Source organism: Lissotriton helveticus, chromosome 10 (assembly GCF_964261635.1).
Source record: "Lissotriton helveticus chromosome 10, aLisHel1.1, whole genome shotgun sequence".
Lineage (NCBI taxonomy): Eukaryota > Metazoa > Chordata > Amphibia > Caudata > Salamandridae > Lissotriton > Lissotriton helveticus.
The window spans coordinates 25093461-25381818 of record NC_136071.1 but is presented as its reverse complement, the minus strand read 5'-3'; the positions used below and the strand labels follow the sequence as shown (position 1 = coordinate 25381818).

Sequence of the window (288358 nt, the reverse complement as noted above, 5' to 3'; positions counted from 1 at the left end):
TCGGAAAGAGGAAGATTAGGAGGGCGGATGGATGATAGGGTGACGGGCGAGTGCAGGGGTCTTCTGTACAGGCGTTCTCGTGACGGACAACACGGGTACTATATACAATATCTCTACAGTGACGGGTGCAAGGTGTGGGCGTGACTACTATATACACCACTACTATGCTCTCATGCAAGGGTTCGGTACTCACATGCCCCGCCGTAACCCTCCTGTGAGTTACGGCTGCTCTCCAGCCTCCTCCAACGGACTCCAACAGTCCTCGGTCCAGACTTCGTCTACTTCACCGCCACCGCTCTTCTCCTCGGGTTCTTCGCACGCTGTCTCCTGCCACGAGTCCACTTGCTTGAACACCCTGTCCTCTTTGGTTCCGGCTTTTCTGCGCTCCGCCTCTGGGTTGGGGGAGGTACTTCCGGGGTCACTGGATAGTCCTTCCGGGATTCCGTTCGTCGTGATTGGTCCCTGTAAGGAAGGAGAGAGGGGTGGAGTCCGGGTTGTCATGGACGCCACAGAATCAGAAGGCGAGGCTCGGGATCTTGAGGGAAGGCGCGGCTTTGACGAGGTAGGGGATGCGGCTCTTTCACATCCCCTTCCCCTGCTGTCCTTCTTGATCGGGGTGGAGGGAATGGGTAGCGGGAAAGATAATCGGCGTTTCCCTGGTCAGCGCCTTTTCGATGTAAAGTCCTGAATCTAAAGGGCTGAAGGGATAAGAACCAGCGCAAGACGCGGTCATTGTGTCCCTTGTTACGGGCCATCCACTCCAGCGGGGCATGGTCGGTGTACAGGGTAAAGTCCCGTCCGTCCAGATAGTAGCGGAGGCTTTCCACCACCCATTTGATGGCCAGAGCCTCTTTTTCTACCACGGCGTAGTTCATCTCTCGGGGAAACAGTTTTCTGCTCAAGAAGAGGATGGGTCGTTTCTCTCCGTTGTGGTCTTTTTGCGACAGTACAGCCCCTAAACCCTGGTCCGAAGCATCTGTCTGGAGGATGAAGGGTTGGGAATAGTCCGGGCTGATGAGCACAGGACCAGACATCAGGGATTGTTTAAGGGTGTTGAATGCGTGCAGCAAGGAGAGATCAGATCGCCTTAGTGCCTCTTCTGTCTTCGTAGCCTTCTTTAGGAGATCGGTTAGGGGGCTGCGGTCTGAGAGAAGTTAGGGACGAATCTCCTATAGTACCCCAGGAGGCCCAAAAACGCGCGGAGTTCTTTCCTTGTTTGGGGAAAGGGGATGGACTGTATGGCGGTGATCTTATTGTTTTGGGGACGTATAACCCCCTCGCCTAACAGATAACCCAGGTACTTGACTGACTGTGCCGCTAAGGTGGTTTTTGAGGGATTGATGGTGAACCCATAGGAACTCAGGGAGGAGATGACGTCTTGTAGGTGGCATAAGTGGTGGTCCCAATCATCACTGTAGATGATTATGTCATCCAAATAGGCCCCCGCGTATTGGGAATGAGGCCGTAACACCTGGTTCATGGCCCTCTGGAATGTGGCGGGGGCGCCGTGAAGGCCGAAGGGCAACACGGTGAACTGATATAGGCCTTCGGGCGTGGAAAACGCCGTTTTCTTTTTGTCCTCATCTCTCAAAGGGATCTGCCAATAGCCTTTGCAGAGATCGAGAGTGCTGATATACTTGGCCTTCCCTATGCGTTCAATCATTTCATTAACACGGGGCAAGGGGTAGGTATCAAAGGACGAGATCTTATTGACCTCGCGGAAATCAATACAAAACCTGACCGACCCGTCAGGTTTTGGCACCAACACAATCGGTGAGTACCAACAACTAACAGAGGGTTCTATGATCCCCATACGTAGCATCTGGGTTATCTCCTCCTTGATGATGGGTCTACGGGCTTCCGGGACCCGGTAGGGTCGTTGGCGTACCGTTTTCCCGGGCTCTGTTAGGATGGCATGCTCAATGACAGACGTATGCCCTGGGTAGGAGGAGAACATCTGTTGCAACGGTTTTAGGGTGTTACTGAGATCCTGTTTCTGCTTATCCCCTAAATCTGTATCTATACAGACCTCATAGGAGAGGACGGTTTCGGGTACTGTGTTGGTGAGAACAGGACGAGGGCCTACCCATTCCTTCAAAAGGTTCACGTGATATATCTGGGTGACTCGCCGGGTTGGGTCTAATTCTATCTCATAAGTAACCGGCGTCACCTGCCGTAGGATTGAAAAGGGGCCTTGCCATTGACCCAGCGATTTATGGTCTGAGGAGGGCATCAGGAGGAGTACCAGGTCACCGGGGTTAAAGGACCAGGGTTTCGTGCCCTTATCGTATTGCCGTTTCTGGGTTGCTTGTGCGGACACAAGGTTCTGCCGCACAATGTCTCGGATTTGACCCAGATGGGTTCTTAGGTTCTCCACGTACTCAGGGAGGGGTCCGGTTCGGTCGGGTTCGGCCTCCCAGGCCTCTCTGGCCATGTCCAACAGGGTTCGCGGGGGTCGCCCGTATAAAAGCTCATAAGGCGAAAATCCTGTGCTGCTCTGGACTTTGCAGCGGATCGCAAACAGAGCCAGGGGTAGCATCTCTTCCCACCTCTTGCTCTCAAGGGCAAACAACTTTTTGAGGGTAGTCTTTAGGGTGGCGTTATACCGCTCAACAAGCCCATCCGTTTGGGGATGGTAAGCGGACGTTCTTATCTGCTTCACGCCTAACTGGGAACATACCTGTCTCATGAGGGCTGATACAAATGGGGTCCCCTGATCAGTCAGGATTTCCCTAGGGAAGCCTACCCTAGAAAAGATCGAGATTAGAGCCTTGGCTATGTTCTGGGTAGTGGGTTGTCGTAGGGGTATAGCCTCAGGAAAACGGGTGGCGTAGTCAACCAGGACCAACGCATACCGACACCCGCTTCTGGAGGGCAACATGGGGCCTATTATATCCATCCCCACCCTACTGAAGGGAATGTCGATAAGGGGCAGGGGTTGAAGAGGCACTCTGGGGGGTCGATATCTGCTGTTTTTCTGACAGACCGGGCAGGCCCGGCAGTACTGTTTTAATTGCTGGTAGACGCCTGGCCAATAGAACTTTTCCAGTATTGCCTGCCCGGTCTTCTCGTCGCTAAAGTGGCCCCCCAATAGATGACTGTTGGCGAGGAACAACACCTTATCACGGAAGGGCCCCGGGATTATCAGCTGGGAAGTAGGTTGCCCCCCCCCTTCCTGTACAAAAGGCCGTTCTTTTTATAGAAGTAGGGACCTACTTGTAGGGGGTCTTCATTATCCAGGGCACGTCCCCATGCATCCTGTAGGACGGGATCTTGCTGTTGTGCGGCGCGGAACTCCCTGTCCGTTTCCCAGGGATGTTCTTCCACACGAATAGGGAATACGGTGGCATAGTTCCTCTTCTCCTTCTTCTTTTGGGTTTTGTTTTGTACGGTCTAGCCGTTCCTTCTGTGTAGGGCTGTCCGTGGGGAAACGGGGCTTCCGACCACCATTTTTCTAAGGAGTTGGTAGTGTCTTGGAGCAGATGTGGAAGACCGGGGTAGTCGCTGCCCAGTATCACTTGCTCTGGAAGAGTGGGTACAAGACCTATGGTTAGGGTGCTTCCGTGGTCCATAGGGTGTTGGACCCTAACCCCGGGCGGTAGGGTACAGTTTAGTATCACCGTGGACGCACTGGATAGCTACTGTACCGGTCACTGGTCCCACCGGGTTGGGGAGCTCCTGGGGTCGGAGCACGCTCTGTCTGCAGCCCGTATCAGCAAGGGCTTGTACCGGATGTCCATCGATTTTCACGGGGCAATGGTATTTGGGAGGGGTGGTTTCCGCAGGGAGACAGACGAAGTTCCGGGCGAGACTCACTTCCATTGGTTCCTCCTTCTGGGGACACACTCTGGCGATGTGTCCATATCCCCCGCAGTGATAACACTGAGGTCCGGGTGGGGTTGGTCTAGGCAAAACAGGATAAGGGAACAGAGGAACGGGTTCTGGTTTCCTGGGCAAAAGAGGCCTCGGACCCCGGTGGAGGTTATGGGTTTGCGGACGGTGGGTGTGCTCATCTTTGGGTTTCTGAAGGTCCTGGGCCCGACTGTAAGCACTGGCGATCTCTATCGTGTTTTCTAGGGTGAGGCGGGCGTGTTGACGAACCCATTTTTGGGTGGCCGGATGCAGAGACGCCAAGAATTGCTCCAGGTATATCTTGGAGAGGATGTCCTCCTTTGAGGCCGTGGCGGGTCGCAGCCAGCGATCGGCCAGGTCTCTGATGCGAAAAGACAGAGCCCGGGGTGTTTCTTGGGGCCCTTCTTTGGCTTGGCGTAGTCTTACCCTATAGGTCTCGTCGTCTATGCCAAGGCGTTCTAGGATGCAGGTTTTTATGTCCGCATAAGGGGTCTGTCCCTGGATGTTGGCCTGTTGGTAGGCCGCTTGTAACTCGCCGGTCAGAAGAGGACCTAGGTAGTGACCCCAACGGTCAAGGGGCCAGGCAGCGGCCTGAGCCAAACGCTCAAAATTAGTAAAAAGGAAGTCTGGGTCCTCTCCTGGTACATACTTCTGGAGGACCACCGAAGGAAGAGAAGTGACTGGTCTTTGCTGGCCCAATACGTCGGTGAGCTTGCCCATCGCTTGGTCTTGAGCTGCTCCTTGGCCTTTAAGGACATCGTGCAACTGTCCTCGGTCGTCCTCGGCTGTCTTGAGGAACTGTTCCATCAGCTTCCCAACTGCTCCTGTGTCTCCGCTAATTTCTTGACAGCAGCCTCCATGCTTCCAGACAATCCCACTTCTGACACCAACTGTGATCGTGGGGTGTAGGCAGGCCGGAATAACAAGCGGGGAGGCCGGATATAATGGGCTATGTCTGAGCCGGTTTTATTGTCAAGGTACAGAATGTAGGTAAAGTACAAAAGGGACTGGAACGGAGACACACAGGAGGGAGATGTCCGAAGAGGTGCTTGGCCAGACGTCGGGTAGTGGTCTTCTTCCGAAGCGCTCTCGTCGGCTGGCTGCTCGGGATGGTGATTCCTCGGAGGTATGGGAAGGAGAGAGAAAGAGGGGCAGTTAGTCCGGCTAACCAGAAGCAGGCGTTGTTTCTACCGAAACCAGGGGGTGTGGGAGAGGAAACGAACGTGAGGAAGGTAGGGGAGGGAGCAAGAATCGGAAAGAGGAAGATTAGGAGGGCGGAAGGGTGATAGGGTGACGGGCGAGTGCAGGAGTCTTCTGTACAGGCGTGCTCGTGACGGACAACACGGGTGCTATATACAATATCTCTACAGTGACGGGTGCAAGGTGTGGGCGTGACTACTATATACACTACTACTATGCTCTCATGCAAGGGTTCGGTACTCACATGCCCCGTCGTAACTCTCCTGTGAGTTACGGCCGCTCTCCAGCCTCCTCCAACGGACTCCACCAGTCCTCGGTCCAGACTTCGTCTCCTTCACCGTCACCGCTCTTCTCCTCCGGTTCTTCGCACGCTGTCTCCTGCCACGAGTCCACTTGCTTGAACACCCTGTCCTCTTTGGTTCCGGCTTTTCTGCGCTCCGCCTCTGGGTTGGGGGAGGTACTTCCGGGGTCACTGGATAGTCCTTCCGGTATTCCATTCGTCGTGATTGGTCCCTGTAAGGAAGGAGAGAGGGGTGGAGGCCGGGTTGTCATGAACGCCACAGAATCAGATGGCGAGGCTCGGGATCTTGAGGGAAGGCGCGGCTTTGACGAGGTAGGGGTTGCGGCTCTTTCACATCCTTACAAAGGAGTTTGGTGTTTGATGCACTCTGAGAATGGGGCCTACTGCTCCTCGGGGTTACAATTGTATAGGTTGCAGAGTGCTAGTCACTTTTGGTTAATATGCTGAGTTTCTTAGCCTAGCTAAGGTTATTTTACCAAAAGGTTCATTGGTGTATTTCTTCATTAATCCCAAACCACCTGAATCTCATTAATATGCTTTATAATAAAGTTTAAACAATAAGGAAAAATAGTTCCATATGGAGGGTTGGTTCTGTTTCTTTATTTTCTTTTTCTTCGGTGCTTGTTTCTTTGGTGAACGTACAGCGGGACAGCCAACATGCATTTCACCCGTCTTGATTTGCTGGCGTGGGGCTTTTTCAAGGCTTTGACTCGCGAACGAAGGTCCCCGCTTCAGCTGTACAGTGCTGTTGTGAAGTATGGTCTGTCTGGCTAGTGTATGGTGATATAACGTGGCATTTTGAAATACTATCTTCTGTAGATCTCATCGAGGGAGTTACCTCAAAAGAAAAATCCTCAGGGGGAAACAAAATCAGGACTGTAGTGGTCTTGGTGAGCTCTAATCCCCAGCCTTTTCTGTCAGAGAGAGGAACTGTGCATATTAACCAAAGGCGATGAGCACAGCCTATGAAAGACATTAAAAGTTTCTGTGAACTGCTTTGCACCTTCCATAACCTAGGACCGTCTTTGTGTGTTAGAAACACTGAGTCTACATATGGGGTCTGTGATTGTGGTGTGATGAAGTTCCCTTACAGACGGATTGATGTTGTGGTTTTGTTTTGCTGAAAATGCCCCCTTTAGCAGGTGAAAGCCTAAGTGTTTGCCTTTCCCACTGTCACTGACTCTTCTCACTCCTTTCTAGAGAGAGCAAGTACTACTCCAAGGAGAACGCGTACCAGAACGTCTCCCAGTACAGCGCATCCTCTGGCTCGTCCATGTCGGTGGAGCCGCGCCGAGGGATTCGGGAGAAGCCGAAAGAAGCGGAGTCGACCACGGCGCGACGCTTCTGCCCACTCTGGCTGCAGTTCGTCCTGCTCTTCCTCATTATTGGTTTCCTGGCCTTCGTCTACTTCTTTGTGCAGCCGGAGGATGAGAACCCCTTCAAAGAAATCCAAAACTAAGGTCCTGTCATCCAGATTCATTCATGCCTGCAAGCCATACTGACCGCCGGGAGGTCCTTAATTTTGCCCTGGGTCCCAATGCAGAAAACGATGATGCCTAACAGAAATGTACAGAGGTTTGGCTGTTCAGTCTGAAACTTCCAGGGCCGGAGACATTTAACCTCAATTATGACAAAAGAAAAGCCTTTTAAGCCCCCCAGAGACTGTGTGACTCTAGTATTCAAGATAGTCTTTGGGCAGACCCGGCAGTCTCCCCGCGCAGGTGATCATGTAACTCCACTATAAACATTGGAGATGTCTGTTCTGTGCTACAAAATTCACACCTCACAAGACAGGGTAAATCCATTGTACCTAAAGCAGGATTCTGAGGGTCTCTGAAGACCTCACAGGTCTGGAGGTAGGGCAGCTCACCGTGTCCTCAGATGTCTGATTCAGTTGTATCTAACGCTGTTTTCTTGGTGTCCTGCACCGCAGAGATTACTGCAGTCTGTATCTGCAGAATTCTCTGGGTTGCTGCAAGCATACCCAATGCTTGACAAAAGGTCACTTGTGTTCTAACTTAGCCAGGTGTACAGGAAGATGGCGGTGTTAATCTTTGTCAGTTGGTTCGTATGAGCTTTTTCTGGCCACAAGCTGGTGGGGGGTGGCTTTGGTCTTGTTTTTATTTTTTCCTTAGTATTGAGTTTTTTAGGGGCATGGTTGTTCGTTTCTTCTAGCCTGACAACTGACAACAAGTCAAGCATGTTCACCTGAGCTTGGGTGGTTTCTTCTCTTGCGTGAGGTGGTACCTACTCTGTGCACGACAAGTTTCTAGCAACATGCGCCATCACTTCGAGGGGCGTGAGGAGGTACAGGTATTCTGCTATGAAAAATATTTTGTGGCACGCAGGGACTAGTAAGAGAAAAGGTTTGTAATCACTTGTTCGTGCAACTGGACCACAGACTCTTGTAGTTGCGTCTCCAGATCACCGCAGGATTACAATCCCCGAAACGCAGAGGAGTAAAAATAAAGATGGCCACAAGACATCGGCTGGTTAGCAGCGACTTATAAAAGCAATCAACTCCAGCCTGACGTGTGCGCTGGTGCCGGGCAAGTCTCCATACAGTTCTTTGTGCACAGGTTTCACTTGCGGTTGGAGTGACCATTGTGTTACCAAAGGTCGCAGAAATCACCAATGGTGGAGTCTGCCGAACGTCCTTGGATTACAGACGTAAAGCGTATCTGAAAACCATGTGTGTGTTTCAGCAACTTGCCCAGCGTCAAAGAGCCAGCCCTGTGGCGCTGTGAGGCCAAAGTGAAATCAAATGTGTGGAAATGTTTTACTACACTCCATTAAAAAGTGCAGCAAAGTAAATCTGAACGTGTAGCTATTGATACATTTTGTGGAATTGTATGTTGGTGCTGCAAACCCATACCATTGGCAGAATGCCGCCTTATAAATATGTATGGCGTAACATAACCAGCCACGAGTTACTTCTCTTTGGGTTCTACAAAGGTAAATCAGTACTTTGGGTTTGTCCGCCAGAAGTTTGGACTGCCCGCTGCATTCAGAATTCTTTCTCGGATCAACACGTTCACAAACTACTTTCTTATGTCACAACTTTTTCACACAAATTTGAAGCCATAGTTTAAATGCTGTGGGTTAATGTGAGATATCAAGATATTCATCCCACGCTTGGCCTGGGATAATCTGTGTGTCCATTGACTCCAGTACTTTTCTTGTGATCAGGAGTACCAGGACAGGGTTGCGTGGCCAGATCCCACTGCACCCATACATTGTTATTCAGTACATTGTCCTGAGTACTATCTGTGTATCTTGATAATACTGCACCCCCTGCGTACACATTATCTTCGGGTTTATGTAGGGTGGTGCATAGAGGTCTGTATGCACAGGCTGGAACAGGTTCAGTCCTTGCTTACCACCCTTGTCTGTCTTATTTGGGGTGCCACAAAATGGGTGAGCGGTGTGTTACTTAGACTCTGTTTTACTGGCTCCCTGCAGCTAGCACTGACACAGTACGTGGAATCAGAGGCGTGGTTCAAATTTACCACTGGCACGTAAATGCAAGACAGTCGCGAAGGCACTGGGACAACATAGGATTCCAGATCCTGCACCCCCAAACTGACGACGCCTGCGCCCCAGGAAGCAGTGACTCAGGAGGGCGTGTCACTGCTCGGGGGCATTTACCAGCACTTTTTACGTAAACTGTACAAATAAACCTGTATTTGCATCTTTATTCATGTAACCGCAGATGAAACCAAGGCTCTACACAGCTCTGTCGTGCTTCCCTTGTTCGTTTCTCAAATGCTCGGTTAGTAGAGCGTGTTGCTGCTCCTTCACTGCTTTGCTCAATGCAAGCCCCATTCCGTTGCTGCAGAGATTTCGGGTTATCCCATGTAAGAGTTCAGATGTTCATCGACTTCTGTGTGTTTCTTTCCATTGCGTCCTTCATAGTCCTGCGTTTGTAACGGAGGAAGGGGTGAGAGCAGACCTACAACTAACCACATACAAGGACAATGCTAGGACTAGATGGCTTACTCAACCCTGATGCAGCACTTGGTTGGCATTAGATGGCAAAGCTGAATGACAGACGGAGTTTCCTCCTTGCCTGGAGTGACTGATCCAGTAAGCGGTGGGCGACCACTGTTGACCCTTTGAGCCAAAGATGGGAAAGGGATCTGCACTCCGGAAGCACACAGCTCTGTAAATCCTACAATTCCAATATTCTAGTTGAAAACAGTCTCTTGGGTCCCTTCCGTAACAGAGGGCTTGTCTCACTGTAGGCGAGAGACATTGGTTCCTTCCAGTAATCCATCTGAGAGCCTATCTGAAGACGAAGAGCCAGATAAAAGCTCAAAGTCAGGGCTGGCGAAGGTACGGCGGAAGCAGCCCAACCGCGGACAGGGAACTCCTGCCCCAAATCTGGTACTCTTCAAAATTCTAATCTATCACACAGCAATTTTTTTTTGTTCAGAGTCCTTTGTTTTTCTGCTTGTACATGGAATATAGGAGTTGTAAGAAGCTTGAACGAGTATTATGGTGGCATTATTTGCTGGCCGATGAGGCTTTTTATAAAGATGTCTTAAAAATATCATGCTGCTATGAAGGGAGAACAAGCCTCCTACTTTAAACGCAAAATGTGTGCCACCTCCAACATGCCAAAGGAAATGTTTAAAATTGCAAAATGCGTTTCTGCATCCGAGGACATGCAGTAAGCCCATCAATGCCTCTTCAGAGCTTTGTACTAAGCTGTCGGGTTTCTTTTGAAGAGAGTTTAAAAAAAGAGAAGATTAGTCTACAGGGCGTCCGGATGTACCCTTACCAGTTGCCGCTTTTGCCGCTTAAGTCTTGTTAGAGTTGTGTGTTCTCTCTCAACTCAAGACCATTTCACTAGAGGAGTCTGAAATGGCTGTAAGTTAGGGTCTCCAGTAGTTCCTTGTCCACCTTCAATCCTGGCTATTACTGCTAAAGTTGTCAATCCAGTCTTTAATCAACACCTCACTACTGACTGCGCAGGTTCCATCAAGCTGGAAACAGGCTAGAGTAAATCCTTTATTTGAAAAACAGTCGATTTTTCCCAGTTGTCCAACTTCAGACCCATCTTGCTTTTGTCTGCGGCCTCCGGAATGCTGGAGCAGCTGAAAATAACCAATGTGCAGAATATCTGGAGCAATTTAGGCTACTGCATCCTTCCCAGTTGTGCTTTCGGCCCCATCTCAGCAGAGACAGCCCTCCTCAAGGTTGAAATTTCCATCAAGCTGGCATTAGATGGTATGGTAATGGTATGGTAATTGCATTTATATAGCGCTTACTACCCCTGACGAGGCGTTGAAGCGCTAGATCAAGGGAATATGTCGCCCTGATTTTATTAGACCTTTCTGCGGCATTTGACACGGTCTGACACGCCATCCTTTTGCGGCGCCTCTTGGACATTGGAGTGGGGGTCAAGTACTTGAGTGGTTTCGATCATTTTTGGACAACAGAGAACAAGAAGTGTGGATGGCACCATATTCTTCCTCTACTAGGACTCTTGATCAGGGGTGCCGGAGTCCTCATCTTTGAGCCCCACTTTATTCAACATCCGTATGCCCCCACTGGCCCATCTGGGTGAGTCACTTGGTTTTAAGATAGTCTCTTACGTAGATGACGTACCTGCTCCTCTCATTCGAGAACGGGTCATCTACTGTTCAGGAGTCCATAAAAGTCTGCCTGGGGTTGGTATTGAATTGGATGTGTGCTAGCAACCTTCAATGTAACGCCGACAAGACAGGAATTTTACTGTTTGGGTCTTCTCCGGTTATATGTTCTTACAATGAATTCCGTTGTAACGCATGCCTTTACCACGCATGCGTTACAACGGAATGGTTTATCAACGCATAACTTTTTCCTCTAATTCATGCGTGGTGACGTCGTACGTCCTTAAGAAGAAACAGAATTTTCTTTCCGTTTCCTCTTTAACGACGACGATTTCAGGTGAGGTTTTTATTTGGGGGGGAGACCCCCCCAAGCCCCCCATGTTTATTTTGAACCTTTACCACATATGCCTTTACTACACACCTCGTAGTAAAGGTATGCGTGGTAAAGGCTTTCGTGTTAACCACGCATGCGTTGTAATGCATGCGTGGTTAATGTATTCGTGGAAACGGCTGCGTTGTAATGGCCGTTTCCCGTCTTCTCCATCCAAGTGGTGGGAGAACTGCTGGCCAGCATTCTTGTCTCTTCCGTCTCCTCCCCACCTGCCGCAGTGGGTGCTCCCCAGCGCCTTGAGACCCTCACGGGTGAGTAGCGTGCTTTATAAACCCCTGATTGATTGATTGATTAGCTAGGATTCTGAAGTGACGTTCGACCAGCAGCTCTCACTTCAACCCCAAGGGGCTGCCATGGTCTATTCTTGCTTTCTTCTTCTGCTTCACTCCTGAAAAGTCTTTGTCCATGTGTTTATCACTTCAAGATTGGACTACGCAAGTGTCTTGTATCTGGGCCTACAGGGCTGTTTGATCCAATAGCTGCAGCCGGTACAGAATGTAGCCACGCGCCTTCCACTTAAAATCCCTCGCATCGATTTCCGATCAAGAAAATTATACTGTTTAAAATCTTGGTGCTGGCTCATTCAGCCTTTTAGGATCAAGTCGGTATCTCTCTGGCAGCATTATTCACTATCTGACAAGAAGAGTACACTGTTCAGCAGATGCGCTTCTGGTGGTGATCCCAAAAGTAAGATTGAAAAAATATATTTAAAAAAATATTATTTCTCACCTGCCCAAGCCTGGAATCCGCCTATGTTCAATCTTCGTAGCATCAATAGTGAATTGCACTTCTGCAAGCTACTGCAGACCTGGCTTTTTGCACCAGCCACTGGATCCTGGTCTGCAATCTCCAGTGCTCTTCCCAACGCTGGAAGACTCTGAGGAGTCGCTGTGCACTCTACAAATATTTTTGTGTATTCTTTCATTCGAGGAGCCCTCCAACATGTCCTCTGCTGATGGGTTATTTCTTTGGGGCTGAGTGTGCAAGGACTGATAAAGCACCTTCCCCACAGAGTAGATGTTGTTGGGGAAAGGTGTAGATGTGACTAAAGGAAGTGGAGGAAAGAATGACTCTGCCGGTGAAGTACCCTGAAAGATCTCACTAGTCATCTGGCACCCCTTACAGTGACGTAGGACATATTGAAATCTCTAGCGCTGCCAGTTCATGGCACGGAACTGTGTGGTGCCATGAGAGACGACTGAAACTCCTCTGTGCCAAAGCGGTATTGGGAATGCAGCCTTGCTTCAACTGGGCTCAAAGCTGGTGCGTTGTTGTGATTTACAGCAGGTGCCATCAGCCAGTGGCTGCTTTTTAAGAAATATATATGTGTAAATGGTATCAAAAATCTGAGAAACTGCAGGGGCTTGAGTTGGTTGACCTGGAAGGCTTAGCCCACCCGAGGACAATGAATGCACCAGGTCGAAGGATAGGGAAACGCCTATCTATGGTGGTAACGCACCCCCTTATGGGCAATAGTCTTAGCCGTGCTTGTGGCCAAATGTAAGGTTGGGAAGCTCTTTGCTTAATTTGAGGGTTTTAGCACTCCTTTCTGCCTAAAAGGTCAATGCATTTAGGGTCCCAGCTCAGGTGCGGTTGTCCCTGCAGAGTGATTGGGGGGTGGGGTGGTGGATGCTGCAGCGTTTATCTATGTATTGATTTCATAAGGAAAATTTACTTTCTTAATGTCGAATACTGTGCTTAAGCAATTAAAATGTTTTTAAAATTTTTAAATGTTGGTGCGTTCTCTTTATACTTTATTTTCTGAATAGTCTGCTCTGCCACTCCATATGCTGTTTCTGCACCGTAACCAGCGCTGTTTCTGCACCGTAACCAGCACATGATGCCCTTTAATACTGACCCTTGTGGGCTGTTTCTGCACCATAACCAGCACATGATTCACCTCTGTACCGACCCTTGTGAGCTGTTTCTGCACCGTAACCAGCACATGATGTACCTCGATACCAACCCTTGTGCAATGTTTCTGCACCATAACCAGCACATGAGACGTCAGTTCTTCTTTTTTCCACGCAAGCAAGCGCTGATCCGGAGAAAGTGGTACCCTTAGTCTATTTTTGACTAAACTTTTTCGATAATTTTTGATCTGCTTCGAAGTCTGTACGACTCCGACGGTGCCGGTAGGGATGCCCGGGTTCAAACCCTGCGCCGACTGCGACCGACTGATGTCGGTTACCAACCCCCATCGCCGGTGTCTTCATTGCCTAGGCCTCGACCACGACGACAAGGCCTGCTCCGACTGTCGAGCCCTGACGTCTAAGGCTAGGCGGGAGCCGTCCCGCAAGCGACTCGAGCTCCGGCAGTCGGCCCCGCACCGCTCGAGGTCCCGGTCCGCGAGGAGGTCGAGGGACCGGTCGCGGAGTCAGAGCCACCATGGCTCCGAGAGTCGTCTTCGGGCTACTCAGGTAAGCACAAGAAGTCGAAGAGGCGTCATCGCTCTTCTGACTCCCACCGAAGCTCGCGCGATGCGGCCGGGGGTTCGGGCGACACCGCCCACGCGGCTCCGCTGGAGCCGCAGGTGTCGCGGCCTGCTCCATACCCGCCTCATGGCCATGAGGTCGCCCGCTCCTCCGTCGGATTCCGCTGCACCTTCGGGCCAAGCGGTCCCGACTGGATCTCCACGCGGGCCAGGTGCTTCGGCCCCGGCGCCGTCTGGTGCTCCAGCCCCATCGGCGACTTCGGTCCCGACGGCGCCGGGGCCGAAGCACCTGGCCCGCGTGGGGACCCAGTCGGGACCGCTTGGCCCGAAGGTGCCGCGGAATCCAACGGAGGAGCGAGCGACCTCATGGCCATGAGGAAGTCATCAGTCTCCCCCGGCGTCGCGTTCTGCCCAGGGACCGGCGGGTATGGAGCAGGCCTCAGGGCCCCACTGGATCCGGTTCCGGATTCGGGTCGCCGCCGGTCGACCTCATAACCTCGCCGGCGCTGGCCCCAAGGGTGTTGCCCCTGGCGCCGTCCCAGGACGACGCCGTCCCTGGTCCTGCCCTCGGTTCGGGTCCGGCGTCGGAGCGGCGCCGCTCTCGACGCCGATGGGAGATTTCTATTTCTATGACCCGGCCCCATCCTTTGAGCTTGAGTACCAGGCGATGGGTGACAAGGGGGACTGGGAGGGGTCTGAGGACCGTCTGGCACGCGAGTGTCAGTATTCTACGGACTGGACAGGAGAGCTTGGGGATGCCAGTGGTCTGGACACTTCGCCCAACACTGGTTTTGGAGGAGGGGGCTGCCTATAGCATGGTGCTGATGAGGGCAGCCAAGGCCTTGGGCCTAGAGCTCCCCGTGGCGGCCGTGAGGACTAACCTCCTCACTGAGGTCCTTAAACCGCAGGCAAGCTCGGCCGAGCCTCTGCTGCCTTTTAATGAGACCCTATCAGACGTTCTCCTGGGCACTTGGTCCAAGCCTGCCACAGTTCAGCCTGTGGATAGGAACGTGGCCAGGCGCCAACGCCCGGCTCCGGACGACCCTTGCTTTCTGTCTACCCACCCCACTCCCGAGAGCCTGGTCATCCAGGCCTCTAATTCCCAGACCGCATTCCCGTCGGCTCCCCCCGACCGGGAATCCAAGAGGTACGAGTAATACGGAAAGAGAGTATTCTCCTCCCTTAGTTTAGGATTGCGGTCAGTCAATACCGCATGCCTCTTGGGCCGCTACACCCACTCTCTGTGGGATGCGCCGTGATGCCAGAATGCCTGGTGGAGGTCCGGGCTAAACTCGGCCAAGCCCTTGTGGAGGGTCGAGATGCGGCGCGTTATTCCATCCGCTGTGGGCTGGACACTACTGACTCACTGGGTAGAGCGATGGCAACGACGGTGGCGATTCATCGCCGCGCATGGTTGAGATCTGCCAACTTCTCGGATAATGTCCAAAACACACTTATGGACATGCCGTTCGATGGCCGTCGCCTCTTTGGCGACAAGGCAGACCATGCGCTTGACGCTTTAAGGACTTCAGGGCTACGGCCAAGTCCTTGGGCCTCTCGGCCCCGCGCCAGCAAACGGCTGCCTTTCGCTCCTTTCGTGGCCAAGGAAGGGGCTCCCACACACGTTCTGCCAGCCAAGGGCGGCAGACTACCATCCAGCGCGGTGGCGGACGTGGAAACCACTGTGGCAGCGGTCGGGGACAACGGCGAGGCCAGTCCACACCTACCCCTGCAGCATCCGCCTCAAAACCCTCCTAGTCCGTGCTTTCAGGCCCACGTGACGCCAGTGGGGGGCAGGGTTCGCCATCACCACCACCACTGGCGCACTGTCACTTCGGACAGGTGAGTGCTGCAAATTGTCCGAAGGGGCTACTCCCTCCCCTTCGAGGCGACCGCTCCAGCCATGCCACCGCAGTGCCACCGCGTGTCTGGGGGATCACTTGAGACTTCTACAAGAGGAAGTTACGGCCCTCTTGGCCAAGGGGGCCATCGAGCGCGTTCCTGGGCCAGAAGTAGGGTGTGGTTGTTACTCCCACTACTTTCTGGTACCCAAGAAGGGCAAAGGGGGCCTACGCCCTATCTTGGACCTACGGAACGTCAACGGCTTCCTCCGGAAGGAGAAGTTCAAGATGCTGACTTTGGCTCAGGTCTTAGCTACCTTAGACCCATGAGACTGGATGGTAGCGTTGGACTTGCAGGACGCTTATTTTCACATCCCCGTCCTGCCGGCCCATCGGCGTTACCTGCGGTTCACGGTAGGCCACGAGCACTTTCAGTTTACCGTGCTCCCCTTCGGCCTTACCAGCGTCCCATGGGTGTTCACGAAAGTGATGGCGGTGGTCGCAGCTCATCTGCGCAGGTTAGGGGTTTCAGTCTTCCCCTACCTCGACGACTGGTTGTTGAAGGCGGGCTCGCCCCAGACAGTCGTCAGCCACCTCCAGACTACGGCCGACCTCATGCACCTGCTGGGGTTCTCCATCAATGTGCCGAAGTCACACCTGTGTCCCTCTCAGAAGCTCCTCTTCATCGGAGCAGTTCTAGATTTCGCGCAGTTTCGGGTTTATCCTCCCGAACAGCGGGTTCGGGATATTCAGGCTCTGATTCCGATCTTTCAGCCTTTATCCCGAGTCTCGGTCAGGTTGACGCTGCGGCCTCTGGGTCTCATGGCCTCCTGCATCCTTCTGGTGCATCACGCCCGGTGGCGGATGCGGGCTCTGCAGTGGGACCTGAAGTTTCAGTGGGCACAGCATCAGGGCAACTTGTCCGACCATGTCTTGATCTCGGAGGGCACTGCAAGACAGTTGCAGTGGTGGCTCACGGACCGCGATTGGGTCAACGGTAGATCCCTCACCCTACCCCAACCGGAGCACGTAGTTGTGACGGACGCGTCCCTCCGGGGCTGGGGGGGGGGCCACATGGGAGAGGCGGAGATCAGAGGCCTTTGGTCTCCGGCGGAGTCCCAGCTCCACATCAACCTTCTAGAGCTGCGGGCGATCCCACTTGCACTTAAGGCATTCCTCCCCTCTGTCCGGGGGAGTGTAGTGCAGGTGTTCACGGACTACACCACCGCCATGTGGTACTGCAACAAACAGGGCGGGTGGGGTCGTGGACTTTATTCCAGGCGGCTCTGCGCCTCTGGCAGTGGCTGGAACATCAGGGTGTGACCCTGGTGGTTCAACACCTGGCAGGTTCTCTGAACGCCAGGGCGGACAAACTCAGCCGTCGGTGCATGATGGATCACGAATGGCGTCTGAACTCTGAGGTGAGACAAACTGACTGCTTTCCTGCATTTTTTACATCCCCTGGACCATGAATTAAAGGTTTAGAGGTGAACCTTCACAGCTGTTCGAGTGATTCCTAAGTGTGCGGTAAACCTCAGAGCAAGATTTATTTGTGGCAGCCCAGCCGTAAGGAATGCACCATCCCATGAACACTGGGGGCCGTGAGGTACGTGATATACTCACCTCATTTCGGGGCATCTGTGATGGATTGAGGACGGCGTTGCATGTGGGGGCTCATACAGAGCTTTAAATTATAATTGCAGTAACAACAGTGCACCATCTATGTTATAAATGAACTCTATCTCCCATAATGCCACAGACATCGTGACCATCGAGGGGCGTGTCATTGCCAGTAACAGCGCTATGGGAGAGAGGCACGCATTCTTTTGTCAAAACCTCTAATGAAGACATTCGAAATGCGTAAGGCGAGACGAACGGACTGCTTTCCTGAATGTTTTACACCGCCCGGACCATGAATTAAAGGTTTAGAGGTGAACCTTCACAGCTGTTCGAGTGATTCCTAAGTGTGTGGTAAACCTCAGAGCAAGATATATATATATATATCAAACCCTCATTCGGTTCGAAAAAGAAAAGGCACACTCGAAGAATCCAAAGCAAAAATGCTTTATTGGTGCAGAGCCCCCCCTTGACAGACGCGTTTCGCCTCGCTGCTTTCTCAATGTCAAATTGTAAGTGCAAAAACGTAGCCATTTAAAACCACCTCGCGTCAAAGATATTCATAGACATGGAAGACGGACTTCTGCAATACTTGATGTTAAAATCCATGACAGCCATCTTGTGTGTTTTAAGAAAAAAAATATATATATATATTATTTCACAAAATATGTAAAGTATATAAAGTGCTTGTGCAATAAGGAAAAATAATAATATTTACACACAAATTCATGTATTTCGCTACAGTCATCACAGCATTAGGAAGAACATGTATACATTAGGTCATAATTCCATTATCATTATTTCTTAATGCTGTTTTCATAATTGTGCCCTGAATGGGCTTATGTTTAGTCCAGCTTACAATTTCTACTCCCCTAACAGAAATACATACAGTGAAAGAAAAGGGAGGAAAGGGGAGAGAGAAAAGAGAGAGGGAAGAGAAGAAGAACTAGAAATAGAGAGAATATATATATAATGAGGAAGAAGAGAGTTGATTTAGGATGTTTCATCTATGCTACATTACTGATACTAGGGGTACAAAAGGGGGTGGTGATGGACGGAGCATCTGAACCAATCAAACACTCACACCCAGTCAAAAGATCTGGGTTTGATCCATCACCGTTCTTTAGCCCACTCTGCCACCCCAGTTCAGACATGGCCATATGCAAATCAGTCTGACCCTGTGCCTCATGGGAACAGTCCAGCCCGAACTGCCAAGCCATGCCCTCCCTGGACCGGAAACAAGCTTCCGAGGACCGGTTTCTGGCATTACAGCCGTCTTCAGCCCGGCTTGCTTGAATCCAGTGGCAAAGTGAGCAAGGGACTCACGTCTGAGCATACCCTGCCACACTTGTGGCGGCCAAAGCGGTACAAAAGGGGGTCGGTGATGGACGGAGCATCTACAGCTGAAGCGCTTGATTTTATGAGATGCAACACAAGCTGTCTTCACTGTATTGTGCAGCGCCTCGTGTTCTGTGCTCTGTTCACCTGGATTGAGATTTGAAAGGTGAGCAGTAGGGGATGTGAAAGAACATGTGTGCGCTGTCCTGGGGGTGCCCACCCTTCACACCGCCAATTATTAAAGATAGATCAGTAAAAGGATGGATTGATGAGTGAAAGGGTGGATGATGGGCGAGTGAATGTGTGGATGGATGAGAGAAATGATGGATGGATTGATGAATTAAAAAGTGAAAGGGTGAATGAATGGATGGATGGGTGGAAGAGTGGATGGATGGGTGAAAGGGTGGCTTGGGTGAAAAGGTAAATGGTTGGATGGATGAGTGAAAGGGTGGCTGGATGGGTGAAAGGGTAAGTAGTTGGATGAAGGAGTGGATGGATAGGTGAAAGGATGGTTTGGGTGAAAATGGAAATGGTTGGATGGATTTATTTTTATTTTATTTTTGTCATTTGTACAGCGCTCTGTTACCCGTAGGTGTCCTGGCGCTAAGTGTTACTCCTGAGATAAAGGCAGGTTAGGGAATCAGATGGTAAACAGCCATGTCTTTAATGCTCTTCTAAAGTCCATGAGGTCCGTCAGTTTTCTGAGGGCGTGGGGCAAGGCATTCCAAGCTTTGGCTGCGCCCAGCACAAAGCTTCTGCCTCCCCAGTGCACTCTCTTAATACGAGGCACCGCGATCAACCCCATGTCATGGGATCTAAGATTTTGTTGGGCACCAAGAAATAAGCCATTACAATAGTCCAACTTTGCCATGACCAACGTTGTGACCACTGTTTTCCTATCGCTGTCAGGGATGAATGGAAGGATCTTACGGATGGATTTGAGCAGGTAGGCCACCGAAGAAGATAGAGCATTGACCTGGGGACGAAAGGTGAGTTGATCATCGATCACCACCCCCAGGTTTTTCACCTTCGCTACTGGGGTGGGGGCCTTGCCCATCTGGTCGGGTCACCAGCTTGGGCTCCAGAAGTTAGTGTTTGAACCAAACACTATAACTTCGGTTTTAGCCGAGTTTAATTTAAGGCAGTTAACTGCCATCCAGTTTCCAACCGCCAGTATACACTCCTGGAAATTCCTAGCTACTTCTTCTTCCCTCCCTGGTAATACCGACACCACAATCTGGGTGTCGTCAGCATAAGATGTAAGATCAAAACCTTGTGCCCGAATTACTGGCGCCAATGAGCTAACGTAAACGTTGAATAACGTAGGGCTCAAAGACGAGCCCTGAGGAACTCCGCAGGGCAGGATGAAGGGTTTTGACTCATAGTCTCCCAAGGCCACACGCTGGACTCTGCCGGACAGGAAGGCTTTAAGTATGTCAAGCGCTTTCCCTTGAACTCCGCAGGCCTTCAATCGGTCAAGTAGGATCCCATGGTGGACCGTGTCGAAGGCCGCGGAGTGGTCCAGCAGCACCAGGGCAGCCCTCCCTCCCGCATCGGTCACCGCTCTGATCTCCTCAGTTGTTTTAACGAGGGCGGATTCCGTGCTATGGTAAGGTCTAAAACCATGTTGAGAGGGGTCCAGAGATTGAGTGGCAGCCAGAAAGGCGCTTAGTTGAGCGTTCAGCGCCTTTTCTATTAATTTAGCTGGTAATGGGAGCCTTGCTATTGGACGATAATTATTTGGATCCCTGATATCCAGGTTAGTTTTTTTTAGTAGGGGCAAAATTGATGCCTGTTTCCAACACACTGGAAAACCTCTTGTCGCAAGCATTTTGTTGAAAACGGTCACCAGCGGTGAAACTATCGGATCTGGGGCCATTTTTATCACAGCCACCGGACAAGGGTCTGACGGAGCACCTGATTTTGCTGCTAACAATAGCCGCCTAATTACTTCGCCATTTACTGGCGAAAAACAATCAAGGTTGTGTCCTAGGGATGACTGCGTAACGATTTCTGAGGAGTCCACCTGGCTATTCAACCTCTCCTGACTAGAGAAGGCCTTGAAAATCGTCTCCATCTTACCTTGAAAGAATCTTGCAAGATATTCACATAATTCAGAACTTGCGGGAATGGCCACGGGAACCGGGTCAGCAAAAGCTGCCACCGTAGTAAACAGTTCCTTCGCAGAGTTCTTAGCCAAGTTTATGCGGTTGGTATAATACTCTTGTTTTGCTTTCCCCACTGTTTTTTTTAACTGTTAGGAGACTTTGTTTAAGACGACTTCTGTCACTTTCCCTGTATTCCTTCCGCTAGACCCTTTCCAGTTTTTACATTCCAACTTGTGATTTCTTAATTCCTCCGAGGACCACGGCGCTGAAGGCCGGGCTCTAGCCAGGAGGCGTAGTTTGGGTGGGGCGAGGATATTGCAGGCTGTATCAATCCAACTAGTGTGGGCGAGCGCCGCCGCTCCCACCTCTAATGGAAGGGGCTCCTTTGAGGAGAGCAAATAATCTTCCAATGCGCTACCCTCAATTTTATTTCAGGCCCTGCATACCCTGGCTACTTTAGACGGGCACCCCCCACCTTGGGATTTAGGCACAGAGATGGCAAATAGCAGCGCCCTGTGATCAGACCAGGTGAGTGGTAAAGATTTAGTAAAGCCCAGAGTGGGGTGGTTCGAGAAAATCCAGTCTAGGGTATGGCCGGCCTTATGCGTGGGACCACTAACCAGTTGTTTAAGCTCGGCGCGATCCATTAGGTCAATAAGTGCGTTGGTGTCCGCATCCATGGGGTTTTCTAAATGGAAGTTGAAATCTCCCAAGTGAATGGATGGATTGGTGGAAGATTGGATGGATGAGTGAAAGGATGGATTTGGTGAAAGGGTGGATGGATGATGGATTGGGTGAAGTGGTGGATGGAGGGATGGATGAGTGAAATGATGGATGGAAGAATAGACGTTGGATAGGTTTGCAAATGGTTGAAAAGGTTTGGATATGGATGGGAACACAGATGGAAGGACAGAATGAATGGTGAAAGACTGAATGGCGGATGAAAAAATAAATTAATGGATAACATAAAGTACATTTGAAATGATGGATGTCAGGGGTTTGATGGATGGATGAATGGCTAGATCCCTGGACAAGAGAACTCTTCTGGGGAGGGTTGTGATGACTTACTTTGCTTTCTTGGTGCCTTAAGAGCTTAGGTTCAAAGTGGGAGGTATTTCAATTTTATGGCTACTCCCTTGCCTGTGTATTCTGTCTATTCTGTATTTGCTGTGTGCTTATGTGTGGGATCCATACATCATGCATACAACAATTTGAGTGACACCCAACTGCTACTTGAATGTTACACTAGTAATTGTAAATGTTTGCATTTTGTTTTAGGTTTAAGGTTTTAGGGAGAGCCTCAGAGTGCCATAAGCTGTGCTTGAGGTGTATATTGTGTTTGTAACAATAGGCAAGGTGTCAAAAATAAACAATGTAATAGTGTATCGACAGTGCTTTCTTTAAGAAAGCTGCAGGGAAAAGAACCTTTGGGACTTCCGTCAGCTAGTGCAACTCTCTGCGAAGTCCCCATAAGCAAAGTCAGATTCCATATTTTAAGTTTCACTTGTTAAAACACCTATAATGCGTTCCCTATAGTGGGTTCGTCACAGCAATCCTCCCTTTAGTTCACCTATGCTTGCCACATTACATCTCACAATGGCACTCAGGTATGAGATGCTAGTAACAAAGTCTATCCGAGCAGACCTTCCTGAGCACTTCTCTCACCATACATGTTTGCTCAAGACCATGAGTTGTAAACAAAATATCAGACTGGCTATCCCAGTGCAGTAACCATATAAATAGATTATTATCATATGAAATACCTGAAAAAGAGCTGCCCAGTTGCTCAAAGCGGTGCGCATCCCAAAAAACTGTGAAGTGCATGATTGTCTCAACCTAATGTAAACTTATTTTGACTTGTACTTAAGTGGTTGTCTATTTACTTACTCTTTTACTATCGCGCAACTTCCTCTGATGTGTCTGTTAAACGTACCTTTTGTTCCGAAGATTTGTCCTGAATTTTGACCTTCTGGATGCACAGATCTGGACAGGACTGAAGCCCAGAAGCATGGCTGAAGCACGCACCTCCACTAGCAGGAAAAGATACACTACAAGCCGCGCAGGAACCATGAGCCTCCTTCGCCGCCACAAACGTCCTGCTCAGCCCACATTCCAGAGCAGGGATTTCTCAAGAAATCTTCTGCATGTGGGGTCCCTTTTGTTGCCGATCTTCATCTCACATTGAAGTGACCCCTCAGCCAGGGCTTTAAATGGGCCGGGTCCCCCGGGTCACAGAGAACGTTGCAACGGGTCCTGATCGGGCTCTAACGTCATGCCCTTTATTCTGACATAAACACTGATCGATTTCTAAATAATGAATGTAAAAAGGCAATCCATGTCAGCGATTTAGTTCCTGTTTGTTTTTGACGTTTCACTTAATATTTAATTCCCTTAGAGTGTTAACTATTTCCCGGATGTTGTGTTTTTGTATTTTTTACGTGTAGTATATTACGCTTGTAAAGCTCCTACTTTGACCTGAGCCACCTCCAGGTGCTAAGAACAAGCCATGGTTGAATGCTAAGCATCCGAGAATGTGATTTTTATGACCCCTTCTGAGAGGCCCAGACCCAGCCCGAGCCAGCCCACCTCTGCACGGTTTCCGCGACCCACCCTTTGTTTTCTTTTAGACTGGTGCCACCGAGGTGATATCCTTGCCTGAAGGCAGGGATTCCACCTAAGCACTTGATGTGTTGTGAATATGAGCATGGGGTGGGAGTGGGAAGATGTGCACAGCAGGGGGAAAGGGACGGCCAGTGCAGGTGACGCTTTTCTTTTGTATAGAAATTTCTGCTGGCGTCAGAGCCCAGGGTTCGCTGTCTGTGAACTTGTATAAATGTGTATTCCATACATGTGCACAGACAGCAAACCCTGGGCTATGACGCCAGCAGGAATTACTTTACAAAGGCAGAGCGTCACCTGCACTTCCATCCCTTTCCCCCTGCTGTCTGTGCATTTTTAAGGAATACACATCCACGGCGCTGCTCACCAGATGAATGGTGAACAGTGACATGGATTTGTCTCTTTTTGCATCCAAGGGCACCGACGAAGAAGTAGAGGAGGCCCTGACAAGGAGAAACCAGGAGACATTTGATCCACATCTATCTACACAGTGAGACCTTCGGGAGGAGCTGGATACCAGGACGACAGTGCTGCTGATCAGCCCAACACCACTGAATAGTATCAGAAGAGCAGGCAGCAGTTTTTAAGTAACTTTAATGCATTCTACAGCATCAGCATTGCCTACTGGCTGCACATCTAGGTTACTCTAAGTGAACGGTGTTCTAGACTTACATGCATGGAAACGTCAAGGAGGACAGTCCCCTTCGAATATGCAAATGTAGTGTAAGCTCGTAGTGTTCAGCTTTTGGGGTGCCAGGGGGTAACTTTAGGGTTCAGGTTGGCTGTGTGTTTTAGGGTGCCAGGGGGTAATTTTAGGGTTCCGGGTGGGTATGGGTTTTGGGGTGCCAGGGGGTAATTTTAGGGTTCAGTGTGGGTATAGGTTTTGAGGTGCCGGGGGGATAATTTTAGGGTTTAGGGTGGGTATGGATTTTGGGGTGCCAGGGGGTAATTTTAGGGTTCAGGGCGGGTATGGGTTTTAAGGGGCCAGGGGTGTAATTTTAGGGTTTAGGTCGGGTATGAGTTTTGGGGTGGTAGGGGTAATTTTAGGGTTCAGGGTGGGTATGGGTTTTGGGGTGCCAGGGGGATAATGTTAGGGTTCATGGTGGGTTTGGGTTTTGGGGTACCAGGGGGTAATTTTAGGGTTCCAGGTGGGTATGGGTTTTGGGGTTCTAGGGAGATAATGTTAGGGTTCATTGCGGGTTTGGGTTTTGGGGTACCAGGGGGTAATTTTAGGGTTCCAGGTGGGTATGGGTTTTGGGGTGCCAGGGGCAGGGGCAGCCTTAGGCATGTGCAAGCTGTGTACCTGCACAGGACCACCAAACCCCAGGGTCCACCACGCCAATATATATCCTTAATATTATAATCCTCTGAGGATGGATACATATTTGCGTGGCAGCTCCTGGCAGGGATTTGGCGGCCTCCGGCTCTGTTCCACTTCCAAATACCCTGACCCCCCTCTCTTCACTGGGCTCCGCCCCGCTCGTGCCCCCTACCTACGCTTCCTGCCCAGGGCCGCCATGAGCCGCCCCTGCCGGGGGTAATTTTAGGGTTCTAGGCGGGTATGGGTGTTGGTGTGCCAGGGGGTAATTTAGGGTTCAGGGAGGGTATGGGTTTTGAGGTACCAGGGGGGTAGTTTTAGGGTTCAGGGTGGGTATGGGTTTTAAGGTGCCAGGGGGATCATTTTAGGGTTCAGGGAGGGTATGGTTTTGGGGGGCAGGGGTAATTTTAGGGTTCAGGGTGGTTATGGGTTTTGGGTGCCAGAGGGATAATTTTAGGGTTCATGGTGGGTATGGGTTTTGGGGTACCAGGGGGTAATTTTAGGGTTCAAGGTGGGTATGGGTTTTGGGGTGCAAGGGGGGGACATTTTCGGGTTCAGGGCGGGTTAGGGTTTTGGGATGCCAGGGGGACAACTTTAGGGGCAAGGGCAGGTATGGGTTATTGGTTTTGGGGAGCCAGGGGGCTAATTTTAGGGATCAGGGAATATATGAGTTTTAAGGGGCCAGGGGGGTAATTTTAGGGTTTATGTGTGCTCTAATTGTTGTCCAGTTTCAAATGCAGAATTCACCACTTTCTTTTCTCAGCTTGGCCTGAGCATGACCTGATCCTGATTATCTGCCATTTTAGCCCCGCCCCTATTGATTAACATTAGCCACGCCCCTTCATTTTCCAGGTTAGCCCCCCCCCCCCTGGAAAAATTTCTGCGGATGCCCATGCGCTCACCTACTCACACACTTCTCACCCTGCTCACGCTACACATACACACCGCTCACCTACTCACATTTCTCACCCTGCACACTCACAAGCCTCACACTCTCCAATCGCATACAACTAACCATGCACTCACAGCTTTCAACCTGCATTCACAACCCTCACTCTAAATCCACACTTCTCATACTTTTCAGTGTACACTCACATCACTAACACACCAATTACACTTACTGCTCACAAAGCACTCACCCTACACACTCAAACTCCGCTCACCATGCACACTGATGCACTGCTCCCCCGGCACAAATGACCTACACTGACACTGCTTAACCTGCACTCGGACACCCCTCAAACTGCACTCACACACCACTCACTACACTCAGACACTGGTCCCACTCCTCACACCCATTACTGACACACCTGTCACCCTGCACCCACACTCCTCATATACTTCTCACCCTCCATTCACATACCACTAACACTACTCTGTCGACCGCCCAACCTGCACTCACATGCCGGCCACCTTGCAGACTCGTGCACTGCTCACCCTGCACATTCACCAACTCACATTGCACATTCACACAATGCTCACCTTGCACTGAGGCCCCTGTGTTCCTCGACACTGACCCTGCGTTCAAACCCCTCTCACCTTGCTCTCACACACCACTCATACCCCGCTCACCCAACATTCACTCGCACTGCACGCATCCACCTCACCTTGCACACACAGTGCCCACCCTGCAACTTACACTACTCATGCTGCACCAACATCTCACACTCATGCAGAGCTCACATAAAAAACACTCATTCTGCACGCTGCTCACCCTGCACTTACACTGCTCACATACCTCTCACAGCACCTTGCGCACCCTGAACTCACACACTGCTCATTCTGCACTCAGACACCTCTCAAACTGCACTCAGACACCTCTCAAACTGCACTCAGGCACCACTCACCGGGCACTCACGCACAGCTCACATAAAAACCCCTCCTGCACGCTGCTCACCCTGCACCGCTACCTCTGCACTCACACCGCTCACATACCTCTCACAGCACCTTGAACTCACACACTGACCATTCTGTACTCAGACACCTCTCAAACTGCACTCAAGCACCTCTTAAACTGCAGACACCTCTCAAACTGCACTCAACCACCTCTCAAACTGCACTCAGGCACCTCTCAAACTGCAGACACCTCTCAAACTGCACTCAGACACCTCTAAAACTGCACTCAAGCACCTCTCAAACTGCACTCAGACACCTCTCAAACTGCACTCAACCACCTCTCAAACTGCACTCAGGCACCTCTCAAACTGCAGACACCTCTCAAACTGCACTCAGACACCTCTAAAACTGCACTCAAGCACCTCTCAAACTGCACTCAGACACCTCTCAAACTGCACTCAACCACCTCTCAAACTGCACTCAGACACCCCTCAAACTGCACTCACACACCACTCACTACACTCAGACACTGGTCCCACTCCTCACACCCATTACTGACACACCTGTCACCCTGCACCCACACTCCTCATATACTTCTCACCCTCCATTCACATACCACTAACACTACTCTGTCGACCGCCCAACCTGCACTCACATGCCGGCCACCTTGCAGACTCGTGCACTGCTCACCCTGCACATTCACCAACTCACATTGCACATTCACACAATGCTCACCTTGCACTGAGGCCCCTGTGTTCCTCGACACTGACCCTGCGTTCAAACCCCTCTCACCTTGCTCTCACACACCACTCATACACCGCTCACCCAACATTCACTCGCACTGCACGCATCCACCTCACCTTGCACACACAGTGCCCACCCTGCAACTTATACTACTCATGCTGCACCAACATCTCACACTCATGCAGAGCTCACATAAAAAAACTCATTCTGCACGCTGCTCACCCTGCACTTACACTGCTCACATACCTCTCACAGCACCTTGAGCACCCTGAACTCACACACTGCTCATTCTGCACTCAGACACCTCTCAAACTGCACTCAGACACCTCTCAAACTGCACTCAAGCACCTCTCAAACTGCACTCAAGCACCTCTTAAACTGCAGACACCTCTCAAACTGCACTCAGACACCTCTCAAACTGCACTCATACACCTCTCAAACTGCACTCAGGCACCTCTCAAACTGCACTCAGACACCACTCACCGGGCACTCACGCACAGCTCACATAAAAACCCCTCCTGCACGCTGCTCACCCTGCACCGCTACCTCTGCACTCACACCGCTCACATACCTCTCACAGCACCTTGAACTCACACACTGACCATTCTGTACTCAGACACCTCTCAAACTGCACTCAAGCACCTCTTAAACTGCAGACACCTCTCGAACTGCACTCAGACACCTCTAAAACTGCACTCAAGCACCTCTCAAACTGCACTCAGACACCTCTCAAACTGCACTCAGGCACCTCTCAAACTGCAGACACCTCTCAAACTGCACTCAGACACCTCTAAAACTGCACTCAAGCACCTCTCAAACTGCACTCAGACACCTCTCAAACTGCACTCAACCACCTCTCAAACTGCACTCAGGCACCTCTCAAACTGCACTCAGACACCTCTCAAACTGCACTCAGACACCTCTCAAACTGCACTCAACCACCTCTCAAACTGCACTCAGGCACCTCTCAAACTGCACTCAGACACCTCTCAAACTGCACTCAGACACCTCTCAAACTGCACTCAAGCACCTCTCAAACTGCACTCAAGCACCTCTTAAACTGCAGACACCTCTCAAACTGCACTCAGACACCTCTCAAACTGCACTCATACACCTCTCAAACTGCACTCAGGCACCTCTCAAACTGCACTCAGGCACCTCTCAAACTGCACTCAAGCACCTCTTAAACTGCAGACACCTCTCAAACTGCACTCGGACACCTCTCAAACTGCAATCAGACACCTCTCAAAGTTCACTCAGACACCTCTCAAACTGCACTCAAGCACCTCTCAAACTGCACTCAAGCACCTCTTAAACTGCAGACACCTCTCAAACTGCACTCAGACACCTCTAAAACTGCACTCAAGCACCTCTCAAACTGCACTCAGACACCTCTCAAACTGCACTCAACCACCTCTCAAACTGCACTCAGGCACCTCTCAAACTGCAGACACCTCTCAAACTGCACTCAGACACCTCTAAAACTGCACTCAAGCACCTCTCAAACTGCACTCAGACACCTCTCAAACTGCACTCAACCACCTCTCAAACTGCACTCAGGCACCTCTCAAACTGCACTCAGACACCTCTCAAACTGCACTCAGACACCTCTCAAACTGCACTCAAGCACCTCTCAAACTGCACTCAAGCACCTCTTAAACTGCAGACACCTCTCAAACTGCAATCAGACACCTCTCAAAGTTCACTCAGACACCTCTCAAACTGCACTCAAGCACCTCTCAAACTGCACTCAAGCACCTCTTAAACTGCAGACACATCTCAAACTACACTCAGACACCTCTCAAACTGCACTCAAGCACCTCTTAAACTGCAGACACCTCTCAAACTGCACTCAGACACCTCTCAAACTGCACTCAGACACCTCTCACCTGGCACTCACGCACAGCTCACACAAACACCACTCATTCTACCCTCACACACCACTTATGCACCACTTCCTCTGCATTCACATACCTCTCACTGCATTTGCAAACCACTAACACTGACCACTCACCCTAGAAAGACTCACACATTTAGCACCCTGAACTCACACACTGATCATTCTGCACTCAGTCATCTCTCACCATGCAGTCTGGCATTGCTCACCAGGCACTCAGACACCGCTCACCTGGCACTCACGCACAGCTCACACGCACCCCACTCATTCTGCCCTCACACACCACTTATGCACCATTCACACTGCACTCGCATATCTCTGACCTTGCTCTCACACACCACTCATACACCTCACCCAAGATTCACTCACTACTCACCCAACATTCTCACCACTCACCCAACATTCACTCTCTACTCACACTGCACTCAACCACAACACCTTGCACACAAATAGGGCTCACCCTACAACTCATGCTGCACCAACATCTCTCACCTCACACTCACGCACACCTCACACAAACAGCACACTCATTCTGCACGCTGCTCACCCTGCACCACTTCCTCTGCACTCACATGCCTCTTACTCTGCATTCACAAACCACTAACACAGGCCTCTCACCCTACACACAGACTCCCACCTCCTACACCCTGACCCCTCACACACTGCTCATCCTGCACTCAGTCTGTTCCCTTTCAGATAGCTGTGTCCTTTTTTTGTTTCAAACTCCTGCATTTCGGCCTATCTGAAAGGGGGGCTGCTAATAGACTCAAGTCACAAACAGAGCAAGGTGAAAAGTCCCAGGGAGGCTTGTGATGCTCTCCAGAATTCCATGCTCTGTTGAGATGAAAGCACCTGACCTTTAAATGTAGGCGGTGTAGATAAAATAAAAAGTGCACATCTTTTATTACAACAGTGTATGAAACGTATATCACGAGAATAAAATGAAGCCCAACATAATAATATGGTGCTGCTTGGTTACTCTTGCCTGAGAAACCGAAATACAGGATCTTTTGTCCTTGTAACATTGGAAGGGCTCACATAACAAAAGTTCTCCTGTGCAATGGCCTGGAGTAGGGGAATCTGCCAGCTTTTTAAGTCATAGGTTTTAAAGCCACAGGGGCTGTTGCACCAACAGTGCCGAAGATCACACCAGCTGACAGACGGGGAATGGGACTCGAACAGATGAACTCCGGCCCTACAAAGAAGAAAATGCTGCTTATAAGGTGCATGTCTGAAAACTTTTTGGAACTATGTGATTATCAATATGTAACAGTGAAATCAAATCCCTTTTCTTTTGGAAAATTGTCCTCCTTTATCTTACCCACTCAGTCACTCTACTCACCAATCTGCAGATGACTCACCCAGGTCCAAGGGTGATCCGCCAAACAGACTAGTACCACAACAATAAGGAAACCCTTACAAAATGTAATATGGTATAAAAACAATCCAATATTATTTTTATAAGCATTCCTCCATTTTATTGATCCCAGAGTGCAGATTACTATCATGTCAGTTAAAACATGGTCTTACAATGGATTAATAAAAAAAAAAGGTGCAAAACAATTGAATGATTGTAAGACAAAAATAGACAAAGGGAGAAACACATCAGACACTGAACATTAGTCCGTTTTGTTAACACCACCCAGCGCAGCACATTATCCTTAACACATGATATACTCCTGTGTTCAAATCTACTGTATCAAGATATTGCAGCAGATTTGGTAAATTATAAGCATCAACGCGTTTCGGCGAGCTTCCACTTATCACCACCTTCCTCAGGACAATTATAATGACTCTCCCACAATTTACGACTCAAAATACATAAACCTATGGACAAAAAATTCCAAATAATATTCCATATTGCCATCCAAATGGACATCCTTTTTTATATAACCATTCATCATGCAGTATAACAGGTTCGAAAACATCCTGGTTTCAAACCTAAATCACTAGCTTATTTATACTCTAGTGGTACAAATAAAGTCATCCACCATTGATCATCCCTGTTGGACTTGGCCCTTTTCCCCAAAATGTTTTGCTTTTCGCCCCCCTAATTTGATATGTCTCCCTCATGGTGAAGGTTACCGAATAGGCCATGTGTGGTGTGAGACGCCATGTTAATGTTAAATGCAATGCAATGGTGTGTACATTTATTTTCCCCCATTGTAAACATGTACCCTGGTGAAATGCTGAATTTGTGTTTTGCATTTAAAATGGCTGCCAAGGCTATGCGTTGTGCCACCTGACTGCAGGAGGTTAGCAGTCTAGTTGTTAGGTACCCAGCCACCCCTGCATTTGGAGGGAAAGCCTGGCACCCAGGGTGCTCTACTCCTCCCCCTGAGCCAGTTACAACTAGTTCACCTGTCTGAGGTGGGTTAGCGGTCTAGTTGTCTGGTACCCAGCAATACCAGCATTTGGAGGGACCTTCTAGAAGCTTCCAGGCTTTCTGGTATAGGGAGAGCAGTAGAGCTCTCATGTCCTGAGACAGAGCTTGGACAGGAATGTGAGGGGACCGGCTGCCAGGGGATACCGCCACTTGGGCCTGTGTGCTGGACCCTGCACCCATTAGGACCCCCCTACTGTCCCCAGGGCTTGTGAAGCCCCACTTCAGGAGTTCAGGCTGCCGTGTGGGAGGAGGGCCACGCTGCAGTGGGGATGGTGAAATCCTACCACCCTGCTTTGATGATGCCCCCACCACCTGCTGACCTGGCCAGTAGTGCCTACTGCTCTGTCCCCCAGGCCCCCGAAGGATGGCCCTCCTAGGTCCCTGAAGCTGCCGGGACCCTGTGCCACGCAAGCGCTGCGCAAAGAAGCGCCTAGAAGGGAAGGAGCATCTTGGACCCCCACCACCCAGGAGGTGAGAAGAGTTACCCTGGGGCTTGCTGCTGGGACTGTCTGCCCCCCTTGCGATGTGTGCCTGGAAGTGCTGGCCTGCAGAAGACTGCTTGTGTCCCAAGAGCGCTGTGACCAAGACTGCCCTGCTGATTGCCTGCCAAGCGCTATAATCTGGGAAGCGCTGGCCTGTTAAAGAACTGAATTGCTGAGTGCCTGCTAAGCGCTATAATTGTGGAAGCGCTGTGCTGCAGAAGCCCTGGGTGGTCTTAAACTGCCTGAACTGTACTGCCTGCTGCTGGCCTGAGCGCTGTCAGTGCTGTTGTGACTGCCCCCAAAGCGCCGCTGTGTACTCTAAGCGCTGTACCTGCTGAGCGCCGTGTTGGGAGGATTGTGCCCTCAAGGAGCTGTGGCGCCTGTATGCAGAGTTGTTCAAGGAGGGAGCCTACCCCTCATTGCCCCTGGGGTTAGTGTTTGGCTGCCACGGAGGCCGTCCTGCCCCCTGGAGACTGTAGTTGGGCCCCGTTGGCCCCTGGTACACTGAAGCGACCTGAAAGGAACTGAAGCTCCTGAGCTGGGCATCAATAGAACAGATGCCTAGGGTTGATGTATTAAATGGTGTACTCGTATCGAGGAGGATAGCCTATGCCCTGAGTTAAGCCTAGTGGTTGTATGCCCCCAGGTTCATCTTCAGTACACCCCTGAGGTATAGGGAGACATATGCCCCAGGTGCTGATGTTGAGGTCCCTTGTTAAAGGTGTTTTAGGCCTGACCGGTTTCAGATTTACCTCCTGTTGTTAACGCTGTTGATGCCATTCATATTTGCACAGTGTTGCTGGCCTAAGGAGTTTATCCACCATTGGGCTTCCATGACTAATGTTTATCTTTATGCAGAGGGCTGTTATCTGCAGACTGATGTTACCAATGAGGTTAATATTTTACGCCTATTGATTGCTTGTATGCTGATGCCATGCATGAGGGGTCTTCACGCCTAATGATTTATTTTACACTCCAGCCTTCTACCCAGATGATGCTAAGGATTAATACCTGTGTTGGCCCTGCGATATTGACCCTATGTTCATGCATTTGCTAACATCCTTTTCATTTCAGCTGGACACTAATGGACTTCCTTAACCCTTTCTCTTATTTTTCCCATTTTCCTTGTAAATAATCCCCCTGGTATACTTTGCTCTGGCGCCAGTTGGCGCCCCATCGTGATTACTGCTATTGTTGTGTTTTACCTTTGCAGGCTGGAGATAATACAAAACGTATTCTTTTTCCAACCAGAAGCAGTGTCGTGTCTCTTTTGTGGTGTGCCTGGTGTGTCGTCTGTGGGTACTGCGTGAATGCTTCACACATGTCCTCTGCAGTTTGGCCTGCCCGCTCTGCTCCATGCTACCCCCTGTAGAATTGGTAACCCCATTTCCAACATTGTTGGCGAGCGGTGGGATAGGACTTGTGTTTGCGGAGTACCACAGCGGCCTCAGGTTACATTGCAAATAGAGCACTGAGAAGTAATCACAGTTTTTGGGGATTATTGTTTGGCTGAATATTGATTTTCATATTATTGCTTCCTCCTGAAAAGTGTTTTTGAAATTGTGTCCCCTTGTTGTAATGTGGGTGGTGTGTCCCGGGTGTACCTCGCCACGATGGGGTTAACCTATAAGGAGGAGGAACTTATGGAGTACACCGAGCAGTAAATGTTGTGTTTCTGCAAGGAGAGAGGGATACCCTCAGTGGGCAACATTAAAAGGAAGTTGTTCCTCTACGAAGCTCTTAAGAGGGGGGAACCCTTAGAGCCTTGGTGAGACCTGTCTGATTACCCCTCCGCGTATTTGAAGGGTGGATTTGGTAGAGACCAGAGGGAGGGCTCCCAGTCCATAACCCTGGAGGGTGGTTACTCCGATGATGAGGAGGAAGAAGTGTATAGGGCAGAGACGCCAGTAGCTGAGGTGGACACCATAGATAGGGAGTCCCGCACTGGGTCCAGTCCCGGGGGCACTGCAGGATGTATGACATTACAACGCATACTTTTACAACGCCTACCTTTACAACGCGGTTTTTGCCACGCATACCATTACAACGCATAGCGCTTTGGGGTGCTGGATAGTGAATAGTTTAATTTACTATTCCAACTCCAGTCCCCGTGGATAGTAGGGAAGTTTATTGGATAGTAAATTAACCTATTCCCTATCCTAGAGCGCCCCCCAGAGCAATGCGTTGTAATAGTTTGCGTGGTAAAAGTTGCGTTGTAATGGTAGGTCGTTGTAAAAGTTTCGTTGTAAAGGTTACATACCGGCACTGCCCCATCCCTTTCCCTGTCCCCAGAAGAGTGGGTAGACAGAAGGGAAGTAAGGGAGCATCGGCTGGCGCTGGCAAAACTCAGGCATGCCACGGAGTTAGCGCAGCTGAGGGTGGAAGAGCAGAGGCTAGAGACGGAAATGGTCCTAGCGCAAGAGAGGATGGCGGAGAGACTAGCTCAGGTTGGTAGGTTGTCCCCTGAGAGTGGTTGTTTTTTTGGTCTGGATTCACCAGTGAGGGTGGGATCCAGTGGTGGCAGCGAGAGTGATTCCGGTGCAGGGAGTCCCACTTCCCGAGCCCAGGAGACGGTGCCTGATTCCCAGGAAGAGGGGGACGGGTTAGTGTACAGGGGCAGGGGAAAGCTGTCCCACCAGTCCTGGAAGGAGTTTGCGGAGGAGTGTTGGACTGCATTGGAGGATTGGGTGGTGGATTGCGCAGTGGATGATGGGGAAGGGTTCTTCCAGGTAGTCATCAAGGAGCGCCTGCTACGCAGTTGTTTTCCCCGGTTGCGGCACCACCTGTTGCAGTGTAGGTTCTCAGACCCCAGGGAACTTGCACGGGAGGCAGACCTCTGGGTAAGTGCCAGAGAGTCTGAGAGGGCATTGGGGAGTGATCCAGAAGGGAGTGGTGCAGGGATATTCCGACCGAGCGAGGCGGGAGAGGGGAGGAATAGCCCAGCTAGGTCCCAGGATAGTGGGAGTGTTGTAGGGCCTCACATCCTATCTACAGGAAGGAGTGAGACGGGGAGGTGTCCCGAGGTGCCCCAACCGCAGTCACAGGGCCTGGAGAGTTCGATAAGGGAACCCTAGGTTGGGAGCCTAGGCTGTCCGGATGTGCCTTCCAGTGAAGGAGATCCCCTCGTGTCAGGAGAACCCAGAGTATCTGTAATCGGAGCTCCAGAGATTCGGGGGTCTGACTAGTCGCAGGGTTTAGATCCTGGACTGGGGTTCCAGGTTCAGGGGTTGCCTGACCTGGAGGGTGGGGTACCTGTAATTAAGGTCCCTACCGGTTTAACTCCCAGGGGTACTTCTCAGGGTAGGAGGATGCGGAACTCTGGGAGGGGGTGCAGAGAGAGGAAGGTCTCTCCTCTCATCGGCTCAGCAACAGGGCGCAGATCCCGGGTTGGGTGGCCAGGGACAGGGGTTGCCTGCCCTGGCGGGTGGGGCGACTGTAAACAGTGTCCCCCCGGAAATGACTCTCAGGGGTACTACTCCGGTTAGGAGGGTGCGGAACTCTGGGAGGGGATGCAGGGGGAGGGAGGACTCGCCCCTGTCACCGGTTCAACCTGAGGGTTTCGACTAGAGGTTGGGGAGAAAGTGGTGTTCTGAGGGTGCTCCGCGTAGGAGGAGAGGGTGGAACCCCAGAAGGAGGGTTAGGGGGAGGAGAGCCTCGCCCCTGGTGGCTGGTCAGCCTGAGGGTTCGGACCTCAGGTGGGAGGACCAGTGGCAATTTGGTAGGAGGAGAGTGGTCAAAGGGTACTACGGGCCTGAGGCTAAAGCCTCCCACTCTGTGAGAGAGCGAGGGCCAGAGACTTCTGGATGGCCTAGAGGCCGGTCCTGGCCACATCCCACTACAGAGCTTCAGTGGGGTGGTTTGGTTGGTGAAGGGAGGGTTGCGAGAGCGAACCATCGGGTTCCAGAGTGGAGAAGCAACTGCAGGTGCTCCTGTAGTTGCGGGCCTGCGTCCACCTTTTTCCGCCCCAAGCAGGGAAGCCCATCAAGGCAATGATTGGTCTACCCTGGCTTTTTGCCGGGGGGGAGTTGTGTTGGACTTGGCCCTTTTCCCCCAAATTTTTTGCTTTTCGCCCCCCTAATTTGAGATGTCTCCCCCATGGTGAAGGTTACCGAATAGGCCATGTGTGGTGTGAGACGCCATGTTAATGTTAAATGCAATGCAATGGTGTGTACATTTATTTTCCCCCATTGTAAACATGTACCCTGGTGAAATGCTGCATTTGTGTTTTGCATTTAAAATGGCTGCCAAGGCTATGCATTGTGCCACCTGACTGCAGGAGGTTAGCAGTCTAGTTGTTAGGTACCCAGCCACCCCTGCATTTGGAGGGAAAGCCTGGCACCCAGGGTGCTCTACTCCTCCCCCTGAGCCAGTTAGAACTAGTTTGCCTGTCTGCGGTGGGTTAGCGGTCTAGTTGTCTGGTACCCAGCAATCCCAGCATTTGGAGGGACCTTCTAGAGAAGCTTCCAGGCTTTCTGGTATAGGGAGAGCAGTAGAGATGTGATGGACAGAGAGAGCTGGGACAGGAATGTGAGGGGATCTGCTGTCAGGGGATACCGCCACTTGGGCCTGTGTGCTGGACCCTGCACCCATATAGGACCCCCCCTACTGTCTCCAGGGCTTGTGAAGCCCCCCTTCAGGAGTTCAGGCTGCCGTGTGGGAGGAGGGCCATGCTGCAGTGTGGATGGTGAAAGCCTACCACCCTGCTTTGATGATGCCCCCACTACCGGATGACCTGGCCCAGTAGTGCCTACTGCTCTGTCCCCCAGGCCCCCGAAGGAGGACCCTCCCAGGTCCCTGAAGCTGCCGGGACCCTGCGCCACGCAAGCGCTGCGCAAAGAAGCGCCTAGAAGGGAAGGAGCATCTTGGACCCCACCACCCAGGAGGTGAGAAGAGTTACCCTGGGGCTCGCTGCTGGGACTGTCCGCCCCCCTTGCGCTGTGCGCCTGGGAATGCTGGCCTGCAGAAGACTGCGTGTGTCCCAAGAGCGCTGTGACCAAGACTGCCCTGCTGATTACCTGCCAAGCGCTATAATCTGGGAAGCGCTGGCCTGTTAAAGAACTGAATTGCTGAGTGCCTGCTAAGTGCTATAATCGTGGAAGCGCTGTGCTGCAGAAGCCCTGGGTGGTCTTAAACTGCCTGAACTGTACTGCCTGCTGCTGGCCTGAGCGCTGTCAGCGCTGTTGTGACTGCCCCCAAAGCGCCGCTGTGTACTCTAAGCGCTCTACCTGCTGAGTGCCGTGTTGGGAGGATTGTGCCCTCAAGGAGCTGTGGCGCCTGTATGCAGAGTTGTTCAAGGAGGGAGCCTATCCCTCATTGCCCACGGGGCTAGTGTTTGGCTGCCACGGAGGCCGTCCTGCCCCCTGGAGACTGTAGTTGGGCCCCGTTGGCCCCTGGTAAACTGAAGCGGCCCGAAAGGAACTGAGGCTCCTGAGCTGGGCATCAATAGAACAGATGCCTAGGGTTGATGTATTAAATGGTGTACTCGCATCGAGGAGGATGCCCTATGCCCTGAGTTAAGCCTAGTGGTTGTATGCTCCCAGGTTCATCTTCAGTACGCCCCTGAGGTATAGGGAGATATACGCCCCAGGTGCTGATGTTGAGGTCCCTTGTTAAAGGTGTTTTAGGCCTGACAGGTTTCAGATTTACCTCCTGTTGTTAACGCTGTTGATGCCATTCGTATTTGCACAGTGTTGCCGGCCTAAGGAGTTTATCCACCAGGGGCTTCCATGACTAATGTTTATCTTTATGCAGAGGGCTGTTATCTGCAGACTGATGTCACCAATGAGGTTAATATTTTACGCCTATTGATTGCTTGTATGTTGATGCCATGCATGAGGGGTCTTCACGCCTAATGATTTATTTTACACTGCAGCCTTCTACCCAGGTGGTGCTAAGGATTAATACCTGTGTTGGCCCTGCGATATTGACTATGTTTATGCATTTGCTAACATCCTTTTCATTTCAGCTGGACACTAATGGACTTCCTTAACCCTTTCTCTTATTTTTCCCATTTTCCTTGTAAATAATCCCCCTGGTATACTTTGCTCTGGCGCCAGTTGGCGCCCCATCGTGATTACTGCTATTGTTGTGTTTTACCTTTGCAGGTTGGAGATAATACAAAACGTATTCTTTTTCCAACCAGAAGCAGTGTAGTGTCTCTTTTCTGGTGTGCCTGGTGTGTCGTCTGTGGGTACTGCGTGAATGCTTCACACATGTCCTCTGCAGTTTGGCCTGCCCGCTCTGCTCCATGCTACCCCCTGTATAATTGGTAACCCCCATTTCCAACATTGTTGGCGAGCGGTGGGATAGGACTTGTGTTTGCGCAGTACCACAGCGGCCACAGGTTACATTGCAAATAGAGCACTGAGAAGTAATCACAGTTTTTGGGGATTGTTTGGCTGAATATTGATTTTCATATTATTGCTTCCTCCTGAAAAGTGTTTTTGAAATTGTGTCCCCTTGTTGTACTGTGGGTGTGTCCCGGGTGTACCTCGCCACGATGGGGTTAACCTATAAGGAGGAGGAACTTATGGAGTACACCGAGCAGGAAATTTTGTGTTTCTGCAAGGAGAGAGGGATACCCCCAGTGGGCAACATTAAAAGGAAGTTGTTCCTCTACGAAGCTCTTAAGAGGGGGGAACCCTTAGAGCCTTGGTGAGACCTGTCTGATTACCCCTCCGCGTATTTGAAGGGTGGATTTGGTAGAGACCAGAGGGAGGGCTCCCAGTCCATAACCCTGGAGCGTGGTTATTCGATGATGAGGAGGAAGAAGTGTATAGGGCAGAGACGCCAGTAGCTGAGGAGGACACCATAGATAGGGAGTCCCGCACTGGGTCCAGTCCCGGGGGCACTGCCCCATCCCTTTCCCGGTCCCCAGAAGAGTGGGTAGACAGAAGGGAAGTAAGGGAGCATCGGCTGGCGCTGGCGAAACTCAGGCATGCCAAGGAGTTAGCGCAGCTGAGGGTGGAAGAGCAGAGGCTAGAGACGGAAATGGTCCTAGCGCAAGAGAGGATGACGGAAAGACTAGCTCAGGTTGGTAGGTTGTCCCCTGAGAGTGGTTGTTATTTTGGTCTGGATTCACCAGTGAGGGTGGGATCCAGTGGTGGCAGCGAGAGTGGTTCCGGTGCAGGGGGTCCCACTTCCAGAGCCCAGGAGACGGTGCCTGATTTCCAGGAAGAGGGGGACGGGTTAGTGTACAGGGGCAGGGGAAAGCTGTCCCACCAGTCCTGGAAGGAGTTTGCGGAGGAGTGTTGGACTGCATTGGAGGATTGGTTGGTGGATCGCGCAGTGGATGATGGGGAAGGGTTCTTCCAGGTAGTCATCAAGGAGCGCCTGCTACGCAGTTGTTTTCCCCGGTTGCGTGTTTTACCACATGTTGCAGTGTAGGTTCTCAGACCCCAAGGAACTTGCACGGGAGGCAGACCTCTGGGTAAGTGCCAGAGAGTCTGAGAGGGCATTGGGGAGTGATCCTGAAGGGAGTGGTGCACGGATCTTCCGACCGAGTGAGGCGGGAGAGGGGAGGAATAGCCCAGCTAGGTCCCAGGATAGTGGGAGGGTTGTAGGGCCTCACATCCAATCAACAGGAAGGAGTGAGACGGGGAGGTGTCCCGAGGTGCCCCAACCACAGTCACAGGGCCTGGAGAGTTCGATAAGGGAACCCTAGGTTGGGAGCCTAGGCTGTCCGGATGTGCTTTCCAGTGAAGGGGATCCCCTCGTGTCAGGAGAACCCGGAGTATCTGTAATCGGAGCTCCAGAGATTCGGGGGTCTGACCAGTCGCAGGGTTTAGATCCTGGACTGGGGTTCCAGGTTCAGGGGTTGCCTGACCTGGAGGGTGGGGTACCTGTAATTAAGGTCCCTACCGGTTTAACTCCCAGGGGTACTTCTCAGGGTAGGAGGATGCGGAACTCTGGGAGGGGGTGCAGAGAGAGGAAGGTCTCTCCTCTCATCGGCTCAGCAACAGGGCGCAGATCCCGGGTTGGGTGGCCAGGGACAGGGGTTGCCTGCCCTGGCGGGTGGGGCGACTGTAAACAGTGTCCCCCTGGAATTGACTCTCAGGGGTACTACTCCGGTTAGGAGGGTGCGGAACTCTGGGAGGGGATGCAGGGGGAGGGAGGACTCGCCCCTGTCACCGGTTCAACCTGAGGGTTTCGACTAGAGGTTGGGGAGAAAGTGGTGTTCTGAGGGTGCTCCGCGTAGGAGGAGAGGGCGGAACCCCAGAAGGAGAGGTAGGGGGAGGAGAGCCTCGCCCCTGGTGGCTGGTCAGCCTGAGGGTTCGGACCTCAGGTGGGAGGACCAGTGGCAATTTGGTAGGAGGAGAGTGGTCAAAGGGTACTACGGGCCTGAGGCTGGGGTATAATCTATGTACTGAGGAAAATTAGACACTATCTGTCCCAGCAGGCCAGAAAACATGTCGTGGTCGCACTTATTGGCTCCCGTCTTGACTACTGCAATGCGCTGTATGCGGGACTAAATAAGGGTCTGTTGCAGCGCTTGCAGATGGTCCAGAACGCGGCGGCCAAATTTGTATTAGATCTGCCTAGACGTGCCTCGGCCACCTCTGCCAGAAAACTGCTACACTGGCTCCCTATTGAAGATCGTATTCGTTTCAAAATTCTGTGTATGACCTTCGGGTCCTTGGCTAGAGGTAGTTCCACTGGGATTGGGTCCATTCTTTCCCTCTATAGTCCCTCTAGGAACTTGCGCTCCTCCAACAAACTTCTCCTATCTGTACCACGCACCCGTAGAGCTAAATGGGGTGGCAAAGCCTTTTCTACGCAAGCATCTAAATCTTGGAACACTCTTCCGATGGAACTTAAGTCTCTTCCCACCACGCAGTTATTTAGAAAGGCGCTGAAAACCCATCTTTTTGCGAAGGCATATTTGTAGTTGTGTTCTGCCTTTTGTTCTCTGATCTGTTTGTTAGGCGCCTTGATGCCTTCGGGTTTTAGTTGCGCGTTATACATTTATTTCAAAGGCTAAAGCCTCCCACTCTGTGAGAGAGCGAGGGCCAGAGACTTCTGGATGGCCTAGAGGCCGGTCCTGTCCACATCCCACTACAGAGCTTCAGTGGGGTGGTTTGGTTGGTGAAGGGAGGGTTGCGAGAGGGAACCATCGGGTTCCAGAGTGGAGAAGAAACTGCAGGTGCTCCTGTAGTTGCGGGCCTGCGTCCACCTTTTTCCGCCCCAAGCAGGGAAGCCCATCAAGGCAATGATTGGTCTACCCTGGCTTTTTGCCGGGGGGGAGTTGTGTTGGACTTGGCCCTTTTCCCCCAAATTTTTTGCTTTTCGCCCCCCTAATTTGAGATGTCTCCCCCATGGTGAAGGTTACCGAATAGGCCATGTGTGGTGTGAGACGCCATGTTAATGTTAAATGCAATGCAATGGTGTGTACATTTATTTTCCCCCATTGTAAACATGTACCCTGGTGAAATGCTGCATTTGTGTTTTGCATTTAAAATGGCTGCCAAGGCTATGCATTGTGCCACCTGACTGCAGGAGGTTAGCAGTCTAGTTGTTAGGTACCCAGCCACCCCTGCATTTGGAGGGAAAGCCTGGCACCCAGGGTGCTCTACTCCTCCCCCTGAGCCAGTTAGAACTAGTTTGCCTGTCTGCGGTGGGTTAGCGGTCTAGTTGTCTGGTACCCAGCAATACCAGCATTTGGAGGCACCTTCTAGAAGCTTCCAGGCTTTCTGGTATAGGGAGAGCAGTAGAGTTCTCATGTCCTGAGACAGAGCTTGGACAGGAATGTGAGGGGTCCGGCTGCCAGGGGATACCGCCACTTGGGCCTGTGTGCTGGACCCTGCACCCATTAGGACCCCCCTACTGTCCCCAGGGCTTGTGAAGCCCCACTTCAGGAGTTCAGGCTGCCGTGTGGGAGGAGGGCCACGCTGCAGTGGGGATGGTGACATCCTACCACCCTGCTTTGATGATGCCCCCACCACCTGCTGACCTGGCCAGTAGTGCCTACTGCTCTGTCCCCCAGGCCCCCGAAGGATGGCCCTCCTAGGTCCCTGAAGCTGCCGGGACCCTGCGCCACGCAAGCGCTGCGCAAAGAAGCGCCTAGAAGGGAAGGAGCATCTTGGACCCCACCACCCAGGAGGTGAGAAGAGTTACCCTGGGGCTTGCTGCTGGGACTGTCTGCCCCCCTTGCGATGTGTGCCTGGAAGTGCTGGCCTGCAGAAGACTGCTTGTGTCCCAAGAGCGCTGTGACCAAGACTGCCCTGCTGATTGCCTGCCAAGCGCTATAATCTGGGAAGCGCTGGCCTGTTAAAGAACTGAATTGCTGAGTGCCTGCTAAGCGCTATAATCGTGGAAGCGCTGTGCTGCAGAACCCTTGGGTGGTCTTAAACTGCCTGAACTGTACTGCCTGCTGCTGGCCTGAGCACTGTCAGCGCTGTTGTGACTGCCCCCAAAGCGCCGCTGTATACTCTAAGCGCTGTACCTGCTGAGCGCCGTGTTGGGAGGGTTGTGCCCTCAAGGAGCTGTGTCGCCTGTATGCAGAGTTGTTCAAGGAGGGAGCCTACCCCTCATTGCCCCCGGGGCTAGTGTTTGGCTGTCACGGAGGCCGTCCTGCCCCCTGGAGACTGCAGTTGGGCCCCGTTGGCCCCTGGTAAACTGAAGCGGCCCGAAAGGAACTGAGGCTCCTGAGCTTGGCATCAATAGAACATATGCCTAGGGTTGATGTATTAAATGGTGTACTCGCATCGAGGAGGATGCCCTATGCCCTGAGTTAAGCCTAGTGGCTGTATGCCCCCAGGTTCATCTTCAGTACACCCCTGAGGTATAGGGAGATATACGCCCCTGGTGCTGATGTTGAGGTCTCTTGTTAAAGGTGTTTTAGGCCTGACAGGTTTCAGATTTACCTCCTGTTGTTAACGCTGTTGATTCCATTCATATTTGCACAGTGTTGCTGGCCTAAGGAGTTTATCCACCAGGGGCTTCCATGACCAATGTTTATCTTCATGCAGAGGGCTGTTATCTGCAGACTGATGTCACCAATGAGGTTAATATTTTACGCCTATTGATTGCTTGTATGCTGATGCCATGCATGAGGGGTCTTCACGCCTAATGATTTATTTTACACTCCAGCCTTCTACCCAGGTGATGCTAAGGATTATTACCTGTGTTGGCCCTGCAATATTGACCCTATGTTTATGCATTTGCTAACATCCTTTTCATTTCAGCTGGACACTAATGGACTTCCTTAACCCTTTCTCTTATTTTTCCCATTTTCCTTGTAAATAATCCCCCTGGTATACTTTCCTCTGGCGCCAGTTGGCGCCCCATCGTGATTACTGCTATTGTTGTGTTTTACCTTTGCAGGTTGGAGATAATACAAAACGTATTCTTTTTCCAACCAGAAGCAGTGTCGTGTCTCTTTTGTGGTGTGCCTGGTGTGTCATCTGTGGGTACTGCGTGAAGGCTTCACACATGTCCTCTGCAGTTTGGCCTGCCCACTCTGCTCCATGCTACCCCCTGTAGAATTGGTAACCCCATTTCCAACAATCCCACTCATTCGACTCACACTTACTCGCTCTCCCACTGCTCCCTTCACTATATACCACACGTCCTGATACCTACTCCAGGTGCCTCCACCAAAATTGCACCCTCTAGTTCTCAGTAATATATTACCATACCGGATACCTCCCCACCTACACATCCTTACACCAGCCCCTTAGGTCATACTCCAGGTGACTGTCATGCCCCCACTCACCGGGCTGTGTACTACCCCCGTCTTTCTCAGGGCCCATCTTGCTTTTAGTCACAGGTCCACAGATTCAATTCATCTGTGGAGCTGGGGTGTGTTCTCCAGTGGGAGTGGAAATCCTGCTGGATCACTAATTTCAGAACAGGGCCAATCCCTACATTCAAATATTCTTCCCTGTGAGGTTGTGCACACTTGCCCCTCCCAATCGCGATATTTCATGTGCACTTTCGTGTCAGAGAAGAGGCTTCCTTATGAGTGGACATATATTTAAAAATGTTGTCTCCAGAAATAATATGATGCCTTAGTGTATTCTAGCTATGCATCCCTAAAATCCGGGCTCTCCCCATGCCAATAACTGTTAGGGCTTCTCATCATAGTTTGCAATCGGCTAGATTGAACGCGTATTTGTTTTGTTCACAACCAGCTGTCTGGCTAAATAGTGTTTTATCTGTGGTATTTCACAGGAAGCCTAGATAATGTTTCTTTGGTATTCAGCACAACACAGACAACTCCCTTTGAATCTATACTGGAAAAATACTGAGCACCCTGTGCTATTTAAATGAACGTCCGGCTACACAATGCAGAATATGTGCTATTCAACAGAATCTCCAGATACATAGGGGCCCATTATGATAGCGGGCGGATCGCCACCACAGGCGTTTTTCAACATTGGGGGCCCGTAGCGGGCCCCCAGGGATCTGGAGGGTGGGGGTCACACATGGGGGGTACCTATGGTACCCCCCAGCAGTTCCATGCACGACATGGCAGGCACCGCACGGTGCCTGCCATGTTGTGCATTGAAGTGCACAGCATGCCTTCCTGGCATTGTGACGGGCGGTGCTGACTGCACCGCCTGCCACAATGACAGGAATGCTGAATGCGGGCGCATCCTATTGTCCCCCACGGGACCCCTGCCCTTATGGCGGGCGGTCCCTTTTCGCGATGGGACCGCCCGCCATCCTAATGTGCCCCATAGTGTAGAATATATGCTGTTTAACAAAACAACTGAAAGCACAGGCACGGGCAGGTTCTTCCCTAGAGTGAGGGAGCAGCTTTGAGGAAAGTGTGACTACAGGTGTCCCTCTACCTTCGGTCGGACTCATGGTGCCTAAATTAGGCTCACTATATTTTTTCAAATAACAGACCAACTAGGTGCTGAATAGACATATATACGTAGTTATTAATATATACGTTTTTGGTATCATACCATAATGCAGTGAACGTTAGACTGAAGGAGTGGCATAAGGGATTAGCCTTCCAGGGTCCTGAAGAAAAGCCTTGGGGTAGGGCTTGAACTAGTTGACCAAAGACACCCGGGGACATTCCCCCAGAGTGTTTCTCCTTTCCCTTCATTTTGACCATACTGGTTAGGAGAGCTAATTAAAACTTTCTTTTCCAACTAGCCAGGTATTTTTAATTTCCTCACTTCAAACGCCCCCCCCCAACTTCTATTTCCTTCTCATTACATTATAATATCATACGGGTTCCCACGTAGCCGTAGGCCGTAGCACTCCCCATTCCGCAATGGGAAGAACCCTATGATGACGTGCACAGTGCAGAATATGTGCTATTTAACAAAACAACCAGAAGTGCAGTCCAGAATATGTGCTATTTAACAAAACAACCAGACGTGCAGTCCAGAATATGTGCTATTTAACCAAACAACCAGATGTGCAGTCCAGAATATGTTATTTAACACAACAACCAGATGTGCAGTCCAGAATATGTTATTTAACAAAACAACCAGATGTGCAGTCCAGAATATGTGTTATTTTACAAAACAATCAGACGTGCAGTCCAGAATATGTGCTATTTAACAAAACAACCAGATGTGCAGTCCAGAATATGTCTTATTTAACAAAACAACTAGAAGTGCAGTCCAGAATATGTGCTATTTAACAAAACAACCAGAAGTGCAGTCCAGAATATGTGTTATTTAACAAAACAACCAGACGTGCAGTCCAGAATATGTGCTATTTAGCTGAACGTCCGATACATAGTGCAGAATAGGTGCTATATATTAAAATGTCTGGATACATAGTGCAGAATATGTGCTACTTAACTGAATGTGCGGATGCAGTGTAGAACCTGTACATTTAATAGAACATCTGGCTACACAGTGCAGAATATGTGCTATTTAACAAAACAACCAGATGTGCAGTCCAGAATATGTGTTATTTAACAAAACAACCATAAGTGCAGTCCAGAATATGTGTTATTTAACAAAACAACCAGACGTGCAGTCCAGAATATGTGCTATTTAACAAAACAACCAGATGTGCAGTCCAGAATATGTGTTATTTGACAAAACAACCAGAAGTGCAGTCCAGAATATGTGTTATTTAACAAAACAACCAGACGTGCAGTCCAGAATATGTGCTATTTAACAAAACAACCAGATGTGCAGTCCAGAATATGTGTTATTTAACAAAACAACCAAATGTGCAGTCCAAAATATGTGTTATTTAACAAAACTACCAGATGTGCAGTCCAGAATATGTGCTATTTAACAAAACAACCAGAAGTGCAGTCCAGAATATGTGTTTTATTTAAAAAAAACAACCAGAAGTGCAGTCCAGAATATGTGTTATTTAACAAAACAACCAGATGTGCAGTCCAAAATATGTGTTATTTAACAAAACAACCAGAAGTGCAGTCCAGAATATGTGTTATTTAACAAAACAACCAGATGTGCAGTCCAAAATATGTGTTATTTAACAAAACTACCAGATGTGCAGTCCAGAATATGTGCTATTTAACAAAACAACCAGAAGTGCAGTCCAGAATATGTGTTTTATTTAAAAAAAACAACCAGAAGTGCAGTCCAGAATATGTGTTATTTAACAAAACAACCAGATGTGCAGTCCAAAATATGTGTTATTTAACAAAACAACCAGAAGTGCAGTCCAGAATATGTGTTATTTAACAAAACAACCAGACGTGCAGTCCAAAATATGTGTTATTTAACTAAACAACCAGATGTGCAGTCCAGAATATGTTATTTAACAAAACAACCCGATGTGCAGTCCAGAATATGTGCTATTTAACAAAACAACCAGAAGTGCAGTCCAGAATGTGTTATTTAACAAAGCAACCAGAGGTGTGTAGGAGAGTAGGGTCTGCAATCCTATGATCACCCAGATTTTTGCTTTTTGCTTCACTGGTTTACGACTTTCCCTGGCTGTGGGCCTGCTAATCAGACCCACAGCCTAGCTGTTCTCTCTACTCCAAATTGTACCCAGGTACTGAATTGGCACTGGACCCTCTCCAAGTCCCTGTACCCAGGGCTGAGGTGCACCCAGAGGTCTCCCAGGGGCTGCAGCATGTATTATGCCACCCCTGGGCTGACTAACCAAACAGACACAACTGGCTGCTTGACAGCTGGGGCAGAGTGGTGTACTCACCCTCTGCTGTAGATATAGTATTCCTATACCTAAACCTAAATGGGCACACAGATCTCCTATCAGTCACTCCTATGGCAGGCCTTGACAATCCTGAAGGCAGAGTGCTTGGAATCGTGTGAGATAGTGCTCTGGCATGAGCTGAGCCTGTCTGCGGCTTTCGGGATCCATCCCTGAGCCGTTTCCATGATATCGCATACCATATACTCTTAAGTGCATTATAATCCTCGCGGTTATATGCCAACTCTGGTATCGCTTTATCAAAACATGTCGAGTAAGGTGTCATACGAATTGGAATACTAACCCCTCGCCAATTCTGGTGACGGGGTTAGCATTCCACCCTTCTAGAGGGACACGACATGTATGTAACCTGTAACCCCGGTTAAAGTCAGACAGAGCCTTAGCTCCACAAAATGGATGCTGCCACCGAGACACAAGTCTGCCCTCCTGCTGCTGGTAGTCCTCCCAGCCCAGGAGGCAAGGACAAAGGGTTTCCTGCCAGGGGCGGTGCCAGCACCGTCCCAGACAGGATTTTGTGTATTCTAGGTAGGCAGGGCTTTAGAGGAAGGTGACTGCAAGTGGCACCCCGGTGCTCACTGTGCATAGGCCGGCTTGAACCAGTTCCAGGGGCACTCCAGCCCCTGATCTGGGGAAAGCCCGCCAAAGGAGAGGGGTGTAACCACCCCCCTCCTAGTCCCACCCATAGGGCAGGACTTAGTCGCGTGCCAGCCCCTTTTTGCAGGATAAAGGTAGGAACTGGCCCCCTTCCAAATCAGATCATCTTTGAATCATGAAACTACTTTCCACGAAAGGAACTCAAGACTTCTTCCTAAGATTTCTCCCTTGTGACTAAGGAGTAGTCACCCTGCAGCAGCAGGCACCAACCAAGCATCGCGGTTTGTTGCCAGTCTCTCCTCCGGATCAAGACTGCTCCAGCACGACGAGAACCGGCTTCCCTGGCACCTCTGACTTCAACCTACATCATCAGCCCAGCTGTGATCCGTGGGTGCGACGAGACCTCGAGGGACCGGCCATCTTCAGAACTGCACGACGCTTGTCCAGCACGACCACCGAGTGACCCTCGACCGAGTGCTTTGGGGTGAGAGAAGCCCCGACCCTGAGCAGCTCCAGCACCGAAGTCCAGCCCCCCTGCATCCACGAGATCTGCGTGGGGCCCTTCTGCTCTTTGCTGCTAACCGCGTTGTCCAGGTCGCTTGCCGTTGGCTAGTGGCCCTCTCACGACACTCCACGACGACAAACACTGCTGGTCTGGTTGCTCCAGACTAGCCCTTGCTCCCCTCCAAAAGAGGAGCACCCTGGACCCTCCTGGTCCACTCAAGACGCCATTTTAGGTCCACCGCGTGGGCCTTGCATTTGCCAAGACTTGTTGCCCAATCCTGGGTCCAGCGACGTCGACAGCAAGTACCTTCGTGGGACGGCTCGCACCTTCATCCTGGTCGCCGACAACGCCTCCTGGTCCGAGAGACTGCAGAGCCCAGCAGCGCCCACTCACCTGGCTGAGGTGACTTCGTCCGGTGCCATCCTGGTGCCCACTCAAATCACTGGCTAGTGATTCAGAACTTGGTCCCCTCTGCTTACAGGTTTCTTCTTCCCTGATCCAGGCTTGGATCTCTACGAACTTCTTCACTGGCCGCCTGCCAGCAACTTCTTTCTTCAGGCTCCTGGTTCTTCAACGAGGGTTTCCGACGCAACTTCAACCCTATGCAGCCGCAGCCCCTGGGCTAGGTAAACTGAGTACTCCGGTGCTCCAGCATAGTCCAACACCCTAAGTGTTCGGATCCACTCCCGTTTTCGACCCACCTAGTCGGGTTCGCCCGAGAACAGTAACTTTGTCTTTACTAGCCTCCATAGACTTTTTCCCGCCTTACGCGTGAGAGTTCCCACTCTGCACACGACGTCCCTAGGTCTCCTGCTTGCAATCTAAAGGTTCAGTAGTCCAGTCCTAGCGATTCTAAAGTCTATGAGAATAGTTACTTACCTGCTAGTAATTCGCATTCCACTTCTTGTGTATATGGTTTTTCGTGCCCCTCGGGCATTTGTGTAAATTGTGCGACTTTCAGTAATTCTTTAAGAGTTTTGTTGTGTGCTTAGCTCCCTGTCTCATAAAGAGCCAGGGTAGTCTTGTTATAAATAAATACACTTTATTTTTGATAACAACTTGTGTGGTGTCCTTTCACTTGGTGTTCAAGGGGTAATGTGATGGTAAAACAGCTGGCTTAACACGCCCTCTAGAGTTTAGCCTTAGACTGCTCGTATCCATGCTACTAGGATAGCTGGTCTATAAGGTTGACTTACAACCAATCAGCAATAAGGGTTGTCTGGACTGATACATAGTGATCACTAGAATAGTGAGCACTGCATATCAGGCCAACTTCTCACATTGGTGAGCAGCGGTTGGGATTTGAGCTTGCTGTTGTTTTACCACACATATCCTAAGAATATCATTTGAAAGATCACATAAGTACTGAGGTACATATAACTTAGCTTAGAATACTCTGAGTTCTACTGAACCAGCTGTTGTAGCTCCTAGGGCCTAGCACACCCTAAACTACAACTCTAGCAAGGGATCAGTAGGCAAACATATAGTGTAGGTAAGTGCACCACTTACACCTCACTAGAAAAGCATGTCTACCCAGGGAGAGTCTACTGAGACCCCCCTTGTGGTTATTGACCCTCCACAGGTCAAATCCAGATATGCAGCTCTCAGTTTCCAGGAGATGAGACAAGTGTGTACCTCCAGGAAACTGAAACAGGGGTCTAACCCCACCATTCCCTTTCTAATAGGTCTCTTAGAGACATATGATGCGAGAAAGATTTCTCAGCTAGATGGGAATATGCCAGCCTTAGAGGGTACCTCTGGGGATCCAGACCTCCACAACACTACAAATGCAGTTCAGGAGGAGGAACTCGAGGAGCTCTCTGGGGATGAGGTAGACAAGGGTCTTGAGGTAGTCAGAAGGCTAACTAGGGCCAACTTAGACTTACTTGGGCTAGGATCTGGGGGACCCCCAGTACTGACCCGAAGTGGGCCTAACCTTGGAGTTAGGAGAGATAGATCTCTTTCTAGGGACTCCAATAGATCTCTGCACTCTAATGCCTCTTCTCAGAGGAGAAGGAACTCTCCCCAGAGGAGATTGACTTCCCCTCAGAGAATGGAGCATGAAGCCAGGATGAGACAGGCTGCTCTGAGGATTGAAAGGGAAGAACTTGCCCTGGCCAAAGAAAAGCTTGCCTTTGCTAGAGAGCAGCAGATGAGTGGGGTAGTTCCCACTGGTGGCAGCAATCTCCCAAGAGAAAAAGAGAAGGGTTTAGATACTAAACACCTGACAAAAATAGTGCCCCCCTTTAAGCAAGGGGATGACATCCAGAAATGGATGGCTGCTTTGGAGAGGGCCTGCACTGTGCAGTGCATTCCCCAGAGTCAGTGGGCAGCTATACTGTGGCTCTCCTTTGATGGTAAAGGTAGAGATAAGCTTCTCACTACAAGAGTTGAGGATGCTAACAATTACCAGGTCCTGAAAAATACACTGGTTGATGGGTTTGGTTTAACCACTGAGCAGTACAGGTTGCTGTTCAGAGACACCCAGAAAACTCAGTCTCAGGACTGGTCTGACTTTGTGGATTGTGCCACTAAGGCTTTGGAGGGCTGGTTGCTGGGTAGCAAGGTTACTGATTACACAGGGTTGTATAATCTTATGATGAGAGAACAGATTTTAAATAATTGTCAGAACCAGTTGTTGCATCAGCACCTTGTGGATTCAGATCTGACCTCTCCCCAAGAATTGGGAAAGAAGGCAGACAAATGGGTCAGAACAAGGATCAAGCAGAACCAGAACCAGGGTGGTCAGAAGAAAGCAGACCAGAAGGGTAATACTAAGAGTGAACAAAATGACCAGAAGTCTTCAACAGGTCCCCAACAAACCAAAGAGGGTGGGGGTCAGGCTTCACAGCAGAAAAAGAAGACTCAAGAAGGCCAGTCAAAAAGGTGGTGCCAGTACTGTAAAAGTAAGTCTCACTGGTTTAGTGAGTGCACCAAAAGAGGAGGGCAAACTCCTACCACTACAGCCCCTAAGGCAACTGCACCCCCTAGTACAGTCAGTAGTGGTAGTGCACCTCCCAAGGCATTAGTTGGGTTAACCTTGGGAACTGAGGGGTCTGACAACCTAGTTGGCACACTCACTCAGGCTGTCCTTGTCTGTACAGGGGATATGGATATGTCCCCTGAGGTAAGTCCCAATACTTTGGGCAAATACAGGCAGACACCTTTGATAAATGGCAAAATGGCTCAGGCCTATAGGGACACTTGTGCCAGTGTCACCATGGTGACACCTAACTTTGTGGACCCTGGACAGATCATGCCAGGTACAGATTTCCTGGTGACCAATGCCAGCAACGTCACTACCAGTCATAGTATGGCGATTGTTGCTTTCTCCTGGGGAGGGGTAAGTGGCCAAAAGAAAGTTGTGGTTAGTTCAGACCTCCCAGTGGATTGTTTGTTGGGCAATGATTTGGAGTCATCACTATGGTCAGAAGTGGAGCAGAGGACTCACATGGAAATGTTAGGCTTGCCAGCACATGTGCTTGCTGTGACTAGGTCACAGGCCAGAAGATGCCCCACTGAACAGGTGCTGGATCCTGGAACCATGGACCAGACACCTTCCAAGAAGAAGAGCAGTAGGGTTAAGGCTTTGCCTTCCCCCTTGCCCCAGGTTGAGGATCAAGTCTCTGAGGAGGCTGATCTGAGAGAGCTGAGGGAAACTGAGCCTAAAGAGCTTGAACTTGATCAAGTTGAGTTTCTGGGCTCAGGGGGACCCTCCAGAGAAGACCTGGGGAAGGCACAGTTAGACTGCCCTTCCCTTGAACCCCTCAGACAGCAGGCTGCTGCTGAGGCTGCAGGGAATGCCACAGGTGCCCACAGGGTATACTGGGAAGATGGACTCCTGTACTCTGAGTCAAGAGACCCCAAGCCTGGTGCAACCAGGAGGCTGGTCATCCCCTTGTCTCTGAGAGGTTTCCTTCTCCCCTTGGCCCATGAGATTCCCCTTGCAGGTCACTTAGGTCAGACAAAGACTTGGGACAGACTTGTCTCACACTTTTACTGGCCTCACATGAATGAGAATACCAAGGAGTTTTGTCGCTCCTGTGTCACTTGCCAAGCCAGTGGTAAGTCAGGTGGAACAACAAAGGCCCCCCTCATACCACTACCTGTGGTGGGGGTTCCCTTTGAAAGAGTGGGGATTGACATTGTTGGTCCAATGGAACCCCAGACAGCATCAGGGCACAAGTTTATACTGGTGGTGGTGGACCATGCCACCAGGTATCCTGAAGCTATTCCACTTAGGACCACTACAGCACCTGTAGTGGCAAGGGCCCTAGTTGGAGTGTTCTCCAGAGTGGGCTTCCCTAAGGAGGTTGTTTCTGACAGAGGTGCAAACTTCATGTCAGGATATCTGACTGCAATGTGGAAGGAATGTGGTGTCAACTACAAGTTCACCACACCCTATCATCCACAGTGCAATGGGCTTGTTGAGAGATTCAACAGGACCCTCAAAGGGATGATTCATGGACTACCTGAAAAGCTCAGGCGTAGATGGGATGTCCTGATACCCTGCCTCTTGTTTGCTTACAGAGAGGTCCCACAGAAGGGGGTTGGCTACAGCCCTTTTGAGCTTCTGTATGGGCATCCTGTAAGAGGACCCCTGTGTTTGGTGAAGGAAGGATGGGAGAGACCTCTCAAAAAGCCTGCAACCAACATAGTGGACTATGTACTTGGTCTCCGCTCCAGGATGGCTGAATACATGGAGAAGGCATCTAAAAACCTTGAGGCCAGCCAAGAACTCCAAAAAGCTTGGCATGACCAGAAGGCTGTCCTGACTGTGTACCAGCCTGGACAGAAGGTGTGGGTGCTGGAGCCAGTGGCCCCAGCAGCACTCAAAGACAAATGGTCTGGGCCCCACACCATCATTGAGCAAAAGGGAGAGGTCACCTACCTGGTGGACCTTGGAACTCCCAGGAGCCCCCTCAGGGTGCTCCATGTGAATAGGCTCAAAGCATATGTCGACAGGAAGGACATGAGCTTGCTCATGGCCACAGATGAGGGACAGGAGGAAGAGAGTGACCCTCTCCCAGACCTGCTCACTCAGAATCCTGATGATGGATCAGTAGATGGTGTTGTCTTTTGTGGCAGCCTCTGTGAACATCAGCAACAGGATTGTAGACAAGTTCTGCAATCCTTCAGACATATGTTCTCTCTGACACCCAGCCAAACTGATTGGTGCACCCATGAAGTTGACACTGGAGACAGTCTGCCTGTCAAGAGTAAAATATACAGACAGCCTGATCATGTCAGAGACTGCATCAAGACAGAAGTGCAGAAAATGTTGGAACTGGGAGTCATTGAGCCCTCAGATAGCCCCTGGGCTAGCCCAGTAGTTCTAGTGCCAAAGCCTCACATCCAGGGTGGTAAGAGAGAGATGAGGTTTTGCGTAGACTACAGAGGCCTCAATGCAGTCACTAAGACTGATGCCCACCCAATACCAAGGGCAGATGAACTTATAGATAGATTGGCTTCTGCCAACTACTTAAGCACATTTGACCTGACAGCTGGGTATTGGCAAATCAGGTTAGCTGAGGAAGCCAGGCCCAAGACAGCATTTTCTACCCCTGGTGGGCATTATCAGTTTGTGGTAATGCCCTTTGGGTTGAAAATGCACCTGCCACCTTCCAAAGGCTGGTGAATCAAGTTCTCACTGGGATGGATGACTTCTGTGCAGCATATCTGGATGATATTGCTGTCTTTAGCTCCACCTGGGAGGATCACCTGGTGCACCTGAGGAAAGTGTTAGAGGCACTGCAAAAGGCAGGCCTCACTATCAAGGCCACTAAGTGCCAGATAGGGCAGACACAGGTTGTATACCTGGGCCACCTTGTAGGTGGGGGCCAGGTTCAGCCATTGGAGAGTAAGATACAGGCCATCAAGGACTGGACTCCTCCAATCACCCAGACTCAGGTTCGAGCTTTCTTGGGCCTGACTGGGTACTATAGGAAATTTGTCAGAAATTATGGGTCCATTGTGACCCCCCTTAATGACCTGACAAGTAAAAAGATGCCAAAGAAAGTTCAGTGGACAGCAAGCTGTCAGAAAGCATTCGATGACCTAAAGCAGGCCATGTGCACAGCACCTATCCTAAAGAGTCCAGACTTCTCCAAACCATTCATTGTCCAAACAGATGCTTCTGAGTTGGGTGTGGGAGCTGTTCTATCTCAGCTGAATTTTGATGGCAACGACCAGCCAATTGCTTTTATTAGCAGGAGGCTGACCCCCAGAGAGAAAAATTGGTCGGCTATCGAGAGGGAGGCCTTTGCTGTGGTTTGGGCCCTGAAGAGCTGAGGTCCTACTTGTTTGGCACTCACTTCACAGTTCAGACCGACCACAAGCCCCTCTTATGGCTAAGTCAGATGAAGGGTGAAAATCCCAAACTACTTAGGTGGTCCATTTCCCTACAGGGGATGGATTTTACAGTGGAGCACAGACCTGGTACTGATCATGGCAATGCCGATGGGCTCTCCAGGTATTTCCACTTAGAGCAAGAAGACTCACCTGGTCAAGGTTAGTTTATTGTCCCAAAGTTTGGGGGGGTCATGTAGGAGAGTAGGGTCTGCAATCCTATGATCACCCAGATTTTTGCTTTTTGCTTCACTGGTTTACGACTTTCCCTGGCTGTGGGCCTGCTAATCAGACCCACAGCCTAGCTGTTCTCTCTACTCCAAATTGTACCCAGGTACTGAATTGGCACTGGGCCCTCTCCAAGTCCCTGTACCCAGGGCTGAGGTGCACCCAGAGGTCTCCCAGGGGCTGCAGCATGTATTATGCCACCCCTGGGCTGACTAACCAAACAGACACAACTGGCTGCTTGACAGCTGGGGCAGAGTGGTGTACTCACCCTCTGCTGTAGATATAGTATTCCTATATCTAAACCTAAATGGGCACACAGATCTCCTATCAGTCACTCCTATGGCAGGCCTTGACAATCCTGAAGGCAGAGTGCTTGGAATCGTGTGAGATAGTGCTCTGGCATGAGCTGAGCCTGTCAGCGGCTTTCGGGATCCATCCCTGAGCCGTTTCCATGATATCGCATACCATATACTCTTAAGTGCATTATAATCCTCGTGGTTATATGCCAACTCTGGTATCGCTTTATCAAAACATGTCGAGTAAGGTGTCATACGAATTGGAATACTAACCCCTCGCCAATTCTGGCGACGGGGTTAGCATTCCACCCTTCTAGAGGGACACGACATGTATGTAACCTGTAACCCCGGTTAAAGTCAGACAGAGCCTTAGCTCCACAAAATGGATGCTGCCACCGAGACACAAGTCTGCCCTCCTGCTGCTGGGAGTTCTCCCAGCCCAGGAGGCAAGGACAAAGGGTTTCCTGCCAGGGGCGGTGCCAGCACCGTCCCAGACAGGATTTTGTGTATTCTAGGTAGGCAGGGCTTTAGAGGAAGGTGACTGCAAGTGGCACCCCGGTGCTCACTGTGCATAGGCCGGCTTGATCTTTGGACTGGGTAAGAGTGGTCTGCTTAATTCAGACACTCTGTTCATCACCACCCCCTTTTCTGAATCGTTTTTGGCCACTATAGGTGTGGCAGGGTATACTCAGACATGAGTCCCTTTCTCACTGCTCCATCAGGATTCAAGCAAGCCGGGCCGAAGAGGCTGAAATGCCAGAAACCGGTCCCCGGTAGCTTGTCTCCTTTCTGGTGAAGAATTGGCTTGGTAGTTTGGTCTGCCCTGTTCCCATGATGCACTGGGCCAGGGACAGACTAATTTGCATATAGCCAGGTTCTGAGCTGGGATGGGGCAGTGAGATAAATAACGGTGATGGATCAAGCCCTGATCTTTGGACTGGGTAAGAGTGGTCTGCTTAATTCAGACACTCTGTTCATCACCACCCCCTTTTCTGAATCGTTTTTGGCCACTATAGGTGTGGCAGGGTATACTCAGACATGAGTCCCTTTCTCACTGCTCTGTGGAAAAGTAAATTTTGCCATGTTCTGTGTCCCTACGCCTCATCCATCATATGTTATGTGTGCATGACCAATATGCATATGTTGTTCCCCATGTCCGATTAATGACGCAATTACAGTTGTGTCCACCTCTGGTATGTCATTTTCCAGTCCTCGTGAATACTACGAATATCAGGCCTAGGTAAAGTTATGTTGCCACGTTTCCCAGTGTGCACGTTATTCCATTATAAAGTCCCCGTTTCCAGGCCTCAAAAGGGCCCGGACATCAGATTCAGCTCCTGTCTCCTGAAAGCCTCGCTGAGGAGCGATACAGCCCCCACCTGTATCCTCGACCCTTCACTTACTTCCTGCCTCGCAGTGCCCGGTGCAGCTTGGCTCTGCCTCTGAGTCTGCCAAAAGTATGTTATGATTCCAGCTATCAGTTCAGTCCTTCTTCTCTGCATTCCTAAGCTACTGAACTGCATCAATAGTTTCCGTCATTGTCTAGCCTTCTCGGCTCCACGTTAGAGAAATACTGTATTAATGGTCATTTAATATTCTTCATCACGCACTACATGTAGAATAATGCATGGTCCAGTCTTAGAATCAAGTTAGCTTTTCCCCCCATGACTCCTAGTTTATATCAACATGTTCCCTAAACACCAGATACCAGATAGGGTTTAGGTACATGTCGCTCCGACCCTCCAGACTTTAGTCTCTGCTCCTAGCACAGAGTTCGTAGCCCCCAGCTTCTCCTAGTAATACGTCATTGCCAGTTTTCGCGCACCATTAGGTTAGAGGTCCCGGCTCCTTAGGTAGCCCCCTCCTATGTTTCCGCCCCATTCATGACATATTCTGTTACGTTTGCACCACATGCCTAAGTATACTCCCAGTTACACCTCTTTTTACTGTTATCTTTCGCGACTGCTACGCGTCACGCCTTCTGCTCCACCCACTGTTACGCCTACTGCAATGTAATGCTATGTGTTTGCGCTATGTATATAAGTCAATGTATTGTTATTAAAAGTTAGCGCGCTCATCCCAGATCAAGCCCCGGCAGCTGCTGGGCCCCAGTTGTCCTGCTGGGCCCTGTCACCTCTGTTCCTATGCAGGTTGTCCTGATCCTGTCCTTATGCTGTAATAAACCTGCAGAAACTCCTACTACCTCGAATCTTGACTCTTATTTTATTGAGCTATCTGTTATTCATTCATTCATCCAAAAATAGATCCGGTATTATTTATTTATATACCACATAATGGCGCCCGAATAGGGACTTGCCCTTTCCCCACGCGTCGGTGAAGCCACGCCGACCCCCTGACCCTCTGCAGTCGTGACGGAACCATACCGTGCACTGGCAGATATTTCTGCTCCAAGTATCCCTCAGGCCCACGGAGGAGACGGAGGAGGCGGTCCAGCATCCAAACGAGACGGTGGAGGAACGCGGCGAGTCCCGACCAGAGCCCAAGCCGAGAGTCCAAGGTCCGAGGTATCCGGAGGCCCACCTGTAACTGAAGTCCGAAGTTCGTCGTCCGTCGTCCAGTCCAGTCCGAGGCCTTCCGTTCCGTGCTGCCCGGTGAGTACCATTGCTGGGGTAGTATCTAGACAGGACCAATCTAAATTGACTCCTGGTCCGTGGGTTGGTGGTGCCCAGACTCACAAACGAAGTGTTCACCTAGGTGGATACGGGTCTTGATGCGTCCCTTTATGGGACCGGTATGTTCCGTACTGTTACAGCAGTGCATCCAGTAACTCTAGTCTGTTCCGTTCTCGAGAAAATTCTTGTATTTCTGTTCTCAGTATTTCAGGTAATATTCTGTTCGAACTGTTATTTATAATGTTCTTTATGTATTTTACTGTTGTGGTATGAGTGCGATGTGATTTCGTGTTTTTATTGTGTATTGTATTATGTCCAGATTACAGTTCAGTCATGCCTATATTTTCCAAGTTACGTCAGTTAAAAACTAGAAAGGGTTTATTAGAAGAAGCAGTTCCTGTCCCGCCTAGGGACAGTCCAGGTCACTTTATGTATCAGAAACATGGCATAAGCGCCATATTGTATCTAGATTTATGGGTAGAGTATACCAAACAGTTAGAAGAAAAGTATAGATGGCCCGTATCGGGTACATGGGATGCCGAATGTATCATGCGAGTAGAAGAAGCATTATGGAAAAAGAAAGCCAGACAGTCACAAAAGGATGCCATCGAGTTATGGCGTAAAGAAGCGCATAGAAGAACGGAAAAGGAAGTCAGAAAGTCAGAGTTAAGTAGAGAATCCCAGGAACGAGCCCAAGAAAGAGAATTAATCGAGATAGGTGAACAAGTCAAAGCCGAACAGTCAGACAGACAGAGGCATGCCCTTATTAAGGGTATGTATCCTCTCCTTGCCGAAGGTTTGCCAAAAGCGACCCCAGAGGCATCCAGTAATTTCCCGCCGCCATTAGTTCCGACCAAGCTACGTCATAAACCGACCGCAGCTGATATTTTTATTTCGTCCTACTTGGACGACACAGTCCCAGAATATGCAGATCCTGTTCGCGCTCCGCCAGTCCCTGTAAATCAGGCACTTCCTGCTCCTTCAGACACCGGGGTGCCCTTAACAGCTCCCCCGGCCCAGTCCGCCATACAAGTCCAGCCCACGTTACAATTACCGACCCTGCCAGGACGAAGAATGTCAGTAGACGATTCCAGTATAGGGGCCGCAGGAGGAGCTACTCCTCAAACCCCGCCGCCACACAAGCGTTTAACATTACTCGAATTACATGCACAAGCATCACAGCGTACGCCTAGACATCAGTCTGTTACAGAAATCAGGCAAACCCTTAACGAATGTGTCTATGATCCAGTTCCAGGCGAATATAATATGGTTTTATATTCCTTACGTGTAAGGAGAGTGACCGAGTATCTAGTCACCTTACCGAATATGAAAGAAGATCTAGACAGAATATATCGTTTCATCCGTACAGGGGATGATCCAGAAAGTATTGGCGAGATTATGTCTCAAAGGAAAGCCGAGATCCAGCTCATGATATTAAAGTTCCTGATCAATTGTCTAATAAGAGAACAAGATTACCCGTCTAAAGATTCCGCCGAAATGAGAATCCTGACAAGGTGGAGTGATAATATAGCCGAGGGTAAGCACAAGACCGTCGGTGCCATGGAAAGTATGTACAAGAAAATTCGTAAAGAAATAATAAGGTTACACGAACAGCGTAAAGCAGCACAAGTAAGCGAGAAAGAAAGTATCTCTGATCCTGAAGAGGAAGACGAGAATTCCGCCAGAATAGCGTATGTAGGAAAATCTAGATTTCCAGATCGCCATTTACGTCTAGAACACAAGTCTATTTTTCGTCATCCAGCACCAGAACTAGGTTCTCTAGAACAAGTATTTCAAGCTACCGATCACATTCTGAAATCACGAGTCGGCTATAGCGAATTAAGTACCATGCATGAACAAGAACTAGCCCGATCAGCAGTCCGATGGATTACTGATTCTACCACTTTTCCAGACGAAATAGTGGCACAAATGTTTCTGAAATTGCCCCCAGCCGAGCAGCGACTGGTGGGTATGTATATGATCCAGCACCTCATCACTCTGTATGAGGGTCAACATTCTGATCCAGGTCCGTTGCATGATATTCTGAACGAGTTACTCCAGTATAGATGGAGAGGTCTAGGTACCGATTTAATCAGTATCATTCTAGAACAGCGTCACAAATATAGAACGTTTTTGAACCCGCATTTTGTTCATGTCTCACCCCCAGAAAGTAAATCATTCTACATAGACAGACAGAATCCGTTACGAGAAGTCCACCCAGTCCAAGGGGCGGGTGGCGTAATGCAACGAGTGTTTGTATACACTCCGATATCAAAGATGGAACTTCTTGAAATGAAGAAATTAATTCCCTGTCATGACAAAGATCCAGCAGGGTTCCATAGAGAATTAAAAGACATGCTCCGTATGGGAGAATACACTTACCCAGATATCATTAAAATGTTAAAGGTCCTGTTACCCGCAGGGGTGTATGAAAAGTTAAAGGAAAAAGAATGGGAGGTGGGAGAGAAAAAGATCGATTGGGCAGTTCTAGAAGCTGAAGACAAGGCACGAGTACCAGGTACCGGTCTTGGAGATAAATGTAAAGAATTACCAGAATTACTGATTCAAGTTTTACCCAGATTATTGACAACGAGAAAAGAAGACTGGGATGCAATCTCAGCCTGTAAACAGAAACAAGACGAAGATATTAGTGATTTTTATTCTAGATTTGAAAAATGTTTTAGTATTAACAGTGGTCTCAAGACAAGTAGTGAGTCATACCCTCATCTTTTCGTTACCAAATTAGTCGAGAATTCAAGTCCACAAATTAAAAACCGAGTTTTGAAAGTCGAAAGCACCTGGCAAGCAAATACTCCGTCCCAGATGCTCCAGATGCTCCAGTACCACCAGAATAGAATCAGAGAAGAGCAAGAACACGAGAGAAAACGTATGAAAGACACGAAAATGAAAGTACTAGTTGCACAAACTGTTCCTCAAGACAGTCAGAAGAGGGGTCCGAATCAAGCCAGTCATCCTGCAGCTCCCGTTAAAGGGAACTGCAATTATTGTAAACAGCCAGGTCATTTTATAAACGAGTGTGCAGTTCTGAAACACAACATAGCTACTGGTAAGACTAAAGAAAGACCACGTCCGCCGAGACAAGAACAAGTTTCACAGATTCCTCAGTCACAGAATGCACAACAGACAGTTTCCGCACCGCAGCCTATTGCTGCAACACAGCACGTTACATCACAGATGTACCAGTATGCACAGTCTGAGTATCCAGAGTACCAGCCATATTCATGAAACAGCCTAGAGAGGGAGGTAGGCTTGCCTCTCATCGAGATTCCTGTAGATCAAGAAGGTCCCTATGTTCACAGTCAAGTATTAGGGAAAGACAGAAAGTTTTTGATCGATACAGGGGCAAGTAGGACCACAATTAGTCACGCCGAAGTTCCAGGGGCTCCGCTCTCAGGCTCAAGAAATGTTTCCCTTGGATTTTCAGGAAAACCCATTATAAATGAGATATCAAAGCCAGTCACTCTAGAAGTAGGTCCATTGTCCCGCACTACTGATCTGTTACTTACTAAGTCATGTCCAGAAAACCTATTAGGCATTAAGACACTGAAAGAATTAGGTGCAGTTATTTGCTGTTCCCCAGAGGGAATACGTCTGTTCCTACGTGACTTTAAGGGTCACTATGTATTACGAGATTTTGATTCAAGATTGTCTAATGTTCCGCAGCATTTATGGGCGCAAGGTCCAACTGATGTAGGTTACATGCAAATCACACCCCATCGTGTGACTCTCAAACCAGGTGTAGTGTTACCCCGAATCAGGCAGTATAGATTGCCACCCGAGGCTGTAGCAGCCTTATCCAAAATTATTGACGAGCTCATGGCTCAAGGAGTAGTTGTAGAAACTGACTCCAATGTATGCAATTCTCCGATCATTCCAGTCATGAAACGTACTGATCCAAATGCACCCCCAGTATATCGATTAGTGATTGATTTACGAGAGCTTAATAAATGTATTATTCCGCAGTACCCAGTTGTCCCAGACATCTCTTCCCTATTGACAGCCATTGATTCTGAAGCCACGTTTTTCACTGTCATAGACCTTAAGAATGCATTTTTTAGTGTTCCAATTCATCCAGACAGCCAGTTTCTTTTCGGATTTTGTTTAAATGGAAGGAGCTATATGTTTACACGCGCTCCTCAAGGTTTCACAGAAAGCCCTAGTATTTACAGTCAAGCACTCAAGCGACAACTAGACAACATTCACATGCCAACTGACACTGCCCTGCTCCAGTATGTCGATGATCTACTGATCACAGCCCGTTCTGAACGTGCTTGCGAGCGAGCATCACTTACAGTCTTGTATTTTCTAGCCGAGATGGGGCACAAGGTGTCACCTTCGAAGCTTCAATTCTGTGTCCAGCAAGTGGTATACTTAGGACACTTGCTGTCCAAGAGGGGTAGGCAGTTGACACCAGACCGTATCCAGTTAATAGCGAGTCTTCCCCAGCCCAGAACCCAGAAGGAGGTACGTGCTTTTATCGGCCTTACTTCTTATTGTAGACAATGGATTCCTCAGTATGCATTTCTAGCCAAGCCACTGATACAGTTAACGACACAGGAGGCAGCCGTATCGACTGTCCTCCCTTGGACATCTGACCATACACTTAGTTTCAATGAGTTAAAGAAAGCCCTATGTCAAGCTCCAGTTCTAGCTACACCGAACTACAGTAAGCCTTTTACACTTTTCGTTACTGAACGTGAAGGTACAGCATTATCTGTTCTCACACAAGATCAAGCAGGACAATACAAGCCCTGTGCTTATTTTTCGAGCACACTAGATCCAGTCGCCCAGGCTTTGCCTGCGTGCCTCAAGTCAGTTGCAGCCACAGCACTAGCTATCAGACAAAGTGATTCCATAGTTTTAGGACATTCCCTGACAGTACAAGTTCCACATTCAGTAGAAGTTCTTTTAAACCGAACACAAACTCAGCACTTGACAATTGCACGTTTAACAGGTTATGAGTTGACACTGTTCCAGCCACACATAGAAATTAGACGCTGCAACGTTCTGAATCCTGCTACACTGTTACCATCAGTTAATTCAAATCCAGACCCACATGACTGTGTGGAAGTAGTTAATATTACGACAAAGCCAAGACAAGACCTGACAGATATTCCGTTACCAGATCCCGACCTGACACTTTATGTGGATGGTTCATGTATGAGAACTAGTACAGGAGAACTAGTCGCCGCGTATGCAGTGACTACTGACACCGAAGTTATTGAAACACACCGTATTGACACCCTGTCCGCTCAAGCAGCAGAGCTAGTCGCTCTGACACAAGCCTGTATACACGCCAAGAACTTGAAAGTTAATGTTTACACAGACTCACGTTACGCATTCGGAGTTGTACACGACTTCGGAGTGCTCTGGCAGGAGAGAGGTTTCATGACTTCTCATGGAACCAAGATTCAGCATGGTCTCCTTATTCAAGCCCTGTTAGATGCCATACATTTACCGACATCTATTGCTATCATGAAATGCAAAGCACATACGAAAGTTACTGACATTATTTCTCAAGGTAACGATCTAGCAGATCGCACAGCCAAGCTTACAGCACAGACTCCAGACACTCCAGTTAACATGACACATACTCCAGATCCGACTACATGTATGACAGTTAAGGACCCTACTCAAGACGTCATAGATATACAGTTACATGCTACTCCCGATGAAATCAAGAAATGGTCTGAACAAGGAGGGGTCCAGACAGATCAAGGATGGTTAACGAAGGGTAGAGCCACATGGTTTCTCCCCGACTCTATGGTTCAAGTCATTATTAATACCGCACATAGTCCAGCACATTTAGGAGAAAAAGCTATGTTAGACAGTATCCAGAACATTTGGTTCAACAAGCATTTACGAGCTGCAGCCAAGCAGAAAGTCCGTACCTGTATGATATGTTGTCAGTTTAATCCAGGTAAAAGTGTCCCGGTGGAACAAGGTGGTTTCCAGCCCCCTGACCACCCTTTTGAGGTCCTCCAGATGGATTATATTCAGATGGAGCGATGTCGAGGTTTCAAGTATGTCCTTGTAGTAGTATGCGCTTTGTCCAGGTGGACAGAAGCATATCCAGTCCCAGATTACACAGCCGCGACCACTGCCAAACAGTTGGTTCGTGAATTCTTCCCTAGATATGGACTCCCTAGAGTCGTATATTCTGATAACGGTCAGCCATTCTCCTCAGAGTTAATGAAACACGTTTCCCTTTTGTTAGGGTACCAGTGGAAGTTCCATTGTGTACGCCATCCTGAAGCAGCCGGTCTGGTCGAGAGACATAATCAGACCCTGAAAATCCGTATTGCCAAAGTCTGTAAAGAAAAAGGTGTGGACTGGCTAGTAGCTCTGCCAGTCGCTTTGTTTTATATGCGCATGGTCGCACATTCCAGATCAGGTCTGTCCCCGTATGAGGTCGTATTCGGCCGCCCCCCTAACATGTGGGGTACTCCTAGACCCCGAAGTATTACCGATGTTTCATGTAATATGCTGACAGATTACCTAGCTTCCTTGATGTCTGCCCTCAACTCATGTCGTTCACAGGTTGCCGCCGCATTTCCAGACAATACCGAGGTGGCACCGCACGAGATCGTTCCAGGCTCCTTGGTGATGATCAGAAATTTCGACAGATCAAGTCCGCTGGAACCACGTCAGGTCCTCTTGACCACCCGTACTGCCGTCAAGTTGGAAGGCAGAAAAGGATGGATCCACCTTTCTCATGTAAAACTTTTCAAAGGACTGAAATCCGTTTCTAAAAACATTTCCCAGGATTTGAAGGACTGCCAGAATATTGCTCTTAAGGACTGTCCCGCACAAGACATTATTACAACCCCTCCCTTGTTAGAGAAAACTCCGCAACAGGAGTATAAGTTAAAGCTCAGGTCTAGTAAAATAAGTCAGTCAGTTTGATTGTATAAGTCCTCCCCTAGGTGAAACGGTTAGACTGTTTCTGACATGTATAAAATAGACCCCCATAGTGAGAGAGTCAGTCAAAGTTCAATCAGATGTATCGTTTTTCTGAGTTTCATATTATTCATCAGCATAATGATTTCCTGCACCAGCTATGCATTCTATCTGTATTTTCCAGTTCCTCATGTAAATATGTCTGCTAATGCTACAGTAGAGCACACGTTTAGGGATCTGCCTCCTCACGAATATTCTTACCGCCTTGCTATGCGTAACAACACATTTATCCGTATGTTACATTATTCACACCAGACCAGCAATGCCACTAATTGTTGGGTGTGTGGTCGACTCCCCCCTTTCCAGACACCGAAGGGAGTTCTGCCACTCTTTCCTTATCCATTCTCACATAATGGTTCGTGTGGAGCATGGTCCACGTTAACGTCATCCTCAACAGATATGTCTTTTCTTAACAGTACATGTTTTCCAGACAAGCAAGGTTTCCCCCACAGAACAGGTTTAGATCTAGAAAATGAAGTATATAATTTAGGTAATTATTCGTCGAATTTCATGGTCCTGAATGTTCAGTCTGATACTACTCCAGACTTACCTGCTATTTCAGTACTACCAGTCAAAGGCGAATTATGTGTCCGTAGTTATGGTTCCATACATGTAGGTCATAGTGAATGTATTACTGTTATCCAGTATAGTGACAGTAGGAAATCTGTTTTCAAAGCTTCACGTCATTCTTATTTTATTTGTGGTCAAACTGCATATGTTCGTCTGCCCCTCGATTGGGAGGGAACCTGTTACATTGCCTTCCTACTGCCACCTGTTTTCCTAGCCCCATCTGATTATCACAGAAACACACATCTAGTACACATTAGACATAGAAGGGAGTCCCCAATTGTCGATTATACTGAAACTACTCTAGAACAGTATACAGATTTCAATAAAGGTTTCTTCTTCTTTGTAGGACCTGTCCAGAATAGTAAACTGATCCGTAGTTTAACAAGAACCCTTGAAGCTGTAGTAAATGAGACTGCCTCTGCTCTAGGTAACCTAACCGAAGAACAATCTGCTATGAGATTTGTCGTTTTGCAAAATCGTCTCGTCCTTGACGTCATACTGGCCGATAGGGGCGGGGCCTGTAGAGTCATCGGATCTAGTTGCTGCATTTTTATTCCAAATAACGCGCCGTCTGTTTATTCAGCTATAACCAGACTCCATAAAATTGCCCATCTGTTACACCAAGATCCAGGCACCTGGACATGGTCCGGTTGGTTCTGGAATATAATTTCCGCATGGGGATGGAAAGTCCTGTCTTTTCTAGGTATTGCAGTAGCGATCATATTTAGCTGCTGCCTCTGTATACAATGTGGCCCTGCGATTTGCAGCATGTGTGCTACCTCTTGTATTCCTAGTCCTAAGCTCCGTTCTAAATCCCGTTCCAAGACAATTCGAGACGAGCAAATGATACTGTATGAAATGATAGATGGTATCATGAAAATTGATGTTTCCTGATGGAAACGTAGTGACAAGGAGGGAATGTGGAAAAGTAAATTTTGCCATGTTCTGTGTCCCTACGCCTCATCCATCATATGTTATGTGTGCATGACCAATATGCATATGTTGTTCCCCATGTCCGATTAATGACGCAATTACAGTTGTGTCCACCTCTGGTATGTCATTTTCCAGTCCTCGTGAATACTACGAATATCAGGCCTAGGTAAAGTTATGTTGCCACGTTTCCCAGTGTGCACGTTATTCCATTATAAAGTCCCCGTTTCCAGGCCTCAAAAGGGCCCGGACATCAGATTCAGCTCCTGTCTCCTGAAAGCCTCGCTGAGGAGCGATACAGCCCCCACCTGTATCCTCGACCCTTCACTTACTTCCTGCCTCGCAGTGCCCGGTGCAGCTTGGCTCTGCCTCTGAGTCTGCCAAAAGTATGTTATGATTCCAGCTATCAGTTCAGTCCTTCTTCTCTGCATTCCTAAGCTACTGAACTGCATCAATAGTTTCCGTCATTGTCTAGCCTTCTCGGCTCCACGTTAGAGAAATACTGTATTAATGGTCATTTAATATTCTTCATCACGCACTACATGTAGAATAATGCATGGTCCAGTCTTAGAATCAAGTTAGCTTTTCCCCCCATGACTCCTAGTTTATATCAACATGTTCCCTAAACACCAGATACCAGATAGGGTTTAGGTACATGTCGCTCCGACCCTCCAGACTTTAGTCTCTGCTCCTAGCACAGAGTTCGTAGCCCCCAGCTTCTCCTAGTAATACGTCATTGCCAGTTTTCGCGCACCATTAGGTTAGAGGTCCCGGCTCCTTAGGTAGCCCCCTCCTATGTTTCCGCCCCATTCATGACATATTCTGTTACGTTTGCACCACATGCCTAAGTATACTCCCAGTTACACCTCTTTTTACTGTTATCTTTCGCGACTGCTACGCGTCACGCCTTCTGCTCCACCCACTGTTACGCCTACTGCAATGTAATGCTATGTGTTTGCGCTATGTATATAAGTCAATGTATTGTTATTAAAAGTTAGCGCGCTCATCCCAGATCAAGCCCCGGCAGCTGCTGGGCCCCAGTTGTCCTGCTGGGCCCTGTCACCTCTGTTCCTATGCAGGTTGTCCTGATCCTGTCCTTATGCTGTAATAAACCTGCAGAAACTCCTACTACCTCGAATCTTGACTCTTATTTTATTGAGCTATCTGTTATTCATTCATTCATCCAAAAATAGATCCGGTATTATTTATTTATATACCACAGCTCCATCAGGATTCAAGCAAGCCGGGCCGAAGAGGCTGAAATGCCAGAAACCGGTCCCCGGTAGCTTGTCTCCTTTCTGGTGAAGAATTGGCTTGGTAGTTTGGTCTGCCCTGTTCCCATGATGCACTGGGCCAGGGACAGACTAATTTGCATATAGCCAGGTTCTGAGCTGGGATGGGGCAGTGAGATAAATAACGGTGATGGATCAAGCCCTGATCTTTGGACTGGGTAAGAGTGGTCTGCTTAATTCAGACACTCTGTTCATCACCACCCCCTTTTCTGAATCGTTTTTGGCCACTATAGGTGTGGCAGGGTATACTCAGACATGAGTCCCTTTCTCACTGCTCCATCAGGATTCAAGCAAGCCGGGCCGAAGAGGCTGAAATGCCAGAAACCGGTCCCCGGTAGCTTGTCTCCTTTCTGGTGAAGAATTGGCTTGGTAGTTTGGTCTGCCCTGTTCCCATGATGCACTGGGCCAGGGACAGACTAATTTGTATATAGCCAGGTTCTGAGCTGGGATGGGGCAGTGAGATAAATAACGGTGATGGATCAAGCCCTGATCTTTGGACTGGGTAAGAGTGGTCTGCTTAATTCAGACACTCTGTTCATCACCACCCCCTTTTCTGAATCGTTTTTGGCCACTATAGGTGTGGCAGGGTATACTCAGACATGAGTCCCTTTCTCACTGCTCCATCAGGATTCAAGCAAGCCGGGCCGAAGAGGCTGAAATGCCAGAAACCGGTCCCCGGTAGCTTGTCTCCTTTCTGGTGAAGAATTGGCTTGGTAGTTTGGTCTGCCCTGTTCCCATGATGCACTGGGCCAGGGACAGACTAATTTGCATATAGCCAGGTTCTGAGCTGGGATGGGGCAGTGAGATAAATAACGGTGATGGATCAAGCCCTGATCTTTGGACTGGGTAAGAGTGGTCTACTTAATTCAGACACTCTGTTCATCACCACCCCCTTTTCTGAATCGTTTTTGGCCACTATAGGTGTGGCAGGGTATACTCAGACATGAGTCCCTTTCTCACTGCTCCATCAGGATTCAAGCAATCCGGGCCGAAGAGGCTGAAATGCCAGAAACCGGTCCCCGGTAGCTTGTCTCCTTTCTGGTGAAGAATTGGCTTGGTAGTTTGGTCTGCCCTGTTCCCATGATGCACTGGGCCAGGGACAGACTAATTTGCATATAGCCAGGTTCTGAGCTGGGATGGGGCAGTGAGATAAATAACGGTGATGGATCAAGCCCTGATCTTTGGACTGGGTAAGAGTGGTCTGCTTAATTCAGACACTCTGTTCATCACCACCCCCTTTTCTGAATCGTTTTTGGCCACTATAGGTGTGGCAGGGTATACTCAGACATGAGTCCCTTTCTCACTGCTCCATCAGGATTCAAGCAAGCCGGGCCGAAGAGGCTGAAATGCCAGAAACCGGTCCCCGGTAGCTTGTCTCCTTTCTGGTGAAGAATTGGCTTGGTAGTTTGGTCTGCCCTGTTCCCATGATGCACTGGGCCAGGGACAGACTAATTTGCATATAGCCAGGTTCTGAGCTGGGATGGGGCAGTGAGATAAATAACGGTGATGGATCAAGCCCTGATCTTTGGACTGGGTAAGAGTGGTCTGCTTAATTCAGACACTCTGTTCATCACCACCCCCTTTTCTGAATCACTGTGCATAGGCCGGCTTGAACCAGTTCCAGGGGCACTCCAGCTCCCGATCTGGGGAAAGGCCGCCAATAGAGAGGGGTGTAACCACCCCCCTCCTAGTCCCACCCATAGGGCAGGACTTAGTCGCGTGCCAGCCCCTTTTTGCAGGATAAAGGTAGGAACTGGCCCCCTTCCAAATCAGATCATCTTTGAATCCTGAAACTACTTTCCACGAAAGGAACTCAAGACTAAGGAGTAGTCACCCTGCATCAGCAGGCACCAACCAAGCATCGCGGTTTGTTGCCAGTCTCTCCTCCGGATCAAGACTGCTCCAGCACGACGAGAACCGGCTTCCCTGGCACCTCTGACCTCAACCTACATCATCAGCCCAGCTGTGATCCGTGGGTGCGACGAGACCTCGAGGGACCGGCCATCTTCAGAACTGCACGACGCTTGTCCAGCACGACCACCGAGTGACCCTCGACCGAGTGCTTTGGGGTGAGAGAAGCCCCGACCCTGAGCAGCTCCAGCACCGAAGTCCAGCCCCCCTGCATCCACGAGATCTGCGTGGGGCCCTTCTGCTCTTTGCTGCTAACCGCGTTGTCCAGGTCGCTTGCCGTTGGCTAGTGGCCCTCTCACGACGCTCCACGACGACAAACACTGCTGGTCTGGTTGCTCCAGACTAGCCCTTGCTCCCCTCCAAAAGAGGAGCACCCTGGACCCTCCTGGTCCACTACCCTGGACCCTCCTGGTCCACTCAAGACGCCATTTTAGGTCCACCGAGTGGGCCTTGCATTTGCCAAGACTTGTTGCCCAATCCTGGGTCCAGCGACATCGACAGCAAGTACCTTCGTGGGACAGCTCGCACCTCCATCCTGGTCGCCGACAACGCCTCCTGGTCCGAGAGACTGCAGAGCCCAGCAGCGCCCACTCACCTGGCTGAGGTGACTTTGTCTGGTGCCATCCTGGTGCCCACTCAAATCACTGGCTAGTGATTCAGAACTTGGTCCCCTCTGCTTACAGGTTTCTTCTTCCCTGATCCAGGCTTGGATCTCTACGAACTTCTTCACTGGCCGCCTGCCAGCAACTTCTTTCTTCAGGCTCCTGGTTCTTCAACGAGGGTTTCCGACGCAACTTCAACCCTATGCAGCCGCAGCCCCTGGGCTAGGTAAACTGAGTACTCCGGTGCTCCAGCATAGTCCAACACCCTAAGTGTTCGGATCCACTCCCGTTTTCGACCCACCTAGTCGGGTTCGCCCGAGAACAGTAACTTTGTCTTTACTAGCCTCCATAGACTTTTTCCCGCCTTACGCGTGAGAGTTCCCACTCTGCACACGACGTCCCTAGGTCTCCTGCTTGCAATCTAAAGGTTCAGTAGTCCAGTCCTAGCGATTCTAAAGTCTATGAGAATAGTTACTTACCTGCTAGTAATTCGCATTCCACTTCTTGTGTATATGGTTTTTCGTGCCCCTCGGTCATTTGTGTAAATTGTGCGACTTTCAGTAATTCTTTAAGAGTTTTGTTGTGTGCTTAGCTCCCTGTCTCATAAAGAGCCAGGGTAGTCTTGTTATAAATAAATACACTTTATTTTTGATAACAACTTGTGTGGTGTACTTTCACTTGGTGTTCAAGGGGTAATGTGATGGTAAAACAGCTGGCTTAACACGCCCTCTAGAGTTTAGCCTTAGACTGCTCATATCCATGCTACTAGGATAGCTGGTCTATAAGGTTGACTTACAACCAATCATCAATAAGGGTTGTCTGGACTGATACATAGTGATCACTAGAATAGTGAGCACTGCATATCAGGCCAACTTCTCACAAGGTGCAGTCAAGAATTTGTGTTTTTTAACAAAATAACCAGATGTGCAGTCCAGAATATGTGTTATTTAACAAAACAACCTGATGTGCAGTCCAGAATATGTGCTATTTAACAAAACAACCAGATGTGCAGTCCAGAATATGTTATTTAACACAACAACCAGATGTGCAGTCCAGAATATGTGCTATTTAACAAAACAACAAGATGTGCAGTCCAGAATGTGTTATTTAACAAAACAACCAGATGTGCAGTCCAGAATATGTGTTATTTACCAAAACAACCAGACTTGCAGTCCAGAATATGTGCTATTCAACAAAACAACCAGACGTGCAGTCCAGAATATGTGCTATTTAACAAAACAACCAGATGTGCAGTCCAGAATATGTGTTATTTAACAAAACAACCAGAAGTGCAGTCCAGAATATGTGCTATTTAACAAAACAACCAGAAGTGCAGTCCAGAATATGTGTTATTTAACAAAACAACCAGATGTGCAGTCCAGAATATGTGCTATTTAGCTGAACATCGGATACATAGTGCAGAATAGGTGCTATATATTAAAATGTCTGGATACATAGTGCAGAATATGTGCTACTTAACTGAATGTGCGGATGCAGTGTAAAACCTGTAGATTTAATAGAACATCTGGCTACACAGTGCAGAATATGTGCTATTTAACAAAACAACCAGATGTGCAGTCCAGAATATGTGTTATTTAACAAAACAACCAGATGTGCAGTCCAGAATATGTGTTATTTAACAAAACAACAAGAAGTGCAGTCCAGAATATGTGTTATTTAACAAAACAACCAGAAGTGCAGTCCAGAATATGTGCTATTTAACAAAACAACCAGATGTGCAGTCCAGAATATGTGTTATTTAACAAAACAACCAGAAGTGCAGTCCAGAATATGTGTTATTTAACAAAACAACCAGACGTGCAGTCCAGAATATGTGCTATTTAACAAAACAACCAGACGTGCAGTCCAGAATATGTGTTATTTAACAAAACAACCAGATGTGCAGTCCAAAATATGTGTTATTTAACAAAACAACCAGATGTGCAGTCCAGAATATGTGCTATTTAACAAAACAACCAGAAGTGCAGTCCAGAATATGTGTTTTATTTAAAAAAACAACCAGAAGTGCAGTCCAAAATATGTGTTATTTAACAAAACAACCAGAAGTGCAGTCCAGAATATGTGTTATTTAACAAAACAACCAGACGTGCAGTCCAAAATATGTGTTATTTAACAAAACAACCAGATGTGCAGTCCAGAATATGTGCTATTTAACTAAACAACCAGATGTGCAGTCCAGAATATGTTATTTAACAAAACAACCCGATGTGCAGTCCAGAATATGTGCTATTTAACAAAACAACCAGAAGTGCAGTCCAGAATGTGTTATTTAACAAAGCAACCAGAGGTGCAGTCAAGAATTTGTGTTATTTAACAAAACAACCAGATGTGTAGTCCAGAATATGTGTTATTTAACAAAACAACCTGATGTGCAGTCCAGAATATGTGTTATTTAACAAAACAACCAGATGTGCAGTCCAGAATATGTGTTATTTACCAAAACAACCAGACTTGCAGTCCAGAATATGTGCTATTCAACAAAACAACCAGACGTGCAGTCCAGAATATGTGCTATTTAACAAAACAACCAGATGTGCAGTCCAGAATATGTGTTATTTAACAAAACAACCAGAAGTGCAGTCCAGAATATGTGCTATTTAACAAAACAACCAGAAGTGCAGTCCAGAATATGTGTTATTTAACAAAACAACCAGAAGTGCAGTCCAGAATATGTATTATTTAACAAAACAACCTGATGTGCAGTCCAGAATATGTGTTATTTAACAAAACAACCAGATGTGCAATCCAGAATATGTGTTATTTACCAAAACAACCAGACTTGCAGTCCAGAATATGTGCTATTCAACAAAACAACCAGACGTGCAGTCCAGAATATGTGCTATTTAACAAAACAACCAGAAGTGCAGTCCAGAATATGTGTTTTATTTAAAAAAACAACCAGAAGTGCAGTCCAGAATATGTGTTATTTAACAAAACAACCAGATGTGCAGTCCAAAATATGTGTTATTTAACAAAACAACCAGAAGTGCAGTCAAGAATTTGTGTTTTTTACCAAAACAACCAGATGTGCAGTCCAGAATATGTGTTATTTAACAAAACAACCTGATGTGCAGTCCAGAATATGTGCTATTTAACAAAACAACCAGATGTGCAGTCCAAAATATGTTATTTAACACAACAACCAGATGTGCAGTCCAGAATATGTGCTATTTAACAAAACAACCAGATGTGCAGTCCAGAATGTGTTATTTAACAAAACAACCAGATGTGCAGTCCAGAATATGTGTTATTTAACAAAACAACCAGACGTGCAGTCCAGAATATGTGCTATTCAACAAAACAACCAGATGTGCAGTCCAGAATATGTGCTTTTTAACAAAACAACCAGATGTGCAGTCCAGAATATGTGTTATTTAACAAAACAACCAGAAGTGCAGTCCAGAATATGTGCTATTTAACAAAACAACCAGAAGTGCAGTCCAGAATATGTGTTATTTAACAAAACAACCAGATGTGCAGTCCAGAATATGTGCTATTTAGCTGAACATCGGATACATAGTGCAGAATAGGTGCTATATATTAAAATGTCTGGATACATAGTGCAGAATATGTGCTACTTAACTGAATGTGCGGATGCAGTGTAGAACCTGTACATTTAATAGAACATCTGGCTACACAGTGCAGAATATGTGCTATTTAACAAAACAACCAGATGTGCAGTCCAGAATATGTGTTATTTAACAAAACAACCAGATGTGCAGTCCAGAATGTGTTATTTAACAAAACAACCAGATGTGCAGTCCAGAATATGTGTTATTTAACAAAACAACCAGAAGTGCAGTCCAGAATATGTGTTATTTAACAAAACAACCAGACGTGCAGTCCAGAATATGTGTTATTTAACAAAACAACCAGATGTGCAGTCCAGAATATGTGTTATTTAACAAAACAACCAGAAGTGCAGTCCAGAATATGTGTTATTTAACAAAACAACCAGACGTGCAGTCCAGAATATGTGCTATTTAACAAAACAACCAGATGTGCAGTCCAGAATATGTGCTATTTAACAAAACAACCAGAAGTGCAGTCCAGAATATGTGTTATTTAACAAAACAACCAGACGTACAGTCCAGAATATGTGCTATTTAACAAAACAACCAGATGTGCAGTCCAGAATATGTGCTATTCAACAAAACAACCAGACGTGCAGTCCAGAATATGTGCTATTTAACAAAACAACCAGATGTGCAGTCCAGAATATGTGTTATTTAACAAAACAACCAGAAGTGCAGTCCAGAATATGTGTTATTTAACAAAACAACCAGACGTGCAGTCCAGAATATGTGCTATTTAACAAAACAACCAGATGTGCAGTCCAGAATATGTGCTATTCAACAAAACAACCAGACGTGCAGTCCAGAATATGTGCTATTTAACAAAACAACCAGATGTGCAGTCCAGAATATGTGTTATTTAACAAAACAACCAGAAGTGCAGTCCAGAATATGTTGTTTAACAAAACAACCAGATGTGCAGTCCAGAATAGGTGCTATTTAAAAAACAGCCAGATGTGCAGTCCAGAATATGTTGTTTAACAAAACAACCAGATGTGCAGTCCAGAATATGTGTTATTTAACAAAACAACCAGAAGTGCAGTCCAGAATATGTGTTATTTAACAAAACAACCAGACGTGCAGTCCAGAATATGTGCTATTTAACAAAACAACCAGATGTGCAGTCCAGAATATGTGCTATTTAACAAAACAACCAGATGTGCAGTCCAGAATATGTGTTATTTAACAAAACAACCAGAAGTGCAGTCCAGAATATGTGTTATTTAACAAAACAACCAGACGTGCAGTCCAGAATATGTGCTATTTAACAAAACAACCAGATGTGCAGTCCAGAATATGTGCTATTCAACAAAACAACCAGACGTGCAGTCCAGAATATGTGCTATTTAACAAAACAACCAGATGTGCAGTCCAGAATATGTGTTATTTAACAAAACAACCAGAAGTGCAGTCCAGAATATGTTGTTTAACAAAACAACCAGATGTGCAGTCCAGAATAGGTGCTATTTAAAAAACAGCCAGATGTGCAGTCCAGAATATGTTGTTTAACAAAACAACCAGATGTGCAGTCCAGAATATGTGTTATTTAACAAAACAACCAGAAGTGCAGTCCAGAATATGTGTTATTTAACAAAACAACCAGACGTGCAGTCCAGAATATGTGCTATTTAACAAAACAACCAGATGTGCAGTCCAGAATATGTGCTATTTAACAAAACAACCACATGTGCAGTCCAGAATATGTGTTATTTAACAAAACAACCAGATGTGCAGTCCAGAATATGTGCTATTTAACAAAACAACCAGATGTGCAGTCCAGAATATGTGTTATTTAACAAAACAACCAGAAGTGCAGTCCAGAATATGTGTTATTTAACAAAACAACCAGATGTGCAGTCCAGAATATGTGTTATTTAACAAAACAACCTGACGTGCAGTCCAGAATATGTGCTATTTAACAAAACAACCAGAAGTGCAGTCCAGAATATGTGTTATTTAACAAAACAACCAGACGTGCAGTCCAGAATATGTGCTATTTAACAAAACAACCAGATGTGCAGTCCAGAATATGTGCTATTCAACAAAACAACCAGACGTGCAGTCCAGAATATGTGCTATTTAACAAAACAACCAGATGTGCAGTCCAGAATATGTGTTATTTAACAAAACAACCAGAAGTGCAGTCCAGAATATGTGTTATTTAACAAAACAACCAGACGTGCAGTCCAGAATATGTGCTATTTAACAAAACAACCAGATGTGCAGTCCAGAATATGTGCTATTCAACAAAACAACCAGACGTGCAGTCCAGAATATGTGCTATTTAACAAAACAACCAGATGTGCAGTCCAGAATATGTGTTATTTAACAAAACAACCAGATGTGCAGTCCAGAATATGTGCTATTTAACAAAACAACCACATGTGCAGTCCAGAATATGTGTTATTTAACAAAACAACCAGATGTGCAGTCCAGAATATGTGCTATTTAACAAAACAACCAGATGTGCAGTCCAGAATATGTGTTATTTAACAAAACAACCAGAAGTGCAGTCCAGAATATGTGTTATTTAACAAAACAACCAGATGTGCAGTCCAGAATATGTGTTATTTAACAAAACAACCTGACGTGCAGTCCAGAATATGTGCTATTTAACAAAACAACCAGAAGTGCAGTCCAGAATATGTGTTATTTAACAAAACAACCAGACGTGCAGTCCAGAATATGTGCTATTTAACAAAACAACCAGATGTGCAGTCCAGAATATGTGCTATTCAACAAAACAACCAGACGTGCAGTCCAGAATATGTGCTATTTAACAAAACAACCAGATGTGCAGTCCAGAATATGTGTTATTTAACAAAACAACCAGAAGTGCAGTCCAGAATATGTGTTATTTAACAAAACAACCAGACGTGCAGTCCAGAATATGTGCTATTTAACAAAACAACCAGATGTGCAGTCCAGAATATGTGCTATTCAACAAAACAACCAGACGTGCAGTCCAGAATATGTGCTATTTAACAAAACAACCAGATGTGCAGTCCAGAATATGTGTTATTTAACAAAACAACCAGAAGTGCAGTCCAGAATATGTTGTTTAACAAAACAACCAGATGTGCAGTCCAGAATAGGTGCTATTTAAAAAACAGCCAGATGTGCAGTCCAGAATATGTTGTTTAACAAAACAACCAGATGTGCAGTCCAGAATATGTGTTATTTAACAAAACAACCAGAAGTGCAGTCCAGAATATGTGTTATTTAACAAAACAGCCAGATGTGCAGTCCAGAATATGTGCTATTTAACAAAACAACCAGACGTGCAGTCCAGAATATGTGCTATTTAACAAAACAACCAGATGTGCAGTCCAGAATATGTGTTATTTAGGTTTAAAGTATTTTATTACGTCATTGCAAAAACAATACAAGCAAATGAAAACAGTCGTCATAAAGGGGTAATGCAAAGCTTCCGCTCCACGGGCGCCCTCAACTTGCAAGATACTACGATTATGACATCCACCATAGCATGAATCCAGGAGGATATGCGGTGACGACAAGTGCAGTAGCTAATATCCCCTTCCCCAACTCCCCCCTCCCCTCCCGCCCCCCAACTCCCTTCCCCCCTCCCTCCCACGCTGTGCGAATGTCCCACACCCCGTACACCTCTGCAAAGTATCTATTCTCTTTGTCGGGCAACCCTCCCGTACAAGCTAGGTGGGCGGGTTAGTCAGGGACGTTAGTCGTAGTAGGCAGAGATATCGGGGACAAGTGATTTCTTTGAATTCTGACTGTAGTAAGGTATGGAAAGGCTGCCACAGCTCTTCAAACGTATCCACCTCCCCCGCCACCGTGAGTGACAACTTCTCCATCCCCAGAACGTGCCACAGCCTGTGTAACCAGCCAACAATGGTGGGGAGTGTGGTGGAGCGCCAGTAAATGAGTATGTTCTGAATCGCTGAACCCAGGGCGATCGCTATCTGTCTACCCTTTCTGGACCTCAGCGGGTACATCAGGCCATTGGGCAACCCCAACAGGACATAGGCTGGGAAGCGAGGGAGTTCTATGTCAAAGCACTGGTCTATTTCATCTAGGACCTCCTTCCAGTAGGGACTCAATAGAGGGCAATCCCATAAGACGTGTGTGAGTGTTCCAATCTGCCCGCACTCTCGCCAACAGGTGTTTACTATGTTTCGATTCATTTCATGTAATCTCTCAGGGGTGTAGTACCAATAAGTGGATATCTTAGTGTATGTTTTTGTGAGCCCGGTGTGGTATGCTGAGTGGCGCCCTCGGTAGGAAATGTGGTCCCAGTCCTTGTGGCTCAACTCCCTACCCAGCTCCTGTTCCCAGCGTTCCCGCCCAGGGTTATAAATGTGGAAAGGGGGTGGTTGCAAGAGCTTGTATAAGTCTGAGATGAGTTTGGAGTCCGAGGAGCGCGTCGCCAGCCACGTCTCATAGGGAGTAAGTTTTCGGTCAGCCAGGTCACGCACCTGCGGCTGAAGCGCCCAGTGTCGTACCTGCAGATACCGCATCCGTTCGGTCTCCGGCAATCGGTATTCCTGGCTAAGATCCTGAAACGAAACGGCGCCCTCCGGGCCGTATATGTGAAACAGCGCGCTGCAACTAGCCCTCCGCCACTGCGCGAAGGCTCCTGGTTCCATCCCAGGTTGAAAGTCTGGGTTCTCGACCAGTGGCGTGAACGGAGACGGGAAGGTGGTGAGTTCGTGCTTAGTATTCACAGCGTCCCAAACTCGCAGTGGGACTCGTGTGATAAAAGACGCGTAGAGATTGGGGGGACGATGAGCCCTGTGCAGGAAGGGTATCTCCTGCAGGGTTCTACCCGCTACCGCCTGGTCCTGGAACAACCAGTGCTTATCAGATTCCCACCTGCTCCACTCCACTAAACACCGCAGCTGCGCCGCCTGGAAATACTTGTGTAGATCCGGTATGCCGAGTCCACCCAACTCCGGCGCCAGTGTGGATAAGGCTCTCTTGAGTCTGGGTTTGCGGCCCTGCCACACAAAGCGTGCGATGTCCGCCTGGGCTTGTCCGATCCATCCCTTCGGGGGCTGAAGAGGTAAGGCCCGAAATAGATACAGCTCCTGCGGTAAGAGCGTCATCTTCACCGCAGCCACTCTGCCCAGCAACGATAATGTTCCTTTGTTCCAGCGGGTCAACTCCTCCTTAATTTTCCTGCCTAATGCTGCGTAGTTTGCTGTCACCATAGCAGGTAAAGTGAGCGCTAGCAGAATGCCCAAGTAAGGAATCAGTTCCTTAGACCAGCGCATGGGAAAGAGGCCCTGTAACTCGAGTCTCGTGGCAGTGGTTAGTGAGATGTCAAGGGCCGCCGTTTTCCCCATATTCATTTTAAAACCTGCCACCGCGGCGAAGGCTTCCAACTCAGCGATGCAAGCCGGCAGCGCCCTTCTTGGGTCATCAAGTGTTAAGATCACATCATCCGCGTACAAGCTAACGGTGTGAACATACCTCCCCATCCGGACCCCAGTCGCATCCGGATTCTGCCGAATTCTCTGTGCAAATGGCTCCATATATAGAGCGAAGAGTAGCGGCTGTCTGGTGCCCCGCTCTATCGCAAATGGTCGAGAGCTGTAGCCATTTACTCGGACCACTGCGGATGGAAATCTATAACAATTGAATATCAAAGTGCGAAATTTCTCACCTATACCCAATTTGCAGAGCACCTTCTCTATGTATGGCCAATGCACTCGGTCGAACGCCTTCTCCGCGTCAACCGAGAGGAGCATTCGTTCCCCAGGAACACGGGAGGCTTTTTCCAGAATATGGACTACCCTCTTGGTGTTGTCTACTGTTTGTCTGCCGGGGATAAACCCCGCCTGGTCCGGATCTACCAGGCCTGGCAGATGAGGTGCTAAACGTGCCGCCAGGATCCCCGTGTACAGCTTGAGGTCTACATTTAATAGCGAGATCGGCCGATAGGAGCCGCATACCGTCCGGCCTTTCCCCGGCTTGGGGATAACCGACACTGTCGCTCGGAGCAAGTCAGGAGGGATAGCTCCCGGCTCCGCAAAGGAGTTGAAGAGTCGCGTCAGCAGCGGCGCCAGTTCCTGGCAAAATGTTTTATAGAAAAGTGGAGTATACCCATCAGGTCCCGGGGCCTTTCCGTGCTTGAGGCGGGAAATTGCCGTAATCACCTCCTCGATCCGTATGTCCCGCTCCAGGTGTTCTGCCTGTTCCGGAGCAAGGGTGGGGAGATCGACCGAGGCCAGGTAGTCAGTCTCGGGTTGCGCCGAGGAGGGCCCGCCTGCATAAAAATCTGCGTAGTACTGACGGAAGCCGTCCGCAATCTGATCATCTTCGGTGGCTGTCGCTCCGCTGGGCATCGACAGCTCTTTCACCCGATGGTTTTGGTGTTTAACACGAAGCTTGCTCGACAGGAGCCGGCCGCATCTGTCACCGCCGGTGTAGTACGTGTGTTTCAGGCGCAACGCTGCGTATTCCGCTCTGTCCATGTCCAGGGCGGACAGCAGTTTACGGGCTGCTTTAAGCTGCCTCCAGACTCTGGGGGCTCCCGTCCTCTGATGCACTTGCTCCAGCTCCCTTACCTTGCTCGTAAGTTCGTCCCTTTTTTGTTGTTGTTCCCTATTTTCCGCCGAGGAGATGGCGATAAACTCACCGCGAAGCACTGCCTTCAAGGCGGCCCATTGCGTCGCTCGGGTGGTATCGCCATTATCATTGTGCCGTCGGTATTCGCCAATTGAGTCTCGTATTTGTTTTACAACAGATTGCCTATGCAACAGGGTGTCCCGGAGGCGCCAGACCCCTCTTGGGAGAGACACCGGCGGTAGCTGAAAAGTACCCGTCACTGGGGCGTGATCCGACAAAGTAAGAACTCCCATGTCAGAGGCCGTCGCTAATTCACAAAGCGGTCCCTTTACTAGTAGATGATCTACCCTCGCGTATGACTTGTGTGCGTGTGAATAGTAGGAGTAGGCTCGGGCAGTAGGTTGGAGGAGCCGCCACAAATCGTGTAGGTCGTGATCGCCTAAGCAGGATTTACTCCGCAGCGAGATCTCTCCCACCTGTGGGCGTCGCTGTGCCGATCTATCCAGGGATGAGTCAAAGACCATATTCAAATCCCCCCCCATAATTATGTGCCTATCTGGTGTAGTCGCTACTTCCTCTAGAGCAGATTGCAGAAACCTATCTTGGTGGTCATTGGGGCTGTATATCGAACCTATCGTAAACACCAGACCTCCCATCCGGACCCTATAAACCAGGAGCCTCCCTTTCTGTTCCGCTACTTTGTGCAGGACCTCCCCCTTAAATTTCCTAGCCACCAAGATTGCCACTCCCGCTGTTTTGGTAACCCCGGAGGAGAAGAACTGTACTGGGAATTTCGGAGATCGCAGCCTGTGGCAATCCCCGCCCAGGAGGTGTGTCTCCTGTAGGAGATAGATATCTGCCTGGGTGCTTTCAAGGAGGGACAGCACCGCCTTCCGCTTGACCGGATTGTTCAGCCCTTTCACATTGAGGGTAACTATCTCAAGGGCCATCGGTGATAATCGTAAGGGAACGCTTAACAAGCCTGACGTGTCCCCAGGGGCCGTCATCTGCGATGACCGTGTGAAATAGTGGTGTGGGGTGTGGCAAATGTAACAGCAGGACAGCGCGGGTCCCGAAACTTCTGCAGAAATGAAGCGAAGTCAAAACAAATGCAACAACAATACTCAACAATGCAGCGCGCTCCCCAAATCCCCCACCTGGAACTTCCCCCCAACAACCCCAAGGACCCCCCCCCCTTACTCCCCTCCGCTCCCTCCCTCCACTCACCCAACCCTTCAAAAAACATCATTGTCCCAGTCCGGTCCTTATCGGACAAGTCCGTGGAAAGTTACTGAAGTGGACGTCCAGCCACAACCCACTCCCCCCGCCCCCTCCCGTCCCCGGAACCCCCGCACCTGCAATATTGAAGAGGCCAATGTGATCTCCCCCCGGAGTACGTTCAGGCCGTCAAGGCCATATCTCCAGACGACGTGTCTCGGGTCACCTCCTGAATCGCACTGTCCATCTCCGCTCGGATCGTGGGTGAGTCGGGTCGCAAAGGCGGGGATGTGGATCGCCGCCTCCGAACCAACCGCCAACCGTCTCTGGTGCTGCGTCGGCGGTGAGGCGTGGTAGTACCTTCTTCCGTCGCCGTGAGGCCCAGCACTCCGCAGGCGTCCTGCAGGGACCGCAGCTGGTGAAGAGTCCCGTTCCAGCGAAAGATGAGTCTAAAGGGGTGGCACCAGGAGTACTGCGTGTCATGTTCTTGCAGAAAATCTGTGACTAATTTGAATGACTTGCGTTTCTGCAGTGTGATCGTTGACAAGTCCTGAAAGAGGGCCACCTGCTGATCTCGGAAACTCAGGGGTTGCTGTCACCGTGCCTCGCGGAGAATCCGCTCCTTCAAAGGGAAGTCCGGCAGGAAGGCCAAAATATCCGGCGGTGGCGCCGAAGCCCGTCGAGGTGGGCCCACTCTATGTGCCCTATCAATCCTAACAGGGAAGTCGCCGGGCTCTCCCAGGATGTCCCGAAACAAGTCTCTCAGATAGGCGGTAATGTCCTCCCCTTCTTCTTTGGACGGAACGCCTCGCACCCGGATGTTATTGCGTCTGGACCTGTTCTCGAGATCTTCATTGTGGGCTTGGAGATCGATTTGTTGGTCCCTTAGCCGTAAGACCTCCTGTTGCAGGTGCGCGATCTCTTCATCCCGGGAGTGGTTAGCTTCCTCCACGGTGGACACTCTCTCTCCCAGGGAGTCGACCTCTCTCCTCACCTCGCGAACCTCCCCGGCCACCTCCTGCTTCAGCGTTTGGAAATCGTCCCTGAGGGTGCCGAACAACGACTCCAGAAAGGATCTGGTCGCTGGGGGTTCTCCCCCCTCTGCACCTCGGAAGCTAGTCGGGGGGCTTGAGGCAGTCTGACCTCTGTCATGTCGCGGGGCGCCCCTGCCCAGCATCTCGGGCAAGGTGCGGTCTCCTTTCTTTCCCCCTCTGTTGCCCGACATCGCGGATTAGTGGGCGCGCTGTAGTCGGAAAGGAACTCTCAAAGTTCTGGGTGATATGACGATGCAGAGGCCAAGACGTTCCCGAAGTTCTGAGCTCAACGACTCCCCCGCAGGAAACGCTTCTCCATCCAACACCAGTGAACGGGCTCACAGGACAATCAGAATGTCAGTGTAGGGAAGGTCGTCGCGACCCGCGTGAGGCCACTCCAGCCGCGCCACGGATCAAAAGGAAAGTCTTTGCGGCAGAGGTAGCAGAAGTATCTTCCCCCTCTCCACAAGTGACCCACTGAGCGATCAGGGCACCGACCTCCGCTCCAGGCCGACACCCAAGTAGCACCACTCCTGCCGAGATCCGGGCCGCACCTCACAGCCAGTGAGAGAGTGTCGCCACTTGCCGATCCTCCTTCTGGCTCTCGTCAGCCACTGCAGTCCCCGTTCCGTATTGTGTGGAGGTCCGGGGTGCCCAATGTCTTTGAGGGGCTCACCAGGGGCACGTCCGCACCAACAGCCGGGCCCCGGCCACGCAGAAAGAGGGCGAAGAGGCAAGGGCCTACTTCCGGTCTAGGCCTCGGGCTCTCGGAACAGCCTCACGCCGCAGGCCCGGCGGAGAGGACCCCTCGAGCGCCGGAGCAGGGCGGGGGCCAAAACTCTTGTCAGTGGTCGTCGGGGCACTACGAGGCGTTTCCTGGCTCCCGCCCGTCCTCACCTTCCCCTCGGGACGCTGAAATGGTGGGTCGGGGACCCGCGCGGAGGCGCGGGCCTGCCTCTCGATCCCCGGGCTGGCGTGGCTGCCCTCCGCTGGCTCCTCCCTGCGTCACACCGGTCGGGGCACCGGTTGCCGCATTCGAGGCCTCTGCGTTCCGACTTCACCGGCGGCTCTCGCTGGCTGTGTCCATGAGCCGCCAGTTCCGCAGTATCGCCGAGGCCGGTCCCGGATCCTCCGGTGGGCGGCGTTTGCTGTCCCCTCGGCCTCTGTCTGCTCTGCGGCCGGCCCCGCTCCACGGACCTTTTGGTCGTCGCGTTCACGGGCTACGGGGCCACCGGAGGTTCCGGACTGCACCGCTGTGGTCTCGGATGCACCAGGCGTCGCTTCCGCTCGATCCGGGGGAGATCAGCGGTGCGAAGCGGTGCAGGGGCTACGGGAACACGGGAGCCCACGGAGAGTGCGTCCTCCTAGCACGCCATCTTGGCCACGCCCCCCCAATATGTGTTATTTAACAAAACAACCAGAAGTGCAGTCCAGAATATGTGCTATTTAACAAAACAACCAGATGTGCAGTCCAGAATATGTGCTATTCAACAAAACAACCAGACGTGCAGTCCAGAATATGTGCTATTTAACAAAACAACCAGATGTGCAGTCCAGAATATGTGTTATTTAACAAAACAACCAGAAGTGCAGTCCAGAATATGTTGTTTAACAAAACAACCAGATGTGCAGTCCAGATTATGTGCTATTTAAAAAAACAACCAGATGTGCAGTCCAGAATATGTTGTTTAACAAAACAACCAGATGTGCAGTCCAGAATATGTGCTATTTAAAAAAACAACCAGATGTGCAGTCCAGAATATGTTGTTTAACAAAACAACCAGATGTGCAGTCCAGAATATGTTGTTTAACAAAACAACCGGACGTGCAGTCCAGAATATGTGCTATTCAACAAAACAACCAGACGTGCAGTCCAGAATATGCGTTATTTAACAAAACAACCAGACGTGCAGTCCAGAATATGTGCTATTCAACAAAACAACCAGACGTGCAGTCCAGAATATGTGCTATTTAACAAAACAACCAGATGTGCAGTCCAGCATATGTGCTATTTAACAAAACAACCAGAAGTGCAGTCCAGAATATGTGCTATTTAACAAAACAACCAGAAGTGCAGTCCAGAATATGTGTTATTTAACAAAACAACCAGATGTGCAGTCCAAAATATGTGCTATTTAACAAAACAACCAGATGTGCAGTCCAGAATATGTGCTATTTAACAAAACAACCAGATGTGCAGTCCAGAATATGTGCTATTTAGCTGAACATCGGATACATAGTGCAGAATAGGTGCTATATATTAAAATGTCTGGATACATAGTGCAGAATATGTGCTACTTAACTGAATGTGCGGATGCAGTGTAGAACCTGTACATTTAATAGAACATCTGGCTACACAGTGCAGAATATGTGTTATTTAACAAAACAACCAGATGTGCAGTCCAGAATATGTGGTATTTAACAAAACAACCAGATGTGCAGTCCAGAATATGTGCTATTTAACAAAACAACCAGAAGTGCAGTCCAGCATATGTGCTATTTAACAAAACAACCAGAAGTGCAGTCCAGAATATGTGTTATTTAACAAAACAACCAGACGTGCAGTCCAGAATATGTGCTATTTAACAAAACAACCAGATGTGCAGTCCAGAATATGTGCTATTCAACCAAACAACCACATGTGCAGTCCAGAATATGTTATTTAACAAAACAACCAGATGTGCAGTCCAGCATATGTGCTATTTAACAAAACAACCAGAAGTGCAGTCCAGAATATGTGCTATTTAACAAAACAACCAGAAGTGCAGTCCAGAATATGCGTTATTTAACAAAACAACCAGATGTGCAGTCCAGAATATGTGCTATTTAACAAAACAACCAGATGTGCAGTCCAGAATATGTGCTATTTAACAAAACAACCAGAAGTGCAGTCCAAAATATGTGCTATTTAACAAAACAACCAGAAGTGCAGTCCAGAATATGTGTTATTTAACAAAACAACCAGACGTGCAGTCCAGAATATGTGCTATTTAACAAAACAACCAGATGTGCAGTCCAGAATATGTGCTATTCAACCAAACAACCACATGTGCAGTCCAGAATATGTTATTTAACAAAACAACCAGATGTGCAGTCCAGCATATGTGCTATTTAACAAAACAACCAGAAGTGCAGTCCAGAATATGTGCTATTTAACAAAACAACCAGAAGTGCAGTCCAGAATATGCGTTATTTAACAAAACAACCAGATGTGCAGTCCAGAATATGTGCTATTTAACAAAACAACCAGATGTACAGTCCAGAATATGTGCTATTTAGCTGAACATCGGATACATAGTGCAGAATAGGTGCTATATATTAAAATGTCTGGATACATATTGCAGAATATGTGCTACTTAACTGAATGTGCGGATGCAGTGTAGAACCTGTACATTTAATAGAACACCTGGCTACACAGTGCAGAATATGTGCTTTTTAACAGCACCTCTGGACGAATAAGGCAAAGTTTGTTCTGTTTAATAGGTCATTGAGTTAAATACCCGAAACTAACTTTAACGATTCGGTGTGGCAGGATTCTTTGTGCTAATATGGATTTTTTTAAGCGCTACATTTGACTCTGCTTTATAACGCTATAGGAATAACCAGCATGGGCAGGTGCCAGCCCAGTCTTCCCCTAAAGCACCTTGTCTCCATTTGATTGGCCAGGCCTCCCTTCTGTGATGCTTACAGCTGGTTCTTAGGTGTAAAGGCATCCCCTCTCCAGACATTTAGCTGCATACACAGATCTCCTGCACTATTCCGATCTGCACTACATTTGAGAGAACATGGGGCTTACTTGCAAGCTCCTTGCTTTACTTTTGCGTCACTTTTCCCATGTTAAAAATGACGCAAAAGTGGCGCAAGGGGCTTGTAAATCTGCCCCCATGTCTTCTGCGTTGGTACTCCGGTGGAGGCAACAAAATGTTGGTGGTCGTCATAGAAATGTAAATTACTCCTGCCCTGCATGGTGGAACAGTGATGCAGGTTATGACCCAAACAGACAAATACAGACACCACCTGAAACACAAACACACAGAACATTCAATCGGCAGTGCACAAGAGGGCACACTGCAGCATGCACACATAGCAGACAGTAGTGGCATGAAATGCCCTTCGCTGAGCATCTTAGAGGAGTGGGCTTCTAGGCCCTAGATGCAGAAGACGCCTGCTGTGGGTCAAAAGTGCGCATGTTGACTCTGCATCTGCACTCACATTTAGAGGCACAGGATCCGAGCACAAGACCCACCGCAGCACAGGTGCCAAACTCCTGCACTTAGGAGCCACCGCCAAGCATTGCAGGCAAAGAGTTTAAAAAGTTATGGAGGGATGTTGCTGTCGTTCCCTCAAACCAATCAGCGGAGGACCTGGCGCCATGCATGCCTCGCCTCCAATCCTCCTGCAGAAAGTTTCATAAAAAATTGAGCAGTGGGAGGGAACATTAAAAAGCAGTGTGGGATTGGAAGGGTTGTGTTGTGAGTAGGGTTAGGCGGAATTTGCGTAATCGCGGGATTGCTTGTTCGCAATGCTTTTTTCCTGTTCGCAATCGCTGTTTGTGTGCTCGGGGGAGAAATATCTCACGAACACGCATTTTGAGAACACGAACAAGCAAAAAATGTCGCGAAGTCACGGAACGCAGAATTTTGGCCAATTTCGCGTTCTCCGCGGAACGCGAAATTATCCTAATTCCACAAATTCTGCAAGCGGAACGGAATTTACCGCCCAGGCCTAGGTGTAAGGTTTAGCAACAGGGGAAGTGTAGGAAGTACAAAGAAACAAAGTATGTAAAAATCCATGTCAATTAGTGTAGCCCTGGCTGCTTTCAAACCTTGAAGTCTAAAGTCAGTGAAGGAAGGGGAGGGCGCTGGGACTTTTAAACAGCAACGCATTCCTCAGGACTGGCCTCCTTCCATCTGTGCTGCTGCCAGAGAAAAGCAAACACACAAATAATGTCCTTATCTGTGTCTGCTGCCTTGAGGATCACCCTTCATTCCATTGTAAGCTTGTCACTTCAGGCCTGTTAGCGACCCCGTCTCCAGGCAGCCATACCGCTGCCCGCTCAGGCAGACGGATAAAGAAACAAAGTATAATAATAATACAGCTGCCTGGAGGGCAAGCACTCTTTTGTGGAAGCACACACCGTCTTCCCAATCAAAACAAGTACTGTCTAACAACATGTGGGTGGAGCCAGAGTTCCTCTCTGTAGTACTCCCGAAAGCTCAGTTTTTCAGGGGGCAGCAGCTCTGTCAGGCAGACCTAAAAAGAACCACATCGCCCCAGTGTCCCTCACTGGCTTCCTGTGCAGCAGTGTCCAATCCCTGGTGCCGTGTCAGCCCTAAGGGTTTCCAGAAGCTGGGTGCGCACTATTTTTTTATTTTAAAAGTTTTATATAGTGCTAGCTTGACCCGTGGGTATCAGGACGCTTTACATGCACACAGGAGAAAAAAGAAATGCATGACGTAGCAGGACCTAAGGAAGCAGAGAAGATATCAGTAAAACATAAGAATTAGGCCAACAGTAAAGGGGAGGTGCAAAAAACACATACTCACAAAACCACCTATCCTTAATGGTCATGCGAGAGGGGAGCTTGCTAGGATATTGAAGCCTAGGTTAGTTGACGTTGGTCGGTAAAGTAATTGTTAAGGAGATGGAGTTTCAGTTCCCTTTTGAAGCAGGAGAAGGAGGGGTTGCATCTGAGGTCTCTAGGGAGTGCGTTCCACATCCTGGGTACGGTACCAGAGAAGGATCGGCACTGAGTAGTTTTCTTTTTCATTTTCGGAGGGATGAGAAGAAGTGAGTTGGAGCTTCTCAGACAGGGCTGGACTGGGAACCAAAACCGGCCCTGGCAAAGTGCTCGGCCGCCCCGCCGAGCTCTTTGCCAGGGCCGGTTTTCGGCCGATATGCTGTAAAATCGACCCTGTAACAAAAACGTCCCCCATGGGCCCAAAACCGGCCTCCACCCGTGCGGCGCACCTGGGGATTGCCCGGTGCCCTCTACGGCCAGTCCGGCCCTGTTCTCAGAGTCCCGGATTTTCCTGCTTTAACCAGTTTGCTGTTAAGGTAGTTGGGGGAAGGTGAGTGAAGGGTTTTGTGTGTGATGCAGGCCAGCTTGTAAATACATCTCCCTTCCATGGGAAGCCAGTTGAGGGAGTTGAGGGTTGGTGTGATGTGTTTGAATTTGTTTACACCATTTATGAGTAAGGCTGCCATGTTAAGGACTGACCTTAGTGGGGCTTGGTAAGCTTTCGGTGTCCCTGTTAGGATGGCGTTCCCATAGTCCAGTTTAGAGAGGAGTAGGGAGTGTACTATTGTCTTGAGATCATCCTGGGGAATGAAAGGTTTCAATTTCTTGAGGTGTTTTAGTGAGTAAAGCGCACCTTTTGCAGTTTTTTGATGTGGGCCTCCATTGATAGTTCTTGTCCAGGGTAATGCCTAGTGACTTAACTGAGTCGGACAGGACGAGGGGGCAGTTTAGGGCAACCAGATTCTTGAGCCACTCTTGGATTGGTCGGTGGATACTTTTCGGGGAGAACGTTATTAACCCCTTAAGTGCTGCTGTCGGCTGTTGGACGTCGTGAGCACGCATGGCCGACGCGGCCCCGCCCGTTTTGAGGAAGTGCCGCACTGCCGTGAAAACGCGGCCGCGGCCAACGGGTTAATTCCGTTTTGTCTGGGTTCAGCTTCAAGTGATTTGTGTTGAACCAAGAGTGGATCTCGATTAGTGTGACACTGAGGTGACGGATGTCGCCGGGAGATTTGATTTTGAAATAGATTTGTGTGTCATCTGCATATGGGTGGTAGTTAACTCCTGCTTGTTTCAGAATGATGGTAAGGGGTTCCATGAAGAGATTGAAGAGGGCTGATCAGCACAGGGAGACTGGAGGCCAAAAACACACAGCCCTGGAGTCCGCAACCTCGGGCCGAAATATGGAGGGACATCTCTAAGGGGCGGGGCCGCGCCTTGGAATGAGAGGTCTCTCTGAGCACTCAGCCGAACCACCTTAAATTTACACGACTAGAAAAATGACATCTGTGAAGCTGCCGCTGCACCTTGTCTGGTCAGCGGCGAGCCGGACTCCAATGGCTCCCGCCCTGTTCCCTTTACTGTATGGGGGGCTGGGGCAGAGTCCTACGCGTCATGCCTGCCGGGCTCTCCTCTTGAAAGTAGGAGGGGCCGGGGCAGAGTCCTGCTCATGTGTTGCCACTTCTGAAAGGCCAGCTTGGCCGGGGGCTCTCAGTCACTGGTCACCCTGCTGCCTCTGAGAGGCTGGTGTGACTGGGGCAGGGTCACTATCATTAGATGCCTTTAGAAGTCGGTGGGGGGGGGGCACTGTCACATCTGTACCTATAAAGGGCTGCCGGGCTGGGGCCGTGTCAGTCAGGTGTGTGGCCAGTGTTTTTGGATGCCTGTAGGCCAGGAGAGAGGAGGCACTTGTCATATCTGTAAGGGCGGCCGGGCTGGGGCCGTGTCAGTCAGGTGTGAGTGGTTTTTAGATGCCTGTAGGCCAGGAGAGAGGAGGCACTTGTCACATCTGTAAGGGCGGCCGGGCTGGGGCCGTGTCAGTCAGGTGTGTGGCCAGTGTTTTTGGATGCCTGTAGGCCAGGAGAGAGGAGGCACTTGTCATATCTGTAAGGGCGGCCGGGCTGGGGCCGTGTCAGTCAGGTGTGAGTGGTTTTTAGATGCCTGTAGGCCAGGAGAGAGGAGGCACTTGTCACATCTGTAAGGGCGGCCGGGCTGGGGCCGTGTCAGTCAGGTGTGTGGCCAGTGTTTTTGGATGCCTGTAGGCCAGGAGAGAGGAGGCACTTGTCACATCTGTAAGGGCGGCCGGGCTGGGGCCGTGTCAGTCAGGTGTGTGGCCAGTGTTTTTGGATGCCTGTAGGCCAGGAGAGAGGAGGCACTTGTCATATCTGTAAGGGCGGCCGGGCTGGGGCCGTGTCAGTCAGGTGTGAGTGGTTTTTAGATGCCTGTAGGCCAGGAGAGAGGAGGCACTTGTCACATCTGTAAGGGCGGCCGGGCTGGGGCCGTGTCAGTCAGGTGTGTGGCCAGTGTTTTTGGATGCCTGTAGGCCAGGAGAGAGGAGGCACTTGTCACATCTGTACCTGTAAAGGGTCGCCGGGCTGGGGCCGTGTCAGTCAGGTGTGAGTGGTTTTTAGATGCCTGTAGGCCAGGAGAGAGGAGGCACTTGTCACATCTGTAAGGGCGGCCGGGCTGGGGCCGTGTCAGTCTGGTGTGAGGCCAGTGTTTTTGGATGCCTGTAGGCCAGAGGAGAGAGGGCGGCACTTGTCACATCTGTACCTGTAAAGGGTCGCCGAGCTGGGGCCGTGTCAGTCAGGTGTGAGTGGTTTTTAGATGCCTGTAGGCCAGGAGAGAGGAGGCACTTGTCACATCTGTAAGGGCGGCCGGGCTGGGGCCGTGTCAGTCAGGGGTGAGTGGCTTTAGATGCCTGTAGGCCAGGAGGCACTTGTCACACTTCTAAAGGGCTGACGGGCTGGGGCCGTGTCAGTCAGGTGTGAGGCCAGTGGTTTTAGATGCCTGTAGGCCTGGAGAGAGGAGGCACTTGTCACATCTGTAAGGGCGGCCGGGCTGGGGCCGTGTCAGTCAGGTGTGTGGCCAGTGTTTTTGGATGCCTGTAGGCCAGGAGAGAGGAGGCACATGTCACATCTGTAAGGGCGGCCGGGCTGGGGCCGTGTCAGTCAGGTGTGTGGCCAGTGGTTTTAGATGCCTGTAGGCCTGGAGAGAGGAGGCACTTGTCACATCTGTAAGGGCGGCCGGGCTGGGGCCGTGTCAGTCAGGTGTGTGGCCAGTGTTTTTAGATGCCTGTAGGCCAGGAGAGAGGAGGCACTTGTCACATCTGTAAGGGCGGCCGGGCTGGGGCCGTGTCAGTCAGGTGTGTGGCCAGTGTTTTTGGATGCCTGTAGGCCAGGAGAGAGGAGGCACTTGTCATATCTGTAAGGGCGGCCGGGCTGGGGCCGTGTCAGTCTGGTGTGAGGCCAGTGGTTTTAGATGCCTGTAGGCCAGGAGGCACTTGTCACATCTGTAAGGGCGGCCGGGCTGGGGCCGTGTCAGTCAGGTGTGTGGCCAGTGTTTTTGGATGCCTGTAGGCCAGAGGAGAGAGGGCGGCACTTGTCACATCTGTACCTGTAAAGGGCCGTCGGGCTGGGGCCGTGTCAGTCAGGCGTGAGGCCAGTGGTTTTAGATGCCTGTAGGCCAGGAGGCACTTGTCACATCTGTAAGGGCGGCCGGGCTGGGGCCGTGTCAGTCAGGTGTGTGGCCAGTGTTTTTGGATGCCTGTAGGCCAGGAGAGAGGAGGCACATGTCACATCTGTAAGGGCGGCCGGGCTGGGGCCGTGTCAGTCAGGTGTGTGGCCAGTGGTTTTAGATGCCTGTAGGCCTGGAGAGAGGAGGCACTTGTCACATCTGTAAGGGCGGCCGGGCTGGGGCCGTGTCAGTCAGGTGTGTGGCCAGTGTTTTTAGATGCCTGTAGGCCAGGAGAGAGGAGGCACTTGTCACATCTGTAAGGGCGGCCGGGCTGGGGCCGTGTCAGTCAGGTGTGTGGCCAGTGGTTTTAGATGCCTGTAGGCCTGGAGAGAGGAGGCACTTGTCACATCTGTAAGGGCGGCCGGGCTGGGGCCGTGTCAGTCAGGCGTGAGGCCAGTGGTTTTAGATGCTTGTAGGCCAGAGGAGAGAGGAGGCACTCATCACATCTGTAAGGGCGGCCGGGCTGGGGCCGTGTCAGTCAGGTGTGAGGCCAGTGGTTTTAAGATGCCTGGAGCGAGGCACTTGTCACAACTGCAAAGGGCCGCAGGGCTGGGGCCGTGTCAGTCAGGGGTGAGTGGCTTTAGATGCCTGTAGGCCAGGAGAGAGGAGGCACCTGTCACATCTGTAATCTGTACCTGTAAAGGGCCGCCGGGCTGGGGCCGTGTCAGTCGCTTCTCGTTTGGGGTGGCTTCTGCATGGCGACGAGGCTGGTAAAGCCCGTCATGCCAGGACTTGTTTGTGCGCGGGGAGGGCCGAGGCCGGCTCTGAGGCCGAGTGTGCCCACAGGAGGGGGGTTGTCTGCAAACAGAGGGGACATTACTCCACAGCAGGTTGTGAAACCGGACCTCGTGGCCTGGAAACCTCCAGATAAGGGCCCCCGGCAGCAAGACAATGCGGCAGTGGTGTGAAGTGCCCCTCCCCCCACCAGGCTTCAGACAGTGGGGTTCACCCCGCAGGGCACGGATGGAGCTCACATAATGTTGTTTATTCTTTTATTTTGCAAGTTTTAAGATGGCCGAGACCCCATCTCAAGGCAGAGAAGCACTTTAAGTTGACCTCGGCTTCACGTGCCCCAGCTGGTTACGTCACCTGCCCCAGGTACTTACGTAGACGTGGGTGGGTGTCAGTGAGATTACATCTGCCCTGGGAGGTCGCAGGAGGGTGATTGGACAGCCCCGGCTCGGTTTACACACTCACAACCTTTGTGCTCTGTGCACTGGGTGCGTCATCACAGGGGTCGAAGTTTACGGGCTCGTGGGGCCTGATCTACCAACCTTACTAACACCAAATCGGAAATTGCATCAATTAACGATTTGCAAATTACTATTGCTTACCAGGAATCTACTCGAATGGACCTCTACCGAATGCATTATAGGTTGGTTCAAAGAATTAAGGGGCATATTATCAAGAGCGGCGTTAAAATTATCACCGCTTTAGCACGATGGGCACAATAATATGTCCTTGTGAATTCCCATTGAAGCCCATGTTGACACCAGAACATGGGCTTCTATGGGAATTCACAAGGATATATTATCAAGCCCATTATAACCGCTTTAGCAGCAGTTTCCTGTCGCTAAAGCAGCGATAATTTTAATGCCGTTCTTGATAATATGACCCTTAGGTTCCTAGTGGGTCGCAATTTGACCTACCTGGTTATTATTCACGAGGTAGGTCGCAAATCGAGAGCCACTACGCTTGACTCAACTCAACTACACTCAACTGATCCTCTCTCTCACCAAAGATCCTAACACCGCCAAAACCAACCTACATGAAGGAATGAAGGAAGTGGCCGAGTGGATGAAGCACAGCCGTCTGAAACTAAACTCAGACAAAACAGAAGTCCTTATCTTAGGTACCTCCCCCTCCTCCTGGGATGACTCTTGGTGGCCAGAGACCCTTGGAAAAGCACCCATCCCAACGGACCACGCACGGAACCTGGGCGTCATCCTCGACTCCTCACTCTCTATGAACAGACAAGTCAACGCAGTCTCATCATCTTGCTTCACCGTTCTCCGCATGCTCAAAAAAACATTTCGCTGGATCCCCACCGAAACCAGAAAAACGGTCACCCATGCACTGGTTACAAGCCGCCTAGACTACGGAAACACCCTTTACGCCGGTATCACCGCAAAACTCCAGAAAAAACTCCAAAGCATCCAGAACGCATCAGCCAGACTCATACTAGACATTCCGCGCAAAGACCACATCTCTAGTCACCTGAAAAACCTTCACTGGCTTCCCGTCAATAAGAGGATCACTTTCCGCCTCCTAACCCACGCACACAAAGCACTTTACGAACTTGGACCTGAATGCCTCAACACACGACTTTCCTTCTACACCCCCTCCCGCCAGCTTCGATCCTCCAACCAAGCCCTTGCTACCGTACCTCGCATCAACAAAACCACCATGGGAGGTAGATCCTTCTCCTACCTCGCAGCTAAAACCTGGAACTCACTCCCCACTCACCTTCGCCTCACTCAGAACCACCTAGCATTCAGAAAGCAACTTAAAACTTGGATATTCGACAAGTAATTCCCCACCCTTTTCAAGCGCCTTGAGACCCTACGGGTATGTAGCGCGCTATATAAATCTTTGACTTGACTTGACTTGATTATAGTTATAGGCACAAGCGTGGTGGCCTGCTGCGGTCAGCCGAACCCCATGTCTGTCATTGCTTTTAAATAAAACAATCTTTTATTTTGTAAATACAGAGTTTTCCTTAAAGGGAAACGGGATGCGTTTTAAAAAATAAGCATTAGCAAAGCCAATCGGTCTCCCCTGTGTGAGAGCTATTGGCTTTGCCAATGTTGTTTCTCCATGCTGCAGAGGATGGCAATAAAAACATGAGTCATACAAAACTCCTACCTACTTGGCCTTTCCAAATAAATTTTTTAGAAGGAACAAACGTATGATTTGTGAGTGTGGCACACTTTTCTATAAAAAAATTCAATACTCAGCTATCTTTGGGGAGTCCTGTACTAAATGATAAAATGTTACTTCAAGTGTTCTACCTATTGGACAGCAAACCTCTTTCTTGGGTCAATTGTGTATAGCATTGTTGGGGTCGTATACATTCTCTGTACAATATTGAAATACAAGAGTCTAAATCTGGAATTACTAGACTCCAGTCGTGTAAGCGTGAGAGTCTCCTGCCACTGTCCATCTGTCTGCTGCATTTCGCAACCAGTTTCCCACTTTGTGTGTGTCCACAGCTGCTGTTCAGTTGTGTCTGCTCTTGTTGCTGTGTCTAGCCTTCTATTGACTCCCCGTCCCTGATCTGCTGTGACTATTAGTTGTATTGCTCACATTTGTGAGTTTTTTATTTTTATTTATTTTTATATTTTTTTTATAGCGTAAACATGACCCTTGCGGGTATTAGAGCCCTTCACAGATTTACAGTGTGCAGAGTAGTAAAAGCAGTAATATCACATTCACTACAAATTCACAAACAATCGAATAACAAAGTTCTTTTGAGATAGGCTAAATCTTTTTTGCTATTCTACGCCAAGCCTGATACAGAATTATGTCCCACGTATCTAACTAAAAAGCCTCCACGTCTCGCTTTAATGCCTCAAGCACCCCACTGTCATATGGATCTTCCACTCTTGTGCAGTCTCCTTTTGTCCATCCGGCCACACCTAATCACTTAATCAGCGATTCAAATTCAGATAGAAGCCAAATTGGTAAATTTCATGTGGAGGGTAACTTACTCCCCCATCTTGAACAATGCACCTGCAGTGTGCTGAAACCAGTCGGGGACTACCAGCCGGTCTCACCACCACTTTAAATATATACATACTACAAGCTTGTCATCTACCATTGAGCAAGGTAATAAGTCTTTATCTAATCCTGTGTCCCCGCTGAACTAGTTACTCAGTAAGAATCAAAGCTTGCCTGCCAGTGGTTCCATCGCCAGAGCAAACAGCATTTGCCGTTCTTCCAGGTGTTGATAATAGTAGAGAGATCCAAACATCCAAGAATGTATTTATGTCCCTAATCAATCTATCGGTGTTAAGGTCCTGCCGTCTAGCCTGCGTATGTGGTATCGTAATTCCCAGATAATGGAATGATTCCAGTTCCCAGGACGCTTCTGTTTGTGGAAGATTACCTACAGGGATATTAACTTATGCTCCCAATGGAAATTTTAGCGACTTCTGTTTGTTAAGATAGAGTCCGGACTGTTCTCCAAGCTGTTCCAGTGTTTTTATGAATAATACCGTAGATATAGCCGATCGAGCTAGGTAAATAAACAGGTCGCCTGCAAATAGCGACGCCACATGTTTACGTTTCTGTGTCTATATTACCTAGTTTCTCACTGAGGATCAAAGCTTTCATACCAGGGGTTCCTTCGCCAGAGCAAATTGAATTGAATTTAATTGAAAGGGGTTTTATAGAGCGCGAACAGCTGCCCTGAGGCGTCCAGGCGCTGGTAAGTAAAGGAAACTTCTGCTGGGGTGGAACACTGGTGGGGGTGAGTTATTAGAGTTTTTTTAGTTAAAAAGGAAGGTGTTCAGTTGTTTGCGAAAGGTAAGTAGGTTAGGGTTAGACCTTAGGTGGAGGGGGAGAGAGTTCCATAACTTGGATGCGTTATAGGAAAAGCAGCGGCCTCCTGCTCTGGCTCTTCGTATCTGTGGGACGACGGTTAGGAAGGCTTTCGATGAACTGAGTTATTTTTTGGGATGGTAGGGGGTGATCAAGGTGTGATTGATCGCCGGCCCGGATTTCCAGAAGGCTTGGTGGGTGATGCACATGGCCTTGAATTTAATCCTCTCCCTAACAGGGAGCCAGTGCAGAGTTTTCAGACCAGGCCCTATGGGGTTTCTGTGGGGGATTCCAAGAAGAGTGCGTGCAGCGCAGTTCTGGATTCGCTGAAGTTTGTTTAGGCAGTATTCTGGGGCCCCCAGACACAGGGCGTTACTGTAGCCTGTACGAGACTGGATTAGGCCCTGGATGACTACCTGTTTTGCCTCAAAAGGGAGGAGTGGCAGGATTTATTTTTTTCATCTGTCTGATCAGACCAAAGCATGTTGCTGACAATTTGGTGACTTGCGTGTTAAATGTCAGGGATTTATCTAGCCATACTCCAAGGCTCTTTATGTTGTCTTTGGGTGCAGGGGGGGGCGCCTAGGCTGGGGGGCCACAGAAGCTCTAGGGTGGAGGGGGCCAGAGGGCCGAGGAGCATCAGCTCGGTCTTATCCCCGTTAAGCTTTAGGTATGAGCTTGTCATCCAGCTCTTTACCTGCTCCAGACAGGGAATCAAGTTGGTCTGTGATTGCTGGCTATCCTTGTGCGTAAGGGAGACCACTAGCTGGGTGTCGTCCGCATAGGTGACGATTGTAATGCCATGCGGACGAACGATCTCTGCGAGTGGTCTCATGTATGCGTTAAAAAGCGTGGCGCTAAGTGAGGAGCCCTGTGGCACCCCACACCCTAGAGGCTTGCTGGAGGAGACTGAGGCTCCTTCGAAGACACTGAAAGTATGGTCTTTTAAGAAGGACTTAAGCCAGGCTAGGGCTTCTCCTGATATTCCCAGACTTAGTAGGCGGTGAAGGAGGATTTGATGGTTCACCGTATCAAATTCGGCGCTCAGATCAAGGAGGATCATTGCCACTGCTCCTCCCTGATCTAGGATCCGCCTTGCTTCCTCTGTGACCGCCACCAGGGCCGTCTCCGTACCATGCTTGGGACGGAAGCCAGTCTGGGTAATATCCAGCAGATGGTTGCTCTTGAAAAACCTGGTTAGGGAGGTATTAATGTGTTTTTCGAGGATTTTGCTTGCCCAGGGGAGTAGTGAGATGGGTCGATAGTTGTTGACGTTGCCAGGGTCGAGATTAGGTTTTTTCAAGAGTGCACGTACCCTGGCATGTTTCCAAGTTAGTGGGACTGTGCTGGTTGTTATCGAGGAGTTCAGCAGTTCCAGTAGTGTGGGGAGGATTACCTGCCCGACCGAGATCAGTGTGTTCGGTGGGGCAGGGTCACAGTGTGAGCCGGATTTTATTTGGCGCATTAGAGAGTTTAATGTTACTGAGTCTAGCTGTGGGAGGTAGGCTAGGGTGTTATGGGGTGATACCTCTGTTTCCGCTGCTGGGGGGGGGGGCCTTGGGAGGATGGGTCTGCTTCCGTATTCGGAAAAGATGTATAGATGTTGTTTATTTTGAGGAAAAATAAGTCAGCTAGATCGTCACATCGTGGGGGTTAAATGGCGTTAACGGTCGGGGGAGGGGAAGCGTAGTGAGACTTTTTACAGTTTGGTACATTTCTTTGGGCTTGCACTTGGCAGCCATTCTTTTGTCCTCGCAGTAGGCCGATTGAGTCAGTTTTATTGCTGACTTGTAGGCTCTGATGGCCTGTCTGTATGTAGCTTTGTCCGTGGCAGTGTAGCTTAGGCGCCACTTCCTTTCCAGCCTCTTGCAGGTATGTTTTTTCTCTCTGAGCTCTTCCGAGTACCAGGGGGCTGTTTTATGGTGTCTTTTTGATCTGGTGGTACGATGGGGTAGTATGGAATCTAGCAAACTCATGATCCAGCTGTCGTACTCGCTATTGCCTTTTGAGGGGTTGTTGTTGAGTATAGGCCTAGTTTTGGTAAGATCGTTGGCCCATTTCTCCAGACAGAGTTTGGACCAGTTCCTCGATCTGAGAGGGATATGGGGGGGGTGGAGCGCACTTGCGTGTGGTCCAAGTGAGTGGAATCAGGAAGTGGTCAGTCCATGGGAGACGATTGAGAGTGCCAACTGCTAGTTGTGGGAAGTTACTGAATACGGGATCTAGTAAGTGGCCTTTTATGTGTGTGTGGGAGGGGACAAGTTGCTCTAATCCGACTGCCGCTAGACTGGCCGTTAGCTCGTTGGCGACATTGTCCAGTGTATTTTCGAAATGTATATTAGGGTCGCCTAGTACTGTGAAATTCGCCGATGAGGTAGTTAATTCGGCCACGGTAGAAGGCAGCGCAGCGGGGAACTGTTTGAGCGCTCCTGGAGGGCGGTAGATGAGGATGCCAGTGAAGCTTTTGTTGGGGGAGAATTTAATGGCAAAGTGCAAGCTTTCACAGTCGGCGATGGACTCTAAAGTACACCGGCAGGTGTAGACGTCTTTATAGATGATGGCGAGCACCCCACCTTTTCCCTGGGCGCAGTCCAGGCGGGCGATCTGGTAGCCTGGTGTGAGTGCATGGACCAGGTCGGGCTCTGAGTCCTGGGTGAGCCATGTTTCAGTCAAAAAGACTATGTCTGGCATGAGCTCATCCAGCATCATTGAAATCTACAGACTGTGTTTGGGTAGAGATCTGCAGTTTAGCAGCAGCATTTGGTATTCCCGCAGCTCATCCTTCTGAGGAGAGCTGAGGAGCTCTGTTTCACAGTGAGGGCACAGATGAGGGATTTCCAGGGGGTGGAATGCTTGGCAGCATTTGGTTTTGACGGTGTACTTCAACTGGTAGAGAGTATCGATGCTGTATTGCCTGTTTATTTCCATAGGTGGGGGTAGGGTGTTGGGGGGGTGGCCCCTAGCCCCAGCCGGCCGCGGACGGGCGCAGACGGGCTTGCCTTTGGCGCGCCTTCGGAACTCTGGCGGCGCGCCCACTGCGCGCATCCGCTGCGCGTCCGAGAAATGCACATAATTTGTAGGGGAGAGGGGGAGCGTGGCCTCACGGCAGTGGGCGTGGCCTGTGGGCTGTGGTGGAATGGCGGCAATTTGTTTTCCAACCCACAGCAGCGCTTACATCAGCTGCGCGGGGATATCGAGCAAGTTTTGAAGGGGGGAGTGCCCTGGGAGCAGTGAGCAGCAAGGTAAAAACAATCCAATACAATTTTTAATTTTTTTTTAAAAATGAGCGTCTCTCCCGGCTGTCTGCCTCAGGAGTCAGTTTCCTCTAACGCGTGCTTTCAACTCAGCGCGGCTTATGTAGTGCAGGAAAAGGGGGCGTGACCTCACGACAGTGGGCGTGGCCTGTGGTGGAATGGCGGCAATTTGTTTTCCAACCCACAGCAGCGCTTACATCAGCTGCGCGGGGATATCGAGCAAGTTTTGAAGGGGGGAGTGCCCAGGGAGCAGTGAGCAGCAAGGTAAAAACAATCCAATACAATTTTTACAATTTTTTTAAAAACGAGCGTCTCTCCCGGCTGTCCGCCTCAGGAGTCAGTTTCCTCTAACGCGTGCTTTTAACTCAGCGCGGCTTATGTAGTGCTGGAAAAGGGGGTGTGGCCTCACGGCAGTGGGCGTGGCCTGTGGGCTGTGGTGGAATGGCGGCAATTTGTTTTCCAACCCGCAGCAGCGCTTACATCAGTTTTGAAGGGGGGAGTCCAAATAGGAATGGAAACAGTGGACAGCCCTGCCGCAGACCCCTCTCCAATTCCCATGCCCCTGAGATTACCGCATTGGTCTTACTCTCACTAATGGTTTAGTATAAAGTAGTTGAACCAGTTTTATTCACGGAAGGCACTTACTCATTTCGGTATTCACAGAAGTTAGGAGTCCTAACTTTAGGACTGCTAAATGCCTCTTGTGAATACCGAAAGTTTTAAAGTTAGGATTTTTCTCCGTTTAGGAGTAGTAAAGTTAGGACTCCTAACTTCTGTGAATACCGAAAGGAGTAAGTGCCTTCTGTGAGTACAAAAATGGTAGTAAGTGTAGGATTTCATCTTACGTTAGTTCTGTGAATCGGGCCCTAGATCACTAGGTCCAGGTTTTATCTTTGATTTCTGGGAGCTGTAGTCCTTGTGATCGTGTTATAAAATGAAGGCTACAAGTCCCAGAATGCAGAGGAAATAAACCTAGAATGATGAGCTTTTTACACATGGAACTGAAAACATGCAGCGCCTAATGATCCCCCAATCGAGGTGCGAAACTTGGAATCACGTGCAAAATGCACAACTTGTAAATGCAACTGCACTATTGGTATTTAAGGGGTGATGAATTTGGCCAGAGGTTGCAGACAATTTGAGGCGCATAAAACGAATTCCAATAACTAATAACACAGGATCTGGGGCAGCGTGTACCCCGGCGTAAAGCGCTTCAATGCCTCATCAGGGATAGTAAGCAGGGCTTAAAGTGGGGCGGGTCTCACCGGTGCTGAGCACCGGCAGTTTTTTAAAGGGGAACTCGAAACGGTTCTCTACCGGGCTCTGTTTCGTGCCCTGGCACAGGCGGACTGTAGTGACAGCAGGCACATCGATGTGCGCTGCTCAAACTGCTCACTAGTGGAGAAGTTACGGCATGACGTCATGCCAGGGGAGCGTCATAGGGAAATCCTTCAAAGAGTAATTTTCTCTCTCGATTTCCCTTCTCTTTTTGAAACTCAGGGGCAGCAACATTGTCGTTGTGTCACCAGAGTTTTAACCCCTTGGCTGCGGCGTTAATTCTGCCGCAACGCTAGGGGGGTCCGCGCGGCGTTGCCATGCTCATGACGGAACCACTCCGTCACGAGCCTCGGGCGCTCTGTGCTTGTGACGGAGTGGTTCCGTCATGGCCCCGCTTGCTCAATAGAACGCGCCGCGCAGGTGCAAAATCAGTGCAGCGGCGGCCGGGCCGTGACGGAACCACTCCGTCACCAGCACAACGCGTCCGTGGCTGGTGACGGAGTGGTTGCGTCACCAGCACGCAAGGTGTTAGGCCAACCCCTCTCACGCAAGGTGAGAGGGGTTGGCCTAACGGCTAAGGCGCTCGACCTCGGACCTGGGGATCTGGGTTCGAGTCTCGGTAACGACGCCAAAAACCCCCTGTGATTCTGGGCAAATCACTTAATCTCCCCGTGCCTAAAATGAAAGTGTAACGTAACTGGTGCTATGTAAAGCGCTCTGATAACTGATTCGGTTCGGTTCTAGTTCGCGCTATATAAAACTCTGCACAAAAAAAAAAAAAAAAAATTTGGAAACTTTTTCAATAATATAGAAGCAATTTATCTTATGCAACTGACAAAACCAATAGTCCTGACTTGTTGTAGATATGATGTTACTTGTATCATATACCAGGATGCAATGACAGAGAAACAGCAAAATCCAAATCCGTCGGCACACTATGCTAAGCACAGATGTTTAGTTTATGTGTTTTTAAACCACGCCCTTAATGACATTGGCCACGCCCCTTTGAGAGCCCCCCTCCCAGTTTGTTCATCCCACTTAAAGCCCTGGTAGTAAGTGCTATATAAATGAAATTACAGTACAACACAGTACAACACAGTTACATATGGCTAGGCGGGACCACAGTGTTATACTCTCCCCTCAAGAGCCAGAATGCAAAGTAAAAAATAAAATTAAAACATGCCTGGCCTGACTCATGGTACAGGCGGTGCCATGAACTGGTCACATACAAAGCAACTTTTGAGCTAGAGCTGTCAGGAGCCTCGTTCTGAGCCCGGGGGTGTGGGCGAGCCGCCACCGTGTGTGTCCTCACAAGACTCAGACGTAGGCACCAGTCACTGCCTCCGGCGGGTCCCTCCCCACCTCGGCTCCTCCTTCGGCAGAAGCAGGAACCAGGAACCGGGGGCGGAGCCGGACTCCTCTGCAGCGCCTCTGCTTCTGTGAGGCTCGGCGGAGCAGCGAGGCGCTGTGCGAGAGCCCAACCCCCGCCCAGGAGCTGTGAGCACTGACTGCCGAGGAGCCCCTGCAACCCGAGGAATAGACCTGCGCATCGGGGCACCGAGGAGCCCTGCACCCTGAGAGATAGACCTGGCATCAAGCGCCTAGAAGCCCCTGCGCCCCGAGTTACACCTGTGCATCGAGCGCCAAGAAGCCCCGAGAGTTACACCTGTGCATCGGGCGCCAAGAAGCCTCTTTACCCCGAGAGTTACACCTGGCATCAAGCGCCTAGAAGCCCTCTACCCCGAGAGTTACACTTGGCATCGGGCGCCAAGAAGCCTCTTTAACCCGAGAGTTACACCTGGCATCAAGCGCCTAGAAGCCCCTGCACCCCGAGAGTTACACCAGTGCATCGGGATCCAAGAAGCCTCTTTACCCCGAGAGTGCATCGGGCGCCTAGAAGCCCCTGCACCCCGAGAGTTACACCAGTGCATCGGGCGCCAAGAAGCCTCTTTACCCCGAGAGTTACACCTGGCATCAAGCGCCTAGAAGCCCCTGCACCGCGAGAGTTACACCGGGCATCAAGCGCCAAGAAGCCCCTGCACCTCGAAAGTTACACCTGGCATCAAGCGCCTAGAAGCCCCTGCACCGCGAGAGTTACACCTGTTCTTCGGGCGCCTAGAAGCCCCTGCAACAGACAGACAGGCACGCCGTCGCCGAGGAGAACAGGTAAGGCTCGCCTGAGTAAGGATTTGTGCTCACTTTAAGACCTAGGCACGGTTACTTTACTGTGTCTTAAACTACAACAAACTTTAGCAGGAAGGCGGCGATGTGCCTTAGAGCGAGGGCATGCTTTGTGGCGCTATATAAAGGCACTGGTAAAGGAATCAAGATCCGGATCACGTGTACTCACTCTCTGTAACTGAACTCGGTATAGTAAACTCCTGGTCACTGGAATTATGCGGTAGGGGGGATCAGTTTATGCCCAAAAGTTGACTAAAGTATGCAGCAAGAAAATGTAAACACTGCGGTCATTTTATAGTAGTATTTCTTCATTTTTTTATATTTTGGACAAATGGAACCCGTGTCTGCCCTCCGGTTCCACGTCATTATACCCGTTCACCACCTAAATATAGCAATCGACAACTGACGGTGACCAGTTCAACCTTTGTAAGGGTCGTGACAGCCTTTTTAGTAACTTTGAACCCGTCTGGCATAGAAGAATTTTTTTTGTTAAAATCAGTAGTACAAGAAGAAATATGTGGCAAATCCATAACTATTCAGAAAACGCTGCGGCCCCAAAATTTCACAATCTGGGTGGTGCTGGTTATATATTTTGGTTCTCTGCCTTTGGGAAAGCAGGCCACGCCCCCATACGTGTTAGTCAGGAGTGAGGTGCATTGGAAGAGCAGAGTGGGGGTCACAAATGGAATAGAATGGGTCAAGGTTGAGGTACACTGGGGGAACTGTATGTGGTGGATGGGGGGGAGGGGTAAATTAGGAAGGAGGTGCATTGGGAGAGCAGCGTGTGGGGTCAGCGCTGCAGCATACAACAACCAGCCGACACGTGTTTCGTCAGGGTAACCATCACTCTCTGGAGGCGAGCCACGGAGGACATTTTCCGGTACTTATCCAATCACTGACTCTTGACACATATCCGTGTCTTCGTTTTACTTTCCCTCTCTCACGTGGATGTGACGTGAAGCCGGGGGACGCAGCTCCCCATCAGGGCCGGACTGGGAACCAAAACCGGCCCTGGCAAAGTGCTCGCCCCCCCCTTCGGGGGGTAGGGGGTGCCGCCGAGCTCTTTGCCGGGGCCGGTTTAGGGCAGATTATGTTACAGGGCTGGTTTTGCAGCTAAAAACGTCCCTGTAACAAAAATGGCCCCCAGGGGTCCTAAACCGGCCCCCACCTGTGCGGGGGATTGCCGATTGCCCAATGCCCACAAAGGCCAGTCCGGCCCTGCTCTCCATTCCAACTCCAATGTATCAGATTTGAACAGGCACCCGTGTGCACTTCCGTGGCTCCTTTTAAATCCCGCAACCGTGTTACGAGATCCCCCTACACATTGGGCACTTTCCCACACACCCAGCGGTACAGACCTGCCAGGTTGGAATTATCACCATCATCTCCACGTCGCCGCCTCGATTTCATCGGGTATACACAAATGATATTCCAACTGGTATTATTCAAAGAAGTCCAGGGTGGTAATTCCAGGCGGGTGGGTGTGGGCTCCGATGAACCAAAGGTATAGAGTAACAATCAGAGGTAAACCGGCATGAGTCCGGAGGAACAAGTAAATCCGCTGCTAGGTCCCATGTGCCGATCCAGACGTGATCGGTACTGTTGGAATAAATCTTAGGGGAGAGACGAGCCTCACGGCGATCAGATCGTTGTGATGTTCCCTGGACTTCTTTGACCAAAAGTCACTTCTCGCCCTGCCACCAACCCAGTCCTGAAGAAGATCCCGATTGAAGTGGATCGAAACGTCGTCGACCGTTCAGCGCGATCATAGGCGCTTCATAACAAGTGATTCACGAACATACAAATAGAAATGTATTCATCAAGTCACCTGAAATCATTTTTCGTCGTCTAATCACTGTATATATTTCTGCACCAGTCACCTTGCGCCGTCCTCGCTGATCACATTGTCACTTGCGCCGCTACTGTGTTCTTCATCCACGTACACCCAGCACCAAGTACAATTTGGGTTGTCATCCATTGTTTTAATTGCTTGAGTGCAGTGCTGTCACAACTGCCAATTACTTTGTTTTCCTCCCTTCTCCTATACAATGATGCCACGAGCACATGTAAGAACCAAAGAAAGAGTCTCCTCACTTCCTTCTGATAATGTTGTGTACATATCATTTCTAATTGTCTTTGAATAATACCAGTTGGGATATCATTTGTGTATACCATACTACCTACCCCAATCCCAACAAGGTTGACGGATACATGCTCCTGTTGTACATACAAGCCTTGCTTCCATCAGCGCAGCCCTGAACAGTCGGGGGTCCACCTTTCCCTGACGAAACACGTGTCGGCTGGTTGTTCTATGCTGATTATTTTACAACGCAAAGAAAATTAAAAGAAACAAGAAACAACTCCTCTGCTAACCTTTTTTTTTATTTTTATTTTTTTATTTTTTTTTAAATTGATCTTTCACATGGACTTACAGCTAAGTGAATTTTTCGAATTACTTCCGTATATGAGTGCCCAGGACTTGACCGTACGATATTGTTGTGGGAATTTCCCACACACATATAGGGGTTACAGGGGTCTCCCCTACCTGGCCAGCACCATATCTACTTGTAACGGTCTTGACACACACGCAAACTTAGCTGAGCGCCACAACTTCCTACCTACTGAAAACCCTCTTTTTTTTGGACTAATCTGAGTTGCAGGTACCCGGAGGAGCTGTATGTGATCTGGGTGGAATGGTGGGGTAAGTTAGGAAGGAGGTGCATTGGGAGAGCAGCGTGTGGGGTCAGAGCTGCAGGTTCACTAGGGAGCTGTATGTGGAGGAATGGCGGGAGAGCTGTATGTGATGGAATGACGGGGGAGCTGTATGTGATGGAATGGCAGGAGAGCTGTATGTGATGGAATGACGGGGGAGCTGTATGTGATGGAATGGCAGGAGAGCTGTATGTGATGGAATGGTGGGAGAGCTGTATGTGATCTGAGTGGAATGGTGGGGGAGCTGTATGTGATGGAATGGTGGGGGTGGTGTAGTTAGGAGTGAGGTGCATTGGAGGAGCTGTATGTGATGGAATGACGGGGGAGCTGTATTTGATGGAATGACGGGGGAGCTGTATTTGATGGAATGACGGGGGAGCTGTATGTGATGGAATGACGGGGGAGCTGTATGTGATGGAATGGGGGGACCTGTATGTGATGGAATGACGGGGGAGCTGTATGTGGAGGAATGGCGGGAGAGCTGTATGTGATGGAATGATGGGGGAGCTGTATGTGATGGAATGACGGGGGAGCTGTATGTGATGGAATGACGGGGGAGCTGTATGTGATGGAATGACGGGGGAGCTGTATGTGATGGAATGACGGGGGAGCTGTATGTGATGGAATGACGGGGTAGCTGTATGTGATGGAATGGGGGGAGCTGTATGTGATGGAAGGACGGGGGAGCTGTATGTGATGGAATGGCAGGAGAGCTGTATGTGATGGAATGACGGGGGAGCTGTATGTGATGGAATGGCAGGAGAGCTGTATGTGATGGAATGACGGGGGAGCTGTATGTGATGGAATGACGGGGGAGTTGTATGTGATCGAATGGTGGGGGTGGTGTAGTTAGGAGTGAGGTGCATTGGAGGAGCAGAGTGTGGTCCCAGAGCTGCAGATACACTGGGGGAGCTGTATGTGATAGAATGGTGGGGGTGGGGTAAGTTAGGAGTGAGGTGCATTGGGAGAGCAGCGTGTGGGGTCAGAGCTGCAGGTACACTGGGGGAGCTGCATGTGGAGGAATGGGGGAGCTGTATGTGGTGGAATGGTGGGGGTGGTGTATGTTTTGGAATGACGGGGGAGCTGTATGTGATGGAATGGGGGGACCTGTATGTGATGGAATGACGGGGGAGCTGTATGTGATGGAATGACGGGGGAGCTGTATGTGATGGAATGACGGGGGAGCTGTATGTGATGGAATGACGGGGGAGCTGTATGTGATGGAATGGCAGGAGAGCTGTATGTGATGGAATGACGGGGGAGCTGTATGTGATGGAATGACGGGGGACCTGTATGTGATGGAATGACGGGGGAGCTGTATGTGATGGAATGACGGGGGAGCTGTATGTGATGGAATGACGGGGGAGCTGTATGTGATGGAATGGCAGGAGAGCTGTATGTGATGGAATGACGGGGGAGCTGTATGTGATGGAATGACGGGGGAGCTGTATGTGATGGAATGACGGGGGAGCTGTCTGTGATGGAGTAGTGGGGGTGGTGTAGTTAGGAGTGAAGTACATTGGAGGAGCAGAGTGTGATCCCAGAGCTGCAGGTACACAGGGGGAGCTGTATATGATGGAATGGCGGGGTGGGGTAAGCTAGGAAAGAGGTGCATTGGGAGAGCAGCGTGTGGGGTCAGAGCTGCAGGTACACTGGGGGAGCTGTATGTGGACGAATGGGGGAGCTGTATTTGGTGGAATGGTGGGGGTGGTGTATGTGATGGAATGACGGGGGAGCTGTATGTGATGGAATGGGGGGACCTGTATGTGATGGAATGACGGGGGAGCTGTATGTGATGGAATGGCAGGAGAGCTGTATGTGATGGAATGACGGGGGAGCTGTATGTGGTGGAATGACGGGGGAGCTGTATGTGATGGAATGACGGGGGAGCTGTATGTGATGGAATGGCAGGAGAGCTGTATGTGATGGAATGACGGGGGAGCTGTATGTGATGGAATAGTGGGGATGGTGTAGTTAGGAGTGAAGTACATTGGAGGAGCAGAGTGTGATCCCAGAGCTGCAGGTACACAGGGGAGCTGTATATGATGGAATGGCGGGGTGGGGTAAGCTAGGAAAGAGGTGCATTGGGAGAGCAGCGTGTGGGGTCAGAGCTGCAGGTACACGGGGGAGCTGTATGTGATCTGGGTGGAATGGCGGGGTGGTGTAGTTAGGAGTGAGGTGCATTGGCGGAGCAGCGGTGGTCCCTGAGCTGGGATAGAACAGGGCCCTGCAGTTCAGGATTGAGATGCTCTGGGAGAGCTGCACGTGGGTCTTTGTGGCATGGCAGGGGGTGCAGATCAGGATTGAGCGACACCGGCAGAGCTGTGAATTACCCTCAACAGTACAGTAACAAGGCTCAGGTTTGAGGGGCACTGGCAGAGCGGAGAGGGGTCATCCGCACTGGGATAGTACAGTGTTCATGTTTCATTACTGAAATGGTGGAAGTGCTGCAAGTGTGGACTGAGGTGCTCGTTCCAGTACGAAAATACTAGGGGGTGCTACAGGGTACGGTCGAGGGGCACTGGTGGAGCTCTCTGTGTCTCTCTCGTAAAGTGGTATTGAGTCTTATGGTTCGAAATCGAGGGCCACTGGCGGAGCTCTCCGTGTCTCTCTCCTGCAGTAGTATTGAGTCCTACGGTTTGAGATCGAGGGGCACTGGCGGAGCTCTCCGCCGTGTCTCTCTCCTGCAGTGGTATTGAGTCTTACGGTTTTAGGTCGAGGGGCACTGGCGGAGCTCTCCGTGGCTCTCTCCTGCAGTGGTATTGAGTCTTACGGTTCGGGATCGAGGGGCACTGTCGGAGCTCTCCGTGGCTCTCTCCAGCAGTGGTATTGAGTCGTATGGTTTGAGATCGAGGGGCACTGGCGGAGCTCTCCGTGGGCCCGATTCACAGAACTAACTTAAGACAAAATCCTAAACTTACTACCATTTTGGTATTCACAGAAGGCACTTACTCATTTCGGTATTCACAGACGTTAGGACTCCTAACTTTAGGACTCCTAAATACCTTCTGTGAATACCAAAAGTCTTAAAGTTAGGATTTTTCTCAGTTTAGGAGTAGTAAAGTTAGGACTCCCAACTTTAGGACTCCTAAATGCCTTCTGTGAATACCGAAAGTCTTAAAGTTAGGATTTTTCTCAGTTTAGGAGTAGTAAAGTTAGGACTCCCAACTTTACTACTCCTAAACTGAGAAAAATCCTAACTTTAAGACTTTCGGTATTCACAGAAGGTATTTAGGAGTCCTAAAGTTAGGACTCCTAACGTCTGTGAATACCGAAATGAGTAAGTGCCTTCTGTGAATACCAAAATGGTAGTAAGTTTAGGATTTTGTCTTAAGTTAGTTCTGTGAATCTGGCCCCGTGGCGCTCTTCTGCGGTGGTATTGAGTCCTACGGTTTGAGATTGAGGGGCACTGGCAGAGATGTGTTTGGGTCTCTCACTGGATAGCAGGAGTGCTGCAGATTGGGGCTGAGGTGCAGTGACAGAGCTCGAGTGGGACTCATAACTGTGATAGCTGGGAGTACTGCTCATCGTGTCGTAGGTGCACCGGCAAAACAGTGTATATTGCTCCGAGCTAGACTGTTTGAGGTTCATCTGTAGTGCTGTATCGACTCTGTACTGGAAAGGGAGGTGGTGCTGCAGGCAGGCTTGAGATGCTTTAGCAGAGCTGTGTGTGAGCCTCAGTACTGGAACAGCAGGGGTTCACCAGGTCAGGACTGAGGTACATGGACAGAGCTGTGTGTGTCTCAGTACTGGGATGCAATATCAGACCACAGGAGGTCGCCCATACACCCTATAGAGACCAGGGAAAACATCTGCATCATACAACAATGTCTCTAAGGGTATTAGTTAGAGGTCAGTTTAAAGCAGCACAATTAATTACTGGAAGCAGAAGGAGAAACAAGGAAGACAAGAATACAATTTGACAACATAAAATCAAATTGTTGTACTCGTATATATTTGTTATAAATAACTTCATATATTTTTAAACATGTGTGAAAGCAACACTGCGTTACATCGAATGGCATGTAACCTGTGGGATACTGTGCACAAGTGCTTGTGAAATGGTGACAGCGCAAGTGACACGTGAGGAAGTATGTACAGCAACACAAAAGGGCGTAACAAAAAACACAATTGGTGGTGAGATTTACATAGTAGAGATACCCAAGCAATGAATGATAATATATATACAAGTGGAGTCAGGATGGGTATCCTCGTGGAATTAGCTCCTGGATTTTCTATGCAATAGTCGACGGCGTTTCGGCCTGTTGGAATATTTAGGCCTTCATCAGGGCCAGGTTTCTCTTATTTAATAACAGTGGCGTAATACGCTCCAGGAATCCCAATTGTAGGCATGTGGAGTCCCTGTATGAATCGGGTAAAGGACGCATGTGTTGGTCTGGAAGAGTCGGGGAAGACACATCAGGATGTCTTTGGAGACGGACCTGAGAGGGTCCAGTGGTTACTTTTCGAATCCTCAGTGAGTAAACCAGCTGCTGGCAGAGGTAGTTTGGGTAGTATCAGGCATTCAGAGTGGAATCAATCACAGGTACTCAGAGCCGGTATTAGTCTGGCCCGAACCAAACTGGGATGGTAGTGGTCCTCCGGGTCAGGACTGAGGTACATGGGCAGAGCTGTGTGTCTCAGTACTGGGATATCAGGGGTGCTGCTGGTCAGGTTGAGGTGCATTGGCAGAGCTGTGTGTGTGCCTCAGTAGTAGATTGGGGAGGGAAATGCAGGTCAGGATTGAGGTGCATTAACAGAGCTGCATGTGAGTCTCAGTACTGGAACGGCAGGGGTGCCGCAGGTCATGATTGAGATGCATTGGCAGAGCTGCGTGTATGCTAGATTGGGGTGCTGCAGGTCAGGATTGAGGTGCATTGGCAGAGCTGTGTGTGAGTCTCTGTACTGGAACGGCAGGGGTGTTGCAGGGCAGGATTGAGGTGCATTAACAGAGCTGCATGTGAGTCTCAGTACTGGAATGGCAGGGGTGCTGCAGGTCAGGATTGAGGTGCATTGGCAGAGCTGCGTGTATGCTCAGTACTAGATCGGGGTGCTGCAGGTCAGGATTGAGGTGCATTGGCAGAGCTACGTGTGAGTCTCAGTACTGGAACGGCAGGGGTGCTGCAGGTCAGGATTGAGGTGCATTGGCAGAGCTGCGTGTATGCTCAGTACTAGATCGGGGTACTGCAGGTCAGGATTGAGGTGCATTGGCAGAGCTACGTGTGAGTCTCAGTACTGGAACGGCAGGGGTGCTGCAGGTCAGGATTGAGGTGCATTGGCAGAGCTGCGTGTATTCTCAGTACTAGATCGGGGTGCTGCAGGTCAGGATTGAGGTACATTGGCAGAGCTGTGTGTGTCTCTGTACTGGAACGGCAGGGGTGTTGCAGGGCAGGATTGAGGTGCATTAACAGAGCTGTGTGTGCTCGGTACTGGAATGGCAGAGGTGTTGCAGGTCAGAATTGAAGTGCATTGGCCGAGCTGCGTGTATGCTCCGTACTAGATTGTTGGGGTACTTAAGGTCAGAACTGAGGTGCATTGGCAGAGCTGTGTGTGTCTCGTACTGGAACAGCAGGGATGCTGCAGGTCAGGATTGAGGTGCATTGGCAGAGCTACGTGTGAGTCTCAGTAGAGGAACGGCAGGGGTGCTGCAGGTCAGGATTGAGGTGCATTGGCAGAGCTGCATGTGAGTCTCAGTACTGGAACGGCAGTGGTGCTGCAGGTCATGATTGAGGTGCATTGGCAGAGCTGTGTGTGTGTGTCTCAGTAGTAGATTGGCGGAGGGCAATGCAGGTCAGGATTGAGGTGCATTAACAGAGCTGCATGTGAGTCTCAGTACTGGAACGGCAGGGGTGCTGCAGGTGAGGATTGAGGTGCATTGGCAGAGCTGTGTGTGAGTCTCAGTACTGGAACGGCAGGGGTGCTGCAGGTGAGGATTGAGGTGCATTGGCAGAGCTGTGTGTGTCTCTGTACTGGAACAGCAGGGGTGCTGCAGGTCAGGATTGAGGTACATTGGCAGAGCTGTGTGTGTGTGCTCAGTTGTAGATCGGCGAGGGTACTGAAGGTCAGGATTGAGGTGTAACCAGTGGCGGCTCCACTGCTAAGGCGGAGGAGCATCGCCTCACTGCTGCGCAGCAGTCCAGTAAAGGAAACATAAAATTATAATTAGGGTGGGGCTGCTCCCACCCAGAGGAGCAGGGGAGGAGTGGTTTGCCCACTCTTAAGTGACATCACTGGCTGGCCGGCCAAACATTCATGCGCACTTCATTACAGCCTGCGTGTAGAACACGCCCATTCCGCCGTTCCCTGGCTGAGCGCCGACCCAGCATTGTGATTGACTATCGAGAGGCTGGGAGCCGAGTGCTTCCCGCTGCTTCCTGCATCATGCCGCGGGACCGGAGTCAGGAAGAAGAGGACGGAGATGAGGCGGCGGCCAACTGGCCCTCGCAGGTAAGTGTTTTTTTTAATTTATGTTTTACTTTTTTTGTTTCGCTACCCCCGCCCCATCACCCGGGTCCGGTAGGGGACGCTACTGGGTGTAACTATTAGTCTCTCTGAGGGTGCTCGGGTGAGTCAGTGCTGGCTGTGGTGCTGGGTCTTGAAAGTCCCGTCTCATGTGTCCTCTGTACCACAAGAGCCGATCCAACCCATGATTGTCGCCTCCCCTCCTCTGATTGTCGCCTCCCCTCCTCTGATTGTCGCCTCCCCTCCTCTGATTGTCGCCTCCCCTCCTCTGCTCGCTTCTTCTCTCTGGGCACACCCTTCTCTAAGTCACTTGTACGTTTGCCTTAATGTCTAGTAACTCTTTCCATGCTGATGACGGAACCGCTCCGTCATCAGCCGCGGTGGCGCTGTGCTAATGACGGAGCGGTTCCGTCATGGCCCGCTCGCCGTGCCTGCGCGGCGCGGATTCCGTGCCTGCGCGGCACGGATTCCGCGCCTGCGCTGGGCGTTCCATTGAGCGGGCGGGGCCATGACGGAACCGCTCCGTCATGAGCACAGCTCAGCCGCGGCTGGTGACGGAGCGGTTCCGTCACCAGCATGGGCCCGCTGCGCGACCCCCGTCCCCTTAGCGCTGTGGCGGAATAGCCGCCGCAGCGATGTGGTTAATGTATTTTTGCAATGTGCGCATAAATACTTTCAAAGATCACCGCCTCCCCTTTTTTGGGCCCAAGCCCCTACAACCTCCCCATATCTAACCTGCTCTAGTTTATCTATTAATACCGCCAAACATCTGCATGAACTCGCATACCTCCCCTATTAATGGTAACACTTTACTCCTGTTCATTTAATCTGCCACAAAAACACGTGAGCGCTACATTATCCCCCACTCCAAGGTGCGAAACTTGGAACCGTGTGCAAAATGTGCACCTAGTAAAGACACCTGCTCTATCCGTATTCAAAGGGTGATCAGTTTGGGCAGAGATTGGTTACTGAAATTAGTTTTATCCACCATTAATAACACTGAACTAACCTTGGGTTTCAGAGCAGCGTGCTGTCTGTCCTAAAGCGCTTCAATGCCTCATCGAGGGTAGTAAGCACTACATAAATACAATTACAATTACTTACAGTCCTGTTCTGACCTTGGATCCAAGTCCTAGGCGCTGATGAACTTCGCTTAAAGTTCATTTACCAGGCCCTTATCAGGAAGGCCGAGACAGGACGCATCGCCATGACCTATCTAATATCCACTCTTACCCACAATTCCACGAAATATGTCCACATCCGTTGTGCCACTTATTTGAGAATCTGCCCTGATGAAGTTCAATCTACATTGACCGAAACGTGTTGGCTGGAGTCTACATTTCTGATGTCATTGAAATAAAGGAATTATTCACATAAAGGAATTGCTCAGTCTTTTGTTATCAGGAAAGGTAGCCTGGTGGTGCACCGCTCCACGATTATCCAGTATCTTATCTGCGTTGCAGTCTGCACCCAACAACGGCAGATGCAGGAGTCGTATATGTGCACACCTTTCTAAATCTTCATTCTAACACTAACAAAAGGAACTTAGCGGTGAGATGCGGCAACTTGGGTCCGCCATTGGTATGTGCTTGGTTTTACTTGCAGTCCTATGTTTAAAACAGCGGTCGAAGTGCATTAAAAAAAGTATGGGAACTGTGATGCGGCGTGCAATTGGGCGGGGTCAGAAAGCATAAGGGCGGGGCCAGAGTTGTGGCTAAAAAACCATTTATTCTGTACTTTTTTTGATCTTTAACCATCAGGTAGCTACATATAAAATAATTTGCAGCTTAAATAAATACTAAGACTGTACTCTGGGAGAGGTGTGGCACAGCGGCCAGAGCAGCTGACTCCGGAGCACAGGCTCACGGCTCGAACCCCAGTGCCGGCAGCAGCTCAGCTCAGTATCATGTGACTCTGAACAATGGCTCACTTAATCTCCCCGACGGCCCCCGGCGCCTGGATACCCTTAGGTGTGATAAGTCGCGCTTTACAAATCTGAAATTTCATTTAATTTCATATTAGTTAATGTACTGCAGAGATCTGTGTGCAGAGGTCTGAGCGCCACAGAATTAAATCTCAGTTGTGCAGTGGAGAATAGCGACTTGTGAATTTTTAGTGCTACGAGGTCACGGACTGGGGACAGGAAGCACTGTAAATATGTACAAATGGGGGTGGGGTCGCACACTACTCACACACCGGCGGTGTCGCCCCTAAGGACTCTGGTCAATGTAGTAAAGTGTTCGCGATGCATCATCTTTCGATCTTCTGCTATCTTCGCTGTCTTCGCCATCCCTGGACACGTGTTTCGGGGTATTACCCCTCATCAGCAGGGATAGGCCGTGTACTGGGGTTGCCGATGGCTGCCAATATCTGCCAGGTATAGTACCACTCGGGCGCGTAGGTGCGGGATCCCTGGCTCGTCAGACCGCTGCTCAAGGGAGCTTTAAAGTTACAAATGGGGGTGGGGTCGCACACTACTCACACACCGGCGGTGTCGCCCCTAAGGACTCTGGTCAATGTAGTAAAGTGTTCGCGATGCATCATCTTTCGATTCTCTGCTATCTTCGCTGTCTTTGCCATCCCTGGACACGTGTTTCGGGGTATTACCCCTCATCAGCAGGGATAGGCCGTGTACTGGGGTTGCCGATGGCTGCCAATATCTGCCAGGTATAGTACCACTCGGGCGCGTAGGTGCGGGATCCCTGGCTCGTCAGACCGCTGCTCAAGGGAGCTTTAAAGTTACAAATGGGGGTGGGGTCGCACACTACTCACACACCGGCGGTGTCGCCCCTAAGGACTCTGGTCAATGTAGTAAAGTGTTTGCGATGCATCATCTTTCGATCTTCTGCTATCTTCGCTGTCTTCGCCATCCCTGGACACGTGTTTCGGGGTATTACCCCTCATCAGCAGGGATAGGCCGTGTACTGGGGTTGCCAATTGTAAATATGTAAGTCATTATTTTAAACTTGCATTTTAGTACCACCTAGACTCACGTAATGCAATGTTTTTTTTTTTTTACACTACTGTTCCTACATAAATACAATTGCAGTTAAAAGCTTGCACTTCTCTTTAACTCTTTGCACTACCACTCAGAACAGGATTAGATCTGTTGGTGGTAGGTGGGTAAGGGGGGTCTGGGTGGTAAAACCACAGACACCTAAAGGAAAAGAGAAGCCAAGTCCTGGGTGAGCCTCTCTCACACAGGTAAGGGGAAATATACTCTGAGCTCTTGAAAACCTTGCATTACGTAGAGTCTGGGTGTTACTAAAATGAAGTTTAAAATAATGACTTGCATGTTTACAGTGCTTCCTGCCCCAGTCTGTGACCTCGTTGCACTATTTCATAGTGCTATGTTCGCCAGTTCCTGGGCCTCTTGGCACTCTAGGTCCCAGGGGCTGATGAGGTAACAACTGAGGCATGATGGGAAGTGCAGCGAGAAGGACCTGAGTCAGGTGACGCACAGCTCGGAGGCCACGTGACGCACAGCTCGAGGGTCACGTGACGCAGCGTAAGTACCTTTAAGTCCACTGCAATCACAAGACGAGGGATGAAAAGGAGAAGTTTGGAGGACATTGAAGCAGGGGGCGGGGCCTGTGCTTCCAGCTCCAGCCCATTTCCATTGCTCTCTAGCGTCAAACTTAGATTTGCAGATCTCGTTTTTGCCACTTACCTGACGTCTTCTTGGCGCTGGCAAAGGTGCTCAGGAGACCGGGAAGTGCTCGGCGCCTCAAGGCGCTGCCCCTGTGTGTCCTGTCACCCTCCAGACCTCCTGCCAGCGGCGTGACGTCAACTGATGGGGCCCCCTATAGAATGAGAAAGGGACCCGAGTCTCCCATCTCTCCCAGATGTCCATGGAACTTGGGGCAGGATGGGGCCCTTCTGAAGGGTGGGGCCCCCAGCTGGGTCCTGCATGGCGTGCCAGGCAGTAACACCCAACACCCCCTACCTGCATGAATAACTCGCATCTCTGGAGGCCAACTCCATGCAGGCATGGCTGGACTCGAAACGAACAAGCACTGGCAAAGCCAAAGTCGCAATATGTATTTCAGCAGTCTTATGAGCGGCCACAGCTGCAACTAAACCCAAACTTGGGGGGGGTGACACGTCAAGCGATGCAGTCGAGCAATAGGGCGGAGCTATCCTTAGAGTCAATACAAGTAAATGGTGGTGAATTCTGCATTTCAAACACATTGGTCAAACCTGATAGGATAACAACAAACATGTTTTAGTGGATTTGGGAATGTGTATAGGCCACTTGCAGAGATCTTTTAAAAGTCGAATGTCTGATTGGACAGCTAAAAAGAAGCATCTACAGATTTCAACACAAATAATTCTAGAATATTTTTTTTACAAATTGTATCAAAACAATGTGACCCTTTTAGCGAATGCTCCAATAATTCATTTGTGAAAGGACTGTCAGCTCATGAAACTATTTAATTGCATCTTCAGAAAGGAGCTTCTGCCTATCTGATGACCAAAGGTACGTGTTCAGTCTGCTAATCGGGGTGTTGCGACACGTGGGATGTTGCGACACTTTTTACGCTGCTCACATGTACAGGTCCCAGACGTTTGCGCTTAGTGGGTAAATGTCCTTGATTTCAAGTTGCAATTCAGGGACCTGATCTCGAATGCATCTTTCATTCCTCCTGCGATTGAATAAATCCATGCCAATCAGTTGGCACCGCCAGCTCATAATTCTGCTTTGAATCTATGCTATTTTAAATTAAAATAAAACAGTAAAATAGCATCCCTGATTGAGCAGATCTCATACAAGATGACAATAGCAAAGAGCGGTTTCAGCACTCTCTAGACAAATTAATAATGCTTTTTATCACAATCCAATTCAAATTAATATTTCAAAAGAACAATTGCACAGTCTTACAGCGGCATGATAACCGCACGTAATCCGGTCAGTGTATAGGTTTTGGCGTAACCTATATACTGACCGGATTACGTGCGGTTATCATGCCGCTGTAAGACTGTTTGAAAACTGTATCGAGTGTCTTACTTATACTGCTTCTTTGAAATATTACGCGTTGCCCGAGGAACATAACATATACCTAATATCTTAAGCCCTGAAGAAGTCTCTTAATGAGACGAAACACGTTTGCTATGGTGAATTCGCCTATGGAAGAAGTTTCTGTTCTGTGAATAATAAAATGAATTTTGGAACATGAAATACGTCTGACGAATCTGGATATCTTCTTTCCTTATGTGCAATTGTTCTTTTGAAATATTAATTTGAATTGGATTGTGATAAAGAGCATTATTAATTTGTCTAGAGAGTGCTGACACCGTTCTTTGCTGTTGTAATGTATCTGTAGGATTTATTCCTACATTGAGGGGAGTATAGGGGGGAAGTACTCCCTGATTTCGTGCACCTTCAATTAACCCCTTCGCTGCGGGGGTTATTTTCCCGCTGTGCTGAGGGTGAGGGGGGGCGCGCACGGCGCCCGCATGCTCATAGGCACGGCGCTCCTGTGCTCATGACGAGCTCAGCTTGTCACAGGTGCATTACCTGCCGTGGAACGCTCAGCACCGCAAGGGAATTATCCCCGCATGCGAGCGATCCACGGCTCAGCTCGTCATGAGCACCGGAGCGCCGTGGCTCATGACGAGCTCAGCTCATCATGAGCATGGAAGAGGTTAAATAAAGAGAACACTATTCATTTGTGGGTGCAGATTCTATTAGCCTCTGCCCTCTGGTCTATTGCTTGTTTCTCATACAAGATGACTGAGCCACATCCATGCTGGAAGCCACCAGACCTAAAGAACTGGCAAAATAAGTGCCTTGAAATAACTTTGCAACAAACCGAGTTCTGGCTTGCAGAGGATACAAGCATCCCTCCAGTCTCCAGAGCACACAGAATGACTGGCTGATGGCCAATGTCCTGCAAAGAGGTCGCTCTGGAAGAAGCAAAAATGATGCCTCCTAAGGGTTGTTCCTACGTGTCTTTTCTTCTTTTTAACATTCTTTTTATATGTCGCAAATTCGAACTGAAGGTATTGGAGCACTTTATATGAGCACCAGTTGCATTAAACAAGGACACAATTACTTTTTTGGTAAGACCAGGGAGATGTAGTGATTTGCCCAGAAACACTGGATGTTATAACAATTATAGCTGTAAGCGCGTCCTGGTTGGCAAAAGGGACACCCTTGAATGGAGCATGAGAGAGACCCAGGCAGACAGCATGGCTACCAGTTTGTCATTGTAACATTTTTTTTTGTTTTCTATTGCGCGAACTAGACCCGAGACATCGGGTATCAGAGCGCTTTACATAGCACCAGTTTCATTACAGAAGGACACATTCATTTTTGTTAGGCACGGGGAGATTACGTGATTTGCCCAGAATCACAGGATGTTGAGCGCCGTTGCCGAGACTTGAACCCGGTTCCCCAGCTTCGAGGTCGACCGTTCTAGCCGCAAGGCTACATCCTCTCCCAACACTGGACAAAGTAGTGCACAAATCAGTGTTTTAATTGTGCAGTGATTGTTGTGCATCGACAATTTATTTACGCAATAGCAGAGCGATGCTGCTGTCGACAGGTTTGTTTGGCAGCAGAAAGTGGTTTCTCAAGCATTTTGCTGCCAAATTACACCAGTTTGAAGAGGTAGGACGCACTGGTGCAATGCCTACACAGGGGGAGAGCTGGTGTACGCCCTCTGCATAGACACCACCCCGGAGAAAAAACACACAAGCCAAGCATTAAAGCAAATTCTATATCTGTCTTACAATGCACTCTGAGAAAAAGATCATAAATGTGTTTACTTCAGGCAGCAGAGGTATGCCTCTGGTTACACATAAGCAGGGCTGGAGTCGGGGTACCACGCGGGTGGACGGCGTCCCCCCACTTATTTTACCGGGGGGACGCCATCCCCCCTTGCAAACAGCTGGACTTCATTCTTTGGCCTCTCTGGGACGAGGAGCAAGCCACCTTTCGTGACGTCACTTCCTGTCGTGACGACACTTCCGGTGACCGCGTCCCCCCACTTCTTTTTTTTAGGACTTGTGCCCTGCACATAAGTTATATGTTCAGGCTTCACATAGCTGAGCTATCTCTCAATCTACCCTTATGTCAGGTGCCAGACACTTGAGCTATCACGCAGGTGGACAATATTCCATCTCCAAAGACAGAGCCACAAGCCATCATTTCTGCTCGATTTCTTCTAAAATTGCGTTCAGCCCTGCATTTAGTGCCTGAGGACGCGCACTAACTAAATTAAAAAAAAACTATGTATGCAAGATATGAAATGAGTTGTTACTTAAAAAGTGCAACAAATGCCCACAGGTATCTTGACGCTGAACTAACATCAGAAAGTTTATAAAAATAATCAATAAAATAGATGAGTTTCAGGAGCCTTCTTGAACATAAGGGATCCTCCAGTTTTCACAGGCCAAGACAAAGTGCATCCCAAGTAGATGAAGCAACAAACGAGAAGGAACTTCGTGACGGGTCCTGCTGCCGTATTCTGAACGCCTTGAAGCTTGTGAATAGCTGACTCAAGAAGGCCACCGTAGCCAGCACTGGCATAGTTCAATCTAGAAATGATGGTAGCATTAACAACACAAGCTTCCATGTGGCGCCGAATAAAAAGGTGTTTTTTCTTCAAGTTCCTCATTTGTAGTTAATAGGATGACCACTACCGAGCAGGGTGAGGCAGGTGGAAATGTTGTCATCTTGTAATCTTGTCTGATGTCATTCAGCACAGCCGCATAGGCCGCCTCGGTGTCTAAACCATGTTTTAAACCCCTCTGGCTATCATTTAGTAACTACTGCTCTTCAAGATGTTTAAAAAGCTGGTGAACCACAACTTCTCACCAATTGTAGTGACTGCTGGCAAAAGAAAGATGAATCTATAGCTAGCTTCTGCTCTGCGGCCTGAGTTTGATTTCTTTAAAATGGGTCGGACCAGGGCCGGACTGGCCGTAGAGGGCACCAGGCATTTCCCCGGTAGGCCACTAGGGCGGGGCCCGGTTATGGGCCCTGGGTGGCCATTTTGTTACCAGGGGTCGCAATATTGCCCCCCTGTAACAAAATCGCCAGAAACCGGCCCTCACAAACTTCTCGTCTGTACCGAAAAGAGCTATGCAAACGACAATACAATATCACTGACTCCCTCTATTACATTGTGATGAAATCTTTTGTTGAAGTGAAAGTGTGGTGAAGTGCTCCTGCTGTGTATTTGTAGATGTGTTGGATGTGATAACTGGAACTTTGATCCCTTTTAATCTGTTCAGAGACACCTTAGTGCACCATGGCCCCAGTGAAAAGTCGTGCTCTACGTACGGGGTGCGAACTACGCACCAGTTATCACCAGTACCTTGTGGTAACATCCCACCAGTATCATGCAATTACGAGTTAAACCTCACACAATGGGGGATTACTACGTAGATCTGGTGGTATTCCTTATGATATTCTATATTCCATGTGGTTTAGCACACACAGTTACCACCTGTGTTGAACAGATGGTAAAAGTGTGCAGGGGGCTGTTGTAAAGTGAGGTGGGGAAGGAGGTGTAGAGGGTAAAGGTAGAAGTGGAGAATGTTGTCTCTGATGATGGGGCATTTGTGCCTTTGAAAGTTTACGCTCTGTACATATTAGCATATACATTTTTGGCTAGTTCAATAAATGGTCCCTTTGGTTCTGTACTTTTGAACCTTTCGACTGATGAATGCTTGCTGAGTAGGATGGGAGTGGTGGCAGTCGTGTCATCAGGGAGGATTGTTATACATTGCAGCGGAAGCCCCGCCTATAACCTTTATCAGTGTTACTAGGTGTAGCTTTATAGTCCGAGTTAAGGTAGCCAGGATGCTGTCATCACTGGAGCAAGTCTCCGTAAGAAAACGGAGACTCTGGCTTGTTGGCCAAACACTGCTTTATTGCTGATCCACCATTATCACCCCTCCTCAGGGAGGATAGCCTGACTCCAAGTGCATGGAGAGCACAGGACACACGTCTGGGCATACCCGTCCCACTTAGAATGACAAATGCAAAAACAACAAATGATGGATGGAATGATGAACAATGTCAAACACTCACCCCCAGTATAGGGATCTGGGCCTAAATCCATTGTTTTTTTTGCTCCCCATGCCATTCTAGTATAAACCCAGTCATATGCAAATCCGTCTTAACCCTGCTCTCCGTGGCAAGAGACCAGCCCGCCAGGTCAGGTCCTCCCTGGACTGAAAACAAGCATCCTTTCAGGGTATCACGCCTCATCAGCCAGGATAGCTTAACCCCTGAGCACAGGACCCACGTCTGGGCTCACCTTTCCCACTTAGGGTGACAACAAATGCATAAAGAACAAATGATGGACGGAATGATGAACAATGTCAAACACTCACCCCCAGTACGGAGATCTGGGTATAAATCCGGATTTCAGCTAGCCTGGCTGATGAGGGCTGTTAGCCCGAAACCGGTCCTAGGATGCTTGTTTCCTGTCCAGGAAGGACCTGGCTTGGCAGTTCGAGCTGGACTGTTCCAATTGGGCGCTGGGTCAAGACTGATTTGCATATGTCTGGGTTCAAACTGGAATGGCATGGTGAGCAAAAAAATGATGGATTAAACCCAGATCACATTCTAATCCCAGTTGCCTAACTACACCAGTCTTGTATATTTTTTGTGAGTTTAGCTTATCTCGCACTCTGTAGTTAGTTCCCTTTTTTGCCCCAACTGACCCCGGTACAGAGCATCCCTAATGTCCCACAATTCAGGGACCTTGGTCTGCGGCCCTCTACATTATTAGTCTGCTAAGATAATACGGCAGAAGTTGAGTGCCCCGTCCGGAGATCTTTATGTGACTGAATTGAAGATTCAGCCCTTCATTCTCCTGATGCTGATAACAATATTAACTATTATTGTGTATTGGCAACTATCATCTGCTCAAAATGGCATACAGAAGAAAGATTATACGTACGCTAGAAATGGAGATAAACACATTCTGTACAGAACTGTGATAGGACAGTTTTTATTTGCATTTTATAGTTCTGTGTTTCATTTAGAAAAACATTTTCCCCGTTGTAGTAATCTACACTATGTTTAGTATGTGTGTGCCAAAGAGTGTTAAAACAGTAATTACTCTCCGATGTTTATTAATTTTGCATTTCATGAAGGTCTGGTGGGTTTGCTGTGCTGCTAATGAGCAATATAGTTTACTACAGGTCATCTCAAGGGTAAAGGTTTGATCAGAATCTGGCAGATTAAAGGCTGAAGCCCTCCTATCAGGGTTAAAACCACTGGCAGAAAACAGGTTTTTGCAGTAGGTGCACAAATTCTCGGAGTTTCTGCCAGTGCAGTGATGGAACACAAACATGTGATCTTGTGCTCCCTTGAACATGCACAGACAGTCTCTCATATGCAAAAAGTTGTGAAACCTCAGCGATTCCATGACCCTTCATCTCCCACACATACAACCTGCAGCGGCATTTCTTTTTAGGTCTCGCCTGGCGTTGCAGCCCATGCGTTGCTCGCTCGGCGAGATCTATTGTGAACGAGGACTTTCAGAAAAGGGCTTGAAGCACCGCCCCTCATTTCCATTGGCTGGCATCACCGTTTATGAAAAACGGTGTGCTGCCATTGGAAATTAGCTTTTTGGGCTGCCTCCCTTTGGCCATAAGCCAAATCCCCCAAGTAGTTATATTTGGTCGTTGTTGCTATTTAAAAGTTGCCCAGTCTCCATTGTTGTCTAAGTTTGTTAGCATACTTCCCAAACATTATTACCTTTGTCTTTCCTGCGTTTGTTCTTAAATCATTGTTGTTATAGCTGCTTAGAGCTTCCAATGATCTTTGCATGCCTGTTTTGGTATGGTCCAGTAGCACCATATCGTCTGCGTTATGCAATAAAAAAATTGTCTGGTTGGGCCAATTTTAGGGGGTAAAAGATTGGCATTAGATATTGTTTTGCCGCGGTCTGCCGTGTATAAGTTAAAAAGCAGAGACGCCAATACGCAGCCTTGTTTTAGCCCTCTATTGGGATCTTTTTGGTGGCTGAGTTTGTTGCGAGTTTCACCCGTACCCAAGTGAAACACTTCTGGAGTGTGTGGAACATTTTTAGATCGTACAAAACCAGCTAAGTAATGCCTCTATCTGGAACTGCGGGAGTGGGGGTGAGGGGTAGGTGGAATGTTATAATTTTTTGTACTGTTGTTTGATTGCAAAAATCAATAAAAGAAATATGAAAAAAAAGATCATACAGAACCAGTTTCGGGTGGTGCCCGCCACATCTCTCATTACCGAGATAGAGTGGAAGTAGAAACCCTGTATCCTCTCAGAGGGTGGGACCGGCTCTAGGACCCAGAGGAGGAGGCGACTCAAGCTCCTTCAGACATTCATTGGCCAGGGACTGAAGCAGAGGTGGGCCCAATGCGGGGGGGGGTGGGGGCAACAACTGGAGGGGCATATGGAGCAAAGCCATCACAAACAAAATGGAGCGCTCAGAGACATTGGTGAGCTGGGTCCAGGGATGGTAGGTGTGGGAGGTACAGTGTTTCACCTCCTGCCACTGAGCTAGCATGGAACCCCATTGGTAGACAGGGCCTACTCACTGCAGCAAATGGCATTGAGAATTTGTGTCTGCTGAAGCTGCCTGAGGTCTTGGCTCACCTTGGTAAACTGATGATCCCTGGGGTTGGAAGGAGGATTGGAGTCTGATTGTAGTTTGGAAACAAGGCAGCCATTCATGTGTAATTACAGGCGCGATGAATTGCAGCAGTGTCCAGTTTGCTGTGGGATGGAAGAGGTTTGGCTCATCCAATGGAAAATCTCTGGCTTTGTCCTGTGCGCCCTGCTTTTTACTTGGAGGACTTTGAAGAGGTCATCGGTGAATGATGCCACAATAGGTGTCAACATCCGGGCAGACATAAAGCAAAGGAAGATTCTGGAATGCAAAGGGTTGATTATAGTTGGAGATGCAGAATTGTGCTTTTTCTCTACACCAAATGCCCCTTTAAACACTCCTGCCTGGAGACCTGCACTTCTTACCCAGAGACTTTACATTTGCAGGTCAGAGAGCAGCTCCTAGAATGTCCCTTATGAGAAGCTAAAACTCTGTAAGAAGCTACCAGTTGGTCATGGGGGGGTTGTGTGGCAGGCCGGAGAAAAAACATTTACCTGAAAATTGATATGTGACGCCTATCCTCCATCCTCTACTTCCTGTCTCCGGTCCAGCAGCAGGAAGCACCCGGACTCCCATGCTCCCCTGAGCCAATCACAACACTGCAATTTAGCTTTGCGTTTGGTCTGAGCACCATGGTTTGGTGCTCAGACGGGGAATGAGAGGCAGGGCATGTTCCTCACAGAGTCTGTGTAAAGCAGCCTTGCGGGGGAAGATGCAAAGTGCACATTACTGTTTGGGCGGCCCAAGAGGGCCGGTCAAGCAGTTGTGCACACTTAGGGAGTGCAAGTCACTCCTTTCCCTGCTCTGGCCAGTCCTGCCATGCTAGCCATTGACTGCAGTAGGAAAACTAGAATGATAATAACATGTTATCATCATTTTATTTATTCTTTTTTTCAGTGGAGCGACACTCCTCCGCCTTCGTGGAGAAGCCGCCACTGGAAGCTACAGTGTCTGTAGAGGACTGAGATGCCACCAGAGGGTGGTGCTGGAAGCATTAGAGGCCCTTGTCTTTCAGCTTCTTCTTCCGGTGCAGCCCTTTGTCCACAAACTGGCGGGCTTCCCTTTCCCAAAACGGCTTGCACCTGGCAGGATTGGATCTCGCCCAAGGCAGAGAGGAGGGATTAGAAGCAGGATGGGCCTTCTCTAGTGGGGTTCAATCAATCTGTACTTGTAAAGCGCGGCTTAGCACCTGTGAGGGTATGAAGGCGCTGGGTTGCTAGGCTTAGTCGAAGAGCCGGGTCTTGAGTTTCTTCCTGAAGTCAGGCAGCGAGAGTGGTGATCGGAGGTAGGCGTCGTTCCAGGACTTGGCGGCGAGGTGGGAGAAGGAGTGTCCTCCGCTGTGCCTACGGTGGATGTGCATGTCTGTGCGAGGGAGGCAGAGTGAAGGTTTCTGGATGATTGGTGGGAGTTCAGGCGATGGTTCATGTATGCTGGTCCTGCAGAAGAACCCCCGTCAGAAGAGGCTTCCTGTACTCCCCATTGCAACCCCCGGAATCAGGGGAGTGGCGTGAGACGGAGCATCTCAGAATACACAGAGGGGAGCAGGAATGCCCCACCTCTGAGTGCAATTTACAGGTATTACCAGGAGGGGAGGCACTTTCTGCCCTGCAGTGCCACGGGTTTTTTTTTTTTTGCAGAGTTTTATATAGCGCCAACTAGACCCGAACCGAATCAGGTGTCAGAGCGCTTTACATATTACCAGTTACGTTACATGAGGACACACATTCATTTTAGGCACGGGAGATTAAGTGATTTGCCCAGAATCACAGGAGGTTTTGGCGTTGTTACCGAGACTCGAACCCAGATCCCCAGGTCCGAGGTCGAGCGCCCTAGCCGATAGGCCAACTCCTCTCGGTTGACTGGGACAACCATGCCCTGGTGCTCACCAAAGTTTGATCTCCAGAATTCTTCACCTCCCAGCTGATGACCTCCAATAGGGGGAGATATGAAGGCTGAGGATACAGGAGGTGTTAGTTTTCAATAGGACGCCTGTAGTAAAGGTGACCGGGCCAGCCGAAGGCACAAAAACATCTGTATTGGGCACAGCCTGTGTGTGGTGTCCATCAGTGCCAGCGAGGCCACATCAATTGACCTTGGACGTACACATTCCTAGGATGCTAGAATTCCTAAGGATGCAAGACCCCCTGAGGATCCTGGAACTCCTGAGGATGCTTGAACCCCAGAGGATGCTGGCGGGGGCCTGTTACATAGACCAGCCCACCAGGCCAAGCAGTGCCTCACCTTCTCACTGACTGAAGAAGTTCTTGGAAGTCCATCTGCCTGCTGGACCCATCATGATCACCCCCAGACTTCTCTTCTTGGAAGTGAATTCAGACTGATCTTGTGGTTTTGGAGGAAAGCTCTCTGGACAGCCCTGTGTTGGATGTGTTTCCAAGCCGTGAGTGATGACCGCCGAGGTGCGGTTATCCTGTTATGGGATGCACTGATCGTCCGTGAGATTTCATGGTCCTGGCTAGGAATAGGGGGAGAGGGATTTGGTCAGTGAGCTGCCTGGTTGGGCTGCATGCATCTCTTCTATGATTGTTGTTAGAAGATATCAAGAAGAGGTCACTGTAGACAGCCGGGACCGGCGGTGGTGGAGCGAGAGCCCTCTTGAGGTCACTGTAGACAGCCGGGACCTGCAGTGGTGGAGCGGGAGCCCTCTTGTGGTCACTGTAGACAGCCGGGACCGGCAGTGGTGGAGCGGGAACCCTCTTGAGGTCACTGTAGACAGCCCGGACGGGCAGTGGTGGAGCGAGAGCCCTCTTGAGGTCACTGTAGACAGCCAGGACCTGCAGTGGTGGAGCGAGAGCCCTCTTGAGATCACTGTAGACAGCCGGGACCTGCAGTGGTGGAGCGGTAGCCCTCTTGAGGTCACTGTAGACAGCCGAGACCTGCAGTGGTGGAGCGGGAACCCTCTTGAGGTCACTGTAGACAGCCGGGACCTGCAGTGGTGGAGCGGGAGCCCTCTTGAGGTCACTGTAGACAGCCGGGACCTGCAGTGGTGGAGCGGGAACCCTCTTGAGGTCACTGTAGACAGCCGGGACCTGCAGTGGTGGAGCGGGAGCCCTCTTGAGGTCACTGTAGACAGCCGGGACTGGCGGTGGTGGAGCGAGAGCCCTCTTGAGGTCACTGTAGACAGCCAGGACCGGCGGTGGTGGAGCGAGAGCCCTCTTGAGGTCACTGTAGACAGCCAGGACCTGCAGTGGTGGAGCAAGAGCCCTCTTGAGGTCACTGTAGAGCAGGGGTCTCCAACCTTTTCTGTAGTGAGAGCTAATTCTGATGAAGGAAAGTCCTGCCGAGCTACTAGCATATTTATCACTGTAAAATGCTGATGATATGTATTAACTTTACATTATGACCACCCTAAGAAAGATTTATCAGGAGTCACCACCCAAACATTCCAGATGAAGTTATAAGCAGAATGCTAGGAAAACGTTTATCAATATTGAATGCTTATAATCGAGTAAAATTAAAATCATTACATGCTGTGTGCCACAAAGGGTACTACTACAGCAGTAAGTCTCCCCAACTCAAACTGAATTACCATTGAGCTAACATCTTTAAATGTGTTTTAGAATTGTAATTTTGTCATCATTAGCATATTAGTTTTTAAAAATTACAAATTTTTTCTATCAAAACCACTTTCCAGCAATCAAACTTAATTTTCCAAAAGAAACCTTCAGAAAAAACATAATATTTTTCTTTAAAAATCAAATCAGTTTTTATGGTTAAAAAATACACAGTCCCTAAACATCAGCTTTTCATTTCTATTGAGTACCGACATGTAAAAATGCCAGGGATGGACAAATTCTTCTTCAAATACCCAGGAATTGGAATCATAGGCCATACATGTTCACCATAACACTATTAATGCATCTGTTATGCTAATAATGCCCACCATTAAACCAGGGCTACCACTGTGCCACAGCTGGATGCCCAACATATATCAGTTATGGACATTATTATGGGAGTAGCGGTTGCCACTGTCAGGAATGCCTATAAACAAGCCAGTCATGCTCTTAATAGGTAGAGTGATGGCAGCAAGTATGTAATTACTAGACTTGTATGCTCAAAATAGTAAAGGATGTAATATTATGGCAATGGCACAATTATACCATGAACGAGCTCAATTGCGTCAGAGATAATACTCTTATGATGGGGACCAGCATACATATTTGGCAGCCCTCGACACTAGGAGTAGCTTTAAGGAATCAACACTGTTTATTAGGGTAGGACACAATGTCACACACCCACACAAAAATGAATATGATGCTTCTAATTCTCTGCCCTGGATGTATCCTCTCTTCCCTCAGCTCTTTCGTTGACAATGCTCCCAACTAACACATTTTCACTCTAGTTTAGTTCTTGCAGTCACACACTCTGGGTGGTCAGCCCTGGTAACTTACTGCTCCTACTATTCTTTGATGTCGCACACAGTGTGACTGATAGAGCAGGGCATATAACATGGCCAATCTCCTTCTTAGGTAGATTTAAAGTAGAGAAAGATGGTTCGTGTGACAGACCCATAGGCCAACACAGTAGCCTACACATGCTTCAACACCCTTCGCATACTTCACAATATCTTTAAATGGATCCCTTCCAAATCCAGGAAGACCGTCACCCATGCACTCATCACCAGCCGGCTGGACAACCGGAACGCCCTCCAAGACGGAATCAACAAATCTCTGCTCCACAAACTCCAGACCGTCCAGAACGCCGCAGCCAGACTCGTCCTCAGCATCCCACGACAAGACCACATCACCCAGCACCTACGGGACCTCCACTGGCTCCCCTTCGAAAAAAGAGAAACCTTCAAGCTGCTCACACACACCTACAAAGCCCTCCACAGCAACGGACCCCAATAGGCCAACAGAGTGTGTGTTTGAGTGTGATCAAGAGGTCCTGCCGTTGGTTTGGCTGTCTGTTACTCTTACGGGTAATGAAACGAGCAGTGCTGCCTTCTTTAATATACACAGAATCCCTGAGATCAGATTGGTTTGGCTTCACCTCTGATAGCTACTTTGAGGGTGCTGGTGAGCTACCAGTAGCACCCGAGCAACTGGTTAGAGACGCCTGCTGTAGACAGCCTGGACCTGCAGTGGTGGAGTGAGAGCCCTCCTGAGGTCACTGTAGACATGCGGGACCTGCAGTGGTGGAGCGAGAGCCCTCTTGAGGTCACTGTAGACAGCCTGGACCTGCAGTGGTGGAGCGAGAGCCCTCTTGAGGTCACTGTAGACAGCCAGGATCTGCAGTGGTGGAGTGAGAGCCCTCTAGAGGTCACTGTAGACAGCCAGGACCGGCAGTGGTGGAGTGAGAGCCCTCTAGAGGTCACTGTAGACAGTCTGGACCTGCAGTGGTGGAGTGAGAGCCCTCTTGAGGTCACTGTAGACAGCCACGACCTGCAGTGGTGGAGCAAGAGCCCTCTTGAGATCACTGTAGACAGCCTGGACCTGCAGTGGTGGAGTGAGAGCACTCTTGAGGTCACTGTAGACAGCCAAGACCCGCAGTGGTGGTGCGAGAGCCCTCTTGAGATCACTGTAGACAGCCTGGACCTGCAGTGGTGGAGCGAGAGCCCTCTTGAGGTCACTGTAGACAGCCTGGACCCGCAGCGTGGGGTTAGAGCCCTCTTGAGGTTACTGTAGACAGCCACGACCCGCAGTGGTGGAGCGAGAGCCCTCTTGAGGTCACTGTAGACAGCCTGGACCTGCAGTGGTGGAGTGGGAGCCCTCTTGAGGTCACTGCAGTGGTGGAGCAGGAGCCCTCTTGAGGTCACTGTAGACAGCCAGGATCTGCAGTGGTGGAGCGAGAGCCCTCTTGAGGTCACTGTAGACAGCTTTGACCGGCAGTGGTGGAGCGAGAGCCCTCTTGAGGTCACTGTAGACAGCCTGGACCTGCAGTGGTGGAGAGAGAGCCCTCTTGAGGTCACTGTAGACTGTCTGGACCGGCAGTGGTGGAGCGAGAGCCCTCTTGAGGTCACTGTAGACAGCCGGGACCAGCAGTGGTGGAGCGAGAGCCCTCTTGAGGTCACTGTAGACAGCTGGACCGGCAGTGGTGGAGCGAGATCCCTCTTGAGGTCACTGTAGACAGCCAGGATCTGCAATGGTGTAGCGAGCGCCCTCTTGAGGTCACTGTAGACAGCCAGGACCGGCAGTGGTGGAGCGAGAGCCCTCTTGAGGTCACTGTAGACAGCCAGGACCGGCAGTGGTGGAGCGAGAGCCCTCTTGAGGTCACTGTAGACAGTCAGGACCGGCGGTGGTGGAGCGAGAGCCCTCTTGAGGTCACTGTAGACAGCCAGGACCGGCAGTGGTGGAGCGAGAGCCCTCTTGAGGTCACTGTAGACAGTCAGGACCGGCGGTGGTGGAGCGAGAGCCCTCTTGAGGTCACTGTAGACAGCCAGGACCGGCAGTGGTGGAGCGAGAGCCCTCTTGAGGTCACTGTAGACAGCCTGGACCGGCAGTGGTGGAGCGAGAGCCCTCTTGAGGTCACTGTAGACAGTCTGGACCCGCAGTGGTGGAGCGAGAGCCCTCTTGAGGTCACTGTAGACAGCCTGGACCGGCAGTGGTGGATCGAGAGCCCTCTTGAGGTCACTGTAGACAGCCAGGATCTGCAGTGGTGGAGGGAGCGCCCTCTTGAGGTCACTGTAGACAGTCTGGACCGGCAGTGGTGGAGCGAGAGCCCTCTTGAGGTCACTGTAGACAGTCTGGACCCGCAGTGGTGGAGCGAGAGCCCTCTTGAGGTCACTGTCGACAGCCTGGACCGGCAGTGGTGGATCGAGAGCCCTCTTGAGGTCACTGTAGACAGCCAGGATCTGCAGTGGTGGAGGGAGCGCCCTCTTGAGGTCACTGTAGACAGTCTGGACCCACAGTGGTGGAGCAAGAGACCTCTTGAGGTCACTGTAGACAGCCACGACCCGCAGTGGTGGAGAGAGAGCCCTCTTGAGGTCACTGTAGACAGCCGGGACCTGCAGTGGTGGAGCGGGAGCCCTCGTGAGGTCACTGTAGACAGTCTGGACCCGCAGTGGTGGAGCGAGAGCCCTCTTGAGGTCACTGTAGACAGCCGGGACCCGCAGTGGTGGAGCGAGAGCCCTCTTGAGGTCACTGTAGACAGCCGGGACCAGCAGGGGTGGAGAGAGAGCCCTCTTGAGGTCACTGTAGACAGCCTGGACCGGCAGTGGTGGATCGAGAGCCCTCTTGAGGTCACTGTAGACAGCCACGACCCGCAGTGGTGGAGCGAGAGCCCTCTTGAGGTCACTGTAGACAGTCTGGACCTGCAGTGGTGGAGCGAGAGCCCTCTTGAGGTCACTGTAGACAGCCTGGACCTGCAATGGTGGAGCGAGAGCCCTCTTGAGGTCACTGTAGACAGCCAGGACCGGCAGTGGTGGAGCGAGAGCCCTCTTGAGGTCACTGTAGACAGCCGGGACCGGCAGTGGTGGAGGTAGAGCCCTCTTGAGGTCACTGTAGACAGCCGGGACCCGCAGTGGTGGAGCGAGAGCCCTCTTGAGGTCACTGTAGACAGCCGGGACCAGCAGGGGTGGAGAGAGAGCCCTCTTGAGGTCACTGTAGACAGCCGGGACCTGCAGTGGTGGAGCGGGAGCCCCCTTGAGGTCACTGTAGACAGCCGGGACCCGCAGTGGTGGAGCGAGAGCCCTCTTGAGGTCACTGTAGACAGCCGGGACCAGCAGTGGTGGAGAGAGAGCCCTCTTGAGGTCACTGTAGACAGCCTGGACCCGCAGCGTGGGGTTAGAGCCCTCTTGAGGTCACTGTAGACAGCCACGACCCGCAGTGGTGGAGCGAGAGCCCTCTTGAGGTCACTGTAGACAGCCTGGACTGGCAGTGGTGGAGCGGGAGCCCTCTTGAGGTCACTGCAGTGGTGGAGTGAGAGCCCTCTTGAGGTCACTGTAGACAGCCGGGACCGGCAGTGGTGGATCGAGAGCCCTCTTGAGGTCACTGTAGACAGCCGGGACCGGCAGTGGTGGATCGAGAGCCCTCTTGAGGTCACTGTAGACAGCCGGGACCTGCAGTGGTGGAGCGAGAGCCCTCTTGAGGTCACTGTAGACAGCCTTTACCCGCAGCGTGGGGTTAGAGCCCTCTTGAGGTCACTGTAGACAGCCACGACCCGCAGTGGTGGAGCGAGAGCCCTCTTGTGGTCACTGTAGACAGCCAGGACCGGCGGTGGTGGAGCGAGAGCCCTCTTGTGGTCACTGTAGATAGCCGGGACCGGCGGTGGTGGAGCGAGAGCCCTCTTGCAGTCACTGTAGACAGCCGGGACCTGCAGTGGTGGAGCGAGAGCCCTCTTGTCTTGTTGTCACTGTAGACAGCCTGGACCTGCAGTGGTGGAGCGAGAGCCCTCTTGAGGTCACTGTAGACAGCCAGGACCGGCTGTGGTGGAGTGAGAGCCCTCTTGATGTCACTGTAGACAGCCAGGACCGGCAGTGGTGGAGAGAGAGCCCTCTTGAGGTCACTCTAGACAGTCTGGACCTGCAGTGGTGGAGCGAGAGCCCTCTTGAGGTCACAGTAGACAGCCGGGACCAGCAGTGGTGGAGCGATAGCCCTCTTGAGGTCACTGTAGACAGCCTGGACCGGCAGTGGTGGAGCGGGAGCCCTCTTGAGGTCACTGCAGTGGTGGAGCGAGAGCCCTCTTGAGGTCACTGTAGACAGCCTGGCCCTGCAGTGGTGGAGCGGGAGCTCTCTTGAGGTCACTGTAGACAGCCGGGACCTGCGGTGGTGGAGCGAGAGCCCTCTTGAGGTCACTGTAGACAGCCAGGACCGGCAGTGGTGGAGAGAGAGCCCTCTTGAGGTCACTGTAGACAGCCAGGACCTGCAGTGGTGGAGTGAGAGCCCTCTTGAGGTCACTGTAGACAGCCTGGACCCGCAGCGTGGGGTTAGAGCCCTCTTGAGGTCACTGTAGACAGCCACGACCCGCAGTGGTGGAGAGAGAGCCCTCTTGAGGTCACTGTAGACAGCCTGGACCCGCAGCGTGGGGTTAGAGCCCTCTTGAGGTCACTGTAGACAGCCAGGACCGGCAGTGGTGGAGCGAGAGCCCTCTTGAGGTCACTGTAGACAGCCGGGATCTGCAGTGGTGGAGCGAGAGCCCTCTTGAGGTCACTGTAGACAGCCAGGACCGGCAGTGGTGGAGCGAAAGCCCTCTTGAGGTTACTGTAGACAGCCAGGACCTGCAGTGGTGGAGCGAGAGCCCTCTTGAGGTCACTGTAGACAGTCTGGACCCGCAGTGGTGGAGCGAGACCCCTCTTGAGGTCACTGTAGACGGCCACGACCCGCAGTGGTGGAGCGAGAGCCCTCTTGAGGTCACTGTAGACAGCCGGGACCGGCAGTGGTGGAGCGAGAGCACTCTTGAGGTCACTGTAGACAGCCGGGACCGGCAGTGGTGGAGCGAGATCCCTCTTGAGGTCACTGTAGACAGCCAGGATCTGCAGTGGTGGAGCGAGAGCCCTCTTGAGGTCACTGTAGACAGCCGGGACCTGCAGTGGTGGAGCGAGAGCCCTCTTGAGGTCACTGTAGACAGCCTGGACCCGCAGCGTGGGGATAGAGCCCTCTTGAGGTCACTGTAGACAGCCACGACCCGCAGTGGTGGAGCGAGAGCCCTCTTGTGGTCACTGTAGACAGCCGGGACCGGCGGCGGTGGAGCAAGAGCCCTCTTGTGGTCACTGTAGACAGCCGGGACCGGCGGTGTTGGAGCGAGAGCCCTCTTGCGGTCACTGTAGACAGCCAGGACCTGCAGTGGTGGAGCGAGAGCCCTCTTGAGGTCACTGTAGACAGTCAGGACCGGCGGTGGTGGAGCGAGAGCCCTCTTGAGGTCACTGTAGACAGCCGGGATCTGCAGTGGTGGAGCGAGAGCCCTCTTGAGGTCACTGTAGACAGCCAGGACCGGCAGTGGTGGAGCGAGAGCCCTCTTGAGGTAACTGTAGACAGCCAGGACCTGCAGTGGTGGAGTGAGAGCCCTCTTGAGGTCACTGTAGACAGTCTGGACCCGCAGTGGTGGAGCGAGAGCCCTCTTGAGGTCACTGTAGACAGCCGGGACCTGCAGTGGTGGAGGGAGCGCCCTCTTGAGGTCACTGTAGACAGTCTGGACCGGCAGTGGTGGAGCGAGAGCCCTCTTGAGGTCACTGTAGACAGTCTGGACCCGCAGTGGTGGAGCGAGAGCCCTCTTGAGGTCACTGTAGACAGCCTGGACCGGCAGTGGTGGATCGAGAGCCCTCTTGAGGTCACTGTAGACAGCCAGGATCTGCAGTGGTGGAGGGAGCGCCCTCTTGAGGTCACTGTAGACAGTCTGGACCCACAGTGGTGGAGCAAGAGACCTCTTGAGGTCACTGTAGACAGCCACGACCCGCAGTGGTGGAGCGAGAGCCCTCTTGAGATCACTGTAGACAGCCTGGACCTGCAGTGGTGGAGCGGGAGCCCTCGTGAGGTCACTGTAGACAGTCTGGACCCGCAGTGGTGGAGCGAGAGCCCTCTTGAGGTCACTGTAGACAGCCACGACCCGCAGTGGTGGAGCGAGAGCCCTCTTGATGTCACTGTAGACAGTCTGGACCTGCAGTGGTGGAGCGAGAGCCCTCTTGAGGTCACTGTAGACAGCCTGGACCTGCAATGGTGGAGCGAGAGCCCTCTTGAGGTCACTGTAGACAGCCAGGACCGGCAGTGGTGGAGCGAGAGCCCTCTTGAGGTCACTGTAGACAGCCGGGACCGGCAGTGGTGGAGGTAGAGCCCTCTTGAGGTCACTGTAGACAGCCGGGACCCGCAGTGGTGGAGCGAGAGCCCTCTTGAGGTCACTGTAGACAGCCGGGACCAGCAGGGGTGGAGAGAGAGCCCTCTTGAGGTCACTGTAGACAGCCGGGACCTGCAGTGGTGGAGCGGGAGCCCCCTTGAGGTCACTGTAGACAGCCGGGACCCGCAGTGGTGGAGCGAGAGCCCTCTTGAGGTCTCTGTAGACAGCCGGGACCAGCAGTGGTGGAGAGAGAGCCCTCTTGAGGTCACTGTAGACAGCCTGGACCCGCAGCGTGGGGTTAGAGCCCTCTTGAGGTCACTGTAGACAGCCACGACCCGCAGTGGTGGAGCGAGAGCCCTCTTGAGGTCACTGTAGACAGCCTGGACTGGCAGTGGTGGAGCGGGAGCCCTCTTGAGGTCACTGCAGTGGTGGAGTGAGAGCCCTCTTGAGGTCACTGTAGACAGCCACGACCCGCAGTGGTGGAGCGAGAGCCCTCTTGAGGTCACTGTAGACAGCCGGGACCTGCAGTGGTGGATCGAGAGCCCTCTTGAGGTCACTGTAGACAGCCGGGACCTGCAGTGGTGGAGCGAGAGCCCTCTTGAGGTCACTGTAGACAGCCTTTACCCGCAGCGTGGGGTTAGAGCCCTCTTGAGGTCACTGTAGACAGCCACGACCCGCAGTGGTGGAGCGAGAGCCCTCTTGTGGTCACTGTAGACAGCCGGGACCGGCGGTGGTGGAGCGAGAGCCCTCTTGCGGTCACTGTAGACAGCCGGGACCTGCAGTGGTGGAGCGAGAGCCCTCTTGTCTTGTTGTCACTGTAGACAGCCGGGACCTGCAGTGGTGGAGCGAGAGCCCTCTTGAGGTCACTGTAGACAGCCAGGACCGGCAGTGGTGGAGCGAAAGCCCTCTTGAGGTCACTGTAGACAGTCGGGATCTGCAGTGGTGGAGCGAGAGCCCTCTTGAGGTCACTGTAGACAGCCAGGACCGGCAGTGGTGGAGCGAAAGCCCTCTTGAGGTTACTGTAGACAGCCAGGACCTGCAGTGGTGGAGCGAGAGCCCTCTTGAGGTCACTGTAGACAGTCTGGACCCGCAGTGGTGGAGCGAGACCCCTCTTGAGGTCACTGTAGACGGCCACGACCCGCAGTGGTGGAGCGAGAGCCCTCTTGAGGTCACTGTAGACAGCCGGGACCGGCAGTGGTGGAGCGAGAGCACTCTTGAGGTCACTGTAGACAGCCGGGACCGGCAGTGGTGGAGCGAGATCCCTCTTGAGGTCACTGTAGACAGCCAGGATCTGCAGTGGTGGAGCGAGAGCCCTCTTGAGGTCACTGTAGACAGCCGGGACCTGCAGTGGTGGAGCGAGAGCCCTCTTGAGGTCACTGTAGACAGCCTGGACCCGCAGCGTGGGGATAGAGCCCTCTTGAGGTCACTGTAGACAGCCACGACCCGCAGTGGTGGAGCGAGAGCCCTCTTGTGGTCACTGTAGACAGCCGGGACCGGCGGTGGTGGAGCAAGAGCCCTCTTGTGGTCACTGTAGACAGCCGGGACCGGCGGTGTTGGAGCGAGAGCCCTCTTGCGGTCACTGTAGACAGCCAGGACCTGCAGTGGTGGAGCGAGAGCCCTCTTGAGGTCACTGTAGACAGTCAGGACCGGCGGTGGTGGAGCAAGAGCCCTCTTGAGGTCACTGTAGACAGCCGGGATCTGCAGTGGTGGAGCGAGAGCCCTCTTGAGGTCACTGTAGACAGCCAGGACCGGCAGTGGTGGAGCGAGAGCCCTCTTGAGGTAACTGTAGACAGCCAGGACCTGCAGTGGTGGAGTGAGAGCCCTCTTGAGGTCACTGTAGACAGTCTGGACCCGCAGTGGTGGAGCGAGAGCCCTCTTGAGGTCACTGTAGACAGCCGGGACCTGCAGTGGTGGAGGGAGCGCCCTCTTGAGGTCACTGTAGACAGTCTGGACCGGCAGTGGTGGAGCGAGAGCCCTCTTGAGGTCACTGTAGACAGTCTGGACCCGCAGTGGTGGAGCGAGAGCCCTCTTGAGGTCACTGTAGACAGCCTGGACCGGCAGTGGTGGATCGAGAGCCCTCTTGAGGTCACTGTAGACAGCCAGGATCTGCAGTGGTGGAGGGAGCGCCCTCTTGAGGTCACTGTAGACAGTCTGGACCCACAGTGGTGGAGCAAGAGACCTCTTGAGGTCACTGTAGACAGCCACGACCCGCAGTGGTGGAGCGAGAGCCCTCTTGAGATCACTGTAGACAGCCTGGACCTGCAGTGGTGGAGCGGGAGCCCTCGTGAGGTCACTGTAGACAGTCTGGACCCGCAGTGGTGGAGCGAGAGCCCTCTTGAGGTCACTGTAGACAGCCACGACCCGCAGTGGTGGAGCGAGAGCCCTCTTGATGTCACTGTAGACAGTCTGGACCTGCAGTGGTGGAGCGAGAGCCCTCTTGAGATCACTGTAGACAGCCTGGACCTGCAATGGTGGAGCGAGAGCCCTCTTGAGGTCACTGTAGACAGCCAGGACTGGCAGTGGTGGAGCGAGAGCCCTCTTGAGGTCACAGTAGACAGCCGGGACCGGCAGTGGTGGAGGTAGAGCCCTCTTGAGGTCACTGTAGACAGCCGGGACCCGCAGTGGTGGAGCGAGAGCCCTCTTGAGGTCACTGTAGACAGCCGGGACCAGCAGGGGTGGAGAGAGAGCCCTCTTGAGGTCACTGTAGACAGCCGGGACCTGCAGTGGTGGAGCGGGAGCCCCCTTGAGGTCACTGTAGACAGCCGGGACCCGCAGTGGTGGAGCGAGAGCCCTCTTGAGGTCTCTGTAGACAGCCGGGACCAGCAGTGGTGGAGAGAGAGCCCTCTTGAGGTCACTGTAGACAGCCTGGACCCGCAGCGTGGGGTTAGAGCCCTCTTGAGGTCACTGTAGACAGCCACGACCCGCAGTGGTGGAGCGAGAGCCCTCTTGAGGTCACTGTAGACAGCCGGGACCTGCAGTGGTGGATCGAGAGCCCTCTTGAGGTCACTGTAGACAGCCGGGACCTGCAGTGGTGGAGCGAGAGCCCTCTTGAGGTCACTGTAGACAGCCTTTACCCGCAGCGTGGGGTTAGAGCCCTCTTGAGGTCACTGTAGACAGCCACGACCCGCAGTGGTGGAGCGAGAGCCCTCTTGTGGTCACTGTAGACAGCCGGGACCGGCGGTGGTGGAGCGAGAGCCCTCTTGCGGTCACTGTAGACAGCCGGGACCTGCAGTGGTGGAGCGAGAGCCCTCTTGTCTTGTTGTCACTGTAGACAGCCGGGACCTGCAGTGGTGGAGTGAGCGCCTTCTTGTGGTCACTGTAGACAGTCCGGACCGGCAGTGGTGGAGTGAGAGCCCTCTTGAGGTCACTGTAGACAGCCAGGACCGGCGGTGGTGGAGTGAGAGCCCTCTTGAGGTCACTGTAGACAGCCAGGACCGGCAGTGGTGGAGTGAGAGCCCTCTTGATGTCACTGTAGACAGCCAGGACCGGCAGTGGTGGAGAGAGAGCCCTCTTGAGGTCACTGTAGACAGTCTGGACCTGCAGTGGTGGAGCGAGAGCCCTCTTGAGGTCACTGTAGACAGCCGGGACCAGCAGTGGTGGAGCGATAGCCCTCTTGAGGTCACTGTAGACAGCCTGGACCGGCAGTGGTGGAGCGAGAGCCCTCTTGAGGTCACTGCAGTGGTGGAGAGAGAGCCCTCTTGAGGTCACTGTAGACAGCCGGGGACCCGCAGTGGTGGAGCGAGAGCCCTCTTGAGGTCACTGTAGACAGCCGGGACCAGCAGTGGTGGAGAGAGAGCCCTCTTGAGGTCACTGTAGACAGCCGGGACCTGCAGTGGTGGAGCGGGAGCCCCCTTGAGGACACTGTAGACAGCCGGGACCCGCAGTGGTGGAGTGAGAGCCCTCTTGAGGTCACTGTAGACAGCCGGGACCAGCAGTGGTGGAGAGAGAGCCCTCTTGAGGTCACTGTAGACAGCCGGGACCAGCAGTGGTGGAGCGATAGCCCTCTTGAGGTCACTGTAGACAGCCTGGACCGGCAGTGGTGGAGCGGGAGCCCTCTTGAGGTCACTGCAGTGGTGGAGCGAGAGCCCTCTTGAGGTCACTGTAGACAGCCTGGCCCTGCAGTGGTGGAGCGGGAGCTCTCTTGAGGTCACTGTAGACAGCCGGGACCTGCGGTGGTGGAGCGAGAGCCCTCTTGAGGTCACTGTAGACAGCCGGGACCTGCAGTGGTGGAGCGAGAGCCCTCTTGAGGTCACTGTAGACAGCCTTTACCCGCAGCGTGGGGTTAGAGCCCTCTTGAGGTCACTGTAGACAGCCACGACCCGCAGTGGTGGAGCGAGAGCCCTCTTGTGGTCACTGTAGACAGCCGGGACCGGCGGTGGTGGAGCGAGAGCCCTCTTGCGGTCACTGTAGACAGCCGGGACCTGCAGTGGTGGAGCGAGAGCCCTCTTGTCTTGTTGTCACTGTAGACAGCCGGGACCTGCAGTGGTGGAGCGAGAGCCCTCTTGAGGTCACTGTAGACAGCCAGGACCGGCAGTGGTGGAGCGAAAGCCCTCTTGAGGTCACTGTAGACAGTCGGGATCTGCAGTGGTGGAGCGAGAGCCCTCTTGAGGTCACTGTAGACAGCCAGGACCGGCAGTGGTGGAGCGAAAGCCCTCTTGAGGTTACTGTAGACAGCCAGGACCTGCAGTGGTGGAGCGAGAGCCCTCTTGAGGTCACTGTAGACAGTCTGGACCCGCAGTGGTGGAGCGAGACCCCTCTTGAGGTCACTGTAGACGGCCACGACCCGCAGTGGTGGAGCGAGAGCCCTCTTGAGGTCACTGTAGACAGCCGGGACCGGCAGTGGTGGAGCGAGAGCACTCTTGAGGTCACTGTAGACAGCCGGGACCGGCAGTGGTGGAGCGAGATCCCTCTTGAGGTCACTGTAGACAGCCAGGATCTGCAGTGGTGGAGCGAGAGCCCTCTTGAGGTCACTGTAGACAGCCGGGACCTGCAGTGGTGGAGCGAGAGCCCTCTTGAGGTCACTGTAGACAGCCTGGACCCGCAGCGTGGGGATAGAGCCCTCTTGAGGTCACTGTAGACAGCCACGACCCGCAGTGGTGGAGCGAGAGCCCTCTTGTGGTCACTGTAGACAGCCGGGACCGGCGGTGGTGGAGCAAGAGCCCTCTTGTGGTCACTGTAGACAGCCGGGACCGGCGGTGTTGGAGCGAGAGCCCTCTTGCGGTCACTGTAGACAGCCAGGACCTGCAGTGGTGGAGCGAGAGCCCTCTTGAGGTCACTGTAGACAGTCAGGACCGGCGGTGGTGGAGCGAGAGCCCTCTTGAGGTCACTGTAGACAGCCGGGATCTGCAGTGGTGGAGCGAGAGCCCTCTTGAGGTCACTGTAGACAGCCAGGACCGGCAGTGGTGGAGCGAGAGCCCTCTTGAGGTAACTGTAGACAGCCAGGACCTGCAGTGGTGGAGTGAGAGCCCTCTTGAGGTCACTGTAGACAGTCTGGACCCGCAGTGGTGGAGCGAGAGCCCTCTTGAGGTCACTGTAGACAGCCGGGACCTGCAGTGGTGGAGGGAGCGCCCTCTTGAGGTCACTGTAGACAGTCTGGACCGGCAGTGGTGGAGCGAGAGCCCTCTTGAGGTCACTGTAGACAGTCTGGACCCGCAGTGGTGGAGCGAGAGCCCTCTTGAGGTCACTGTAGACAGCCTGGACCGGCAGTGGTGGATCGAGAGCCCTCTTGAGGTCACTGTAGACAGCCAGGATCTGCAGTGGTGGAGGGAGCGCCCTCTTGAGGTCACTGTAGACAGTCTGGACCCACAGTGGTGGAGCAAGAGACCTCTTGAGGTCACTGTAGACAGCCACGACCCGCAGTGGTGGAGCGAGAGCCCTCTTGAGATCACTGTAGACAGCCTGGACCTGCAGTGGTGGAGCGGGAGCCCTCGTGAGGTCACTGTAGACAGTCTGGACCCGCAGTGGTGGAGCGAGAGCCCTCTTGAGGTCACTGTAGACAGCCACGACCCGCAGTGGTGGAGCGAGAGCCCTCTTGATGTCACTGTAGACAGTCTGGACCTGCAGTGGTGGAGCGAGAGCCCTCTTGAGATCACTGTAGACAGCCTGGACCTGCAATGGTGGAGCGAGAGCCCTCTTGAGGTCACTGTAGACAGCCAGGACCGGCAGTGGTGGAGCGAGAGCCCTCTTGAGGTCACTGTAGACAGCCGGGACCGGCAGTGGTGGAGGTAGAGCCCTCTTGAGGTCACTGTAGACAGCCGGGACCCGCAGTGGTGGAGCGAGAGCCCTCTTGAGGTCACTGTAGACAGCCGGGACCAGCAGGGGTGGAGAGAGAGCCCTCTTGAGGTCACTGTAGACAGCCGGGACCTGCAGTGGTGGAGCGGGAGCCCCCTTGAGGTCACTGTAGACAGCCGGGACCCGCAGTGGTGGAGCGAGAGCCCTCTTGAGGTCTCTGTAGACAGCCGGGACCAGCAGTGGTGGAGAGAGAGCCCTCTTGAGGTCACTGTAGACAGCCTGGACCCGCAGCGTGGGGTTAGAGCCCTCTTGAGGTCACTGTAGACAGCCACGACCCGCAGTGGTGGAGCGAGAGCCCTCTTGAGGTCACTGTAGACAGCCGGGACCTGCAGTGGTGGATCGAGAGCCCTCTTGAGGTCACTGTAGACAGCCGGGACCTGCAGTGGTGGAGCGAGAGCCCTCTTGAGGTCACTGTAGACAGCCTTTACCCGCAGCGTGGGGTTAGAGCCCTCTTGAGGTCACTGTAGACAGCCACGACCCGCAGTGGTGGAGCGAGAGCCCTCTTGTGGTCACTGTAGACAGCCGGGACCGGCGGTGGTGGAGCGAGAGCCCTCTTGCGGTCACTGTAGACAGCCGGGACCTGCAGTGGTGGAGCGAGAGCCCTCTTGTCTTGTTGTCACTGTAGACAGCCGGGACCTGCAGTGGTGGAGTGAGCGCCTTCTTGTGGTCACTGTAGACAGTCCGGACCGGCAGTGGTGGAGTGAGAGCCCTCTTGAGGTCACTGTAGACAGCCAGGACCGGCGGTGGTGGAGTGAGAGCCCTCTTGAGGTCACTGTAGACAGCCAGGACCGGCAGTGGTGGAGTGAGAGCCCTCTTGATGTCACTGTAGACAGCCAGGACCGGCAGTGGTGGAGAGAGAGCCCTCTTGAGGTCACTGTAGACAGTCTGGACCTGCAGTGGTGGAGCGAGAGCCCTCTTGAGGTCACTGTAGACAGCCGGGACCAGCAGTGGTGGAGCGATAGCCCTCTTGAGGTCACTGTAGACAGCCTGGACCGGCAGTGGTGGAGCGAGAGCCCTCTTGAGGTCACTGCAGTGGTGGAGAGAGAGCCCTCTTGAGGTCACTGTAGACAGCCGGGGACCCGCAGTGGTGGAGCGAGAGCCCTCTTGAGGTCACTGTAGACAGCCGGGACCAGCAGTGGTGGAGAGAGAGCCCTCTTGAGGTCACTGTAGACAGCCGGGACCTGCAGTGGTGGAGCGGGAGCCCCCTTGAGGACACTGTAGACAGCCGGGACCCGCAGTGGTGGAGTGAGAGCCCTCTTGAGGTCACTGTAGACAGCCGGGACCAGCAGTGGTGGAGAGAGAGCCCTCTTGAGGTCACTGTAGACAGCCGGGACCAGCAGTGGTGGAGCGATAGCCCTCTTGAGGTCACTGTAGACAGCCTGGACCGGCAGTGGTGGAGCGGGAGCCCTCTTGAGGTCACTGCAGTGGTGGAGCGAGAGCCCTCTTGAGGTCACTGTAGACAGCCTGGCCCTGCAGTGGTGGAGCGGGAGCTCTCTTGAGGTCACTGTAGACAGCCGGGACCTGCGGTGGTGGAGCGAGAGCCCTCTTGAGGTCACTGTAGACAGCCGGGACCTGCAGTGGTGGAGCGAGAGCCCTCTTGAGGTCACTGTAGACAGCCAGGACCGGCAGTGGTGGAGCGAGAGCCCTCTTGAGGTCACTGTAGACAGCCGGGATCTGCAGTGGTGGAGCGAGAGCCCTCTTGAGGTCACTGTAGACAGCCAGGACCGGCAGTGGTGGAGCGAAAGCCCTCTTGAGGTTACTGTAGACAGCCGGGACCGGCAGTGGTGGAGTGAGAGCCCTCTTGAGGTCACTGTAGACAGTCTGGACCCGCAGTGGTGGAGCGAGAGCCCTCTTGAGGTCACTGTAGACAGCCGGGACCTGCAGTGGTGGAGCGAGAGCCCTCTTGAGGTCACTGTAGACAGCCAGGACCTGCAGTGGTGGAGCGAGAGCCCTCTTGTCTTGTTGTCACTGTAGACAGTCAGGACCGGCGGTGGTGGAGCGAGATCCCTCTTGAGGTCACTGTAGACCGTCGGGACCGGCAGTGGTGGAGTGAGAGCCCTCTTGAGGTCACTGTAGACAGCCGGGACCGGCAGTGGTGGAGCGAGAGCCCTCTTGAGGTCACTGTAGACCGTCGGGACCGGCAGTGGTTTAGTGAGAGCCCTCTTGAGGTCACTGTAGACAGCCGGGACCGGCAGTGGTGGAGCGAGAGCCCTCTTGAGGTCACTGTAGACAGCCAGGACCGGCAGTGGTGGAGAGAGAGCCCTGTTGAGGTCACTGTAGACAACCGGGACCATCGGTGGTGGAGCGAGAGCCCTCTTGTGGTCACTGTAGACAGCCAGGACCTGCATTGGTGGAGTGAGCGCCCTCTTGAGGTCACTGTAGACAGCCGGGACCGGCAGTGGTGGAGCGAGATCCCTCACGGGGTCACTGTAGACAACCGTGACCATCGGTGGTGGAGCGAGAGCCCTCTTGAGGTCACTGTAGACAGCCTTTACCCGCAGCGTGGGGTTAGAGCCCTCTTGAGGTCACTGTAGACAGCCACGACCCGCAGTGGTGGAGCGAGAGCCCTCTTGTGGTCACTGTAGACAGCCGGGACCGGCGGTGGTGGAGCGAGAGCCCTCTTGAGGTCACTGTAGACAGCCGGGACCAGCAGTGGTGGAGCGATAGCCCTCTTGATGTCACTGTAGACAGCCAGGACCGGCAGTGGTGGAGAGAGAGCCCTCTTGAGGTCACTGTAGACAGTCTGGACCTGCAGTGGTGGAGCGAGAGCCCTCTTGAGGTCACTGTAGACAGCCGGGACCAGCAGTGGTGGAGCGATAGCCCTCTTGAGGTCACTGTAGACAGCCTGGACCGGCAGTGGTGGAGCGGGAGCCCTCTTGAGGTCACTGCAGTGGTGGAGAGAGAGCCCTCTTGAGGTCACTGTAGACAGCCGGGGACCCGCAGTGGTGGAGCGAGAGCCCTCTTGAGGTCACTGTAGACAGCCGGGACCAGCAGTGGTGGAGAGAGAGCCCTCTTGAGGTCACTGTAGACAGCCGGGACCTGCAGTGGTGGAGCGGGAGCCCCCTTGAGGACACTGTAGACAGCCGGGACCCGCAGTGGTGGAGTGAGAGCCCTCTTGAGGTCACTGTAGACAGCCGGGACCAGCAGTGGTGGAGAGAGAGCCCTCTTGAGGTCACTGTAGACAGCCGGGACCAGCAGTGGTGGAGCGATAGCCCTCTTGAGGTCACTGTAGACAGCCTGGACCGGCAGTGGTGGAGCGGGAGCCCTCTTGAGGTCACTGCAGTGGTGGAGCGAGAGCCCTCTTGAGGTCACTGTAGACAGCCTGGCCCTGCAGTGGTGGAGCGGGAGCTCTCTTGAGGTCACTGTAGACAGCCGGGACCTGCGGTGGTGGAGCGAGAGCCCTCTTGAGGTCACTGTAGACAGCCGGGACCTGCAGTGGTGGAGCGAGAGCCCTCTTGAGGTCACTGTAGACAGCCAGGACCGGCAGTGGTGGAGCAAGAGCCCTCTTGAGGTCACTGTAGACAGCCGGGATCTGCAGTGGTGGAGCGAGAGCCCTCTTGAGGTCACTGTAGACAGCCAGGACCGGCAGTGGTGGAGCGAAAGCCCTCTTGAGGTTACTGTAGACAGCCAGGACCTGCAGTGGTGGAGTGAGAGCCCTCTTGAGGTCACTGTAGACAGTCAGGACCGGCGGTGGTGGAGCGAGAGCCCTCTTGAGGTCACTGTAGACAGCCGGGACCTGCAGTGGTGGAGCGAGAGCCCTCTTGAGGTCACTGTAGACAGCCAGGACCTGCAGTGGTGGAGCGAGAGCCCTCTTGTCTTGTTGTCACTGTAGACAGCCTGGACCTGCAGTGGTGGAGCGAGAGCCCTCTTGAGGTCACTGTAGACAGTCAGGACCGGCGGTGGTGGAGCGAGAGCCCTCTTGAGGTCACTGTAGACCGTCGGGACCGGCAGTGGTGGAGTGAGAGCCCTCTTGAGGTCACTGTAGACAGCCGGGACCGGCAGTGGTGGAGCGAGAGCCCTCTTGAGGTCACTGTAGACAGCCAGGACCGGCAGTGGTGGAGAGAGAGCCCTGTTGAGGTCACTGTAGACAACCGGGACCATCGGTGGTGGAGCGAGAGCCCTCTTGTGGTCACTGTAGACAGCCAGGACCTGCATTGGTGGAGTGAGCGCCCTCTTGAGGTCACTGTAGACAGCCGGGACCGGCAGTGGTGGAGCGAGATCCCTCACGGGGTCACTGTAGACAACCGTGACCATCGGTGGTGGAGCGAGAGCCCTCTTGAGGTCACTGTAGACAGTCAGGACCGGCGGTGGTGGAGCGAGAGCCCTCTTGAGGTCACTGTAGACAGCCGGGACCTGCAGTGGTGGAGCGAGAGCCCTCTTGTCTTGTTGTCACTGTAGACAGCCTGAACCTGCAGTGGTGGAGCGAGAGCCCTCTTGTCTTGTTGTCACTGTAGACAGCCTGAACCTGCAGTGGTGGAGCGAGAGCCCTCTTGTCTTGTTGTCACTGTAGACAGCCTGGCCCTGCAGTGGTGGAGCGGGAACCCTCTTGATGTCACTGTAGACAGTCGGGACCGGCGGTGGTGGAGTGAGCGCCCTCTTGAGGTCACTGTAGACAGTCTGGACCCGCAGTGGTGGAGCGAGACCCCTCTTGAGGTCACTGTAGACGGCCACGACCCGCAGTGGTGGAGCGAGAGCCCTCTTGAGGTCACTGTAGACAGCCGGGACCGGCAGTGGTGGAGCGAGAGCACTCTTGAGGTCACTGTAGACAGCCGGGACCGGCAGTGGTGGAGCGAGATCCCTCTTGAGGTCACTGTAGACAGCCAGGATCTGCAGTGGTGGAGCGAGAGCCCTCTTGAGGTCACTGTAGACAGCCGGGACCTGCAGTGGTGGAGCGAGAGCCCTCTTGAGGTCACTGTAGACAGCCTGGACCCGCAGCGTGGGGATAGAGCCCTCTTGAGGTCACTGTAGACAGCCACGACCCGCAGTGGTGGAGCGAGAGCCCTCTTGTGGTCACTGTAGACAGCCGGGACCGGCGGTGGTGGAGCAAGAGCCCTCTTGTGGTCACTGTAGACAGCCGGGACCGGCGGTGTTGGAGCGAGAGCCCTCTTGCGGTCACTGTAGACAGCCAGGACCTGCAGTGGTGGAGCGAGAGCCCTCTTGAGGTCACTGTAGACAGTCAGGACCGGCGGTGGTGGAGCGAGAGCCCTCTTGAGGTCACTGTAGACAGCCGGGATCTGCAGTGGTGGAGCGAGAGCCCTCTTGAGGTCACTGTAGACAGCCAGGACCGGCAGTGGTGGAGCGAGAGCCCTCTTGAGGTAACTGTAGACAGCCAGGACCTGCAGTGGTGGAGTGAGAGCCCTCTTGAGGTCACTGTAGACAGTCTGGACCCGCAGTGGTGGAGCGAGAGCCCTCTTGAGGTCACTGTAGACAGCCGGGACCTGCAGTGGTGGAGCGAGAGCCCTCTTGAGGTCACTGTAGACAGCCGGGACCTGCAGTGGTGGAGCGAGAGCCCTCTTGAGGTCACTGTAGACAGCCGGGACCTGCAGTGGTGGAGCGAGAGCCCTCTTGAGGTCACTGTAGACAGCCTGGACCTGCAGTGGTGGAGTGAGCGCCTTCTTGTGGTCACTGTAGACAGTCAGGACCGGCGGTGGTGGAGCGAGAGCCCTCTTGAGGTCACTGTAGACAGCCAGGACCGGCAGTGGTGGAGCGAGAGCCCTCTTGAGGTCACTGTAGACAGCCAGGACCGGCGGTGGTGGAGGGAGAGCCCTCTTGAGGTCACTGTAGACAGCCAGGACTGGCGGTGGCGGAGCGAGAGCCCTCTTGAGGTCACTGTAGACAGCCAGGACCGGCAGTGGTGGAGCGAGAGCCCTCTTGAGGTCACTGTAGACCGTCGGGACCGGCAGTGGTGGAGTGAGAGCCCTCTTGAGGTCACTGTAGACAGCCGGGACCGGCAGTGGTGGAGCGAGAGCCCTCTTGAGGTCACTGTAGACAGCCAGGACCGGCAGTGGTGGAGAGAGAGCCCTATTGAGGTCACTGTAGACAGCCGGGACCATCGGTGGTGGAGCGAGAGCCCTCTTGAGGTCACTGTAGACAGCCGGGACCTGCAGTGGTGGAGTGAGCGCCCTCTTGCGGTCACTGTAGACAGCCGGGACCGGCAGTGGTGGAGCGAGATCCCTCACGGGGCCACTGTAGACAACCGGGACCATCGGTGGTGGAGCGAGAGCCCTCTTGAGGTCACTGTAGAGGGTCAGGTCCTGCCGTGGTGGAGTGAGAGCCCTCTTGTGGTCATTGTAGACAGTCAGGACCTGCAGTGAGCGCCCTCTTGTGGTCGGCAGTGCGCTGCAGATCTCTTCAGAGACTCCACGCCTGTCCGGTTGGTGACAGTGGTTAGTTGCCATGGATCGGTAAGGATACCGGATGGTAGACATGACCTATAGCGGTTCTGTCTTACGTATAAGAGGGCCTTGTGGTTTAAGGAGATCATTATGCTGCCTCTCTGGGTTACCATCGGCTGCTGGACCTGTCAGTGTAGAGTATTGGTCAGGAGCAGTAGGGGCTAGGTATCCGGGCTTGTCTTATCTCGCAGGTGGATAAGCATCGGGCATGGATGTACTATGGCATTGCTCTGTGGGTGGGTGACAATATTTAGAGCCTTCAAGGCCCACAAGCAGTGTACAGATCAGCTGTATGAGGTGCCGGAGGCACTCCACACATGGCGTTAACCTAGGGTGTTATGGCATCACCAGGCTAACAGAGGGACAAAAACATGCAAGAAGTCCAAGAAACGCGGGCAGGAGTCCAGCAGTGCCCAATGACTGAGTTCAAGAGAAGCGGGTCCCGGTGCACACTGAATAACAAAAGAGGGAAGCTGTTGAGTGAGTGCTCCCTTACAAGGGAAAGTAGACCTGGCTGTAAATGTCTTCTCTTGTGCACAGTATGGGCTGCATAAATCCCTTGAGTTCTTACTTTGAGAACGTTCCTGGTCCCGCCATGTGGTGGCAGTATAGCAGGAAGGTGGTATTAGGTGAGACCCTGGTTGTGCTAGTATTGAAAATTAGAAATACCTGAGGTGCGAGGCAGGCAAAGATCGGAGCCCCAGCCGTGAACGGTCTGAGAAATCCAGTCCAGCAAACCATGTGCCTCGACTAAACCCAGCACGGACCACGCAACTATGGTTTCATATGTTATGTGTCATTAGTAGCGCACACCGTCGTTATTCATCCCTAGTCATATAACGGAATAAGCAGTGGTATTACTGAAGGGAACTTACAGTCTTAGTCGAAACAGAGAAAGCCGGATGGAAAGCCATGGTCCTCGGCTCTTATAAACCCAACTGGGTGGAGGTTTCTAATCGTAAACCAACTGGGAGCGTCTTCCAGAGTCTAGCAGTCGAGACCTTCAACTCTTTGTTCTTGAACCTCTGGACTGTATATTAAGCGGTTGCAAGAGGAATATCGCAGTGTTCTTGCAAGGATATATTCTTGAATGACTTTGCTGATAAGGCTTGAAGAATTGCTAGGTAAAGCCTTATCAATAATACAACAGGTCTTGACCTGAACACTCTGCATGATTGGAAGCCAGAAGGAATAACGTGCGCACCACGTGAGGAACCAAGAATCAGTCAAGTGGCTACATTTTAAATTACCTGAAGCTTCTGCAGGACATATCTTAGCGTCTACAGAGAGATTTCGCATAGTTCAGAATTGATCCGATAAGACCCTAGCCACAGTTTGCATGAAATCCGAGGATGCTAATAGAAGGATCTTTTGCAGGATTCTAAGATGGTAAGTGCAAGACAACAAAATCTATCTGGATGGTTAAAGATAGAGGAGAGTTCATTTTGACTCATGAGCGTTATCGGGGATGATCCCTCGCCCGTTTCAGACGGCCACTAGGAGTTCAGCCAGCAATCACTGCAACCATTGACAATAAGGAGCTCTGTTTTCTCGCGATTATGTTTACGTTTGTTACTCCCCAACCAGTTCCAAATAGAGCGCATGGTCTGTTGGAATGCGTCATGAGAAGGATTGTTTGTCAACAGTACTAAAAGTTGTGTGTCCTTGGCATACTTATATCCTTTGCATTTCTATACCAACATACTGGCAACAGGAATAACTTATGTTAACAAGATGTGGGGCGAGGTAAGACGCCTTTGCTGTTCCACATGTGACTGGTAATTGATGACCTCTAAAAAGTCTAATTATACTGCCAGAGTCTAGCTGGAGAGGAAAGCTTGAAGCCAGTTGAGGGCTGAGCTGCTTATACCTGTGGCAGCGACTTGGCCTATAGCAAGATGGAGTGGTCAGCTGTATCAAATGCTGCAGACAGGTCCAGCAGGAGTAAAGCATTAACCGGATGAGCATCAAAACCAAGTCTCAAATAGTCCACAATAGAAAAGAGCACTGATTCTCCTCTGGAGCTGGCCTGGATCCAGCTTGCAGGGTCAAGAAGACATTATTAGCCTGTCAGTGGCTCTATAATAGTTGTTGAACCTGCTTCTCCAGTAGTTTATCTGCAAAAGGTAGGAGCAAGATTGGGGAGACATTCTTTAACTGGAGTTGTCAATAAATGTTTACCTAGCCAAGCTATTAGTTTGAAGCAACTTTTTCTATCATTTGTGTACAACATGCAGCAATGTGCAATGTATAACATAGCATTATTATGCTTTAGTGTAAATTTTTAAAGCGCACACAGTTAATACAGCGCACACAGTTAATACAGCGCACAGAGCAACATGCTTTAATGTTTTAGATAGCTTTTCATGCAAAAAAAGCATTTAGCCTCATGTGTAGTGTTTGGTGCGTTATTAATTCACACACATTATAAAAAGAGGTGTTATTAACTGAAATATTTATCTAAATATGCAACAAGCCAAAGTCTTTTAAGACCGGAATAGTGAATTTAGATTGCAAGGGATGAGCTGGGAAGAGAGAAACACATTCTATTAATCTTCAAAGCTAAAAAGGCCACTTTTCTCTACACTGCAAAAACACATGTTAATTCAGCAAAAGCATTTCAGACTGAATAGGCCTCATTTCATATCTTATGTGCCATGTGTTTTCACTTACACCAAAATATACGTGGCAATTTAAATGCAGTCTGTCTGAAGCACAAAAATAAAACAATGCCTCCTTGCAGATGAAATCTGCCCCATCAGGTAGGAGCAAGATTGGGCAGACATTCTTTAACTGGAGTTTCCACTTCGAAGCTAGAGCTTGAGACTCTTTGCTTTCAAGGTACTTTTGTTTTATCTCAAAATGTATTTTTACTAATTTATATCAGTTATTACATTTTCAAACACCTGTATTGAGAACTTGAGGCTCCCTTGTGGCCTTTTTTATTGAGGTCAAGGGTCCCCGGGGCTGGTAGTTATTTTTTTGATTTTTGCTGTTAGTTCGCCCAAACAAAAACAAGACTCCAGGCCTCTGATAACAGGAGTGCTGGTCAGCCACAGAGTGCACGATCTGTCCACTTCCAAAACGGCCTGGCACAATCAAAGGGAAGTGTGGTGGCATCACCCCACACTCCCTCTACTTCCAGATCAGAGTAGCTGTTGGACGCGAGTCGCTGCGCCTTCTAGGAGGCTCCGGGGTAGTCTCCCGTATAACATCTCGAACGAGGAACAGCCTAAACTGCTTTGTTTTTGTCCTCGGATCACGTAAAGGGCCAAAGGAAGCAAGAGGTCCCACTCGTTTCCATTCACGCTCAGCATCTTCTTCAGTACGGCCTTCAGTGTCCCATTATAGCGCTCCACCAGGCCGTCGGTTTGTGGATGGTACACTGACGTTTTAATCTGGTGGAGCCCGAGTAGGAGTAGGAGGCACACTTCTTTCATGACCCTTGACATGAAGGGGGTCCCCTGGTCGGTCAGAATTTCCTTGGGAAACCCGACCCTTGAGAACAGTTCCAGGAATTTATCCGCAATGTTCCGGGAAGTGGGGACTTTCAGGGGGAACGCCTCCGGAAAGCATGTGGCGTAATCCACTATTACCAAGGCATATTGGTACCCCTTCTTTGTCCGTGGAAGAGGGCCTATGAGATCCATACCAACCCTCTCAAAGGGGGTACCTATTATGGGCAGAGGCTGGAGGGGAACCGCTGGTGGCCTCTGTGTGTTTTTCCTTTGACATACGTCGCATGTCTGACAGTGGGATTTGATGTCTTGGTAGACTCCAGGCCAGTAAAAACTCCTTAGCACGTTCTGGGTAGTCTTCTCGCTCCCTGTATGTCCTGCCAACAAGTGGGTATGCGCGTAGAACATGATCTGGTCGTGAAAACACGCTGGCACAATCAGCTGCAATGGGTCATCTGCTTTTGCATGTCTATAGAGGAGATCGTCTTTAATCAGAAAACGGGGATATCGGGGTTGGGGATCGTCCTGCTCTCTGTGGGCCTGTTCCCATGCGTTGTATAAGGTGGCGTCGTTGGCCTGGGCAAACCTAAAACTCCGGTCTCCCACCCAGGGTTCAGGAGATGTCAGGGCAGGGACGCTGTTGCGTCGACTTCCCTGTCCTGTTGTAGCCTCTCTTCAAACAGATCAAGGAAGTGGGGATTGTCGGTCCCTAATATTAGACTCTCTGGAAGGGTATTCAAGACCCCCACCGTCACAACCAAGGTACTCTTTCCCTCCACCTCAATGGGTATATAGGCCACTGGATAACCCTTGACGTCCCCATGTACACATTTAATGAACACTAGCGCATCTGGCATTACCTGAAGGGGCTTTACAAAACAGTTCTGTATCACTGACTGTTTACAGCCCGAGTCCAGGAGGGCCCTGACTTCTGTACCGTTGACCTTAACACTCACGTGATAGGCTCCGCCGAGTTCCGCGAAATACATGATGACCTTGGGTAAATAGCTGACGTCCATAGGTTCTTCTTGGGAGCGTTTTTGGGGGCAGAAGCGTGCGATGTGTCCCCACCTTCCGCAGTCGAAACACTGTGGGCCACGGAAAGGGGGCGTTTCGGTCGTCATCGGTCTTGGCATAGGTCTCCCTGGTGGGGCTCGTGCTCGGGGTTCAGGTCTGGGTACGGGCCTGGCCTGCTTCTCGGGTTCGGTAGGGTGTGAGCGTGGTTGTGCTCGCACGAATGTGGCCGACATTTCCATTGCTTGGGCGGTTGACAGGTTTAAATGCTGCCTGAGCCACCTCTGGGTCCCATATGGTAGGGCCTCCAGAAACTGCTTCAAATAGATCTTGTCCATGATTTCCTCTTTAGTACTTGTCACAGGGGTGAGCCATTTGTCGGCGGCTGCCTTTAAGCGAAAAAACAATGTCTTCGGGTTGTCCCCGGCTTGTCCTCTCTCCTTGCGGAAGCGTACCCTATACGCCTCCGCATCCAATCCCAAGTGGTCTAGGATTATGTCTTTTATTTGTCCGTATGGGGTTTGTCCGTTACCATTGGCTACCTGATAGGCAGCCTGTGCCTCTCCGGTCAATAGGGGAGCAAGAAAGAATGGCCATTTCTCGAGGGGCCATCCACAAGCCAACGCCACCCTCTCGAAGTTCGTCAGGAAGGCATCTGGATCTTCCCCAGTGACGTATTTCTGTAGGGAGATACCTGCAGGGGTGGCCGGGGGTCGACTCTCCCTCCCGGGATTACTGGCGGGGTCGACTGGGTGGTGCAGCCCCTCGAGCTGTGCTACCACTGTGTTCCGAAAGGTGTCTCTATCCAACTGGGCGGCGGCTAGTTGCTGTTCGACAGCCCATCCCAACTGCTCCTGTCCTTTAACTAGTGCCTGTAACATCTCCTCCATCGTTGTGTCCCTGATGGCTATCTTCGTAGTGCCCGCATTCTCCACCACTTGTGGGATTTCAGGGGGTTCGTCGAACAGATTCACGGACAAAGGGGTTGTAGGTAGTGCTGGTTTTATTGTTTTATACAGTCTCCTTTTCTGTACAGGGACTCTATAGTAGGGTAGTGGATTGTCGACGTCTTCCGTGGCCTCCCGTAGGATTCCCCGCCGTCTCAACTCCCGGGGTCTTCTGGGTGATGTAGTTCGGGCTTCCGCCGTTGTGACAGCAGGGTCGGCAGGTCAGCAAAACCCAAGAAAAGAAGAGAAACAGACACCTATTGTACCTTCGCTCTTTGGTCCACTGAAAGTAGAGAAGGGATGGTGAGGAGACACACGTGCACTTTAAACAACCCCGCTGTTCTGTGTGGTGACGTGAGGGGAAATAAAGGGGGTTTTAGAGCGTGCACCGTTACTCCTAAAACGGGTCAAGGGGGCTTGTCCCACTTGCGTCCCACCCAGCCCAGGAAACGAGACCGTACCTGTCCTAGCCACACTTCCTGGGAAGCGTGGCTGGGCGATGCGCCTTCCTGTTTGCCTCCTGGCGTGTCGCTGCGGTCTCGCTCTTCCTCTGCTCCGTCTCCGGGCTTCTCTGCTGTCTGCTCCACCTGCTCTCTTCGCAGTGGTCTCCGTCCCTCGCTCTTTCTCCTCTCCTCTCCGTCCTCGCTCGTCCTCTGCTCCTCTCCGTCCTCGCTCGTCCTCTGCTCTGCTCCGTCCTCGCTCGTCCTCCGCTCCGCTTTGTCCTCGCTCGTCCTCCGCTCAGCCTTCGCTCTCCAGTCTCCACTCGCCTCCTCCAGGTGTAACACACACCGGTGTGTTTGCAGGGCCGGGCTTTACAGTCTGATGGAGGGCGGGGCCCTGAACCGGGTCCGCCCAATTAAAGAAACCGGGTTCCTCTGTATAAGTCCAGGGCTGACAGCTGTCCCCGTCCAGGGTCTTCCAGGAGTCGGTGTTCTGTGCAAAAAGAGGGGACACATGAAAAGGCAGGCCCGGGGGATCCGAGTACGGGTCCCCCTCGTCACTATATATATATATATATATATATATATATATATATATATATATATATATATATATATATATATATATATATATATATATATATATATATATATATATATATATATATATATATATATATATATATATATATATATATATATAATTTTTTTAATTAACCATTACAACAGTTTATCAGGGTTAGACCCATTGACTTTGCCAATATTGCTTTAAATGGGACACTTCCACTTGGATGGTCACTCTTTTCTTGGGTTATTAAAAGCAAAATACCATGGCCAGTTTGCTGAGCCTGCCAGTTCTTTAACCATTCTTTGGCAGGTGGGTTTCCCCTGTGGTGGGGGGGCTGGAGGAGGCCACGAGCTGTCGTAATCAGGAGCTAAGATGCCCGAGGTCACGTGGCAAGGCTGGTTCAGTGTGGGCATGGCCCTTCCTGGAGCTGGCTGGTCACTGTGCCATGTACCAGGTGTTCTCTGGCAGGCTTGCCACATGTTGAAAGCATTTACATATTGGTGGCAAATATGTACCCCAAAGGCTGTTCCCTCTAGAGACCGTTCTCCTACATCGCACCCAAAACATGGAACAACCTCCCTCAAAACATCAGAGCCCCCTCAACACACCAGAGCCCTCTCAACACACCAGAGCCCTCTCAACACACCAGAGCCCTCTCAACACACCAGAGCCCCATCAACACACCAGAGCCCCATCAACACACCAGAGCCCCCTCAACACACCAGAGCCCCCTCAACACACCAGAGCCCCCTCAACACACCAGAGCCCCCTCAACACACCAGAGCCCCCTCAACACACCAGAGCCCCCTCAACACACCAGAGCCCCCTCAACACACCAGAGCCCCCTCAACACACCAGAGCCCCCTCAACACACCAGAGCCCCCTCAACACACCAGAGCCCCCTCAACACACCAGAGCCCCCTCAACACACCAGAGCCCTCTCAACACACCAGAGCCCTCTCAACACACCAGAGCCCTCTCAACACACCAGAGCCCTCTCAACACACCAGAGCCCTCTCAACACACCAGAGCCCCCTCAACACACCAGAGCCCCCTCAACACACCAGAGCCCCCTCAACACACCAGAGCCCCCTCAACACACCAGAGCCCCCTCAACACACCAGAGCCCCCTCAACACACCAGAGCCCCCTCAACACACCAGAGCCCCCTCAACACACCAGAGCCCTCTCAACACACCAGAGCCCTCTCAACACACCAGAGCCCTCTCAACACACCAGAGCCCTCTCAACACACCAGAGCCCTCTCAACACACCAGAGCCCTCTCAACACACCAGAGCCCTCTCAACACACCAGAGCCCTCTCAACACACCAGAGCCCTCTCAACACACCAGAGCCCTCTCAACACACCAGAGCCCTCTCAACACACCAGAGCCCTCTCAACACACCAGAGCCCTCTCAACACACCAGAGCCCCCTCAACACACCAGAGCCCCCTCAACACACCAGAGCCCTCTCAACACACCAGAGCCCCCACCTCTTCCTCACCTCTTGAGTTCCACAAGAACCTGGACATCTGGCTCTTCACATAAGGACCTTGGGCACCTCACACCTACACACCTGCCCAAGCGAATTATTATTCGATTATGAAATATTTTTCAAATGTATAAATTACATTTATAAAGTGAAATTCTTTTTATTAAAATTAAATTACATTTCTCTTAATTCTATACTTTACGTTTAACACTAGTGCCTATTACATGTTTTTTTAAACTTTAGGCAGGAATTTATTTTTTAAATTAAACTTCAGATGAATATTCTCTTTCGTTTAATACATTTAAATTAATTAAACATGTAATTCAAAAAAAATATAATAATAATGCTGAATCATTGTTAGTTTTTTTTTTTTTGTCCTCATCTGCCTTCCCCTCCGACGAGAAATACCAACCACCTTGCACGACATTGCTGACGTGATATGTACTATTGGTGGGAGATATATGTCGAGAAAAAAAAAAGTTAGGGGTGCGTTCTTTTGACTCCATCTAGGTATGTTTTAACCTGCCGGACCTTGTTCGGAACTGTCCTAGCCCTTGGTCCAGAAGAGTAAAGATGGCATAATCATCGGACCCGGGAAAAAAAAAAAAAAAAACCCGGATCATCTCCAGTTGGTCAAGAGATCCCAGAATGCCAACTTTCTCTTATTTACAGATCTCTTTAGGTCTCTTTTGGAAGTCTCGTATAATGATGTAAGCCATGAACAGTGTAAAGGAGGTGTCTTCTCTACCCATTGTATACAAATCTGTCTTCTCGCCAACAAAATTGCATAAAAAAGAAATGACTTTTCCTTGCCTGTGATGTTGCCTTCTGTCCCAAAGATGACAAGTGGGAGAGTTATTGACAAGGAAGTGTTTAGTATGGAATTTAAAGTGTTTTTCACATCTTCCCAAAATGTTGTTATATTAGGACATTCTAAGAACATATGTATATCACATGCATCTGCTAAGTTTCATTTATTACATTTTTTGCCTGTTTGATATTTAGAGAGTTTCCGTGGTGTTAAATATGCCCTATGTACAGAAAAAATGTGATTTCGTACAAGCCAAGAAGGCTTTACGATATTGCGTAATATCTCAAGAGTTTACCCACCTCTCCTCGCATGGAGTCCCGATTTCTGTCCCCCATAACTCATCCGGGAGTTTAAACTCCCCTTCGCTTTCCTCCAACAGAAGCCAGTACCATCTAGCTACTTCTTTTCCTCCAGTTGGTCGTTCTACCAATTGTTGTTCCGTTTTGCTAATTTTTCCAATGTTGCTGTCTTTACGGGTTTCAGATCTTGCCCAGCTATCCAATTGAATATATTTAAATCTGGAAAGCCCAGGGCCTACCTGCTCATATAGCTCGTCCCAAGTTATGAGTTTTTTTTCTTTAAATAGTTGGCCCCATTTACTGATGCCTGCTTGTTCTATTATAGTGGACAAATTATCTTTCAGGCATAGGGGTAGCCCTGGAGAGTCCCATATTGGGGCATAGTTTGAGTAGTAAGATAATCCCATTTTTTTCCTGATGTTAAGCCAGTTTTTGGCCCATGAGTGTAATATTTTCAATTTTATATTTTTGAAGAATGTCTGACTTCCAAACTTAAACATAAAGCCGTCTGCTGCAAGATTTGTCCCCTTTAGCATGGCTCCGTACATGGATGTGTTAGGTAGATTAGATGGCATTTTAAGAAGCATTCTAGAATAGGACATCTGAAAGGCCCATGAGTAGAACATTAGGTCCGGTAGTGCAAGGCCCCCTTTTTCTCTTCTTCTTCTGAGCTTTTTCCATGATATTCTTGTGGTCTTGTAATTCCATATAAATGAATTGATTTCTCTTTGACCTTTTTCCATCATTTTTGTGTTCATAGTTATTGGGATAGTGTTAAAAAGAAAGGTGAATTTTGGGAGGATACACATTTTGACTAAGTTTACTCTTCCTGTTATAGAGAGAGGCAAATGTGTCCAAGATTTCATAAGTCTTTTGCTTTCACTATGTATTCTTTCCAAATTAGTTTGTACAAGGGTGTCCACTTCTTGAGTTATTTTGATTCCCAGATATCGCATTGAGGATGAGATATTAATCCCAAGATCTAAATTGGGTAGGTTCCATGCCATGATCTCGCTCTTACTCGAATTTATGTCATATCCCGAGACCTGGCCAAATTCTACAGCGCGTTGTATAACCACTGGATATGCCTTAACTGGATCAGCTGTGAACACTAATATGTCGTCTGCATATAGTGCTACCCGTCTTTCCCACTCTCCGAAACAGAAAGATGATATATTCGCCTCTTCCCTTAACACCTGGGCAAAGGGTTCGATGTATAAATCAAATAGGAGAGGGGAAAGCGGGCAGCCCTGCCTTGTTCCTCTTGTGATATTAAATGCTTCGGTTAAGGACCCATTAACCAGCAACCTAGCTGACGGTGAGTTGTATAGCTGATTAATCGTTCTGCAAAACACTTCACCACAGTTGAACTTTTTTAGAACGTCATTAAGGTAGAGCCAGTTAACTCTATCAAACGCCTTGGTTGCGTCTAGAGTCAGGGTGGCCAAGGGGAGAGAGAAAGCGGTAGCAATGTCTATAGCCCCTATTAGCTCACGCGTTAGCTCAGCTAATTGTCGCCCCTAATAAATCCTTTCTGATCTTGGTGGATTACGGTCCCAATAACGCTAGCCAGTCTTGTGGCAATTACAGTTGTGAAAATTTTATAATCGTTATTAAGTAACGATATTGGTCTGTATGACCCGCACTCTAATGGAGATTTCCCTGGTTTTGGGATGAGAACAATTGTGGCCTCACCCCAAGATTTAGGCATAGGCTGTTCTTCCAATAGAATGCCATTAAAGAGTTCGATTAGTACTGGTATAATGGCGTTCTCAAGTGTTTTGTAGATCTCTCCCGGCAACCCATCCGGGCCTGCCGCTTTGCCTTTCTTAATTTGAGTGATAGCTTTTTTCACCTCCTCTTGTGTGATGACTGATTCTAATGATCTGCTCTGAGTTGTTGAGAAGTTTGGTAATGTAATAGCTTCCAACCAGCTATTTCTTGCGTTTGAGTCATTGGGGAGATCCTCTTTGTAAATATCCTGAAAAAATTCAAGAAATGCTCTCCCTATCTCAGGAGTGGTAGTTCTTGTCTCTGGCTCACCTTCTATCTTAATTTCCCTGATGTAGTTTAGGGCCTTGTCAGATTTGATTTTCCAAGCCAGAATTTTTCCTGCACTTTCTCCAAACTCAAATTGAGAAGATTTACTCGCTTCCCACCTTCTGTTTATTCTCTCCTGCAGTGTATATTCTAACTCCGCTTTCAACTCAGCCATTTGTTCTTGTTCTTCAGCTGTTCTTGGTGACAAAGACATTTTTGACTCTAAGGTTTTCATGTCTTGTTCTATTCTATTTATCTTGTCAAAGTATAACTTCCGCCTATGGGAGGCTCTGTTGGTAATTTGCCCTCTTAAAACGCTTTAAATGTCTCCCAGATGATTGTTGGGGTGGCTGAATTTCTATTTAGATCGAAGAAGGTTATAGATTCCTTAATTAGGAAGTTGATTTCCTCTTCTTCAAGCAGGAGTGTCCTATCAAAGGACCATGAAGGGTGTTTGACAGAGGTTTCAGACTTAAGAGTAAATTCTAACGCCGAGTGGTCCGACAGATGTGATGGTAGATATTCTATTGATTCTAAGGTGTCTTTTAGACAATAACTAAAAAAGGCATAGTCTATTCTGGATTTATGTTTAAACCTACTATTCCTATAGGACACCCCAATCTTTTTACCCACTTTTTCTCTCCAAAGATCAGCCAGTCCCATGTGTGTCATAAGTGCTTTAAGTGTTTCTCTAGATTTAATCGAGCCAATATTTTTAGATCTTATTGATTTATCTAGTTTGGGATCGAGCACAATATTAAAATCACCCATCCAGATTATTGGCTCTTGCACTGTTAGTAATTGAGTCCTTATTGCATCTAGATGTGATGGGTCATCCGAATTTGGACCATAGTAACCCACCAAAGTTCTAGTATGACCATCAAGCGAAACTCTTATCATTAGCCATCTCCCTGATTGGTCTTCCCTGCTCTCTAATATTTCTGCCTTTGCAGATTTTTTAAAGATGAACACTACTCCTCTTATGTTAGTGTTGTGGTCTGTGGAACAAAATTTATCGATCCATCTATGTTTCCTTAATATAATATTTGCCTCTGTTTTGAGAAGGTGTGTTTCCTGTAACACAATGACCTGCGCCGGTGAGTCTCTCAGATATTGTAGTATTCGCTCACGTCTTCCTCTCACGAGCAGACCATTTACGTTCCAGGACAAAAATTTAGTACATGTCATAGTTTGTATCTTCCCCTGACGCCCTTCGTTTTTTTTGTATTTATATGGAATTTTCTTAGACCTAACATGAAAAGAGCCTGTTTTTGTTTATTTTTAAATAAATATATGAAGTGTATATACGCTAAAGTTGATCATCCCCATGTCACCAAATTGTGTGATCCATGCCATATTACTTATGCAGCCTTGTTGGGAGGAGCTTAAGTGCAATTAGTTTTGCATGGTGTGCTTTGTGTGAAAGTTCATGAAGAACTAGCTGTATGTCAGGGACAAATGAGTCACAAAAGCATGTGAAAGCAGGAACCCAGGAGTCAGCGACTAGTTTGCAAGTCTCTCTTTTGTTTCTTACGCGTTGGAGTATCTAATATAGGTCTGAAGTCTTTTCAGTATGTAGGAGAGTCAATCAGTGAAAGGAGGGAGATGCATTTTATTATTCGTCCTCACATTGATGGTCAAATACAATTGGAGGCCTTAGTAGTATTTCTTGATCCTCCCTTGGGACCTGTTTGCAGCTTGGCGACATTTGCACCACATGTTTAGTTTTGGGCACAAAGGTTCTTTTCATACCTTGATCCTCAGTTGCACTAGGGATTTAGACTTGTTTTTTGTGGTCACAAGCATTAGCTTTGGCCATCTGGGGTCCTGTCTACATGTGTACAAGGGCACACTGGTGCTGTGGTCTGTTTGTGGTGTTGTGTGACCATCAAGCACAGGGAGGTATACGTCTAAGCGTCACCGTTCCCCTCTGCATGGAGTCGAAGGAGGGACAGGTGTAGGGTGGTCTAGGATGTTGCTCCTTCTCAATCCACCTTGGATGCAGACTGTGATTAAATCCCTTTCTGAGGTCATTCCGGAAGCCTAAGTGTTGATTAAGACATACCCCCAGATTCATCAATGTCCCGATTTGCGAGTCCTTAATAGCGATTATTAAGGAATCGCTATTAAGGACTCGCAAAATGGGATTCATGTAGAAATCGCACAATTAAATGCGATTTCTACAGCTTCCTTATTTGCAATTCGCTATGGGCCAAAGGCCCATAAGAATTAATGGGGAGTTATTCCTTATTTGCGATTAGCAATTAGCGAATCGCAAATAAGGAAGCGATTTTAAGGGTGCCAGGGTGTCCAAAGGACACCCTGTAGCACCCCTGAAATGCAAATGTACACAGGTGTTGCGCACACACATGTCCAAATGACATGTGTGTGTGTAACATGCAACTTAGAAAAATGCACTAAAGTGCATTTTTCTAAGTTTTCACTATTTACCACGAAGTTACACTTCGCGGTAAATAGCGGCCCCATATTGCGAATTCGCAATTTTAAAAAGGTTCATGAATAGCACTTAAGGAATCTCTAATTGAGATTCCTTAAGTGCAATTCTTCGCAATTTTGCGCTTTCTGTAATTGCGATTTTTGCATTTGGGATGATGAATCCCAAATGCAAAAATAGCGCTCGCAAAGGGACGGATTCTCAGAATCTAGCCCTTTGCGAGCCGATTTTACAATGATGAATCTGGTCAACAGAGTTTAGCTTATTTTTTATTTATTTTACAGTTTTATATATAGCGCGAACTTGACCCTTTGCTGAGACTCAAACCCAGTTCCCCAGATTCGCCGTCGACCGCCCTAAGCTGATGATGATTCTTTTTTCCTTAGTGATCTTCCTATTGGGGTGTCTCTCGTCCTGTCTACATTTCATCTTGGCCTTCTTCTGAATTCAACGATGAAGATGGGATTCCTAAACCATATTCAGCCTCGACGTGCAAATTTGTCCAGAGATCTGAACTTCCTGCCATTTTCAGTATTTATCCCGGAATCTCCACTTGCCCGTGGAGACCCTCTCCAGTACCAGTCCAGAGATTTTTCAACACTTCCAGGATTTATGTCCTCCCACATTGCCAATCAACAAGTAAAATAAGTCCCTTCTATTAAGAGAATAGAGAGATCCCAAAAAGCAGCCCTGAATAGGTTTCTCATAAATGTGCAGCCTTTGGTCAAAAAGGAATTAGACTTTTCTTCATTTGTGAGTGTTCACCCATGTCGGCAGACTCGACTGGGCACTCCACAGTGGTAACAGAGGATCTGTTATTGGTGGATGCTGTGTACTATGCTATGCTGGTTTAAACTTGACCACCAGAGCTGGTGTATATGGAGTTTGCTCCCCACAATCTATATTCTAGGTCTTCTCTGTAGTTACTTCATCCTTGCAGTCTGGTGAGGACGCATAGAACGTCTCACAAGCATGGCGCTGCAGGATAACTTTCTATCAGAAGTGACTTGTGATATCCCCAGCGCTTCTGTGTTTGCCTCGGTGTCTTACGCAGCAGCACCCTGTGGGTTTTTTTTAGGAGTTTTATATAGCGCAAACTTGACCCAAAGGTATCAGAGCACTTTACATGAGCACCAGTTGCGTTACACAAGGACACATACATTTTTTTTAGCACGGGGAGATTAAGTGATTTGCCCAGAATCACAGAATGTTGAGCGTCCCGGCGAGAATCGATCCCGGTTCCCCAGCTTCGAGGTCGACCACCCTAGCCGTAAGGCAAATTTATCTATGACATTGGAAAGCCGATGTGCTTCAGAAAGATTATTTTATGAGGAACTAAGCTGTTTCAAGAAGATCTAAAATAACTGTTTCTACCTGCTTCTTAAAATCAACGCAGACCCTCATTAATATGGGACAGTTCAAGTCAGCGTAGTCTTCCCAGCTGACGTCCTGTAGACATTAACGCTGGCATTTCTCCCCATCCTCGAAGAGGTGGTGTTTCCAGCCTTCCTTTCAAACCCAGGGAGTTGTTCGTTCTGCAACTCTCGTCGGTAATTCTAGCTAGAAACCCTCATTCTGCAAATTTTTGCCTCCAGGAAGCACCAGTAGGCTGCAGGCATTTCCTTTTCTGTCCCTTCTAGAACAAGCCTGTCTCTCGTTCTTGGGTCCTGCAGCACAATCGGCAGGAATATTCCCCTGAGTCGATGTGATTCTCTCAGCTGGTGGCCAAACCCTGGAACGACCTCCCTCTGCACCTTAGCATCGCTCCGGCAATTCAGAAAAGGACTCAAGACATGGTTGTCCTAATACACAGAGCTCCGCGAAGCAGCGAGCAACTCCAGCGCCTTGAGACCCCCACAGGTGATTTGCCGCGCTTTATAAATCCTGTTTGATCGACTGATGCCACCAGATTCTAGAATAGTTCTTACTCCTTGGCCTCTGGGTCCATCGGCACAGTTGGCTCTTTTTCAAGGCATGGTAGGCTTGATGGAGAAGAATGCGGTGATCCCAGTCCCGCGATTGGAGATGTGAGAAGGGGTTTACTCCCCAGTATTTCTAGTGCCGAAACCCTCCAGAAGGATTGGTGGATCCTTATCTTAACGCGCCTAGCAAGAGGAGGGTGGAATGTATGTTGGCACACATGCTGAACAGCTAGTCGCGTGGAAGGACTCCCCATTGTAGAACAACTCTAACGGAGGGGGGAAGAACTGATGTTCAGGTGAGCCACGAATTTTACTCTGCAGACGAGTTACTCCATCACAACAGTGATGAATATCCTATCTGACAAAATATAAATCCCATTCTATCCTATGGGATTTATATTTCAGCGGACGGAATGCCCATCACCGTTGTGACAGAGTAACCCATCCGCCGAGATCTAAATTGGGCCCATATGGTTTTAGTGGCGTCCTGAAAGACTGACCTTTTCAATCAAACTTTTTGACATCAGGTAGAGAATGGCATATTCCTGCTCCAAAGAGGCATCCCCTTTCCCTGCAGAACGACAGGCTGGACAGTACGAGGCATAGGGCTTTTTTCCATTGTCTTACACAGAGAGGGACATTTGGCAACAGGACAAAAGATCAAGAACAAAAGTTGAAAAGACTAAAAGGTTAAAAGTCTTTTTTTTAACTTGGGGGGGAAAAAATACAGATTTCTTTTTAAAAGAAATCGACTCCCTTTGCACCTGTGTACTTGTGTTCCAAACATGTTCTTCTGTGTTTGCTCAGACCTTGTGTACACATTCGAGGGCCTTTTTCTTTGACCTTTGTGTCCATGATGTTTAGAAACATTGTTAATCTTTGAATGACACAAACCTAGGAGGCAGTGAGAGGAATACAATCATTACAATCCTATGTATTACATGTACAATATATGGTAAAGTGGCTTGCACAGAGGAGTTTCTACAACTCCCAAAATCCTTATGGCTACCTTCTGGACCAATAAAGCATCCTTTTTTAACGCACCATAACTTTTTGCTAGGTCGAACCTTAGCAGCGCATGCGCTGCTCTGTGAGACGTGCTGTATTCAGGTATGGCTTGAAGCTCCGCCCACTCTCCGCCCATATTTTTCATTGGTTTGTGCCATTGTCCTTTGTAAATGCTGGCTTCTGATTCGTTAATAGGCTTGTTAGTCCCTCCTTAGTACCGCCTTGTCCTCCTTTGTAACCTCCCATGACGACACCACCGTGTGCGCTGTTACTTGGTAGGCTTTATTTACAGCCGCTGAGCACTATTTTGTTAAATGCTTTTCAACTGCCTGCTTTTGGATACCCTCTCTTGTAAGGCTTTATTTATTTTTATAGCACCGCACGCCACAGTATTTGTCAATTAGATGCCTCTGAAAATACCATTAGTTTTATCGTTGCCATGCATCTAATCTCGGTTGCCTAAGTACAGTTTTTCCGACCAGTTAATACCCACTGTCCTGGTTAATCTCTAATCAAAGCACAGCCTCCTTTTCCCATTGTTTTATCGGCCTCCTGGGTTCTGAGGTTCACAATATACATTAAGAAGTGACAGCTAAAAGAAACAAGACACACAGAGCTCTTCAGTTCCCTCATTAAATCAGTGCTTCGGCCCAAATCCTTTGTCAATAAAGGCAACAAGCAAAGTGCATTGTTTCTTTAGCCTTGGAAAGTGTCCCCGACAAGATAGTGTTTTCCTAATTTTTTGAGGCTGCGTCATCGAGGTCGTTGAAATGATGTTTTAACACTGCCTTTTATTTATGTGTTTTGAAAACCTGCAAGCGGTGCCTAAACACGCACTTTGTACTTATAGTCGTCGCTTACGATAAGCAAGGCTGTCAGTAAATGCGGCCTTTTACTGCCAGCCTTGCATCTCGTAAGCAACGACTATGAGTACAAAGTACATGTTTACGCACTGCTTGCAGGTTTTCAAAACACATTAATAAAAGGCATTGTCATTACAATGCCAAAAGCTCAAACTCTTGCAAATGCGAGACCTATTGCTTTGCATACGCTTGTTCAAGTTTGTGCTTTTAACACATTTCTCTGTCAAAACAAAGGCTGTGGTAAGGACTGTATGGAATCTCAGAATGTCACATGGCCAATCGAGATTACCAATGTGATCTCTTCTATTTAGAAGACTTCTTTGTTTGTAAACACACAAATCAGAGACTACATGTATCCTTTACACGGATGACCACATTTTGATCGGGTCTTTCCCATGGGAAACGGCCTTTACAGTGGCAGCACTTCCACGCAAAGCCTTTACCAGGCAAAGTTTTAACACGCATGCCTTTAGCACGCATTAGAAGGATAGTCAAGGCATGTATATGTGTTTGTGTGTGTGTGTGTGTGTATATATATATATATATATATATATATATGTGTGTATATTTGTGTATTTGCGTGTATGTATATACATATCTTGTATGTGTATATATATATGTATGTACATTTAATCCTGTAACCCAATAAATCTTTAAAACTTACTTTGTCAGTGTGCACCTCGAATCGTGACTTTTTGAAGAGGTTACATGCTGAGAATATATATTTATATATATCCTACTGCCAGTCGCCAGTAGGTAGTTATAGTTAGGAACAAAGTTTCCATAGAGAAAGCTTTTTTTGTTTTACCAATAACTTTGGGGCCGCTTGACGAATATTCATAAGATTTTCACAAACTTTCCCTTTTTGTTGGTTCAGCTGCTGTTGAAAGTTTCGGGGTGATCCATCACGCAGGTCCTAAAATGCTTTTTCCCCATGTTATGTTTATGGGGATTTTTCATTTTTTGAGCAAGACTACAGCCTGAACTACTGAACATAATTACACCAACATTTGCAGAAAGCTAGATGTTGGTCCAGAAAGCATGCTTTTTGTGATTCGGTGTAAATCCGTTCAGTAGTTTCAGAGATATTTAAGATTAAAATATAGTTATCTGGTAGCTCAACACCCTACTGAAATGCTACCGAAATTTGATTGGCTGACAACACTTCAACCAGGAAGTGTTGGCAGCCATCTTGGGACTCGGTTGAACTGATTCATACAAACAAAATGTTAAAAAATGAAAAGGGGGCAGGGCAGAAACACCCTGACCCCCTAGGCCTCTTGGGGGGTCCCACAAGGACATTTTCAGCTGGAGTCGCGCTAGATTGATGACTCCCACTGAAAAAAAAACAGCACGGTCTCCCGTTCTTTGTTTCTAATTTGCCGCCTGGTAGGCCAGGTCAAGGGGGCATGTGCCCTTGAAGCAACCCCCACACTCTGGGTACTGCCACCTCCCCAGGGCAAGTTTTTTTAAAATAATGTGCGGGGCCTGCGAGTCCTCTCATGCAGTCCAGGGGTCCACCACTTTCCTGGAATTAGACAAAGAAAGGGGGGCATGTGGCCCACCTCCTGGAGCCATAGATGCCCCTGGGTACTGCCACCCCCCAGGACCAGCTCCACCAAAGTCCTGGGGTGCCCACCCATGGGACTTTGCAGTTTGCTATGGCTTGGCAGGAGCATCGCTCTCGCCAAGTCATAGCAAACTCTGCTCTGCTTTCAACAAATGAGAGTAGAACATGCACACGCCTGCTGAAAACGGAGAATGTGTCTGTTTCCCGGCCCACTGTCAAGCGAGCAATGAAACAGACAAATGGCTCCCGCAGGAGACTCGGAGCCAGCAGGGACCGCAGGGGCCTTCAGGCTACCCCTGTGGTCCCCAACGTTTAAAAAGTCCACACTCCTGGCTGGGCCCCATGGGATGAAGTCCCCGGGGCCCAAATCGGTGCAGCCTCCCTCCCTTTAAAAAAATAATAATAATAATATTTTAAAAAAGGGACATGCCCCGGGGGGTGTAGTCCCCGGGGCTAAAAAATGGCCCAGGAAAGGGAGGCCACGTGGACCCATTTCTTGATTTTAAAAGAAAAAAGAAAGAGAGAAAAAACGAGGCGCCGGGCCCAGGGGGATGGGTATCCTTGGGGCTGAAATCGGCCTGGGGAGGGGTGCCTTGCAGACCCCCTTCTCATTCAAAACATGCCTGGCCCCGGGGGATGGGGTGCCCGGGGCCAAAATCGGCCCAGGGAAGGGGGCTACACAGCCCCCACCCTTCCCTTTGAAAAAAAACCAAAACATAAAACAAAAGCTTGGCAACTCACCAGAGGCCCCGCCCCCTTTCTTCACCACTCTGCAAACGCATCTCCTGGCGCACTGCTGGTTGAGGGATGAAGTCCCCTTGGTTGCTGAGTGTCCTTAGGGGCCAACATGTCATCAGTGATGTCATTTTGTTTCCCCAGAGATTTATATAGCACAAACTTGACCAAAGGTATCGCGTATCAGAGCTCTTTACATGAGCACCAGTTGCGTTACACAATGACACATTAATTTTTGTTAGGCACAAGTAGATTAAGTGATTTGCCCAGAATAACAGGATGTTGCCGAGACTTGAACCAGTTTCCCCAGATTTGAGGTCGACCGCCCTAGCCGTTAGGCCACATCCTCTCCCCATTTGAGATGTCATCAGTGATGTCACTGAACATGTTATGAGTGATGTAATATGTGAAGTCATAAGCAATGCATTGTGGGCCGTGAGTTATAGTTAGCTCCATTAACTTTAACTGCTGAATTTCCCTGGTTTTGTCCGAGTGAAACCTAAGCCTAACCTGTAACCTTTGTTTTTTTTCAGTGAATTTCTAGGTTTAAAAAAAATCAATTTCCTAACTATGACATACCTGTAACCTTTGTTTTTTTTCAGTGAATTTCAGAGGTTTTTAAATGCTAATTCCTAACTATAACGTCCCTGTAAAACTTTGTTTTTTCAGTGAATATGTGTGTATGTATGTATGTGTATATATATGAATATGTGTGTATGTATGTGTGTCATGTGATCAAGGCCGTGGTCGGCCGAAACGCGTAATGGTGGTGTGGTGGTGAGCGGAATAAAATAACTGGCACTGATTCCTGGGTTCGTCTCGTCATTCTACATGACTGCTGTGACGTTTGTTTGTATATATATATATATATATATATATATATATATATATTGCAGAAACACTCTCCCTCCAAGAAAAGAGTAGAAGCCACAACGGGGGAAAAGGAAGGAGGCAGCTTTATTCAAACACAAGGCAAATGCATTTCGGCGAGGTTGCCTTCTTCAGTGCCAGGTGAGTGATTCAGGAGGCGTGTCTCTTCCCCGTTTAAAAATAGTCCTGCTCTCTGCTGATTGGTACACCCTTGCACCTGGGCTCCAAGTGGATAGGTGCGCCCTTGCGAAGCTGGTCCACCGTGTAGCAGTAGACCACAGGTCCCAGAATGCATCAGTTCTGGTCCGGGCGAAGCTGGATAGGGTGACAGTATGATGTAGCTGCAGGGCACTCGGGGACAAAAGGACACTGCCACTGTCCTGATGGATGTTCAAACAAAGGCCCCCTCGAGTCCCCAACACCGCACAACCATACCTCCGGGAGTCTGTAACGCGAGGGCCATATGACAGTGCAACAGGCCCGCTGAGAGGAACGGTGTCCTCCACATCGCGCATTTTCATCCCAGTCGGCAGGTGGGCTCCAACGATCCGATACCTCGGAAACAAACAAAGAGCAGCTGCAGCCGCCCAAGCCAGTGATGATGGAGCCACTTTAGAATGCGGGGGCTTCTGGAACGCGTCACAGGCAACGCGTTGTAGTATTGCAGAAACACTCTCCCTCCAAGAAAAGAGTAGAAGCCACAACGGGGGAAAAGGAAGGAGGCAGCTTTATTCAAACACAAGGCAAATGCATTTCGGCGAGGTTGCCTTCTTCAGTGCCAGGTGAGTGATTCAGGAGGCGTGTCTCTTCCCCGTTTAAAAATAGTCCTGCTCTCTGCTGATTGGTACACCCTTGCACCTGGGCTCCAAGTGGATAGGTGCGCCCTTGCGAAGCTGGTCCACCGTGTAGCAGTAGACCACAGGTCCCAGAATGCATCAGTTCTGGTCCGGGCGAAGCTGGATAGGGTGACAGTATGATGTAGCTGCAGGGCACTCGGGGACAAAAGGACACTGCCACTGTCCTGATGGATGTTCAAACAAAGGCCCCCTCGAGTCCCCAACACCGCACAACCATACCTCCGGGAGTCTGTAACGCGAGGGCCATATGACAGTGCAACAGGCCCGCTGAGAGGAACGGTGTCCTCCACATCGCGCATTTTCATCCCAGTCGGCAGGTGGGCTCCAACGATCCGATACCTCGGAAACAAACAAAGAGCAGCTGCAGCCGCCCAAGCCAGTGATGATGGAGCCACTTTAGAATGCGGGGGCTTCTGGAACGCGTCACAGGCAACGCGTTGTAGTATTGCAGAAACACTCTCCCTCCAAGAAAAGAGTAGAAGCCACAACGGGGGAAAAGGAAGGAGGCAGCTTTATTCAAACACAAGGCAAATGCATTTCGGCGAGGTTGCCTTCTTCAGTGCCAGGTGAGTGATTCAGGAGGCGTGTCTCTTCCCCGTTTAAAAATAGTCCTGCTCTCTGCTGATTGGTACACCCTTGCACCTGGGCTCCAAGTGGATAGGTGCGCCCTTGCGAAGCTGGTCCACCGTGTAGCAGTAGACCACAGGTCCCAGAATGCATCAGTTCTGGTCCGGGCGAAGCTGGATAGGGTGACAGTATGATGTAGCTGCAGGGCACTCGGGGACAAAAGGACACTGCCACTGTCCTGATGGATGTTCAAACAAAGGCCCCCTCGAGTCCCCAACATATATATATATCTAGCTGTACCCGGCCACGCGTTGCTGTGGCTCAGTCTGGTTAAATGGAAAAGAAAGAAAAGAGGAAGCGCACTTTTCTAATATGTTTAATTTCACAATGCTTGTGGGTATACAATATTTTTTGTTGTTCCATTGTCTGTGCAGATATAGAGATTGTCTGGTTTGCCGACTCTAGAACACGCAACATATAATTGTCCATGTGCGAAGCAATCAGTGTCTAGGTGTAAACCGCACAATTCTATAGATTGGCCCTGAGCTTTGTTGATGTTGATTGCAAAATCCAATCGAATTGGGAATTGCAATCTCTTAAATTGAAATTGCATATCCGTTGGAATCATAGGAATGCGAGGAATGAGGACATCTTCACTTTTGAAAGGTCCTGTCAAGATTATTGCTTCTACGACGTTGCTCATTAATTTTTTTACTGTAAGCCACGTGACGTTGCCAAGTTTTGGCTGGTTGATATTTCGCAACATGATAATTTGCAGGCCGATTTTCAATTGCAGTACATGCGGTGGCATCCCTGGCAGATCGAGTGAATTCAAAAATTATGTTGGATAATTAACCGCTTCATCTGCTTCCACAACAGTGTCGACGGTTTATGTGACTGCCTCTCTTTGAATGTTAGACCGAATAATATTGTTACGTTCGTAGACGTCTTTGTTCTTGGCCGCAAGAATAGCTCGTTCACTCAGCCAATTGTGATTCTTAGAATTGGTTTGAATATTGGGAAATACTTTTTCAGCCAATTCTTTTGACGTGACTAAATTGCAGAAGTTATGAGGCAATGAGATTCATCCTGAGGTCAGATCAACCGGCACCTTTCCGTTCCGGCGCAGATCAACCGGCACCTTTCCGTTCCGGCGCCTTCTTCCTGTCACAGGTGTGGCATCTATATATAAAAACACGCGTGTATTCGAATGCAACGTTGTGTCAAAATTTCAAAGCAATCGGTTTAGAACTTTCGGAGATTTGAGATTTTGAACAAACAAACAGTTACATTTTTATTTATATAGATCTCGGTTTAGGAGTATAGGCTGATAAGGGTTGTTTTTGGGTTTAGAGATGGGTAAGAGTATTTGGTTGCATGGGTTTTTTTAGGATTGAGAGGTTGGTAGGGGTATAGGGTAGTAAGGTATGTTTTTATGGTTTAGGAGTGAAGTCCGAAGGACGTGAAACAGTAGTGTTAGTAGCTTAGGTTTAAATGGCCCCAAAGATCTCACAGAGTCATCTCCTTCCACCTTTTCAGGAAGACCAATGATTCTAATATAGTTTCTTCTGGTCCAATTCTCCTGGTTGTCCTGCCATGCAACCCTTTTGATGTTCATTACTGCTGATTGATTTGTTCCTCCTCTTTTCCTTTACTGACCCAAACCTCCTTTCTCCAACCCTTCTAACTGTCTCTTGCAACTCGCTCTTCATCTCGGTGGCATCCTGCTAAATAGCCCGAGTCAAGCTAACCAGCGGCCTCAATCAATTCATTTTGTCAGATCATCTATTGCTTTTGCCAACAGACACAAAGATGGTGGTATGGCTTTCACTTCCTACAAACTCTGCTCAACTAAGGAGCAAGTTGCAGTTATTAATCAATCACATATATTCAAGCTGCTCCTCATGCCTCTTGTGCTACACTGATACATAGTTCTTTACTCTCACTTCTTCGCAACTCCTGTGCTACGAATGCATCCAGCTTGCCCAGCCATCAAGGGGCTCATTCAATCTTGCCTCCAGAAGCTTCTGGAAGATAGGATTGTGGTTCTCAGGTTGTGACAGGCTAGCTCTCGCATCTTTATGCAGCCAAGTCTCCCCCCTCACCCCCCATGGCTTCCTGATGCCCTTTTCCACCCAGCCACTTTTGACAGAGCCACTTAATGGAACTCTCTACTGTTACTTGTTTCTGTGACTCCAGTCTGATTTTTGTTGTGGTGATATTAATTGTGTCTTTCAAAGAACGGGGAGGAGAAGATAAGTAAGTATGCAGTCATCACCATCCAACAAGATTCTGGACAGTCCTAATTCAACACTAGAGGTAAACATGTGTTTTCTCCTTGCATCCAAGCTATGGGCCTGCAACAATGTATGAGGCTGGCACCAGTGCTTGCGGGCTGACTAAAGAAGAGAAATGCACCAGATAGTAAGTCCCAATAAGAATTGAAGAATGTAATGTCGGCCATTTGGTGCCAGCTGCTGAAAATTGAGATGGACTACCAATCCTAAACAGGATTGCCAGTCTACCACCATTTTTGGTGGCTCCTCCTGCATTAAAGAAACAAGGTAAATGAAGGCAGCGTTCACTCAACACCAACTGAGTTCCCTTGCGTGCTGGGAGAAACATCACACAGTGTGAGGAACTCTTGTAATGTGGTTTGCATTACTCGCATATAGCGCTTCAAGGAATTACCACTAGTGTGTGTTCCTCCCTATTTTGTGAGACTCGTCTGGGTGGAAAAGTACACCATTGTGATGGGCATGTTAGGATGCAGCGTGAGTATGGTGAATGTGCGCTACTTCCATCAACCTGGTTGTTGAAACACCCTATAAGGAAATGTACTAAGTCTCAAGATTGGCCATCCACACTTAGCCACCACCAAATGAGTTTTGTGCCAAAATGACATTCAGAATTTCCCAGTTCAGTAGGTGAACTCAAGAGCAAGCGCATCACTATCTGGTCTTTAGCTTGCTCGAGACATATTCGTCCTTACCAGATACAAAGCACTTCTGAAGACTTCCAGCATGGGGAGTGAAGCCATTAGGGCCTCTCAGCCTAGCCACTGCTTGAGGACTAGATGTTGATTCCAACCCACATTGTACATTCTCACGAAAGTGGTACCATCTCGCGTCAACTGTTTTTTACTGTAATCTGCTGTGTTCGTCACTCCTTCCCAGCTTTTCTCAAGCAGGATTATGAGGTAATAGAATGCTGGGGTGTCACAGTCTGACTAGGAGGGGCAGTGAGAGAGCGAGTGGGCTGAGGAGATGCGGCTCCTGAACCGGCCATCCACTGGGCAACCCACAACCCCTCTTCTACAATGAATCTACAACATGCTCATCTACCCTGACTGGCTAGCAGACTCTTGCGTCTGAAGAGGTATCTGTCTATCTATTGAGCCAAAGACTGAATTAAAATATGCAGAAGATTAACTGCATTAGACTTAACTATGCGGTGCATAATGCAAAGCGAGACTTGAGCGAGCGATGGTTCGATGGGGTGCTCCCACACATTATGGTTACTCTGCTTCCACTTGCAAATTTTTGTTATTCCATAGTGCTTGCCATGACCATGTGAACCACCGTCTAGATTTATGGAAAGTATGGGGAAGCTTTTAGCCGATGGTGACGCTGGAGGGAGGAGCTCTTCATCTATGTGGAAGCCGGAGAAGGGGATAAGAGGCTGTTGAAAGGCGTAAAACTGTATTATTTTCTAAGCTAGGGTCAGAAAAGCGAGTCATTTTAAGACTTTTCATAAAGTTGTACCCCGGGGGGGGGGGGGGGGGGCAAAGAAGAAGCACTTATGAGACAAGAAAAAATGCTCAAACCCACTGTAAGATTTGCCCAAGATAGAATTAAAAAAGCCAGAATTTTTTATTTATTTATTTTGCGATTTCTAAAGCGCCTGGTGACCCGTAGGCATCCCCGCGCTAATCAACCTGTAAGGATCCAGAGGGGGGGAGAGGGAGTGCCTTATTTGGGGAACAGGAGGGTTTTAAGTTTCCTGCGGAACCCCATGTGTGAGGGTTCCAGGCGTAGACTGAGAGGGAGTGAGTTCCACGCTGTGGAGGCTTTGACCGAAAAGCGGCGACCGCCAGAGCGAGCCTTCCTGAATTTGGGCACCGTAGCAAGGTGTTCGGCGTCGGAACGAAGGGGTCTTGAGGCTTTATATGGGGTGACCAAATTTTTTAGCGCGGCAGGGCCAGCTCCATTGATGAGCTTGTGGGTGATACATAGGGCCTTGAACTCTACTCTCTGGCGGACAGGGAGCCAGTGTAGAGCTTTGAGGGCAGGCTTGGCCGACACTCTAGGGGGAGGTTCATAATGAGCCTGGCCGCCGCATTCTGGGTCCGTTGGAGTTTGGCCAGGGTGTATTCAGGGGCCCCCAGATAGATGGCGTTGCTGTAATCGAGCCGGGCCAGGACCAGACCCTGGACAAGTAATTTCCTGGATGGGAGGGGAAGAAGAGGCAGGATCTTGCGTACGGACCGCAGGAGACCGAAGCAGGTGCCTGCTGTCTTGGCTGCCTGCGTTTTCATGGTAAGGTCAGGTTCCAACCAAACTCCTAGTGTTTTGATTTCATTTCTAGGAGAGGGGATTTCGCCGAAGGTGTCGGGCCAAGATGTAGGTGGAAAAGTCGTCCATTTATTGCCCAGGAGCATGATCTCGGTCTTTGCGCCATTTAGCTTCAGGGCCGAGTCGCACATCCAGGTATGGATGTCCTGGAGGCAATGCAGCAGGCTGTCAGGATGGTTATCCAGGTGGGAAAGGGATACGACAAGTTGGGTGTCGTCAGCGTAGTTAATTATTTTTACACCGTAGGGGGCCACTACGTCTTCCAGGGGAGCCATATAAACATTAAACAGGGTGGGGCTGAGCGACGACCCCTGGGGAACTCCATTCTTCAGTGGAAGAGGTTCTGACCGGGAGTTGCCGTCCCACACCTGAAAGGATCGATGGGAGAGAAAGGATTCGATCCACGCTCGCGCCGTACCCACAATTCCTGCCTTGGCCAGGCGATGTAGTAGGACACGGTGATCCACCGTATCAAAGGCGGCGCTAAGATCCAGGAGGATCACTGCCACTGATCCCCCTGAGTCTAGGATACACCTTGCTTCCTCGATGACAGAGAGGAGTGCGGTGTCCGTGCCATGGCCGGGTCGAAATCCAGTTTGAGATTGGCGCAGGATGTTGTTTGTTTCGGGAAATTGGGATAGTTGCGAGTTGACTAGTTTTTCAGCCATCTTACTGATACAAGGGAGCAGTGAGATCGGTCTGTAATTAGACATGTCGTCCGGGTTCAGTTGGGGCTTTTTCAGCAAAGCCTTCACAACTGCGTTCTTCCAGTTAGGGGGTACCGTTCCACCAGCGAGGGAAGAGTTAATGAGATCCCTGATGATAGGGGCTATGGTGGAGGACACCTTTTTTAGGAATCTGGCCGGGGCTGGGTCAAGTGGGGAACCGCTTTTCAGTTTCTCTAGCGTGGACGTTACCTCGGTGAGGGAAACTGCTCTAAAAGTCACCAGCTGTGGGCAATTGTTTTCGTCCGCTATGGCCGGGATGGAAGGGGGGCTGACGGTAGGAAGGGAGTCCAGTATCCGCATGATTTTAGACTCGAAATAATTGGCCAGATCCTTGCTTCTGTCTGGTGGAGGGAAGTGCGAGGGAGGTGCTATTGGGATGTTCAGTAGTTCTTTGACTATCTGAAATGATTATTTGGCTGAGTTGGTCGCGGATTTTATTCTGTTGTCGTAAAACGTTGATTTAGCTAATTTCAAGGCTGTTTTGTATTGTCTTACCGCGTTGTGATATATGTCTTTGTTGCTGTGGAGCCAGTCTTTCCTCCAAGCTCTCTCCGCCTTTTTGCACACTTTACGGAGCCCTCTAAGTTCGGAATTATACCAGGGGGCATGGCCCTTGCTCTTATTTTTCACCTCCCGATTTTTGATGGGGATGAAATTGTCGAGGGAGGAGGAAATCCAGTCTCTGAACTGGATGTCTGCCATGGTGGGGTCGGCTGCGAGACTAGGGGTAGAAGCGTCAAGCGCCGAGGCCCAGTTGTCCGTCGAAAGTCTGGCCCAGGCTCTATCCTTGGTGAAAGTAGGGGGGGTGTGGGGTTTCTTAAAGGCCCCTGGGAGATGGAACGAGACCAGGAAGTGGTCCGTCCAAGGGAGGGGGAGGGAATTGGTGAACTGGAGGGAGGGGATGTTCGAGAATACAGGGTCGAGCAGATTTCCTTTCGCATGCGTGGCTCCTGAGTTAGTCAGGGAGAAGCCAAGGGCGCCAAGTTCACTGATTAAGTCAGACGACCCTGTGTCTGTTGGATCATTGAAATGGATATTGAGGTCGCCTGTAATCAGGAAGTTGGATGTTAAATGGGCCAGGGATGAAACAGATTCTAAAAAGGCGGCGGAGAAGGGGCCGGAATGACCAGGGGGTCTGTAGACCAAAAGGCCTGCCAGGGAGTAGGTCGGCGAGAGCGTCAGCGTGAACAGACAGCTCTCTGACTCCTTGCTCTGGATCTCAGTAGATCGGCAGGAGAAGTAGTCTCGGTAGATGATAGCTATACCACCACCTCGACCTAGAGGACGGGGTTGGGACATGATGAGAAAGCCAGGGGGGAGGGCCGAGACTATGTCGGAGTTAGAATGACCGGCGATCCAAGTTTCAGTTAAGAAGAGTATATCCAGATCGTGATCGACAATTAAGTGGTTTATGAGAAGGGCATGCTTGGGGAGCGATCTACAGTTGAGTGTCGCTAATTTGAGGCCGGGGAGTGGGAAGGCCAGTCTGGGAAGGAGTAGGTTTCCAGGTTTGCAGATGTTACAACTAGTGAAGGGGACGTTTAGGTCATGTATGACATGACAGGTAGAGTTTTTCGAGGGTCTGAGGCTGAGGAGATCTCGCCGAGAGTAGTGTCTCCCAATGGCGGTAGGGTCAGGCGTGGGGGCTGGCCCTAGGCCCGGTCGTGCGCGGACGGGCTTGCCTTAGGCGCGCCTTCGGCGCGCAAACGGTGCTCCCGCTGCGCTCGTCCGCTGCACGTTCTGTGCATACACATTAGAAGGGGGAGGAAGGGGGCGTGGCCTCCAAGGGGGCGGAGTCAGCGCGCACGCCGCGGGTGATGGCGGCTGCAGGCAAGAACCTAGGAAAGCGCGACCAGCTTTAATGTCAGCTGAGCGCTAAGGTAGGGGCGAGCGCTGGCTAAGTGCTTTGTTTGTATTTAGTTTTTAAAAGCGGCGAAGTGGTGACAAAGTGCTGTGAACAAGTACAGTTTCAAAAAACAATAGAGTACCTCCAGCCCCGGCTTTCCGCCTCAAGACTGGGTCAAGGTTAGGTTAGAATGGGTGGCCGCTCTTTTGCCTGGCTGGCCCCCTCACTCTGGAACTCTCTACCCCTTCAGATACGAACTGAACCGAACTACCTTAGGTTTCGCAGACAGGTAAAAAGCTGGCTATTCAACATCTAATAGCTCTCTTCTGACTCTCCCGTCTCACTTTTTGGTTTTAGCGCCGGGAAACCTACGGGTAGCTGAGCGCTTTAGAAACTTAATTATAATAATAATAATAATAATACACATTCTACACCTGATGCCAGAGGTGGGGAATCTTTTGTACCTCTTCTGGTGGAACAACAACTTCTTACATCAACGTCCATCCACTTTTGTCCCGTGTGAAGCAGTGCTGCTTGAAGTGTGATCAACCATTGTATGTAGGGGAGCAGTCAGTTAATGCAATCCTCATTGCAATTGAGAACCACAAGTGTTAGTTTGTTTTTTCTTTATGCAATGAGTTTTAATTGCATCATTTTTTCAGTGTTTTACTTCTTGGTTCTGTTTTTTATTTGTATTTTTTAACAGAAACACCAAAAGAAGTTAAAAAGTTTTAAAAATACAAAAAAATTATAAAACAAAAAAAGAAAAATATAGTTCTTTACAGAACTACCTATTCGGTCTAAAAAAAGAAAAAAATGTACATGTATGAATTGTAGTAAGTGGAATATATGGATATGTGTATACTTAGTGTTCGGGTACTGCCTGAATGATTAGAGGATTTCAAGGATCCTGCATGGTGATTTTATAAGTGCTTCTGTATCAGCGGAGTGATTGGGTAAGTACATGGGGCTGGCTGGGTGATAATGAGTGCATGGGATAGTGCACAGTTTGTAGCTGCAGTTAGGGCACTCAAAATGTTGTGCAACTTTGGTATAATGGCAAATGAAGTGATCTGTGATCAGATAATTGTGAATGTTAAAAACTAAAAATACAGGAACAGTTGTGGGTGTTGGGGGATCCCAGGTTGCAAGATGGTATTGCCACTGCCAAAGCAACAGAGCAGTCTGAAAAGTGAATGAAATAATACGTTTAGATACAAATATAATAAACTGCTCAGGTGTGGGTAGTTTGTCAAACCGTAATGCAGGAGGTGAATGTCATGGAAAGAAGGACAATAAAAGTTATGAGTGTGACAAATGAGGATGTAGCAACCATGATGCAATGTTCAAGCTTTGTCTGGACAATGGTTAGAAATGTAAATTGTGTGACACAGTGAAGCATTCTGTGAGGGTTTTCAGGATTCCAAAGAATATTGTGCAGAGTAAGAAAACCAATGGTAGATGCGCTCATATTACAGGTGATGGTGTGGGTGGACATGGTCCAGTGGTACTGTCATTGAGAAATGCTAATAGGAGTTCAGAGTTTGTTGTGTAAAAGGAGCCCTGGGCTCTACTAACCTGTTGGGGTTTAGGGTTAGGAAGCACATTGTCCCTCGCAACTGATTCAGGTTCCCCTGGGCAATAATAACCAAGGACATTTTTGACAAATAGTTTGGAAAGTTGTTTGGAAAGATCATCTAGAAAATCCTGATATTCATGCTGGAGCGCTTAATGGTCGAAGAATAGAAATGATTGGGTTATTTTGTATTACATTATTTTTAAGGGATGGAATGCACAGATCAAGCCAAGATGGCGGCTGAGGTGGGCACATTGTGAGAACGCTCCACCCACTCATCCGCGATTATCCGGTTAGACAAGGGCCCCCTCCTGAGCCACCCATGGCTCGCCTCAGTGTGCCTGGCCCTGCCTGAGCGCGAAGCAGAGCAGTAAAAGCCTCACTTCATTGGTGATCAGTGGAAATGTGGAACCACGGCCTGAGGGAGATTGCAGCCCCACCCTCGCGTACTCTCTGTGGTGAACTAGACAAAGGGCCACTAGAGATGCAAATGGCCTGTGCAACGCTGCGGCAGTGTCCCGGCGGGGTGGCTGCCTGCCTCCCTTGAAAAATCGCCCTCACCGCCGGCATCCAGTGGGCAGAATGAAGAGTCGGCAACTGAGTAAGCTCCTGGGTCTGTGGCCTAAATATTGTGGTGCGGCACCCCCTGACCTCCCCCTCAAGTCTTTCCTCCGGCACGACTCTGCTTGCTCTGAGAGAGGCGGCTAAGGGGGAGAATTCCAAGCACTGCTGAACCCCCACCGGGGGCTGCATTTCCCTTCTCACTCATCCTCATTGGAGAAACAGTGGGGTAGAGGCACTACTAGTGCAGTACTGGAGCCTGCCCAGAAAAGAGTGCCACATACAAGAGGGGCCTGAGGGGGTGACATGGACTCTACCCAGCAGTAGAGTGACGCCCTCTCTATCCCTGCCTTCCCAGTTGGAGATCCACGCCACCATACCATATGGCTGAGGCACCACAGCGAACTGTGCCTGCGGGGGAGCCCACCCCCATACCCCTCAGTGCTGATTGACATGCAATCATGGTGATGCATTGGTGCCCCAAGGGGAAGCCTACCGAGCTGAGTGGAGCTATCCCATCTCTCCACCACCCTCATAACACTGGGAGTGGTGGATGGTGCCGGGCTCAGAACCACGCCTGCGAGTGCGGAAAGGTTTGATGAACTTCTGCAGGCTATCAAAGATCCAAAACTGGACGCCTTGCCGATTGAAATGAGTCTCCTATGGGCAAATCAAGTGAAATTGAGAGACAAAATGGAGTCCAACTAGTCTGCCCAGGCAGCCCTCCGCCCCTCAGTGACAGAAATGCAGGCACAACTACAGGCCCTCCAACCAGAGGTTACATTGCTATGGAACAGGGCTGAAGATGCAGAGGGCAGATCACGTTGCAATAATCTTCACATTGTGGGGCTCCTGGCGGGAGCAGAGGGCCCCAACATGGACCTCTTCATCGAGGGTTGGTTGCTCAATATGACACTAGGGGGAAGCGATCCACTTTTACTGGACATACTGGGGAAATTGGGCTATGTGGAATATGTTGCTAGGCAGCATGCGGAGGGAGACCGGGCGGGGAGGATGCTGGCCTGGTTGTTGCCTACAGGAGGTGACAGACCGCCATTGAATGTGATTGAAACCCAGACTGGCGTTCTCCTGAAGACACAGACTGTCATTAACACTGCCTTCTTCGAGTATTACAGTGCTCTGTATCGAGAGAGGGACAGGCAGGAGAGACCCCCACTGCAGGATTACTTAGATGACCTTCCAATCCCACGCTTGGACCCCCTCCAGGGCCAATCCCTAGATGAGACGATGAACTTAGGGGCAATCCAGCGAGCGATCAATTAGATGGCATACAACAAATCTCCATGGATGCATGGGTTCCCTGTCGAATTCTATTCCACTTATATGACCATCCTCGCACTGCGATTGCTACAAATGTTTCTGCTCAAGCTTGGGGAGTATTACCTGCGACCTTGAGGGAGGTGCTGATAGTGGTTCTTCCTAAACCAGGCCGAGATCCATTAAACGCACAATCATACAGACCACACTGCCTGCTGAACTTAAATTGCGAGATTCTTGATAAGGCAACTGCAAACCGGTTGAAGCCCTGCCTCACGACTTTGATCCATCATGACCAAAACAATTTTATTCCTGGAACACCCTCCGGGGTTGTCTCCATACGTGTCGATCTCCCTCGACATTGCAAAAGCTTTTGATACGCTGGACTGGCCTTATTTTCAGGAAGTCCTGCTTCAGATGGGCTTTGGTCCTGAGGTTTTGAAATGAATAGGGCACATTTACATGGACCCACTTGCTTGGGTGTACATAGGCAAAGAAATATAGCAAATTTATGATTGAGCAGGGGAACCAGACAGGGCTGTCCGCTCTCCCCAATCATTTTTGCCATAGTAATGGATCCGCTGGTGTTTTTAAAATTTTTTTTTTTTTTTACTTGCGGACCCAAAGTGGAGGATACCGAATGGGGACACATGGGAGGCAATCTAGCTCTCTGTAGATGATGCATTAGTATATCTGAGAGATGTTCATAGTGACCTACCTAGTGCGATGGAAGTGATGGATGAATTTGGAACTGTTTCTGGTCTGAAACTGAACTGAACTAAATCATGCATCTTTCCCCTCCAAAAACTCTGAGTTGGAAAAGGATGAACCCCAATATATGGGGTTAACCTGGCAATATGACTCATTCCATTATCTGGGGATTAATGTCAACCATTCGGACAGCGATCTCATGCATGGTAACCTCATGGCTGTGATGGCTAGCGTGCATTGGTCCTAGCACTCTGGCCGTCGCTACCGTTCTCCCCGATGGGTAGAGTGGGAATCTTGGCCCTTCCGATACTCCTCCCTCAATGTTTTTTCTGCGAACTGCAGTCTATCCTTTCCGATTTGATATGGAGCAAAGGGAGAAAGAGAGTGGCCCTACACAAGTTGTATGCCCCTCTGGAAAAGGGGGCTGGAAGCCCCCAACTATGAACTGTGCTATGCCACGGCACAGCTGCAGTGGCCCATGCTCTGGCTGTTGGCTGTACCAAACCCTGAAAGGGACTCTTTGTTTTGGGTCACAGAAGCCTGGGACATACTGAAGTGGCTTATGGACTCCCAGAGATGCACTCGCGGCATGGTACACCTTGCCACAATAGCTAAATATTGCTGGTGCATGATCATGCACCCTAGACGGGACCCCAAGCCATATGCTCCTGCCCTGCTGCTTTGGGTACTCCCTGCGTTTGGTAGAGTGGCAGACTGCCATTACACAAGCCCATTGACAGAGGCAGCTGTTCTTACTATGGGCGACCTATCCGAACATGAAGCATTTCTGACCTTTTAGGAACTCGGGGACCGATATGAGGTTGATGAGGGCCAGTTTTTTACCAATGATGCCCTGACAACCACGATAGGGACCATTTGGGGCTCAGACCCAGTGGAGGCCACCACATCACCTATGCTACAGTTACTACTGGAGTACGGAGCGGGCAGGTGTGCAGTTACGTTAATGTACAACGACTGTTAGAGTCCCGAGACCCAAAGTTTCCCGCTCTGTGGGAGAAATGGGCCCTCACACTTGGACAGAAGCTCACAGACAAGCAGTGGTCCCTCAGGGATGTATGATGTAACAACACGATCATTTAGCTTGCGGTACATTACATTGCTGTTTTTACTACGCAAGTCGTTGCAACGACTTGGGTTGTAGGGTGCTGGACTTGGGAATAGTATGATTTACTATTCCAACTCCAGCCTACGTACAGTAGGGAAGGTGTTGGAATAGTAAATCACACTATTCCTTAGTCTAGAGCGCCCTCCTGTCCAAGTCATGGTAACGACTTGCGTTGTAAAAGCAGTGATCTAAATGTACTGCGGTGTTTTGACCGCGTTGTTAAGGTCGGTTCCCGTCCCTCACACTAGAACAGGTCTGCAGGATCTCCAGGAACCCGCAGCTGAAGTATACACAATTTAATTATCCACATCAAACATATATCATGCTTCCATGGCTGCTCTTCCCTGGTGCAACCTGAGGTGCCCATGGTACCCATGGCCATAGACGGACTTTAAGCATGTGGTGTGGGCCTACCCCAAAATCGGAATTCTAAGGACGGAAGCAGTAAGAACATTGGTGGACGTTACGGGCGACCTCAGCAGGTGGACCCTCTACACTGTTAGCTGGGGCTGACCCATCACACTCGTAAGAACAAATATGCCTTGAAATTCCTAGACTTGTCATATATCTTGCTAAAACAGCCTATAGTGATGGCGTGGAAATCCACAATGGCCCCTACTCTATCACTGTGGATGAGAGACCTCCTCAAATGGGCCACCGCCAAAACCACAACTAGGCGCTTGCTCCCACTACAACAGGGGGAAACTGTGCATTGGGACGCATGGTACAGGTATATAAATAAACTGGCGGTGAAGAGGGATGAACGGCAACCCTAAGACCTGAGGAGATTGAATGGTAACTCCTGGTATGTTCCCCGTAGTCAGCAGGAGTGATGCATATATAATAGATAACATACTCAGGGTGGACTTGGTGCCTATCTTGCGAAGAACGTTAGCCCCAAGTCCTCTGCGTGTGACACTCTCAGAGCGTTCCAATGTTGCCCTTGGTCAGGTGGAATTTGGTTCTTGTCTTTGCATCACCGCTGGTGACCTCAACATCAATGACCCCTCTCAATGGGATGGGGTCTGTACCTCCATACATTTATATTTTGTCATTCGTAGGAAGGATTTCAGGTCTGCGGCTCAACTTCAGGAACTGTACTGAGTCAGTGACGTTAAGTGATGCTCCCGTATAAATGGGAGCGGAGATCTTCACGCCGTCTACTTCGAATTGGCACATGGGGTTTCCTCTGTCATTGGTTGTTCCGGTCTATAAAAGATATAGTTAACACCTCTTCCTCTTTGTCGTCATCTAGTTGAAGCCCCGTGGTCTCATGAGGCAGGGTTTGGTCATCTCCTCTATCCTCCAGCGACAACTGCTGAATGTTGAGGGACTTCTTACCTCTTGTGATTGGGCCGGATCCTGTGGTGGAACTGCAACATACTTTTGCAAAGTGGTTCAATCCGCCACACTTCAAGCATGTTTTCCCGTGTGCTAGACATCCTTGTGGCTGGGTATTCTGCCGCTTCCGCATGCTCTCTTGCTCTTTCTGGCCGGGGTTGTCCCCCCTTGCTGGAGCTGGGTGCCATCAGATGGCCTCCACCTGTTCCTCCTGGACCTTTACCACAATGGCCGCCATAAGAGCTGCCGAACAAGGGACTAGCGCCGATTCCATTGCTCCAGCCCGACTGCCAGCCAGCCCGTGAGAACTGGCCAGGATTAGGATTTCATCCACCGTGATGACTGGTTGCAGCAATATCCGCTTTCAGAGGTTGGATGACCTGCAACCTTGAATTAATTGAGCTCTGATTTCATCCTGCTTGTCTATCCCTGTGTACATGCTCGCTAGTTTGCGCAGCGGCACAGAGAAGGTGTCCACTGACTCTCCTTCCAACTGGTGCGCTTGTAGCAGTTTGAATCATTTGTAATCCGGATTTAAATGTCTATTCAGTGGGGAAACAACCTTTACAACGCAGTCATTACATTGCTCTACCTTTATATAGCAGTCATTACATCGCAACATCCTTTACATAGCATGTGATTACAAAGCAGCCATTACATTGCATGTCACTACAACGCATGTCACTGCAACGCAGGCATTACATCGCAAGTCATTACAATGCATACCATTACAACATATAGTACCCTTACACTATCCGACACTTACCCTTCTGTTGCACTCACTGGAGTTAGAATTGTAATTTTTGCCCCTACACTATCCAACACTTTCCCTACTGTTGCACTCACTGGAGTTAGAATAGTGATTATTACCCCTACACTATCCAACACTTACCTTAAATGCGATGTAATGGTATGGATTGAAATGGTATGCATTGTAAAGGTATGTTCTTGCATTTGTCACCCCGAGTGGGATGAGTATGCTCAGACGTGAGTCCCAGGCTCTCCACACCACTGGAGTCAATCTATCCTGGCTGAAGACGGCTGATAGCCAGAAACCGGTCCTAGGATGCTTGATTCCGATCCAGGAAAGACATGGCTTGGCAGTTCGGGCTGGACTGTTCCCATGAGGCACAGGGTCAAGGCTGATTTGCATATGGCCATGTCTGAACTGGGGTGGTGTGGAGTGCAAAAAAAACGATGGATTTAGGCCCAGATCTCTGTACTGGGGTGAATGTATGACATTGTTCTGCATTCTGTCCATCAACTGTTGTTTTTGCATTTGTAAAGGTATAATGCGATGTAAAAGAATGTGTTGTAAAGGTAGTTTCTGAAAATGCGATGTAATGGCATGCAATGTAAAAGCATGCTTTGTAAAGGATGTTGCGATGTAAAAACTGCGTTGTAAAGGCATGCATTGTAAATGTATGCGCTGTAACGTCATACAATCTATTCAGTGCGGCCACGGCCTCATCAAAATTTGCTTTTGCCTCCGTGTTGGGTAAATTCTCAAACGGATCATATAATTCAACTCCGCCCATGGAAAGCATCAAGGAACGCTTCAGGGCACAATCCATCTCACGCAACGCACAAAAGAACTTCTGCAGCCGTCCAATCCACTGGCGCCATCTTGGTGCTGCTGTCGCTGGATCAGCTAACTGGCTGAATGGCGTTAATGCTGCCACTGGGGCCTGGACGCTTCTCTGCTGCGTTGGCAGCACGACTGCAGCAGGGACTGCATCTTAGGGCGGTGCTGGCATGGCGCTCTCTTCTGGCGCTGCTGCAAAAATGCGTGTATGAGTACTTGGCACTCACTGCCTACCTTACCACTGGAACTCAGTGGCCCCCGGTTTAGTGCATGCAAAAGGGCTCCTTTCACAAGCTGCACACAGGCATGCATCCTCACAGTACTTGGAGATCTGTTCCCTCCAAAGTCTATTTTTGTTTACTTGTTTTTGCTCATGGGTGGCAGAATGGCTGGGGAGCTCTTCCCATCCTTTTGTCAGGCACACGCAGCACAGTTGGGTCTCAGATGCTTCCTGGTAGGCCACACTGGATCACCAGGCAGAGCTGGCCGGCGACTTAACCTGTAGTAGGCTCCCAGGGCACCGTGTCCTAGCCACGTGGCGAGACCGCATTCAGCAACTTCTGAAAGGCCGCATCTGCGCACCAACTGGAAACTGGTGGTAAGTGTGGGGCAGGAATGACGCCAGCACAGTCGCAAACCCTCTCCTGGGACTGTCGGAGGGGCCAAGCAGCGCTTCTTCAGCTGTCGCGACACATCGCAAGGAGCGGCATACCGGCGCGCTCAGCAGGACATCGCGGGAGGGTGGGTTGTGCTGGGTATGATGCTCCCGCCTCGGGCGAACAAAGCAAACACAAGGAGATGATGGACGGAGCGCTGAAACTTTTCAGACACTAACCCTCAGTCACAGATCTAGGTTGAATCCATCATCGTTCTTTAGCTCACTTTGCCACCCCAGTTCAGACCCCACCATATGCAAATCAGTCTGACCCTGTGCCTCATGGGAACAGTCCAGCCCTAACTGCCAAGCCATGTCTTCCCTGTACCAAAAAGAAGCATCCTGGGACCAGTTTTGGGCTAACAGCCCTCATCAGCCAGGCTAGTTTGAATCAGGTGGCAAAGTGAGCAAGGGGCCCACCTCTGGGCATACCCTGCCAACTTAGGGTGAACAAAGCAAACACAAAGAGATGATGGACCGAGTGCTGAAACTTTTCAGACACTCACCCCAGTCACACATCTGGGTTAAATCCATCATTGTTCTTTAGCTCACTCTGCCACCCCAGTCCAGACCCAGCCATATACAAATCAGTCTGACCCTGTGCCTCATGGGAACAGTCCAGCCTGAACTGCCAAGCCATGTCTTCCCTGGACAGGAACCCTGCAACAAATATCGCCTAGGCCTACCCGCACCTGCACTTACACACTGCTACACTCTGGCTGCTGTGTATACACAATGACCTTGAGCAGCCACGTGCGTCTTTATTTATTGCCTCTGGCCATGCCTGACCGTCAGGATGCGTGCGACAGCCAACGTAACCGGAGTGGCCGGGTGGCTCACGACAGTGCTGACATGGAACTGTAGGAAATTTGAGAGAACAAAAGGGGTTATAATGTCTTAGCTGGGCTGTGCTGAAATCAAACCAGGGCTGTTTTACTTTCACTTTCCACCCTTTAGAACGGAGGAGGTGTCCTGCTGTCTGGGAAGAGCTCAACTACTTCTCCTCTTAGGTTGGTTTGTTTCTGAATTTCTGTCCAGTATGCAATTCTTAAAGTTTGGTTGATAATTATGTGATTCCATCTTCTATAAGTGAATTATTTTAGTGCAGTGGCATCACTGTGCCTCTGAAACATCCGTAAATTAGTTGTGGGTTTCAGGTTAGATTGTTTGTGTGTCTCCATGACACCCCTTTACCCCTGACTTTGAAAATCTGATTACATGTCTTCTCAAATTTCATTATATTTATTTTGCTGAAAAACTGTCTCGCTTTAAACACAGAATATTTGTTTTAGAGCAAACAAACATAAAAAATATGTATGTCGTTAGCTAGCGGGGTATGACATCTCGGACATTTAGGTGAAGGTGTTGGGGCAAACTTTGCTATTTTGTAGGGAGTGTAATAAAGTCTGTTGGTGACAAAAAAAGTGGTTCTTTTTCAAGCAGGCTGGTTTTATAAACGTATATAGAGTCTTTAAAGATGGTTCAAAAAGGACCTCTGCCTGCAATGCCATGGGGGATTGACTCCATGCCGCCTCTGAGGGAGGGATCCCAAGATCTTCAGCCTTTAATAGGTGATTGTACCACATAGACATTTCCTTTTTAAGTGGTAGGATGGATTGACACAGCCTCTCAAATTCCCCATTTCCTTTTATCTCATCCCGTTCCGCAGCATACCAAAATACTAACTGAAGATATTTCAATCTAGATAATCCAGTCCCTATCTTTGCCCTCAAATATTCCCATGGATGTACCCCCTCAACATCTATCAGCTCCATCCCGGTAGTGATTCCCGTCCTCTTTATTGGTAGTGCCACGGTATCTCTCAAACATTCTGGGGTTCCGGGCGAGTTCCAGACAGGAGCCAGATCTGAATAGTAACCAATCCCCCAGCTGATCCTTACCCTGTGCCACAGCTCCGGGGCTGCCTTTAGAACCTTCAGACGAACCCGCTTGAAGAATCTCGGGGATCCAAACTTATACATAAATCTAAGACTCACCCAGTTGGTCCAATGATTACACCATGTCCCCGGACAAAAAGGGGATGGGTCAGGCGACCCAAGCGAATGCGGTAAGCCAAGTGGTCCCCAGTTAGAGAATATGGCTGCACAAGTTCCGCAACGGCTTGACAAGGTGAGATGAGGACAAAAAAAAAAAAAGAACAAACAATATTGTTTCAGTGTGATGCCCAAATAGAGCTGCATTTTACCAAACCCCCTTCGTTTTCTATATCTCGTGTGCCACCTTTAGTAAGTCAGATATTCTTAACCAGGGGTTCTTTCCAAACTTGAGTTTGTGAAGCGACACACACAGGGGTAAAACAAACATAAATCTCACAAACTCGTGTTCTGGTGCACAAGCCGCCAGCGTGGCTGAATGAAGGTGATGCAATGCAGGGGCCACCTGGCAGCTTTAAGGAATATTAAGTGTTTACCTTGGCAGAGCATGCGTTGTTTCCGGGTCGCATGCACTTGGCTTTAATCTGTCTGTTCTTTAGAGATGAAGATGTTTTTTTATAGGTACAGTAGAAATTTAAAGATTCCTCTCTGGAGATTAAATCGCATACCTAGAGTCACACGAAACTTACTGATTGTACCAGCTAGAAAGTGCAGGACTAAATTCGAAGTTTTATAAAGGACGCGCTGCACCGCCTTTGGCAGCAAAAACTGCAACTAAGTGTACATGAGACTCCTTGGCACAGGGAAGCCTTCGGGTCGCCACGCGCTATATAAATCTGCCTAGTATAACTTTAAGTAAACTTCACGCCCATTCTTTTGTTTGCACCTCGGCAAGGACTCGTCGTGTCAGTGGTGGCTTGTGCTGTTTGAGAGCGTAGGAGTCAACTTACATTATAACATGAGATGGACAGCTCGCTAGGCATCGACCTTCTTGAACCGGAAGTGCTAAGCATCATTGGTCCCTGTTGGCAGAAACCGCCAGGCCTGACTGCAAGTGACTGCCACGACATGGACCAAGTTGACCACTGTGAGGGTTGTTAAATGAGGAGTCTTCGGAGTCGCTGGGAAGTTTCGTTTTTAATTTTTTATTTCAAAGTATTTTATTAAGTTTGTAAGCAAAGACATTAGCATTTCTGTTGCAAGGTTAGCCATACATAGTTTGTAGAAACAGTGTTTACAGGCACTTTTGAAATATATGTTTTAGCTAACCCCATCTGACTTGACTTGCTGAAAATTAGGACACGGGTAATAGAAAGAAGCAGGAGAGAAAGGGGTGAAAGGAGGGCACAAGCTTTATTGTGAAATATGCGGAAACCCACGACCAAGGCTCCCGATTCATGCGAAGACCTCTGGAAACTGAATTAACCTTTCCAGAGTTCTCGCACCCATCGTTCCAGCATTGGTCGTGGAACGGCAACTAAACAATGCAGGAGACTCACGCCCGGAGGCAACCAAGAGCCGGGTTGGCACGACATGCCCCATACCACAACTTCTCCCTCCTTTACAATGTGAAAAACACAAATACCCAAAACGAAGAAATACTAAGCATAACCATGAAATGACCCAAGGGTTCAATTTTTTTTATTTAACCTAAAACATAATCATTAAACTTGGAAGGCATTCTTCTCAGGCGACTGCCCACACCATCAATTCAAAATGGATATATCATATGTTTTGTGACGCACCTAGTACGGATAATGCAATCAAGTTTATGAAAAGGGTTTTCGCGATTGAAGGGTCACCCTCCATTATTGTTACTGATAACGGCACACATTTTGTCTCTCACAAAATGTGCACATTCCTGGCAAGCAATGGCGTGAGACACTTCAAAGTTGCTTTATATTCTCTAACTTCTAATGGATTAGTCGATAGGGCAAACAGACTGGTGAAGGAAGGTATTCAAGGAGCTCTATCATCTTGCCAGGATGTTCACGATGTTGTTGACACCAAAGTGTGGTCGTATAACATTTCACCTCCTAGGACTACAGGTGTGTCACCTTTTTCTCTCTTAAGAGATTGCATTTTTGTTCCCTGAATGGCTTATGAGTAGGCTCCCGGTTTTATAGTATTTATTTTTTTGACATTTCCGTCTGTATTTATCCATATTTATTTTTTGCTAATTTTATCTGTATTTATCCATATTTTTGGGGGGTTTTGTGGAAAAATAAACCTGAAATTAGTATATTTCCACATTTATTTAACCAGTAAATATGCACTCATGCTTGAATGCCTCCTAGGTTTCAATGTTGTAAACCCCACAGAAGATAAATCAATGCACTGATTAGAAAATATGCATATTTCAGTATCAAGTTTTTGCATATCTGTGGTGTTAATGCCTCTTTACTGAAATTCCTTTCTTTTTTAGCCCCCTTACCTATCAATCCACACAGCAATTGGCCTGACAGTCATGGCAGACAGTATTTAGAATTACCCCAAAAGCAACCCAATTTCCATTTTTATCCACATTTAAAAATAAATGCAGACAAGAAAATAAATGTTTTCTGCTGTATTTATCTGTAAAAATCAGTAAAAACAGAAAACAGGGAGCTTTACTTATGAGCAAACAGTGTGCGGAAAACCCATCGTTCCAGCATCAGTCGTGGAACGGCAATGGAACAATGCAGGAGACTCGTGGCCTGAGGCATCCACGTGCCGGGTTGGCACGAGATGTCCCATACCATAAGGGTAATTATGTGATAACTTTAAAGGCACAGGATATGTAAAACAGTCGGGAGGTAGGAAGCTCAGCCAAAAACAAACCGTAACGTGGCGCTGTCGCTCGTGACCCATTCCTGCGGAGCCCGCGACTCTGCAGGGACAGAGATGGGCTTGTGACGGAGACGGCTGGTGCAAGGGGTACCACTGATGGTAGATCTTTACTAGTCCTCCGCTTCCACAGCTTTACAGGTTGCTGCAGTTGATGTACAGTAGGTTCACCAGGAGGCTAGCGGTGCGGTCAACAGGGACCCGACATGGAGATTTTGCTGCCGGCCCCTAAAAAGCCTTTGATAAGTCTTTAGTCATGTGGAAGAAGCCAGATGACCCAAAAAAAAATCTTCTCAATAAAAATGTGTTTATCGAAATAAAAATTAAAAATGTATCTGTGCTCCAAATAAGAGTGGTGGTGGTGACTGGGAGCAGAGGATTTACAATGGGTAACCCCATTTCTCATTGTGGTTTTATAACCTGATTTCTCAATGGTGACTGTGAAGATTTCCTCCATGTTTTGTCTACTTCTGGCCTCTAATAATATCAAAGGGGTTTGAGTACATGGCATGAGCGCTTGCTGACAGTTCAGTGTCTCTCCCTTGGTCTTTCTTTTCAATGTGACAACTACTTCTCTTTCTTTGACTGTCTCTAGTTGTCTTTCCCCAGGTCCTTGTCTTCGGTCCACCAGTTTACCTCTTACCCTAGGTCTTTCCCTCCAATGTAACCAGTTTTTTTTCCCCCCAAGGGTTGTCTCTTCAGTTCTTTCAAGTCCTTTCTATACATTATTCTTTTAGATGTTGCTCATGATTTTATCTTTGATACTACTGCTTTTTCTGATTCCCTCGCAATCTTTTTCTTTGATTTCACCAGTCCTTCTCTTTGGTCCCTTTCTTGAAATTAACTTCTTTATCTGGATCATTCCCTTCCGTTTCTCTAGACATGTTTCTCCCTTTGTCTTTATCATCAATGTCTCATTCCTTACTCTTTCTACAGGTCTTTCTGATGTCGCAAGCTCTTCTCTATATCCTGATCTTCTCCGTCAATGCCGCAAGTCCTTCCCTTGCCACAGGTCTTTGTCTTCTATGTCAGAACTCCTTCTCTTTCTCCCTCTCTTTTCTTAGTTGTTTCAGTTGCTTATCTTTCCTGAGATGTTTCTTTTCTCTTTCACTTTCCTCAGGTCTTTATCTTCAGTTTGACAAATCCGTCTCTTACTCTAGGTCTTCGATGCCTCAAGTCCCTTTTTTGTTTGTATTTCTTTGAGGCCATGTTGGCTTTTCCGCAGTCTTTTTCTATCTGTTAGGTCTTCTTCTTCCACACGCTGAAACTTTCTCTTCAATATCTCTTTGAGGTCTGCTCTTCTCGTTCCCCAAGTATTTCGTTTCAATTTCACAACTCTTCTCTTTCCACTGGTGTCTCTCTTCAATGCATGAACCTCTTATATTTCCTGGTTCCTTTCCTTAAAGTCTCATGCTTTTCTTTATGGTCTTCTGTTGCAGGTTCTTCTTGACATGACGGGGCGTTCCAACCTGAAGATCATCCTCATCGGGAACTCCGGGTGAGCCTGAGAGGGGGGCTCGGGGGAGATGGCCGCTCTAGCAGCTCCTACGGGTAGCCTTTCTGGGAATGCAGGGAATTATGCATGCAATACTTGAAATAATCAGTCAACAGTATTCACTTGGAGCACATTCCAATCCATCGTTATTCTGACCTTAATACCAATCTAGACAGAGACCCGCCACTTGTACGTCAGCCTTGGCCTTACTCCAAAAGGAACCGTCCATTCGGTCTGGCCTACCAGGCCAAGTCCTCTGCTGATGGGAACTCATCCCCCCCCCCCCCAAACCATTTCTGTCTGTTTGGGCCTCAGTGAGAACAGGACCCACCTCTAGGCATACTGTCGCATCTGGGGCACGTCACTTAGAAAAAACTAAATAAGCGACTTGAGGCGTGCTTGAATTAACCTCAGCCGCTGGTAATCACTTGGGGTGCATTCCAAGTAATGTTTCCCACTATGCAAATAAGTCTTAGTCCTGATGCAGTTGGAACAGTCCAGCCCGAACTGCCGGGTAGGTCCCCTCTAGCCAGGGACACACGTAACCCCTAGGCCAGACCAGAAGAAGATCTGTTTTTTAAAGAGAAGAATAGTAGACCCGGTGGCCAATTGCAGGTGGAATTATAGTTTTAAAATGAAAATATAACGAAGAACAAGAGAGACAACGGTGGACGGAGGTGGAGTAGAGAAATGGTTAAAATGAGGAATGACTGTACAGGCAAGCATTTGCAATGCAATCAGTCTCGCATTTATGAAAGCTAGAGCCATTGGCGTTGTAAATGACAATGTTTTTTATTTATGTTTCATTGAGTATGCACAGTTTTGGGACGTGAGTGCTCACAGTCAAGAGCTTCATCTGATACTCAGAAAGAGGTGCACAGTCTGGGGAACACGGAGGCTCACATTTTGATGCACGCAGCGGGGGGCATAAGTGGGCATTTGTGTAGTGCACCCTTTGAAATCCGTAGCTGTCGTCCCATCACTCCTGTTCCCTTCCAATGGGAAAATAATTGTTATAGCACTTGTACCCCAAGAACTTTCTCGCCAAGCCAACCACTGACTTCTCTGAGAGATGGCCAATCCCACTTCATTCCGTGATGTAACGTAGGGGCTGCAACTATTCCAGCGGCAGGTGATGCCCTACGCATAGACGATAGATACCAAGTAAGACCAAGATGGCCGCCTCTGGCTCTGAAGGCAGCATTCTAGACGATTATGCTGTTGGGTAGCCAAGTCGTACCCCATTAGAGTACATAACCTCCAGCGGTTTACCACTCTATCCAAAAGGTTTGTAACCAACCATGAGTCATAACCAGTGAAAACATGCTGGGCTTAATTTGTAAAAAATATAAGTGCCAGGGTTCTCGTCCGGAGGCCACTGTACCTAGCACTACACATTGCCCCTGCCGTGCTGCCAATGATAGTAACAACACAACTATTAACCATCGCATGCCTACACGTTTTACAATTTGGACTATTCCAGGCTCCCAAAGCTACAAGAATGGCTTGGGCGGTAGTTATTAGTAATTTTTTATATATATTGACTTAATAAACAACTGTTATTGTGCTCATCTCTAAATTAGACAAACAGCGCCTCCCCCTCCCCCCCAGCAATTTGGCAGACTGTAATAAGTGCCAATGTTGGCAATTAAGTGCTTGTGCTGAGCACCGGAAACTACTGGCTCAAATTAAGCACTGAGTACATGTAACCTCTTGCTGTGCACTGCTCTAGCCAAAAGATTTGTATATGATAATGAGACATACAGTACGTCGCCTTCTGCTCTATATAAGATAAACAAATACCACCACTGGGTCTGGGCCCCCAACAGCAAGGCTAAGCCACAAAATATCAATGAACAACAGAATGCCAATACTGTCAACTCCTTCTTTTTTAATTCATCAGACCATAAGAATTGTGCACTATGGTCAAATACCACGCTAGTGTCAGAATGAATCTTTTATTTTATTTTAAATTTTTGAACAAGGATTATTGGTTATTATTTCACCAATTCATCATACATTACACGACCTCTTATATATATATTTACACAAAATTCACAAAAGTTTTTTATACAATATCAACGATGTCATCATTACCAAAAATAATTAGAATTTCGAAACAATCATACCCTCACCCATTCACATCAATACACATCAACATACATTTACACAAAACCTGGAATCAAAAATATTCACAGTAAGCCATATACAATAAATTTTTCAATGATAAAACTTTTCATGAAAGTTTTTCTATTACTCCTTTGTTTAGATGGCAAAAAGTTGTCTACGCGTTTCGAACTCACACCATTTGCGGAGTTCTCATCAGGACAAATAGCTGTGAGGGAAAGGAGAACAAAAGCCTTCCTTTAGGGTCATATCAGAAATGCTGGTAACCTTACTCACAACCTCCATTACTCAAGCCCCCTTGTCTTACCTCTAAAGTTTTTTTGAGCTGTCTGGGGTTACGAAAATCACCCGTCGAAGCAACCAGTTATCCAAATATAAACATCAATCTGTACGAAAAAGACAATCCATCACCAAAACGTCCCAATGCCATTCTTTCTTTCTAAAGGAACAAAGTGTGGGTGAACTTACTTTTATCTAAAGTGGAGGTCGACTGTGGAACCCGGAGTACGGCCAGTCCTGTAAAGGGATATACAGGGGTGCATGGTTTGAGGCTCATTTCCTATTTAACCAAACTTCTATGCAAGCTTATACATGTTAATGCTTACTTGTTAAAGTATGGGTGCTGTCCACATTAGTTATTCTCAGGACGCGGGTACTCACTGAAATGGCAGAAGTTGGCGAATGGTTAGTTCTGCTAAAACGATTTTAGTTGGAAATACAAGTGTCCGTTTGTGAAATATGTTTGTCACCCAAGGTTCCTACCTGGTTAATCAGCCTTGTAGATTTCCCCGCTTTGTTTGATACCTCGGCGCTGTAGTAAATGTCAGCGCTTTTCCCGTGGGGTGATATCCATGTGACCGCTGTCCTCGAAGGGATTCACGAGGAGCGTGTGGTCTCTGAAAAACGAGTGTACGAGCGGTTAATGTAACCATCCGTATTTTATGACTACATGCAGCTAGCCTTCACTCGGCTCGTACCTAATTGCACAAAATTAGAGCTTACCCGTCTGATTCGGAGCTTGTTGCTGTAGTCAGTTCCAATGTCTGGATTCAATTTCCGCCGCACTTCCGGTTCCGTAAAAGGATCCTGGGAGTTGTAGTTGTGATGCCGTTTGTACCCTTATATTCACAACCTGCTAATGGGTATTAGTGCGTAGGAAGAGTGACTGCTATATTTACAGCAAGTTCCTGGGTGATCAACTGACCACCTCTCAAGTGGTTCAATATAATTTACGTAATTCTCCCGTTAATGTCGTGTGATTCGGAATGGCTATCGCCTCGGCCATGTTGGAGTGGCTTCCACAGTGTCTTAATGAGTATGCTTTTTAATGTGTGCCAATTGCTGGGCCAGAAAATGAGACTGGTTGTACAGGTTCAAAAATACTGGTTATCCAAGGAAGGCTATATTTGGTCTCAACTCAGTTTATATATTTCAGAAAGCTCATTAAGCCCATGGGTGGCTGTGTTGAATTTCACAATTAACATTGCCTCTTGTTTGGACAGTTTCAGGTCCAGGTCTCCTCCTCTTATGTCTTTCTCTATTGTAGAGATAACTGTCCACATCACATCTGATTCCTTGTGGTTGTTTATACGCCAATGGTTCACCAATGGGGCCGTCGACACATTGTTATTGATTCTTGATTTGTGTTGTTGAATACGTGACCGAACTTCCTGGTTTGTCTTTCCAATATAGATAAGTCCACATGGACATCTGATGCTGTAGACGACATATCTTGATCTACAATTAGTGAAAGCTTCATGTTTCCATCCTATGTTGTTATGGCTGAAAAATGTGCCCTCCACAGTTGTGCTACAGCAGTTACATGACCCACATTTGTGGTGACCCTGAATGGGAGGTAACCTCAACATTGTTCTTAAATCAGGGGCTGTTGTCTGCGGCAATGCCACGCGTATCAGTTGATTGGCAATACTTGAATTTTTTCTGAATGCAAAAAGTGGTTCCTTGCTGAAGGTTTCATTCAAATTTTTTAATAGGTGCCAGTATTTCCTAACCACTTTCTTCAGCATGTTTGAGTTGGGACACCAGGTGGACACAAAGACCATCCTTTCTGATTCTTTTTTCGCTTTTCTTTCCAGCAGGCACTCTCGGGGGGGTCCACCATGCTCTCTTCATGGATCTCCTTAACAATTTTTTGGGGTAGCCACGTTGTTTTAGGTTGGCTGTAAGGTTTTCAGCATGTCGTTGATATTCCTCCTTGTCATGACAGTTGCGGCGGATCCTAAGATATTACCCATACGGCAAATTATCCTTATGGCTGCGCGGGTGGTTGCTCTTATAATGCAAAGCTTTATTTCGATCAGTTGGCTTTTTGTATAGTGTCGTAACTAGCCCACCCTCATGGGGGTAGATTTCCACATCCACATTTTGCTTTGCGAATAGCTGGTACTGTATTTGATGGTCGCAGTTCTATTGTTGATCCAATCAAAGAATTTCAAAAGATCCTCCTCGGTCCCCGTCCACACAAAGAAAATATCGTCGATATATCGACTCAAATTTTCAATCCATTGTACATGTTATGTTATGTTATGTTGTCTTGTAAAGCGCATTGCTACCCCAGCAATGGGGCGTCCCAGCGCTGTAGACCACTGGGGAACCCGTCCTGGCTTTCCCTGTGAGATGATCCCTGCTGGGTATCTCCAAGGTGAAACCAGGCATCCCCGGTGTACGTGGGGGCCGTTGTGGAGATGAGGCAAGCTAATGCCCAGAGTTGCCGAGTGTGATCCCTGGTTAGAGTAGGCACCGAAGCGAGAATTATCGAGTCCGCTGACCCTGGTCCACGACCCTGCCGCGTCGGGAATTGAACCCTTGTCCCGGGCCGTCCTCTGCTTCTGGGTCTGCCGCCTCTAACCAGTGAGCCACACCACTCCACATATGGGTTATTTGTGTACACAAAGGTTTCTTCATATTTAGACATGAAAAGAATTGCCAATTCCGGGGCAAAGGGGCAGCCCATCGCTACTCCACTTATTTGTAGGTAGAAATCCCCATCAAAACTGAAGTCGTTTTTTTTAAGTGCAAAGGCCGCCAATTTTAAGATAAAAGATGTGGGGATCCTGTGTGGTATAACCCTATCGTCAAGAATGGAATGTAGCGCGAACTGACCTGAATCAGGTATCTCACGCTTTACACGAGCACCAGTTGCGTTACATTAGGACACATTCATTTTTGTTAGGCACGGGGAGATTAAGTGATTTGCCCAGAATCACAGGATGTTCAGCGTCATTGCCGAGACTCGAACCCGGTACCCCAGATTTGAGGTTGAGCGCCCTAGCCGTTAAACCAACTCAGAAAGCAGCGGCACCTATGAGCCTCTCCACCTGAAACAACAGGAGAAGCACCTCATGCAGAAAAGACAATTTTTGGCTGTAAATTCCATGTTCTTTTTTTTACATTTTAATAAAATAACAAAAAAAGAGCGCACCAACGTGCCGGTAAATTCCATGTTCATTTCTGTTCTGGCTCCGCTTTACTGTTAGGGATGGTCAGTAGCCACCACAGGAGCGCACGGTGGTCTGGACTGTGGTGTGAGATACAGGAGCTCCCCAATGTGACATTCTTTAAGTGTTCCTGCTGCTTTCAGACTTTTAATTTCCAATTGGTTAAAACCTATTTCACCAAAACAAAACTGCACGACACCCCAATGTGAGCTGGAGACCTGTCAAGGTTCGAGGGGGGATTAAATACCTTCAAATGTATTTTAGCTTAACCTCATTCCCAAGTCACAAAGTGGAATACATTTTCCAAACGTTTTATTTATAAAAATCTGGATTTAGAAACGTTCTAAGGAGTTTCCCAGCTTATAGAAAAGTGTATTGACCACAACATTGGCTCCATGGAGAAACATGCTTTTTGCCAGAACAAAAACAGTATCTGTTGCACTGTACCCCAGAAGATAAACAGCCTTGATAAGTCCTGTGTGAGGGAACATCAAACTACTTTTAAATGCTGTGCCATGGGGGGCAGCTTGCAGGGCCGGACTGGCCATAGCAGGCACTGGGCGTTTCCCCGGAAGGCCACTAGGGTGGGGGCCGGTTTTGGGCCCCTGGGGGACCGTTTATGTAACCGGGGGTCGGCAATATCTGCCCCCTGTAGCAAAATCGTCCGAAACCAGCCTTCGCAAACTGCTCGGCTGCACTCCCGCTCACCCCAGGGGGGCCGGTTGAGCAGTTTGCCAGGGCCGGTTTCAGTTCCCAGTCCGGCCCTGGCAGCTTGGCCTTGAGCACAAGGAATACCGGCTACTTTGATACACTCCTGCGTGTTGTGCTCTGTGCTCCCATGGTCTTGCGTTGCTGCTTTGAGCCGTTATTACCACCTCAATGCCTACCGGACAATGGTCATTAGCTGCAAAGCAGCTGTGTAATCTGGAGACGAGGGACTTGGAGTAGCAGGTTTGCCCTATTCGCGCTCTTAACTGTTATTGCTGTGCCCCTGAAGATACCTGCGGGTTGTTGGTGTTGCTTGGTCCATTGTCGTGGCCTGGTAAGCCGGTTCTTTGCATTGGCGGGCCAGAGCCCAACACTGTGACTGGTGGAGCAATCCGAAAGTAATTACTGTGTAATTTAAACTTCTTTTTGAAACCATACCAACATGTAACAATTGCAAATCCATTCCCAATTGCATTTATGTGCAAATGTTTACAATTGAAAGTATATTTTACCTACCGGTACCAAGCCCTGCTTAGTTCGTGATATAAAACATAAGTATATCTTTTTTATACTTATACAATTGGTCTGGATTCTGCCTCTGTTTGTAAACATACTTTGTTCGATACCGGTACCAAGCCCTGCTTGGTTCTAGAAATAAAACGTTAGTATATCTTTTTTAAACTTAGACAATTGGTCTGGATTCTGTCTCTGAGTGTGTGTAAGCAGACTTTGTTAAAGTGAATGCAATAAATGCTTAACACACCTGGATAAGCCTAACTGCTTGCCCACGCTACCACAAAGAGTTGTTCGTGATTATCTAATTTAGCCCCTGCTATACCTCTGGGGACTCCATGGACTCTGTGCCCAGTATACCTCACTTTGGTACAGTATATACAGAGCCAGCTTCCGACACTCTCGAAGATGAAATGATCAAAAACGATGGGCCTTATTTAGATCTTGGAGGACGGGTTACTTAGTCACAACGGGGACAGATATTCCTTCCGCCAAAATATAAATCCCATTATATCCTATGGGATTTATCTTCCGCCAAAATATAAATCCCATTATATCCTATGGGATTTATCTTCCGCCAAAATATAAATCCCATTATATCCTATGGGATTTATCTTCCGCCAAAATATAAATCCCATTACATCCTATGGGATTTATCTTCCGCCAAAATATAAATCCCATTATATCCTATGGGATTTATCTTCCGCCAAAATATAAATCCCATTATATCCTACGGGATTTATCTTCAGCCAAAATATAAATCCCATTATATCCTATGGGATTTATCTTCCGCCAAAATATAAATCCCATTATATCCTACGGGATTTATCTTCAGCCAAAATATAAATCCCATTATATCCTATGGGATTTATCTTCCGCCAAAATATAAATCCCATTATATCCTATGGGATTTATCTTCCGCCAAAATATAAATCCCATTATATCCTATGGGATTTATCTTCCGCCAAAATATAAATCCCATTACATCCTATGGGATTTATCTTCCGCCAAAATATAAATCCCATTATATCCTATGGGATTTATCTTCCGCCAAAATATAAATCCCATTATATCCTATGGGATTTATCTTCCGCCAAAATATAAATCCCATTATATCCTACGGGATTTATCTTCAGCCAAAATATAAATCCCATTATATCCTATGGGATTTATCTTCCGCCAAAATATAAATCCCATTATATCCTACGGGATTTATCTTCAGCCAAAATATAAATCCCATTATATCCTATGGGATTTATCTTCCGCCAAAATATAAATCCTATTATATCCTACGGGATTTATCTTCAGCCAAAATATAAATCCCATTATATCCTATGGGATTTATCTTCCGCCAAAATATAAATCCTATTATATCCTACGGGATTTATCTTCAGCCAAAATATAAATCCCATTATATCCTATGGGATTTATATTTTGGCGGACGAGATATCCATCACCGTTATGACGGAGTACCCGTCCACCAAGATCTGAATCAGTTCCTATGTTTGGGGGTCCCTGAGCCTCATTTTACAGCCCGTAAAGTCATCCCGGAAGAAATGAACCTAAATGCTTTTAGGGGTAGAGGATGAGGACTGAAGTGCTCCTTTGGAGGAGGGTCAGTCTTATTTTCATTTGGTTAACGTCCTCCCTTTGGAGCTCTGCAGTCTGCCCACCAGCTCACAACAGTGCACAGATTCACAACTCTTGGATCTGTGTGTCCTGGCCACCCTCTGCACACATGACTGCAAGCCGCTCAAAATGGTGCCAGAAATGTTGATGGCTGTGTTTACTGACCCTGGACATACGTTGTCAGAGCGCATGATTTGTAAAGTAGTTTGATGTTTCCTGGCACAGGACTTATAAAAGCTGTTTATATTCTGGGTACAGTGCAACAAATTCTACTTCTGTTGTGGCAACAAAACATGTTTATCCTGCGGCCGGTGTAGTGTGCCCTAAACTTTTTTTGTAAGCCTGGAAACACCCAGAAATGTTTCTAATTCATGACATTTTAAAATAAATATTTGGAAAATGTATTTCACTGTGTGACTCAGCAGCTTCACTCCTACCCTCAGGGTTCTCTTGAGATTTTCATGGAGTTTAGTGCCCTACTCAAACCTTGATAGATCTAGGTATACAAGGGGCTATTGTGCAGTTTCTTGTCTTTTGTTTTAACCAGTTGGAAATGAAAAGTTTGAAACAGCAAGAACATTTGAAGAATAGCATAAGGAGAGATCCTGAGCTCACACCACAAGTCCAGGCCACTGTGCACTCCTGTGCTGTCTGCTGTCCATCTAAGGCCGAGTCGAACACCGGACTGAATGCGTAAAGTGCAGCCAAGAAGGGTCTTTCTGGAGGAAGTGCTTCTCCTGTTGTTTCAGGTGGAGAGGCTCATAGGTGGCGCTGCGTTGTGGTAAACATCCTTTACAATGACTGCGTTACAACTCATGCCAATACCCTGCATCTTTTACTCCGCAAAATCTTTTACAACGCAGGGCAAACAATTACAACGCCATTACAACACCCCGGTGGAGTTGGATTAGTAAATTGCGTTGTAATGGACAATGCGTTGTAATGGATTGTGTTGTAAAGCCCTGCGTTGTAAAAGATTTTACAGAGTAAAAAATGCAGGGTAATGGCACGCGTTGTAAAGGCGTGTGGATTAAAGTGTCATATTCCTGCTTTGTGATTCTTATTATGAAATGGTGATTGTGCTTGGCTGATAAATCACAGGTTAGGTAAAGAAGTGCACAGGCCATCCACAATCCACAAACTCACTGATAGCTCTCACACACACGGACACACACCTTCACACACATGTGCATTCTGACAAATACACAATCACACACACACATTGGAGGACTCTCATTTGGAACTGTCCACTCATCACAATCCAACCAATCTAGGTCACACTGGAAGGTCAAAGGTCGTCACACCTGACACTCATTCAGAGCCCCTTCGATTGGAAAAGACCAAAATCCACTCTTGGCATCTACATCCAGCTACTTGGTAGAGCGCCAGGAGTCCCAAGGAAATGATGAACCAGCGCTATAGAAAAACTATGGAACCCAAGAAAGGAATCAAGGCAGCGAGACATCCTAGGGGTGAACTTGAGTCGCGCTCGCCTACAACACCATCTACGTCAGTTAAGAGGTTACTGTGGATTTTGTCTTCAGGAAAATGTATTCACCCGCGGAAAATACACAAATTAGTAGCACAAGTAAAGACCTAAAACGTGACAACTGGACACAGATACTGTAAAATGTGTCCCAGAACATAAGCTGCTGTTACAGAAGATCAAACAATACAGGATGGACGGCAGGGGCAAGAGATGACGAGCTTTGCCTATGACAAGCATCAAAAGAGCAGAGTATTGTCTTCTTTTTCTAAATCCTTCATAATTAGATCCAGTAAATGTACTTAATGGCTAGCAACAGGGAGGTGAACTCGAACATTTAATATGTGGTGTATTTCCTTTCCAGAGTTCTTCTTCAAAACAAGCATCTGCAATGCAATAGGTCTCACATTTACGAAACGCTTGGCATTGCAAATGGTTGTTTGGAGAAGCGCCCCATGCCGCACTTTCAGTTTAATGGCAGCTGTGCTCATTTAATTAGACGCGGCTCTACTAAAGAAAGGGGCGTGGCCGCCATTAACGTGAAAGCGCGCCATGGGGGGATTTACAAACAAAAGTAAAAACAAAAAAACATGCGTCCGCGTTTGGGCGCCATAAAGCGGCCGCGAATAAATGAAAGGTGCCACTGTGGCGTGCGGCGGTATGAGAAAAAAAAATAAAGCCTTACAAGAGAGCGTGGTGAAAAGCATTTAACAAAATTGTGCTCGTATGTTGTAAGTAAAGCCTACCAAGAATCAAGACACATAACAGGGGATGTCCTCATGGGAGGTTACAAATGAAGACAAGGCGGTACTAAGGAGGGACTAACAAGCCTATAAACGAATTAGAAGCCAGCATTCACCAAGGCCAATGGCACAAGCCAATGAAAAATATGGGCGGAGAGTCGGCGGGGCATAAAGTCCATACCTCGCAGAGCAGCGCATGCGCTGCTAAGGCTCGACCTCAAAAGGGTTTTAGAAGAAAAGGTTCTATCCAAACCCAGGCACATTAGGCTTTTCTAGGCCAGTTTGCCCTGTCCGCAGTCATATGCTTTTTATAGCCCTTATGTACACAATGGTGTGTGGGCTATAAAAGCCCTCCTTAGTATACTAACCATGTTGTGAGGAACATATTCAATGAATACAGGCGCTTTAAATGGCTGCATTCGGTCATTAATGCTGGGATTTTTAAAAAGCTATTGAGTTTTTAAAAGTTAGCCTAAACAATTTCCTCCAGAGTAATTGTTTATCAAAGGCTGTGCTTCTTTCTGGATTCTCTGTGGGGGCCCCACCCACTGTGGTAAGGGGGCCCTGCAGGCTGTAACTGGCAGAGGCAGTAATCGGTTATTGTATTTCTCTTCAGTCCTGGGCCAGCTCAGCGCATGCTGCGCACTGGTGCTGCCTTAGAGATCACATTGACTGTGCTGACAAAGTGAGGGGCCCCCTTCACAGGGTCAGGGAGCAAGACCACTGACTCATTGTCAGTGAAATTGCTCTCCCACCCTCGCAGCTCCACCATTAAGTGAGGTGCCCCTGCCCCTGCACTCTTGAGTGTTGGTGATCGAGGCCCTCCTCCACCCGCAGGTTTCCCTGCGCCTCATCCCTGGTGGTCCAGTGGACCTCTGTCTCCTTTCTTTCTTTCTGCTCCTTCACTCGTTTTTCTCCCCTTTCTATCTTTCACCTTTCTGCACCTCTGCTCTTTTGTGCCTTATTCTTGCCCATTTTCCCTTTCTCTCCCTCTGCTCCTTCTCTCGTTTTCACTCGTTTTTTTACACTTTCTATCTTTCACCTTTCTGCTCTTTTCTGCATCTCTGCTCTTTTGTGCCTTATTTCTGCCTATTTTCCCTTTTTTCTTTATCCCTTCTTTCCTCCCTTTACCTTTCCCCGCCGCTGCTGCCCCCGCGGCCCCTCCCCCCCAGCACGACCGGCCCAATCCAGCTCCCCTCCCCGCTCCCGCCTCCCAGCTGTCCAGCCCTCCCCGACCCCTACTTAATGGCGGCCACTGCGGGGACAGGCGAGCAAGACCACTGACTCATTGTCAGTGAAATTGCTCTCCCACCCTCGCAGCTCCACCATTAAGTGAGGTGCCCCTGCCCCTGCACTCTTGAGTGTTGGTGATCGAGGCCCTCCTCCACCCGCAGGTTTCCCTGCGCCTCATCCCTGGTGGTCCAGTGGACCTCTGTCTCCTTTCTTTCTTTCTGCTCCTTCACTCGTTTTTCTCCCCTTTCTATCTTTCACCTTTCTGCACCTCTGTTCTTTTGCGCCTTATTTCTGCCCATTTCCCTTTCTCTCCCTCTGCTCCTTCACTCGTTTTCACTCGTTTTTTTCCCCTTTCTATCTTTCACCTTTCTGCACCTCTGCTCTTTTGTGCCTTATTCTTGCCCATTTTCCCTTTCTCTCCCTCTGCTCCTTCTCTCGTTTTTTTACACTTTCTATCTTTCACCTTTCTGCTCTTTTCTGCATCTCTGCTCTTTTGTGCCTTATTTCTGCCTATTTTCCCTTTTTTCTTTATCCCTTCTTTCCTCCCTTTACCTTTCCCTGCCGCTGCTGCCCCCGTGGCCCCTCCCCCCCAGCACGAACGGCCCAATCCAGCTCCCCTCCCCGCTCCCGCCTCCCAGCTGTCCAGCCCTCCCCGACCCCTACTTAATGGCGGCCACTACGCGGCCGCGGGATGCGGGCGCGCCGCTGGTGCACCGAAGGCGCATCAAAGGCAAGCACGTCTGCGTCCGTCTGCGACCCGTCCGCGACCAGCACCAGGAACCCCGGACCTCCGCCCCGCCAACGCTACGACCCAGCAGCACTCCACGCACTCAACCCAGGCTGCAACAACAACTGCAAGCTAGCATCACCAGCCGACACCCATGGACCCTTCAGCTGTCACCGCTGCCGGCACACCTGCAGCACTGCCAAGAACACGGATCCAGCACAACCCGCCCACAAGAACACAACCGAACTGAAGACCCTGCAATGCATCCTCCTCAACGTCCGATCCCTCCACAAACACGCCACAGAAATCTGGGACCTCCTCGACAGCACAACCCCAGACGTAGCATTCTTCACCGAAACCTGGACCAACACCACCTCGGGACCGGACATCGCCATCGCCATCCCCCAAGGATACAAGATCTCCAGGAAGGACCGCCCCATCCACCCAGGAGGAGGAATCGCCATCGTCCACAAATCCAGCCTTCGCCTGAGCACACTCCCTGACGAGTCCACAGAACTGATGGAACACCTTCACTTCAAGATACTGGCCAGCCCCACCGCCGCCCTTCGAGGAACCCTCATCTACCGACCCCCTGGACCCCGCGGACCCTTCGCCAACTCCATCACGGACATTATCTCCCCGCAGGCCATCGCATCCACCAACTACACCCTGCTGGGAGACCTCAACTTCCACCTCGACAATCAACTAGACCCCAACACCACATCCCTCCTGGACAACCTCCACAACATTGGACTCCGCCAGATCGTGACCGAGCCCACGCACTCAGCAGGACACACCCTCGACCCCCTCTTCACTACAGGAAACTCCATCACCTTCAGCCACACCACCGAACTCCCATGGACCGACCATCGTTGCGTCCACTTCACCTTCAGAACACCCACCATCCACAGACACCAGCACCTGCTTCCACAAAGAAACTGGACCAAAATCACCGATGACCAGCTCACCTCCTCACTCAACAACTCCACCCCAACCATCGCGGAAAACGACGACCCCAACACCGCAGCCCGAACCCTGCATAGATGGATCTCGGACAGCACCAACACCATAGCCCCCCTCAAGAAAAAAAACAATACCCGTGCCAAGAAAGCCAGATGGTTTACTACCGAACTTCGAGAGTCCAGGCGCACATGCCGCCGCCTCGAAAAGGCCTGGAGAAACACCAAATCCACAGAAGCCCACAACAACTTCAGAGCCACCACCAACGCCCACCATCAACTCATCAGAGAAACGAGGAAAAAAGCGATTGAAGACAGAATCTCCACCCACGCACACAACAGCAAGGAACTCTTCAGCATCATCAAGGAGTTCGCCCAACCCACCAGCGAGTCTACCGACATCCCTCCCTCACAAGACCTCTGTGACAAACTCAGCATCTTTTTCCACCACAAAATCAAGAGCATCTACGACAACTTCGACAAAGACAACCAACACACTGAACCCTCACCAACCACCCCCGACACCCGGAAACCAGCGATTGATGACTGGACAGCCCTCACCACCGAAGACACACTGAAGACAATGAAGTCAATCCACTCAGGGGCCCCCACGGACCCCTTCCCCCACCACATCTTCAACAGAGCCGCCAACACCATCGCACCCATGCTCCGCCAAACCATCAACCGCTCCCTGGCGACCGCCTCATTCCCCGACGACTGGAAACACGCCGAGGTCAACACCCTCCTAAAGAAACCCTCAGCGGACCCCACCGACCTCAAAAGCTACAGACCCATCTCCCTGCTCCCGTTCCCAGCGAAAGTCATTGAGAAAGCCATCAACAGCCAACTCGCCACATTCATTGAAGAACACAACATCCTCGACTCCTCCCAATCCGGCTTCAGAAAAAAACACAGTACGGAAACCGCCCTCCTCGCCGCAACAGACGACATCCGCACCTTACTGGACAAAGGAGAAACAGTAGCCCTCATCCTCCTCGACCTATCAGCGGCGTTCGACACAGTCTCCCACCGCACCCTAATACGCAGACTCTACGATGCAGGAATCCAGGACAAGGCCCTCGACTGGATCTGCTCCTTCCTCTCCAGCAGGACGCAGCGGGTCAGACTCCCCCCTTTCCTCTCGGACCCCACACCTATCACCTGCGGAGTCCCCCAGGGCTCCTCCCTCAGCCCGACGCTCTTCAACGTCTACATGGCTCCACTTGCCCCCATCGTCAGAACCTACGGACTCAACATCGTGTCATATGCAGACGACACCCAGCTCATCCTCTCCCTATCCAACGAGCCCAACACCGCCAGACGCAACTTTCGAGAAGGCATGGAAGCCGTCGCCAAATGGATGAAAAACAGCTGCCTACAACTAAACACCAACAAAACAGAAGTACTCATCATGGGCCCAAACCCCGACGCCTGGAGTGACACCTGGTGGCCCACTGCCCTCGGAAACCCGCCAACCCCCACAGACCACGCACGCAAACTGGGAATCATCCTGGACTCCGAGCTCAAAATGGACCGCCAGATCAACTCTGTCTCATCTTCCTGCTTCCACACCCTCCGCCTCCTTCGTAAGACCTTCAAATGGATCCCCCTCGAACACCGAAAGACAGTCACTCACGCCCTGGTCACCAGCAGACTCGACTACGGCAACGCACTCTACGCCGGAATAAACAAAAACCTCATCCGCAAGCTACAGAACATCCAGAACGTCGCCGCAAGACTGGTCCTCAACCTGCCAAAACACTGCCACATCTCCCAGCACCTGCGCACACTCCACTGGCTCCCTGTCGAGGCGAGAATCACCTTTAAGATGCTCACCCACGCACACAAGGCCCTCCACGGCACCGGACCAGCATACCTGAACAGCCGACTCAAATTCCACGCACCCCAAAGGACCCTACGATCAGCCCAGCTTTCCTACGCTGTGGGCCCCCGCACCAGAAAGACCAGATCTGGAGGCCGCTCCTTCTCCTTCCTCGCGGCCAAAGCATGGAACGCCCTTCCGCTCCACCTCAGACAGACAACATCGCTCCCCATCTTCGCAAGAAACCTCAAAACCTGGCTCTTCGACAGACCCCCTCCTTGATGGAATGGAACCTGCACCCCCCCACACCCCCCCCCCCACCCCATGCGCCTTGAGACCCTTACGGGTGAGTAGTCGCGCTTTAACAAACTCCTGATTGATTGATTGAGATTGGTAAGGCGGGCACTCGGGCAATGGGAGATGGGCCGGTATCTGAGTTCCAGCTGTGAGCCGCTTTTTAGGTCGAGCATTCGCGAACTCTTGTATATACTTTAGTATATACTTATATGTGTATGTACTTTGTGGGCTCTGGAAATCTGCCCTGGGACTTGTCTGCTTCCACTTAGGGACTTTTTTCTGTTCAACTGCCTCTATTTAACTGTCTTGATAGAAAACGACCAGCAGAGGTCAGTAAAATACCAGAATTGCTTTCTGCTTAGGGACTTTCTTTTTTTATTTTTCTGGCAACCGCCTCGATTTAACTTTCTTGATAGAAAACGACCATCAGAGGTCAGTAAAATACCAGAATCACTTTAGCATTCTCTAGATTCCAGTCCTTAGAAATTGTCTTCCACGAGCACCCGTAGACAATAATATTTTTTTCAAAGCTTGTATTTTCGGTGATATGACCACTGAAGGCCCTAATCTTATATTAAAAACAGAGCTTTGGACTATACCATTTCTTGCTGAAAGGCAATATTTTTCTCCATGTGACCCCCATACCTGGCGTGTCATGCAGTTTGGTGCTTATTTTCCCTCCATGTTAAGGAACAGTAGATGTTTCAGCACCCAGGCTAATGTGCTGCTTATCTGAATACATATAAGGTCCCAAAGGCGAGACCGATTGCATTGCAAATGCTTGTTTGGCTAGAGTGGAGGCCAATTTGGGCGGCGGCTGTGCTCTTCAGATACCGCCATAGGCGGGGTGGGGGCCTGAGTATCCTTTCTGAAAGCAGATGGGCCTCTATTACCTCACTTTTACCACCGGGGCGGGGAGTAATTCCCAGTCTCTCTCTTTATGTAATGTATGCAGATTGGGGAGGGGGACCTGAGCAGAAGTGGCCTCACTTCTAATCAGGTGTTTCACAACTGTAAACTACTCCGTGGACAAAGAGCCCTAGCAACATTTGCATTCTCAGTGAAGTTAAGAAAACATATCTGTTTTAGAGAGCCCCCACCCCGCCCCCTCACACCCCCCCCCCTAGAATATTTAAAACACGCAAACAGTGTTTTTCGAAAAAGCGCACTTTGTAAATGTGGGCCACTTTTTAGGTTGAGCCTAGCGGCAGCGCACCAGCACTACTCACTCTGCGAGGCATGCAGTAGTTGAGTATACTGTGGAATACTCGCCTTCTCTCCGCTCATATTTTTCATTGGCTGGTGTCATTGGCCTCGGTAAATTCTGTCTTCTGATTGATAATGAGACTTGTTAGTCCCTCCTTGTTACCGCCTGTGAGAAGTTAGCCTGGCATATGATGTCCACTATTCTAGTGGGCACCTTGCACCAGTCTAATCGACCCTCATTGATGGTGGTTGTAAAGTCAACCTTATAGACAAGCTATCCTAGTGGTAGCATGGACCAGCAGTCATAGGCTAAGACTTCAGAGAGCATGTGAAGCAAGCTGTTTTACCAATTATAATCCCTTGAATACCAAATGAAAGGACACCACACAAGGTATATATCAAATATATATGTATTTATTTCTAACACAAACGCTCTGCACTCTTTATGAGGTCAGAGGTAAAAGTACATCACAAGTTACTCAATTAGCATACGATAAGTTGCACAAATACAGTTTTTCCCTAGGGGCCTCACAAACCATATACTAAGAAAGTGGTATAAGAACCACGTCTGAAACAGTGAGTAGCCCTAGGGCCTGGGGAATCGCTGGGGCTACACTAAACAACCAAAGGATAGGAAGTAGGAGGCCCACGGGAGACGCGTGCAGTGTCTAAACACAGTCGCGAGTTACCATTGACTTATAATGGGAAACAAAGGAGTTACAAAGTTACTGTTTAAGGGCACTTCCGGATGAACTAAGACAAAACCCATTTAGACTAGGACACTTCAATAGTCAAGACCCACGGGAGCACCAGAGTACTCGTGTTACCTCACCCAGGGAAGCCGGGTGCATAGGTGCCTTTTGGTGTCGGGTTTCGTCGTCCTTTTCTATGGAGATCTGCAAAGAAGTGCTGCAGGCGACCAGAGGAAAAGTGTCCGGGTGGATCCAAGGATGGATCGAAGATGTGAAGAACCTGAAAGCAGAGGGGACAGAGTCTGGGGTCACTAGCCAGTGACCAGGAAGGTACCATGACAGAACCAGGCGATGTCGCAATGATCTCAGGTGAAGAAGTGAAGCTTGTTTCTGCAGCCACGAGGACCTGGAAGTGTCGACGACAACCAGGAGCTGGATTCAAGCTGCCCCATGAAGGATCTAGTTGACTGCGGTGTCGGTGTCCGGATTGGACCCAACAAGCCTTGGCAAACGCAATCCACGCAGGAAGTAAAGATAGGCTTCGGTGCAGACCAGCAAGGTCTGAGGAGCTTCTCCTTTGCAGGGAAACTGGAGCAAGCCTGGAGCAACCAGGAAAGCAGTTTAGTTTCAAAGGAATGTCTTCAGGGGGCTCACTAGCCAACGGGCTTGCAACCGGGAAGACTCGTCAAGCTGAAATGCAAGAGCAGGCCCCACGCGGCACTCGTGGAGTGTGGAGGGCTGAGTTTCGGTGAAAATGGTGCTCAGGTCTGGGGCTTCTCGTACCCCAATGCACAACTGCGAGTTACCTCGGGAGTCGATGCAGTTAGCAAAATGCAGGATGTCCAGGGTGTCCGGTTCCACGTCTCTTGTGTCCGCCACGGGTCTCAGCTTTGCTGTGGATGTGGGTCGGAGTCGCACAAGTCTGGAAGTCCAGTTCCTGTGTCGCTAAGTCTTCGGGTTCCGTTGGGAGCATCGACAAAGCAAACCAGCAAGTTACTGGTGGTGCCTGTTTGCACAGGGTGGTCACTCCTTGACCACAATGGAGATGTCTTCAGTCTTCTAGTCAGAATAGAACGTCGAAGGTCCAAGAGTTCTGTATCAAAGTTTCGTTCCAGGATAATCTAAAGTCCTGGAGACACAGTTCCTATACCTATACTAAGCTAAGGGGCTGGATTACCTGCTAGGTCCCTCCTATGGGTGGACCTGGGAAGGGGATGGTTACACCCCTTTCCCTTTGTCCAGTTTTGCGCCAGAGCGGGGCTGGAGTGCCCCAGCAACTGGTTTGAACCGGGCTATGCATGGAGCACCTTGTGTGCCCCAGGAGTGTCTCAAAAAGCATCTGCTGATGCAGCCCTTCCTGTCCCTACAACTCTGCCTCTCTGGGTGGGGGGGGGGACCTATTGTCCAGGCCTCCACTGCCGGAGTTTCGTCCAGCAGCAGGAGGTCAGACTTGTGTCTGTGGCAGCAGCATCCATTTTGTGATGCTGGGGCTCTGTTTAACTTTAACCGGGTAAAGCAGTAACTACATATCTTCTCCCTCTAGAAGGGTGGAATGCTACCCCCGCCACCAGAACTGGTGGGGGGTAGTATTCCAAAGTATTGGACATCTTACACGACATGTTTCAATAAAGCCAATCCAAAGTTAGCATTAACCGCTAGGATTATAATGCACTTAAGAGTATATGGTATGGCTATATCATAGAACAGCTATAAGGAGATGGTTCTGAAAGCTGCAGAGGGGCTCAGCTTATGCTAGGGCACCCTCTCACATAAAATCAAGCACTCTGCCTCCAGGATTGTCGAGGCCAACCATAGGAGTGACTTATAGGTGCATAGGTGCATATGTGTCTATATGTATAGGTAGATATAGATATACTATATCTAATTAAGGGATGATTACACCACCTTACCCAAGCTGAGTGATCAGCCTATGGTGTCGGTTTGGAGGGTCAGCCAGGGGTGGCATAATACATGCTGCAGCCCCTGGTAGGCCTTGGATGCACCTATGCCCTGGGTACCTATGGTACACTATACAGGGGCTCACAAAGAGGACGCAAAACCCAATCTGGTATGTACCTAAAGTGCATGGTATCAATTTAGAGAGAGAACAGCTAGGCTGTGGGTCTTATTAGCAGGCCCACAGCCACACTAAAGTCGAAAAACCAGAAAATCGCAGCAAAAAGTGGGGGTGACCATAGGAAGCAGACACTACTCTCCTACACCGCCCTGTCGCGATTTGTTACCTCCAATGAGGACTGGATCTTTTACTTGTGGTGTTACACGGTCTCCTTCATAAGTTGGTAAGCACTATTTATTTTTATTTGCAGCGAGGTTCGCTTTCAGTTTAGCGGCCGCGCTTGTTTAGTTAGTTAATTAATTCATTTGCCGCGCGGGCCGAAAGGGAACGTTTCCACTCACTAATCTAGCAAGCATTTGCAATGCAATAGGTCTCGCATTTACGCAAGTTTGAGCTATTGACATTGCAAATAACTATGCCTTTTATTTTTGTTTTCGATTTTAAAACATAAATAAAAGGCATCGTCATTTACAATGCCAATAGCTTAAACTCTCGTAAATGCGAGACCTATTGCATTGCAAATGTTAGTTTTTTAGGGTGCCCGGGCCTATTTTTAATCCTAATCCAACCCTACCCCTTCATGTGCAAAAGACTGAGGCCCCCGGCATTGCGGGTGGCTGCCTGGGTGTCCCTTACCTCACTGTACCATGGCCCGAGTCGTACACTGTGAACATTCCTTCTGTCCTACACAATTCTATCCGAAAGGTTTGTTCATGAACTCGAGTCGTGTGCACCATGTGAATACATGCACCAGCTGACAGGGCTTGTTATCTGTTCATGACTCTGAGTGAACCCATGTAACGTCCTAACAAACAAGTCTGAATGTACATAACCTTGAACAATGCATCACTCTGTCCAAGAGATTGGAAAACACCCCCAGGCCTAGTGGTGTCCGGGACAACAGAAGTGTGGCCTGGCCATGTCGTGCGCTAGCTGGCGCATGCGCTCTGGCGAGCGGCGCAGTAGCCACAGCCAGTATATGTGGCTGATCAGCCCAAGGGCAAGCGGTAGCCAGGCAGCACCCAGCGTAAGGTGCAGTTCCTGCACACCACCACTCCCTGCGGCTGCTCCCTGCACCAACACACCACAGGGGCGACCAAGGTGTGGAAGGCCAGCATGTGGCCCTGGGGCTGTCGCTGTCCTTTTCCAGAGCCAGGGGCAGATCCAGAGATGATGTAAGGCAAAGGCAAAGAGTGCAATTACCCAGGGCCCCCACCTTCCATAAGGACTCCATTGGAAAGGGATGTTTCTTCTTCTACCCGCTGTCCACTTATCTCTAAGGCCCACATGCATCAAGCTTTTTTGCATTCGCAAACGGTGCGAATCGCAAAATTCGGCTGTTTGCGAATGCAAAAACCTTTTTTGGATCCTTTTTTTTCATTTTTCGCAATTTAAGAAATCGCAATTTCTTGCGATTTCTTAAATGCTATGCATGATTTTTTTTAAATTGCGAATTAGGAAGGGGAAAATTACCATGAAGTAAACCTTCATGGTAATTTGCTAAAAGTTTCAAAAATGCACAAAAGTGCATTTTTGAAACTTATATTTTACTCACACACATGCCCTTGGGACATGTGTGTGAGTAAAATGTACTTACGTGACATTTCAGGGGTGCAGGGGGGGTCCTTTGGACCCCCCCTGCACCCTTGAAATTGCATTCTCATTTTGCGATTCCTTAATTGCGAATTTTCAAAATGAGAATGCCTTCCCATTGATTCCTATGGGCCTCTAGGCCCATAGGAATCAATGTAAAGCGATTCCTTAATTGCGATTCGCAATTAAGGAATCGCTAATAAGGAAAATTAAGAAATCGCAAAAAGAATTGCGATTTCTTGATGCATAGGAATTTGCGATTCTTAAATTGCAATTCCTTAATTTTCTCAATTTAGGAATCGCAAATTCCTACAATGATGCATGTGGCCCGTAATGTCTTTCCCGTCTCCAGCGGCATCCTAAAGATTTTTGAGGCCCCAGGCAAACACATTTCAGATGCTTTTGTGTGATTCCATTCCTAAAAGTCCAATGTGTAGTTCAATATTTTTTGTGTTGTGCAGGCTAGAATCAGCACAACATTGGTATTGAAATGTAAAACTGTTGCAAACAGGGGCCTTTAAAATATGTCTTGGTTGGGGCCCCAAAAATCCTTAAAATGGCTCTGGGCAGATCCTGTGGAGTATGGAGTAAGGTATGGACCTTCAAAAAGGTGACCAGGCTTTGGGTAGAGGATGTAGCCTTACGGCTAGAGCAGCTGACCTCGAAACTGGGAAACCAGGTTTGAGTCTCGACAACGATGCTCGACATCTTGTGCCAAAGCAGGCCCCTGTTACTCTTACTGCTTGGTCTTCAAACTTAAGGGAAGTATCCAGCCAAAGGCCCAGTCTTTTTATCCTGTGCTGCTTATGACCTCACATATTACATCACTCATGACATGGTCAGTGACATCACTGATGACATATCAAATAGGGAGAGGATGTGGCCTAACGGCTAGGGCAGTCAACCTCAAATCTGGGGAACTAAGTTTGAGTCTTAGCAACGACGCTCAACATCCTGTGATTCTGGGCAAATCACGTAATCTCCCCGTGCCTAACAAAAATGAATGTGTCCATCTGTAACAAAACTGGTGCTCATGTAAAGCGCTCTGATACCCGATTTCTCTGGTCTAGTTCACGTTATATAAAACTCTTTTTGAAGAAAAGAAAAAAAGCCCTGGAAACGGCCTCCGCATTGCTGGGGACAGCTCGGACTGGAGGTCTTACCACCATCTGCATGTGCAGTTCAGCCTCTGGATGATATGAAGGTGTCTGCTCCCCAGGAAGGCTCTGTGCTACAGGCACCTGGACCCGGCAACTTCGCCCTGATGGGCTCCACACAAATCGTAGGTGCTCAGCAGCAGCCTTTGCCCGCGTCATGTCAATGTATAGGCACCACGTAGGAGGAGCAGCTGGATATCCTACTGCCACTGTGCAATGATTTGCAGATCCGGGGACCAGAGCTCCGCGCTGGCGGGCATGACTACCAACCTTCATAATTATTTCAAAGCTACGAATGGCCATGAGGGGAGTTGAAACTCTGCCTGCTGCCGCAGAACCCGAGAAAGGAGATGTTCAAGTCATTCCAAAAATGTACAGACTCAGGAGGTGAGGTGGGCTAAGAGGGGTCCTTTGTAACCTTTGAGGCCCACGTTAGACCTCAGCTGAACCCCAACTTTGAGCATTTGAAAATCCATTGAGATATTCAAGGCCAACATGAAACCATTTATGGGGTATCCATAAGGCTGAGAGAACTGACCTCAACATGCACTGACGATGAGCCGCTGAAAGAAATCAGGGTTCAATACAAGGATGCAGATCATTGGCTCTCGGAAAAATGATACTGCGTGAACCAATCAAGTCTCTTGATGATATCCTAATCCGAGGCTGCTCTCACGAACTCTCCAACATAAGAGCGGAGAATATGGAGCAGCCCTCGCTCAGATCCATAATAAAGAAGAGCAGGATTAAAAGAGGCCCAACTAACCAAAATCGGCCATGGCTGAAGGAGGCACAGTAGGACCCAAGAGAGGGACCGGCTATTCTCGTCCCACTAAAACCACTGAACAAAAATCCACCGGATATTGTGGTGCTGAAGTGCACCCAATGGAACAAGGCAAGACATGCAGTAACTGGGGGTGACAATAAATTGGACAGCCAACGCCTCGCTGATGTGAGTTGAGGCTATGGAGGAGAAGAAGATGACGACAAAGAAGCCTTCATCATATCACTTGCAGCACAGTCAACCAAACCTTGTGCGCCCAGGCCCATGTGTGTGATTAAAATTTTGGGCCAAGCGGTCACAGCCCTCATTGACTCAAGAACCTTAGTAAATGTCATGGGCCTGGCCCGTTTGAGACATTCGATCATCCATCCACCCTTGGCAAGACAAAAACTCAACTCTTTGCTTATGGCAGCGATGATCCCGTCCCACTGTGAGCGGTCTATACAACAGAAGTAAAGCATGAGGTGAAGCCTACATCAGCAAAACTCCTCCTCTGCCACCAGGGATGGCATCCGCCTAAGCTGCAACACAGCAGAGCCTCTGAAACTAGCGGCGTTTGCCAGTCAGGTGAACCGCAGTGGTGTTTAAGACAGAGTGAAGGGCTTTCCTCAGCTGTTCAAAGGTGTGGGGAGTCTCAAGACCGAACCAGCAGAACTGCACATTGAAAAGGCATTGAAACCCACTGTGCTCTGACATTGGAGAAATCCTGACCCTTTTGAGAGATATGGTGGAGGCCGTGTTGAGGAAGCTGCAAGACCTCAATGTGATTGAAAATGTGGAGGGGCACTCCCCGGTTGTCCCTATGGTAGTGACATGAAAACCAAAACAGCCAGGGGGTATGCGAATCTGCATAGACATTATTCTGCCTAATACAGCAATTAAAAGGGAGAGGCACATTGTGCCAACCTTTGAAGATGTACAGCATGATTTGAATGTGGCCCAATGGTTTTCAAAGTTTGATCAGAATGTCGGATACCACCAAACACTTCTGATTGAGGCCGGCTGAAACATAGCAGCATTCTTCATGCGTATCATGCTGGGCTGGTTTTTGGGATTTCCTCGACCTCCAACAAATTCCAAAGATGATCCTGGAGACACTGGAGTGCCAAATGCATATGGTGACATATTCATACATGCCCAGACAGTACATGAACACAACATGCAACTCAGGGCAATGCTAAGACGAATAGCTGAGTGGGTACTCGTTCTGCAATAACACAACCACGTCACTGACAGGGTGGAGTTCTATGGCGACATCTTCTCGAATGACGGTGCGAGCGCAGACTCCCAGAAGGCGAAGGACATTCGAGAGGTAAAAGCACCGTGACAGAGATCTGGAGCTTTCAGAGAATGGCCACATAGTGTGTCTGGTTTACCCCCTGATGGAGCTGGAATGACCTCTCACAAAGAAGGGAGGACCTTGTCAGAGGGGAGATGCCCAAGAGGTGGCATTCCAGGAGGTAAAATTGGCATTAGTCGGTGACACTGCAATGAGATATTTTGATCCTCGAAAGTTTGTGTGCTTCCGGGGCAGCCCCAGCTCAGTAGGACTGGGTGCTGTACGGCTTCAAAAAGCGAGTGAATATACATGGGGTCCTTTTGCGTTCGACAGCCATGCATTGACTGGGTCAAAGCAACCTTATATACAAATTGAAAGAGAGGCGCCGGCCATCAGGTGGGGGGTGTCAACATTTTCACCTCTACATATATGTTCAGGACTTTGAAGCAATTTCAGATCGTAAACCACTAGTACCTCTTTTTATGGGAATATCCATTCTGTCTCTTCTCAGAATCAAAAAGTTTCATAAATATAATTTCACAATTAAGTTCGAGCTGGGCTGCAACAACAAGGCAGTTTTTTTTTCTAGGCTAGGGGTTGCAGATCCAATTGAAGATACAGTAGAGCAAAATAATTTTAATACTGACCTGAACTACCCGAAAGCACCATCGCAACAGGAAATAGCAGCCACCTCAATGGAAGACGAGTGCCTCCAACTGGCCTGGGGGGCTGGCAAGAGAAATGTATCTCTGTTCTTTGGTCAGATGAATGGACGAGACATGGTCAGCAGACCGAACATGCTGGGGCCGTGGCGGGCCCACCATGGATGAAGTGTCATTAATTATGGGGTGCTGCTGAGGGATCCCGCATTGTTGTTCCTAGGACCCTATAGGGCCAGGTCATTCCGCGGGCGCACTTGGGACATCAGGGCATCATAAAAACCAAAGCACGACTAACTGAGAAGCTCTGGTATCCTGATATGGACCAACGGGTGGAACAGATGATCAGAGCACGTTTATGGTGCCAGTCCATTGGAGGTCTAGAATCATCGCATTCTGTCCATCAATTGTTGTTTTTGCATTTGTCACCCCGAGTGGGCTGGGTATGCTCAGACGTGAGTCCCGTGCTCTCCACACCACTGGAGTCAAGCTATCCAGGCTGATGACGGCTGATAGCCAGAAACCGGTCCTTGGATGCTTGATTCCGGTCCAGGAAAGACATGGCTTGGCAGTTCGGGCTGGACTGTTCCCATGAGGCACAGGGTCAAGGCTGATTTGCATATGGCCATGTCTGACCTGGGGTGGTGTGGAGTGCAAAAAAACGATGGATTTAGGCCCAGATCTCTGTACTGGGGTGAATGTAAGACCTTGTTCTGCATTCTGTCCATCAATTGTTGTTTTTGCATAGAATCATCGCCAGCGCACGCTGAAGAGCCCTGCTCAAAGTTGTGGGAGAACTTAAGCACCGATTTCTACGCATTTCCTGATGGAAACTTTAATTCTGTTAGTGATAGATACCTACAAAAAGTCCTGGTGGCTGAAACAGATAAATTAACAGCATTTGAGAGAGTCCATCCAAAATACGAAAAGATTTTTGCCACTTTTGGTGTCCCCGAGCAGTTGAGGATTGCCAATGGCCTGCCTTTTCAAGGCTGGGACTTCGGCTACTTGGGGTGAACCACCGAAAAATCATGCTTGATGTCCGCAGGCTAATGGGGAGGTAGAACGCTTCACGCGCACCCTAAATGTGACCATGTGAATTGGGATGAACAATAGCGGAGTGTGGACGCTGTGATTCATCAGCTTGTAAGAGTGTATCGCCAATCATTGCACTGAAAAAACAGTGGATCTGATGTTTGGGCGACTCCTGGGAGACATATTACCCACAGATCCCTCGTGGGTCCCTAACCCGTATGATGCATCTGGGACCCCACAAAGGACGAACTACAACAGCCGGGCCAGCCGCGAGAGGCGGGCATGGCTGTGGCCCTGAGGCTAGAGCACTGGGTCTTGATCAGGGCAGGAATTTGGGAATTAAATTCTGCACCCTTTTGAGTGCCAACCATGGGGAAATGTTGGCCCAAAGGAGACAACGGCCATGACAAATAGGGTTGACCAGCTCCTAACCCACAACATGTCCTGGTTCAAAAAGATACCAAGGCCTGGATGCTCCGGATGTTCGGAAGAGAGGAGGCCATGGTGGGGTGAGGGCCAGGAAGACCTCGAATTGTCAAGGTGTTCCGATCCTTAACAACCTGAACGACACCGAGCAATGAAACCAGAGACCATGCAAGCGCCTGATAATAATCTGAGGGTTGCGAGACTGAGAAGGAGTCTCAGGCCCTAGTGGCAGCCGGGAGACCACCTCCCACACAGGTCGAGGAAGAGGTTGGTACAATCTTCACTGGAATTTGACATCTTGCAGACAACAGCGCCAAGACGCCTTCGGGCAACCACACGCTTTATAAACATTATCAATATGAACCCACCACCATTAGTGAACTTACAAACTATGCCCGGTAACTGAAGGGGCTGGATTTATCTTAGACGCCCAGTTTTGTTTGTTTGGAAATGTTTGTTTTAGGGGGGAGATTAGGGGCCATATGTATCAAGCAAATTCACATTCGCAAAGGCCGAAATTCGCAGAATTTCGGCCTTTGCGAATGCGAATTTTCTAAATGGAATGTATTAAGAAAAATTTAGTGCAAAATAAGGAATCGCAAAATTTGCGATTCCTTATTTTGCAATTGCGTTTAAGGAATCGCAAATTTTGCGATTCCTTAAATGCAATGTATGTAGCAAAAAAAATTAGCGAAATGCCCTTAAGGAATCGCAAATTACCACCAACTTCTAGTTGGTGGTAAGTTGCGAATTCCTTGAAAAATTGACATTTTTGCATTTATCAAAGTGCCATGTGACGCACATACATGCCCTTAGGGCATATATGTGCGCCACATGTGCACCCATGCATATTTCAGGGGTGCAACAGGGTGTCCTTTGGACACCCCTGCACCCTTGAAATTATTCTCAATTTGCGATTAGCAAATTGCGAATCGCAAATTGTGAATAACTTCCCATTCATTCCTATGGGCCTCCTGGCCCATAGAAATGAATGGGAAAGTATTCCTTAATTGCGATTCGCAATTTGCAAATCGCAATTAGGGAATTTTAAGGAATCGCAAAAAAAAATCGATTTTGTACATCCATACCCATTTGCGATTCTAAAATAGCGATTTCATAAAAATCGCTATTTGAGAATCGCAAATGGGTATCTTGATACATATGGCCCTAAGAGATGTAGCGTATGGTACCGGAGAGGTGCGGCCTGACTAAGTCAGGCACACTTTGACGAATGCGCCTGGGTGACCAGGCGTGGTCGCTGGATACAATAAATGGGGCAGGTCAGTGCCAGGGCCGGCAGTTGTGACCCAGCCCCAGCGTATGGTGTGGGTCATGCGAGCCACCATACTGTGCTGCAGCTAACTTCACCGGCATACCACAAGCCCTCTATGTGACCCAGTATGTTCAGACCTACACTCGAGGCCAGGCCCGGTCTCCAAACACCCAAAATAAAAACTGAATCACTTGACCACCGATATAAATAAACATTGTCCCGCTTAGGGTGAATCTGGGTCAGTTGAGGACATCTGTCTTGATCCTATCCCAAAAGGATGGGTGCCCACGTGGCTCAAGAACAAATTTAAAGAAACATCATCCCATTTTTAGCTTGAATTTGATAGCAGTAGTAACGCAGGGCTCCCCCTGTGGCCGTTTGTCCTCAAATGTATTTTATCATCTGTAAAGAGAAAACTGCTTTTCATATACAATCAAAACATATTCAAGAATATTAAAAACAGTTACAACAGAAATAATTACTATTAAATTATTTTAAAAAAGTGATCTATAAAGTACAGGTCGAGTTAAAAAAAAAAAAAGTATTCATTTGGTACAGCCTGTCATGCATGGAAACGTACGTTATTTTCGTTCCTATCTCAGAACTGGTGGGAATAGCTTTGGTGGGGGGGGATCTCTCGGGGTTGGGAGTCTCCTCCCACCATGTGCCACTGTGCGCCACTCTGCGGCATCTGGTTATAAAAAGCTGGGACGACCCTGGAAACCATCTTTTTAGCAGGAATAGCCCAAAATGCCAGGCTTATGAAATACATTGGACCTTAATTTTGCAATTCAGTGCTTCCTTTAAAAAAAATGAATGCATTGTGGGAGTTGTAGTCTTCTGTTAAACCAGATTAAACTGAGCTGCTGACTCTGCACGAGAAGATGCTGTGGTCTAGTAATGCCAGAAACCAGTCCTAGGAAGCTTGTTTCCAGTCCAGGGAAGACATGGCTTGGCAGTTCGGGCTGGACTGTTCTCATGCGGCACAGGGTCAGACTGATTTGCATATGGCCATGTCTGAACTGGGGTGGCAGAGTGGGCTAAAGAACGGTGATGGATAAAACCTAGATCTTTTGACTGGGTGTGAGTGTTTGATTGGTTCAGATGCTCCGTCCCTCACCACCCCCTTTTGTACCACTTTGTTCGCCATAAGTTGGCAGGGTATGCCCAGACGTAGATCCCGTGCTCACTTTGCCACTGGATTCAAGCAAGCCTGGCTGAAGACGGCTGTAATGCCAGAAACCAGTCCTAGGAAGCTTGTTTACGGTCCAGGGAAGGCATGGCTTGGCAGTTTGGGCTGGACTGTTCCCATGAGGCACAGGGTCAGACTGATTTGCATATGGCCATGTCTGAACTGGGCTGGCAGAGTGGGCCAAAGAACGGTGATGGATTAAACCTAGATCTTTTGACTGGGTGTGAGTGTTTGATTGGTTCAGATGCTCCGTCCATCATCACCCCCTTTTGTACCGCTTTGTTCGCCACAAGTTGGCAGGGTATGCTCAGACGTGAGTCCCTTGCTCACTTTGCCACTGGATTCAAGCAAGCCGGGCTGAAGACGGCTGCAATGCCAGAAACCGGTCCTGGGAAGCTTGTTTGTACCACCGTGGTCTAGTAACTGGCTCTCGGGCTTGTAGAACAGCGTGTGTCCGAGCCTAAATCTTGGCGGGTGGCTTTGGGGTGAGGGAATAAGGACTCTTTTGCCAAAGCCCCAATCAGCATACAGGTGTTTTTTTTTTGCTTTTTAAAAATTTCTGGAGCCAATTTGAGACCTTAAAAGCAAGGCACAGATATACTGCGGGGCAGCTGTGTCGGCCCTAACATCCAGCGGTAGGGAACTCTGCGCATAGCCAGAAGCAAAGTCATGGCATAGTCGCCACTTGCTGCTCCCCATGACCTCAACCTGACATATGAGTGTGGCATCAGACAAATAGTTTGATACAGTTACGTCCTCATTCTGAGAATCCTGCTTTTTGGGTCGGTGATTCTGCACCCAGTAAATATTGATACCACAGGATTCAGCATTTTCTAAGTGTGGTAATTGTAATTGCATTTATATAGCGCTTACTACCCCTGGTGAGGCGTTGACGCGCTTTACGGTGCTACATTGGAACCCAAGGTTAGTGATTAATCCAGTTATTATATGTTGATTATTGCGAAAGTCATGTGCTCTCGAGAAAAATAAACATTGCATGCATTAACTCCAGTTACTTTGTGGTAGATTATATTAATACCAGTTAGGTGTGATCATTAATGGGGCCACGTGGTGTAAGGTGAATGGTACATTCCCTCCTCTTTGTGAGAATCGGAAGTAACAAAGTGAAAGTGATAGTTATTTCCCCATTCTGAGTAACAAACTCCGAATCTCGTTTTTTCTCACCCAAATTTTGTGGCATATCCTGCATGCATTCCTTGCAACCCCGATTTTGGTGCAAAAGAAAATTCTCCCCTGAAACTGGCACTCAGATTAAATTTATTAGTTTAATAAACAAATAATTTGAAACATGTAGTCTTAAAAATATTTACTTTAAAAATATTTGGTCTGAAAAAAACGTGAAAGTTAAACTTTTAACTATTGCCTTGTCTTGGCGCCCATATAGGTCAGGATTGGAGTTCGAATTGTAAATTTAACCCCAGACAAGAAAGGGTAACAGTTAAAATCAAAGTTACTGTCAGGTGCAGTTATTAAAAAAAGGCAGATTTTATTTTGTTGTCCAAACTTTTTTGAATTAAAAGTTTTCAAACTAAATATAAAATTCATTGATTGTAAACAATTTCAAACCCTCCAAGCATTTCAGACTAAAATGTATTTCAAGCTAAGTGCTTCACTGCATTCGCCTTGTCATAATCTGTGCTGATCAGGATACACAGGCTCCGTTAACCTCTGACCCTGGAGTCCTAAACGGCCAGTTTGGAGAGTGCTACAGGCCTCAGCCTTTTGGAAGGTGCCGTGGGACATTAGACCCATAAAAGATTAACTTTTCTTTCAGATGTCTGCAATCGGATGAATATGCTGGAGTTCACAGTAGATTTTTAGGTCGAGCATTCAAGACCTCTTGTATATACTTTAGTATATACTTATATGTGTATGTACTTTGTGGGCTCTGGAGATCAGTCCTAGGACTAGTCTGCTTCCGCTTAGGGACTTTTTTTCTTGTCAACTGCCTCTATTTAACTTTCTTGATAGAAAACGACCAGCAGAGGTCAGTAAATTCCAGAATCACTTTAGCATTCTCTAGATTTTAGTCCATAGAAATTGTCTTCCACTTGAGTACCCGTAGACAATAATATTGTTTTCAAATCTTGTATTTTCAGTCATATGACCACTGAAGGCCCTGATTTTATATTAAAAACAGAGCTTTGGACTATACCATTTCCTGCTGAAAGTGGGCGGGCCTTGAGAAACTTCAACATTCTGTGCTGCAGTGGGTGGGCCTTAAGAGCCTGGTACATTCTGTGCAGCAGTGGGCGGACCTTGAGAATCTCGAACATTCTGTGCTGCAATGGGCGTACTTTGAGAACCTAGTACATTCTGTGCATCAGTGGGAGGTTCTTGAGAATCCGGAACATTCTGTGCTGCAGTGGGCGGGCCTTAAGAGCCTGGTACATTCTGTGCAGCTGTGGGCGGGTCTTCAAAATCTGGAACATTCTGTGCTGCAGTGGGCGGGCCTTGAGAACCCTGAACATTCTGTGCTGCAGTGGGCGGTCCTTGAGAACCCTGAACATTCTGTGCTGCAGTGGGCGGTCCTTGAGAACCCTGAACATTCTGTGCTGCAGTGGGCGGTCCTTGAGAACCCTGAACATTCTGTGCTGCAGTGGGCGGTCCTTGAGAACCTTGAACATTCTGTGCTGCAGTGGGCGGGTCTTAAGAGCCTGGTACATTCTGTGCTGCAGTGGGCGGGCCTTGAGAACCTGGAACATTCTGTGCTGCAGTGGGCGGGCCTTGAGCGTCTAGAACATTCCTTGCGGCATTGAATGGGAAGTGCTCTGCCCACGTGATGTTAGTGGTGGAAACCTCATCACGTGGGCGAAGCACTCTTTGTCCCACCCTGGCCACATCTGGTGGCTCACCTCCCCCCCCCCCCCCCCTCCCCCCGAAAGGCTCTGCTGGGCATCTGACTACTCATAAGCTTGGGCTGCTGAGAGGGCAGTTTTTGTGAGCTCGGCGCCTTGCAGGAAGTTGTGGGCAGGAAGCCACGGGTCACCACGTGGCGCTTTTTTCAAACCGCAGCGCTGACTTTGCCAAGTCTCTTTAGAGTTAGGAAAACAATCTTAGTTGTTTTTATCTTTAAAGGTTTTTCAATTTAAGCCACTCTACCACTACATTAGAGGTTGTTTACCTTCTTAAAGTGAGGTTGCGGGTTGTCCACACCGTCCGCTGTGTTAAATTGTGCAGGCTGACGTCACTCCCTCCCTCCTTTTCTAGTATACAGACCCCTCCCCGCGGAGACTGGTTAAAAATACAATACTTTTATCTGGAAAACGAAAGTGCGTTTCTCGGAAGTTTTGGGAAGCGAAATTGTCAGCCCATTACAAAACTGTCACCTTTGTGAATTCTAAAGTTGAACAAGATGATGAAACAACTTGCTATAAAAGGAACCTTGCTATTATCAAGGTTTATCTCCTAATCGATAAAAATCGGCCGAAATGCATGAATATTGCTGAAAAGTCAGCGATATTCATGCATTACCGAGCTAGTGCTCTTAGCCATGTTATCCACCTACCATTGGATAACATGGCTAAGAACTGCTTAGGGGCAGGTGTTAGCTTTTGGAGATATTCGCGCTTAGCGCGAATATCTCCAAAAGTTGGTAATAGGAGATATCGATGTTAGCGACTGTTTCCAGTCGCTAACATCTTGGCACGCCCACTTTGCATGTCATTAGTGATAAATTTCACTGACATGCAAAGCGGGGCCCAAGATGGTCGCTATCTCCTACTAGCTGTCGCTAACTGGTGTTAGCGACAGCTAGGTAATAGGGAGATAATTTTATCTCCGCTTTCTTGGCTTTTAAAGCCAAAAAAGCGGAGATAAACCCCCTTGATAATATGCCCCATGGTTATTAACCATTTGAATTAAAAAAATAATACAAAGGAAAATTATGCATGTAAAAGACCATATTTCTCGGGCAGGGCTGGCACTGAGGCTGCGAGTGGGACATGCCAGCACATGGAATCACCATGGGGCACTTTAGTGCACAGGGTCACGCGCCTGGGTGGGACATTTTAGTTCACACTGTCTCCGAGACACTCGTCTGGGCGAGAAGCACCAGTGCACAGGAGGGGGTCAGATATGTGTTATTACATATAGTGTGGGTGGCTTGTGTGATTATATGGAGTCTGTTGGGATTTTGATGGGGCTTGGCGCGTGGAGTCGGAGTAAGACTATTACATGGCGTCTGAGTGAGGTGTGCTATTATGTAGTCTGGTTTGGATGTGTTATGTGGACTCTGGGTGGGTTGTACAAATATGTGAAGTGTGGGTGAGATGTGGTATTAGGTTGGGGGTGGCTGGGAGTGTGAGCAGGATATGTTATTTGGTTTCTGGGTGGGATGCGTTACTATTTGGCATCGAAGTGGGTGTGTTATTATGCAGTGTGCAGTTTGGATCTGCTATCTGGAGTCTGGGTGGGTTGTGTTATGCGGCATCGGAGTAGGTGTGTTATTATGCAGAGTCTGGCTTAGATGGGTTATGTGGCATCTTTGCGGAATGTGTGTGTTTGCGTAACCAGTGGGGACTATATTCCACAGAGTCTGGGTTGGGTGTGTTATGCTGAGCCTGGTTGGGGTGTATTATGCAGAGTCTGGCTGTGATGTGTTATGCAGAATTTGCATAACACACCCCAACCAGACTCTGCATAACACACCCTATCCAAACTCTGCGTAACACATCCCAACTAGACTCTGCATAGGACACCCCATTCAAACTCTGCATAACACATCCCAACCAGACTCCGCGTAACACACCCCATCCAAACTCTGCATAACACATCCCAACCAGACTCCGCATAACACACCCTATCCAGGCTCTGGATGGGGTGTGTAATGTGGAGTGTGGTTGGGGTGTGCCGAGTCTGGCTGTGATGTGTTATGCAGAGTTTGCATTACGCACCCCAACCAGAGTTTACATAACGCACCCCAACCAGACTCTGCATAACACACCCCATCCAAACTCTGCATAACACATCCCAACCAGACTCCACATAACACACCCCATCCAGGGTCCGGATGGTGTGTTATGCGGAGTGTGGTTGGGGTGTGTTATGCGGAGTGTGGTTGGGGTGTGTTATGCAGAGTGTGGTTGGGGTGTGTTATGCGGAGTGTGGTTGGGGTGTGTTATGCGGAGTGTGGTTGGGGTGTGTTATGCGGAGTGTGGTTGGGGTGTGTTATGCGGAGTGTGGTTGGGGTGTGTTATGCAGAGTCTGGTTGGGGTGTGTTATGCAGAGTCTGGTTGGGGTGTATTATGCAGAGTCTGGTTGGGGTGTATTATGCAGAGTCTGGCTGTGATGTGTTATGCAGAGTTTGCATAACACACCCCAACCAGACTCTGCATAACACACCCCATCCAAACTCTGCGTAACACATCCCAACTAGACTCTGCATAGGACACCCCATTCAAACTCTGCATAACACATCCCAAACAGACTCCGCATTACACACCCCATCCAAACTCTGCATAACACATCCCAACCACACTCCGCATAACACACCCTATCCAGGGTCTGGATGGGGTGTGTAATGGGGAGTGTGGTTGGGGTGTGTTATGCGGAGTCTGGTTAGGGTGTGCAGAGTCTGGCTGTGATGTGTTATGCAGAGTTTGCATAACGCACCCCAACCAGACTCTGCATAACACACCCCATCCAAACTCTGCATAACACATCCCAACCAGACTCCACATAACACACCCCATCCAGGGTCTGGATGGTGTGTTATGCGGAGTGTGGTTGGGGTGTGTTATGCGGAGTGTGGTTGGGGTGTGTTATGCGGAGTGTGGTTGGGGTGTGTAATGCGGAGTGTGGTTGGGGTGTGTAATGCGGAGTGTGGTTGGGGTGTGTAATGCGGAGTGTGGTTGGGGTGTGTAATGCGGAGTGTGGTTGGGGTGTGTCATGCGGAGTCTGGATGTGGTGTGTCATGCGGAGTCTGGTTGGGGTGTGTTGCCGAGTCTGGTTGGAGTGTGTTATGCAGAGTCTGGTTGGGGTGTGTAATGCAGGGTCTGGTTGGCACTTGTTATTTTGTGGAGTCTGGGGCGTCTTGGTACATGGTCTGGGTGGGCTGTGTTATGCAGAGTCTGGTTGGGGTGTGTTATGCGGAGTCTGGTTGGACTGTGTTATGCGGAGTCTGGTCGGGGTGTGTTAAGCAGAGTCTGGTTAGGACTTGTTATTATGTGGAGTCTGGGGTATCTTCGCATATGTGGTCTAGGTGGGCTGTGTTCTCCGGGGTCTCTCTTCCGCATGTCTCACTCATCCGCATGTTTCTTCCTTCCCGGTCATCCTCCAGGGTTGGCAAATCGGCCCTGATGAACCAGTACGTCAACAACCGCTTCAGCAACCAGTACCGCGCCACCATCGGGGCGGACTTCCTGACCAAGGAGATGCGGGTGGACAACAGGATGGTGACGGTGCAGGTGAGTCTGGGCGAGATGCTTCTCCTGTGATGGTTACATGGACGCTAGGGTGTGGTGGAGGCCGAATTATTGCTTCATAACGGCCAAGGAAGGCGAGGAAGAAAGAGCTTAGGGTCGGATGTACTGACCTACTTTACGGTTATAAACATCCGATTCGCATAATCGGATTGTCTGCTTCTGTAAAAAAGATTATTTGTGTGTCCGAACCCCATTTTAAGAGTTGATAAACTAACCCTGGGCGGAGTTCGCGGAGTTGCACTACGCCAAGTGCAAAAAAAACCTCAGTCGCACTACGCAGAGCTCTGCGAGCGGCAGGGTACAGTAGAAAAATGCTGTTCGCGATGATTGCACTTTGCCGAATGCTTCTCCGCACTGTGCAATCATTGCGAACAGCACCATGCACAGTGCAAGCTTACGTTTTCTGCCGCTCGAGTAGATTTTTACTCGAGCTGCAGCTTTCTCAACACGAACAGGCAGTTTACCAACGCGAGCAGTCGCGAGCATACACGACCACTCGCAATGAGAAACCTGACCCCCCGCGTTGGGAAATCTCGCCAGGAGGTATATTTTCTACGCTCACGCTCGCTAACTTGATGTTGGCGATGGCAAACGAGTAAAGATCTTACTGGGAGGTAGATTTTCCTTGCTTGCCAACTTGATGTTGGTGAACGTGAGCGAGGAAAAAAACTCTGCTCCGCAAAGCAGAGTTTTTTGGAACTCTGCGAGCTCCGCGTAATGCGGAGTGTGGGGAAACTCTGCAAACTCCGCGAGCGGAGCAGAGTTCACTGTACAGGGTTACGATAAACTACATTTCCAAATGGTTAACGATTTGCAATTTGGGAAAATCGTGTTGTGGGCTTCCCTCCGAAATTATGAATCTTTTCCAGATATGTCCGTGGTCTGCAACTGAAATTCTGCTTGCAAATCATTAAGGAGGTACCACCGTCCAAGGTGGGGTGAAAACCTGTTTGAGAAAAGGGAAGTGTCCCCTTTAGACCTCTTCCCCTTGTGAATTAGGATGAAAGGTTCAGAGGGTGTTTATTTTTGTCACCATTGTTGTCACTGACTAAAGTATGTTGACAAACTAGGACTGTGTGTATCAAAGTCTTTGTACCCTGTGTCCTATGCAACTCAATAAAGAGTAAAAAAAAATTTAAAAAAAGTGCCGCGGGTGACTTATACGTGTGCCCTTGTACACAACGGATACAAGGCCAGTTTCCAGGTGTGTACTCTTCACAAACAAAAGGCAGCCAGGGCAGAGCAACCTGTTTTACACTCACATTAAATGGTAACTATAAGGTGAAAAGGTTTGTTTAAAGTCGAGTAAACTCCTCACCATACTCTGTGCCGGAGTGCGATAAATGTAATGTAGCGGGTGTGATATTGCAACTGAAAGGCATCCATTATAAGCTGTCCGGAAGTAAATATGCAGAAAGGGCGAGATCCTGTTCTCCATCATGGGGGGCGTGTTCACGTCTTACGGAAAGAGAAAGGTGCGTGGGTTCAGTGCAAGCACAATCTCCCACCTGAGTGTGCGCGGCTGCCAGATAAATGTTTGAATAAACCATAAGCATGTTTACACCCAAACACGTGATGCGGTCAGTAACAGTTGCACTGAATGGACACACAGATGGAAAGACGGTGGGGCAGATCTACAAGAAAGTGCCGCAGCGCAGCACCGCAAGCCCTTTGGCTGCGGCACTTTCAGAGCACAGGAATGTGACATATCTACAATGATATGTCGCAGAAACACCTGCCATGGGACGGCGCAGGCAGGCTTGCACCATGGTGCAAGGGTGCCTGCGTCGTGGGGAGATTGCTTCTGTGACCCATTCTGACTCGGTCAGAGCCGGTCGCTCCTTCCTCCTGCATCTGCGTTAGGAAGTCGTGCCCCATCGCTGCTGCTGAATCTGTGCTCATAATCGTGCCCCATCGCCGAGTGAACTCGTGTCCCTTCGCAGCTGCCTGCCTACCTCCAACTCGATAAGTATATTGTGCCTTCAGCTGTATTTTAAATCGTACCCCTATAACATACTATTGCATCTTTTTCGTGATCCTGTAGTATTATGCCTGCGTTTACTGCCCAATATCATCCTCCGTGACCCTGTGTTTAGCGTGCCTCCATTTGTTTTCATCCCTCCTCTGCCACGCTTCCTGCCGCTGCTCCGGCCCCACCCCCGCTCCCCGCAGCTTCACCGCTACCATCCCCACTCGCCACCCCGCTCCCGCCTCCCAGCTGCTCCTCCCTCGCCCCGCCCCCCTCCACTCTCCATTTATGGCAGAGCAACTTACGCGCAGCGGTCGCGCCCTATGCGCGCCGAAGGCGCGCCAAAGGTAAGCCCGTCTACGCCCGTCCGCGCCTGGACCGCGCCCAGCGCCAAACCCCCTGGCCCCCGCAAAATCAGCTCCACCCGCCTAACGTACATCGCCGCAACCCTCTCTGCACTTAACACCGGCCGACTCCCCGACTGCCACCAAGCCGCCCCAGGCCGCACCCATGTACCCTTCACCTGCCAATCCTGCAAGTTCTGCTGCATCAGGTCCCACACTGCAACCACTACCACCAAACAGAACCCTAACAACAACCACCTAAAGTGCATCCTGCTCAACACGCGCTCGGTCCACAAACACGCCATTGAACTATGGAACCTACTCGACACCACAACACCGGACGTCGCCTTTCTTACAGAAACCTGGATGAACGCCTCATCAGCGCCCGACATCGCCATAGCCATCCCGGACGGATACAAGATCATCCGAAAGGACCGCATCAACCAAACAGGAGGAGGCATCGCCATCGTCCACAAGAACACCATCCGCATCTCGACCAGCTCCGACGACACCCCCACTGCCGCCGAACATCTTCACTTCCAGATAACACACCGATCCCAAGACCACACTTAGAGGTACTCTCATCTACAGACCACCAGGACCCCGCACACAATTCAGCGACAACATCACCGACTTTATCAGCCCACACGCCCTCCCCTCCGAGGACTACATTCTCCTAGGGGACCTCAACTTCCACCTGGAGAAGACCAACGACAGCAACACCACCACCCTCCTGGACAACCTCGCTAATCTCGGACTCAAACAACTGGTAAACACCCCCACCCACCACGCCGGACACACGCTCGACCCAATCTTCTCCTCCAGCAAGCACGTTTCCTTCAACCACGCCACAGGACTCCACTGGACAGACCACAGCTGCGTCCACTTCAACTTTAGAAAGACCACGACTCACCACCACTCACAACAAGTCCCCCGCAGAAACTGCAACAAAATCACCACCGACCAGCTCACCACATCGCTAAACCAAAACCCCCCCGCCATATCATCGGACCCAAATAAAGCAGCCATCAATCTCGCACAATGGATCACCCACTGCGCTGACGAATTAGCACCCCTGAAAAACCATCACAACAACAAAGGTAACAAAAAAGCCTCCTGGTTCAATGACGACTTCAAGAACTCCAAAAAGAACAGCCGCACCCTCGAGAAAACCTGGCGAAAAAACCCAACCACAGACAACATGACCGCCCTCAAGGACGCCATCCGCAAACACCACCAGCTGATCTGATCCTCCAAGAAATCAGCATTTAAGGATCGAATCGACAGCAACGCCCACAACAGCAAGGAACTCTTCAGCATCGTCAAGGAGTTTACCAATCCCAGCGCCGTCTCCAACGACATCACTCCCTCTCAAGACCTCTGCGACTCTCTGGCCTCATTCTTCCACAGCAAAATCGCTGACATACATAACAGCTTCGGCGACCAGTCCACCCCCCTTACCACCGAACTGAAGCCCCTCGCCACCACCCTTTGCGCCTGGAACCCGATCAGCACCGAAGACACCATCCGCCTGATGAACTCCATTCACTCCGGATCACCAACCGACCCATGCCCCCACCACATCTTCAACAAGGCTGACTCCATCATAGCACCCCATCTCCGGGATATCATCAACTGCTCCCTCAACACCGCCACCTTCCCGGAAAGCTGGAAGCATGCCGAACTCAGCGCCCTACTAAAGAAACCTACAGCAGACCCCACTGAACTTAAGAACTACCGCCCCATCTCGCTCCTCCCTTTCCCTGCCAAAGTCATAGAGAAGACCGTCAACAGTCAGCTCGCCGCCTTCCTCGAGTCCAATGGCTCCCTCGACCCCTCACAGTCCGGCTTCCGAACCAAACACAGCACCGAGACCGCCCTCATCGCAGCCACAGACAACATCAGAACACTACTCGACAACGGGGAAACAGCTGCCCTCATCCTCCTGGACCTCTCCGCAGCGTTTGATACGGTCTGTCATAGCACCCTAGTACAACGCCTCAGCAACGCCGGGATACAAGGGAAAGCATTGGATTGGATCATCTCGTTCCTCGCCGGAAGAACCCAGAGAGCCCGCCTCCCCCTTTCAGGTCAGAGGCCACCGAAGTCATCTGCGGCGTACCACAAGGATCATCGCTCAGCCCCACCCTCTTCAACGTCTACATGAGCCCCCTCGCATCCATCGCACGCCAACACAACCTCAACATCATCTCCTACGCTGACGACACACAGCTGATCCTCTCCCTCACCAAAGACCCAAACACCGCCAAAACCAACCTACACGAAGGAATGAAAGACGTAGCCGAATGGATGAAGAACAGCCGATTAAAACTGAATTCTGACAAGACGGAAGTACTCATCCTAGGATCGTCCCCCTCCGCATGGGACGACTCATGGTGGCCACCGGCACTGGGCAGTGCACCCAAACCAACGGATCATGCTCGCAACTTGGGATTCATCCTAGACTCCTCTCTTTCGATGACCAGACAAGTCAACGCCGTCTCATCATCATGCTTTAACATACTACGTATGCTCAAAAAGATCTTCCGTTGGATCCCCACCGAAACAAGAAAGACAGTCACCCAAGCACTTGTCACAAGCCGACTGGACTACGGAAACACCCTCTACGCTGGAACCACAGTCAAATTATAGAAAAAACTCCAACGCATTCAGAACGCCTCCGCCCGACTCATCCTAAACATACCCCGCCACAATCACATATCCGGTCACCTGAGAGACCTCCACTTGCTCCCCGTAAACAAGAGAATAACGTTCCGTCTCCTCACCGACGCACACAAAGCTCTCTACGACCTAGGACCTAAATACCTCAACACGCGCCTGACCTTTTACACCCCCACCCGCCAACTACGATCGTCCAATCAAGCCCTCGCTGCGATTCCACGCATACGAAGAGCTACCATGGGTGGAAGATCTTTCTCCTTCTTAGCGGCCAAAACCTGGAATTCTCTCCCCACCCACCTCCGCCTTACACACAACCACCTCTCCTTCAGAAAACAACTCAAAACCTGGCTGTTTGACAAGTAGCGAGCACCCCCCCCCCCTCAAGCACCTTGAGACCCTCTGGGTGAGTAGTGCGCTCTACAAATTTTAACTTGACTTGACATGACTTTTGTGAAGGAAGGCACACCTTCCTGCACAAAAGCAATCACTGCAGGCATTTTCCTCTTTCAATGCGTGCTGTAGAATGCTCCTGTTGGCCGTGGTGGCAGCACCGGAGAGGATACGAGCACCCCTCGTGCGACCACCAACATCCACAGATGTAGCGCCTTAATGCATGGGACTTTTAGCAGCTGGACCCACCACCAAATACCCACGAGCCTGCCCTTCCTACTGGGTGTGAGGGTGCCAAAGTCACACTCTGCATTGACGACACCGCTACCAACCCACTTCTAGCAACCACAGACACCACTGCATTTTAATCGCTTTGCAGTGCGCCTTGAGGCCTGTGCATATGGTGTGAAAGCACTACAGAAATGTGCCAAAACCATATAACAGTTGTATTACCTTGTCTGATTGGTGGGGAAGTACTGCCCTCTGCTGGCAGCATGTTTTACACATTATGAGAGTGATGGTGACTGGACTGCATACACTGGGCCAGCGTGTGACCTGGGGTGGAGCTACACTGAGGCGACCGTGGGTAGCGCTTAGGCATGTCATGTGCCAGCAGCAAGGCGCTAGCTCTCAACCGGAAGCTTCTCCTCTGGCTCTCCCAGCAGGACTTGCTACCACTAGTTATCGTTTTGTCCGAAACTCAGATTCGTTGCACTCGAACGACAGATTTTATTATATACACATTTATTTATTTATTTAATGCATTTTTATAAAGCGCGGACTTTACCCGAAGGTGTCAGAGCGCTGCACAATAGAACCAGTTACATGAGAGAACACAAATGGAACAAACAAAAATAGCATGCCATAGAATCAAAACAACGCAGGCAAAAGGAACACAATATCAAACACAGCAAGCACAGGATGTACAAACAATTTGCCGATTGACACTCAATCCATTTTTTTATGACTCGTAATAGAGATTTCTCAACGTTTGCAGCTAAAGTGGCAAAAGGAAGATGCAGAAAATAGGAATGAGACATGCACATAAAGAGACAAATGAAATGTCTTCAGACACCCCTTGTAGAGTGTCACGAGTCCGGCCCCTCGAGGGCGAACCTGGTCTTGTCGCGTGGGTGTTTTTATCTGCAGATCCCAGCCTCCCTCCCCCCCCCCTCTCGCTCTATTGCTTAAGGCTCAGAATGTCCTCCTTTGCCTGTGAACATGCTCCTGTTTTCCACCTTTAAGACCCAGGAGCCTGGATGGTGATGGTCGCACGTAGTTCTTACAGTAACTCAAGTGTTGCATGCAAACCCGCCCTCACCGCCGCTGCTGCTCTGTCCGAAAAAGAAGAGGCTTTTAGAGCTGTATGAGGCGGAGCCACCCCCCCTCCCCCCCCCCGTTCTGTGCACCAGGGAGAGGGGTGGTGGTGCCCTCTGACGTGGGCAGTGAGGTGGAGGGATTGGGAATGTTCTGCATTCCATGCAGTGCACTAGAGGGATTGGGAATGTTCTGCATTCCATGCAGTGCACTAGAGGGATTGGGAATGTTCTGCATTCCATGCAGTGCACTAGAGGGATTGGGAATGTTCTGCATTCCATGCAGTCCACTAGAGGGATTGGGAATGTTCTTTGTTCATTGCAGTGCACTAGAGGGATTGGGAATGTTCTTTGTTCATTGCAGTGTGACGGAAGTACTGGGAAAGTTACGTATTCTATGTAGTGGGGTAGAAGGACTGGGAATGGTTTGTATTCCATGGAGTGGGATTGAAGGATTGTGAATGTTCTGTAATGCATGTGCTAACGCGGGATTTCTGGTCTGTTGTTACCTTACCAGATCCCAGCTCAGGTCGACTGGATCGTTGGTACCTGTCATTGAGTAAAAGGCAACCCACTACTAGATCAATCAAATAGGAACTTAAACCACTCTAAAGAACCACTTACTAAGAATAAGTTTTAAAAGTTTATTGTAAAGCCAAAAACAGCTGGAGATACAATATTCTCAGCATAAGATTCAAAAGATACACAGGTACTAATATAAACAAATATTCTCTAAATGCTCTTAATCTTCCAAAGAATATTACTAAAGCAAATTCAAATGTTAACAGAGTTGCAAGAATAGCTATGATCTGCAACTTGAGTCATTTACAGAAAGGAAAAGTTCTGGTTAGACTGTCCCTACACTAGACTAAGTGACATCCCTACTTAACAGATCTTAACCTAAAAAGGTGTCAGCAGTGGTGACTTCCAAAGAAGATCACACACTTCCCTTAGTCTCTGAGTCAAGTTGTTTTCTTGCAGTCTACCTATCTGCCTACCCATCCGCTCTCTTAGGCTTTTCAAACCCTCTGTTCTAACTCCACCCCGGGGTGCTGTCCCTAATACAAAATCACATTTCCAATGGAAACGCCCCTCGGGACGCCCCTCACGTGGTGTCGGTTCTGGCGGCAAATTCCATACTCGTACTCCTCTGGACCCTTCGTTAAAGTTGACCTTGCTTCCCAGGCTTCTCTCCGGCGAGACAGTACCCCCAAGAAATTCCTGAAACCTCCTACAGGCCTGTGCATGGCTCCTCTGAACAAGAGCCTATTCATCACCATACTGATTAGAGCTCCTCGCACCTGCAGATAGACACTTCTGCTATGGGCCCCAAATTCCGACCTCCACCATATCTTTTGGTCGTAAAACATGTACCAGGAATCACAGTTAGTGCCTAGCACGACTTTCTTTTAACGAGCCCATACAGATCTAAAGAAATGACTTTGTCTTTTCAGGCCTATCTGGATTACATGAAACGGGCCTATACATTCTGCAGACATTAATTTCTTTGTTTAAACAGTATTCTAACTACCACACTAAATAAGTAAAACTCTTCTATAAAATATATTTCAGTTCTATGTTTAGTAATACATCAGATTATACCAATATTAAAGTCCATATCTCGTGACAGTGTAGCAGCACTATTCATTCTCTGTGAATTGCCATGTGGCCTACACATTTCATGGTTTACCGAATTACATTTCTTATTCATACTGCCACATAACATGAGACTTTAACATCATTCTAATATCACTACACACTTCTATATTAGCTTTTCACACAGATACATGTATTACTATTCAAATTAGGCACTCTAAATATTTGCACTCTATAACTTCTACACTCTTATATGTACTTTTGCTAAGATAATTCAACGTTCTTGTAAATATGGTGCACTTCTACATTTTTCTCAATTTTTCGCTCTCTCAATCCCCCCTTTGATGACTTTCAGGAGTCATCACCATCAAAACATCATCACAAGATATGAATCTTTCAGACTGAAGTTGTTGCAACACCCCCTCGTTTCATTGTCTCTAGAGCCTTCAGACTCCTGTACTGGGTATCCTGCATCGCAGTCAGTCTTCTCTCTTGTTCTCTCATAGATCTCTGCAACCTGTTTGCTCTATACCATTTGTACAGTCGCACCAATCCCCACAAAGCAATTACACAAATCACTATTATGATGATGGGTTTCAATATGTACCAAATGAAACTCTTTCCTAGATTGGCAAACCAACCTCCAACTTTACCCATTCCTTGACCTACTTTCTCCCACACATTTATCTTGGTCAAATCTTCTATCTCATGGTGTATCTCAGTAATGTTTCGTATGTACTTTTCTAGAGGTTTTGAATTGTCTGGAATGTAAGTGCAACATTCCTGGACCTTCAAAGCCTTACAGACTCCTCCCTCTTTGGCCAACAGAACGTCTAGAGCAAGTCGGTTCTGAAGAACCATTGCCCTTATCGATTGCATCTCTCCCTCCACTAGCATCAAAGATCTAGCAGTGCTGGCGGATAACCTATCTACAACTGTTGCCAATCTTCTGATTTTGATGTCATTCAATATTATTCCCAAAAGAGGAAATGCAGCACCAAATACATCTCCAACTACCTCCTCAGTGCTGACATCTCTTCTGTCTCTAGCTTGTTTCCCTCCCTTTTTAGATTCTAAATCCTCAGCATGGTATATTTTGGGAAAGACAATTGCCAAATAGCATGATCCGTACCAATTATCTGGTAGTTTCACATATGCATTTCTACCACATACAAAATATACATTTGGGATTACCTGCATCTCCTTCAAGAAGTCTTTGGAGTAGTACTCCAATTGGAAAGCATGTTCACAACTAACTTCTCCCACAAACACATTCTCATAATATGTTTGACTTCTGTGTATACACAATTTTCCCCTTTTCTCTCGGTCTAAAGCTATTGGACCATTACTACCCTTTCTTTGGTGTTCCCTTTCTTCCTTGGTCCAATCTGTTTTCCATTGTCCTGAAGCTTTTAGGATCTTTTGTCTTCTGTATCGATCATCCACCTGCCCTATAAACTTTTTCTCAATTTCAGACACTTTACAAGTCAAATTATTTCTACGGGCATGTGAAGTATCTAATGTTCTCCATGGAAGGAAACATTTCTGTAACCTGTCTTCACTCTTGTAATAATCCCACTTATTGAGGTGTTTATAATTTGGCACCTCTGGTAACACGGAGTCAAAGTTCGAGAAGTAATACTCGAACCCCTCACGTTCATAAAATATGCTCAACAATAAACTACATGATATTCCATAAGTCAATGGAAGATGATGATACCTGATGCCCTCGTCTACAGAGGCTGGTAACTGCATGCAAACATAACAGTTCTTCGCCTCCATGGCATCAATATATTCATAAAGCAATTTGGCATAAGCATTTGATCTAAAATTCCCTTGGGATTCATCGACATGTAATCTCTTAACCTCAGCATCTAGTAAAGCTTTTTCTTTCTCAGTGTTTTCCCCTTTTTCCCCAGCAACAGTAGTAGGCTTTTGTGTCGATACTCTTTTTGTCTCTTTTCTTGCTTTTACTTCGTTTTCATGTCCCACTACATATGATATAGTAACTACTAAAACTATAAGAAAAATCACTCCCACTAAAAGTGTGCCTACAATGCATTTTGTCCTGCGGTTCGGGTTGCCAGTCTCCATGATCTCAAAACAGTGTAGCTCTGGTTTTCGTTCTCAGCACAAAGTCTTTTCTTTTCCCTAACGTCTCTTTCCTTTGCACAATGTCTCTTTATGAACCACACCTGGAAACTGATAATTCCCTCCGCAAATCAGTCATTGAGTTTCTGTAGCAATAGACAGCCCTAGCCCTTCTCCATCCACTAAAATGGAAGTCCCTAGTTTCTTTCTTCTTCCACTCGGCGCTAGGTTATCTTTCAATCTGTATTTACAAAGTTCTTTGCAAAATCTTTAGTAATCCGAGACTATGCGTGTTCCAATAACTGCTACCACTTGCTCTAATATTTCCAAACGAAGAAGGATTCCCTCAAGTATTGGATAATTGGAACAGCAAACTGGAAATTCAACTGTCTCTAGGATCAATTTTCTTATTCCGCTCAAGAGAGGAGGATAGACGATGTTGAGTGTCAGCAGTCTTTCGACCTCCACTCCAGGCATCAGTAACTCTACTTCCACGGTTATAATGGGTTCAGTTCTGGTCAGGGTCACTTTCCTCACCCTCCCAGTTCTGCGTGCTTCGGACATCTGTAGCGAGGTAGGTCCACTCAGGAGTAGAGTATCTTCTGCAAGGCACTCGTACCCTCCTTGATCTCCTTGGACCTTCCTGTTCTTGGCCCTGTGTACCTTTGTCCAGATCCGAGTCTTCGGATATAGGAGCAAGAGTTTCTTCTCGAGCTGACTTCAAGCTTGGCCTTCTTCTTCTTTTGGGCCAAGTAGCTGCTCCACGCCTTGTTCTCCTATCTCTCGCCCTTCCACTCGGTCCTTGATCACTCTGGACTTGTTCTGTTTCTGAGTCGCACTCACAGCAACTTTCTCCTTCTGTAGCAAGTTCAGTTTCACTGCCGTCCTGTCCTTCTTCTTCCGGATCTGTAACGCTCCCAACTTCTTCAGACACCCCCACAGCTTGACTGATCCCCTCTAATGGTTCTCCGTCTTCGGCTGGATTTTCATCTGTGAGAGGAGCTGTTTCTTCCAGAGGTGCTGGAACTCTTCGGGTGTGGGAAGCGTGTATCCAATTTGGCAATCCTCCGCACTTCACAGCAGTATTCGTAGTTAGGATAACCTGGAAAGGTCCTCTCCAACGCACGTCTAGGCAATTTTTCCGTACGTGCTTCTTCACCAGGACCCAATCTCCTGGGCACAGGTCGTGGCACAGATCTCTTGAAGATGGGACCTCGGCAGCCTGCACCTGAAAGGACACAGAATGAATGGCGTCAGACAGTCCTTTGCAGTAGTCCAGGATCAGGTCATCTGAAATATTCAACAAGGCAGTTTTCGGGACAGTTGGGAGTCTCATTGCCCTCCCCATTAGTACTTCATGAGGAGAGAGACCTGTCCTCCTGTCTGGAGTACTACGCATGCTCATTAGCACTAAAGGCAAAGCATCAGGCCAACTTAAGGAAGTGGATGAACACACTTTGGCAATTCGGCACTTCAATGTCCCGTTTATCTGCTCCACGATACCTGAAGCCTCTGGTCGATAGCTACAGTGTAACTTCTGATCAATGTTCAATGCAGAGCAGAGCTTCTTCACAATTTCACTGTTAAAATGTGTTCCTCGATCAGATTCCAGAGAACCTGGCACCCCGTAGCGCGGGATCAACTCTGAGTAACAGCTTTGCTACTGTGAGTGTATCGCACCTACGTGTAGGGTATGCTTCGACCCATCTGGAAAATATGCATACAACCACCAAAACATACCTGAGGCGGTTGACTCTTGGCATCTCAATGAAATCTAATTGCATTCTGTTGAAAGGTCCCCCAGACCTCCCAATGTGACTCATGGTAACTGGTGTTCTTTTCCCTACGTTCAGTTGCTGACATGTAACACATCTCCTACAGACTGCTTCTGCTGCAATCCTAAACTTAGGACAATACCAAGTCTGCCTAAATACCCTCAGCATGGCATCTCTTCCTAAGTGTGTTGGACCATGTATCTGTCGTGCCATTGGGTTCACTAATTCCTCCGGTAACACTGCTCTTCCATCTGCCGAAACCCAAAAGTCCATTTCACTTCTCACACAACCTGCTGTTTCCCAGGACCTTTTCTCTGCTTCAGGTGCATTGTCTTGCATTTGTTTCAAATCTTCCCAAGTATCAACAGTCTCTAACATCATGTTTAATTCTGTCTTTTCCTTAGCCCCACCTACTTCCACCTCCGTGAAAGAGTACCCTTGCTCTGCACAGTAGCGGGCAACTTCGTCTGCATATCTATTTCCTTGTGACACAAAATCTGTATTTTTTGTGTGTGTGCTACGCACTTGAGTACTGCGATTTCAGCTGGACCTTGTAATGCTTCTAACAGCAGTCGTACAAACTCCCCATTTCTGATTGGCGAAACAGAGGAAGTCATGTAACCCCTCTGAGACCACAATTGCCCGAAATCATGAACTACACCGAAACCATATTGGCTATCAGTATAGATGGTGACTCTCTTTTTGCTACCTGCTATACAGGCACGTGTCAATGCAATGATTTCAGCTACTTGAGCGGAGTGTACTCCTTCCAGGCAAGCAGCTTCCACAACTCCAGTAATGGTGCAAACAGCATAAGCTGCTCTCAACCGACCAGTATCGTCTCTTAAACATGAGCCATCAACAAAGTAAATTTCATCAGGGTCGATCAATGGCTCATCCACAATATCTGGTCTGGGCTTCGTGCATAGTTCAGTCACATCAAGGCAATCGTGATCTTCACATTCTTCGCCTTCAATATCATTAGGAAGTGGCATCAGTTTAGCAGGATTCAAGACAGAGCACCTCTTAAGGGTCACGTTCTCTGCAGCAAGAATAACTTGCTCATAGCGCGTGAGCCTACTATTGGTCAAGTGCTGCGTCTTAGTCCTAGTCATTAACAGTTCTACAGAATGCGGTACATACACCACTAACTGGTGTCCCATCACTATGTTCTCACAACGTTCAATGCTGACACCTGTTGCAGCAACGGATTTGAGACATCCGGGCAACGCTGCGGCTACCGGATCTAAAATAGCCGAAAAGTATGCAACTGGTCTACGGGCATTCCCATGTACCTGCACCAACACTGATAACGCACATCCCTCTCTTTCACAGCAGTACAATGAGAACGGCTTCTCATAGTCTGGCATTCCCAAAGCCGGAGCACAACACAAATCCTCTCTCAGCTGTAGGAACGCCATTAAACAATCGTTGTCCCATGGTACCGGATCACTCACCTCCTTGTGCGTCAGTTTTTGTAAAGGTTTTGCTTTCAGTGAAAAGTTAGCAATCCACTGTCGGCAATAACCAACCATACCTAGGAACATCCTAACTTCTCTCTGTGTCGTAGGCGCATTCATTTTCATGATGGCCTCTATCCTATCTGGAGACACCTTGCGCTTTCCCTTCTCTATCCGATGACCCAAGTACTGTACTTCTGTCAGACAGTACTGCAATTTGCTCGGGGATACTTTGTGTCCATTTTCAGCCAAATGATTCAGCAAAGCAATGGTGTCTTCCTTACAAGCTTCCTCTGTTCCTGACGCAACAAGTAGGTCGTCTATGTACTGGAACAGAACCGAGTTCTGTGGTAGTACTAGACTTTCAAGGTTCTTCTTCAACAGCTGGTTGAAGATTGAAGGGCTATCTGTGAACCCTTGTGGGATTCTACACCATGTTAAGACGCGACTCTCCATTTTAAACGCGAAAAGATACTGGCTCTCTTCGTCTAATGGAATTGAAAAGAAAGCTTGACAAAGGTCTATCACTGTAAACCACTCAGCTTGGAATGGTATCTGAAACAGTATCACCGATGGATTCGGTACCACTGGACAACATGAAACAACAATGTTGTTAATCTTTCGAAGATCCTGCACTATCCTGAATTTCCCACTAGGTTTCTGCAAACCCATAATCGGGTAGTTACATGGACTGCCCACGATTTCTTTCAGTATTCCTTGTTGAATCATGGACTCAATCACAGGTTTTATTCCTGCAATCGTCTCCTGGGACAATTTATACTGAGGCGTTCTCGGATATTCAGCATTTGGTTTTACCATAATCTTCACTGGCTCTACCCCTTTAACCAATCCTATCTCTTCTCCTGTAAAATCCCATACTTCTGATGATACTGCCTTGCGTAAGTCCCAAGGAAGGTCCTCCACTGTCAGAGTAGGATACAGTTCTATGCATGTTCTTGAATTTACTATTTTGAAGGTGGCGTCATCATCTGTCGTCTCTACCTCTACTCCCTGAGGTGTGCAGTATATGGTACAGTTCAGCTTGCACAATAAGTCCCTTCCTAACAGACACACAGGACTAGAATCGCACACCACAAACTGATGTTCATTCATGTAGTTTCCGATTTTCACTGACACTGGTTCCGTCAAAGGGCTAGTCATTCTCTTGTTTGCGACTCCTACCACCTGAAATGTTTCCCCCGACATTGGTAGATCCGGAACCACTGCTGATCTCAAAGTTGATCGAGTAGCTCCGGTATCCACCAAGAATGTTGTGGGACACCCTGCCACTTCTGCCTCTACAAATGGTCCTCTTTGGTCCACCTCTAGAACTGCCCCGAGGGTACAGTCCTCTTCTCTGCTCACACGTTGTCCTGTTAATGGATCAATGTAGTAACATTTTTCTTCCTCAATGAAAAGAGGCATTTGCTTATAGATCTTTCCCCCTGTCGCAATCTTTGGTGGCTGTGGAAACTGAGCTCGCGGAGCCGAAGTCCCCCCTTTGGCCACCTTGCTTCTTGGAACTGTTACCTCTTGAACTGGAACCTCTTGAACTTCCTCCTCTAACTCTAGTTCTCCGTTTTCAGGGTTATAAGGGCACTCGCGTCTCCAATGTCCCACCTGGTGACACTTTGTCGTTTTCTTTAACGTGGCAAAGTCTATTCTAGGTCTCTGGCTTTCCTCATTATCCTTATTCTGACCATTCGACTTCCGTCCCATTGTCACCATTCCCTGTTTCTGTTGTCCGCCCTTTCCAGCTGACTGCATCTGTACCACCATCAGCTTTTCCTTTAGTTTCTTTGTTTTGGAATCTATCTCATCACTGCAATATCTCGCATACCGCAAAATCTCATCCAGTGGTCTGTTCTGCCAGCAAATTAAATGTTGCTGAATCATCAAACAAATATCAGATCTCAACCCCAAAACAAACTTTGATACAAACTGTCCTATATCTTTGGGGTCCATTACATCGAACCCACTGTATTGTTTGAATGTTTTCAACAATCTTTCATAGAATTCATGAACTGTCTCCTTTGGCTCCTGTCTTGTTCGGTCTATTTTTACCCAATCTATGTCTTGTGGTGGCACCTTATCTTTCAGCCAAGTTATTACCCTTTCATACTTTAGCATTACCGTCTCTGACGGTCCATTAGTCTGAGCATTCCTTTCTGGTTCCGCAGTTGGCCATTCAACACTAACCTTGCATGCTGTCCACAAATCTCCTGGGACAACAATGTCAAATAAGGTGTTCAAATCAATCCACAATACCTTTGAGATTTTCACAAACCTTTCTACCTGCTTGTACCACTCAACTGGATTGTCCCTTAACTTCGGAAATGAGTTGGTAAATGCAGCCAAGTCTCCTCTACTCCAAGGCACATGTACATAATTCCCGTTCGATATTTCTCGCAAAGGGAATGCCTCCATCTGCATTAGCCTTCCCTCCGAAGTCATCACACTCGTGCTCCGTCTAACAGTACCCCTTTTGGACCACCTCTCCTCCCATTTGTCCAGATCTCTCCATGCTCTTATTCCTGTTATCAGTTCCCTTATGTGTGTTTTCAATCCAGTTGTTCTCTTTTCGTCTAAGTCCTGATCTGTATATTGTAACCTATGGTTACTCTGTAGCGTCTTTGTTCTGGACAAATCTACCATATACTTGTCTGCCAATTCAGACAGTTTCTCATGAATCGCTCTTGCCTTTCGAGTAACATCCTTTGCTATAAACAACAGTTCATCCTGTTCGTATGAGTCAATCCTTTCTAAGGGTAGGGTACCATCTATGATCTCATCCAAATCAGATTTTAAGCTGGTGACATCGAGTCTTTTGGCTTTTACTTCAGCTTTCAGTACACCATCTCTAGGAGGTCCATTCATCTCTCTCCCATCCCAGCTCCTAGTTCTACGTCTAGGTTCAGGCGAGTTAAGGGGAGTCCTCCCATGCTCCCACCTCTCCAGGTCCCATGCCATTCCGTCCCCTCTGGGTGGATAATGAAACACTCCATTGCCTCTCGTAGTCCCACATCCCCCATTCTGCCTGGTTTCTCTAGGTGGTTGACAAGACATCCCGTTATTCCCCATTTCATCCCCATTTGCCTGAGGTCTCTGAACACTCGACACATGGCAAGACCCTTCACTGTTCCCACGACTCCAGTGCTGTATATCCTCATTGGGTGCGTGATGAGTGCACCTAAACCTCTCTCTGTACTCTAGTACCATTTGGTCTCCACCTTTTTCAAAAAGACGAGACATCTCTCCACACTCCGTACTTCTTCCATTTCGCTCCTGCCCGTCTCTACCGTCCATAGGACGCATAACTCCTCTATTCTCTTGACTTTGACCCCCACGTTCCTGACTGCTTTCACTTGCCCCACAGTGAGATACCGTTCCGTTGCCTCGACTTCCCCATTCTGCTTCTACTCTGGACCTGTTGCTCGGTGTTTCTGTGGACCTATCCCATTCTCTCAAGTCAGCTCTTAGCTCTGTATAGGTTTTCGGCCGTGGTCCCCTCAGGTCCATCGGTCCTCTTTGACCCCCCTGATCTATTACGGGGCCCACTGTTGTATCTAATGGGGTGTTCCACGTCACTGGTCCTGGCAATTGCCTCCAGGCATTTGTCGTGTTATTCCTCCTTTCCATCTCAACTCTTTCTCTGTCTAGCTGTACCTGTTCCTCCTCTCTCCCCTTCTCTGGGTGGTAAATCGACCGTATAGGTCCTATGGTAACGGGTACTTGAAGAGCATCTGGTAATTCATAGGTCTCAGCCCTCTCAGATGCTGGCATCTTCTGCACTGCAATCCTTCCAACCACTCTCTGTACTGTACTATGTTGTGGGATCTCCTCACCTTTGGTAGGTGTCCATTCCGATATAGGAAGTGGTATATACCCCTCTATGGCAGCCCCATCTTCCCTTGCGAGTCCCCTACTTTCTATTCCCCCAACGTTTGGAGGCGGTCTATCTATCAGCAAATTATTTATCAAGTTGTCCTCCGACTCGCTCTCCTCATCCTCGTCCATAAACCTATTTTCTCCTGCCACCTCTCCCACTGGGTACAACTTATCTACCTCAATTGTCTGTACCCTCCATCTCTTAGCGTCTTCATCCCATTTGGAATCTCGCACTGCTCTTACCGATCGCGTCAGCCTTTCTTGGCGCCTATTCATATTCCTGTCATGCGCCGCCCTAATCCATGCGTTAAGGGCCTCAAACTGGGTCGGTCTAGGCGGAGGTTTCAATGAGGACATGGTTGCTTTCAGCCGATGTAACACCTCTAACTTAAACGTCCCATACTTTGGGAACGGCAGTTCCTCATTCCCTTCCGTAAGCTTGCTCCAATCACTAATCCACAATATAGTGTGTAAACCAACATTCGCTGCCATATAGTGAGCCGGTGTACCCTCTGGCGGTGCCTCTTCCCCGTAAAAAGACTCTCTCCTTTTTTTCTTAAAAATATCCCTCAAACATTTAAAACACTTCATGTTCAAATCTACAAATTTCTATTTTCTCCGGTTTGTTTAGTTCCTGATGACAATCCACCAATCTCAGCACTGTTCTCGCTAGCTGCCCTATCACAGCGCGGCTTCTGCTGACGTCACACCAACCGCCCTATCACGTCGCGGCTTCTGCTGACGTCACACCAACCGCCCTATCATGTTGCGGCTCCTCACTAACCGCCCTATCTCAGCGCGGCTCTTGCCGACGTCACTCGTCCCCCTTCGCAGCAGTTCCCCTCCTTTCTCAGCTCGTCTCCGCGGTCATGCATGCGTCCCATTCATACTCTGAAAAATGATTACTTCCGTCCAAGCGATCACTTTTCTTGACTGTACGCCCACAGTCTATCTGTAATTGTCACCTTAACTGACGAAATGTCTTTCCGTTTACGTCCAGACAATCGCCTTCTCTGATAGGTTACTTACACACAGTAACTTTCGACCAGCGTCCGTTACTCACACACTCACTCTTACACTCCCCCTATCTCGGTCCTGCAGCGGTCAATGGTACCTCATGACCTCCTTACTCTGGTCGACAATTACTCTGGATGTTCGATACACCCGAACCACTTAAGCTCTACCCCGAACGTAAGATTTTACCAGGTTGCGCGCGCTCACAACCTTCTCACATTCATACTACAGGCATTCAACTCCGCATGACATTACAATACAAATACAACACAAAACACCGCAATCTGTTCACGCATGACCCTTGTTATACTCACTCCCGTTCGATACTGCTGCTTTTCTCTCGCGCCGTCAGCACCTTCTTCGGCAGGCCACCTCTCGATCTCTAGGGGCCTTGGGGTAAACTAACCTAGTCTAGGTTACCTTCCTCAAGAAGATAACCATCCTCACTCTGCTACCAACTGCTAACGCGGGATTTCTGGTCTGTTGTTACCTTACCAGATCCCAGCTCAGGTCGACTGGATCGTTGGTACCTGTCATTGAGTAAAAGGCAACCCACTACTAGATCAATCAAATAGGAACTTAAACCACTCTAAAGAACCACTTACTAAGAATAAGTTTTAAAAGTTTATTGTAAAGCCAAAAACAGCTGGAGATACAATATTCTCAGCATAAGATTCAAAAGATACACAGGTACTAATATAAACAAATATTCTCTACATGCTCTTAATCTTCCAAAGAATATTACTAAAGCAAATTCAAATGTTAACAGAGTTGCAAGAATAGCTATGATCTGCAACTTGAGAGTCATTTACAGAAAGGAAAAGTTCTGGTTAGACTGTCCCTACACTAGACTAAGTGACATCCCTACTTAACAGATCTTAACCTAAAAAGGTGTCAGCAGTGGTGACTTCCAAAGAAGATCACACACTTCCCTTAGTCTCTGAGTCAAGTTGTTTTCTTGCAGTCTACCTATCTGCCTACCCATCCGCTCTCTTAGGCTCCTCAAACCCTCTGTTCTAACTCCACCCCGGGGTGCTGTCCCTAATACAAAATCACATTTCCAATGGAAACGCCCCTCGGGACGCCCCTCACGTGGTGTCGGTTCTGGCGGCAAATTCCATACTCGTACTCCTCTGGACCCTTCGTTAAAGTTGACCTTGCTTCCCAGGCTTCTCTCCGGCGAGACAGCACCCCCAAGAAATTCCTGAAACCTCCTACAGGCCTGTGCATGGCTCCTCTGAACACGAGCCTATTCATCACCATACTGATTAGAGCTCCTCGCACCTGCAGATAGACACTTCTGCTATGGGCCCCAAATTCCGACCTCCACCATATCTTTTGGTCGTAAAACATGTACCAGGAATCACAGTTAGTGCCTAGCACGACTTTCTTTTAACGAGCCCATACAGATCTAAAGAAATGACTTTGTCTTTTCAGGCCTATCTGGATTACATGAAACGGGCCTATACATTCTGCAGACATTAATTTCTTTGTTTAAACAGTATTCTAACTACCACACTAAATAAGTAAAACTCTTCTATAAAATATATTTCAGTTCTATGTTTAGTAATACATCAGATTATACCAATATTAAAGTCCATATCTCGTGACAGTGTAGCAGCACTATTCATTCTCTGTGAATTGCCATGTGGCCTACACATTTCATGGTTTACCGAATTACATTTCTTATTCATACTGCCACATAACATGAGACTTTAACATCATTCTAATATCACTACACACTTCTATATTAGCTTTTCACACAGAATCATGTATTACTATTCAAATTAGGCACTCTAAATATTTGCACTCTATAACTTCTACACTCTTATATGTACTTTTGCTAAGATAATGCAACGTTCTTGTAAATATGGTGCACTTCTACATTTTTCTCAATTTTTCGCTCTCTCACATGCAGTGAAGTAGAAGGATTGGGAATGTTCCCCATTCCATGCAGTGAAGTAGAAGGATTTGGAATGTTCTGTATTCCATGGAGTGGGGTAGGATTCATAGTGTTCTCTGCTCAATGCAGTGTGATGGAAGATCTGGGATTGTTTGGTATTCCATGCAGTGAGGTGGAACCTTTGGCAATGCAGTGAAGTAGACTGATTGGAAATGTTCGGTATTCCATGGAGTGTGGTTGAAGTATTGGGAATGGTCTGTATTCCATGAAGTATTGGGGATGGTCTGTATTCCATGGAGTGGTGTAGAAGGATTGGGAATGTTCTGTATTCCATGGAGTGGGGTTGAAGGATTGGGAGTGGTCTGTATTCCATGGAGTGGGGTTGAAGGATTGAGAATGGTCTGTATTCCATGGAGTGGTGTAAAAGGATTGGGAATGTTCTGTATTCCATGGAGTGGGGTTGAAGGATTGGGAGTGGTCTGTATTCCATGGAGTGTGGTTGAAGGATTGGGAGTTTTCTGTATTCCATAGAGTAGGGTTGAAGGATTGGGAGTGTTCTGTATTCCATGAAGTGGGGTTGAAGGATTGGGAGTGTTGTGAATTCCATGGAGTGGTGTAGAAGGATTGGGAGTGGTCTGTATTCCATGGAGTGGGGTTGAAGGATTAAGAATGGTCTGTATTCCATGGAGTGAGTTTGAAGGATTGGGAGTGTTCTGTATTCCACGGAGTGTGGTAGAAGGATTGGAAGTGTTCTGTATTCCATGGAGTGGGTTTGAAGGATTGGGAGTGTTCGGTATTCCATGGAGTGGGGTTGGAGGATTGCCAATGGTCTGTATTCCATGGAGTGGGATTGAAGGATTGGGAATGGTCTGTATTCCATGGAGTGGGGTTGAAGGATTGGGAATGGTCTGTATTCCATGGAGTGGGGATGAAGTATTGGGGATGGTCTGTATTCCATGGAGTGGTGTAGAAGGATTGGGAATGTTCTGTATTCCATGGAGTGGGGTTGAAGGATTGGGAGTGTTCTGTATTCCATGGAGTTGGTTTGAAAGATTGGGAATGTTCTGTATTCCATGGAGTGGGGTTGAAGGATTGGGAATGGTCTGTATTACATGGAGTGGGTAGAAGGATTGGGAGTGTTCTGTATTCCGTGGAGTGGGGTTGAAGGATTGGGAATGTTCTGTATTCCGTGGAGTAGGGTTGAAGGATTGGGAGTGGTCTGTATTACATGGAGTGGGTAGAAGGATTGGGAGTGTTCTGTATTCCATGGAGTGGGGCAGAAGGATTGGGAGTGTTCTGTATTCCATGGAGTGTGGTTGAAGTATTGGGAATGGTCTGTATTCAATGGAGTGGTGTAGAAGGAATAGGAATGTTCTGTATTCCATGGAGTGGTGTAGAACGATTAGGAATGTTCTGTATTCCAGGGAGTGGGGTTGAAGGATTGGGAGTGTTGTGTATTCCATGGAGTGGGGATGAAGTATTGGGGATGGTCTGTATTCCATGGAGTGGTGTAGAAGGATTGGGAGTGTTCTGTATTCCATGGAGTAGGGTTGAAAGATTGGGAGTGTTGTGTATTCCATGGGGTGGTGTAGAAGGATTGGGAGTGTTCTGTATTCCATGGAGTGGGTTTGAAGGACTGGGAGTGTTCTGTATTCCATGGAGTGGGGTTGAAGGATTGGGAGTGTTGTGTATTCCATGGAGTGGGTTTGAAGAATTGGGAGTCTTCTGTATTCCATAGAGTAGGGTTGAAGGATTGGGAGTGTTGTGTATTCCTTAGAGTAGGGTTGAAGGATTGGGAGTGTTGTGTATTCCATGGAGTGGGTTTGAAGAATTGGGAGTCTTCTGTATTCCATAGAGCAGGGTTTAAGGATTGGGAGTGTTCTTTATTCCATGGAGTGGTGTAGAAGGATTGGGAGTGTTCTGTATTCCATGGAGTAGGGTTGAAGGATTGGGAGTGTTCTTTATTCCATGGAGTAGGGTTGAAGGATTGCCAATGGTCTGTATTCCATGGAGTTGGTTTGAAGGATTGGGAGTGTTCTTTATTCCATGGAGTTGGTTTGAAGGATTGGGAGTGTTCTGTATTCCATTGAGTGGGTTTGAAGGATTGGGAGTGTTGTGTATTCCATGGAGTGGGTTTGAAGGATTGGGAATGTTCTGTATTCCATGGAGTAGGGTTGAAGGATTGGGAGTGTTCTGTATTCCATGGAGTTGGTTTGAAGGATTGGGAATGGTCTGTATTCCATGGAGTGGGGTTGAAGGACTGGGAGTGTTCTGTATTCCATGGAGTGGGGTTGAAGGATTGGGAGTGTTCTGTATTCCATGGAGTGGTGTAGAAGGATTGGGAGTGTTCTGTATTCCATGGAGTGGTGTAGAAGGATTGGGAGTGTTCTGTATTCCATGGAGTGGGTAGAAGGATTGGGAGTGTTCTGTATTCCATGGAGTTGGTTTGAAGGATTGGGAATGGTCTGTATTCCATGGAGTGGGGTTGAAGGACTGGGAGTGTTCTGTATTCCATGGAGTGGGGTTGAAGGATTGGGAGTGTTCTGTATTCCATGGAGTGGTGTAGAAGGATTGGGAGTGTTCTGTATTCCATGGAGTGGTGTAGAAGGATTGGGAGTGTTGTGCATTCCATGGAGTGGGTTTGAAGGATTGGGAGTGTTCTGTATTCCATGGAGTTGGTTTGAAGGATTGGGAATGGTCTGTATTCCATGGAGTGGTGTAGAAGGATTGGGAGTGTTGTGCATTCCATGGAGTGGGTTTGAAGGATTGGGAATGTTCTGTATTCCATGGAGTAGGGTTGAAGGATTGGGAGTGTTCTGTATTCCATGGAGTTGGTTTGAAGGGTTGGGAGTGTTGTGCATTCCATGGAGTGGGTTTGAAGGATTGGGAATGTTCTGTATTCCATGGAGTAGGGTTGAAGGATTGGGAGTGTTCTGTATTCCATGGAGTTGGTTTGAAGGATTGGGAATGGTCTGTATTCCATGGAGTGGGTTTGAAGGATTGGGAGTGTTCTGTATTCCATGCATTGAGGTAGAAGGGTCACAGGTGTCCCCTGCTCTTCACAGTGAGGTAGCCCGGCTGGGGACGCTCTGTGGTCCATGGATGGACCATAGGTCAGGGTCTCACAGTAACTCAGGTTGTCCTCTCTTGCAGATCTGGGACACTGCCGGGACAGAGCGCTTCCAGTCTCTGGGAGCGGCGCTGTACAGGGGGTCTGACTGCTGTCTGATCGTCTTCGACGTCACCTCCCCCACCTCGTTCCACGCCATTGATGCCTGGAGGACGGAGTTCCTGGTTCAAGCAGACCCCAGCGACCCCGACCATTTCCCCTTCGTCGTGATTGGAAACAAAACTGACCTCGCTGATCGACAGGTGAGTGTGCAATCGCTCGGGCAGACTGTACCTGACTGACAGGTGAGTGTGCAACAGCTCAGGCAGACTGTACCTGACTGACAGGTGAGTGTGCAACAGCTCGGGCAGACTGTACCTGACTGACAGGTGAGTATGCAACAGCTCGGGTAGACTGTACCTGACCGACAGGTGAGTGTGCAACAGCTCGGGCAGACTGTACCTGACTGTCAGGTGAGTGTGCAACAGCTCGGGCAGACTGTACCTGACTAACCGGTGAGTGTGCAACAGCTCGGGCAGACTGTACCTGACTGACAGGTGAGTGTGCAACAGCTCGGGCAGACTGCACCTGACTGTTAGGTGAGTGTGCAACAGTTAAGGCAGACTGTACCTGACCGACAGCTGAGTGTGCAACAGTTAAGGCAGACTGGTACCTGACTTACTGGTATATGCAACAGCTCAGGAAGACTGGTACCTGACCGACAGGTGTGTGCAACACCTTGGGCAGTCTGGTACCTGACTGACAGGCAAGTGTGTTGAGGCTCAGGCAGACTGGTACCTGATCAACAGGTGAGTGTGTAACAGTTTGGGATAGACAGGTACCTGGCTGCTAGGTGAAGGTGTACAGCTCTGCTGAGACAGGTGAGATTGCAACATCTCTGCGAAGACGGGTACCTGACCATTAGGGGTGTATGAAACTGCTCGGGCGAGCTGGTACCTGATCGACTGGTATATGCAACAAATCAGGCAGACTGGTACCTGACCGACTGGTATATGCAACAAATCAGGCAGACTGGTACCTGACAGACAGGTGTATGCAACAACTCAGGCAGGCTGGTACCTGACAGACCGGTGTATGCAACAACTTAAGCAGACTGGTACCTGACAGACAGGTGTATGCAACAACTCAGACAGACTGGTACCTGACAGACAGGTGTATCCAACAACTCAGGCAGGCTGGTACCTGACAGACAGGTGTGTGCAACAACTCAGGCAGACTGGTACCTGACAGACAGGTGTATCCAACAACTCGGGCAGACTGGTACCTGACAGACAGGTGTATGCAACAACTCAGGCAGACTGGTACCTGACAGACAGGTGTATGCAACGACTCAGGCAGACTGGTACCTGACCGACTGGTATATGCAACAATTCAGGCAGACTGGTACCTGACCGACTGGTATATGCAACAATTCAGGCAGACTGGTACCTGACCGACTGGTATATGCAACAATTCAGGCAGACTGGTACCTGACCGACTGGTATATGCAACAACTCAGACAGACTGGTACCTGACCGACTGGTATATGCAACAATTCAGGCAGACTGGTACCTGACCGACTGTTATATGCAACAACCCCCACCCTCCCCCGTTGACAGCAGTCTGACTGAATTGGTAGAAAAAGATAATGTTAACTCCTGTTCTTAGAGACTTTCTTTCCATTGTTTTTGACACCAGACTGAGCTTTTTGCTGAGAGACAAAGAGGGCTCTCATTTTTAAAATAATTCTGTAAAGGAGTTAGGCTGACAGGAGCTGTGAGGGGGAAATTGGCTGAAGCTGTGGGGAAGCAAGGGTGGCAGACTCTGTAAAGGTTGAACGCAGCGAGAAGCCTTGAAGGTGTGAGGTTGGCATAGTCTGTGAAAGAGCGTGGATGGCGCAGCTGTAAAGGAGCAAGGGTGGCAGAAACTGAAGGAGCAAGGATGGCAAAGCTGTGAAGGGGCAAGGATGGCAGAAACTGTGAAGGGGCAATGATGGCAAAGCTCTGAAGGAGCAAGGATGGCAAAGCTGTGAAGCAGGTATGGATTGAGAAGCTGTGAAGGGGCAAGGCTGGTATAAACTGTGAAGAGGCAAGGATGGCAAAGCTGTGAAGGAGCAAGGATTGCAGAGACTGTGAAGGGGCAAGAATGGCAAAGCTCTGAAGGAGCAATGATGGCAGAAACTGTGAAGGGGCAAGGATGGCAAAGCTCTGAAGGAGCAAGGCTGGCAGAAACTGCAAAGGGGCAAGGATGGCAAAGCTGAGAAGGAGCAATGATGGCAGAAACTGTGAAGGGGCAAGGATGGCAAAGCTCTGAAGGAGCAAGGCTGGCAGAAACTGTGAAGGGGCAAGGATGGCAAAGCTCTGAAGGAGCAAGGCTGGCAGAAACTGTGAAGGGGCAAGGATGGCAAAGCTCTGAAGGAGCAAGGATGGCAAAGCTGTGAAGCAGGTATGGATTGAAAAGCTGTGAAGGGGCAAGGATGGCAAAGCTCTGAAGGAGCAAGGATGGCAAAGCTGTGAAGCAGGTATGGATTGAGAAGCTGTGAAGGGGCACGGCTGGTATAAACTGTGAAGAGGCAAGGATGGCAAAGCTGTGAAGGAGCAAGGATTGCAGAAACTGTGAAGGGCAAGGATTGCAGAAACTCTGAAGGGACAAGGATGGCAAAGCTATGAAGGGCAGTAGTTTTGATTATCACTTGTTGGTAGCGATGGGTTGAATTCTTCTGTTAAGGGATTCAGACTGAAATAAGGACAAAAAATAGGTTAGAATGTTAGTTCGCAGCAGGATCCTGGACTGACTGTAGTTGGCTTATACCAAGAGCGAAGATCAGATCAGCCGATGGTTCGAAGGCTGCAGGTAGGTTGGCAACACCAGGCTTGAATCTAAGGTGGTTCTTCACTACCCTGCACCCCCTGGTCTTACATTTGGTGCTTTCTCCCTTTCGTTCGCTTTTGACCTTGACGCCTTCTCTTTCTCTGTAGCATGGGATTTGTGCTTCTGTCTTCGCTGTTTTTTTGTAGCTAACGGCATCAGTCTCTTTGCAGTGATATGTTCTCCTATGCTTCTTTCTCCTCTTATGTGAGACCCTTGTCTGTGACTGTACTCTGAATGTCTTCGATTAAATTAATAAAGAATCACGTTTAAAGAATATTGGAAGCTGTTAAGGAATTCAGTTGTATAAACTGCAAAGATACTTACCATGACACTACTAAAGAAAATAACGTTTAACCCCTTCGCTGCGGGGGTTATTCCCCCGCTGTGCTGGGTGGGAGGGCGGCGCGCACAGCGCCCCCATGCTCATGACAAGCTCAGCTCGTCAATAGCTACGGCGCTCCGGTGCTCATGACGAGCTGAGCTCGTCACAGGTGTATTGACTCCCGTGGAACGCTCAGCACCGGATGGGAATTCTCCCCGCACCTGAGCGTTCCACGGGCCATGACGAGCTGAGCTCGTCATGAGAACCGGAGCGCCGTGGCTCATGACGAGCTCAGCTCGTCATGAGCATCGAAGGTGTTAATGAGGGGCTGCACAAGGATGGATATGCCGCCTTGAATTTGATCAACAAGGTTGCAGTTGCTTTGTTTGGATTGAAGCAAGTTGAAACATTTAATTTGCCATTTTGGACCTGAACGGTCTCTCAAAAGTTGTGGCTTGTTCCTGGGTAAAAGTACATTATCAGCCAACTAGATGGCAAGGGGGTGGGGCAATTAAATTATGTGCCACTTAGCCCTTCATCAGGAGAAAGAACCTCTGTGCACCTTTCCACCATGCGTCTAGGTCAGCCACCCTGGGTCTCACAGGACACAAAACGGTAGAGCGGCAAAGTATCTTGGGTTGACTATAGCTGACTTTTTGGGAGCCGCATGCAGGACCAACGCTGCCTTCCAGTCCAGCTACTGCCTTCTCTCCCAGCTGGTTGATTACCAGCAAGTGATCATATAAGGATGCCCATCAGTCACCACACGGAACCGCCCTTCATCATTTGGGTTCCTTTCAAGACCACTGATGGTGTTATCTATTGTCTTTCCCATGGAGGGCTAAGATTGTAAAAACCCTCTCATGGTCAGATAGATTAACGTGGTCATGCTTCTCAACTGAGAGGATGTTAAAGAAGGGGACTGATGTCGTAGTGTAAAAATTAGTGAATGAAAACAAGGGAAAAATGTGTGTGAAATAAAATTGGATGAGGGGGTGCTGAACGTGACTTTATTCTGTTGCTACCCACTCTACCAATATTAAAAAGTAGACAGGACCACGGTAATCTGTTTGCTACTACGAACTCGTGCTCTTAAAGCAAAAAAAGAGAGTGCTCAAAATTATAAAATACATTTCAAACCCGATACTTAGATCACCTGTATCTATTAGATGTCTGTATCGGTGGCTTCACCTTTCCAAGTTGGAGATTGCCCACTTGGAAGATGTATGGACCTCACCCCACCTGGCCACGGCTCAGGGTAAAGGGGAAGCACCGCTCTCTCCGTCGGTACTTCTTGTCGGCTTCTCTGTTTTTTGCTTTAAGAGCACGAGTTCGTAGTAGCAAACAGATTACTGTGGTCCTGATGAAAGCAATGACAATTTACGTCAAGTATTGCTGAAACATGTTGACCCAAGAATATATCTAGATGATCCAAGATTAATTGGGTTGTCTCTGTCTACTTTTTAATATTGGTAGAGTGGGTAGCAACAGAATAAAGTCACGTTCAGCACCCCCTCATCCAATTTTATTTCAAACACATTTTTCCCTTGTTTTCTTTCACTCATTTTTACACTACGACATCAGTCCCCTTCTTTAACATCCTCTCAGTTGAGAAGCATAACCACGTTAATCTATCTGACCATGAGAGGGTTTTTACAATCTTAGCCCTCCATGGGAAAGACAATAGATAACACCATCAGTGGTCTTGAAAGGAACCCAAATGATGAAGGGCGGTTCCGTGTGGTGACTGATGGGCATCCTTATACGATCACTTGCTGGGTTTAGTGTAAGGGTGACCCTTGTCTTTATAGTTTATAAATAGCATGGTATTGGAGTCCTCGGCAGGCGCTCATCTGGCGTTCTTGTTCTTGTTATCCCAGACCCTCTGACACTTTTTGTCTTTTGGTATTGTTGGGGCCGTATCAGAGTGTGGTCTTTAAAATCCCCTTTGACCCTCTTTAAAAGTTTGTTGTTGATTACCAGCAAACCTTCTGTGGGCTAGTCTGTGGCCTGGCCCCTCATAAGAGGGATGCTGCGGCTCCTTGGTTTGCCTCATGGTCCACGCTGTTCTTCTCTCCGGATGACCCCGCTCTCCGATGTCCAGTTTCTTGTCTCAGGTTAACCCGGCTTCGATAGCCATGCCCAGCTACAGCTGGTCTGCTCAATCAAGTCTGATTTGCATATGGCTGGGTATGAACTGTGGTGGAGAAGTGAGCAAAAGAACGATGATGGATTCAACCCAGATCGGTGACTGGGGGTGAGTGTCTGAAAAGTTTCAGCGCTCCGTCGATCATCCCCTCGTGTTTGCTCTGCTCAATCTGCACACCCGTTTGTCATAGTCACTAGTAGCCTTACCGGGGGAAAGGGGTGTTGGATGAGAGACCCATCAAAGGGGACTTTGGTTAAAGTCTATTATAGAAGGATCTGACCAGAGGTGCCTGGATCCCCAAGAACTCCTAAGTGTCCTCCTATCTCGGATATCAACACTGCTTGCACCGGCCCTTTTCATCAAGTTACCCACCCCGTAAAACTCATGATAGGTAATCGGGAAGGCTTGTCTCAACCATCTCTCAGTAAAGGCTGTGGGGGTAATTCCTAACACTTCCCTCTGCTTTCTTTCTTATAGGTTTCTCCGCGGCAGGGGCAGGAGTGGTGCAAAGGGCACAGCGCCCAGTACTTCGAAACTAGCGCCAAAGAGTCGGTGAACGTGGAGGATGCCTTTCTTTACGCAGTCAGGGCGGCGCTGAAGAATGTAAGTCTCTAGAGAAGGAATGTGCCTCTAAGCATCATCATCTACTTCACCTGGGTTTTTTGTGTGCGAATGTTTGTATGTATTGTTGCTATTTATATAGAGCTTTCCAGGACCGGCTCTAGGGCAGTGCGACCAGTGCTACTGCACCGGGCGCTGACTTTCGGTGGGGGGTGTCATGTTTGCAAGTATATTATGGATTTAAAAGCGCCTGGTGCCACGTTCTAGGCCTCCAGCAATTTTCAGGCAACAATAAAAATGTCAAGATAACACCTGTGATTAATGTTCTTCTTAGAGAGAGATCGGAGGTTTGTTTAGTGGAAGTTTTGACTCATGGTAAGGTAGCGCAGTGGGTTAATGTGCCTGCTGCAAAGTACGTGTACCATGCAGATCACACAGTGCTTCTAATGTAAATAGGTCAGTGGGTTACTGATTTTGTCTGAGAGATCCTTTTGTTACCTGCAGTTAAAATCCTATCATACAACAGTGATCTATTAACCGTCATCAAAGAGCTGCATGCAAACTGCAAGGTATATATCAGAGCGTTATGATTTTTTTCCCCAGTCTTTCGTTATGATGATGTTGGAAAAAAAGGTGCATCCGAATAGAAAATCAATTCTGGTTATTAGAGAGAACGCCCAGCCATGGTGTTACGTTTTAAATTCTGAGTTTGAGCTTCTCCAGACCAAGCATTCTTAAACTATGCTGCCTACCAGTATGGATAACATGTGACTCCTACACCTTGTAGTCCTCTGTCTTACGTAACATTTCCTGTACACTGATTTACACTCCTCTGATTGTCTCCGTGTAGTATGTGTGATGCAAAGTGCTCTGACACTGTACACTAGTATGAGTGGTGCATTACATGCATCTGAGAGTGGTTATGGAGACTTTAGGGGCACTGTTAAAGGATGGTAGTGAGGAAATACGTGGTGGAGGTTGTCATTGGGGGCACCAACAAGCATTGTCGCACTGGGCACCACCAGCGCTAAAACAGGCCCTGGTGATTTCCGTCTACTTTGCAAGGCCAAAAATGTTTTCTAGATTGTTGAGTAAGTAGCTACTCCATATTCATCATTTATTTTCAGTCATGAAATGAAATAGAAGACATTTGTGTCATCATCAGTTTATAGAAGCTTTCTTCCTTTCTAGTGATTCGGTGACAGTCTATTAGTTCGCTTTGACAAGCTTCACGACTCAATTTGTTTTATTTCGTAGCATAGACTTTTATTCCTTCAGAAGCACAAAGTGCTGACAATACCTCCCACCAGTGAGAAGAAATGATGCCTGTTAAACACTATTTTTAAGAGGATACCTCTGCACCAACTATAAAATCCCCACACCCTTATACACTAGGACATAAAAATACTAAGGGCCTGGTTTAGCCTTTGACGGGCTTAGGAGTGTCTGTCGGGATAGCTTGGGATGGCGAAGGACATTACACCGCCATCCTGAGAGTCCCCTATCTGCCAAATTTAGAGATGACCTCCGGCTCAGCGGTCATCTTTGTACGTTGAAAGGGACCCAATGACATAGCTAGATATAGTGCCACCCAGTGCGTCTCCTAAGTTTGCCGCCCGGGTGCAGGTAAGAGCAGGGAAGAGGAGGAGTAGCAGTCGATGGGAGACTTGCTCTTGGATGGTGGTAGTCGACAGACGTGACTCCCGTCACCCCAAACAACAGTGCCATCAGGGGCGGACCGCACCCCCCTCCCCAGCTACGCCACTGAAGTGGCCGCTGTCACAGCAGTTCCTTTCAATGTACTAAAAGTTTGGTGGGCGGCTGCTGTTACTTTTGACTGGCATCTACCAAACGTTTCCGGAATTTTTGTTATTCAGCTGCCTCTCCTGTCACACCAGGGGCTGAGCTGCTGGAAACTAGCAACAAAACATCCCCTCTCCCTTTCTCTGAGATGCAAATTCAAGCCAGACAGTTGTACTTTGCTTCAGAGTGAATTCTACTGGAAGGGGCAATCAGTAGCACTCTCTATGTAGTGATGAGATGCGGAAGTGATCTGCAATTAATTTGATATGATTTAATTGTAGGATTTATATAGCGCACGGTTGCCCGGGGGCGTCTAGGAGCTCAGCGGATAGTCAACCTACATCTGGATTATGAAAGTGGAATTTAGCTAGTAAATAACCAGGTTTTTAGTAATTTCCTTAAAGTGAGTAATGTTGGGCTGTTCTTGATCTCTATTGGGAGTAAATTCCACTGTTTCACTGTACCCAGAATGAAGCTTCTTCCTCCCAAACGTGCTTTCTTATATTTGGGTGTCTGAAGAAGTTTGCTCTGAGATGAACGAAGGTTTCTAAGAGGCTGGTACCAAGAAAAATGTTGGTTTCAGAAACATTGGTCATGTTCCCTGCAGAGCCTTGTAAACTAGACAAAGGGGTTTGAATTCCGTCCTCTTTATCATGGGAAGCCAGTGAAGTTTCTTTAAGCCATGGGCAATAGGCTGGAATTCGGCAATGTCCAGCAGAAATCTGGCAGCTGCATTTTGTGCCCGTTGGAGTTTGATCATGTATTGCTTCTGAAGGCCAATATACAAAGCATTGCAATAATCACGTCTGGTCAGGGCTAATGCAGTTACCAGGGTTTTTACTGCTTCGCAGGGAATTAAATTACGCACTTTTCTAATTGCTTTTCGTATCAAAAAGACCAAGGAGGAAACCTTGCTGACCTGATGTTAGAAGGGAAGACGGTGACACTGGCTACCACCAACCCATAAGCCACACCATACAACCTTGGGGTCTACATATAACCATGTGAGGCCCCAGCACAGGGTTACCCAAGTGCTCTTACGCACTGTTCACACAACAAAGGGGTAGGAAGAAAAGAAATACAACACGGACACGAGAGTGGCAAAACTGATATGTTTTGAAAACTGCCCTCACTCACACACAAATGTGTGTGACATGATTCATCATCGGGTCTGCTTACAAAATGCCCTGGCGTAGCCACGCTCAGGACGCAGCATAGGGAGAAGGGGGAAAAAACCAAAACAAATCGACACATACACAAAACAACACAAATGTGACAATACAGTGATAACACAGTGAATATCACCCTGTGACTGGGTATCGTGATAGAACAAAGTGCAGCATAGGAAGTGCTTTAAAACTGGCTCATGGATACCCTCAAGACCTTTATTTATAGGTTCCACAACCAGGATTAAAATAGTGACGGATGGGCAGTGTTTAAAGAAAATGTTAAGTTCTCAAAACCCCCCTCCTTGAACTGCTTGTGCCAACATGTTTCGACCGACTTACTGTACCAAAATTAAACTGGTCACCCCGGTCTTCTTCAGGACGTCTATCTGTCCCAGTCCTATGAACCACCTCGCCTCAGTCCGGCAGATAGATGGAGTAAAAAGGATAGAAAATCGATCAAACACGTGTGGAGGATAGTCCCGCCATCACGGTAAACAGATACTGAAAAGATGAACAACAAATAGGATGCTTTCATGTATTGTGCATGTTGGTATAAACCCCAATTCAATTAGCAACTTTCATATTAAGCAGATCCTTTGTGTGGCTCATAGATCCACCCAACACCCTACATAATGCAGTTTTGGCGAAAAGGGTTTATTTTTAAAAAAAACTATTAAAATATACTGCTGCATAAGATATACCACACTCTCCTACAGCGCGACCTGCTGCAGTTAATATTACAAAAGCAGCATTCATATAAGATGGTATAAGCCACCTGTGCCGAACTCATGTGGCGAGCTCACCGAGTTTATCAGTGTATAAAGCTCGAAAAGGCGCCCAGCAGGGTGGATTCCAAAGAACACAACCTGTGTTCACGGGAGAAAGAGATCATCGGGAAACCATTAGTTTCATAGTCAGTGGACAGCATGTGAGCATTCCCTACATCCAACACGGTATTCCCTCCGATTAACGTATATAATACTAGCCCGGGTTTCTTAAAAGTTAAACACAAAGTTTAGGTTATGCCTCCCCCATGCGATACTCCTTACTGTTCCGATGGATATCCACGCTAATTCGTGCCTGCTTCCGGATCGCCGCGTAGATAGCCAGACGTGAGGCACTCCATTAATTTATGCCAAAGTCTTCTGCATACGCCCTCTCGCACCCGCTAGACCCGCAACTACCGAGAATTACATTCGCCATTTTTGCGAATGTAGTGTGATCTATTTGTGTTTAATGGAGTGCACTAGAACTTGATTAATCGGGCAGGCCGGGATTCTGTGGAACATGATGTCTGGGCTCTGCGTTTAGAATGTGCAGTGTTACAATGGGCGAGTTGCCATGTTAACTCCCGGCAGGCACTACACCTCCCAGCAGCCCCATACCGTGACGCAATCACACGTACGCGTCCTCTAGAGGGTGCGAGAGGGCGTATGCGGAAGACTTTGGCATAAATTAATGGAGTCGCTTCACGTCGGGCTATCTACACGGCGATCCAGAAGCAGGCACGAATTAGCGTGGATATCCATCGGAACAGTAAGGAGTATCGCATGGGAGAGGCATAACCTAAACTCTGTGTTTAACTTTTAAGAAACCCGGGCTAGTATTATATACGTTAATCGGAGGGAATACCGTGTTGGACGTAGGGAATGCTCTTGTGTTGTCCATTGACTATGAAACTAATGTTTTCCCGCTGATCTCTTTCTCCCATGAGCACAGGTTGTGTTCTTTGGAATCCTCCCTGCCGGGCACCTTTTCGAGCTTTATACACTGATAAACTCGGTGAGTTCGCCACAAGAGTTGGGCACAGGTGGCTTATACCATCTTATAAGAATGCTCGTTTTGTAATATGAACTGCAGCAGGTCGCGCTGTAGGAGAGTGTGGTATATCTTATGCAGCAGTATATTTTAATTGTTGTTTTTTTTTTTAAATAAACCCTTTTCGCCGAAACTGCATTATGGCATGTAGGGTGTTGGGTGGATCTATGAGCCACACAAAGGATCTGCTTAATATAACAGTTCCGGATATTTTGTAATTAGTGGGGATAGCATTAAGATATTAAATTAAGATATTAAACATATGCTAACTTGAATTGGGGTTTATAACAACATGCACAATACATGAAAGCCTACTATTTGTTGTGCTTCTTTTCAGTATCTGTTTCCTGTGATGGCGGGACTATCCACCACACGTGTTTGATCGATTTTCTATCCTTTTTACTCCATCTATCTGCCGGACTGAGGCGAGGTGGTTCATAGGACTGGGACAGATAGACGTCCTGAAGAAGACCGGGGTGACCAGTTTAATTTTGGCACAGTAAGTCGGTCGAAATATGTTGGTACAAGCAGTTCAAGGAGGGGTGTTTTGAGAACTTCACTTTCTCTTTAAACACTGCCCATCCTTCACTATTTTAATCCTGGTCGTGGAACCTATAAATAAAGGTCTTGAGGGTATCCATGAGCTAGTTTTAAAGCACTTCCTATGCTGCACTTTGTTCTATCACGATACCCAGTCACAGGGTGATATTCACTGTGTTATCACTGTATTGTCACATTTGTGTTGTTTTGTGTATGTGTCTATTTGTTTTGTCCCCCCCCCCCCTCCCTATGCTCCGTCCTGAGCGTGGCTACGCCAGGGCGTTTTGCAAGCAGATCCGATGATGAAGCATGTCACACACATTTGTGTGTGAGTGAGGACAGTTTTCAAAACATATCAGTTTTGACACTCTTGTGTCTGTGTTGTATTTCTTTTCTCCCTACCTCTCTATGTGTTTACGTATTACTTTAGGGGGTTCGGGGTAGTGGAGACTCTTTTTTGACTCACCCCCCTCTTATGTGAGTTAGCACACGACAAAGGGACCACTCGCTTCAGACTACACAGAGTTACCATGGAGAGAGCCAATAGGCAGTGTACCCACTGTGATGTACACCAACCATTGTCCTAATTGTGTCTTGGTCTTAGGGACTGTAGCAATCCATGCTGAAAGGAGTACCACTTAGGGTGCACTCCTATCGATCGACAGAGTGTAGCTTTCTTGTTAGTAAGCAACATAAAAATCTAAGTGTTGCACTTGTCACAAGACTTGTAACATCGGCCTTTTGCACAAGAGACCATAGTGGTTCTGCCACAATGATAAAATGAGGAGCAGGTTGCCGCATAGAAATAGCGTCAGGATCTACTGCCTCTTCCACCCTGTGCTATATTTTTATTGCAGGTACAAAAGGGGGTGGTGATGGACGGAGCATCTGAACCAATCAAACACTCACCCCCAGTCAACTGATCTGGGTTTAATCCATCACCGTTCTTTAGCCCACTCTGCCACCCCAGTTCAGACATGGCCATATGCAAATCAGTCTGACCCTGTGCCTCATGGGAACCGTCCAGCCCGAACTGCCAAGCCATGCCTTCCCTGGACCGGATTCGGGAGAGGCGGTTGAGCATTCATTGAGTGCAAGTCCACTCTGTACAAAGCAGGTTGTGCTTGGGATGTGTGCAGCCCCCTGTGATGTCATCGTGTGGATGTTAATGCCACAGGTTCCACACATACCCAACCAGGTGTTGGCTGCACCCCCAGCTTCCTACCTCAGTGGGGCACAATGAACCTTCTCACTGGGCCCATTCCACACCAGGCGCCTTTTATTTGATTTTTTATAAAAAGGTTATGTCCTAAGTTGATTTAGTCTGTCTCCCTAATTTTTTTTATTTAGTTCGCATTTGTGCATGTATTGCAAGTCGTGATATACACAGCACGGTATTTGCAAACAGTACAAACGACCGCTTGCTCCAGGTTTCCCGGTGTGGTGCACCCACCTTCCTGCCATTCAGCCAAGGGTGTCCAGCGGCTGAGTTTCGAAAAGGGTTGTGGGCATTTCAAAGGAAGATAAGTGTGAGTCTTAAAAGGAGAAATGCAGAATAAGTTGAAAGTTTTTGGGCAATGAATAATGCTCTGGTCACTGCAACAATTTCATTTCCAGGCCTTTTATCCCTTCTTTGGAATTTGCATCGCGCCACAAGACGCGGGAAGACTCAAGTCCCTCCTTCCTTCTCTGCCCTCATAACGTCATATTAGCTAACCTTGTTATTTTGTGTTCCTGAAGCATCGTTGAGACTTGGGTCCAGCGATGCAACTCACAAGTGACTGGTCAGTACTAACATAACTGTTCCCCGATAGGTTTTCTATTGTGTGTCCCTGGGGAGGTGTGCTGTTTATATATATCATTTGAGTTATGTTTAATGTTTGAAGTTTTTCTCCATTGTACACCAAAGACTCCATCAGTACAGTCAGTGAGTGAGTCAAAATGTGTCTTTTTTTACAGCAGAAAGAAAATGAGCCTCCACCGGACCTGAACTCTGTCCAGCTCACAGCAGAGGGTCGCGGAGGAGCCCACGAGGAGAAGTGCAGCTGCTGAAGGGACCCTGAAGAAGGCCCAACTTTGACGTTTCGCTACTACCTACTACTCCTCATTCAATCCATGCCACCGCCTCTGCCCTGGTGTCCTTGGGGCGCTGCCCCCATGTTGGTCTTGCTATGTGTGACCATAGGGGCCTGTGTCCCAAACATGGACCCCTATCTGTCGTGTCACTCAGTGACGGTACAAGGCGAATCAAAATAGGGGCTTACTCAACAATGAAAATGAACAGCAATCTTGACACAGTGGAAATTTGCGCATTGGTTTAAACAAGACCCTCAAAGTTTATGACTTTTGAAACTCTAACTTTTACAGTATTTTGAATCAGTAAGTGGTAGGCGGCTGGCAACTGTGGGCCGGCTTGGTGCAAACTGTTCTTTATTCACGCAAGGGCAGAACGGAAACAGGAAGGAGCGGCCGCAGGAGGCCAAGTGGTGACCAATAAATATTTTCAGAAGTTAATACTTTGGGTGTGGGTCATGCTTGCACATGTTCTCTGTCATGACACATTCCATAAATTCTAATGCTGTGTCAAAGCATCACCCAGTTGTTTAGTCTAAAGTTTTGGATATTTGTCTGAATATCACTGTTTACGCTGTTTTCAAGGGGTCCTAGTTAAATAAGAATACTAATGAATAGGCAGATCAAGTCACTTGTCCAAGATGACATGATTTGGTGAAATGGGGAATCTAGGATTAACCTGCTGACAAGATCTCTACCTATCCCACGGGCACCCAGAGGCCATATGATGCCAAGTTGGATGACTTTTCCTGGTGGTAGATAATTTCTGCCCGAATAATTCCAGCAACATTTTGAGAGGGAATATTTCGCCATTCTCTTCTTTCAAAAAACCTTGCAGCCGGCTCTGGTGTTTCGGGCACAAATGTGAGGAAATTAATTATTTTCCCTCTGTGCCATAGCTTGCCTTTTATAATGCCGGTAAGGTGTGCCTTTAGGATTTCTGCTTCTGGGAACTGCTTGCCAGACCATGCTGCAGCTGCCAGTGCTTTAATTTCTCTTTAGACTGGGGGGCATATTTTGCACATCCACATCGATGCGGCCGATTTCGTGCTCTTGCCGCAAATGCGCTAAAGACACCATTGATGCGCTGTATTTACAATGCAGTGCTCCATGGTGCAAGGATTCACTGATGCATCAGAAGTTCTGACGCATCTTTTGGTGCTAAAGTGTCACATTGCTGGAGTTGGTCTTAAGACTGGTGCAACTCCAGCAATGCCTCAGTACACAGAGGCGAGTCCCATGTTAAAAGCTCTGCGTCCATCCTTTCGCCTGGTTTCAGAAGACGTAGGGATTTTGACGCAGTCAAGTCGTAGAGTCACGCAGTGAAAAGTTGCACACTTCACTGCATCAGTTCTACGTGGCTGTTAGCATGGGAACGCCTACCCTGAATACATTATACCTGGCGCAGGTATAATGTGACACAGGCCTTTACAAACTGACGCATTGAGACCAATGCATTAGTTTGTAAATATGGAGCAATGCTGCTGTATAAAAAAACAAAGTGATGCTGCAGCGGTGCTAGTTCCTTGTAAATATGCCCCCAAGTGTGCTTTTCAACAAGATTAGTGAATGTTCAGCTTTGGTTTTTACATTTCGCATTCCCTGTGACCTGATGTTGATGCCTCTGTCAGGAGGAACCGAAGAAAGGAGATACTACTTTGGTGTAGTACGACATCTAGACCCAGTACCAGTGTAAGAAGGCACTTAAAAAGGCAGGAGGCACAGCACACGCCAGGTGAAGGCGCTCATCAAAGTATAGAGATGCTCTTACAGAGACAGGACTTTCTGTGAGTTTTACCTTTTGCCAGACAACATTCAGTTAGTGGCTCATCTCACCAATGAAAGTTGACACCGGTCTGTGGGGCTGAAGATTTATTCAACTATATCAAGCAACTCTGCTCAGGAGACCGCCAAGGGTCTTCCACTTAGCGGTAACTTTGGTCTGTCGGGCTGAACATTTATTCAATTATATCAGGTAACCCTGCTCAGTAGACTGCTGCGGTTCTTCCATTTAGGGGGTGACTCTCGTCTGTCGGGCTGAACATGTATTCGACTGCCAGGTAACCCTGCTCAGTACACTGCTGTGGTTCTTCCATTTAGGGGGTGACTCTCGTCTGTTGGGCTGAACATGTATTAGACTGTCAGGTAACCCTGCTCAGTAGACTGCTGCGGTTCTGAGTAGACTGCTGCGGTTCTTCCACTTAGGGGTGACTGGTCGTTCGAGCTGAACATGTATTCGACTGCCAGGTAACCCTGCTCAGTAGACTGCTGCGGTTCTTCCATTTAGGGGTGACTCTCGTCTGTCGGCTGACCATGTATTCGACTGTCAGGTAACCCTGCTCTGTAAACTGCTGTGGTTCTTCCATTTAGGGGGTGACTCTCGTCTGTCGGGCTGAACATGTATTCGACTGTCAGGTAATCCTGCTCAGTAGACTGCTGCGGTTCTTCTATTTAGGGGTGACTCTCGTCTGTCGGGTTGAGCATGTATTCGACTGTCGGGTAACCCTGCTCAGTAAACTGCTGTGGTTCTTCCATTTAGGGGGTGACTCTCGTCTGTCGGGCTGAACATGTATTCGACTGTCAGGTAACCCTGCTCAGTAGACTGCTGCGGTTCTTCCACTTAGGAGTGACTGGTCGTTCGAGCTGAACATGTATTCGACTGTCAGGTAACCCTGCTCAGTAGACTTTTGTGGTTCTTCCACTTAGGGGTGACTCTCGTCTGTCGGGCTGACCATGTATTCGACTGTCAGGTAATCCTGCTCAGTAAACTGCTGTGGTTCTTCCATTTAGGGGGTGACTCTCGTCTGTCGGGCTGAACATGTATTCGACTGTCAGGTTACCCTGCTCAGTAGACTGCTGCGGTACTTCCATTTAGGGGGTGACGCTTGTCTGTCGGGCTGAACATGTACTCGACTGTCAGGTAACCCTGCTCAGTAGACTGCTGCGGTTCTTCCACTTAGGAGTGACTGGTCGTTCGAGCTGAACATGTATTCGACTGTCAGGTAACCCTGCTCAGTAGACTGTTGTGGTTCTTCCACTTAGGGGTGACTCTCGTCTGTCGGGCTGAACATGTATTCGACTGTCAGGTAACCCTGCTCAGTAGACTGCTGCAGTTCTTCCATTTAGGGGCGACTCTGGTCTCTCGGGCTGAACATTTATTTGACTTTCAGGTAACCCTGCACAGTAGACTACTGCGGTTCTTCCACTTAGGGTTGACTCTCGCCTGTTGGGCTGAACATGTATTCGACTGTCAGGTAACCCTGCTCAGTACACGACTGCGGTTCTTCCACTTAGGGGTGACTCTGGTCTGTCGGACTGAACATTTATTCGACTGTCAGGTAACCCTGCTCAGTACACGACTGCGGTTCTTCCACTTAGGGGTGACTCTGGTCTTTCGAGCTGAACATGTACTCGACTGTCGGGTAACCCTGCTAGGTACACTGCTGCGGTTCATCCATTTAGGGGTGACTCTGGTCTGTCGGGCTGACCATTTATTTGACTTTCAGGTAACCCTGCACAGTAGACTACTGCGGTTCTTCCACTTAGAGTGACTCTGGTCTGTCGGACTGAACATTTATTCGACTGTCAGGTAACCCTGCTCAGTACACGACTGCGGTTCTTCCACTTAGGGGTGACTCTGGTCTTTCGAGCTGAACATGTACTCGACTGTCGGGTAACCCTGCTAGGTACACTGCTGCGGTTCATCCATTTAGGGGTGACTCTGGTCTGTCGGGCTGACCATTTATTTGAGTGTCGGGTAACCCTGCTCCGTAGACTGCCACAGCTCTTCTCAACAGCTCTGACCTCATTATGTGATGGCTGACTAGTAATGCCCCTGACACAGCGCATTTTGGACCTTTGCGTTTACTGGTAAGCAGAGTTAAGCGTGAGAAGGTATTTGATAACAGACAATACACCGGTTTTGGATTAGATGTACAAAGTAGGATTGTAAATGATATACTTTTTTCAGAAGATTCTCACACCCCTCATCTCAATATATGTGTACTTAGTACAGTTGTGAAATAAAGTGAATACTTTACACTCAACTCTAATGGTGTGAACAGTGTCTCATTAAGTGCCAGTTGATTTGACAATCTATTGCTTGCTTAGAGCCTAGTTTTAGACTGGCAGATTGTAGGCGCTCTATTGTATGTTTAATTATGAGCATTGCATCGCATTTCAATGTTAGGTTTGTATAAAAGTTGTTGAAGTTATTCCCCATTTAAGGGAGGAAAACTTGTAACAACCGCACTTAGGTGTGAAGATCCCGGCCTGTAATTTAACGTCTGCCCCCTCCTCCCACTTCACAACAGATCCGCTTCCTCCTCCCACTCCAAAACAGATCCTCCTCCTCCCACTCCGAAACAGATCCTCCTCCTCCCACTCCAAAACAGATCTTCCTCCTCCTCCCACCCCACAACAGATCTAATTAACAGAGGAGGATCTGTTGTGGAGCGGGAGGAGGATCCCTGGGGGGCGTCCAAACTACGCCCACTATTTAATTCTCCAGCACAGGCGCGGAATTCACGCCGTGCTGGGGAATCTGCGGTGTTCAGACTGCCGGGGGCCGTCCTGAGCACACACCCAGCGTGACGTAGGACGGCCAGGGGCCGTCCTGAGCACACAAGTGGTTAAAGACTTTTATAGACTTACCAGCTGGGGCAGGGTGCTGTTTTGACGTCTGGTGCCCTGTAGTTTTTTTAATGGGGATTTTCGGTTTTGGTTTTTAGATGCATGCTAGGTCCAGGAAGACTTCCGGAAGGAACCAACAGCTGGGCAGGTAAGATGGAGGGCTTGGGAACGTAGGTGCACCCCGGGCTCTTTTCTACAGGGCAGCTGGAAGCAGGGGTGTCTTCTGAGGTCAGATTTCACCTTCCGGGACCCTCGCGGTGGGGGCTCTTTGTGCAGAGGCTGCAGGGACATCAGGAAGTCAAGGAGGGGGGGGTCAACCAATGGTGGACTCGGACTCAGGAGCGCTGGGGGACCTCGCTAGGACCAGTGGGCCACTCTGACTGTGGCCGTGGGCATCAGGAGTAATGGTGGTTCCGGGCATTGGGTTTCTTTGTCCTCAGCAGGCTCAGAGCCTTTCTTGGCGACAGAGTGCTGATGTTCACAGTAGATCCAGTCTTTGTTGAAGGCAGCCAGTCCTCCCAGGGTTCTGGAGGTCGCTGACTGCAGGGCAGGACAACGTTTGGCACAGAACCTCTGGAAACTGCAGATGGGCCGGTAGGGCTGGGGCCAAGTCAGTTGTTCTCTGCAGTCTCCTCTGCTGGGTGTCTTCTTTTGAACTTCATAGGTTGCAGGCATCTGCTTTCTTGGTTCAGGGCTGCTCCCTAAATACAGTATTAAAGGATCGTTTTAGGGGTCTCTGGGTCAGTAGCCAGTGGGCTACTGACCTTAGAGTGACTACACCCTTGGTGTGCTCACCCCACGTGGAGGAGTGAGCACAATCCCTAATCCTGTTTGGGGAGTACCGTTCATCTGCAAGATGGTGGGCACTGAAGAGTGGGCTTCACCTCACTTCCCCACCTGAGGGGTGAGATTGGCAGAGGTGGCCCACCTTCTAGGCTGGCTAATTTTTCACACCTGCCTTCCAGATGAAAAAGAGGGGATACAGGAAGGGGGCCTGCTCCTGATAGCAGGAGAGGCGGGGGTCACATTACAAAGGCTGCAAGGCCTTTGAAGCACCCCTGCCACAGATGCCTCTGCCCAGGAAAGGGTGTGTTTCTGGGCTCAGGGAGCGAAGGCTCCCACCACAGGGTTCCAGGAACATGTCTCATGGGGGCAGGCTGGTGTGTACCAGTCAGGGGACCCACCAGAGGCTGGTCATTTTAAGGGGGCATCTCTACGATGCCCTCTTGAGTGCATTTTTCATTAAATCCCACACTGGCATCAGGGTGGGTTTAATGTGCTGAGAAGTTTGATACCAAACTTACGAGGTTTCAGTAAAGCTATTATGGGGCTGTGGAGTTCGTAAACTCCCAGCACCATATACTCCTAATGGCATTACTGCACTTACAATGTCTAAGAATTGGCTTGTACACTGTAGGGGGCTCATGCACCTGTACCCTCACCCCTAGTATAGTGCACTTAGCTGGAGGGGTGGCTGACCTATGCCAGGGCAGTGGGTTGTAGGCATGGCACACAGGAATGTGTACTCAGAATAGAGGGACCGGGAGTATTTTGGTCAAGTCCAGCACACGTACTCCTTGAGGTAATAGTTTAGATACATGGGTGTGCAGTTTCTAAGGTTGTAAGAGGTGGATATGTCTGTGGAATAACCTCCTGTGAGAAAGTGCCATCTTTCTTGCCTTGGTATGCCCCCGACTTTTTACTGAATTGCTGATGTGCTTTGACTGAGTGTGCCCTGGGCCCCTGCCAACCAGGTACCCAGGGCCTGTGTTCCCTCCCTAAAAAAATGTGTTGAAACAAAACCCGTTGGCATCTCTGGCCACCTATCAGCCCCTAGTAAATGGTACCCAGGGCATGGTGACCAGAGAAGACCCCTAAGGGCTGCAGCACTTATTGTGCCACCCTTAGGGGCCCTGTACCTGGATACCCACACACTGCCTTTGGCAGGGTGAGTGCCTAGGTACAGAACTAAACAAAGAGTTTACATGGCACACATCCCTGTATGCCATGCCCACAAACCCACTGCCCTGGCATACATCAGTCACCCCTCTAGCTGGGTGCCCTATGCCAGTGGTGTGGGCCCAGGTGCAAAAGCCCTGTGCCCCTACAGTACCCATGGCCATTCCTGGGCACTGTACGTGCAGTGATGCCATTAAGAGTATATGGTGCTGGGAGGTTGTCATTACGAACTCCACAGTACCATAATGGCAAGACTGATAAGTTTGGTACCAAACTTCTCAGCACATTAAACCCGCACCGATGCCAGTGTGAGATTTAATGTAAGATACACCAAAGGGCATCTTAGAGATGCCCCCTGAAAACCTAACTTACAATCCACGTCTGGCTGAGTGGCTGCCGACGCTGCCACACAACAGACATGTTGCTGGACCCCTGGGTAGGAGAGCCCCCGCTCTCCTGGGCCTGCAACAATGCACATCCTGGGCGAGGTGCTAGGCCTCCTCCCCCAGGATGGGCAGGGGGAAGCTTCAAAGGCATGCCGCCTCTGTGAGCTTCTCCAGACCATTTGCTGTACCCAGCAACCAGCCCCCACCAGTCCTGCCCCCCACTCTGGCAGGAAAAACTACATCAGGAAGGGGGGGAGGAACCTGAATGGTAATAAAACCGAGGTTTTAATTATAGGCAAGTCCCCCTCAATCTGGTCTTCTGCCTGGTGGCCATCTACGCTAGGACAGACTCCATCCCCGGAAGATCAGGTGAGGAACCTGGGTATATGGTTGGACCCTAAACTGTCCTTTGAGAACCACACCATACGGGTAATGGGTAATTGTGTGGGGGTCCTACGCACTCTTCGCAAGATCTTGGATGTTCTCCCAGTGTCAGCAAGAAAGTTAATGGTCCATGCCCTTGTGACATCTCGGCTGGACTATGGGAATGCTCTGTACCTGGGGGCTAATATCAAGTGCATTCAGAGACTCCAACACATTCAGAATGCGGCCGCCCGTCTGGTTGTTAGACTTCCCAAGAGAGCAGCCTCTAGCAAAGCTCTTGAATGACTACATTGGCTTCCTATGAGGAAACGTGTTCTATTGAAGGCCATGTGCTTTAGTCATCGGATCCTGCAGAAGAGAGGCCCCTCCTATTTACACAATCTTTTAATCCTGTATGTCCCCGCCCAAGGGTTAAGATCTAGTGGCACAGGTCAATTACGCATTCCTGCCATTAGAAGAGCCAAGATGGGCGGTCGCTCTTTTAGGTTCCTTGCAGCAACTTACTGGAATAAGCTCCCGGTGGAGCTCCAACTGGAACTATCTGAGAGTGTCTTTCGACAAAAACTGAAGAGATGGCTCTTTCCAGCAGGTAACTCCATTGTTTGATTCTTTATTTCTTCATTATGTTCGGATGGGACCTTGTCGCAGCGCGGGGACGCACAGGCTGTGCAACCAGACGCTTTATAAGATTTAATTGATTGATTGATTGGGCCTACCTACCTCTGCACCCGGCCGCCCCTGTGCCGCTGGGAGTGAACTAACTGTACTTACCTGACCCTGGGGGACCCCTGAGTCTATGCCCAGAACCGTAACTTCACCAACCAAGTACTCACCTGGAAACCGGTAATTTACTTACCTGCAATTGGATAACACTGACTCATTTTGTCTTGAAAATGTTTTAAGTGTGAAGTTTTGAGATCTAAAAATATTCACATAAAATCATCCAAAGTCCCAATTCTAAAGTACTCACCTGTGATCAGGGGAGAAGCCAGTACTGTACCTTTCAGCCCAGTACTATACCGCAAAAGTACTCCCTAGCGGGGTTACTAGTAATCTGTATTTTCTCCATTAGGAACCCATTGTCTGCTTTTCTATGAAATTTCTTCTAAGTGTCTACTTTTGAAAACAGGAAATATTCTTTAAAGATCACACGAAATACTGAAACACAATTACCTACCTGTTTTGAGTTAAGACCCCCAGTGCTGGCCCTAGGAGCCCAGTACTGGATTACAAAAGTAACGCAATCGTACTTTACCCGCAACCTGAATTTTCTCCCATTGAATGACATTGTCAGATTTCCCTTGAAAAGTTTCTAAGTGTGAACTTTTAAAACAGCTTTATATTCATGAAAAATCACTACAGTAACTAAAACATTTATGCTAATCTGGTTTCTGCTTAGACCCCAGGACTGAATCCAAGATCTAGTCCTGGGACTACTAAAGTAATCTATATAGTAATCAACTGTACTTACATGTGGAAAACCCCTTGAGCTCAATGCTATAATGTGTTTTAGGATTGTGTTGCTTACTGTCAATACTGTATTAATTGTGTGCACAAACTTTATTGCTCCTTTGCAAAGTAATTACATGAGAGAACTCATAACAAGATAAGTATATTTTTATAACTGTTGGTTCTAAAAATAAAACACCTATATCTGTGGTTATAAAAACAATTGGCCTGGAGTTCAGTCCTTGAGTGTGTGAAACCTTTTGCTGACAGAGTGTACAACAAATGCTTTACACTGTCCTCTGGTACTGCCTTACTGCTCGACCAAGCTACCACTTTGGAGAGTAAGGTCAGTTCTGACTTTAACCTCTGTTATACCTCTGGGGTTGGTGGACTCTATACACACTGTACTTCATTCTAGTCCAGTATATATAGAGCCACTTTCTCACATTGATGGATCAGCGGTGGGATACAAACTTGCATTTGTTGGACTTCTTGGTTACCATCTGATCACACGACAGACTCATAAATTTCCTTTAGAATTCTGAAATTGGTCTTTTCCAAAAATACTAAAAGTCTGGTAGGGCCTTGCTTAAGTCCCATTAGAATTTGTGAAATTAAAAGTCACTACAAGCTAGGGTAGAGGGTTAGAACTGTCAGGTTAGAATGTCTCAAAAGAACCCAGCTGTTAGTGAAGATAATGTAAACCTGGTGGAGGAACTCTATCGCACACCTTACTTGCACTTGGACTTCAAGGAATTGAGGGCCCTATGCAAAGTTAAAAAAAATAGCTGTAGGTCTGCATCCAACCAAACAAGGGCTCCAGGAGCTCCTGGCTGAATATGCAAAAGACCACCCATCTGAGCAGGGTGACACCTAGCCAGAGGAAGAAGGAGTGGAGTGGATGAGGAGGATGATAATGATCCCCCCATCATTCTTAGGGAAGAAGGGGTCACTGTACCCTTGACTCAAAGAGTTAGCCTTTGGGAGCCTGAGAACCACACAGGTGGACTGGGCCCCAGAGAATACATTGGGGAGAACCCCAATGGAGAGGACAACTTCTTAGCAAAGTTGGCCAAGAGATTAGACCTAGAGACCAGACTCCTGGCTCTAGAAAAAGAAAGAAAAGAGATGGGATTATCCCCCCCTCTCTGGTGGCAGCAATGCAAATAGCAAGGATAGAGAGCAATCTTATGATCCTAAAATCCCCAAAGGGATTGTCCCTTAATTTGTGGAAGGTGATGACATCACCAAGTGGTTCACAGCCTTTGAGAGGGCTTGTGATATCAGAAAACTAAAGAAACCTCTCTGGGGGCACTTCTCTGGGAACTGTTCTCTGGTAACTGCAGAGACAGGCTTCTGACCCTCTCTGGGTCAGATGCAGGTTCCTATGACCTCATGAAGAACACTCTGATTGAGGGATTTGGACTCACTACTGAGGAGTACAGAATTAGGTTCAGGGAGGCTCACAAAACCCAGACCCAATCCTGGATAGATTTTGTGGACTACTCGGTAAAGACACTGGATGGTTGGTTAACTGGACACAATGTGCATGATTTTACTGGACTTTATAATTTGTTTATGAAGGAACACATTTTGAGTAATTGCACAAGTGAAAAGTTGCATCAGCATTTGGTTGACCTAGGTCTAATTTCTCACCAAGAATTGGGAAAGAAGGCAGACCATTGGGTCAAGACTAGGGTGACAAGGACAGCCACTGGGGTGACCAAAAGAAGGTGGTTACAAAACCTCCCCAGGGGAAAGGTGGTGAGAATCCCCAAGATAAAAACTCTGAGTCTTCCAAAGAGCCCTAAAACCTGTACAGGTGGGTGGCTCCCAAACTACTCCCTATGTGCCTCAGCCCTATAGGGGAAGAAACTTTGATACTAACAAGGTCTATTGTAACAACTGTAATAAGTGGGGACATTTAACTGTAGACAAAAACTACCCCTACAACAAAGCCCCTAAGGCACCCAATACAGCTGATCCAGGGACAGTAAATCTACAGATGGGGTCAGAGGAGTGCCCAGAGCAAATCTGGGAATACACCCAGGCTAGTCTGGTCTCCCTGGGGGACATGGAGGTTGCCAGTGTGGCTGGGTGGCCAACCAACTGTAACAAGTATCTGCAATACCCCTCCATTAATGGAACTAAAGTAGAAGCCCTAAAGGGATACAGGTGCCAGCATCACCATGGTAAGGGAAAAGCTGGTTTCCCCAGAGCAATACCTAGTTGGGAAAACGTACCCAGTCACCAATGCTTACAGCATTACCACCCAATGCCCTCTGGCTATGGTGACATTAGGATGGGGGGAGGTTACTGGCCTGAAACTGGTAGTGGTCTCTCCACAATTGCCAGCTGACTGTCTGCTTGGAAATGACCTGGAAACCTCAGCATGGGCTGAGGTTGAGCAAGTAACCCATGCAGCCATGCTGGGTATCCCTAGACTGGTGTGTGTCCAAACCAGAGCACAGGGCAAAAAGAAGGGTGAACAAGGGAGGTCGGAGCCTGAAAGTATAGCCCAACCAACCAAGAGAAAAAGCAAGGAGACTGGGCAACCAGATTCTACACAGCCAGCTTCTCAGGACCCCTCTCCTCAGGGAGAGGACTTGGAAACCCTAGAGGGAACTGAGCCTATGGAGCTTGAGCCTTACCAGGCTGGACTCCTGGGCCCAGGGGGACCCACTAGGGAAGAGCTGTGCCAGGGTCAGCAAGACTGCCACACTCTTGAAAGCCTGAGGCAGCAAGCAGAAGTAAACCCAAAGAGCTTATTGGGAAGAGGGATTACTGTATGCTGAGGCAAGAAACCCCAATCCTGCAGCTACCAGGAGTGGTAGTGCCACAGAAGTACAGGGAGTTCCTCCTAACATTAGCTCATGACATCCCCCTAGCTGGACACCTGGGGCAAACCAAAACTTGGGAAAGGCTGGTTAGCCACTTTTACTGGCCCCAGATGAACCAAAAAGTGAAGAAGTTTGTGAGCTCCTGTGTTACCTGTAAGGCCAGTGACAAGACAGGTGGCAAGCCAGAGTCTCCCCTGATACCACTGCCAGTGGTGGGGGTGCCCTTTGAAAGGGTAGGTGTGGACATTGTGGGTCCACTTGAGCCTCCCACAGCCTCAGGGAACAAATTCATTCTAGTAGTAGTGGATCATGCTACTAGGCACCCTGAAGAAATTCCCCTTAGGGTTACTACAGCTCCTGCAGTAGCCAAGGCCCTCCTAGGTGTCTTCACCAGGGTAGGGTTTCCTAAGGAGGTGATTTCAGACAGAGGTACCAACTTCATGGCTGCTTACCTGAAACACATGTGGAAGGAGTGTGGGGTGCAGTACAAGTTTATTACCCCATACCACCCACAAACCAATGGTCTTGTAGAAAGGTTCAACAAGACATTGAAATGTATGATCATGGGGCTCCCTGAAAAACTCAAAAGGAGATGGTATGTCCTGTTGCCATGCCTGCTTTTCGCTTATAGGGAAGCGCCACAGAAGGGATTGGGGTTTTCACCCTTTGAACTTCTGTTTGGTCATCCTGTAAGGGGACCACTTTGTCTTGTAAAGGAGGGTTGGGAGAGGCCTCTCCAAGAACCCAAACAAGACATTGTGGACTATGTGCTTGGCCCAAGGTCCAGAATGGCTGAGTGTAGGAGAGTGGGGTCTGCAATCCCATGGCCACCCCAGATTTTTGCTTTTTGCTTCACTGGTTTACAACTTTCCCTGGCTGTGGGCCTGCTAATCAGACCCACAGCCTAGCTGTTCTCTCTCTAAATTACAACCATGTACCCTAGGTGCATTTACCAATTGGTACTGGGCCACCTTATCAGTCCCTGTACAGTATACCTAAGGTATCCAGGGCATAGGTGTACCCAGGGGCTGCAGCATGTATTATGCCACCCCTGGCTGGCCACCCAAATCTGACACAACTGGCTGCACGACAGCTGGGGCAAGGTGGTGTAATCACCCTTTGCTTTAGATATAGTATTCCTATAGCTAACCCTAAAATGGACACATATATTCCTATCAGTCACTCCTATGGCAGGCCTTATCAATCCTGAAGGCAGAGTGCTTGGAATTATGTGAGATGGTGCTCTGGCATGAGCTGAGCCTGTTTGCAGCTTGCGGAACCAAGTCCTTATAGCTGTTCCATGATAACGCTATACCATATACTCTTAAGTGCATTATAATCCTCGCGGTTAAATGCTAACTTTGGCATAGCATTATCAAAACATGTCGAGTAAGGTGTCATACGAATTGGAATACTAACCCCTCGCCAATTCTGGCGACGGGGTTAGCATTCCACCCTTCTAGAGGGACACGACATGTATGTGACTGTAAACCCCGGTTAAAGTTAACTCGAGCCTCAGCATCACAAAATGGATGCTGCCACCACAGACACAAGTCTGACCTCCTGCTGCTGGGAGTCCTTCCAGCAAGGGAGACTCAGACAAAGGGTTTCCTGCCTTGGGAGGTGCTAGCACCACCCCAGACAGGATTTTGTGTATTAGGTAGGCCAAGGCTGAAAGGAATGAGACATGCCTGGGGCACACAAGGTGCCCTGTGCATACACCGGTTCCAACCAGTTGCTGGGGCACTCCAGCCCCAGTTCTGGCGGGAAACTGGACAAAGGATAGGAGGTGTAACCACCCCCCTCCTGGTCCCACCTAGGGGAGGGACCTAGTCGTAGTGCAGCCCCCTTTAGCTGAATAAAGGTAGGAGCTGGTCCCATTCCAGATTAGATTACTCTTGACAACTTCCACGAAGAACTCTTGACCTTCGACCTCCTGAACATCAGAAGACTGAAGAATCTCCCCTATGGTCAGGGAGTGACCATCCTGCTTCGCAGGCACCATCAAGCTCCTGTGCAGTTTGCTGCAAAGTCCTTCCATCCCGGAATCCGACGACCCAGCTCGACAAGACCCGGACCTCCAGACCTCTACCCACATCCACAGCACAGCTGGGACCCGTGGGTGCGACGAGCAACGTGGAGACGGCCATCTTGAAGAAACCTGCACAGCGCTTCCAGCACGACCCCTGAGGGTTCCTCAAGTGAGTGCATCAGGGTCTGAGAAGCCCTACACCGACGCAGCTCCTGCACCAAAGACCAGCCCCCCAGCATACCCGTGATCTGCGTGGGGCCCTTTTGCCTGGTTGCTGCCCTTCCTGTTGTCTGGTCACTTGCCGGCTGACTAGTGACCTCTGAGACGACGACCCGAAGATTTCGACACTGCTAGTCTGGTCCCCCAGACTGGCCCCTGCTTCCTTGTGAAAGAGAAGCACCCCGGACCCTCCTGGTCCACTCAAGACGCCATCTTTGTTTCACTGCGTGGCTTCATTAGCCAAGGCCTGTTGTCCAGATCAACGAACCGACACCGCCAACAGCAGCAGACTACATGGGACAGCTCGTGCCTCCAGCCTGGTCGTGAAGAACAGCTCCTGGTCCGCGCAGCTACAGAGAGAAGCGACCCTTCCTTCACCTGAACGCGGCGACAGCATCTGGTTCCCTCCTGGTTCCAGCACCATCACTGGCTAGTGACCAAGACTCTGTCCCCTTCCTTTTCAGGACTTCCTTCTTCCTAGTTCCATCCTTGGAACCACCGGACTCCTCCATCTGGCTGCCTGCCAGCAACTTCTTGTTTCAGGCATCACCGGGATCCACACAGCAAACCAGACGCAACTTCAGCCCAATGCACCCGCAGCCTGTGGGTTAGGTAACTAAAGCTTCTAGGCGCTGAAGTCTGTGTCCACTATCCTAGTGTCCAGGTCCACTGTTGTTTTCCCTCCATCCAGCCGGGTTCGTCCGGAATCCGTAACTTTGTAAACCGTAGCATCCATAGACGTTGGTACGCATCCCGCGTGAGAGTTTCCACTCTGCACGTGAGTCCCGTGGGCCTCCTGCTCCTTACTTACCTAGTTTGTAGCGTAGTCCCAGCGATCCTCCAGCCTCTGGATCTCCTTACAGTACTTTCCTTCCTCGCATTCCATTGTTTTGAGTATATGGTTTGCCGTGCCCCTCAGGCACACTTGTAGATATTGTGCGAACTCGTATTTCTTTTGTAGTATTGTCATGTGCTTAGCCCTCTGACCTCATAAAGAGTTCAGCGGTGTTGTTATTAATAAATATATCGTTTATTTTCATAACAACCTGTGTGGTGTCCTTTCATCTGGTATTCAAGGGGTTATATTGTGGTAAAACAGCTGGCTTCACATGCCAAAAGAGTTTAGTCTAAAGACTGCTTTTGTCCACGCTACTAGGATAGCTGGTCTATCAGGTTGACTTACAACCAATCACCATAAGGGTTGTTTGGACTGATACAAGGTGATCACTAGAATTAGTGAGCATCATATATCAGGCCAACTTCTCACACTGAGTACATGGATAAGGCATCCAAAAATCTTGAGGCCAGCCAGGAGCTGCAGAAGCACTCGTATGACCAAAAAGCTGCCATGGTTGAATTTCAACCTGGGCAACAGGTGTGGGTTTTGGAGCCAGTGGCACCAAGGGCTCTCCAAGACAGATGGAGTGGCCCTCACCCTATCCTGCAGAAAAAGAGTGAGGTCACTTACTTAGTGGACCTGGGCACCAGCAGGACACCCAAAAGGGTTATCCATGTGAACCGCCTCAAGCTCTACAATGAGAGGGCTGACCCCACCATGCTGATGGTGACTGATGAGGAACAGGAAGCAGAGAGTGAACCTCTCCCTGATCTCCTCTCTTCCAGCCCAAAAGATGGGTCAGTGGATGGAGTAGTCTTTTCAGACACCCTCCCTCCCCATCAGCAGGCTGACTGCAAGCAAGTCTTGCAGCAGTTTGCTAGCATCATTTCCTTGACCCCTGGTCTGACCAGCTGGTGTACCCATGATGTGGAAACTGGTGACAGTAACCCTGTCAAAAACAAAATCTATTGACAATCAGACCAAGTCAAGGAAAGCATCAAAGTTGAAGTCAGCAAGATGCTGGAGCTAGAGGTGATTGAACCTTCTGAGAGCCCCTGGGCTAGCCCAGTGGTTCTAGTCCTCAAACCTCATCAACAGGGTGGAAAGAGAGAGATGAGGTTCTGTGTGGACTATAGAGGGCTCAACTCTGTCACCAAGACAGATGCTCACCCCATTCCAAGAGCAGATGAGTTGATAGACAAACTAGGGGCAGCCAAATTCCTAAGCACCTTTGACTTAACTGCAGGGTAGTGGAAAATTGGCATGGCTCCAGGAGCCAAAGAGAGAACAGCATTCTCCACCCCGGATGGGCACTATCAGGTTACTGTGATGCCTTTTGGGTTAAAGAATGCCCCTGCCACCTTCCAGAGGTTGGTGAACCAAGTCCTGCCTGTGTTGGAATCCTTCAGTGCAGCCTATCTTGATGATATTGCTGTCTTTAGCACCACCTGGCAAGATCACCTGATCAACCTTGGGAAGGTTCTACAAGCCCTGCAATCTGCAGGGCTGACTATCAAGGCATCCAAATGCCCGACAGGGCAGGGCACTGTGGTGTACTCGGCCCACCTTGTTGGTGGAGGCCAGGTCCAACCCTTACAGCCCAAGATCCAGAGCATCCTGGACTGGGCAGCTCCAACCACCCAGACCCAAGTCAGGGCATTCCTTGGCTTGACCTGGTACTACAGAAAGTTTGTGAATGGATATGGGTCTATTGTGACTCCCCCCACAGACCTCACATCCAATAAAATGCCCAAGAAAGTGAACTGGACTGTTTGCTTCTTTCAGGGTGTCAAAAGCCTTTTGGCAGCTATGTGCTCAGCATCCATTCTAAAAGCACCAGACTACTCCAAGCAGTTCATAATGCAGACTGATGCCTCAGAGCTGGGGATAGGAGTGGTCCTCTCCCAGATCAATGAGTAAGGCTAAGACCAACCTGTTGCTTTTATAAGCAGGAGGCTACTCCCCAGAGAGCAGCGTTGGAGTGCCATTGAGAGGGAGGCCTTTGCTGTGGTTTGGTCCCTGAAGAAGTAGAGGGCCTACCTGTTTGGGACTCACTTCCTGGTTCAAACTGACCACAGACTTCTCAGATGGCTAATGCAGATGAAAGGGGAAAATCCAAAACTACTGAGATGGTCCATCTTCCTACAGGGTATAGACTTTGAAGTGGAACACCGACCAGGGACTGCCCATGCCAATGCAGCTGGACTTTCCAGGTTCTTCCACTTAGACAATGAAGACTCCCTAGGGCAAGGTTAGTCTCATCACCTTTCGTTTAGGGGAGGGGGTTGTGTGAGAAAGTGCCATCTTTCTTGCCTTGGTATGCCCCCACTTTTTTTCTGAACTGCTGATGTGCTTTGACTGAGTGTGCCCTGGGCTCCTGCCAACCAGGTACCCAGGGCCTGTGTTTCTTCCCTACAACTGTGTTGAAACTAAAACCCAATTGGCATCTCTGCACACCCGTCTGCCCCTAGTAAATGGTAAGCAAGGCATGGTGACCAGAGAAGACCCCTAAGGGCTGCAGCCCTTATTGTGCCACCCTCAGGGGCCCTGTATCCTGACACCCACACACTGCCTTTGCAGGCTGAGTGTAAGTACAGTACAGAACCTAACAAAGAGTCAACATGGCACACATCCCTGTATGCCATGCCCACAAACCCACTGCCCTGGAATACATCAGTCACCCCTCTAGATGGGTGCCCTATGCCAGTGGTGAAGGCACAGGTGCATGAGCCCTGTGCCCCTACAGTACCCAGAGCCATTCCTGGGCACTGTAAGTGCAGTGATGCCATTAAGAGTATATGGTGCTGGGAGGTTGTCATTACGAACTCCACAGTACCATAATGGCTACACTGAAGACTGACAAGTTTGGTACCAAACTTCTCAGCACATTAAACCCGCACTGATGCCAGTGTGAGATTTAATGTACAATGCACCAAAGGGCATCTTAGAGATGCCCCCTGAAAACCTAACTTACAATCCACGTCTGGCTGAGTGGCTGCAGACGCTGCCACACAACAGATGTTGCTGGACCCCTGGGTAGGAGAGCCCCCGCTCTCCTGGGCCTGCAACAATGCACAGCCTGGGCGAGGTGCTAGGTCTCCTCCCCCAGGATGGGCAGGGGGAAGCTTCAAAGGCATGCTGCCTCTGTGAGCTTCTCCAGACCATTTGCTGTACCCAGAAATCAGCCCCCACCAGTCCTGCCCCCCACTCTGGCGGAAAAAACTACGTCAGGAAAGGGGGGGGGGGCAGCCTGTGCCAACCCCACCCCTCAGGTGGGGGAGACAAGGTGAAGCACGACCCCGGGCTCCGGCCATCTTGAAGATGGGGAGCCCTGCCCAATCACAGCTAGGCTCCTGCCCCCCTCCCACAGGAGAGGAGCAGGCTAGGGGGTGTACTCACCCCAGGGCAGGGACCCATTGGTCCCTGTCCTTGCCCTACCTGTAACACCCCTAAATTCAGTATTTAGGGGCTCCCTGAACCTTCCTTCCTCAGACCCCGAAAAGAAGATCAAGAAGAAGACCGGCCTTGCAGCTGCTAACAGGACGATAACAACCGACTTGGCCCCAGCCCTACCGGCCTGTCGATCCTGGAACCTGCTCCTGCTTAATCCCGGCGACTCCTGCAGACAGCAACCTTGGGACACCCGGAGGACCTGCCTGCCTTGACCCTCTTGAAGACTGGGACTCCCATCAGCAGAGGCTCTGCTGCAACAACCCACCTGGTGCCAACCAGGAAGCTCCGGACCAGCCATGGTCTGTTTAACATGGAAATCCGAGATAACCTTTGGAAGAAATTTAGGGTGAATACGCATAACAACCTTAGCAGCATGAAATACAGTATAAGGTTCTTGGCAACACAACGCCTGAATTTCACTCACCCTGCGGGCCGATGTAATAGCCACGAGGAGCGCCGCCTTCCAGGACAGGTGCTGCAACGAAGCCTTATGAATAGGTTCAAAAGGCTTCTTCATCAATCTGGACAGCACTACATTCAATTCCCACGAAGGCGAAGGAAGCCGGACAGGAGGGAACACTTTCTTCAAGCCTTCCAAAAAAATCTTAATCACAGGGACTTGGAAAAAGGAAATCTGTGAAGGACATTTCCTGTAGGCAGTCAATGCAGCTAGATGAACCTTAATGGAATGGACATTAAGGCCAGACTGCGCCAAATGTAGAAGGTAAGGATGGATGACATCTTCCTTACATGTCGTCGGGTCTTGGACTTGCACCAGATACAAAAACGCTTCCACTTGTAAGCATAGGAAGTCCGAGTGGAAGGTCGTTTAGCCTCCTTCAGTATGTCCATACAATCATCTGGTAGATTCAAATGGCCATATTGCACTGTTTCAGGAGCCATGCCACCAAACTCAAAGACGAGAGATTGGGGTGCACCATCTGCCCCCTGAACTTCGTGAGAAGGTCCGGCCGGCACGGCAGCTGTATGTGAGGAAGGAGAGACCGGTGAAGCAAGTCCGTGAACCACCACTGCCTGGGCCATTCCGGGGCAATCAGGATCATCCGCGCCCTGGACTGGGACAGCTTGATGAGCCCGCCGGAATCAGGGGAATGGGTGGAAAAGCGTACAGAAAGCTGTTCGACCAGTTTATCCATAACGCATTCCTCAGCGTCCCCTGCTGGTAGTACCTGGAGGCAAAGTCTCGGCATTTGCTGTTTTCAGCAGTGGCGAACAGATCTACATCTGGAGTCCCCCACCTTGCGAAGACTTCTCCTAATACTTCGTCGTTTATGACCCATTCGTGGCTTTTCTGAATCAGTCTGCTCAGTACGTCTGCCTGAACATTCTGCACACCTGGTAGATGGGTGGCCGTTATCGTCATTCCTCTGGCAAGAAGCCAGCGCCAGATCGCCTGCGCCTCCTGTGACAGAGTGCGTGATCTCGAGCCCCCCTGCTTGTTGAGATAATACATCGTGGTCGTATTGTCAGTCTGTACAAGCAGAGAGTTGGTCTGGAAGGACAGATGAAAGGCCTTCAGTGCCAAGTGAACAGCTCTGAGTTCCAGGAAATTGATATGGTACGTGGACTCCGTTAGGGACCACGTCCCTTCAATCCGTAAGTCTCCGGAGTGCGCCCCCCATCCGTGGAGAGACACATCAGTCAAGATAGTCTATGCGGGCATTTCCTTCTGAAAGGGAACCCCTCTGAGGAGGTTCTCCGCTGAACACCACCACTTCAGAGACTGAAGAGCATGCAGAGACAGTTGTATCTTGTCGTCCCAGGACCCTTCCTCTGGTCCCACTGATCCTCCAAGCACTCCTGCAATGGTCTCATGTGCAGCCGTGCATGTGGCGTGAGGAAGATACAAGAGGCCATCGACCCCAGTAGAGAAGACACCGTCCTCACTGTTGTAGATGGAGTGGTCATAAGAGCCTGAGCCTTCCGAAGGAGTGATAACCATCGCTCCTCCGAAGGAGACACGCGTGCTGATGGAGGCTCCCAAGTACTGTATGCACTGGACCGGCGTCGGGACAGACATGAACATGTTGACGTGTAATCCCAGCTTCTTCAGGAGTACGCACGTCTTCTGGAAGTGCGCTTGAGCTTCCGAAAAGGAGGAGGCCTTGATCAACCAATCATCCAGGTACGGGTAGACGAACACCTTGTTCTTCCTTAGGTGTGCAGCTACCACTGCCATGCACTTCGACAATGTTCCAGGCGCAGACTCCAGCCCGAATGGCAGTACTGTGTACTGATGTTTGGCGCTGACTTGGAATCGCAGGAACTTCCTGTGTTTGTGCGCAATGGGCACATGGAAGTACGCATCCTGTAGGTCTATAGCACATAGCTAGTCTCCCTGTTGCAGCTGAGGATAAATCTGATGCAACGACAGCATGCAAAACTTCTCTCTGCGAATCCACTTGTTTGCTTGTCGCAAATCCAGAATGGGCCTGAACTCGTTCTTGTCCTTCTTGCGAGCCAGAAACAACCGGGCGTACAGACCTCTTTCTCATTGAGACAGAGGTACGTCTTCTATCGCCCATTTCCTTAACAGGATATCGGCCTCCGCCTGGAGCTCGCGCAGTTGAAACTGCGAGCTGACCGGTGGAATTGCTGGAGGCGGGCTGGTGAACCGAAGACTGTATCCATTGCAAACAATATTCAGCACCCACTTGTCCTGAGTAATTTTTCTCCACTCTGCCAGGAAAAATTGAACGCTTCCCCCCACCCGAGTGGGTAACGGATGTAGGGGAAGTAACCTCTCAGGGTCGAGACCCAGCTGGGCCTTTGTTGGCTGCCGCGGACTGCTGGCCGCCTCTACCCTTCTGGCGCTTCTGGAAGGGCTTCCGTAACTGCTGCTGCTGTTGCTGCTGTCCCGAAGTCTGCCCACGCCCTCTGCCCTGCGCCCCAAACAGTCTCTGGAATGGGCGGTAGGTCTTCTCCTCCTTGGGCTTCTCCAACCCAACCGCCGTCAGGGTCTCGGCCTCCGCCTTGATGTGGGCCATTTCGTCATCCGCATGCTTGCCAAACAGGGGTTCCCCCAAGAAAGGCAGATTGACCACCCGCTGCTGAGCTTTCGGCTTGAGCGATGTAAGTCGAAGCCAAGCGTGGCGTCGTTGGTTGACACCATGACAGTACCCATAGGCTGCCAGAAGAGACGCATCAGCAGCCGCGCTGATGAGCTGGTTCGACAACAGCATCCCCTCCTTCAGGTTCTCTTGAAAGTCCTCTTTCTTCTCTCGGGGAAGGAACTCAGCGAATTGCTGGAGGCACTCCCATAGGGCACGATCGTATCGCCCTAGCAAAGCCGCAGCGCTAGCCGCCTTAATCGCAGTAGATGCCGTCCCACAGACCTTTCTGCCAGCCAAGTCGATCCATCGGCTCTCCTTATCAGGAGGTACAGTAGAAGACGGGGAGGTGGCATGTTTCCTAGCCGCCGTCACTATGACAGAGTCCGAGTCGGATCCATCCGAAGAAAAGCCGGGTCAGAATCCGGGGCCCTGTACTTCTTAAGGAGCCGGGAGGGAGCGGCCTTCGTCACCGCAGGAGTGAGAAACAACTTCTCTGCGGGCTCTACCAATCCTGGTACTAGAGGCAGTAAAGGTCGAGACCGGTGCTTCTTATGAAGTGTCTCGAAAATCACGGACGTCGTGGGAGTAGGCACCGTCACCGTGATACCCAACTTAGCTGCACCCCTCAGGAGAACATCCTGGAATGTGCTGATGTTGTCCACCGGAGACACTCTCGTCTCCGGGGATTCTGACAAAGTCAGTGAGTAGGTTCTGGTCCCGGAAGAGTCCGTCCGGGACCGTGATCTGCACCTCCTGTGGCGCAGTCTTGATCTCGTTGAGGACCTGTGACAACTCTGCGATCTCCCCCTCCGACCGGAGCAAGATCGCGACCTCCTTGGCTTCGGGCGCTCCACCGGCCTCACAGGAGTCGGCGACTTTGGCCTGGCTGGGGCCCTCGGCCGAGGGGTCCCCTTAGGAGGCGTCGGATATCGAGGCAGCGAAGCCATCCTCTGAGGAGGCCTGTCAGCCGGAAGCAGAGGTTGAAGTCAAGGTCGAGGATGAGGTGGAAGTGGAGGCAGGGTGGGAGCCCACGGAGGAGGTCCCCTGGGCAAGGGAGGAGGGGGCGTAACAGACTTCGGCCTAGAAGGTGTATACACTTCAGAGTACACCGAGCCCGGTGATCCGCCTTCCTTTCTAGGCTGGGGCGATGGAGAATCCCCTATCGGCACCTGGCGCCGGCTAGACTGACTCCTGGCGCCAGAACTCCTTCTGCGCCTCTTTGGCGTCGAAGAACGTCGACCCCTCGACGGCGAGCGCCTCCTCCTCGACGGCGAACGCCTCTCTCAACGGGGAACGCCTCCTCCTCAACGGCGACCTTCGTCTCGACAGCGAGCGTCTCCTCGACGACGAACGCCTGCGTGACTTCGACGTCCTCCTCGACGTCAAGGATCCCCTCGACGAAGACCTCCTTCTCTTCGCCGACGGCAAAGTCGCCTCGACGGCGAGCGCAGACGCCGGGCCACCTCTCGACGTCGATTACTCGATGACTACGCCGACAAAATAGTCACCGGTGATCTCGATGGCGGTCTATTCAGTTCCCTAGACGCCGAGCGTCGACGCCGCTTCAACCCAGAGCCCTGGGGAGACGGGGAACAGACTGCAGTCATCCCTCACGACGCCATAGTCAGTGCAATCGACGCAGACGGAGAATGGGGACGTTTGCTGGTCTTCCTGCCCCTGGGGAGCCCCCCAGAGGCCTCAGCATGGGCGGAGGAAGCCCCTCCCCACCTTGTGCCTTCAGTCTTCTGTCCTCCATGCCTTGAAGCCTGATCTTCATCCTATCTCTCAGGGTCCTGCTAGAGAAGCCCTGGCAAATGTCACACTCCTCTGGGATATGAGATGAGGGAAGGCAGATGATGCACACCTCGTGTGTGTCCGACTTGGCCTTCTTCCTCGAGCACTCTGGGCATTTGTCAAACAATGCAGGCATATTGACAAATAAAGAGTGCACCAAAACACACGCAAGGAAGAAACAGCAAAGTACTTCAAGAAAAGCACTCAAATAAATTGAAAAAAGTGAAAAATCACCAATAAACCCTTGAAAAGGGAGAACTCAATGCTTCAGGGTCCTGCTTGCATGAGCCGGGAAAAAACTGAAAGTAAAAGGGACCTGCTGTACATTCTGGGATACTGAGAGAGTTCTGGAAGGTTCTCTTAAAGGCACAGTATCCTGTTCTGAATCACATAATGGCAGCCTATGGGGCTTGTCTGTCCACTCCTTCCTCTCTATCATTCCTGAGGGCTCTTCTGGTAAAATCATGTTTTTCTGTCTGGAAAAACCTGGACAGGCTGTGCTGTTTATGGGTTTTTGGTGGAATTTCTAGTTGAAGTACTGAACAGTGTAGCCTGTGGATATAGGCTGCATTATCTGTCTTTAAATTCTCTCTTCAGTTCTGCATTTTTTGACAATTTAAGAGATTATTTTTTGATTGCTCCGGGGTCCACGTACATGAGCGGGACTATTCACTAGATTATGACTATACACAGAGATCCCCTACTACAGAATGATACCATACTTATGTCTCCAACTTTCCAGAGTTTTGGATTTACGAATGAAGTATGAATGTTGTTGAATAGGTTTGAATGTATGAGAGTGTGCTTTTGTTTTTCTTTTACCTGGGGATTACATAATGCTGAGACTTTGTGCTTCGCCTTACCTGACTCAGAGTGCGAAGACTACGAATGACAGTGCTTGCTCTGCGACCGGGCCCTCTACCTCCCACGGGACCGGGAACGACGTGGGGTCGACTACGGGGCCTCCAGCCACTTTCGGGACCGTTCCCGCAAAGTTTTCGGGGCCATGGCCCGGCAGTGGGAACACGACTCTGTCGTGGTCACGCCCCAGGCAGAAGAGACACTCAGTGTGCGGGTGTAGGAGAGTAGGGTCTGCAATCCTATGATCACCCAGATTTTTGCTTTTTGCTGCACTGGTTTACGACTTTCCCTGGCTGTGGGCCTGCTAATCAGACCCACAGCCTAGCTGTTCTCTCTATCCAAATTGTACTCAGGTACTGAATTGGCACTGGGCCCTCTCCAAGTCCCTGTACCCAGGGCTGAGGTGCACCCAGAAGTCTCCCAGGGGCTGAAGCATGTATTGTGCCACCCCTGGATTGACTAACTAAAACTGACACAACTGGCTGCACGACAGCTGGGGCAAGGTGGTGTACTCACCCTTTGCTTTAGATATAGTATACCTATATCTAACCCCAAAATGGACACACAGATCTCCTATCAGTCACTCCTATGGCAGGCCTTAACAATCCTGAAGGCAGAGTGCTTGGGATCGTGTGAGATGGTGCTCTGGCATGAGCTGAGCCTGTCTGCGGCTTTCGGGATCCATCCCTTAGCCATTTCCATGATATCGCATACCATATACTCTTAAGTGCATTATAATCCTCGCGGTTATATGCCAACTCTGGTATCGCTTTATCAAAACATGTCGAGTAAGGTGTCATACGAATTGGAATACTAACCCCTCGCCAATTCTGGCGACGGGGTTAGCATTCCACCCTTCTAGAGGGACACG

General features: G+C 49.3%; 2 protein-coding genes across 5 annotated transcripts in view; both read left to right on the top strand.

The window, feature by feature from the left end:
- EMD (emerin) overlaps nucleotides 1–10097 on the top strand; it is an 88263-nt gene extending 78166 nt beyond the window's left edge. Inside the window, exon 7 of one of the 2 annotated variants that reach the window (XM_078664630.1) lies at nucleotides 6554–10097. In XM_078664630.1, the coding sequence (XP_078520756.1) occupies nucleotides 6554–6812 (259 nt within the window). In that variant the 3' untranslated portion in view covers nucleotides 6813–10097. The remainder of the gene's footprint in view (nucleotides 1–6553) is intronic. The other variant, XM_078664628.1, reaches the window with a different exon arrangement.
- A 91984-nt stretch (nucleotides 10098–102081) lies between these two features.
- LOC144785794 (ras-related protein Rab-7a-like) lies at nucleotides 102082–264007 on the top strand. Of its 3 annotated transcripts, none has more exons than XM_078664605.1 (6): nucleotides 102082–102870; nucleotides 191147–191205; nucleotides 226579–226705; nucleotides 250305–250523; nucleotides 256080–256205; nucleotides 263453–264007. In XM_078664605.1, exons 2-6 carry the CDS (start codon nucleotides 191159–191161, stop codon nucleotides 263543–263545), a joined length of 612 nt encoding a protein of 203 aa, XP_078520731.1. In that variant the 5' UTR covers nucleotides 102082–102870; nucleotides 191147–191158; the 3' UTR covers nucleotides 263546–264007. The 3 variants fall into 3 exon arrangements, with proteins under 3 accessions (XP_078520731.1, XP_078520732.1, XP_078520733.1); XM_078664606.1 differs by having other exon boundaries at nucleotides 102086–102870; nucleotides 263456–264007; XM_078664607.1 differs by lacking the exon at nucleotides 191147–191205 and having other exon boundaries at nucleotides 102749–102870.
- The last annotated feature ends 24351 nt before the right edge of the window (nucleotides 264008–288358 follow it).

Excerpts from the sequence above, each read along its gene's own strand:
- LOC144785794 (XM_078664605.1), top strand. The coding sequence starts at position 191,159 with ATGACGGGGCGTTCCAACCTGAAGATCATCCTCATCGGGAACTCCGG. Across the intron at positions 226,706-250,304 it reads ACAGGATGGTGACGGTGCAG|ATCTGGGACACTGCCGGGAC; the intron begins GTGAGTCTGGGC and ends CCTCTCTTGCAG. Across the intron at positions 256,206-263,452 it reads TCAGGGCGGCGCTGAAGAAT|CAGAAAGAAAATGAGCCTCC; the intron begins GTAAGTCTCTAG and ends CTTTTTTTACAG.